A 221,536-nucleotide genomic window follows, 5' to 3' on the forward strand; every position below is an offset into this window, starting at 1 on the left:
AAACAAGAAAGTTTGTCTCCAGCACACACTCTTCTCACTTTTATCATTCCTGCCAATTGGAAAAAATGGAAGGACCAGCAGTAATTTTAAAGGACTAATAAACATATTCCAAGACAGCACCTGCTTTACTGTTTATTTATTCTGTCAGAATGTTTTATTGAAAAAAAGTTTTATTTAGCCTCTTGATTATCTATGTCTGTTTTTTTTTGCATAGACATATAGAAAAAAAGTATATTTTAAATGTGTTTAAATGTTTTGAAAATACATTCCTACATAGATATCTATCTTGGAAGCAAACTTTTAAGCTATTAAGTTTAAGCCTTTTGATCCAGATGCCTTTAAAGGGCCTGTATCATGGAAAACTGATTTGATTTAGTGTGTGAACAAATGTAAATGTAAATGAACATTGTTAAATTTTCAAAATGTACTGTTCACTCCCCAGTCCAAATGACTGCAAAAACAGCCCATTTTGAATTGATCGTTTCTGTGATGTCACAAAAACAAAGGGATTTACATATATATGCTTATTCAGCATGCTATCAGACATGGCATGGACAGCCAATCAGAATAGAGCTTTTTTTTTACATACATCAGTCATGGATAAATGGGCAAATATTTCCACAGACACACTCAAAAATCTCGTAGAAAGTTTCCCAGAAGAGTGGAAGCTGTAATAGCTGCGAAAGGGGACCGACTCTATATTAATGCCTATGAATTTAGAATGTGATGTCATAAAAGCTCCTGTAGGTGTAATGTGTAGGTTTTGTCTTTTGTCTATATAATGTAGTTCAAATATTCGTTTTAGCTGGAGACTGTTGACATAATCCAGCATCCAATCGTGCTGTAGTCAGTTATTTTGACCAATGATTTTAGCACTATGTAAACAATGTTAGTATTATTATCATTATTATTATTATTATTATTATTATTATCATTATTATTATTAAGTAGTTAGGTAAAAGGCTTGACTGGCACTGCACATGAAAGTTATAAAGCAGTTCAGAGCTAATTAACTAATTAGACTAATTAACTAATTAGTTTCAAATTTTTAATTAACTAGTTCAGAACTATTTAAACACCACTTTCACCACACTCATCAGTCTTGTGTGCAGTTATAGAATAAATTCTGTTTGAAGCTTATTATTCTGTTATTATTGTTTTTTTAACCACACAATCACAGTTCACACCAAATCTCCATAGAACTCCATTGAGCCTGAAAGCCCGTGTGCACCACCTAGTGTCCACTTGTAGCACTGACTAAAATGATGGTTCTTCAAGGGTTCCTTAGTAAACACAGTCGGTTCTATATAGAACCATGAACACTCAAAGAGACCTTTGCATGCTTAAATGGTTCTCTGCATGGTCAAATTGTTTATCAGATTGAAGGAGAATGTGTTGTATATAGTTCTATATAGAACCTTGTTGAGCTTTTTTATATAGCACCCAAAAAGGTTCTTCTTTTGTAACAATGTCAAGCTTGTATGCAATAGAAGAACCCTTTCTTGTGCTATATAGAACACTTTTCAAAAAGGTTCCATATAGAACCATATGCAACACATTCTCCTTCAATCTGAAGAACCATATCACCGTGCAAGGGACCATTTAATCATGCAAACCGTTCTTTGAGTGTTCATGGTTCCATACAGAACCATTATTTTTACTAAACCTGTAAGGAACAGTAATTTTTAAGAATAGATGTTTTATTTTGACTTCATTTTCTGATGTGAACAGAAAAATGTCGGTCAATCTTATGAGAGAAAATGTATAGAATTATATAATATATAAGTATATAATTTAAACAGGTATGTAATGCATGTTGAATGTATAACAAAATGACAATGACAACTCAACTTCTGAATGTTAAATTCAAAGTTATGAGGCAAAAAGCAAGCAAGATTGTTTCTAATCAATCTGTACTGTGACTGAACACTTGCTTCCCCTCACTATAAGTCATAAAACTTTTCATAATCATAATAACATCATCATAATCATGTTAGCACATTATAGTCATTATAATAACATATTATATGTTTATAGCACTGCTCAGCAGCTCAGATGCTTTCAATAATGCACAAAAATGAAGTACAACATTAAGAACGTCAATCAAACATAGATATTCTTACTAGACAAACATTTTCTGAGACATTCAGAATGAGACAGTTATGCACCTTTATTGATTTTATTGATCTGAGTTTAAAGGATTATACATTATTGCACTCTGTGATGTTTTCAAAGCTGCTGGTGGTGATACATTCCCTTACAGAACATCTGCATACAACATCTCAGCAGCTGCAGTGTTTACAGCTTAAAAGCTGCTGATCTGTGACTGCGTTCAATCACACAAACAACATGATCCACTCACTTCTTCTAAAGCAGCACTCTGTAGGATTTGGCACCCTCTCTGGAGCATTTTGTAATGTTGGTTGTCAAAACTTGTCAAAACAAATCAAAACTTAGTGAAGTTGCATCTTCTGAGGATGTGAGTAAATGATCTACTATTTTCATTACAGCTTCATCAGTATAATGTTGATTCTGAGATCATTTGAGACCTAAACATCGAGCAAGACCTTCTTTTTGAGTCTGTGTGTGTGATGTTAATGTGTAAAGACGTACAACGTGTTGTGAAAAACCCGATGCCTCTGACTTTTAAATGATTATTTCAGGCTTTACTCGTAGCAGCGCACACTCACCATATTTTAGCCTGTTATTGCTCTCCTCACTCAGTAATGATTCTTCTTTTAGTTTTAACACCAACAATATTACATAGTGCTGCTTTACATCTTGCATGTTTTGAGAATAATAAAGGGATAGTTTGCCACAAAATCCCAATTCACCCCAAATGTGGTCACATTTGGTATCTGAAGTTTGCTTCTTTAGTTCTAGCACTGGAGCTAAGAGGCTAATATAGCTAATATAGTGGTTTAGTAACCTTTAATGTTTTTTTATCTATTGTTTTTGTTTGTTCACAACATCTTGATTGAACTGCATTGAAAGCCTTGGAAGATTTTTGGCAAACTATAGCTTTAAAAGACAGTCAACAGTCTCAATTCAGAGTGCGAAACTCTTCATTAAAAACCAATCACTGTCTTTGCTGTGACTTAAAACTTCTTAAACAACAGAGGTAAAAGACTGTTACATCAGATAATATAAAATATAGCAAAATATACTTTTGCTTGAGTGCTATAAATACACGACTTTCCTAAAGTACTGCATAGGTAAAGTCCTCACGACTAACATGTAGCTTACAAAGAGCCAGAATTCACAAAGCATCTCAGAGTACATCTCAAACCTTTTTTTCTGGAGATTACAACCATAAAAAACTTGAATCAGGATGATTAGAGGTATAATGAGATGCTCCGAGGGCTCTATAGATGTATAACTGACCCAGGACCAGCCTGGGAACAATAAACATTCTCAGTAATATTTTATTATGGTCCACTGTAGATGCCATTTCAAAGGGGACTTTGACTGATTTTGTATATTTTTTGCATAATTGAGTGTGTGAGATGTAGACAGTGATTCAGAGTGGTTTGGTGTGAAATGGTTCAGATGTCTTTACAGGGGTCACCATGACTACAATGCAAATATAGACATTTTATTTACTATCCAAAACCACCAGTGAACCTACACGTGTCTTCTGAGTTTATATGGAATGATAATTAATGATAGTTAATGATGGGAAAATAGAAGAAAATCTGAAATAATAAGTTTCCTTTGGGCACTATTTTGCCTCACAGTGCCCTGCATGTATCCCTCCACCATGAATGGATTTTAAGTTCTCAAAACTATCATAAAACAGTGTCTCAGACATCAGGCAGTGTATTAATTTCATGCAATAACTTTCTGTGAGGGAGCTTTTAGAGGTGGACGTCTGGTTCCTAAACTTTGTTTAGAACGGAGCATTTCGCATCAAACCACTCTGAACGACTCTGTTTACATCTTAAAAACTGGTGGAATTCCCCTTTAACTGACAATGAAATAAATATATACTAAATTCACCTTAACTTTTCCTTAACTTTAAACATAAACTTTAACCCAAAACCCCAACTGAGTTTCACCAGATGGTCTAGTAATAATTTGAGCATTTGCGGATGACCTACAGGAGTCCATCAAAATAAACTGTGAATGATTTTTCTTAGCATAAACTTCTCAAAATATTGCATAGACACTCGGGCTTGGCCCTACCCAGTCCTGTGCTTTCTGCTCACAGGCAGGCAATTAAACAATTTGTCAAAGTGATGTCAAATGAGAGCACTGAGAACACTGTCCATCAAAAGTTTGGAGACACCCAGCTTTCAAAAATGTTCTGAATACAAATCAGCATGTGCTCACTCTCCTTTTACAAGCACCTACCCTCTTAAGCAGAGCGCTGTTGTGAATTTTATTTGCAAAAACTGCAAAACTGAAAGAACTACTGCTTCTCTAGGGTAAAAGCCATAGGCTATGCCTTCTTTATCCTTTTGTTGTAATGTCAGACCTTTCAGGTGTTTAAAGCACCTTTGAATTAAACAGTAACAATAGTTTGGAAAAGAAAAAAAATCATTATTTAGACAAAATCTACACAAAGCGTCTTTAACCGCTTCGTGCAATTATCAAAGTTGTTACTAAAACATACAAATATATATATATTATATATATATATATATATATATATATATATATATATATATATATATATATATATTTGTATGTATTAGTCATTAATAAAACTGTTTAAAACTGTTTATGTAACTGGGCAGTAAGTGTGTTTGATTATATAACATTATTATATACATTATTATGTTATTTTTAAAAAAAGTTATGAATATGTAGGTTAGAAGATTAACACTTATTGTGTTAATATCACTTGTTTTACTTGTATTTATTCAAATATTAGTGTTTTTATGAGCAAATGAACACTTACAGCCCAGATAAATAACTTTTTTAATATAATATGTAATATATATAATATATCATATATCATTTTTTTAAGTGTCTAAGACTTTTGCAGTACTGAATATGTGTATTCAATGTATTACTTGTTTCAGTGTAGTAGCACAACCCTGTTGTTCTTCCTTAACTGATCAGCAATAGTCAAAATCAACTCAATCAGTTGTAAAAGATGCTAAGGTGTCCCTGAATGTGTGTGTAGTATTAGATTCAGATTTTGGGCATGAAGACTTTCAGAGGCTCGTTCTCGTGCACTTTGTCCAAGAAGCCCAGGTTGAAGTACGGGTAGAGGGTCTCAGTGAAAGTGTCCTGGAATGTGTAGAGGTGTGTCATGCTCTCAGCGTTGTAGAAGGACACCAGGCCTCTCCTGTAGTCCAGATACACGCCGATCCGGTCCAGCTGCTCGTCCAGGGACAGGACAGTAGGGGGCGACGTCCCTGCCATGTACTGGACGCCGTAGGACAAAGAGATGGTCCAGAAGCCGTTGGCCGGCATGGCTTTGATGACTCCTTTCCTGGGTACGGACTCTCTGGCCACGCCCACTGTCCACACGGCGCTGCTGTACACCTCGATCTCCCAGTAGTGGCGGCCGTGAGTGAAGCCCTGGCTGCCCAGCAGAGACAGCGCTGCGTTGAAACGCTGAGGGTTGTCCTGCACCGCGCTGTTGAACGTCTGGTAGCGGACGCAGGTCAGAGACGGGGTCAGACTCAGCCACGGGTTGGCCGTGCTCGAGTTAAAGGTTATGGCGGACGGCACTGTGGAGAAAGAAGAGGAAGATGAAAGTGATTGATTAAAGGTTATTATTGACAGTTATTACCATATTATTAAGATATTTTTCCCATTACCCACCAGCACAGACATCTTTGGTGTCTAAAGTTTAATGTTAATTATTCAACTATGAATTATTCAATATGTACTATAATTTATTCAATATCTACTATGAATTATTTCATATCTACTATGACTTATACAGTATCTACTATGAATTATTCAGTATCTACTATGAATTATTCAGTATCTAAAATAAATGATTCAGTATGTACTATGAATTATTCAGCAGTGTCTACATTTCAACAATTTCAATGGAACTGTTTTTCTTTGTGTAATGTTAATCATTATTAATAAAGAATTATTATTAATACTAAAACAATGGTATAAGTTAACTGCTATGAAGCTCATGTGTATGTTCTGTGGTTATGAAAGTGTTGACCCACATACAGACCCTTACATCTTAAGGCAGGTGTGTCATGCAGCCTTTGGCCCGGACCGGCCTGACAAAGGTTGTAATCCAGACCTACGCTTCTCATCAGAAATTAAAATCATTTTGTGGACTGTAACTGAAATGAAAGATCCTGCATTACAAGGGGCAATGCCAGCATCTGTTACTCCACTAGGGGGCAAAATAGAGCTGTAAACTCAGATTACAGACTAGTGACAAAACACGCTATGGATGTGTAAATCTTCTCTGTCAAGTTAGCAATTTGATGCTGGCAGCATGTCTCTTTCCAAAAGAACAAACGTGGACGAGTTTTCCAAGAAAAAAATAGATCAGTTCTTCCTCCCACTCTGAGAAACATGGAAAGCCAGCGTGTTTCAGTTATTCAAAGCTCACAGGAGTATTTTTGTGATGAATTGCAGTCTGTTTTGTAGGTGATATTTGTTCAGTCGGTTTGTGCATTCAGAATGTACGTGAGTGTAACGTGGCCCCTCTAAGGTGAGCAATATGACAATGTTTTAGCGTTATTATGATAAATGTTGTTATCATGATAAACCATATGCTTTTCTGAATATATCTTGTATCGTAGCTACTTGTAGAACACTGACAAACTGTATGTTTCATTATTAAGAGAGCATAATTAGCCCCAGTTAATTGATTTTAGCGCTGTGCATTGTGTGAAATGTTGAATAAAATGTTGAATTATATTAAACATAAGGCTGCTGTAGCGTCATCATATAATATTTTGACCACAGGCACGTTTGTCCAATAAAACAATATAAAGTTAAAATCAGACTGGTGAGACAAGTACAAAGACAAGTAAAATCAACACAGCAAACTTAAAAACTTAAACCTAACATTGATCATCCTCAGCTAAAGCGTACTGCCACAGCAGACATGAAGAATATTTATGGTCCATTTATGTCTTACCTTGAACTGAAGTGACATTAGATATTTGCTTTGACATTTTTGCAAAGCTCATGTAGTAAACATTTTTGTAGTAAAAGAGCAGTGTGTGTAAGATTAGCACACATTGCTCTTTAGCATCTTTAGCACACATTGCTCAGTAGCATCTTTTAACTGCAACTGGAGCTTAAAATTAAAATACTGGGAAGCAAATAACAAACTGAAGGCTTGAGGTAGATAGCAACGGTTGCTGAGCAGTTATTGTAGGGGGGTAGAAAAAGAAGACGGAGCTTGACAGAGAGTGTAATGATTTGATTGGCCATGTTACAATGACAGCCCGCCAGTTATATCCTAATGTCTGTACCTATTCAATCCAATTAGTGGAAGAACAAGGTAGGCGTTTCTATTAAAGTGGCCAGTTAGTGGACGCACAAGGTATGTGTTTCTATTAAAGTAGCCAGTTAATGTAAGCACAAGGTAGGTGTTTCTATTAAAGTGGCCAGTTAATGTATCGTGTTTTGTGAAAATGTCTTATCGTGATATGATGTGTTTGCCACATCGCCCTGCCCTACAGCCCGTAACCTAAAATAAGACACCTCTGCTGTGAGGAATGTTTCATTGTTCCAGTGTTACACAATGGGCTGTTCGTGGCCTCTTTCCAGTTTGCTTTAATGTGTGAGTGCTGCAGTGAGAGAATGACCTGGGTAGATGCTTCCTTTCAAGGATTTCCACACACGGTATTGCAGCGGGCCGGCAAATCGGCCCTCGCACAGCTGAGGGGGGGTCAGCGCCGGCTTCTCAAACTTCAGTGGCTGCCTGAATCACGCAACAAACAACAATAACATCAAAAAGCTCAGACAGGAAAGCAATCACGGTTTCTCACAAACAAAATGTAAAAACTATCCCAGTCACAAGTCCAGAGCTTCTGGAGATCTAACTCACCTTTGAAGGAGACTCTTTATGTTCTGCAGAGAGACAGGAAGCAGAGCATTGATTAGTTTGGCACAGGTTTGAGGAGTTAAGGGGGAAAAAGTGTTTTCCATATGAGATCAGTGCTTAGACCACTCCACCCAGCCCAATCCCCCTCTCTCTCTCTCTCTCTTTCATTCTTTTTCTCTCTGGAAATCCCCCTGCCATGCTGAACTCGACCAGCATCTTTATCTGCTCCATCGAGAAACAGAGTGACATCACTAATTAGATCCTGCTGTTCCCCAACGTCCTCACGCAGCGTTTCCCCCTCTCTGTCCCTCAGTTCACTGCATAACTCACTTTTAGTCAGACTGGAAAACAATCAGCAATCTGCTCTAATGTTTACATTGACAGAAAACAACACATACACACACTGGCCACTTTATCAGAGACTGTATGAGACTGTAGCTCATCTGCTGACCAGCTTCTGACCACAGATCTGTAGCTATACACCTTTATAGTGGACCTATAAGGTGAATGTTTCTAATAAAGTGGCAAGTTTGTCAGTAGGTGGAGGAACAAGGCAGGTGTTTCTAATAAAGTGACCAGTTAGTGGAAGTATAAGGTGGGTGTTTCTAATAAAGTGTCCAGTTAGTGGAAGCACATTGTAGTTTCTAATAATGTGGCCAGTGAGTGGAAGCACAAGGTGGGTGTTTCTAATAAAGTGGCCAGTAAGTAGAAGTGCATGATCAGTGTTTCTAATAAAGGGGCCAGTTTGTTAGTTGGTGGAAACACAAGGTAGGTGTTTCTAATAAAGTGACCAGTTAGTGGAATCACAAGGTTAGTGTTTCTAATAAAGTGGCCAGTCATTGGAAGCACAAAGTAGGTGTGTCTATTAAAGTGGCCAGTTATTGGAAGCACTAAGTAGGTGTTTCTAATAAAGTGGCCAGTTGGTCAGTTAGTGAAAGCACAAGGTGGGTGTTTCTAATAAAGTTGCCAGTTGGTCAGTTGGTGGAACCACAAAGTAGGTGTTTCTAATAAAGTGGCCAGTTATTGGAAGCACTAGGTAAGTGTTTCTAATAAAGTAGCCAGTTGGTCAGTTAGTGGAACCACAAGGTAGGTGTTTCTAATAAAGCGACCAGTTATTGGAAGCACAAAGTAGGTGTTTCTCATAAAGTGGAAACTCAGTGTATGTTAGACTCCACATGCTGATATTGTTTAAAACTGACCCTGAGCAGCGTGTACGGGTCCTGCTCTCTCAGTTTGTCCTCTATATCAGCGAGGGCTCTGCGGAGGCGGGATATTTCCACACACAGCAGCGCTTTGTGTTCGTCCAGCCGGATCAGCTCCCTCCTCTCCTCCGTCTTCAGCTTCACCTGCAGCAGCTTCTCCTCCTGATACAGGAACTGGTGCAGGTCGCTGAACTGAGCCTCGATTCGCTGCTTTAGGTCCGCAGTGTGCTCCTACAGCAGAACAGAACACAAGAAGAGTTAGTATTTAGTATATTAGCGAGCATTGGTGCAGAATAAGGGGTTTTATATGACATATTTTGGAAAGGTTTTTTTGGTAAATTCTCCTAAATCAGTGGTATTGTGTTGTACACTGAGCTGCAGCATAAACAGTCTCTAGCAGTGTGCAGCAGAATGCCTCTGCTTGGCTTGAGCTCTGCAGAATGTGTTACTTTTTTTAATTCAGTGCTAATATTAGCAGGTCAGAGATAGCAGTCTGGCAGGGCATGGTATTTAGAGAATGGGCGTGGAGCCTGTTTTTTCTGTGTGCCACGGTAGGTCAAGGAAGCCTGAGCCAATCCAGATTGATCACTATCGTCTATCAAAGCCCATTTCCACCACTGAGAAGATATATATAGCGATTTAGTAAGTCATAACAGTCAGAACATTTTACATAAGTATGACTTAATATCTCACAGTTGTCATGTTATCTCATAATAAGGACATATCATCTCATAATTATGACTTACTATATCATAATTATGCCTTTTCATCTCATAATAACATTGCAGTAATTCATTATTATGACTTACTTTATAAGTAAGTTATAATATCTCATAATTATGACTCAATAATGACATAATTATGTCAAGTAATCTCGGAATAAGAAGATACTATCTCATAATTATTAATTACTGCATCATAATTATGCCTTGTTATCTCAAATGCAACTTAGTGTCTGATAATCACATTCCATCTCATAGTAATAACATTCTATCTCATAATTAAGACTTAGTATGTCATAATTATGACTTGTTATCTCATAATAATGACATTCTATCTCATAATTACAACTTAGATTCTCGTATGACTAACTATATCATAAATGACCTGTTTTCTCAATTATGCCTTCAAATCTCATAAATGTACATTAGTATAATAACATTTTATCTCATAATTACAACTTACTATCTCATACTTGTGACAGAAAAGGCTTCCATATCCACCAAATCAAATGAGGACAGAATATTTATTAAGCTGCATGTTTAAGACACTGAAATTTGATTTCTTTTCTGTGAGTGCTGTTATTGTATTATGGGCAATCAAATCATAATGCTGTCTGCTAAGCTCCGCCTCATTTTCTCAGCCCTCCAATCACTGCTTATCATTGTAATCTGCCATTGCCTTAAGCTTTAATGCATCAGTGTTTGAATTAAAAAAAATGTGAGATCCTGTCTCTGATGGGTAGTTTGCTATCAATTCAAAGACAAAAAAACATTGGCAAATTTAGTAATCACAATGCTCTTTTACCGCTAAAGATAGCTGAAATGGGCTGTGTCAAAATATCAAGGCAAACATCTACCACAATGCATCAAGTCCTCAATGGTAAAAGGTACAATGTTCATAAACACTTTTAATGCCCGGCGTGGCAGTATGCTTTAGCCTACAATGATTAGGTTTAGGTTTTTACATTTGCTGTGTTGTCTCATTTTTGTTCATCTCAGCTGTCTATCCCAACTCGTTTACATCATCTTTATTATCCAAAGGATGTGTCTATGGTGAGCAGAAGCATGCTTTATAGTAAAAGTGCTGCAAAGTTGGTTGTGTTTATGTGAATTCAGCATTTTGGCTAATGTACACAGTCTTATTATAGACCTTCAGCATGGAATTCATGTTGGTCTAAACTGTTTACATTTTCTATTCAAAATGAAAGTCAGAAAGCTGCCAATGTTAAATAAATTTATCATGCTGTTTTACAAATTATATTTTATTAAACAAAGTGACCGGTTTGACTATTTACTGTGGCACTGCCACTGGATGTAAGGTTAGGGCCAATAGGGAGACCTGAGAAAAAAAAGGTCTTGCTCGATGTTTTGGTCTCAAATGATCTCAAAATCAACATTATGCTGATGAAGATATGATGACAATAGTAGACAATTCACTCACATCCTCAGAAGACGCGTCCTCTTTGAATTATCTTTCAACAAACGTCAAGATTCATCCTCTTGTGGGGGTCTGAACCCAGGCTCCGGGTCTTCTTCTGCACCATTGCTACACTATCTTTTTTTATATTTTGCTAAAAGATGTAGAACTTGCTTGCTGTATTGCTCTGCAGTCCAAGCTGTCACCCCCTAAGCTTTTTTTTTTTATGTAGGATATGTGTAATGTAGTTTTGAACTGTTTACTTCATGTACAGTGTTAGTACTACATTCCACACTCCATATGAGGAACACTATCTAAAAATAACAATATGTTGATGCATTAATCCAGAATTCAGTGTTTTGCAACAACTGCAAATGAGGCTAAGCCAATCAGATTTCAGAATGAGAACTAATATTAATATTTTGATTGGTTGCATCTTTTATTTCAGTTTTGCTGGTTAACAACTGATCTCCAACCAATTATGGCTGAAAAGACTTTGCCAAAATTTGCATCCCCAGTGTCCACATATGTGCACAGTTCTGTATTTTTAATGTGATATTTAGAAAAATAACAAAAAAAGCAATAAATATATGCATAAGATATAAGATATAAGTAATTTATGCAAGAAAGGGCCAAACACAAAAAACAACCAGCTGTGCACTTCAGGAAATGAGCGACAACAATGAATTCTGGGACACCGCTACAGCAGAGGGGAAAGTAAGAATAATTCAGGCTGATTAGCTCCTCTGAGCTTCAGCTGTATCCTGTCATTACCTTCAACTTCTTCACCTCGTCCTCCGTCTCTCTCTCACACTGCAGCGCCGTGTTCAGCTCCGCCTGCAGCGCCGTGGCTGAGCTGTTCAGAGAGTTCTAATGCACACAAAGAGACACGGTTACATTGTGACACTGTTAGCCCCCTTACACCAATATACAGTCCATCAGCCAAGACATAACTAATGTCTTAAGTTTACTTCTTTAGGTGTAAAATGAAGCTACGAGGTAAATATAGCTAATCAGTAATAGAAAGCTTACAGCCACTAACAAGCATGGTACTAATTGCAAATCAAACATTTGCCTAAAACCACAATACGTTGTTCAGTAATCTCTAATAGACTTGATTATGTGGTCTCTGACATTGGGTATTAGCTATGATTAGTTAAAACCCAACGTCCATAGCTGGCAGTCTTTCCTACTTGTTAGATAAATCTAAAGAAGCAAACTTTAGACACCAAACATGTCTTGGCTGATCAACTACATTTAGGGTACATGGGACATCTGATAGATTTTTTGCTGAACTATCATTTTAATTCCTCATAGACGTTCCCCATTTTTTCCCCTCAGGCTGCTCTGCACGCGGACACCAAAAAAGCTCCTGAGCTGCTGAGCTAAGCAGCTGAAGGCTGGAAAGTATGACCAAAGCTCGTCCATGCCGGGAGCGTTACAATAACTAGCCTGCAGGCTGTACAAACTCAAAACAACCAGACTGATGAGGTTTCGCTAGGAAGCATGCATTCACTGGCCACTTTATTAGAAACAACTACCTTGTGCTTCCACTCACTGACTCCTTTATTAGAAACAACTACCTTGTGTGGCCACTTGATTAGAAACACCTCTCTTATAGCTCAGCTACGTAGATGTGCAGTTACAAATTGAAGTCCAGCTGTTACTGTACTTATCAGCCTCTTTACTCCATTCATCACTGGTCAGTTTCTGCTGTTGTCCAGATATTTGGGCCCATTCTCAGCATAGCAGTGACACTGACACGGTAGTGTGTGTGGTGCTGGTATGTGTGTATCAGACAGCTGTGTTACTGGTGTTTTACACACACCAGTGTGACCCCTATGTTGAAACTGGACTGTCCACACAAAAATATTCAGAGAAGAGCTGCTCTATGGTCAGAAACGAAGGGCTACACAAACTGTGCATCAACAGATGATGGTCTCTTACTGAACACCAGTGAAGGTTGCCAGGTTTGTTTTGGATTTTGTTATACATTATTCTGTGTTTCAGATTATATGCAGTATTATAAACTCTTACTCTGTATTTCTGCTGTGCATCCTGCACACAGACCAGCGTGTGAGCGCGGTGTTCCTGGGAGATCCCGCAGACAAGACACACCAGCTCCTGGTCTTCCTCGCAGTAGAGCTTCAGCTCCTCGCAATGTCGGCTGCAGCGGGGCACAAGGGTCACAGGGGTTACCGAAGGCACGGGGGTCACCACGTCCAGCCGGCCACCACTTTCCTCCAGGCCCTGGCAGTAGCTCTCCACAATGTTAGCCACGATGCGGTTAGGCCTGTAGGTCTGTCCAGGGAAGATTTTCCGGCACTGCGGGCAGGATCCAGATCCGGGCTGCCCTGGGGTCCTGGGGCCGGTCCAGTAGCCTGTAATGCATGCCTGGCAGAAAGTGTGGTCACAGGGCAGAGATACAGGCTGCTTAAACAGGTCCAGACAGATGGAGCAGGTCAAATCCCGGCTCAGACGTTGCGCTGGACCTTTGGCCACTAAGCTGGACACCTCTGGCCTCTTTGGCTTCTCTGGCTTGTCCATTTTGGGCCGGTTGCTGGACCTTAGGTCAGGTTTTTCAGGCTCTTTCCTGGACCACGGTGCGCTCATGTGCACGGCTTTGGTGACTTCTCGTCCTCGTCTGCTTGCTGAGTGCTTTCAGTTTGGAGTGTTTCTTCTCTTTCGTCGCCTCCCCCTTCCCTCTCTCTTTACCCTCTCCCTCGCTCTCAGTTTTGGCAGGCTCGGCCCAGTCTTCCTGTTGACTGTGGGAAAGGAAAAGGGGGAGCCGAGTGGGCGGCCCAACTGAAGTCTCCTAGAGTGTATATGAATGTGTGTCCATGTCTTTGGGGAGCATTTAAATGAACCCTGATTGTGCACTTGTAAATAAACAAACAAACAACTAAACCTTTTGTAATACATGTTTTTGTATACATTTCTGTATCTTCTGCATTGCTTGGCTAATATTTGTAGACTCTGGCCTGTTAGCACTAACAAAAGGTTAGCTTAAAGTTTTCCCAAGTAGAAAACAAAGCAGTTCTGTAAGCTACTGTGGATCAAGAGGGTACGCTAAATGTTATAAATGTAAATGTGTTTGTGTACAGTATGTTTGGGTGTGTTACCCCCCCGGTTGACGTCAGCCCTACAGTCAGGAAGCTGAAGCCGTCCTTGGAGATGTTATCTGGCTTTTTTTGTTTATTTATGGATGATAACTGTAGTTGGGTAGATGGAGGGTCCAGTACTTGGATGGATTTTGAACTGAAATTGCTTTTTCATGATAAAAGACGAAAAGATTAAAAGGTCTCACATTTCTGTTTAACCCTGGCCGGCAGGCCCAAAGTTTTATTACACACTTCTATACCATAAGAACAGTCCAGCCAGTTTGCATTAGAGTCCCTGTAAATACTAAATAATAAGCTTTAGTATGTAATAAGCCTGGGATTTTAAGGGGTTAAGGTGGTAGAATGGTGAGATTATTGAGATTTTTTGGTGGCGCAGTGGGTAGCGCTGTCGCCTCACAGCAAGAATGGCCTGGGTTCAATTCCCGGCCGGGCGACCAGGGTCCTTTCTGTGTGGAGTTTGCCTGTTCTCCCCGTGTCTGTGTGGGTTTCCTCCCACAGTCCAAAGACATGCAGTCAGGCCAATTGGACATGCTAAAATTGCCCCTAGGTGTGAGTGTGTGTGTGAATGTGTCTGTCTGTCTGTCTGCCCTGCGATGGACTGGCGACCTGTCCAGGGTGTATCCTGCCTTCTGCCCAGTGACAGCTGGGATAGGCTCCAGCACCCCACCACAACCCAGAAAGATAAGCAGTTTAGATGATGTATGTATTACTCTATATTTTGTTACTTACATACTTTCAAATACAATTTTAAATGGAAAAAAAATGATGAATAAATTACATAGTATAAAAAAATTACACTATATGTCCAAAGGTTTGTGGACACATCTTCCTTTAGTGAATTCAGCTGCATTAAGGTGAACCCACTGCTGACACAGGAGTTCAAATGCATACACAGCTTGTAAAATCTCCATAGAAAAGCACTGACCAAGAGAACGGGATGCTCTGGAACAGCAAGCACATGAGCCTAAGGTCACCATGTGCAGTGCCAAGCGTTGGCTAGAGGGGTATAAAGCCCTCCAGCACCAGGCTGTGGAGCAGTGGAACTGCTTTCTCTGGAGTGATGGAGCTCCTTCTATGCCTTCAGGATGAATTGGAGAGGTGTTTGTGATCCAGAATTGATGAGTACCTGACCTCACTAATGTTCTTGTGGCTGAAGGTAATCAAATTCTCACAGCAATATTCCAACATCTAGTGTAAAGCCTTTTCAGAGGAGTAGAGGCTGTTACTGCAGCAAATGGGACAAATTCCTTTGTAATTTCATCATTTTGGAAGAAGCTTTGGATCAGAAGGTGTCCACAAACTTTTGCCACATATGTTCTCTCACCGAGTGAGGCTGCACTTTGGGCAGCCCTGCTCTACGTATACTTCTTGCTCTGTTTTTGTTTCACATTAGATGGAAATAAGCTTTGTTTTTTATTCTTCTTCTCTTCCTACAGTCTCACTCTGTCTCTGTTCCTACTTACACTATATTGCCAAAAGTATTCACTCACCTATCCAAATCATTGAATTCAGGTGTTCCAATCACTTCCATGGCCACAGGTGTATAAAACCAAGCACCTAGGCTTCTACAAACATTTGTGAAAGAATGGGTCGCTCTCAGGAGCTCAGTGAATTCCAGCATGGTACCGTGATGGGATGCCACCTGTGCAACAAGTCCATTTGTGAAATTTCCTCACAACTAAATATTCCACAGTCAAGTATCAGTGGTTTTATAACAAAGTGGAAGCGATTGAGAATGACAGCAACTCAGCCACGAAGTGGTAGGCCACGTAAAATGACAGAGCGGGGTCAGCGGATGCGCTGATGCGCAGTGCGCAGAGATTTTTTTGCAGAGTCAGTCGCTACAGACCTCCATACTTCATGTGGCCTTCAGATTAGTTCAAGAACAGCGTAGAGAGCTTCATGAAATGGGTTTCCATGGCCGAGCAGCTGCATCCAAGCCTTACATGTAAAGCGCTGCCACTGGACTCTAGAGCAGTGGAGACGTGTTCTCTGGAGTGACGAATCACGCTTCTCCGTCTGGCAATCCGATGGACGAGTCTGGGTTTGGCGGTTGCCAGGAGAACGGAACTTGTCTGACTGCATTGTGCCAAGTGTAAAGTTTGGTGGAGGGGGGATTATGATGTGGGGTTGTTTTCAGGAGTTGGGCTCGGCCCCTTAGTTCCAGTGAAAGGAACTCTTAATGCTTCAGCAGACCAAGAGATTTTGGACATTGACCTCAACCTGACAGAAAATCTTTGGGATGAATTAGAGCAGAGACTGTGAGCCAGGCCTTCTCGTCCAACATCAGTGTCTGACCTCACAAATGCACTTCTGGAAGAATGGTCAAAAATTCCCATAAACACACTCCTAAACCTTGTGGAAAGCATTCCCAGAAGAGTTGAACGACATAGCAACGACATCATATTAAACCCTATGGATTAAGAATGGGATGTCACTCAAGTTCATATGCGTGTGAAGGCAGACGAGCGAATACTTTTGGCAATATAGTGTAGCTCGCAAAAACTCCTGAGCTAATTTAGACAAAATAGATATTCCCTTTTTTACTTGCTAAAGCTAAAACAGTTGCAGATGAAAATTGCCTCTGATATACATAAAAGCTCACTGCAATACGGCTTTGAAGAAATAACTTGACAAAACATCAATGTAATGAAGTTAAGTTGGTGTCTAACAATGCAATGTTAGTAATCCCAGCAGTCCCTCGCTAAAAGCATCTGCATGCTAGCATGGCATATAAAAATATTCATTTTACCCCATAGCTTGAGACAGCATAGCATATAAACTGGCATTCAGCATAAATCTCCTTAAGCCTTCTACTGTGACGGCGCATGAGTCAGCAACACAATGAGTCAAACCAGATGTGTCCTACTTTCCCCCAGCATTTCTTACTAAATGACAATGGGCAAAATGATCAGTACACGGCCGAATACAAAGCATATGGAAAACAGAATGAGTAGACAGAAGACAAACTCGAGTAAAAGTGTTGTTATTGCAATAAAATCTGCAGTAAAAGTAAAAGTAGCCTAGCTAAAAAACAACTTCAACTTCGGGGAAAGATCATAGTCCGTCTTAAACTAAGCTCTGTTCTTCTGTTTTTGAATCGATCTGGTCCGAAATAAAGCACTAAAGCTCGAAAGTGAGAGGCGTCTGCAACAGTAAAGCAGTCCAGGAGCCAAACCAACACAACAGAGTGAAATTAAACCCAAAAAAGGAAACAGAAGGGAGCTGGGTGCAGATAACTTTCCTCACTCGAGCAATAAAAACTTTGAGAAAAGCACAAATCCATCCTAAACTGTCCTTAAGTATGGAACCGAGCAAACGAAGCTACCCACCTCTGCTCTGTAAAAAGAAAAGATTATTACAGTGACTAACTCTATAATTGCAGCTGGTGAGGAATAATTAAAAACAGAGAGTTTTACAGCCATAAACTGCCCAGATTCAAGCACTTGTTTATATACAAGTCATGATGATATGCAACCCAGTCATACAGTCATATTTCTCTTCTGGGCCACACATAAAGATTTTTTTAACATCTGAATCCCACCACACATGCAGCTTTGGTATATTTTCAGAAACAGTGGTCAGACGCCCAGCTCCCCCACCATCCTCCAAACTCGCTTCCTCTCCTCTCTCGCTCATTGTCTCGCTCCAATTCAGTATATCCTGCCCCGCTTTCCAGCTTCCAGACAACGTGCAGCTTTTCATTTGCAAGAAGAAGCCAACTTGTTTTATAACCAAGTAATAAAGTTTGCATTTCATTCATTATAAGTCTCTGCCTGTTTACAATCAGAGAGATGAAATATTACATCATTATCGTCATCATTTAGGGTAATGTTGATTAAAGTGATTGGGTAATATTTCATCCAAACTCCTGGGATATCGGCTATCTGATTAAAAAATTTTGACTTTACTTTTGTAAATATAAATAGTGTAGTAAAAAGGAGCACATTTACTGGGAAATCTAGTGGAGTAAGTAAAAAAAAGGAAATATTGATAAAATTACAGAAATTAAAAGTACTCAAGTACAATAATGAAGTACATGTACTTTGTTACTCTCTATAAAAGTAGTAAGACTAAAAATTATGCTGCTTTTTTATGCTAATGAACTTAGTCCATGTTTATAGATAACAGTGAGTCATACAGTGTCAAAAACCACATAATGAACTCTATTTGAGATACTGAGCAACTCCACACAGTTTGGAGTAATTGCATGATGTTCTTCTTTAAGAAATGCTTCTTCTAAAAAGCAGAGCACCAGTTGTTTAGGTTTAATGACCCTCAATTTCATCAGTGCTTTCCAGGTCGTCCAGTTTTTCTGCTGAGGGTCTGAAGAGGCTGTAATTCACTCAGTGTGGAAAAGCTTAAGCAATACGTCATCCGGATCTCCCTCCAGCTTGTTTTCCGTCATTGGGAAATTCCAGCTCGATGCAGGGAGTCTGGAGCTGGAGCGCCCCGTGGTTCAGCAAGGGGCTGGGTGACATGATATCACAAACATGGAATTATCATGATTTATTTTATTATCTGAGGGTCAAATGAGTTCAATATAGTATCAGAAAGCTACACAAATGATTATGTGACATAGTGAACGTAAACTTTAACTGTCCAAAAATGCACCTCACTCTCTTCAGAGCATCTCTCATTTACCGTGTTTCACAAAAGCCACTGCCAATTGATAGTAATCCGATGACGTCACAATCATGCTGCCGCCATTTTTGGGATGGCAGCTTCCAGTTCATTCACCAGTGCTGTGGCTGTTTGTAATAAAATAACAAGACCATAATTGATCCACCAAAGGCAGAAAAATACTTTTAAACCTTTTTAAATTTTTAAAGCACATTAATCAGTGTATTTGAGTGTACTGACTTGATTTCATTTGATTTGTGGTTGTAGTGATGACAAGTGAAAGCTATAATCTAAACGGCTGAGATTGCCCTCTGCGTTATTATTTTCACATTCCAATCTGTGAGACACATTCACAGCTCCTGATGTAGCTCCACTGGGCTGCACAGTAACAGTTTACACTTAATAATCTGATTACTACAGAAATTCAGATTGTGACAGTAACTGGTTCAGTGTGTTTTCATGCTCTTGAGTAATCAGATAATGAGGAAACTCTGGATCTACATAAGTCAGGCAGTAATCAGATTTCTGCTTAACAACCACGTGACATGTACGTAACATAAAACTCATCACTTAAGCAGAAAATGTGAACATATATCATCTAGAAGATGAAAAATATTTCAATCCTTCATTTCATCGAGCATGTAGTCAGTTTCAGCGTCACTCCAAAAGTGTTGTGTTGTGTCTCGCAGCTGCTGTGTTAAAAGCTGCTCTCTGTTTCCGGGACGGCCCTCTGTTTTCACACGTGCGCAGTCTGAGAGAAATGAAAGAAATCAGAGTGAGGGTCTACATGCACTAAAAAGCCCCATTACTCTTTATTAGATTTCTTAACCTCTAGGATTGGATCCGATTGTAAGAAATCAGAGTGTGCTGTTCACACGACCACTGCATAATGAGATAACTGCAGAAATCCGATTATGATCAGATTATTAAGTGCATGTAGACGCTTTCACTGTTACACAGTGAAATTACTTCGAACATAAGTAAGTCAACTACTAAAGTTAAACACTATTCCATACTCACATACCCAGTACTCAAACTACAGTGTAAAACTGCCAAAGCCTCTAAACCACCACAATGGACAAAGCATGCTGGTTTGTGTGGGGTATTTTGGTGAGGTCAGTGTTAGCTTGCATGTAGCAATATTCGTATTTCGACTCCCTCACGACCTCATAATTCAGTGACACTTGGTGGAAAAATGGAGACAGCTGTGATTTTTTGAAACATCATTTATGTTCCTCATAGAGATAAATCACTTAGCTTTGGGCTCCTAATATGGGCATGATGCCAACTACAGAACAACAAAGTGAATACAGGTTTGTGATCAAAACTAGGTTTCTGGGTGCAGCTTATCAGAGTAAAGTGTGTGGGGACATTAAATGATTGAACTTTTTCGGTGCTCTTTTTGTTCTTAAATCAAAGCTTGCCCTCATAAGCAAAAATCATATGAAATCTATAAATAGATGGGCTTCTCTGATCACTCGAGACTGGACAGCTAGCAGTGACCAGTATCAGAACCAAACAGGGTGCAGCAGCTTTAAGTCACTCTGCTGCCAACTGCTCGAACAAACTCCTAGATGAATATGCTCAGAATGTAGCCATCTTTACCTATTATGCTCAATTTCAGTGTTCATAATTTTATTTTTAGGCTCTACTAGAACAGATATACAGCTTCAGTGTTCCGAAAACACGTTATTTCCCTTATATTGTTCATCTGTATTCACCCTCTGTCCGAAAAGCTCTGTTAGAGCTCCTGTGTCTTTAAGCCCCGCCTCCCGATGAGCCCAGTGTGCTCTGATTAGTCAGCTCACCCACTTTGTTGGTCAACCTCCAAAACAGCTCCACCCCTGTCCTGCAGTCTGCAGACAGACCCTTCTCTCCTGAGAAGCTGTAAACTCCGCTGTGGCTGTTTCTCCAGCAGCGTCAGTTCTGCCGAATCAGTTTGATCCAGAGTGGATCCTGAAAGTCTGGTCAGCATCTTCTCCACACGCTACAACACTGACCACACTCCACCTCCTCCAGTAGCTGCTGTGCACTGTGTGAGGGTGTGCCGAGCTCGCCGGTAGGTGTGCAGTAAGGATTGTGTTACAAGATTGCATCATCTTGCAACAAAGGAAAAGGGCTGCAATTCCAACGAAGCGTTTCAGGCAGTTCAGAAAAGTGGTTTCTGTGGGAGAGAGTTTTTTCCCTCTGGAGGGAACTTTGACTTTTGTGACTGTTTATGCACACAAAAAAGTATGTTTCTATGCACTTTGAATTGCCGCATGTATAAAAGGTGCTATATAAATAAACTTGCCTTGCCTTGCTTTGCTTAAATCTGAAAATATCCATATCATTTGGTCTCAGTAATTACTGATGATTATCATATGCATTTCCCAGTGCTCACTTTCAAGTCTGAGTTGATTTTTGATAATTATCATTATACTTTTACTGCTCAGGCCTTCTTACGTGCTCCATGTGGGATCTCATGGTTTAACCTCGACTGTGTTCAGCACACGACCCATACTGGACCAGGCACTTCTTACCCAGCCAGCCAAGGTCATTCTAGAGTACAACACAGCACTCACCCCTTGTCCAAACAGCAGTTCTAAACACCTGCCTGCAGTGCCAGCTCTACCTAATAACTGACATAAGCAGATGCTTAGGGCTCCCGAGCCACCAGGGGGCCCCCTAACAACTTAATGTAATTACTGTAAGTTACCATTATGTTGTCTAAGATGCTGGAGTTAGGGAGAATTAATGATTAATTATGTCTTAAAAGAAAGAAAAGATGAGGAGAAAAAGATAAAAGCTAAAGGTATGTTATGGTTTCTGCATAACAAGACTGTGCAGTAATGGTGGCTTCTGTTATGTTGGGGCAGTGTGTTTAGTAATATAGGACACATAGGTCAAAGGCCCTGAATGATAAATGCCAGAATTTCTATTCTAAATAACATTTTAATCCAGTATTATAAGATAAGAATTCTTCTTCATCATCATAAAAAATCATTAGCATCTGTCTGTTATGTAGCATTCGACTCGCTCTACTGGAGCTCACTGTAATCTAATTGGTGGTAAACAGCGACATCACGTGGCCACACTGCTGAACTGCACGCTACCAAACCCGAGGCGGAGTTTAGAGCGGAGAGGAAGTTGCGTGGGCCGGTTTGCATCAAAAGTGTCTGGAAAGCGCGCGCAGAAAATGCATTTTGGAGGCAAAACCTCAGGGCCTTTATTGTTCATAATATTGATGTGAAGTACTGTTTATTGTGGAAACGTATTATTTGGTCTTTTGGAAAATCACAGAGCTGAATACACACATGTATATGTAATAAATCTTATACTCGTGAAGGCTCAGGTTTATATTCATAAGTGTAAATTCTCAGGCAAAAGGCCCATTTTTGTTGCCTTTGAAAAAGAAGATGGAACATTACATTCAATTAATACGGCCCTCTTTAAAACAAAAAGCTATTAAAACTGTTATATATTCATTTCATTCAACTATTGTGTAGTTATGTATGTATATCCCCCAGCACACTTATTCATGTATGTGTACACTGTTATGTGTATATTTTTTATATGCATATGATGTTGTGTACTACCAAAGAAAATACACTTTGGAGTCTCATGCAGCTCCCCGCACCCTTTCGACATATCAGTTACGCTGTGATAACAATAAAAATATATTGAATAAAACTGTTTTAAACATTATGATAACTATAAAACGTTGTTTTGGACTACAGCTTTGGAGCCGTATTACAGAAACGTCCTGTCTTTTTGTCTTAAGATCTGACAGGTAAAGATTTTTCACAAATTCTTATTACAGAAACAAATCTGATCTTTATTTAGGAATCTTATCTTACAGCATCTTATCTCAAGTAAGGAAATCTTAACCTACTTGATCAAAGCAGAGAATCAGCTGTCATGTCTGTTATATAGCAACCGACCATACACACACAGCTGAAACGTAAACATGTAATCAAAATAATGTTAAAAATGTAAGTTAAATGGAGCATTTCACACCAAATCACTCTGAATGACATACAAACCTTTTAACTATGTAGTACTTTTGAAATATCGGTGGAGTTCCCCTTTAACTCTTTATCATAGAGCACTGAATGGAGTTATTAAACAATTAAGGAGGCCAATGAAAAGTAAAGTTTATTTGGATGACAGTCTGCCAAAAACAGCAGCTGGGCATGTGCTGTAGCCTTTGAGGCAGAGCATGAAGACAAAATAATACTCATTCTGATAGAAAGCGATGGTTAATTGGGTTATTACAGGAGCAGTGCTTCCTCTACAGAGTTTCATAGCTGCTGATGGACCTTCCACGCCAAACCAGCCTCAACACACTGTAAACACTACGAATCAGCAGGCCACAAAAACGGCTAAACTTATTTTACTTTTTACATACAAGGGTCAGCACAGGAAGCATCATAAACTGGGAGAGCATTGGAAAAAATATATAATAACAAACAAACAAATAATTAAAAATACTTTTTAAAATGCTTAAAAAGAACGAAAATCAAAAATGAGCTATTTCAATTGGGAAAAAAATTAATTTAAGGCATTGACATTGATACCGTAGTCCTCTACAATAGCTGATATAAATAAATGTGAAAGGACTATATATGATATGATATATCTCCTGCTTGCCTGCAAGCTAAAACACTCCGTATAACTTCAGTTTGAGTGGGGGGGCTAAACTGCTGCAGACTGAACTGCTCTGCCGTAGGCTGTGGGTTTGTGTAAACAGTATTTACACACTACATCAAACGTTTTTCAACAGTATTGGGCCCTTTAATTCATCTGAAATGTCTCCATTTATGTGTAAAATAATTTCATTTATGCATTTAACATTTCTCTCTCATTCCAATATCATAAAACAATAAGAGATTAGAAATAAGCACATCTCTTCTCCTTCATAGTATTGCACCTTTAAATAATATGATTCTTCAAGGGATCTTTAGTAAAGGGAATGGTTCTATTTAGAACCATGAGTTCTATATAGAACCATTTGCATGCTTAAATGGTTCTTCGCATGGTGAAATGATTTTTCAGATCGATGGACAATGTGTTGGAAATGGTTCTGCTATTATGATGTTATGATGCCAAGGCTGTAACAACAGCAGGACCCATTTTAGTGCTATATAGAACCAGTTCATGCTTGAGTGGTTCTCTGCATGATAAAATGGTTCTTTGGATTGATGGAGAATGTATTGTATATGTTCTATATAGAACCTTTCTAAAATGGTTCTATGTAGTGTTTTTCTATTGTTACAACGTCAAGCTTTTATACAATAGCAGAACCCTTTTATGTGCTATATAGAACCATAAACAACACACTCTCCATCAGATTGAAGAACCATTTCGCAATGCAAAGAACCATGTAATGTTCTATATAGAACCATCCTTTTTAAATGCGTGCATTTAAACTCAGCTATTTTCCATGTAACTCGCAGTACTGTAATACCGATGAACAGCGACATCGCGTGGCCGCGCGGCTGAACTGCAGGCCGCTGTGTCCTAGGCGGAGTTAAAGCGCTGGGGGAGGAAGTTGCGTAGGCCGGCCTGCATCAAAAGTGGACTGAAAGCGCGCGCAGAAAACACATTTCGGAGCCTCGTGTATCGGGAGGGTCTGTTAGATCAGTCCTCTTGTAGATATATCAGAGTTGGTGCGCTTTTTCCGCTGTCTCTGAGCTTATAAGCCGCCAGGACCCCACTTAGTTTTGTAGTCTTCTTTCCCCCTTAAATAAACGACAGAATGTTCGAGGCACGGCTCGTCCAGGGATCCATCCTGAAGAAGGTGTTGGAGGCTCTGAAGGACCTGATCACCGAGGCCTGCTGGGACGTGAGCTCGTCCGGGATCTCCCTGCAGAGCATGGACTCCTCTCATGTCTCCCTGGTGCAGCTCACACTGCGCAGCGACGGCTTCGACTCCTACCGCTGCGACAGAAACCTCGCCATGGGGGTCAACTTGAGCAGGTACTCGCCAAACACTCAAACAAACACGGTGCTTAAACTTACAGTGCGCATCTGCAAGGACGAGGCTAAACTTGGCTTTTTGTTTGAACTTTCCGTTCCACCTTAAATGGCGCAGCAGTTGCATTTTGGCCTCAGGCGCCAGAATGCAACTAACGTTAACGTTACTGCGCCATTTAAGGTCCCACGGAAAATAAGCCAACTGCAGCCTTCCTCCTTTTTGTTTATTGTAGGTCAAAAGCAAACAGTTATTTCTTCAGTAATGCATGTCCATCATATACGGTAAAATATAGTTGGTGCTGTTTTCTAGACTTTTGAAAAAGTAACGTACATGTTGGTACATTCGCGCGGACACCGCGCCTTTATATTAACATCGGCCATAAGGGTAACGTTACGCTTTCCGAGGCTCTTTTTATTATTTAACTGTTTCATAGCCAATTATTTTTATTTGATATAGTTAAGATACTTTTATTTTGTATTTTGGTGTCTGGGATGTGTTTGGACATGTCTACATTTACGCGCCTTCTCGTTGCGTCACGTCGATGAACGTCGACTATAGACGAGTTGTTTAACGGTTAAAATAAACATTTACTGAAATAAACAAATTAATATCTTAATATTTCGCCGCGATGATTTAAAGACAAAGAAAGTACCTAAATAACAAAATAAAGGAATATATAAAAACGTTTAGGAGTTTTTTCTTTGCGCGTGACGTCATGACGTCGCTTTGGCGCGCAGGTCGTCGTTTGGCGGGAAAAGAACAGAGACCGGCTAGTTGAGTTAGCCAAGTTAAACTAAGCTTAGTCCTAGTTTTCTTAAGTAAAGATTTAAAACGTATTAAAGTGATTGGGTTCAAAACATGGAAAAGTGCAGAAAGTGTTTTGGAGGGAAAAGTGATTGTACTGCAGTGAAATTGTAAAGGAGCAATAAAACAAAGCCATAAGATGTTAAAGTCTGAATAATGGCTCTAAATAAGTCTATAGCTAATAATTATATATGCATAATGTAGCTATTAGTTTAACATTTAAAATAATCTAATACATTGTGTTGTGTATATATTATACATGTTGATTTAATCACAAAGAATTAATTTTTTAAATTGAAACAATCTAAATAAAAATTATAAATTAAAATTACAAGTTACAAAAGCAGTCTATAAAGTTTTATGCATGGGGCATTTTAATGTGGGAAAGCTGTAACATACAGATCCTGTCACTTATTATCTACTCTACAGACAAATATGCTGCGTCCAAAACCACATACTACCACCATAATTAGTATGTTATAACTAATATGCCACCATTAGAAGTCCGTTCGTTAATTTAGTTTGTATAGTACAGTAGTATGTGGTTTTGGGTGCAGCCATAGTTTAGACTGAGCTCGTGAAAGGTCTTTCCCTTTTTTGTTAAAACATGCCCACTTTTTGCTTTGTAGCAATGACTCTTAGCCTTTCAGCATAGCCATGACAGTGGCTGTTAATAAAGGAGGCCTGAGTGTTATCAAAACTGTTTTTGTGTGTTTTTGATATGGATCACTGTTTGGTGGTGCTTAAGCTGTAATTTCTAAAGTATGACGTTTCAGCCCAGCTCTCAGGGGTCACAAAAAACTACACCACCCATGATGCATTGCTGTAGTGTCAGGCTAGCTGACAGCTAAATGAGGGTGTTTGTGGCTAAAGTAAGACGAAATAAAGCTCTTATGTAAATTATACGCTTAATGAACTGAATTTATTTGCAGTCACTTGTTTATTTTTTCGAATATACAGTATTTTGTTACCTTTCATGGCAAATTTTAAAAATAACACTGGATGCTGGAAGCTGCTCCAAAATTAAATTAGCATTTTCATAAATTTGTCTAATTGAGATGTTTTGTGTTTTTCAGTATGTCAAAGATCCTGAAGTGTGCTGGGAATGAGGACATAATCACTCTGCGGGCGGAGGACAACGCAGACTCGCTGGCTCTGGTGTTCGAGACCCTCAGTGAGTTAATTTCTATTTCAGTAGACTATTCAGGGTTTTTAATGTTAAATTAAGGTGTTGAATGTTAATTGAAGTTATTGGAGATGTTAATTTGAAAGTCATTGTGAAAAGGGTTGTTCCACTAACATTGTGGTTGCTAATCTGTTCAGATCAGGAGAAGGTCTCTGACTACGAAATGAAGCTGATGGACTTGGATGTGGAGCAGCTTGGAATTCCAGTAAGTTTTAATAACATGTACTTGTGGGGGTGCTCTACATGCACTGTTAGTTCATGAAGGAGAGTCGTTTACACTTCATTTCCCCTCATGTCTCCAGGAGCAAGAGTACAGCTGTGTGGTGAAAATGCCCTCGGGTGAATTTGCCCGGATCTGCCGTGACCTGTCACAGATCGGAGATGCCGTCATGATTTCCTGCGCCAAAGACGGAGTAAAGTTCTCTGCTAGCGGTGAACTGGGCACGGGCAACATCAAGCTGTCCCAGACCAGCAATGTGGACAAGGAGGATGAGGCTGTAAGAGACTTGATGTTTGATCAAAAATGCTTATTGACAGTTAATACCTGAAATCAGCAACATTTACACATAAATCTAGAACACATTCTTATTCACAAACATCATATAATCCAACAGTAGCCTTGAATTTAGTAATTTATTAGATTTATTAATGGCTGTGTGCATTAAAAGTAAACATTTTTTGAAGTAATTTTTTGTGTTGTAATGCCTGATTTTGGCCACCAGATAGCACCAAACAGCCAACTGTTGTACATGTGGACAAAGTGGGTTTTAAAGATGTTAATATGAATACACACATGTTATATTTAAACACGCGCTTTGCCAAAATTTAATATTAGGCAAGTGTTCATGCTTTCTCCTGCATAGTAAGCTTACATTTCACATTAATGAGGTCATTTATAATGGAGGTAATGAAGAGTCTATAACCAAATGTTTTGTTGTTCTCAGGTGACGATTGAGATGAATGAACCAGTGCAGCTGATTTTTGCTCTGAACTACCTGAACTTCTTCACCAAGGCCACACCCCTGTCCAAAACAGTCACGCTCAGCATGTCCGCAGACATTCCTCTTGGTACGACACTCGCTCATGTCACACATTCTCTCAAATCTGGATCATGTCCTTATTCACAAACGTTACAAAATGTCAGTAGTAGCAGGGCTAGGCAATATGACAATATTGTTATTGTGATATGTCAACAGGACACTGGTTTTCTGAACATATCTTGTATATCGTCAGTACTTGTCGAAACTGCGTTTCATTATAAAGAGAGCAAAATTGGTCAGTTTAACCAGATTTAATGCCAAATACTGAATAAAAAAATCATTGTGTTCAGTTTTGATGGTATTTTTAAAAATGTAGCACTACAGATCTCCATATCTGGAAAAATACTGTGAATTTCTAAGTATCCTAATATTATATTTGTCATATCGCCCACCTCTATGCAGTTGCCTTGAATTTATCAGCATTTAGAAGCCTAGTTATTCCTAACTTAGTTTGGGCTTATACTCAAATATGGGATGAATTAGAGCAGAATGAGCTGAATAAGAAATAATCACATGCTTTTGTTGTGGCTGATAACTGCTGTATCGAAATGCAGCAATTACCAAGACAGTGTCTCATGCTGCTCCCTCTTTCTTTATTTGTAGTGGTGGAGTACAAGATTGCAGATATGGGTCACATCAAGTACTACCTGGCCCCCAAGATCGATGAGGAGTCGTCCTAAATCCATCTGCAGGGAAACTGAAGGCATTCCAGCTCTGTGTGTCGAAACCCGCCTGCATGGCTGCTGGGCTACTTTTACAGAAGTTTTACTCTGCGCTGGTTCACACATCGACGGAGCCAACATGACTGACTGTTTAACCCATGAGAGAGTCTTGGGAAAGATACCTGAGCCTGTCTGATTATAAATTACAGGTTCTGGTTACTTTACCAGATGCAGTAATGTGGTGACTGAGGTGTGCTCAGATGCAGTCTGTTCTCAGTCTTTCAGTTTCACCCTCATTCCCTTTTTTCCCCTGTATTGTTCCCATTTGCCTCTAAGCACTCGGTTTATTCCACTTATTCCAATATGTAGATAATTGTGTTTCTGTAAATATGCTAATTGGACTCATTCTGTTACCCTCTAATAAAATCTTTTTGTAATGGTGGCTGTTTTGTGGTGACGTTTTTGAATGTGCACACAGCAGTAGGTACTTGAAGTGGTGACTAGCTTTAAGTAGTCATTTTTCATCTGAGTTTCTCAATATGAAAACTTTTAAATATTTTAAAACTATACATTGTTAATTTAATTAATATAGCACCTTTTCAGAATCTATTGCCAAGTGTTATACAAGGAGTTTGTCTTGAGTCATGTTTGACATGTAATGAAACAGGCTGTGGAAAAAGTAGTTGGCTAAGGGAAAATTAAAATAAAAGTACAGTAAATGGAATAAAGAGCCATGCAGGAGCTAGAGAGTTATGTATGAAGGTCTGACATACTATACAAGCTATTATATACCAAGTATTTGCAAAACATTTTGAGCACAGAAGTAATACTTAAACGAGTATGCTGAGATACAAAGCCATAAGTGGGAAAACAAACAGCAAAGCTCCTTTATGTTAGTGCATCGTGAATTTCATGCTGTAGTGTAGTGCCTGTTTTTGAATCAAAAAGCTGATCGCACATGTGGACTTGCACAGTCCAAAGGAAATCTATAGGCTTAATGTACTACATCTTAAATTACTGTGTTCATACTCTGGTATTCTAAAATTGCTTATGTAGCTTTAATTTATGTAAAAGTGCTTTTGAAGGGTCAATACACTTCATTTTTCTTATTTTAGGCTCTCAAGTCTACTTAAGACCTGTGTGGGATTATTTTTTCATGACTATTTTCAACCTCTCTTTATCATTTAGAATGAAATGGGCTGTTTTAATTGCTGTCTTTTTAAATATATATGTAGATGAGCTCAGTTCTGATTGGCTGTTCTGTATTGTACTTAATTCAAAAAGCAGTCCAGGCTGAAACACTCCTCATAACCTCAGTGTAAACAGGAGGGGCTGAACTGCTGTAGGCTGAATAGGTGGATATATGTAAATGACATCACAAAAACAATTCAAAACATGCTGTTTTTGCGAATTAATTTCTATATATGGCTTGAAGTAGTGTATGTTGTCAGAGCTTAATGTTTACATAGTACATCAAATTCCTATTTCAGAATAGCATGGAAAATAAGGTTCTAGATATGAGTTCTTTAAGACTTTTTTATTTTATTTAAGGTTTTATTTTATTCTTGTACCTCTATACTCTCTCCAGCAGTCGTAATGGGTGATTACAGTGATGATAAACAGTTAAATGGGTAAGTGTTGTATATGGAACGGTTTAGAAGAGGAAGTTCTGATATGGAAAATTAAAAATAGCCAATTAATCTTTTGGCTTTATTAGCTGATAATAGCTGACAGTGTTGGCTTAGTCTGTAAACCTTACTGAGAGTTTTAATTGGCCTGCAGCTGATTAGAGTGGGATTAAGCTGATGAGTCTAGAGGGAGATGGGTGCCCTGTACATCTTGTAGACTAAAAACAGGCGCACACAGACCAAACCAAGCATGCTTTTTTTTCAGCTATACTTTATTATACTACATACATACATACATACATCATCTAAACCGCTTATCCTTCTGGGTCGCGGTGGGGTGCTGGAGCCTATCCCAGCTGTCATTGGGCGGAAGGCAGGATACACCCTGGACAGGTCGCCAGTCCATCGCAGGGCTATTTATACTACATTTTAGCTTAATTTTTAGATTCAAAGGTCTTTTCAAAGGTGACTGGGTCCAGCACACTCTCCTCATTGATCATGTAAGAGACTAAAAACAATCAACCCTGACATCACACAGCCAATTAACACGAGTGTTTATAGTGGTCCCAGTGTCTACATCAGGGGTCTTAGACCCAAATTACCAGGAGGGCACTAGCCAGGTGGTCTCCAAGGTGGGACGGATGAAAAATGCAGGGAAGAAAATTACATCTTTATTCTAATTTTCTTGCTGGACATTTATCAGAAACACCTACCACATAGCTCCTCTACTCCACTCGCTGGTGTCACTCAACCATTTTAAACTTTTAATCTCTAACCACCTTCACTCAGCCTGCAGCTGTTTATGTATATATAAATATATAAACATATATGTATATATAATATATATATATATATATATATATATATATATTGCCTATAGGAATGAATGGGGTGCAACCGCCTAGCAACACCCTAGCAACCTCCTGCTAATTTTTATTTTTAAGTGCTGTTTTAATAATACTTTTTTGGCCATATTTTTTTTTCTACACTTTTACTTTTACAAATGTATATTTACTCTTTTCAATCCCTTCTTTTTTAAATAATGCTTGTTATAAATGATCACTCTCAATGTAGTCTGAGTTTAAATAAAGCTGTGTAAAGTAAAGTGTAGTCCACCACCCCAAAGATATCCAGCCAAGACCAGCTCTGTGGCCAGAGAATGACCGCTGATGAACGGTCAAAGGATGGCTAACACAAGCTGTGCATCATCAGATGGGCTATGGTGTCTAACAAAAGAGGGGTTTCTGATAAAGTTGCTGACAGCTCATCCATCACCAAGCTGGTCAGCATTCAGCCTGCATTGATTAGGCCTCACCAACACACTGAGTGCCTCAGCCAAGACAAGTTCTTTCACTTCAGCAATCGAGCCACAAGCCTAAGGTAATAATGGAACTGTGGCTTAGCATAAATTAGCATGGTGCTAACTGCAGGCCTAAATCATCACACTCTCTCAAAAGTGTGTGGAGTTGTTCAGTATCTCAAATAGACTTGATTATGTAGTTTCTGATGCTGTATGACTCACTGACCCCGTTTACACCTGATCACTTCATGTGTGTTAAGTATCAGGATTATATCTGGATGAGGCCACACAAAAATGCATGTGTAAACACATCCAAGACACATTTTAAACAGGGCCTGAGAGAAAGATAAACATGGAGGGAGCACATGGTTGGAGCCCAGATGAAACAAAATGCATAACTGGTTGCCGCACATCAAGCGGATTTGCATATTCCGTCTTACATAGCAATCAAATTTCAGGATACAATCCAGATACTAAACACATGAAGTGACCAGGTGTTAACAGGGTCACTGTTATCTATAAACATGAACTAAAGTACCTTAGTATAGCTAAAAACACCCATAAGGACAAGAAAAGTACCTTAAGCAATGTATGTAAGAGCTGTTTAGGCCATTTTCATACATTTGCATATGTATGAATTCATGATTTTATACTGTTTATCAGTATTCCTTCACTAAGATACCCAGCATGCATTGCACAAACACATCATGCGACTATACAATCCCTGTGGTGTCAACCAGTCCTGACTGCTACAAAAATCGAACCTTGAGGCGGATGGGCTACAACAGCAGAAAACCACGTCAGGGTCCACTTCTGACAGCTAAGAACAGAAAGCTGAGACTGCAGTGGACACAGGCTCACTTGGTGTCAAACTGGACACCAAGACTGAAAATACAGCCTGTGTGAGTATTGTTGCTGACCATGAGCATCCCGTCATGGCCACAAATTACCATCTTCTAATGGCTACTTCCAGCATGATATCACAAATCAAAGGTCGTCTTAAACTGGTTTCATAAACATGACAATGAGTTCAGTGTTCTTCAGTTGCCCTCACAGTCACCAGATCTAAATACAGCAGAACAGGACTCCTCAACTGCTGGCTCCAGACTCAGTGTAGGCAGCAGTTTGTAGTGGGTCGGTAACCGCACTGTACATCATAGCAATATTTAAAAGTGAAAAACCAAAAAGTTAAAAATAAATCAATGGACAGATGATTCACTACAATACCATTTAAAAACTAAAATTTGCTAATGAAATGGCTGGCTGCCCCACCAAACTAAGTAATCAGGGGAGAAGGGCCTTGGTAAGAGAGATGACCAAGAACCCAACGGTGACTCTGGCTGAGCTCGAAAGATCGTGTATGCAGATGGGAGAAACTTCCAGAAGGCCAGCTATCACTGCAGCACTCCACCAATCTGGGCTTTATTGCAGAGTAGCCAGACAGAGGCCTCTCCTCAGTAAAATGCACATGAAGCAACTAAAGGACTCTGAGACTGTGAGAAACCAGACTCTCTGGTCTGAAGAAACCAAGATTGAACTTTCTGGCCTCAATTCTAAGCGTCATGTCTGGAGGAAACCAGGCATTGCTCATCATCTGCCCAATACCATCCTTACAGTGAAGCATGGTGATGGCAGCATCGTGCTGTGGGGTTGTTTTTCAGCAGCTGGAACAGGGAGACTGGTCAGCGTTGAGGGAAAGCTGAATGTAGCAAAGTACAGAGATATTCTTAATGAAAAGCTAATCCAGAGTGTTGCGCTCGAGGTCTCAGACTGGGCTGAAGGTTCTCCTTACAACAAGGCAATAACCCTAAGCACACAGCCAAGAAAACACAGGAGTGGCTTAAGAACAACTCTGTGAATGCCCTTCAGTGGCCCAGCCAGAGCCCTGACTTGAACCCATCTCTGGAGAGACCTGAAAATGGCTGCCTAAGGTGCTTCAACTAAGTACTGAGTAAAGGGTCTAAATACTTATGTCAATGCAAAATTTTAGTTTTTCCTTCTCAATAAATTTGAAAAATTCTGTTTTCACTTTGTCATTATGGGGTATTGAGTGCAGAATGATGGGGAAAAACTGTAAACAACATTGTTATATCCAGGAGCAGTAGATGCACAGATAATTCTGACTGGACTAAGTTTACTCCAGTATGTGATGACACAGAAAATGTACGTTCTGAGCTGAAAACAAAGTTTCCAAGACAATCGAAATGTTCAAGATGATCTTTCTCGCTGCTACCATCCAAACACACTTGTAGCTAATTTAACTTACTAACTTTCTAACTTTAGCTTTAAACTTGTTCTCCCTCTCATCTGATCTTCTGACGAATCATTTCTGTCCATTGCCTCCACTGTATTGATGATTAGAAGGCAGTTATTCCAGTTATACAGTTGAAATATACAGACACTCCGCTTTCCAGCAGTAACTATCTATCAGTTAAAAACAAACATTCTCAAACAGGCTGCCCCCAAAACAGCTGTGGTTTTTCAAAACCTTCAACATACATCATCAGAGGGGGCTGTTCCTATTTTTAGACCAGAGAATCTCAATGTATAGGCCAGTAGGCATGTTTACCATCGATGTTGTGATGCTTAAATTTTTCCTTTTTGGCTGGAGTGTCCCTTAGAGACAATACAGTGTTTAATTCTTGACGTCAAACTGCAGTCTGAGGTCACTCATTCTTCACCTCATCTCTGTCACATCACTGAATCTACCCTTGTGGATCATCTTCTTTCTTTTTTCTCACATGCTCTCTTGCTCGCATGGTTTAATCTCTCCCCCTTCTGTCATCCATCTTCATGTCTTCTTCTTCTGTTTGTCAGATTCCTCATCCCTCTCTCTCTGTGTTCTCCACAAGCACTCTACTGAGGAAACAGTCTTAGAATAATAAAATCTCTCCCTGATATGTGTCAGCGCTTTCTGCTTCAGATTAAATAACAGAGTTTAAAACGAATCTCTACTGGAAAGCAGCAAAAAGCAGATATTTGAAGTTCAGCATAGCTTATATTGTAAAATCAAATTTACACAGTTCTCACATTTACACTGTGTGACGCACTGGTAGCTATAAACACTGGAGCTACAAGGCTAATGTAATGGAACTAGAGCTGCCAAGAGATTCAAAAGAATTAATCACATTTAATCACATGACTTTGTGTAGTTAATTAGGATTAATCACAGTTTTTTTTATTCTGTTAAAATCTGTTTAAGTGCAATGAGGTTATATTAAGAAGAGTGGACACAATGCACATCATACCGATTTACAGATTGAACAAGTTCTTGTAACTGGAAGTAGTAGAGTAGCATGAGTAGACTGATAAATCAATGAGATCAGTTATTAATCTCAGTGTTACTGAGCTCTGCTAAAGCCTGAGTAGACTGATAAACCAATGTGATGATCAGTTATTAATCTCAGTGTTACTGAGCTCTGCTAAAGCCTGAGTAGACTGATAAATCAATGTGATGATCAGTTATTAATCTCAGTGGTACTGAGCTCTGCTAAAGCCTGAATAGACTGATAAATCAATGTGATCAGTAATTAACCTCAGTGTTACTGAGCTCTGCTAAAGCCTGAGAGGCTGATAAATGGTAAATGGTTTACATGGCTCACAGGGTCGGGTAAAAGGACACCTTTGCAGAATTTTGCTCAGGACCGGTGTTCAAACAATCTATCCTACCCATCAAGTGGTCCTACTGAGCATGTGCATATCATTACTATAGCATAGTAGAGTAATATTTCAAATGTTTTATTGTGTTTTTAATCTTAATTCACTGCAGACTCAGCTTATTATAATCACTTACTCCCTAAAAAGGTGATTTAGGCCTTCAAAATATCCTAATTGCTGGTAATGTTTTCTGATACAGAAATTTGGGCTATCAAACTTTCCTAACTACAGATTTCAGTGCTGGTAGCATTTTCTGGTAGGGTAATTTAGGCCATCAAAATATGCTACTTACAGTTTTATGTAGAGCGCTACGTAAAAATATATGCTATGGTAGGACATTTCACCAAGATAGCACACTTCATCAGAACACCAGTTCTGATAACGACACAGCCCAAATAGCGGGGAGGTCATCACCAGCCATACACACTGCAAAAAATGATTTATTGGCAAGTAAAATTGTCTTAAATATAGTTGATATATGTAATATTCCTCATTTTAAGATTGTTGTAAGCTCAGAAAAAGATGGTTTAACTTCTTTCTCAACAAAATTAAGGTACTAGAATACATATTCATTTCAAAAGGTATCAAACAGTAAAGTGCATTAGACAGGATTTTGGCTGTTTTCACCCATTTTCTAATGGATTTGATAAACAAATTTACATACATTTCTTTTTCTATGGTACATTTCTATGTGTAATATTACCTAATACATTTTAAAATAAATGTATTTTAAAATATATTTGGTTAATATGGCAAAATATTATGAAATACATTTTAGTGTTTAAATGTATTTCAGCATCAACTGCAATGTGTTTGACATGTATTTCAAATATATAAATATATGTTCATATATTTTTTTCCCATATTGGCAATCAGAAATGTAGGTTAGTAGTTATGTTTTATGCATTAACTGAGCTCCTCTAGAGCAAGTCAGGGCAAAAAACAACAGAGTGGACAGTTGACTAACAGTCGACCCCAACTCCACATCACTACCTCACAGCTCCAGTGCTAAAACTAAAGAAGCAAACTTCAGACACCAAACACATCTCTGCTGATCTGCTACATTTAGGTTAAGGAGGAAAACTGTGGGGATTTGATTTTCTTGCTGAACTATCGCTTTAATCCAGCAGAGCTGTAAGACACTGATGGGCGGCAGAGAGGCTAAAAATAATCGACTCTGCAGGAATGAGCAGACCGGTGGGCAGATAAAGAGCCGCAGGCATGGAGACGGACAGCTGGGAGACAAAACGTCTGTCATTCAGCATGCACAGGAGAGAAACCCGGGAGCTCCACTGCAGTCCCTCACCTTTTACAGTCATTAATCACCAACACTATCAGAAATCACTGGAAACAGTTTTCAAAAACAAGAAATATTTAAGGTTTAGGTTGGAATCACTGGGCTCTGTATTATGATAAGTGTACACTGTGTGCATTATTGGCTTTAGGGTGAAATAACTCTGCAATTATTGTTATTCTTTATTTGTTATTGGTTTTGGTTATCGAGTACAGGGGAGTTCCACCATCTTTTTTAAAATTCCTCCATAATTCAGTGTTAATGATGTAAACAGAGTGATTCAGAGTGGTTTGGTGTGAAATGGTTCAGATTTCTTTACAGTGGTGGTGATAGGAACCAGGGGTCGCCATGACTACAACACAAATATAGACATTTTATTTACTATCCAAAACCACCAGTGAATGTATATGTGTCTTCTGAGTTTATATGCATTGTTGATGATGATGATTATGACTTTAAGTTTCTCCAAAATGGAGCATGTCACATTAAACCTCTCTGAATAACTTAAAGTTAACCATTTAATTATGCAGAAATCGTGAAAAATGGGTGGAACTACCCTCTAACATTATACAGTTTTACTGAGGCTCTCCTTTCCTCTGCCCTCTCCTTGTCCCCTTTTGTACTGTGAGAGTTTGAGGGCAAAATTCAGGCGGCTGAATCTCCTCTTTCTGCTGCTGAAAGAGTAGACGAGGGACAGTGGGGTCCTAATGAGGAAGCTATCGATCTGTCTGTAATCCAGAATTGATTTAATGGATGGAGATAGTGTTGCTGCTACTGAACCAGGTTCAGCTATCAGTGTTGCCGTTAAGGTTAAAGAGAGGACAGTACAGGTGTGTGTGTGTGTGTGTATATATATATATATATATATATATATATATATATATATATATATACATGATTCAATATACATATATAATTTCTGACTTAGCCTAATATTCAAGTCTCCTTGGTAACACTCTCACATTCAGGCACTCGCATGCAATGTAGACTCTTTAAAAAGATGGTTCTTCAAGACAAGGCTTATATATAGAACTATGAATACTCAAAGAAACATTTGCATGATGGAGAATGTGTTGTATATGGTACAAGCTTAACATCATAATGATAGAAGAACCCTTTTTGGTGCTATATAGAACCATATACAACACATTTTCCATCAATCTGAAGAACCACTTTACTATGCAAAGAACCATTTAAGAATGAAATGATTAAGGAACCATCTTTCTTAAAGAGTGTATTATATACCAGCTTGGCATCATAATGATAGAAGAACCTTTTTTAGCACTAAATAGAACCCTTTTCAAAAAGTTCATGGTTCTATACAAAACCATTGTCTTTACTGAAGAACCCTTGAAGAACCATCTTTTTTAAGAGTGTATAAGAGAGTATATATGTATTCGCAAATATGAGCAAAACTTTGATGTTTTACAGTTATAAAAAAACATAAAATCAGTTTTTTGTTAGTCTGTATATTTTCTCTGTGTTCCTATGATGAAACGTAACGAGAACCCAAATAGTGATCTCAGCTTCATAATATCATCGCATTAATATTCTCTGTATATGCAAAGCCCACTCACAACAGTGTGCATCAACATGAAAAAAAAAATTAAATAAAAAAGTGGTCTAAAATATGTTAGTATATGAGCAAAGGCCTTCATATAAACACGGTACAAAACGTAGCCAGCAAAAAGAAATGTCTAAAACTACACTATATGAACAAAAGTATTGGGAGTGTTGGAGACTTCTATGCACTATGCACCTCAGCAGTCTGCCACTTCATGGCTGAGTTGCTGTGGTTACTAAACGTTTCCACTTTTCAATAATACCACTCACAGTTGATCGTGGAAAATCTATGAGGGAAGAAATTTAGCAAACTGACTTGTTGCAACGGTGGCATCCTATTACAGTACCACGGTCGAATTCAGAGAGCTCTTTTGTGTGTGTAAAGGCAGACTGCATGGCTAGGTGTATTTTATACACCTGTGGCAATTGGACTGAAGACACCTGAATTCAATGATTAGTAGGTGTGTTCCAATACTTTTGTGTATTTATTTGACCAGTAAGTGTTTTTATCAGTAAAAACACTATATTGCATTAGAATAAACACAACCAAACATAAATACAGATAGTCAGAATGTATTGTTTTAAGTACAGTTATAAATGTGTAGTTTAGAAGAACACAGGCTTGGTTCCTGAACACAAAAGAACATTAAAAGAGCAGCTAATAAAATGCTAAACAGATGAAAAATTTAGCTGCTTTTACTATCACTGTGAGGAAAAGTGCAAATGGAGATTTGAAGTTTTATATTGTCCGTCCTCTCTCAGGCCTGCAGGGAGGGAGTGAAACCTACTCGGCCTCTCTGATCCGCCGGCGGGGGACATCTCACCTGCTGCTGATTAATTAAGTCTGAGGAAATCCTGAGAGATAAAAACTCTTTAGTTTAATCATATTTAGAATTAGTTCAAGCTGGAGCCTTCAGTATCCTTGACCTCTGACCTTAATAAGTTTACTGCATGAGCAAACGTGCCCAAATTAACAGCAGGAGCTGAAACCATGAGCAAAATGTCAATAAAACCCAACACTGAACTTTTAGAATTTTATATTTTGGTGGAAATAACATGAGAAATTCCAGCATTTAGGGAATCATACACCACATCAGCTTTAGGAGAGTATGTAGCTAAAATAGGATACTAACTGCACATGTTTCCCTGTTTTTATTTTTTTGTTTGGCTAAAAACTCAAGTTGATATAATTCCACCACTTTTGGAATTTGTGCATAATTCAGCGTGAGATGTAAACAGAGTGATTCAGAGTGGTTTGGTGTGAAATGGTTCAGATCTCTTTGCAATGGTGGTGATAGGAACCAGGGGTCACCATGACTACAACATAAATATAGACATTTTACTATCCAGAACCACTAGTGAACCTACATGTGTCTTCTGACTTTTATATGGAATGTTGATGGGAAAATAGTGAAAAATCTGAAATAATACATTTTCTTTGGGGACTATTTTGCCTCACAACACTCTGCATGTATCCCTCCACCATGAAGGGAGTTTAAGTTCTCAAAACATCATAAAACAGTGTCTCAGACATCAGGCAGTGAATTCATAACCATTTCATGTAATAACTTCCTGACAGGGAGCTTTTAGAGGTGGACGGTTCCTATCACCACCACTGTGAACAATTCTGACTCAGTGAGTTTCTCTAGAACAGAGAGTTTCACTCCAAACCACTCTGAACTACTCTGTTTACATCTTAACCATTTATCAGGGACTGCGATCGATTGCAGCGATACGGGCAGCGAAAAGACTGGGGGCCTTTTGGGGCAGTCATGGGCTAGAGGTTAAGGAACGTCGGTTTGGTCGCCGGTTTGATCCCCTGAGCCGACAGTATGTGATTGAGGTGCCCTTAAACAAGGCACCTAACCCCCAACTGCTCCCCGGGCGCTGCGGATAGGGCTGCCCACCACTCCGGGCAAGTCTGCTCCCTGCCCCCTAGTGTGTGTCTTCACTAGTGTGTATGTGGTGTTTCACTGCACGGATGGGTTAAATTGCAGAAGTGAAATTTCCCCATTGTGAGACTAATAAGGGTCTCTTAATCTAATTATGCACAGATTTTTAAAAAGTGGTGTAACCTTTAACAATTTGACAGCATTAGGGGCACGTGTATGATGGTTTAGGAGGTTTGCACAGTCCTAAATGCCAACCTGTTAGCTACATTAGCCTTGTAGCTTCACTGCTAAGACTAAAGAAACAAACTTCAGACACAGAACACATCTTGTCCGATGAAATGAATTTGGGGTGAGTCGGGGGGGTGCAATCAATTCCTTTGATATTGCTCTGCTCCACTGAAAAACCTGTGTAACAGTAATGCAGCGGAGCAGAAAGTAGGATAACTAATGCATGAGTGTGTTTTTTCATGCATGGATGCTGGTGTGGTTTCTAGAGAACCATGTTATCTGGTGAAACATGCACATGTTTAGTGTCCATGAGGCCCGACATCACTTCCTATGGGACAGAGCAGCTCATGTGTAATAGAGATGCACTGCAAAGACCTTTATAATATGTATACATTTACTTTGACCTATATTTGAACAAAAACAATAAAAAACAAAAATGATTTAAAAATTGCAAGGATTTTAGATATTTCACTCTCTACAGTGCACAATATCATCAACAGATTCAGGGTATCCAGAGAAATCTCTGGGCATAAAGGGAAAGGATGAAAACCACAAGTGAATGCTCATGACCCACAACCCTTCAGACACACTGCATTAAAACACCGGCATGTTTCTGTGATGGAGATCACCACTTGGGCTCGAGAATACTTTACCAAACTGTTGTCAATAAACACCATCAGTCACTGCATCCACAAATGCAAGTTAAGACTGTACTCTGCACAGTGGAAGTCACATCAACAACCTTCAGAAAAACACTGCCGACTTCTCTGGGCTCAAGCTCATCTGAAATGGACTGATGCTCAGTGGAAATGTGTGTTGTAGTCTGATGAGTCAACTTTTCAGATTGTTTATGAAGAAGAAAAAGAACATCCAGATTGTTACCAGCATGAAGTTCTAAATCCAGTGTCTGTCATGGTGTGGGGAGGTTTGCACATCTGTGAAAGCACCATTAACACGGAACACATTTTGGAGCTACAAATGCTCCACGCCACCTTTTTAGAGACGTCCATGTTTATTTCAACATGACAACAATAAGAAACATTCTGCATGTGTTACAGCAGCATGGCTGTGTAATCAAAGAGTGTGGGTGCTAGACTGACCTGCTTGCAGTCCAGAACTGTCTTGAAAACGGCACATTATAAAGCACAAAATACAACAGCGAAGGCCTCATATTGTTGAATGACAAAAAATTATACTTTCAAAACTGGATCAGTTTCAGTCCCCACAGTGGTAAACATGCTTCTGTAACAACTTTTTTGGAATATGTTGCAGGCATCAAATTTGAAACAAGTCAAAATTTACACAAAACAATTAAGTTTAAAGGTCAAACAACAAATATTTTGTTTTTGTTCTGTTTTCAATGTAATACAGGTCAAATAGAATTTACTAATCACTGCTTCTGTTTTATTTGCATTTCATATACTGTCCCGATCTGGGTTTGTGGAATAAAGCTATATAAGAAAATGATGAGATCTTACACTTTTCTTCAGCAGTTTTCAGATAAGGCCGAAAGTGATTTTGTTCTAGTTAGTCTGTAAAGCATTTCACAACTCATCTTATTTGCTGAATTGTATTCTGATTGTTTCTGGCTGATTCCACTTTATTTAGCTGTTATTTTTTATTTTTGTACATGCTAAAGGAGAACTTAGTAGCGGTTAGCTGCAGCAAAAAGCTGGCCATTACTTCGCAACTGGTGCTCAAAGGATCGAAACACACACACACACACACACACACATTTTCTAAGCCGCTTATCCTTCTCACGGGTGGCGGGTGGAGCTGGAGCCTATCCCAACAATCATTAGGCAGAAGGCAGGAGAGAAACAGTTATTGTGAAAAAAAACAAAAACAAAACAAATTGTGCTGTCAGAACTATTCATTTTCTGTGAAGGAGCTTTAAGAGATGGACTAGTTCATGCCATTAGAGCTCAGAATTTTGAATCTGCATCACTATCTGAACTGAAACTGAATTTTAAGGTTTGTAAGAGAGCAATCTAAAATCTGAAACTGAATTTTATGGTTGATGATGTACAATTGCAATTACAATCTGAATCTGAAATTCACTTTCAAAAAAGCCATCAGCTTTACTATTGATTTACATTTTCAGCTTCACTGTCAAAATAACATCCATGTGTCTTTCAGGCAAAAGCATTTCTTCCTTTTTTTTAGTAAAGAAAATGTTATAAATACAAATTCTATATAGAGCCATAAACACTCAAAGGGTTTTTCTACTGTTGCAAGCTTGACATTGTAGCAATAGCAGAACTCTTTCGGTGCCATATAGAACCACATACAACATATTCTCCATCATTCTGAAGAGCAATTTCACCATGCAAGAAACCATTTGAGCATGGTTCTTTTAGTATTTATGGCTCTAAATAGAGTCATTTTCTATAATAAAGAGCCATTGAAAAACAGTCTTCTTTTAAGAGTGCACAATGGAACATTTCACACCTGTTTATGTGTTAATCTGAATTAGACATCTTGCACTAAGCTTTCTGCTCTGTTGTCTTTTCTTTATGTGACCCCAGCATGGCAGTCACATTAGTAATGGTGCTCAGATAATGAAGAGTATCGTCTGGGATCTGAACCAGCGCTGCTTCGGTCACCACCGAGTAACCACTGCACACATCATATCAATTATTTAAACGTCCTCACACACTGCTGTTGATGCTGCGCTTTGTTTACTGTCTACAGCCTCCAGCATCACCGCACATCAACACCATTTTTACTCACTTTCAGTAAAACTGGAAGGACTTCCTCCAGCTGCTCTTCAAACACACCTTCACCAGCATCAAACATCACTGCAGGAGACTATTTTTAGAGCCTGTGATATAATGTTTCTGCACTAAGAGATGAGTGAAGGTTTTAATCTCTTGAATTAAAGACAGTACTTTGGCTGAACTGCACATTCACATCCACATGATTTAGATATAAACCAAAACAGAAGTTGTTACTTTCAGTCCTCTCACATGTTTAAAAAGACAGTAAACATCCAGATACCCTTCTCTGTCACTCACAGAAAGGATTTAAATGGTCTAACCAGACTCTAACTCCTCATTGATTGTGACTCACTGATTCAACTCATTCTGATTCAAACTACCTGCTTCAGTGAACCAAACTGTACAAGTTCTGATTCATTTTGCTCCCCACGTTCAGAAATGTTATTAAAGCTGCTATTTCTATTTCTTTTTTTTTTTGATGTGGCATTTTCTACTACACGTTTTAGGTTTGATTCAGATGAAAATGAACATTATCAGTGAATGAAAATCACAAGAACATAGCATCTGAATTCACATTACCAAGGTATTTGTCATGTAGTATATGTGTATATATACAATGGTTTATTTATATTTATATAGTGTGACATATTAAGTAGTGTGACATTGAATATAGTTTTTTTTTCTAATTATACTCATCAGAAATTTGAATCATTCAACTTCACTTTTCAGGAGAATGAAAAAACATTTCTAATGGAAGTTAGAAAAAAATTATGTAGAAAAATAAAAAAAAATCACAAGAACTAGAGATCAGACAAAATAAAGAAAAGCAGAACGCTGCATTCAATGACGTGCCCTGCTACAAATAATCATACACTCTTAAAAAGATGGTTCTTCATTTTTTTAGTAAAGACAACCCAAATAACAAATAGTTTTGGGCCGATTCTGGCTTTCCTTTGTGAGTGTTGGTTGACTACCAGGTAGATGTTAGGCATGAGGGCCAGAATAGGGCCATATCCTGGCCAGCTTTATTCTGTTTTGGCTTGTGTATACATTTGTGGGACAATTCTGGCATGAATATTGTGGACCAACAATGTAGTTGGGCCAGATTGGGACCAGATTTAGGCCATATCCTTTAGTTCTACTCACTTTACAGTGTGTGGGCCAGATCTGGACCGAGGACCCAGCTGTATACTGGGCCAGAACAAACCAAGGATGTGGCCCAAAAGTGAGCCAGGCAAATTTTGCTAACTGGGAATGGTTCTTAACAGAACCATGAACACTTAAAGAACCGTTTTCAAGATTAAAAGATTCTTTGCATTGCTAAAGTGTTCTTCAGATTAATGGAATGGAATGGAATCAATGTGTTGTGTAGGGTTCTATTGTTACAAGTTTGCTATTGAAACAATCTAAGAACCCTTTTGGGTGCTATATAGAACCCTTTTCAAAAAGGTTCTATACAGAACCATCTATAGCACATTCTGAAGAACCCTTTAATGAGGCAAAGAACCCTATGATAATCAATCATTCATGATAGCTGCTTTTGATTGGCTCCTGTCAGTAGGAGAGCTCGCTTTTGCGTGTAAACGTAAGAAACGTTACATTCGTACGCCGGTCACAAATCGAGTCACTCGACTCAGGTAAAATGACTTGTTCAAAAGATTCGACTCAGTGGCTTATCCTCCTCGCTCCTGCGCGTGCAGCGATCAGAGCGAGCGGAGCGAGTGGAGGAGAGGAGCACGAGACAGCCGGACACCATGCAGGTAAGACTGACCTGAGCGCGTTAATCGACGATTAGAGAAATGTTAGTGATTCGCTGTTACTGACTGTAAACTTATTGTAATAATAAACAAACATTATAGATCATGTGTGACGTGTGTGCGCACGTGCAGCGTTTACCACTCCGAGATCATTTCACAGAAACATAGAAATACAGATTTTCCACTTTTTAGCGCTTCTGCTTTTACTGAATTACACTTTCATTCACCTTGATGTATAGACAGCAGCATGCTAGTGTACATTTAAAAAGATGGTTCTTCGAGGGTTCTTTAGCAAAGGCAATGGTTTTGTTTATAACTATGAGAACCGTTTCATGCTTGAGTAGTTATTTGTTTTTTCGGATTGATGGAGAACGTGTTGTAAATGGTTCTATATAAAACCTTTTTGAAAATAGGGGTTCTGCTACAATGTCAAGCTTGTATACAATAGCAGAACCCTTTTTGGTGCATGCAAAGAACCATTTAAGCTCATGGTTCACAAAAAAGTAGCTTGTAATGACAGCAGAACCCTTTTTGGTGCTATATAGAACCATATATAAACATTCCACCGTGCAAGGAACCTAAATGGATGAAATGACTATATAGAACTCAGGGTTCTAAATAGAACTATTAAACCCTTGATGAAGCACAATTTTTAAGACTGTATAGTAGGGGTGGGAATCTCTAGGCACCTCATGATTCGATTCGACTACGATTCAGAGGGCTGCGATGCGATTATAAAACGATTATCGAAGCATCTCGATGCATTTTTTTTTTCTATATAGCATTTATATTTTCTCACTGTGTGAGCTCAAGTTTCGAGTTCAAGTTTCAAGTTTATTTGTCACTTGCACAACATGTCAGGACATTTATGCAATGAAATGCTTGTGGTGAGGCACAGGTAACCACATATATTAAATATACACAAAATATACACAGAATATAGAGACAATATACATTTTAAAGTGACTAAGTGACTCTGTGGTGTTGTTATTTAAAGTGACTTGGTACTTTAAAGCAAAGTATTTGTAATGATCCATAATGAATTTACTTCCAATATCTTTTTTAATAAAACAAATGGAAGTGATGTGGTAAGTGAACTAGAAGACTCTCATTCAGTGCTCTTGTTTGGAGCACGAGAAGCTGCTGCTACTCATCTGCGATAAAATGCGCAGTTACGGTGAAATAAGATCCAGTGTCAGTGGATGTCCACACAGCACGTTACAGCTATTCTACCCGTTTTCTTTAGTGATTTTATAACTTCGGTTTTGGTCACGTTGTAGAGACGGGGGGGGATCGCTGTGTCAGTAAAGTATCTTTGAGACGGGACGTGTGCAACATAGCGCGAAAGCCCTGTTTCGCAACGACTGAGAACCGGCGTGCAGACTGCAGGTCACATAGCAGCGATGCGTTATTAGCATTTATAAGCAGCGCAGTTGGTTTCCTGGTACATTAAATCTGCAAAGAGAGACTGTCACACTAAAAAGTGGCAAAGCTGAAGTCAGCTTCTCTTTCGAATTCTCCCGTTCCACCTTAAATGGTGCCACATTTACATTCGGCGCCTCAGTTAGAATTTAAGGTGGAACGGGTAAATTCGAACAAGAAGCTGGAGAATAAGAAGCGACTTCAGCCTTGTAAAACAGTCAAACGTTGAGAGACATTTAACTGATCTACTTCTGAGGAAAAGTTTTCTCGCGGAGATGGGAGGAAAGCGGCTGTAGCTGAGCTGAAGCTTAAAGTAGAGCGAAGTAAATCTGCTTTTTCGTTTATACTGTTTAGTCTGTACTAGGACATTATCACATACTGAGACATACTGAACGTTAAATGTTGTGGCTGCCAAGGTAATCTGATTTTTGTTGAAAGGACAAAATGTCTCTTCTTATCATTTGTGTTGTGACTCCTGATCTAACCTGGCTTTTAACACAGAGGGAGCCGGTCGGATTTCTCGCTCATCCATTTGTGTTTTTGTTATGTGCCGCCACAGACTGTCCAGGCGCTGCACTTCTGCACTTCCAAGTTCCGCCTTTTGCGTTCCGTCAACATTACATTATAAATTTAATATTTAGAAAATCGATTTTTGACATTTGTGAATCGATTCAGAATCGTTCACGTCCACATCGCAATGCATCTAAGAATCGATTTTTTCCTGTACCCCTACTGTATAGTAACCGTCATTCATGGTGTTATACTGTCTGTTTATATAACAACCTATTTTTCTGGATATGACAGAAGTTTCATTATAATAATAGCAGCTAATGATACCCACTGTGTACAATTTAGCCAATTTCTTACATTAACTAAAGCTACCTGCATTTAATTTGTGTTTAATGTTCATTTTTAAGTGACCATTAAACAGGCTGTTATTGTTACTATTTCTTTAAAAAGGAATCCCACCAAATATTTAAAAGGTTAAGATGTAAACAGAGTCATTCAGGGTGGTTTGGTGTGAAACACTCCATTCTAGAGAAACTTACAGAGTCAGAATTATTCACAGTGGTGGTGATAGGAACCAGACGTCCACCTCTAAAAGCTTCCTCACAGAAAGTTATTACATAAAATGGTTATGAATACACTGCCTGCGACACTGTTTTATAATAGTTGAAAACTTCAAATCCATTCATGGTGGAGGGATACATGCAATGTTATGAGGCAAAATAGTCCCCAAAGAAAACTTATTATTTCAGATTTTCCACAATTTTCCCATCATCAACATTCCACATAAAACTCAGAAGACACGTGTAGGTTCACTGGTGGTTTTGGATAATAAATAAAATGTCTGTATTTGTGTTGTAGTCACGGCGAACCCTGGTTCCTATCACCACCACTGTAGAGAAATCCGAACCATTTCACACTCATCATTCTGTTTACATCTCACACACTGAAAAATGGAGAAAATTAGAAAAATTGGATGGAGTTTCCCTTTAAGACTGACATATTAAAATGGGCTTTGTTCTGATTGGATGCCCTGTATTGTGCTTTGTTCAAAAAGGAGGCCTTAAACACTCTTTATAACTTCAACATGAATGGGCGGATGAATGTAAATGCCTTGGCTTTATGACATTACAAAAGCAACAGTAAGAAACATGGGGTTTTCCATGATACAGGCCCTTTAAATGAAACAGTGTGAGCAGTGTTGCTCAGTGAGAGAGTGAGGAAAGTTTCGTGCTTCTGCTGTGAGTTGTTTGATGGATGGTTTAGTGTTTGTAAGCGGCGGTCAGGGCTTCATTATTATGTAACAGCAGTTCGTCTGCATTTTAAAGTTAAACCAACTCCAGCATGCCTCCAGGCTAACGCATCTCAGCAGCTTCGCTCTCAGTCTGTCTGTTCGAGTTAAAAGCCAAACGTCTCTGTGTTTCTGCTAAACATTCGCTCTTCTTTTCTTTCCTTCCTATTCCCAGTGTGCAGATTTCTGTCATAGTGTCAGTATTATCTAGGAAATCCACTCTTTTGTAGCTTAAAGCACTGGTTCAGGATCTTATAGAACACAGCTTACTGCAGTAAAGCCAAAGTGAATGCTTATCTTAAAGGGCCAATGTCCTGCATTTTGGGTTTATGTGCAAAAATCGTTCTAATTAATTTCTACATGACCATTTTCCAGCTTCCCTTTATCCCTTAGAATTAACCAGGCTGTTTTTATGACTGTCCTTTTAAGACTGATATATGTCAAAAAGCTCTGTTCTGATTGGCCGCCCTGTATTGTGCCTCATGCAAAAAGCTGAAACACCCCTTTTGACTTAAGCATGAATTAATAATAGATTAATATACATATCACTTCTTATCTGATCTGATCTGTTCATCTTAAATTGGAAGTGAGAAGCTGGAGCTGTTTTACTGTTCTAAAGAGTTTTATCTACTTTTGGCAGCGATGAAAGTAGAGAAGCTCTACTATATTATATAAACTGAGTCTGCTCTGCAGTTTCTCATTAGGCTGAATAAATAACTGACTCTAAAACTGTAGAACGGACTCAGTTTATATCACAATACCTACATTTAGAGTCAGTTATTCATTCAACCTAATGAGAAACTGTAGAGCACAGATTTAGTTTTTCGGTTTTTAGGGATAAACATTTGATCAAGCAGGAACTTATCCAGCTTCAGTATGTCCTCGTTATTGATCACTTCTTGTATTAATGCTCACTGAGAGCGTGAGAAAAATTCACTGAGACTCAAAAGCGGAGCGCGTCCTCCTCCGGACAGCAGGATTACAGTGAACAAATGAATCAACTAATGAAAGTAAACAGATTCAGCAGACTCAGCGTGATGGATGTGGAAAGAAGTGAGAGTGATTTGCATAAACACACCCACAGCTCTATTTACAGAAGAGACAGTAAGAGTGATGACTTACTGCATTATGTAATAATCCTCCACTCACAGTGTCAGATAAAAGAGAGAGAGAGAAAGAGAGAGAGAGAGAGAGAGTTAGCTGAGAGAGAGAGTAGATTACTGTTGACTTCTGGAGTCGTTGTAGAATTTATTGAGAATAAACTAGACGGACTCGTGCACTTTTAAAGAGAAGGTTAGGTTTATTTCAAGGCGCCCTCACACAGAGATGTTCACAGATCTTTTTTTTTTGTTCTCCCACAGAGAACAGGAGCAAACAACAATTATAGAGAGTGTTAACACCCTCAACTGGCCCAAACAACCAACTTGTATTAATGTTATGTACCTGTGATAGAGAGACAGTGGAAAAGTACAGAACATTCTGAGATGACCTAAGAGGATCAGGCCCTTAGAGACAGTATGACTTTTCTGATAGATAGAGTAAGCATATAAAAGTTATAGAATTAACCACTTTCCAACAACCCCCCTGTGATCTTGTAATGAAGGATAATGATAAAAAAAATAGAGTGTAGATTAGTCATTGAGAGAGATTAGTTAGCTGAGAGAGAGAGAGAGAGAGAGTAGATTAGTTAGCTGAGAGAGAGAGAGAGAGAGAGAATGAAGGGTAAAGGCTCAGTGTTTGGTGGTCTGTGATGATGTTATTCTTACCTGATGCTCAGTTTAAAGCAGTAAGAGCAGCTCTTCTCCTTCCTGAGCACACAGTGTCTGTAATGAGGGGCTTACAGCAGTGACAACACCAGGATAAAAAATAAATACCTTTCCTTTGTTCCTTCTCAAGGGCCCATGTCATGGAAAATTGAATTTCCCTCACTTTTTTTGAAATGAAAGAGTTTAATGTAGCATGTAAACACTGTCAAAGTTAAAAAACGTACTGTCTACATATATAGCCCATTGACATGATGTGCACATTTTGTCCATTATTATCTCCATTATTTTGCCAAAAATTATTTCATAAATACATGACATATGTCAAATTATTCAACAATGTTTAAACAATTTTCAGTGCATCTATATTAAATTAGTTTTAGTGTCCAGCCATGTTGGAAGTTGCCGCCCAACCATGTATGTTGATTAGGTAAACTTTTAAAAAAGGTAATTTAGTTCTAAAATTCAGAATAAAATAGTTTGGCATGACTTTATGTTTGAAAACTTTAAGACAAAAATCATTTTGCAATAGAGCCAACTTTTACTGTGCTCAACTCACTGAAAACTTTTGTCTGCAAGTTCTTACTTCATCAAATGTCAGGAATACAACCAAAAACAAAGAACTTTTATTTTGACATGCTTGTACAAAAAGGGGCCATGGTATTACATCATGGTGCCAAGGTCAGTAGCACTGTCACAAATTTAGTAAAAGTGTGATGTTTCAGTCGTGGTTAAAACGGTTCTGTTTACCATGTCAGGTGTTCTGACCTCAGGAAAACCATAAAAATGTGAAATTATTATAAAAATGTTTATTTATTTGGAAAACACAGACAAACAGAGAACTTGTAGAGAGGAGAATTACCACTCTGTAATATTCTCTGTGTTTCTCAAACACTAGAGGACGCTCCCGACCGACTCCAGAATAAAAGTTTAAGATGGAGCATTTGAGTAAAATCATAGTTTATAAAAGCTTTATAGCTGATAAAGTAATGTAACAAGTCTCAGGCTAAAACTTATTCTCAGTTGTCACCATTCAGAACGTAAATGTTACCATAAAGAAGTGGAGTTTTTTTGGTTTCATGTCACCTAGCTAAATTCCTTCCATTGGATAACTTCCTCTCTGGCCTAAACACAGCACGTGTGGCATGGTTAGTCATTACACATAGAAATGTACCATACCAAAATAAAGGTATGTAAATGTGTTTAACAAATCAATTTGAAAATATTTGAAAACATAACATAACATGACAAATGCAAGTGTTGTAGGTATCGATACTCTGTCATGATTTGATATCTTGTTTATTTGAAATACATTGTGTATGATTGTCTCACTGCATACGTACATGGTTAATGTAAAGTACAATGCAGATCACATAAGTCAGTACAGTTTAGTTACATCTGTAACCTTTATTATAACTACATACAACTGAACAAATATAATAACAAATTTAAATAAATGCATTTTAAATATATATTTAACACATACATTTTGGCCATTTTCATATGTTGCAAAAATATATTTTTTTTCCATATGGGGAAACCACATAATCAAGTCTGTTTACTCAAGTAGCTGCTGATTGGTCGGTATAAGCTTCAATTACTATCATTAGCCTCATAGCTCGGTTCTAAAACTAAAGACGCAAACGTCAGACACCAAACACGGCTTGACTGATTGACTACATTTAGACTAAGAGTGGAAATTGGATTTCTTGCCAAACTATCACTTTAAATCACCCAAAATAGGATTTTTGGGAGCACAGGGAGCCAGTGTTGGCAGAAGGAAAAAGCCAAGTATATTCTTTAAGCAGAACTGAGGCGTCGCTTTTATTCAATCATTTATTAAATAATCTGGCGGAGTGTAAATGAGGTTCCCCTTTGGGGACGTTATCGAATGAGCCAGGGGAGCGAGGCCTGTATCAGAGCGGAGCAGCGTGGGAAATTAGAGGCAGAAAGTGTGGGGGGTTTGATAGTAAGGGCAGTGTGGGAATTTATTCCTGTGGCAGCTGATTATTTTAGCTGCTGGGCTTCAGCACTCAATGCCTCAGCCTAAATCTAATCCTGATTCTAATGTGGATGCATGTTGGGGGATATTTGTGGTTTTTGCCTCAAATAATATTGGTTTGTTGCTGTGTTTAGTATTCAGCAGCACTATTCTTTGGGCCTTTTATTGTTTATAATATTAAAGGATCCATTTTCTTGCTCCATCAATAACTTTTTGTTGTTATATGCATGAAAAAACAGTCAGAAATCATTTTTATATGAACATTTTCCAGCCTCTCTTTATTACATAGAATTAAACAGGTTTTTGTTACTGTGCGTTTAATTTATGCACAATATTTTAGTAAAGGCAATGGTTCTACTAGTACTGTGAGCTCTGTATAGTACCATTTCATGCTTAAATACTTCTTCGCATGGTGAAATGGTTTTTCAGACTGAGTATGTGGTTCTGTATAGAACCTTTCTGAAAATGGTTCAATATAGCACCAAAAAGGATTTTACTATTGTTATGATATTAAGCTTGTAACAATAGCGGATACCTTTTTGGTGCAATATTGATCCATATATGACACATTCTCAATTTAAAGCACCATTTAAGCATGAAATGGTCCTATATAGAACTCATTGTTCTAAACAGAACCCTTGCCTTTATTAAAGAATGCTGACCGATTTCTGTTGAGCCTCATTCAGAAAACAGTCTGGGTTGGAATGTGGAACTGAGGCCCTGTTCACACCTGGTATTAACATCTGTCTCAGTGGTCTGATCATAAGTGGACGTTGAGGTGTGTAGCTGTTCACACTTGGCATTTCCATGGCTCTCGAATGCATCACCAGTGACCACGTGATGGAGGCGATTGGAGAAAGGGAACTGCCCATGTTTACTGTTTTTTTAGACAGTCTCACATGACCAAGTTCAGGAAAATGCAAGGGCTGTTATAAACATTAAGATTGCATGGATTGTCAACACAGGTTGTAAACAAATGAGAGGAAAAAATAAACTACACAGCTGCTTTCATCTCCGCTGTGATGACACAGATGATTAGAGGCTCCTTTGATGCTGCTGTAGACGCATTGTACTCTGTTCACACCTGTAGAGTGCTGTCCACTTATGATCAGATCACCCAGAACAGTGGTAGGCTGAATGGGTGGGGCTAAACTGCTGTTAGCTGAATGGGTGGGGCTAACCTGCTGTTAGCTGAATGGGTGGGGCTAAACTGCTATAGGCTGAATGGGTGGGGCTAAACTGCTGTTAGCTGAATAGGCGGGGCTAACCTGCTGTTAGCTGAATGGGCGGGGCTAAACTGCTGTAGGCTGAATGGGCGGGGCTAAACTGCTGTTAGCGGAATGGGTGGGACTAAACTGCTGTAGGCTGAATGGGTGGGGCTAAACTGCTATAGGCTGAATGGGCGGGGCTAAATTGCTGTAGGCTGAATAGGCAGGGCTAAACTGCTGTAGGTTGAATGGGTGGGGCTAAATTGCTGTAGGCTGGGTGGGTGGGGCTAAACTGCTGTTGGCTGGGTGGGTGGTCATATGGAGATGTGTTCATGGTTGTGACATCACAACAAAAATTTAAAACAGGCTGCTTTTTCAGTTTAGTTCACATATATGGACTGTATGGACTGGAGAGTGAACGGTACATTTTGAAACATTAATATATGTTATATACATTAATATATGTATATACATTAAAGTCCTTATTTTAAAAAGAAAGGATCATTTGTTTTTTCAGTGATGGAGGCCCTTTAATGTCTGACCTCTACTTAAGTGGACTCTGATTTTAAAGATTTCAGTCTGGGATTCAAGCCAAGAAGACAGACAGACGGAGAGATAGAGATAAAACAATGTGATTGGGAGAGAAAGTCAAGGACAGATAGTGAGCAGTCTTTCAAGCATGGTGAGTGAAAAAACAACAAAAAACATGTTATCATCAGCGAATCGTGTTCCTCAGTGTTTGGATGTAGCTAAAAGGTCAAAATCCCAGTGTATGGCGCTCCTGCCTACCGTGTGCGTGTAAGTAGCAGTTGGGCACTCTGCAGGTCTGAGAGGGATTAATTGGATCTGCTGTGTTTGCTGTGTTGACAGTGCTCACAGTGAACACAGACGAGCGCTTCAGTGCTGCTGTATTAATAATGCAGCAGGTGTGACAGCCCGCAGGACACATGCATACACCTCCCACCACATACAATCACAAAATACACACACACGTATACATGTGGCCTAGAGGTCTGTGTGGGTATGAAATTGAAGCCCAAACCTGACCAGGCCAGACTGGTACCGCTGAATTTGATATGCAGAAAATGTGATGCTGTGATAAACTGGTATTTCATGCATCTGTAATATATATCTATGTCCCCAAGGTCCTATCTTCCCAGAGTGCCATGTTTCAAGAGCCCTATGTTCCCAGGACACTATGTTCCTAGGACACTGTGTTCTTAGGTCCCTATGTTCCCAGGACACCCAAGGTGCTATATTCCTAGGGTGCTATTTTCTCAATTCCCCTATGTTCCCAGAGCACTGTGTTCCCAGGACACTATGTTACCAGGGCACTAATTCCCAGGGTGCTATTTTCTCAATCCCCTATGTTCCCAGGGCGCTATGTTCCCAGGCCCCTGTGTTCCCAGGACACTATATTCCTTGGGCCCTATTTTACCAGGACAATATGTTTCCAGGGTGCTATATTCCTAGGGTCCTATGTTCCCAGGACCCTACTTTCCCAGGATAATATGTTCCCAGGACACAATGTTTCCAGGACACTATGTTCCCAGGGTGCTAATTCCCAGGGTACTATCTTCTCAGGCCTGTATGTTCCCAGGGTCCTATGTTCCCTTGACACTGTGGGTGCAATGTTCCCAGGGCGCTAATTCCCATTGTGTTATTTTCTCAATCCCCTATGTTCTCAGGGCACTGTGTTCTCAGGCCCTTATGTTCCCAGGGTCTTATGTTCCCATGACACTATGTTCCCAGGCCCCTATGTTCCCAAGACATTATGTTCCCAGGACACTATGTTCCCAGGGCCCCATGTTCCCAGGCCCCTATATTTCCAGGGCCATATGTTCCCAGGCCCCTGTGTTCCCCGGGCGCTATGTTCCCAGGCCCCTTTGTGGGTGTGCTCATGGTCCTACTAAGCTAGTTAGTTATTAACTTTTTGTGTTAAGCTAAAGTACTCCAATGAGAGCCCCTCATTTTTATCTTATATTATGTAGACAGCAGTTGCAGCTGTTCTGGTTTTAATCTAAGCAGTGTAGGTAATAGGCCTGTCGCAATTAAGACATTTTAGCTGCTGATTAATTGCCATATAAATAACTGTGACTAACAATTATTTTTTTCCTTTTTTGTTCACTGTATGTAACTGTTCAGTTACAAGGCTGAAGTGACCAAATTTACTGATTAGCTATCTTTCTTTCTGGATATAGATTCTTAGTTGCACATCTGGAGCTCAAATAAGTAAACATTACTCACTGCTGCCCTCTCCTTGCACCAAGTTAGAAGTTCTTTTATTTGCATGTATTTGCCTCAATACAGCAGATGAAAAAGCACCCACTTCAAATTCTCGTTGTGATGTAAACATTGTGAAAGCCAATATCTGTGGAAAATAGTTGCCATAAGCTTCAATAACTACAGTCAGATGATTATGTTATTGCGAAAGGCCTAGTAGGTAACCACATGGGTGATTTCAGCAAAGCTATGACGCCAGGCGGACCACCAGGGTCACCACACCAGTGCTTTTCTGTATGTTTGTGTATGTAGTGTCACTCATAGCTGTTCTTTTATCGAGGCTGTGTTTAAAGAAACTGAATTATTGATGCTGTTCTCAATGCACAGCTTTATCTTCTATTCATATTCCGATCAAGAGACTGAGAGGTTCCCATCATACTTCATTATAAACACATACGTTATCGCTGCCCCCCAGGGACGCATCTAGAATGCTCTTTGTTTTTCCTGCCACAGTAATGTAACTGCTCACATACACACAGTATACATTAGTGTATACTGTATTGCTTTCATCATCCATCCTGTTTAATATACTATAAATTTGGATGCACCTGACTGAATGTGTGCTTTTCATAATCTTAAAAGGGACCTACTATGCTTTTCCAGTTTATTGTGCCTTTTTGTGCATGTAAACATTCTGCAAAGCCAAAAAGCTCAAAGTTCCCTCCAGAGGGAGAAACTCTCTCCCACAGAAACCACTTTTCTCAGCTGCCTGAAATACTTAGTTGGAATTCCAGCCCTTTTCCTTTGTTACAAGATGGCTCAATCTCGTAACAGTCCTTACTGCCTGCCTACCGGTGAGCTCGGCATGCCCTCACACAGCGCACAGCAGGTACTGGAGGAAGGAGAGTGTGTTCAGTGTTGTAGTGTGTGGAGAAGACGCTCACCGGACTTTCAGCATCCACTCTAGATTAAACTGATACAGCAGAACCGATGCCGCTGGAGAAACAGCCACAGCGGAGTTTACAGCTGGCAGACTGCAGGACAGGGGTGGAACATGGAGGGGCGGAAACGCTCTGGAGGCTGACCGATCAGAACAGAGTGTGCGAGCTGACCAATAGGAGCTCTAACAGAGTGTTTCAGACAGAGGGTGATTAGAGATGAATGTGTTTTTGGAACATTGAAGCTGTAATTCTATTATAGTAGACCCAAAATAAAATTATTAACATTGAAAATTAGCATAATATGTCCCCTTTAAAGATAGTCTAATATAAAGACTTATGCTTATAAACCTCCAGCGTGTAGTTTTCATGTAGTGTTTTAGTGAAATGCAGAGAGAGATGTTAAAGCCCAATCATTCTATCATTTTGATTACTGTGTGTACCTCGTTAAAAGTTAATTAGTGGAACGTGTGTCCTCGTTAATGTGTTTGAGCTAGTGTTTTTGTTAGGTGGGGTCTAAATAACTATTTGGCAAAAGGTCAGTATTTCTGATGTGTGTTATTACAGAGCTTATTATTCTTTAATGAGGAAAGCAGTAAACTCTCTCCCTCTCTTTCTTTCTCTCTCTTTCTCTCTCTCTCTCTCTCTCTCTCTCTCGCTTTCTCTCTCTCTCTCTCCTGCAGACTGATGGTCAGAGAGTGGACGGTTTGTTGTCGGACTCCAGCGTGGCAGACAGCGCCCCCAACAGGCCGCAGGAGGGGAAATGGCAGAAACCGCGATTCTCCCGCAGGAGCTTAATGAAGTGCTGCCTGGTGAGGTGGATCATCAGCAATACAGCACCACAGGGACCAGGTACCCTCGTTATTGGGAGAACCAAATAAAAGTCCAGCAGGGTCCAGGGAAATGAATGTATTAGCCACAAGGCTAATGTAGCCACCCAGGTGGAAAATTGAAAGCCATTTCTAATATACTTTAGTCCATGTTTATAGACCACAGTGGGGGTGGAAATGGGCCGGAACATGCCGGAACCCTGTTCCGGAAGTAAAGGTCGGGACAGAATGGAGTTCCAGTGTGGAGTCTAATCATATGTTTTTAGAATGTGATTGGACAAACCATACATATCTAAGCTGTCAGTCGACAAGTCTGGGAGGTGCTGCAGCAGGCTCTGCCCACCCAGTCTCCATGGTAACCTCTGTCAGTACACCATGTGTTTGGGATGTAAATGCAAGAAATTACAATCGGAAATAAATGTGGCACTGCACTTTCTAATTTTTATCATCTTATTCCTTCGTATATGTAGTCTACTCAATTTATTAATGCTAACTAATTAATGGGATTTAATGATTTGTTTGTTTATTGCTGAAAAATTCAGCCAATGAGCTCAGTTTAAAATGCGCAATATAATTTAGCGTGTTAGTTAATGCGATGTAGTGCAACATAGCATAATGACTGATACCAGAGACATCATAAAGAAGGAGACTGATCACTGGTTGAAATATGAATGGTAAAGCCTGTAACAAGCAACATGCATCTGTTTATGGTGACAGTCCTCAGTGCCTTCAGTAAAAACAACCAAAAAAAGAGCCGGGAACTGGGAAAAGTCCCCTTGTTGTGGAGATCTGCGCTACAAGCTGAAAATTTGTTTTTGTGTGTTATTTGAGCCAAAGCTACAAACTATTTATGCTGTTTTTGTCAGATTGTCTAAGTTATTTAAAATATGTTTTTGAAACATTAATATGGTAGTTTTGGTTTTATAGGTTTCTGTATATTATCTTATACCGCATGTGTACACTGCATGTGATATATGTGTACATGTGCTGCTAATATTGCACAGAATTGCACAGTATTTTCATTTGCACTCATATTGCATACTGTATGTGTATTTGTCACAGCTACAAATGCTCACAGTCTGTATATATATATTAATATATATATATATAATATATGTATATATATTAATTTCGATATTTCACTTATTACTTAGCATTTATATAGTGTTTATTTAGTAAAATGTATTCTGAGATGCAGAGTAAGAATTTCATTGTGCAGTGCAGCCAAGATGGCCATTGAGTGGACAGGCTTTCCTATAATGCTGATAAAATTATGCTAATGCTAGCCATTTGTTGCATGCTAGCTGGGTATTTAAATATAAACAAATCTAATGTAAAAGTATCTGGACACTAAAGCCTAGATCACATAATGGAAGAGGTAGTTCAGTGTTTCTGAAGTAATGGTGGTTCTTTTGAGAAGCGTTTGACGTTTTGCTGGCTCTTTTTAGCCTCTGCCACTCTTTTAGGGTGTGTGTTTTTATAGTGCTCTTAGTTTAATTTTTAAGAAAATGTCTAAGCCTCTTAGCTTACGAACCAATTCTGGGATTTTTAAATAAATTTCAAAAAGCCAGATTTAGTTTTGTTTCCTCTGTATAGAAGTCATATTGTCTGTTTGTAAGAAAAATTTGTAGATAAACTGTTTTGTATGGGTGGTTTCATAGTGGTTAATCAAAACATTGATGGGTATAAGGACTGTAATGTAAATGCCGAGGTAGGATAGATTTCCTAGATTAATTTGCTGCAATCAGTCAAAAAGTACTGCTGTTTTTTCACTGAAGGTCAGAGACCCCTAATGTAAATTGAAGTTGGTCATCTAAAAAAAAACAGTCAAGCTCTTGAAATGTCCTATTAATGGAGGAACTGCTTGAAGCTTTTATGTTGCTTTAAAGAACAGAGACCTAATCTGCTCAACACTGACCTCTAGTGGCTGTGGGTTTCATATCACAAAGGAGGACGATGGTGGTATTAAAATGTAATAATATGAATGAAATGAGATGAGTGAATTAATTGAACAGAGCACAGTTTTATAAGAACAGACCACATCACACATTAGACTGATGCATCTGGCAGACTGAATGGAGGACATTCGTCATGTGTTCATGTTCAGATTCACTGCACACACAGACAGGCCCGAACAAAGACATGGCTGAGCCCCTGAGAAAATGTTAACCCCCCCCCACTATGATGTGTGTATATTTTATAGACAGTAGAATTTTTACACTAAGCTTTTTATGACTGTTGTGTATAATACTGGGTTCGTCTGGAATCCAACAGCAAGACATCTGGCATCAACAACTCCCAAAATAATCAAAACCCGGTTTATGCCACTGCTGCAGCCTTTCGGGAAAAAACTGAGAGAATTGAACTCTTGGCAGAGCTTTCTACTTACCACTGCGGTTTGAAGACCGTTGCTGCTTGGGGTGACAGAATTTTCCATTGCAGCTTTGTGGAACATACAGTTTGCTGTCCATCTACCGCAAACATGTGAATGTAGCGTTAGTTGCAGTTAGCGATGCTAATTGGTGGGCGGTAGGCTTCCATTTTGTCTTTTTGGCCTTCGGGCTACCACAAACACCGCATTTGGTCCTCAAGGCAACTTGTGCACCACTGCTCTAGAACGTTATATCTGTATTATTGTGTAATTTTGATTTCATAATGCATTATAGAAAAGTAATAAACTCAAGAGTTTAACTTTTCTGTATGGCATCATAGGGGATGTTTTACCATCATATTAGAGAAAATCTCTGGTTACTTTAATTTTGTTGGAAAAAAAAAAAAAACAAAGAAGCAGAGCACCTCCTGCTGAGCACTTCTATTAATGACTGAAGCAGAAAACCAGGAGTTGCCAATTGTTGTGTCCGCCAGGTGGCGCCCTCATATTTAAGCTTAAAACTAAATTATATTTTTTCTCAGTGTAAAAAAAATAATTTTCTTCTAAATTATTTCATTTTATGCCCTGCGATGGACTGGCGACCTGTCCAGGGTGTATCCTGCCTTCCACCCAATGACAGCTGGGATAGGCTCTAGCACCCCAGAAGGATAAGCGGTTTAGATGATGTATGTATGTATCTATATTTCATTTTAACCTTAACATATTCTTATTATAGTTTACTTCTTATAATTAGTTGTAGTAGGTAATATTAATAATAAGAATAAGATGATTTTTTGCTAATAGTAATAACAGTGGTATAAGCAGCTGCCTAAATAATGAAGCAGTTCAAGTACTTTTATCAGCAATAAATATAATAGTTCTTAGTAATAATACATTCTAAAGTGATAATAGTTAATTTTTTAATAACATTCAAAATGAAAGAAATAGTAGAGTCTTTACATTTTTTATTTTTCAATTTTTTATTTATAATTGAAATATTAAAAAAAATATATATTATTTTTATCATCATTTATCCAAGTTATAAGTATCATTATTACATTTTTTTGTTTACTTTGTGGACTTCTTTACAGTAACTCTCAGTAAGTCTATAGCTCATTCAGTTTGGTCCAGCCTGTGTTCTGCTGGACTTTAACAGGTCCATCAGGTCATTAGGCCTCCTGTTGGACTGCTTAACTCACAGTGGAGATGAGCTGAAGCTGCCGGGGCTCTGCGTCCATCTCCTTAAGAGCCCTCACCTCCTCTCTGCAGCTTTTTGTGCTGAGCTGCACAGCGTGCTTATGATGCATAAATTTAAAACTAAATTATTAACTACATATAACATTAATGTTTCCTGATTGATGAGCAGATCTTGCGCACTTAGATACCTCACTGTCATCTCAATTTCTGACTTATCATACATTTTCCGAAGGTCATTTCAGGTCAAGGGGGAAACAAAACTGTTTTCTGTCAGAAACGGGTTTCTGACCACAGCTCAGGTCAGCCCTCTGGTCTGTTACTGATCCTCCAGCACTGCTGGCTCCTGGTCAGAGTCATATATTAATAAATGTGAAGTCAGGTCATAAACATGCACATATTCAGAGAGCAGTCTAGAGTTACTGTATACAGTCAGTTTAGTGGTACAAATGCTTCTATTTTACATCATTTTTTTCTAATTTCATAATTTTTTTTCACTACTAATTATATAATCAGCATAGTGAATTGAAATTGCAACTATTTACATGAATTTCAAAATTTCTTTGTATTTAGTATGCTCCTCTTTTACATCATAACATGCAAATACAATTTTTTTGCCTTTTTTGTAATATAACAGTTCAATGCAGTATGTAAACATTTTAAAACACAATCATTTCCCAGTCCGTGCAGTCCATTAATGGAAAACAACCTGCAGCCCATTTTAAATTCATTAGGCCTCATTCTCCAATATTTTCCTGAGTTTGTTCTTAAATGTGTCCTTCAGAAAGGTTCTAAGGAAAAGTCAGCTTAAAGCGCAGAACTGTTCTGACCTTTGTGCTCTTGAGTGTGTGTAGATTCTGTTCTTACCTAAGAACAAACCCAAATAAGAAAACACTGGTGAATGTCAGAGTCTTTGTTAAACTGCATAAGTAGGTTTTAAAAAGAAGTTAATTCTTAAGAATCGTTTGTGAATGAGGTCCATTGTTTCGGCAGTATCCAGCTGCAGACCTACAGCACCGCGCTTTCAGAGCCGCACTATCAGCTCCTTACAAGTACACCTCTAGTGGTTCATAGAGCCTTAAAAAGGATGGATGAACGTTCTTCAAGGGTTCTTTAGTAAATGGTGCTAACTGCATGTACAAATCATCACACACTTGGCTTAAACTGAGTCGAGTAAGTTGCTGCGTAGGAAACAGACAAAAGTAGAGACATAATTGAGACTTAAAGATGATTATTTTTAGCGATGCTAATGTACTTTAGTCCATGTTTACAGAGAACAGTAAGTCATACAGTGTGAAAAGCTCCATAATCAAGTTTGTTAGAGATACTGAACAACTTAACACAGTATGAGGTGAGTATGTGATGATTTAGGCCTGCAGTTAGCACCATGCTAACTATTAGCCATTTATCCATTACTTGTTAGCTATGTTAGCCTTGTTGACTACATTCAGGTTAAGAGGAAATGGTGTAAGTCTGATTTTTTTGGCCAGATCATTTCTTTAAGTGTTCAAAAGTAGTGATAAGTGTTTGCAAACCTGCAGACGTAAACATTTCTGCGTTAAGCTGAGTGATTAATGTATCGGTGTTGTGATTTGAACAGGGCTGAACTGTAGAGGTTTAGCTAATGCCTGAGTCAGCCTGGTTTACAGGAGCGTTAGAGCTGCATAATGGCCTTCCGCTGATGCAGGAGAATCTGATCAGAGTAAAAACATTCAGCTACTTTATTAGCCACTTTAATACTGAGGATGAGTAGAGTGGAAACGGAGGGAGGGAGTTTGTTCATAAGTGTGTTTTCAAACTTAAACAGTACAGGTCTGTTTTCACAGTGCGCCTCTGGAAATGTGTTCATAGTGGGCTATACTGGGATTCCAGTCGTCCATTTGATCACTTTCCCCTGCTATCTTTTGCCCCATTATCTTCTTCATTATTTGTTGAATGTTGGGATGCACAATGATATCTGAGTCATATCGATATCAACAGATAATTGCTTTTAAAGAAATAATCATCATCAAACAGACAGAGTAGATTTGGCCAATATTACAAACTGATATTTGATGATATGTTGATTGCACTTAGGTGATGCTGGGTTGCTGTGCTAAAATTTGTACAGTACTGTGCAAAAGTCAGAAACCACCCTTTATTTATTTAATTTCCAGTCAAAATGGCCACATGTACAAGTTTTTGATTTTTCAGGAGATATTTTCAAGAGATTAGTTATAAGGTAATCCACTTTCGTAAGGAAGAAAAAGTCAAAGGAAAATAAGTGAGTTTCTAAAACTGGAGTTAAGAAGATGATTAAAAGCTACAGAGAAAATTCCTAACAACCACCTGGAAGACCTGGTAGACACCAAAACTGTCCCCATCAGATACTTACAGCTTTCATCTTCGAGAGATGAAATGTGAATGTGCCTGGATTACTTCAGAAAATGATCAACCAACTTCTAAGGCTGAACTTTGGAGGTGTGTCTGCAGATTTCTTTGAGAAACTGAAAGTGAGTCTCCTGAAAAGAATGGAAGCTGGAATAAAGGTACTGAGTGATACACTCAAACAAATTATATTTAATTGTTGAGGATTCTGTGTAATTATATATTACATATCTGTTTTCTGTTGTTTTTTTGTACTTAATGGCCATTTTGAGCGAAAATTAAACTGTATATGTACAGTATATGTTACTATCAGCAGATGTGTACATGAATCGGCCCAGAATGCCCATATCAGTGCATCATAGCTGAACATGTACAAGTGTGTTATGGTGCTTACAGCATTCCTTTTGGTGAAATTCGACAGTTTTGATTGCATCTGTAATGGCATAATTCTGCCATTATGGATTATATGTAATTACTGCTCAGGTCAGTATTATTTTTACAGTATTCACATCTGTCTTATACTGTCTAGTACTGAGTATTGTTATGTAATCTATGTATTGTTGGGCTTTGAGTCTTACTTTGCACTTCTGTGTACTTACTGTATTGTGATTTAGTATTTTGAGCTGCACTGTCTTGATCTCTTGCACCGTGTGGTTCAGTAAACACAATCTTTGTAGGAACATCATTTCAGTGGTTCTTCCTCATGCTCTTAGGTAGTTTCTCCTTTTGCCTCTCAGTTCCTCTCAGTTGTTCTCCCTCATTCTCTTAGGGAGTTTCTCCTTTTGAGTCTTGGTTCCTCTCAGTGGTTCTTACTCATGTACATATTTTGTGTCCAAAGTTTACACGGTGCTAATTGGTCCAGCTTCCATTACTTCTTAGAAAGAGGAAGAGAGAGAGAGAGAGAGAGAGAGAGAGAGACAGAGAGAGAGAGAGAGTGCATTATGTGGAGCTGATGGTTGTGTGTAATTGCTGGACTGGGAGTGGTCTCTATGGAAGATGCAGTGAAACTGGCACATGGCAGAAAGCTCTGACGGATTTCAGGACAGCGATGAAGTGAGGCTTTTTGAGCAGAAAGTTGAGTGAGTGAGCAGCCGGATTCTTCTGGAAAGCTTTGGAATGATGAAAATCAGATTATCTGCATAAAGGAAAATCTTTTAGGAATCAACTGAAGATAAGTTTATGACATTTTGTGTTTTTTCCTTCTTTTTATTCTTTGAAAACTTCTTTAAGCCTTTGGGTTTCTTCTGGAAAACTTGGGAATGATGGTTTATTGGAAAAATATGTTCGGCTGCAAGAGTAAAACCTTCCAGGAATCATCTGAAAGTCAAATAGAACAGTTTTACATGGTTTGAGTTTATGAAGTTTTGAGGAGTGTTTTCACTTTTATTCTATAAAAACGTCTTTAAACCTGTGCCTCATGAGTTTGTTTGGAGGAATGGAACACTATCTGTGATGTGAATTTCTTCTGGAAAACTTGGGAATGATGATTTATTGGAAAATCTGATCGGCTCCATGAGCAACAGCAGAAGACAGCTTAGACAGTTTCATACAGAAACTGAATGAAAGACCATACAAAAGAAGAGATACAGTGAACGATTAATGAAACTAATTTGAAGTCCACTTTGAACTCTTATTAATGAAACTGCTCTGAGATCCAGTTTGGACTCCTTTTCCTTTTCTGAGCCATATATTGATCATTAGTCGCCGTATAGCGGTCATTAGCGGCCTTGGGCAGATGCACCGATGGCGATGCAGGGGATGGAGCTGCTGGCCATGGCCGTGGTCATCATCCTCTTCTTCATGATCCTGAAGCAGTTTGGCTTGTGGGAGCCGCTGTCTCTGGATGGTAAGGAAGCCACAGCTGCTTCAATCGGTTTCTCTCAGGTTCTTGCATTGCAGAACCTCTTTCCAAACTTAAGTGCATTTACTCTGTGTTGCTCTATGTTTAGACTCCGGAGAACCTCTGCCTCCAGTTCTCAAATAGATTGAGGAAAATTTCTAAAGCAAATTTGACTCAAGTAAGAAAGACTAAAAGACTGTAGATCTAAACTATTTATACCATTTTTAAACTGATATACAGTTAATTTAAAATTGATATATACTATTTTTATAACAAGAACCCTATGACAAAGAGCTACCACACAGCTAGTGCTTCCGCTAACATTTGCTAGCCATATGTGATAATTTTATAGTTATCTGAGCATGCTGATGGCGAACGATTTCTATTGAAAGTCTTACTTTACTTTCAAAGTAGAACAGTTAGCTAGTGAAGTAGAGCCTGGTTGTTTTTGAGTTTAGTTAAGTTAGCTACCTAGTACGCAAAAAAGCCAGAGCAAAACTGTGCCCCAACTCAATGAGTGTGTTTATATTTACTTAATAATCTGATAATTTCAGAAAATCAGATTTTGTCAGTAACTGGTTCAGTGTGTTTTCGTGCTCTTGGGGGTAATCAGATAGTAGGGAAACTCCGGGTCTACATGAGTCAGGCAGTAATTGGATTTCTGCTTTACAACCAGCCAGCAAACTCACAGAATAAGACGTAAAGTAAACAAAACGGAAACTTCATCGGCGTCTTTTTTAGAACATCAAGTCACATTACCTGAAAATATGAACATACATCATCTAGAAGATGAAGAATATTTAAATCCTTCATTTCGTTGAGCACGTGGTCGGTTGTGTAAAGTGTTAAAGTGTTAGAAAAATTATCAATTTATGACTAGGATCTTAAAAAGTCTTAAAAAGACAGTTCTTCAAGGGTTCTTTAGTAAAGACAGTGGTTCTGTATAGAACCATGAACACTCAAAGAACCATTTGCGTGCTAAAAGAGTTCTTTGCATCATGAATGTTCTTCAGATTGGTGGAGAATGTGTTGTATATGGTTCTATATAGCACCTTTTTGAAAAGGGTTCTATATAGCACCAAAAAAGGTTCTTCTGTTGTTACGATGTCAAGCTAAAATAACCGTTTAAGCTTTGAACATGGCTGGTTCTGAGCGTATCATTCTCATTATGCATTGCCCTTTTTATCTTACCTTGTTAATTTAAAATACTTCAACCCGATAAATGAGTGTTGTTCTTTATTTTTTCTGATTTCTGCCTTGTTTATATTATTTTTTGTTTTATTAGTGTTATATATTTTATATTGTACTTCATAATCTTCTTCATAATGTTAATTAATGCAAATAATCACACTGAAGCATGTATGAACCGATCTACACTGCTGCCTCAGTCTGATGCTTTTATATTACACAATCTGTGTCCAAAGTTTGGCCGCATTGAACTTACATGTGTGTTTCTTTTTTCTTTTACCTCTTCTTTATCTTCTTTCGCCATCCTCCCTTTTCCTCTCTGTCTGTTCTTTTCTTTTTCATGACTGTAGATGGTGAGTGCATGTCTGATAAAACCTTCTACAACTTGTCTAGAACCCTCCAAACTCACCCTTATGTTATCCAGAACCCCAGGCCCATCTACATCTTGTTTAGAAGCCCCAGACTCCCCCACAACTTATCTAGAACTTTCTAGCCACCTCTACATCTTACATAGAACCTCCAAGGCTCCTCCACACCTTATACAGTACAATCCAGACTCCTCTCCATCTTATTTAGGTCCTTCCAGACTTTCCACATCGTAGACAGAGCCCTCCAGACTTTCTGTCTTAGAACCCTCCAGACCCCTCCACATCTTATCCAGAACCCTCCAGACTCTGCCACATCTTATCTAGAGCCCTCCATACTACTCCACATCTCAAGTAAAGACCCTGCAGACCCCGTCACACCTAATATAGAACCCTCCAGACTCTTTCACATCTTGTACAGTACCTCCAGACTCCTCCACATCTTATATAGAACCCTTTAGACCTCCCACATCTTTTACAGAACCCTTCAGACTTCTCCTCATATAATCTAGAAGCCCCAGACTCCTCCACATCTTACATAGAACTATCCTGACTTCTCTTCTCTTCATCGTATCTAGAAACTTCTAGACTCTTCCACATCTTATATAGACCTCTACAGACTCCCCCATATTTTAAACAGAACCCTCTAGACCTGCCACATCTTATACAGAACTCTTCAGACTCCTCATCATCTTATCTGAACCATCTAGACTCCTCCACATTTTATACAGAACCCTTTAAACTCCTCCACATCTTATCTAGAACACTCCACACTTTTAACATTTTATATAGAACCACGCAGACTCCTCCATTAGTCCAGAACCTTCCAGACTACTTCACATCACACACAGGACGCTCCAGACTTCCCACATCTTTTACAGAGCCCCTAGACTCATCCACATCTTGTATAGAATTATCCAGACTCCTCCACGTCTAGTCTAGAACCCTCCATACTACTCCACATTTTATATAAAGAACCTCCAGACCCATTCACACCTAATATAGAACCCTCCAGACTGTTTCACATCTTATACAAAATCCTGCAGCCTCCTCCAAATCTAATCTAGAAGCCCCAGACTCCTCCACATCTTATGTAGAACTATCCTGACTTCTTTTCATCTTATCTAGAAACGTCTAGACTCTTCCACGTCTTATATAGACCTCTACAGACTCTTCCACATTTTATACAGAACCCTCCAGACTCCTCCCCATCTAGTCTAGAACCCTCCTCTATATCTTAGGTAGAACCATCCAGACTCCTCTTTATCTTATCTAGAACCCTATGGGCTGCTCCACATATTATACAGATCCCTCCAGACTCCTCCACATCTTATACAGAACCATGCAGTCTTTTCACATCTTATCTAGAACCCTCCAGAATTCCCTGACATCAACTGTTTGTAAACCTTTGGTTCTGAGTCTTGGTTTTCCTGCTGATTTCTCTGTTGCTCCTGTTATATGAGACTGTCTAGTCCTGGTCTGAAATTCACCCTGGTCTAAATCAAATTTACAAATTTGCCCCCTTACCCAAACCAGGACATGTTTGGTGGTAGTTTTAGCACTGGAGCTACAAGGCTAACATAAATAACAAATACTGGAACTGTATATTAGCACCAATTAGCATAGTGCTAACTAAGTCATCTCACTTCAAACTGTGTAGAGTTGTTCAGTATCTCTAATAGACTTGATTATGTGGTTTCTGACTCTGTATGATTCACTGTTATCTATAAACATGGACTGACTTCTAACTTAACTAATTTCTATAACTCCAGTGCAAAAACTAAAAACTCTAGACACCAAACATGTCTTGTCTGATTGGCTGTGTTTGGAGTAAGGTGACAAACAAATCTAAAACATTAGATTTGTTTGCTGAACTGTTCCTTTATTCCTGTTTTGACACACCCTCTATCCTCCATAAGTGCTCAACCACCTACTTATTCCTCCTGCATTCAGCCTCTCACAAGTCTTGCATCTCCGGCCTGTCTCTCTTTCCCTTTCTCCCCCCTCTTTTCTCTCTCTCTCTCCCTCTCTCTCTCTCTCTCTCTCTCTCTCTCTCTGTCTAACAGACAGCAGTGATAGTGAGCTGGAGCTGGCCATGGTCAGACACCAGCCAGAGGGCCTGGAGGAGCTGCAGGCTCAAACTAAGTTCACTAGGAAGGAGCTCCAGTCGCTCTACAGGGGCTTCAAAAACGTGAGACTGCCTTTATTAAAGCATTTATATTTTGCCAAAAAATCAATTTTACAGTTTTTTCACCCTCACCCCAAATGTAGTTGATTAGCCAGGACATGTTTGGTGTCTGAAGTTTGCCTCTTTTGTTTTAGCACTGGAGCTATGAGGCTAATACAGCTAACAAGTAATGGAAGCTTATATGTGCACCAGTTAGCATGGCGCTAACTGCAGGACTAAATCATCACACACTCTCCTCAAACTGTGTGGAGATGTTCAGTATCTCCAATAGACTTGATTATGTGGTTTCTGACACTGTATGACTCACTGATATTCATAAACATGAACTGAATTATGGACAAAACTATTATTCTTAATTCTTTAGTTATTCTTAATAATACAGTCTCCCCTGAATGTGTAGGAATGGCAAAGCCGGTTCTTTTGTTTTTGCTCATTTGGGTTTGAGATCAAAAAAAGAATATGAGACGGCAACACAGAATTTCAGCTTATATTACTTGATATAACTTTGTTTAATAAGCCATTAGCTGACCATTAATAGCTGTGAACAAATCATTTGAAAATGTACAAAGAATAAATATTTTACCCACATTTATACATTATACATTTCAGTATTTTGCTGCTGTGACTCATTAATTATTAGGGACGTTTTTTTGTAAATGTGATGGAAAAAACTTTTTATGGAATTTATAAATATGAATAAACACATTAACAACTACATGAACTGTCATTTATAAACATTTGTGCATTTTCAAATTCTAATTAACTAGTGATTTGTTCACAGCTTTCAATAGCCAGTTAATGAGGATTTTTTTTGTATTTTATGGAAAATCACCTAAAATATAGTTCTCTGTATTTTTCGAAATATACTTTGAAAGTAACACATTTTACGTTATGCTTTATTAGGCTGCAAGGAAATAAATTGAATAAATGTATTCAATTTCTCAACACACTGAATCATATTACAAAATTATACCTAACTGCTATCAACATAAGCATTTTCTGCAGCAATGACTTTTAAAGTATGCTTTAGCACATTCTAATTATTTTTTAGAACATTCTAAATTGTTGACTGCATTTGTTGTTGTGCCCAATGCTTGTGCATTGGCTCTGATTGATGTTTCCTCTTTTCTTAGCTTTAAAACAGCTTGCATTTCTCCCATAGACAGCTCTCAGGTCTTTATGTTGGCTTATCCTTTTTAACATCAAATGCAGTCTTCACAGGCGAAACTCAGAACTCAAACCAAGAGCAAACATTCAGAGCTGTTAATTGTTTGACCAGTTAATCTAACAGGACACAACTGGGCAACAAGAAACACCTGTCAGTTACACCTTGCATTTTTACCCTACATGAAAAATAGGTGGGTACAAAGTGTCATGTTCTAAGTTAACACATCTGAAAGTAAATGTCAGGAAATAAAAGCTGAAATTCTGATCTTTTGTCTCATATTCATTATTGATCTCAAACCAATACCTTTTCAGTGAAAGCAAGAACAAAAGAATTGGCCTAGCCATCCAGTACTTTCAGAAGAGACTGAAATATAATTTTGAACACATTTAATTGCCTTTTATTTGTAGTATAACTCAATAAGTAGCATCAGTAAGTGTATCAGTATATCAAGTAGTATATTTGTAATATATTCCAAGTGTAATAACAGTTATATTTACCTATACTTAATCTATTTACTTATCAGGAGTGTCCTAGTGGATTAGTTGATGAGGAAACCTTTAAGACGATCTATTCCCAGTTCTTCCCTCAAGGAGGTAAGCTGTTTTTCTTTAAGCTCAAATGTTTGAAGTCATTATAAATTATTAATATGTTAATATCAAAATTATATTACAAATCCATTATATCCAGACATAGATTAAATTTAGTGGCTTAAGTGAAGTAATTCATAAGGCAGTTACTGTAGTAGTCAGAGAGCACTTTTAATTTGTTTAATTTACAATTAAAACAGCCATTAAGTACAAGTTATTCATTTTTCAGCATCAGGAAAAAAGCAGATAACACATTTAACAGAAAATAACACAGAAGCCTGAACGGCTAAATCTAATCTCAGCTGTTTGAGTGTTCAGTGTGTCACTTTTTCCCTTTATTACATCTTCTATTCTTTTTAGGAGACTCACTTAGAAGTTGGTTGATCATTTTCTGAAGTAATCAAACACATTCAGTGATGTTGAGGTCTTTTTTTTAAGACCTGAAGCAGCTTGATTTTCTCCTCTCTCTCAAAGATGAAAGCTGTAAGTGCTGTTATCTGATGGGGGCAGTTTTGGTTTCTACCAGGTCTTCCAGGTGGTTGTTAGAAGCATCATTTTCTCTGTAGATTTTAATCAGTTTTTGAACTCCAGTTTTAGAAACTCCTGTTTTTTCACTTTGACTTTCTTCTTCCTTATGTGCACTTATATGTTATCTCCTTACAAATATCTCCTGAAAATGGATAACTTGTACTTAATGACTGTTTTAACTGGAAATTAAATAAAGGAAGGGTGCTCTCTGACTTTTACACAGGACTCTGTATATAATGAGGGTTGGTTTATGGTTCTGTTTGGGTTTTTCCCCAAAACTGTGCCTTTTTAGATGCAACCACATACGCACATTTTCTCTTCAATGCCTTCGATATGGACCGGAATGGCTCCATACGCTTTGAGGTATGAATAAGACAGTCTTCGGTAGAAATACTGAACTGTGCTGAGGACAGTGAGTCAGTAGTTTGTTTGTGTTTTACAGGACTTTGTGATTGGTTTGTCTGTGTTGCTGCGTGGTTCAGTAACGGAGAAGCTGCGCTGGGCCTTTAACCTGTATGACATCAATAAGGATGGATGCATCACTAAAGAGGTACAGAGAGTTCCACTCCTGTGAGATTCGTCCATTTTCAGTACCACACCAGCACACATCATTGCCATGCATCACCACAGTTTTAACCAGTTGTTCTCAGCCGTCAGTTTCAGAATAGAAGTTTACACTGGTCAAATCAAACCATAACACTAGCTTAGCCCTCTGGGGTCAATGAATTCACCTGCACATGAGATACACCGTGTGGAACTGGTGGATTCGAGTGTCCATCTACATTCTGTGTGAAACTGGCCAATGGACACTCAGGCAACCACTACGGACTGACCCATCACGCCGAAAACCCTTCATTCTTCATTCAGTCCACATCAGAGACACATGTGAAATGGCTGCAGAGAGTTTACAGCTGCAGAAGTTGCTGCAGTGGTTTTGGAAAATAGTGATGAAGATAACGGAGCATTTTGATATAAAGCATATGAGTGTCATGTTATATGAAGAGCCTTTAAAGGAGGATTTAAGAAGATATGAACAAATTGAGAGAGAATGACCTCAGACCACAGAGGGTTAAAGAACTGGTAACACTGTACTGTAGATCATGTTCATAAGGCTACATGACAACTATAAACCTGTTATGAGAGCTGACATAAACCTACCTAAACATTTGTAAAGACTTATTCCAATAAGTGGCAGCTGTCAAAAAGGCTGCTTTTGTCAACTTCAGTGTCAAGTGACAGGTCTTTGTTGACATTAGGTTGTCATAACACTTTCTAGGGTAAAGGGCACAGCACATTATGACAGCTGACTTCATAGCTTAGCTTAGTTTTGGCATGTCAAACACATAATAGTGACTATGTAACACAACCTGACAAGCAAGGCTGTTAAGACAATATTTTCAGTGGCCTTTAAATAAACCGAGTTTCACATTTGTGCTCATAAGGTCTTCATGAAGCCCTGTGGCAAAACCATGACTCTGTACTGACAGAGTTCTGTATATTTTCAGACCCCTAAATGAAGCGAGTTTCATTTTGCATTTTATAAGATGTTATGAAGCCTAATTACAATGCCTTCATAAGGCATCATAAACATGACTAAAAGTATTTCTAGAAATGCATTACACTTTATAGCCATGCTTATTATGCATCATGAATTGTTAACATAATGCATTGTAAGTGTTGTTCATAACCCATTATAAGAGCTTATAAATTGTATTTGTCAGCTGTAAGTAAAGTGAGGCGTGTTTTACACTAAAGGCTCTTCCAGTATTCAGAGTGAAGCTTCAGGCTAAAGGATTGACTGAAACACTAAAACATACAAAGTAAAACTCATTACAAGCTTCAAATGTCAGAGTTTAAACTAGTGCTGCCATCAGTCGTGTTTTACCCAACGTGGGAAAGTCAATGTACACCACTGTTAGCTCAGCGCTAACTTACCACTGCATAACCAATTGAATGCTAGCAGAAATTAGCATTACTGTAGTGTAGTGTAGTGATGTTACAGAGTGAAGGGTTCTGGTTGTTAATGTTAGAACCAAATTACAGTGATAGTGCTCTGCTAACCAGCCTCTCTCTCTCTCCATGCCTTCACCCCACTTCTTGACTTCTTGTTCAGTGTGATGTCAGAGGGGGTTCAGGAGAGGGCCTGATGGGTACATGGTTTGCTGTGATGTAATGTTTAAAGTGAGAGTGCTGTTTGGGGATCTGAATATGAAGTCCTGAAGCCCCAAAGCTGCAGCTCTAACAGCATCAGCTGTGAGAAATAAAATATTGTAAATGCTATAAAATAAATACATTTATTAATCTCACTTTACTCACTACAAGCTGGGACTGACTTCTTTGGCACTGACAAGATAACATGTTATTATTACTACTTATAATGCCTTAACAACTTGAGTTAACAACTCATAATGTATAATAAACATGGTTATGAAGTGTATTTCATTTTTATAAATATTTATAGCCATGTTTATAATGCCTTATAAATGCATTATAACATGTTATGAGGTAGGTTTTCAGATGCTCACAGACATGGTATTCATAAAAAGTGTTACCACACCAACTTCCGCAACAACAAGGTTTATGTCAGCTGTTGTGAAAGGCATAATAGTCATGTAACCTTATGAACAGTGACACAATACCAAAGAATTCATATTGAATGTACTGAAATTGAATGTAAATAGTTACTTGCAATGACTTTGCAAGAAATCATTACAGTTCTTTTATCTATCTGTATAACCTACTGACTTGTTTTCTTGTCGTAACATAAAATATGGCCATAAAAAAATAGTACTACTGTCCTAAAATATCCAGACAGTCCATCTAATGAGTGATTTCCATTTTAAGGTCACCTATTGCTGATACAGTGTATAATCTCCATAGAAAAGCACTGACCAATAGAATGGGACGCAGCCACACATGAGCCATGTCCAGTGCTAAGTGTGGGCTAGAGGGGTATAAAGCCCCCCAGCATCGGGCTGTGGAGCAGTGGAACTGTGTTCTCTGGAGTGATGGAGCTCCATCCAATACCTTTGGGATGAGTTGGAATGATCCGGAACTGACCATCCAACATCAGTACCTGACCTCGCTAATGCTCAATCAAATCCTCACAGCAATGTTCCAACATCTATTGTAAAGCCTTCCCAGAAGACTAGAGGCTGTTGCTGCGGTTCAGACAGCAGTATGTGGTGTTAGACCACAAAATAACACCACTCTGGTTTTATCTGCTTTGTCCTGCAGGAAATGTTGGCCATCATGAAGTCCATCTATGACATGATGGGCCGCTACACATCCCCCAGCGTAAAAGAAGATGCTCCATTTGAACACGTGGAGAAGTTTTTCCAGGTAATTTATGATGCTTTAATTGAGCTGCAACTGTTTTTAGCCACCTCTGTCTGCAACTCATTCTGAAAAGGCATGTGTTACATCACCTTTCCTTTTCATAGCACTTCATAACCATTTTGGGACTGAAGGATTTTTGCCATTCCTTCAGTTAAAAAATTCTTCAGCTGCCCAAACACACAGGCTCTTCACTGATGTATTATGTGATTTGTAATGCAACACACGTTTTCAGTGGGACTCTCTGGTTACTCAGCCGTGCTGTCGTAACACAAGCAGCATCTTGGTCATGTTGAAATAATCCTGCACATCCTTGAAAAAAACGGTAACTAAAAGGCAGCATATGTTCCTCCAAAATGTGTTCTGCATTAACAGAGCTTTCACAGATGTGCCAGTTACCTACTAATACCCCCAACACCATGACAGACAACGGATTTAGAAAACTTTTCGCTGGTAACAATCTGTATAGTTCTTTTCTTCTTTGGTCCAAACAATCTGGGGCTGTATTACAGAAACATCTCAATTCTGAAATGTGATCTGTTTTGTCTCCATGACGACTTCAGTACGGACTGAATTTAGGACAGTAGCTATTACAGTTCCTAACTTCATAATCTTATCATTAAATCCAGAAAAGGAAACAGTATTACACAAACATCCTAACTAGACTAAATCTCCTAAATACTGTCCTAACTTTAGGATCAACCCCAACAGTGTCCTAGCTGTGTCAGCAGCATAGTTCACTACTAGCATAATGACACTACATTTATTTATACTGTAAAACACTACTTTTACTTGTGAGATGTTTTTCTTTTCTAACTCTGCGTTTTAAAAATCTCAGACGCTGCAGACATGAACTTCGTGTGTTAATGTTGATGATAAAATATTACAGTGATGGTGAATAATGAGGAGACAGAGCTGAACACGTGTCTGTTTATTAGGAGGAATAATGTTAGCACGCACAGCTAAAGCGTTTGGGAAACGGGGACTGAAACTGGGGAGCGGTGACTCTCTGATAAACAGCAGGGGGCGCTCTGACAGTATTCACAACTTACAGTTTATCACGCTTTAGTTTTGTTTTGACCTTTTTACATCAGTAACGGCAGCTGTCTGGCTAACTAACTTCATTATTTTGATGACATGTTGATGTTTTAGCTGTGCGCATATGGTCGGTTGCTAGGAAACAGACATGACAACTGATTGTGGACTGATTTCCTAACTGGAGATAAGATGCTGTAAGATAAGATTCTTAAATTAAGATAAGATTTGGTTCTGTAATACAAATTTGTGAAAAAATCTTACCATTTGTGGATGTGAAGACAGAGTGTCCACTGTTTCTCTCAGCATTCTAAAGTGTAAAAACATGTTTTTGCAGAAAATGGACAGAAACAGAGACGGAGTGGTGACCATTGAGGAGTTCATCGAGACGTGTCAGAAGGTTATACTGAGAAAAATTGTACATTGACATTACATGTATGCATTTGGCAAAGGTCCTTATCCAGATTGGTTTACAGTTTAATCATGGACTCATCATGGAATCATTGGTGTAGCTTAATGTGCTTGGCTGGGTGAGGAACCAACCGCAATATATTGGATAAAATATGGTCTTTTCTTTATAATTTTAGTATTTAGGTATGTATATTCAATTAATTCATAGTAGATATTGAATAATTCATAGTAGATCCTGAATATTTCATAGTAGATACTGAATAATTCATAATCGATACAAAATAATTAATAGTAGATCCTGAATAATTTATAGTAGACACTGAATAATTCATAGTAGATCCTGAATAAGTGATAGTAGATACAAAATAGTTCATAGTAGACACTGAATAATTCACAGTAGATTCAAAATAATTCATTGTAAACACTGAATAATTCACAGTAGATACTAATTATAAAATAATTTATAGTAGATACTGAAAAAATAATAGTAGATTCTGAATAATTTATAATGGTTACTGAATAATAAACCCAGATTGAGGGTTCAGGATTATGAAAAATGCATACACAGTAAGGTGTGTCTAATCAAGGTTGTACCGATATTAGTACAAAATTGAAAAACAATAATAGCGATTATGTGTAAACAGTGAATGTAAACTTTAATCTATATGTCTGATTCATCCCTCACTCTCTACAGAGCATCAATCTTTCATCAAATCCACTGTTAAAGGTTACAGCTAGGCAGCCTATCAGAGTGAAGTGTGGTGGGGGGCTTCTGCTATGGACACACCCATGTTCAACTGACTGGGCTTTTATTCTGAAGAGTTTTTAAACTGTATGTTTTGTGATGTTGTTTTGTTAGAGGGCACTGCAGCAGGAGCTGAAACAGTTCTATGGGAGAACTTCTATTTATCTGAGCCAAACCAACCTGTAGAACAGAATTGGAGCTCTGTAGAACCGAAAACATTTTAACACACAAAACAGTGAAAAGGGAATCAAATCTAGAATTGAAAATTGTATCAAAGCTGAATTCAGTATCGTTACACCTCTGTCTGCTTCTGTATGTATATACAATGCCAATCATTTATGAGAATCTCTCTCTTTCTCTTTCGCTCTCTTTCTCTCTCTCTCTCTCTCTCTCTCTGCTCTTTTTCTCTCTGTTTCTTTCTGTCTCTCTCTCTCCATCAGGATGAGAATATAATGAGCTCCATGCAGCTGTTTGAGAATGTTATCTGACCACAGCAGAGGCAGCGCTGTTAGAGACCAAAACCCAGCAACCAACCCCCCCAACCCTTCCCCAGCATGAGACAGCAGATGTAAATATTAAAGTGATACTTCAGCCAGAAATCAAAATTAACCCCCAAATGAGCCAAGATATGTTTGGTGGGGAGAAATTAGGGAAATTAGATTTTTTGCCAAACTATCACTTTAATATGATAAAGAACTTTAATTCCACAGACATATTGGCTGTTATTATTCTGTATCTTGCCAGATGTTTGCTTGTATATATGTAAATACTGACTTGAACTGGATGTATGGCATCAAATAAACAAGCGTTTGCATGCTTGACTCAAATGCATCTCAGCTGTGTTCAGTTTTGACTCTTATCACACAGATCAAAATCACTTTATTAGCCACGTACACTTATAAGGACCATTATACTGACTTAGTTCAAACTGTGCTCCCACAGTAAACCCTATTAAAAAACAATGAAGCTTTCAGATCTTAGATATTGCAAAGATTATGTTCTGATCTATTTAAACACATGGCATTAAAACAGATAGTAATAAGCTAAATATGTACAATATCATTTATAGGGTACTTTCTGTTGGGAGGAGTCTGTCCCAAACCCTAACCATAATAATGTAATGATAATTACATTTTTCAACACAAAATGATAACACTAAAATAATTAAAGAATATTTATTTGTTTATTGCTGTATGTATCCATAGTGGCACAGCATTAAAATGTATCACAGTGTATTATAATGTATTATTATATCCTTCTGTTGTGTGTGGGCCCAATTCATTTACTCATGTGAGTATGTTTATTTCTGTAAACACTAGGTGGCAACATTGTGCAGTTCCTGTTCAGTTGCACTCTCACTGGCCACTTTATTAGAAACCCCTGTGCAGCAACAGATGGACTAGTCTGTAACTGTACACCTACATAGTGCAGCTGTAAGGTCAGTGTTTCTAACAAAGTGGCCAGTTAGTGGAAGCACAAGTCAGGTGTTTCTAATAAAGTGGCCAGTGAGTGGAAGCACAACTAAGGTGTTTCTAATAAAGTGGCCAGCGAGTGGAAGCACAAGGTGGGTGTTTCTAATAAAGTGGCCAATGAGTGGAAGTACAAGGTAGGTGTTTCTAATAAAGTGGCCAGTGAGTGGAAGCACAAGGAAGGTGTTTCTAATAAAGTGGACAGTTAGTGGAAGCACAAGGAAGTTTCTAATAAAGTGGCCAGTTAGTGAAGGCACAAGTCAGGCGTTTCTAATAAAGTGGCCAATGAGTAGAAGTACAAGGTGGGTGTTTCTAATAAAGTGGCCAGTGAGTGGAAGCACAAGGTAGGTGTCTCTAATAAAGTGGACAGTTAGTGGAAGCACAAGGAAGATGTTTCTAATAAAGTGGCCCGTGAGTGGAAGCACAAGGTGGGTGTTTCTATTAAAGTGGGCAATGAATGGAAGCACATGCTGGATGGTACCAATTACTACACCCAAAACATTGGCCTAAAGATCTAAATGTTTCTGAGTTCAGTTGTTTTAGCTGCTCTGAGTGTGAATGTCTGTGTTTGTGCTGCTGCACTGTTTCCTGCCTGCAGGCTGTTCAGTGCGTGTAGCTGCTCTCTGGATGACTGTGTTGGTAATTAGCAGATGTTCTGCAGTCACGCTGTGAGCTATCAGTGCATCTCTGTTAAACTCCACTGCTGCTGACAGGAAGTCCACAAGCAAGTGAAAAAAATAGCCTCAACTTCCTGTGTGAGCACTTCTCAGGGAGGGGCCACGAGTTCCTTTAGCCTTTCAACACATACTCGCACATTCTCTTCCTCACAGATCCGTTCTTCAGCTCAGGTTCTGACACTGCTGTACCTGTCTGAAACAATCTGAAACAGTAAGTCACCTGTTTCTTCATTTTCCTCGTCCAGCTCTGCTGCTCTCTGAGTGCTCAAAGTCTTCTGCTGCATCTCTTCCTGATGTTCAGGGTACGCTCTTCAGGGTTCTTTAATAAAGGCAAGGGTTATAGAACCATGACAACTCAAAGAACTCTCTGAATGAGTAACTAGTTCTTTGTTATTATTATTATTATTATTATTATGTATACCTTCCATGACATTGTATATAGTAGTTTAAATCCCTTAAAAACGGTTCTGTATAAAATAATAAAGTGTTTCAGTGTGGTATCAAGTTATAGAACCTTTTTTATGGTCCAATCTAAGCAAAAAGGGTTCTGTATAACACCACAGTGGAACCCTTTGTGGTACTCACAGTGGAAATGAAACAGTTTCTTAATTATCCACTCAAAAAGCCATTTAAACATTCCAATGGTTCGTTGGGCTGTCATGGCTGCATATAACCATTGCCTGTACTAAAGAATCCTTGAAGAACCTCTGTTTTAAAGGGCCCACATCATGGAAAACCAATTTGTCCTCACTGTTTTGGAAATAAAAGAGTTGATAGTAGTATATAAACATTATTAATCCAAGCAGTTGTTAAACAGTTCTCTCCCCGGTCCATACGGTCTAAATAATACAGGACAGCCAATCACAGCAGAGCTCATTTACATATATCAGCCTCAAAGGCACAGTTTTTGGTACATGAAACCATTCAAATGTCAAATGTGGACCTCAAATTAAAAACAACACTGAAAAAAAGATATCTTAGTAAGCGAAAACATATTAAATGTAGTCAATATATCTTATATTTCTCATTATAAGATCGTCATGAGAAAATTATAGGATTATTCAACCTGTTTCTATACGGTTTTACTTGTTTTAAGTAATTCTGTTTTATTAAAGTGTTTTATTCCATTGGCAGAGCACTCTAATTGTTTTGAAAAATAATGCAGATAAATTTGCCTATTTTAGAAAATAAAAACAAGGAAAACTGTCTAGAAATAAATTATATAATTTTATTATTTTCTTACAACAATCTCATAATTAGAAATATTAGATATTTAGACTACATTTAAGATGTTTTCTCTTGCCAAGATTCCATTTTTTGCAGTGAATGTAGGATACTGGCCATTTAATGATGTTCTATATAGAGGCCTATTTTGCTGAGAGTGTAGATTACAGAAATAAAGGTACTAAATTGTCACTGGGGCAGTGCCCCCCTTGTCACTGGGGTGGTTCCCTCAAAGGTACATCTCAGCACCTTTAGTCAGGAACCATAATTGTACCATAATCCTCTGAAATTATATTTTCTAGGTTGTATTGACACCACACACCCCGTGCCTTTTTTTCTGACAGTGTAAGGAAGATTCCTTTACTATATTAGCTTAAGTAAAGTTTATTAGATGAGTCCTTTGAGGGGCGAAATATTGAGTGAACACAGCTGTTGACTTCAGCAACTGAAGTTGCCCAGAAATCATTGCAATCTGACACATTTTCCTTTCAAGCCTGAAAAAAATGCGAGACAGATCTGTTTATAAGCCACACCAATAAACTACTTTAAAACATTAATATTTCAAAACTATAATGTTCGATTTGCTGTGTTCATTATGGATTTTAGGTTTAAACTACTACCTCTACATGACGTCTGTTAAATCATCTACTTTGCTCAGCTAGCTTGCTAGTTAGCAAGCTAAAGGCTACACAGCTAGCAATAACAAAATAGAAAGACAATAAACCACAGTTTTAAAGCAAAGTTTAAAGCCAGACAAACCAATTATTCACAAAAATCATTCACATTATGAGACATTTCACACATTCACATATCAGACATTTCAAAAAATGTTGTGCGTTGCAGAGTTTGCTAAACTAGCCAATTAGCTTGCATGCCTAGCTGAGGACGAGTGCATTCCAATCCACTCCTCACTCCTTCTCATGCTGCCAAAACACATTAAATCTAGTCAGTATACCTAATTCTTATCTTGAGATGTTGTGAAAATATTATAAGATTATTCAACCTATTTCTACACATTTTTGCCTGTTTCCAGACAGCAAACATATGGCACCCTGCTAACTGTTTGCCACTGCTGGTCCACACTCAGATCACCTGCGCATGAGGTCTAATCACTTTTAAACCCCCTAAAACATATTTTAAGTGCACAGAGACTTTTATTTTGGAAAATGAACTAAGACAAATATTACTGATAGTTGAGGGAAAAACAATAATCAATCACTAGACCTGATATAAAATGATTTTGTTAACCATGTTGTTGCTAACGCTGTGCTAGATTAGCTGTACAACCAGCTTTGTTTGAGATATTACTGTTGAAATTATTTACTTAACTAATTTTAAAAACATAATGATGAAAAGTAATGAGGGAAATCCCAGAAACTGCTGAGTCAGTGGGCCGCCAGCTTTACTGTCAGCAGGCCAGCAGTGAGTCTATATCCTCTTCCTCTCTGGGTTTTGTCTTTTCCATTGGCTGATCATTTTACTTTTTAAAAAAACAGTGCTTATAACAAGTCAGATCATCTGCCAGTGGAATAAGACACTTAAAACTGCTTAAAATAAGTAAAACATGTCTAGAAATAAGCTAAATAATCTCATTTTATTCTTACAGTGGTCTCACTATTAGATATATTGACTAGATTTAAGAAGTTTTTAATTGCCAAGAAATCATATTTTTGCAGTGCACTGTGACCACTTGTGTAGTAGTGACGCACTTTCAGGTTTCGTGTAGAATCATCTACAGCACATTCTCCATCAATCTGAAGAATCCATTCATGATGCAAAGAATTCATCAATCATGCAAAGGGGTCTTTGAGTGTTAATGGTTCTGTATATAACTAGTCTTTACTAAAGAACCCTTGAAGAACCATCCTTTTTTAAGAGTGTACTATAGCGACATCGTCTGGTGCTACAGATATATACAGTTATGTATCACCAGTCTGAAGAACCATTTCACAATGCAAAGAACCACTTAATCATGCAAAGGGTTCTTTGAGTGTTCATGGTTCCATATGGAACCATTTTCTTCACTAAAGAATCCTTGAAGAACCATCTTTTTGAGTGTGTACAGTAAAGTGTTACCAAAAAGTACTGAAAAGAACCTAAATCTAGTTTATCGCATGTCTAAACGCAGCCTTTAGTGGTTTAATGGAGGTCAGCATGCTTTGGTCATGAGGCACTAATGTTACAGGGCAGAGACTTTAATCAAAACACTCACTGTATTCTGTATTGTTGAGATTCAGTTGTCTACAGTCAGTCCACTATGAGTTTGCATATTTATCCTGTAAAAACACACAGATTCAGTGCACAAGTGCTCGGCTGGTTACAGCCGTTTGGTAGTGACGCTGCGCTGTATGTTGTTCTCAGTTCTGGTTTATTTCTGGAAAGGTTGTAAATTTGGCCTAAAGGTGTTTAAAGTCGTGAAGCAAATCATAAGACTGTCTGCACATTAACACAGAGTCCACTGCTCTGTCTGAACTCATCTACTGCTTCTCTTCTCTTCTCTTCTCTTCTCTTCTCTTCTCTTCTCTTCCCTCTCTTCTCTTCTCCTCTTTTTCTTCTCTTCTCTTCACTTCTCTTCCCCTCTTTTCTCTTCTATTCACTTCTCTTCTCATATCTTTTCTCATCTCTTCTCTTTTCTCCTCTCCTCTTTATCAGTTCTGTAGAGGTTCCTCGTGCAGATGATGGCTGGTGTGAATCCAGAGCAGGTGCAGATTGGAGAAAACAAGTTCATCAGCAAGTACGTCCCAGCTCACATCAGTCCTCTCTTCTCTTTTAACTGAAACTGAGTAAATCTATCTCTGTTTTGATCTAAAAACTCTGTGGTTTCCTTTTCAGGAAAGCTTTACTCTCAAACCTTAAAACCTACAACCTGTACTATAGAGGAGAGCCTCTGCAGCTCCGCCACAGAGAGGTCAGTATGCAGTTACACTCAGTTACACTCATTTACACTCATTTATACACAGTTACACTCAGTTATGCTGACATACTCACACGCACAATGCTACCGTCTGCATTACTGAAGATTCCTGACTACACTTTGTTCACATTTTATTTTTCACTGTGTTTGTATATTTATTCCCACAGTTACTCATCATGGTCATATCAAAACCTCGTAACCCCACTCATTTTATTACTTCATTGAAAAAACACCAGCTGTTCTTCAGACTGTGTGACCATTTCATGTTGAATTTATCAGTAGAAATGCTCCAAAATTACTCTAAATGATAGAAAAAATGTTTTGACTTCTCCTGTATGTACATATGGAATCACAAGTTTTACATTTTTTTGCAATAATTTTAATACAATAAATAATCCTAACTATTCAGCAAAAGGTACTTTAAATGTTTTATTTAAAATTTCCACAATTCTGTGAAAAAAACAGGTAAAAAGCATAAATGATGCACAGTAATTATTTGTTTGCTATCTGTCATACATTTTCTTAAAACTTTACTCTCCATGTTCTACAGCAGTTTAGAATCTTCTTCTACAGCTCTTTTCATCACTCTGGACACATCTAACATTTCTACATTTTTATTTAGAGCTCCCTAATAATAATGTGAAAAATGTGAAGTTGCAGATCACAGTCACTTCCCACATTTATTTGTAAACAAATTGGTAGTGTGTGTGTGTGTGTGTGTGTGTGTGTGTGTGTGTATGTATGTACATATATATTTATATGATGTAATGGTGTCATGTGGTGTTTTGTGGCTCACACAGGAGGAAGGAGAGCTGATTATTGAGGGGCTGCTCAACATATTCTGGGGGCTGCGGAGACCAATCAGATTACAGATGCAAGATGGCAAAGAGCCAATCAAACCGGCTCCTTTTCCCTCAGGACGTTACACAAACCCAGCAGAGTCTGAGTATGAACACTTTCACTGAGGCCCTGTAAATACAAACCCATAATGCTGTTTTAATAACCACTGTCAACAAATTCATCCCTTTTATAGAAAACACAGGAAGAAACTCGTTCCGCCCACTATTGAGGTCACAGAACATGCAGACCAATCAGAAGAAGGTACAGAGACAGCAGAAGAGACAGGTGAGTTCTCTCATATAGATAGATAGATAGATAGTTGAAGTGATGGATTTTATTGGAGGTTGAAGTGATGGATTTGATTGGCTGTTGGAGAGATGGATTTGATAGGCTGTTGGAGTGATGGATTAGATTGGTTATATCTGTGTGTTTTGTCACAGGTGAGGAGGAGGAGTCTGCACACCTGCAGAGAACAAGGAGTGATGTGGGTGGGAGGAGACTCGGTGGACGGACAGCACTTGGTAACCAGCGGCGAATCCGGAGACATAGATGTTCCTTTAATGGCCACTACTACAACCACAAGGCACGAGATTTCCAGTTACAAAATGATGATGTTCAAAATGTCTATTTTTTTTAGGCAGTTCCTCAGATTTTACACAGTTTCAGAGTGTTTTTTAAGGCCAAAATCTTCTCAAAACTATTGTAAAACAATGTCTCAGACATTAGACCGTGTATTCATAACCATTACATGTAATAACTTTCTGTGAGGGAGCTTTTAGAGGTGGACATCTGGTTTCTATTGCCACCAGTTTGAACAATTTTGACCCGGTACGTTTCACACCAAACCACTCTGAATGACTTGTTTACATCCTAATCACTTAATTACAGAGAAATTTTGAAAATCGATGGAGTTCCCCTTTAAATTGCTACATTTTTACATACCATCATACCCACCTTAAAGTGATAGTTGACACAATTTCTCCCCCTTAACCCAAATGTAGTCGCTCAGCCAAGTCATTTTTAGTGTCTGAAGTTAGCTTCTTTAGTTTGAGCACTGGAGCTACGACACTAATGTAATTAACAAGTAATGAAGGCTTATACCCACCAAGTAATCACATGCTTGCCTCACGCTTTGTGGAGTTGTTCAGTATCTCTGATAGACTGTGTGACTCACTGTTATCTGTAAATATGCACTACAGTGTGGTTATTTTAATAGTTTCTTCTGCTTCTCTGCTTTGCTTTTTTAGACAGCAGTTTTCACTCCAGCATTCGGTTCCGTCACAAACGTCCGCATCAACAGCTCCATGACGACGGCGCAGGTGCTGCGAGTACTGCTGAACAAGTTTAAGATTGAGAACAGTGCGGAGGAGTTCAGTCTTTTTCTCCTGCACACCAGTGGAGGTGAGTTCTGGATCTGTGGAGATAATACGAGGAGCTCTGTAGTCATAATTCACTAATATCAAAAATGCCCTTATTTGGACATCATATTGATATCAGGTTAGACATTCCACAGGTATAACACAGCGAACTGAAAACTGGATATCACATTTGGTGAATAAGTCAATGACTGTGTGTTAAACCTGCTGACAAATCAAAGACCCTGTTTACACCTGGTCACTTTATGCATCTTGAGTATCAGGATTATATCTGGATAAGGCCACAAAAAAATGTAAGTGTAATTGGACTGTACGGTTCTGTGTGTCTGTTTGTACTAACTGTATGGTTCTGTTTGTCTGTTTGTACTGACTGTACGGTTCTGAGTGTGTGTACTGATTGTACGGTTCTGCAGTTCTGATTGTACAAACTCTACAGTTCTCAGAGTCTGTTTGTACTCCCAGTAGAACTGAAACCCCTTCCCAGTACTAACTGGACGGTACTGTGTGTCTGTGTGTACTGACTGCATAGTTCTGAGTGTGGGTACTGAGTGTACGGTTCTGCGGTTCTGATTGTACTGACTATACAGTTCTCTGATTCTGTTTGTACTGACTGTACGGTTCTGTGTGTCTGTTTGTACTGACTGTACGGTTCTGTGGTTCTGTTTGCACTGACTGTATGGTTCTGCGGCTCTCCTTGTGTTCAGAGCGGGTGCAGCTGAAGCGAGGTGACCACCCGCTGACCATTAGGATTCTGCAGGGTCCGTGTGAACAGGTCAGCAAGATCTTCCTGATGGAGGTTGACCAGGTGGAGGAGGTCACTTATGATGTAAGATATCCACTCATTCTAAACAGTATCACCTTCAACCTGACCTGTACTCTAAAGATTTATTTATTTATTTATTTATTTATTTATTTATTTTAGTCTTTTGACAAAAAATGTCTTTGAAAATGTAGCCTTTTTCAGTAATATCACATTTCAATTTTTGTTCATTTTAATTTAATATGAAAAGTTAGTTTTAGCGGACCACAATAATAGCATTTTAGTCAACAGAATTGAGCATACTTTATATTTCTGTAAATATGATTTGCGAAAAGAGGCTCAAACACTAACACATTTAACTTTGAACAGCACATATCACCACAAAACATGAAACATATCACTGCTGTTGGAAAACAAAACATTGTATCTCCATTTTTGTCGTTTTTCAGTTTTTGATATAATTTGAAAATGCCTGTTTCTCTTTACATTTTGTGTGAATTTCATGATGAATGGATCAAAAGAAACAGCCCAAAATTACTTGGAACGTCTGGTTCCATTGACTTACATTAAAAGTAAAGTAATTTTTTTCTTTCTCCTTGGAAAGTTAGCATTTTGAAGACACAAGGTTTTGTTCTGACAGCAGTGATATATCTATCACATGTTGTTGATGAATCTGTGCATAAAAAATTGTACCTTCAGAATCTGCAAAAAATTGTTGTCAAGGTTCACAGATGATGCTGCCATGGTAATATGAGTTGATCAAAAGTACTTTCTACTTCAACAATACACTTACATTAAAATGTCTGCGTCAGGTTTTACCCTGTGTTAGTTAGTGCCCCGCTCTCCTCTATCTTAGCCCTCATTAACCAGCTTAAAATGTTCCCGGCCCGTTGGGAACGCTCTTGACTCGCCCAATGACCCACTCTGACTGTGTGTGCACGTTTCAGGTGGCGCAGTACATCAAGCTGGAGATGCCTGTGCTGCAGAGCTTCATTGATAAGCTGATGGAGGAGGAGCTCAGAGAGATGGAGAAACTCAAACAGAGGTAAACACACTCCTGCTGCACTGTTCACAGAGTACTGTACTGTCAGAGACACGGACAGAGCTTTATCACTTACTTAGCTTTTATCCTGTACACTTACATCATTCACATCAGAGCTTAAACTTTAGTTTTATACTAAATACTGATAAAACTTCACAGTAGTTACTAAATAATTCATAGCAGATACTGAATAATTCATAGTAGTTTCTGAGTAATTCATAGTAAATACTGAATAATTCACAGTAGGTACTGAATAATTCATAGTAGATACTAAATAATTTACAGTAGTTACTCAATAATCCATAGTAGAATAATATGTATTAATAATTAAATAATAAGTTATGAGTTTAATCAGAGTTTGTTATGAATGTTATGATGTGATAAATGATGCTGTGCTCTGTGCTGTTGCAGGTACACTGATCTGCGCTGTATGATTCAGAAGCACATGCAGCGTCTGGCTGATAAAGCCGTTTGCTAGCAGACAGGACATCAGTTACATCTCATTTCATCTCTCTCACATCTCTAGAACATTCTGTCTGTTCTAATGTCACTTAAAGTAATTGGGCAGCCAAAATTATAACTTCTGAATCTGTCCAGTCAACCGGCCCCCATTTACCCCAACTGTAGTCAGTCAGCCAACACGTGTTTGGTGTCTGTAGTTCTTGAAGAAGACTTGTAGCTCATAGAGGCCTCTTTCGTTTTAGCACTTGAGCTACAAGGCTAATATAGCTAACAAGTAATGGGAGCTTAGGCACACCAATTAGCATGGGGCTAACTGAATGTCTAAGCTTGTTAGCCCTAGCATTAGCCTTGTAGCTCATAGCAGTGTTATGTGCAGATAGCAGTGCAGATGTGTAAACATATATGCATAAATGTATTCCTTACAAATGTAAGCATAAATATAATTCTTACAGATGTGTAAATATATTTCTTGCAAGTTGATAAATATTTTTGCAACGTATATTTCTTAGAGACATATGAATATATTTGGATAATTAAATTTCTCTGAGATTTGTAAATATATTTGCATAAACATATTTCTTTTAGTGCCTGTTTGTTAGTGCCTGATAATGTGAAGAGTAATTGTGTTGACTGTGTTATGCTGTAAATGGTTATGCATGTTTTTTGTCCGTGGTACAATAAAAGCACTTGTTAATAAAATGTTTTTAGCATTTTTCTCAGTATTGCTGGTGTTTTTATCCTGCAGTGGAGATGAACATGCTGTAACACTAAGAGCTTCAAAGCTTCCTCCTGAATAACAGTGTAATTGCTGCTGCTTTTCAGACTGTTAGAACAATAATTTGCCAATTTCCTGATTACTTTTCATTACATAATGAGCCAAAATGTCTTATCTAACCTCCTAGTCCAGCAGCCTTGTCTTTAGCATGTTACCATAGCAACTGAGATGTGTTAACGTAGCCGAGGAGGAGAAAATGGTTGACGATCATCACCCAATACGCCCAATATCCCAAACATCATCAGAGCTGAGTGAGAAACAGAAGCAGGCAGTTTGTACCAGGCAGTCATTCTGCTACAGGACTGTCATTGTTCTCATGTGAGCGGAGCTGCTGGCTCACGATTGGCTGCTGTGTGCTGATTGACAGCTCCGGAGGCTGGATACCAAGCGTGTAGAGAGGATTTTCATAGAGGGGCTCGTAATCACAGTGAAGAAAGAAGCAGAATCAGAGCGTCAGCAGGTAAGATTCACTAACAGAGGAGTCGCTCTGTCACCTTACAGTGATTCAGTTCAACTACGATTCTTTAGGGAACAATTCAGTGCATCATGATTCATTTTTTGCTTATTTTTTATATTCTTTAATTTGTAACTGTGCTGTTATTTCATGTAAACTGTAATATTTTATCATTTATCTTCTATATAGTCTCAGTATAATCTGTAAACAAGTAAACATTTAAGTTATAAAATTACTCATATATTATCATTGATTATGTAAATATTACTATAAAATCTCAGATTTGAACTAAATTTGACTCAAATTGAATGTGAAACATGACATATTTAGTACTAGGGGAGAAAATCTGTGAATTTACAGTGGCAATTATGATATTTAGGAAAAAATTCAGTACATCATGATTCAGTTTTTCAGTAATGTTTTGTTCTTAAATTTGTAATTGAGCTGTTACTTTATATAAACTGTAATATTTTTGCTTTTCAGTGTTTATCTTACTAATAATAATATTATAGATTATTATTGCTCTTAAAAAAGATGGTTCTTTAAGTAAGGGACCATCCACAGGACACCATGCAAAGACCCCTTTAATCATTCAAAGGGTTCTTTGAGTGTTCATAGTTCTATATGAAAAAAAACATCTTTGGACGACTGTAATGTATTATTATTAATATGAAATCTCACATTTCAACACGCTTCAATTAATTGTTACATTTAGAAATACAGTAAACCACAAATGTTGACATATATAGGAAGTTGTATTTTGGTCAGTGCATATATTTTATTTATTATTATTGATTACATTGTAGAAAAAAACATTTTTAACATTCCAAAACTGATCCATTCAAATGCATTTTTAAGCTCCTACTCAGTATGCAGCAACAGATGGACCACCATGGGGGGTGGGGCAGGACCATGGTACTCTACATTTGCATGTAATTCTGGAGGATGAACAAGACATTACGACTGTTTACTGAGAAATAAAGCCAATCAGATGCTTCTCACAAAGTGCATTTGAACATAAATGAATTTAATCATTCATATTTTCTCGTCTGAATGGAGAGAGTTAATGAGAGCTTTAACAAACAGAGGCCATTATTGGTCATTTGAGAGCCGTATCTGTTTAAGTAAATATATTACGTACTCTATAAGTGAGAGGTCATCATGTGAGCTCTTTCTGGATGAAGCTGACACAGATAGCACACTGGCTCGTGTTGTTTGTTTGTTTCCAGGCAGTCAGCAGTGCTGTATTGAAGTGCATTAGAGCGAGAAACACCCGCTCCTCTCTCTCTCCGCACTGTAATTGTGTGATGGCCGGTGAGGAGAGGAGCGTGTTGTTGTTAAACTCTGCTGAGACAGACTAGACACACAATGAGGCTCAATCTGCCAATCTAAACTGATTTGAGAGATTTAATGCTGATTATAAGAACCAGTAACACATATATATAACATATTTATATCTTTAGCCTTTACATGGATCAATTTATCAAAAAATCCTGCATAATTAAATGGTTATGATGTAAACAGAGTCATTCAGAGTGGTTTGGTGTGAAATGCTCCGTTCTAGAGAAACTTAATGAGTCAGAATTGGTCACAGTGGTGATAGGAACCAGACGTCCACCTCTAAAAGCTCCCTCACAGAAAGTTATTACATAAAATGGTGGTAAATACACGGCCTGATGTCTGAGACATTGTTTTATGATAGTTGTGAGAACTGAAAATCTATTCATGGTGGAGGGATACATACTATGTAGGGTGTTATGAGGCAAAATAGTCAAAGAAAACTTATTATTTCAGATTTTCCACAATTTTCCCATCATCAACATTCCATATAAAACTCAGAAGACACGTGTATGTTCACTGGAGTTTTTGGATAGTAAATAAAATGTCTATATTTGTGTTGTAGTCACGGCGACCCCTGGTTCCTATCACCAGCACTGTAAAGAAATCTGAACCATTTCACACCAAACCACTCTGAATCACTCTGTTTACATCTCACACAGTCAATTATGCAGAAACTCTAAAAATCGCTGGAATTCCCCTTTATGTTATCATGACCTTTTTCTAACTTCAGAATTAATCAGGCTGTTTTTGTTACAGTGCCTAACTAGGACTAACATATGTAAATGAGCTCAGTTCTGATTGTCTGTGATTGTCTCATTCAAAAAGCAGTCCAGATTGAGAAACTCCTTATAACTATAACTGTTCGAGTAGGCAGAGCTAAACTGCTAGAGGCTGAATAGGTCGATACAGGTAAATGTATTGTGACGCCACAAAAAAATAAATTAAAAGTGAGTAGTACATTTTAAAACCCTAGCAATATTTAAATAATACATCAAACATTTCTTTATTAAAACTATTTTTGCCATAATAAGGATCATTATATCTTTGGTCCATATCTATGATTGACTAAAGATGTTTTAAACAAATTGAACAGTGAGATGGAAATTCATTTTTGCACTGTGCAATTAACTGAAGCCTGGAAATTCACACAGTGCCAGACTATCCAGATTATACCCTACAGTCAATATGACAACTGTACCTACATGCCAGTGTCCAACAAATTTACAGCATGCATGATGACCAAGCATTGTTGGACATTTTTACTGCTATTATTAATGCACTGTTATGACTGACTATTCTATACTGGCCAATTTATTAGAAACACCCACTTGTACTTCCACTAACTGGCCACTTTATTAGAAACACCTACCTTGTACTTCCACTAACTGGCCACTTTATAAGAAACACCCATTTTGTGCTTCCACTAACTGGTCACTTTATTGGAAACACCTACCTTGTGCTTCTACTAACTGATCACTGTATTTGAAATACCCATGTACTTTGTACATGAGTAGATGACGAAGTATAATCCAACTGTACACCAGCAAGGTGGAGAGAGGGGTTTCTGATAAAGTGGCCATGTCTCCACCCACCTCTCTGTATTCCTCCAGGTGAAATCAGGTCATGCCAGGCTGTCAGAAGCTGCCATTGGTGTTTGTGTGGATGTTGCTGGTGTCCTCTTTGTGCCCCTGGGCCTCCTGTAAGCACGGGGGTGTGTTCGGGGGGCGGGGTAAAGGTGTGGGAATGGGGGGTAAGAGCCCCCCCACTCAGAGCAAAGGCTCCTCCAAACAGGGGCTGAAGCTGGCCGGGGCAGCCGCTGCCGGGGCAATTGGTGGGGCGGCTATCGGCTATGGCCTCGGCTCTCTGGGCAGACCCAGGTACGGCTATGGTTACGGATACGATGGAGACTCCTCTGAAGAAGACAGGCGGTATCACTATGCTGATGGACCAGGCTACTATAACCGCTCTGATGGGAGGTACTACAGAGGCGGAAGTAGCTCAGGTCCAGCTCTGAACACACTTCTAATGACTGGAGCTGCACTCAGCATCTTCCTGTGGGGCTGAAACTGATTGGACGTCTCTGTAAACTTTCTTGATCATTGAGCTGCTGCTCTAAAGACAAAACTGCAATAATATTTAAAGTTATAGTGATTCGGCAAGATGTGGCCCCATAAGGTCACACCCTTTAGGGTGAAGATTACCAGGTACAATGACTCAGTGTTGGTTGTCAAAGTCTTCTGAAAGCTGGTGGCCCACTCGCTTTTTGCTCAGTGTTTCCTGGGTGGCCCACTGGTGGTTAAACAAAGTGTAAAACAAAATGCCATTTCTTATTGCTCCTTTTTTCGCTTACAGTCCAATTAGTTTATTTTTCTTCCATTTCTTTCTTATCCTTTGTAAATTAGTTTAGTAAATAATTTGAGTCTAGCACAGTGTCAGCAACAACATTTTCAAAATCAATTTATTATAAACCTAGTCATTATTTTTTTTCTCTCAGTGGTTTTTAATACTTATCTTTGTTTATTTTCCAAAATAAAAGTCTGTGTGCATTTGAAATCTATTTGAGGAGATTAAAAACTAGTCCTTGTATGCAGGACAGTAATCTGGGTGGTCCGAGGGTGGACGAGCGGTGGCAAACGGGGTGCCATCTTATCAAGCCAGCAGACTGATATATGCTCACTGTCTGGGATGTCATTAAAATGCAAAGGCACAAAGTCTTAGCTACCTCAAATAAAGTCTTACTTTGCCCAAATTTTAAGGCAGCATCATACACCCAATAATGCAACACAACAACAAGCATTCTGTTCAACACGGCTAACATCAATGTCTTCATTTGTAATTTATTTTAGCCAAACTTAGCTGTTTCTGGTGTTGTAAAAATGCTTTTGTCATTTTGTTTATGACTTATATCTGTCAGTGGTCATATTATTTTGATTAGCATGCTAGCTCTGTTGCATTCATTTGAAATGCTTAGCAAGCTAATGTGAGCAAGCTATCGCCTGCAGGTGGTGAGGATTCTCAATAAGCTTTCACAAGGGGTACAGTTTTTGTTAAAATGCTGCCTATGCAGTCAATATGAAGCAAGGTACTAGATATTGAGAAGAATATGGAAAAACTGGGGCTCATTCTCCAATATCTTCCTTAGTTTGTTCTTAAATGTGTTCCTAAGAAAGATCCTAAGAACAAGTCTACAACAGGTTCAAGACATGTTCTTAAAGTGCAAACTGTTCTCACCTTTGTGCTCTTGAGTGTGTGTAGATTCTGTACTTACCTAAGAACAAGTCCCAAATAAGAAAACACCGGTGAATGTCAGAGTCAAAACTGAGTGGGTTTTAAGAAGAAATTTCTTATTGAGAAACCGAGAAATACATCTTATTTCTATGGTGGTTTAAAGATGAGAACTGAACAATGGTTAGTCAAAAAAGCAATTCATTTTTAATCTGTTCATCATTTGAAAACACGTGAATCATATAAGAAGCCTATCAGGTTGAAATATCTCTTAAAGGAAGTAAACAAATTAGCACAGAATAGTACACAGCGAGTGTGGAGGTGAATTACTTCTGCTGATTTTTTGTTGTTCTTTCATAATTACTCAGTGCTGTGCTTTACAGTAAGGGCTATTTTTTAAAAGTGGTTTCTGCTGAGATTTATTATTATTATTATTATTATTATTATTATTATATCCTACATTGTGTTTGTGAAGAGTGATGAAGTGAAATGTTTTTTATTGATTATTCAGCTTATGGATGGTGATCTCTGAAGCTGCGCGTGAGCAGTTTGTACTCTGTATGTTTATTGATCTGTGCGCTGACTGAATAAACACTGCTGAGTGCTCTTCTGTCCTGCTGTGTTTGCCGATGTCTCTTATTACCTCCTCATCTCTTCACGGCCTTCCTTCTGTGAAGCAGCTGGTTGCCTAGCAACCATGAAAGCCTCGCTGAAGGAGCCAAGTGATGTTCCTAAGGCGACGGTCTTCGTTTCGGCCACTTTAACTTCTTTAAACGGAAAGAGAGAGAGCGGTCGCGGTTTCTTCACATCACAGATAAACGGGAGTCAGTATTCCAGCTGTAGTATATTTAGGTGCATATTAATATGACACTGGTGATGTTTAGCAAGAATACACTGAATAACGATGAATCTACTCATGATGCACACATTTTTAGGTTATTCTGGGGTCAAGATTTGATTAGATTAGATTTGATTAGATTTGCTGGCCTGTCTTAGACATATAACATTTTTCTAAAGATATAAACTTTTTACTGTACTGTAGTGAAATCATTAAAGCCTTACAATTTATACATTCAAATTTTAGGACACAATAATTTGCCCTCTGAGAATTAGTAAAGCAGATGAACTCCCTAAAATATCCAGTAGATGTCCAGTTTATTAATGGGGTTTTTGAAATTGTTCTGCAGCCGTTCTTGAGTGGCATAAATATCGGGATATACATTGATGTTTTGGCAATGGGACTACGGGTTATAGGGTTTTAATTAGGGATGTAAGAATACAAATTATCGTAACGTATTGTAACATAATGTATTAGAACATATCATATTGTAACATATTGTAACATATAACACTTTATTGTATAGTAATGTATTGCAATGTCTTGTGATGTATCATAACATATTGTATTGCAACATATATCATAATATATTGTAACGTATCTCATTGTATTATTATGTATTGTACTGTTTCGTATTGTAACATAGTGTATTGTACCATAATGTAACATAGCATTTTCTATTAAATTGTAAGTTAGTACCAACCTTACAATCTGATTGGCTGAGAAGTGTTCTAAGTGAAGTGTTATCACAAATATCAGCACAGCTTTTTCACACCGAAACCGTATCACTCCGCTGACGCATTGCAAAGTAACAAGTGACACGTTGCTGAGAAACAACAAGCTTTATAAAAACAAACCTTAGTTGTTTTGTATTTGTGCTTGTTCAAAATGAGAAACTGATACAATTGATTTGTACTGGCTAGAAACAGAGCACAACTGGCTAGAAACAGTACAATTCACCAAACAAAATGGGCTACAAAGTGCTTTACAGACACAGTACCACAAAAGGTGAGCCATACAGTATCAACAGTTATCTTGGACTGCGCACAGGGCTCAACAGGCCAGGGCAGGGGCCGCAACCCAAATGTTAAGAAGAGCCATTTTGTCCTTTCAACAAAACCACACTACCTTGAGAGATACATTTTATGTCCATTTTACCATCTTGGCTGTAAATTTGTCTCAGTACATTCTAATGTGCTAGTATAGGCTAAAAACTATAATATAACAAAAACGCAGACTTACTTCGCTTTGCTTTAAGCTTTAGCTCAGCTATAGGTGCTTTTCTCGCATCTTTGACAGGAGACTTTTCCTCAAAAGTAGAATAGTTTCTCTCAACATTCGACTTTTACGAGGCCGAAGTCAGCTTCTCATTCGCCAGCTTCTTCCACCTTAAATTAAGAATGTAACTTTAAATTAAGAATGTAACACCATTTAAGGGAAAATTTGATCAAGAAACGGACTTCAATCTCGTGACTTTTTAGTGTTTGACAACTTTCGCTGCAGATTAAATGTATCAGGAAACCAGCTGGAGTGATTATAAATGCAAATATGTCCATTTGTCTCCAAATTATCAATGTTTGTCTGAAATCTTTCTCTTTGCCTTTTCGTTGGCTACTAGCTAGGTGAGACTGTTGTCTGTGTTGCTATGGTAACCAGCAATCTGCGCTGATTTTCAGGGTTAAAGAGTGAATTAGCAGTTACACATTAACTCCAGTGTTTAAGACAATTTATTGCTTTATTTTACTGTAAAGGAGGATTTTTTTCTAATTCTGCTGTGGAGCCACAACAGGGCAGTAAAAGAGCCGCATTGCAGACCCCTGGGCTAGCGAATTATTATACTTGCATAGCAACAACTCAGTTATTGTGGAACTACTTTTTGACAGAAAGTATTGTCAGTAGGCCTTCGACCTCGTGCCTGCGACCAAATCACAGTCGTGATGTTATTCGCAATAACTCACTCTTTCTCGTGTTCTATTGCTTAAGTAACATTTCATAACATCACATTATATTATAACATATCATTACATATTGTATTTTAACATACTGTAATCTATTGCAGCGGATTTTTAAATTATCGCAATGCCATGTATTCTGGTTTTACATATCATATTTTAATGCATGGTTTTGTATCGTTTCATGGTTAGTGCTTTATCTCACAGCTAGTGTGCTACCTCTGGGCGCTATTAAAGCACAGTTTTTATTTAGTGTGCTGCTATGAAACTAGCCTGAATGAATCAGGCTAAACCCCAGTGCACAGTTCTAAACTGAGCCAAAAATGCTATGATCATATAATAAATGTATGTATCTAGCACAACAACCAGTCTGACTTATACATACTACTGTTTATTGATAAATACATGAGACAACCACTACAGTGCCAAACAGTCAGTAAAGATAGAGAAAATCATGCAGTCTTACAGTATGTACAGAGTTACATATGAACAGCATATCTTCATTAAGGTTTCAGTGCAAATCTGTGATTACTGGAGAAAGTGCAGCAGTTTCTTGAGAGTTTGCTGATAATACTGAGATGAAGAGGGAGGAACTTCAGGCACAGCATAAACTTTTGCATAATATTTTAGCCATACTACAGCAGTACTGAGATTAATATTTAGGTATATAAATATTGTGTATACAGAATTCTTATCAATATTTATCTTTAAGAGAATTAATACTTGACGAGTATTTATCTTTGGCTGAATAAAACAGTCACCTGTGGAATGTTTGAGGCTAGAAGTAATAAAGTGCTGACTGAAAGTAATCAGTTCATGGCTTAAAATTGAAATAAGTACCTTAAAGGTAATTTTTCAAGATTTCTGCATTATTAAGTGGTTAAAATGTAAACAGAGTCGTTCAGAGTGGTTTGGTGTGATGCTCTGTTCTGGAGAAGCTTACTGAGTCAGAATTGTTCACAGTGGTGGTGATAGGAACCAGATGTCCATCTCTAAAATCTCCCTCACAGAAAGTTATTACATGAATTGGTTATGAATATTAATTATACAATCAAACACCAGTGGGGTTGACTTAAAGTAAGGACAATATTTAGGAGATTTAGTCTAGTTAGGATGTTTGTGTAATACTGTTCTCTTATCTGGAGTTAATGATAAGATTATAAAGTTAGGAACTGTTATTCTGTGACAGCTGCTGTCCTAAATTCAGTATGTACTTAAGTTGTCATGCTGACTAAACAGACAAAATATGTGTTCAGACTTAAGAAGTTTCCATAACACAGTGTTCGGTGTTCTTAATGGCTTGATTCAGGTGTATAAGGATTTGTGGCAGTGTGACAATGTGGACCATCCTGTGAGCCCCAAGGACTGGTTTAAAAAACACTGTGTTGGAACAGGAGCAAAATTAATGTGTTCTGTAGTCCCTGTGAGGCTTGAGCAGGACAGTGCTACTTCACTGCAGCAGGAGGGCGCTGCTAAGGGCCATAATGATGGTCATGAGAACTAGGTGGGGACCTGAGGAGGAGCATCCGTTTTGGCCACCTCTGCTGTCACTTTTGGGTCTTTCTCCTGTATGCTTCTGCAGGAAGCTCTTGGAGTACACTATATACAACTCCACACACTTCCGAGCCTTCATCTGCTGGATGAGTGCAGGGTACCCAATCTCCATGATGCTCACTGTGTTGTCATCGCTCTCCTGGAGCTCTGCAGGCACTGGGATGTCTGACTTGGTGCCACTCTCCTCAGGGCCAGTTGTCTCAAGAGTGCCATTAGCAAGAGCAGGAGATTGAGGGGTGGATTCATTTCTTTGGACGTTGTTAATGCCACGCTCTGCAGGGCCACTTCTCTCCAGAGTGCCAGACGCAAGAGCAGAAGATCCAGAGATGGGATCATCTCTCTGGATGTGGCTGACCTTTGTGTCCTGGTCTTGCAGGAGGTCAGTTCTGTTCATGCATGTGTCCATGTATTTCTCATAGCTCTGAGCCTCAGATGGGGGCTTGAACACGTTGTCCTGTCCATAGTCGTTTTTGTGGTTGATTTGGTGGCTGATTTGGTGGCTGATTTGGTGGCTGATTTGGTGCCGTAGTGGTGGTACATGTAGTGGTTGTAGTGATGCTCCTCTTCGGACTGCTGAACCTGATGTGGGGCCTTGGGAAGTGGCCCAGGCCGTAACCCACTGCCATCCCTGCCACTGCTCCAGCTCCAGCTGCCAGCGCTGCCTTTTTCCCAAAACCTTTGGACTTCAATGAGGGAGCGTAACCCATGCTCTGCACCGAATGTGAAAAAGGGGAACCACCAATTCCATGCCCTTTACCTCCAAACCCACCCCCAAATCCACCTCCATAGCGAGGACTAAGGATCTTGTTGTTGGGGTTCCAGTTGGGATAAGCCCCGCCTATGGACGGGTAACCACCTGGGTATCCCCCTGGCTGGCCTCCTGTTCTCACTGGGTATCCACCAGCTGGGTAGCCTCCCCCCACAGGGTACTGGTTAGGATATCCTCCTGGGTTTACACCTCCTCTTGCAGGATACTGTCCTCCAGCTGGGTAACTCCCTCCTGCAGGGTACTGGTTGGGATACCCTCCAGGGCTGGAACCCCCTCGTCCTGGATACTGGCCTCCCGCTGGGTAACTCCCACCAGCAGGGTAGCTACCACCTGCAGGGTACTGGTTGGGATACCCTCCAGGGCTGGAACCCCCTCTTCCTGGATACTGGCCTCCCGCTGGGTAACTCCCACCCGCAGGGTAGCTGCCACCTGCCGGGTACTGGTTGGGATACCCTCCAGGACTGGAACCCCCTTGTCCAGGATACTGACCTCCGGCTGGGTAACTCCCACCAGCTGGAGGGTACTGCTTTGGATACCCTGCTGGACTACCACCCCCCTGTCCGGGATACTGGCCTCCAGCTGGATAACTTCCACCAGCAGGGTACTGATGGGCCTTTGTGTTGGATCCCTGTGCTGGCTTTACAGATGAAGACGTGCTTTTACCAGAGGACGAAGATGTTCCTTTACTAGATGATGAAGAAGACGTAGTTTTTGTGGAAGAGGTTTTTTTGCTTACAGATCCTCCTTTCCTTCCTGCTGATGCGTTGTGCAGCACTGCCATGAAAGCCAGACAGAGCACTGTATAATGGCACAGCTGCCCCATCCTGTAATAAAAGGTGGATACTTTATGTTAAGTGGTTAATGATTTTAAACTGATTACGATCGATTAGACTTTCCCAAAAAAGACTGTTTAAGACTAGCATCGATATTACACAATGTGCAATGTACATTAAAAATTAGTGAGCGCAAACTTATTAGCTCATGTTTACTGTCAAGTTTATACTATACTTTCTTAGAATTCAGCAATAATAAAAGGCAAAAGTTGAAGTAAGTTACAAGCCCCAAAGACATTTTTTGATATAGTTTAGGACTGTACACCACACAGTGATTACAGTTTTACATATTACTTTATATTACTTTTCTGTCTAAAAGCTACCCATGTATTTGTGTGGGTTTATATACCAAAAATGGTCATGGATTATTTTTACAGTTTGGGGAACTTCCTGTTCCAACATGGCTGCGCACCAGTGCACAAAGCAAGGTCCATAAAGACATGGATGAGCGAGTTTGGTGTGGAAGAACTTGACTGGCCTGTACAGAGTCCTGACCTCAACCCGATAAAACACCTTTGGGGTGAATTAGAGCGGAGACTGCGAGCCAGACCTTCTCGTCCAACATCAGTGTCTGACCTCACAAATGCGCTTCTGGAAGAATGGTCAAAAATTCCCATAAACACACTCCTAAACCTTGCGGAAAGCCTTCTCAGAAGAGTTGAAGCTGTTATTGCTGCAAAGGGTGGGCCGACATCATATTAAACCCTATGGATTAAGAATGGGATGTCACTCAAGTTCATATGTGTGTGACAGCAGATGAGTGAATACTTTTGGCAATATAGTGTATCTGGAAAAAAAAAGTGAATTTGGATTTTTTTCACTTAAAATTGTATTAGTACTTTCATGCTCTGCTTTTATTTTTGTCTTCTTATTGCCAGTGAATTTGTATATTGTACATGCAGAACATATCGAATTCTACAAATATAAAATCAACATCAGAGCAACATCTGACAGCGCTTAAACAGAACACAGAAGAGCAACACATTCAAAACACCTCAGCGAGCTAAGACAAAATAAAATCAAAATAAAATAAGAAGGACATAATCTTTATTATTATTAAAACCTTCTTTATTATTAATGTAAGTCAATGAAACCTGAATGTTTTCCAAGTTACTTGGAAAACATTCGGATTCCATTGACTTACATTAATAATAAAGCATGTTTTTGTTTCTACTGTATAGTTGTATCATTTTGGAGATATGACAGCAGCCATATACACATTCCGAAGCACACACACCTTTGTTTCTGTGAATTGTGGGGACATTACATAGACTTCCATTCATTCTCTGGAGACTTACCCGAAGGATAACCAAAAGTAGTACTAGCCTAACCCTAAACCCTTCCAAACATTTTTCAAAGAAGGCCAGATCAGACCAAGTACCTGAGATTTCAAATATTATTCAAAAATGTTTTTTTAAATATAAAAAATACCATGTAGAGCAGTTAATCGAACCACGTGTTGCTGACAATCCATTCTGAGAATGCATGACCCCTTTAAGGCATATAAATCTGCCGCATGCTGGTCAGATTGAAATGTATCAGTGCATTTGGATCTGAGCTTTCTGTGAGCTACTGTGTTTCCTATCACTGTACAAATTATGCACAAGGCCTCATTTATTGCTGGAGAGCTCATCCAGAGCCAATCTGTATTGAAAAATGATATAACAAATTACTGATTTGTTTATTCAGAGTAACAACAGAACGTGACTAATGTACTAAGTATATTCTAATTCTTCTGAGACTGAGACTAAACAAACACGGTAAAATTTCAGAGTTAAGATGTTTCTGTAATACAAACCACTCTGAATGACTCTGTTTACATCTTAACCGTTTAATTATGCAGAAATTTTGAAAAGTCGATGCAGTTCCCCTTTAAGAAGAGGGACAGGTGAGAAAATGAAGTTAACAACAGGGCTTATTCTAGGGGCTTATTAGTGACGTTATTGTAGTATCAAATAACATCTTCGAGGCAGTTAATTTGGAGGGTGCCCAACTCCCATCATTAGCTCTGGCCACGCCCAACCACATTTATTAGCATTCAGTGTTTGTTTTTTCCATTATCGACCAATAAACAAAGCAAAAGAAATCGATATCTTTATGAATGTACTGAAATTTAAAGCCCTGACATTATAATCACATTGTTCATGTTTTTAATCGAATTCGTTTGTTTCTTGCGCTGCCTTTAGCTTCTTATTCGAATTTTCCGTTCCACCTTAAATGGTGCTGCAGTAACTGGTGCACCATTTAAGGTGAAACGGAAAATTCGAAAAAGAAGCTAAACGGAGCTAAATCCCATGATCAATTTTAGGCTGGTTTACAGAGCCTAATCTTTCCCAGATCTTTCTCTGCTAATATATGCGTTTTAAATCAGCCATAATAATTCATTTTTCCTACCTTATAGCTAAGTAAGAAACTTCCTCCGTGGTACTGAATGTGTTTCCCAAAGTCTGTCAGCTCCTTACTGGAAATTGCCCGTCTTGCTCTTTGTTTTGAGGCGGGGTGTGCTTCAATGCACTGGGTGGCTGTTCCAAATCCCTCCCTCCCCACTGCCCCTTCACTGCTTCACATCTAGGTATCATCCACCATCATTTTTCCCAGAGCTTTACCAGCTTTCCCCACCAGAGGAGCTCACGACAGGCTTCCCTGGCCACAGAGCCTGCAAGTTTATGATTATAAACATGATATGGAGCTTACTGGACTTCTGGAGGGGTGGTCAATACCCTTAGAAAAAAAGAACTAAAAACTGTTAGAACCGGATACATACAAGGAATTTGTCTTGGTGAGTCACACATGTTGAAAGGGAGAGGTAAAATAAAATATGATAAATAGAATATAGAATAAAGAATGTTAAAAAACATAGATGTACATATGAGACGTGTGTATATCTGGACTTATGCAGATATGAATGTCTGTACATATGCAGGTCAAGTAGACATGTACTGTAAAATATGCCATAAAATCTATCAAATACAGAACATTACAGAGTGATATGAACATTTATAAAGATTTACTTGTGCAGTAGTGTGAATAAGCCTCATGCTACAGGAGGAGTTATACTGCATCCACGTTTTGCTTCTTTAGTTCAGAACTGTAGCTGCTAACAACACTGGAAGTCAATAGTCACCAAAACTGTTTCCACACGATGTCTGACTTGTAATAATACAACACATTCTCCATCAATCTGAAGAACCTTTTCACCATGCAAAGAACCCTTAAGCATGAAATTGTACCTTATAGAACCCTTGAAGAACTATCTTTTTTAAGAGTGTAGTGTAATGGTTCTATAGGGCACCAAAAAGGGTTCCTCTATTGACACAAGCATGACACTGTAACAATAGCAGAACCCTTTTTGGTGCTATACAGAACCATATACAACACATTCTCCATCAACCTGAAGAACCTTTTCACCGTGCAAAGAACCCTTAAGCATGAAATTGTACCTTATAGAACCCTTGAAGAACCATCTTTTTTAAGAGTGTAGTGTAATGGTTCTATAGGGCACCAAAAAGGGTTCCTCTATTGACTCAAGCATGACATGGTAACAATAGCAGAACCCTTTTGGTGCTATACAGAACCATATACAACACATTCTCCATCAACCTGAAGAATCTTTTCACCATGCAAAGAACCCTTAAGCATGAAATTGTACCTTATAGAACCCTTGAAGAACCGTGTTTTTTAGGAGTGTAGTGTAATGGTTCTATAGGGCACCAAGAAGGATTCCTCTGTGGACACTAGCATAACATTGTAACAATAGCAGAACCCTTTTTGGTGCTATATAGAACAATATTCAATGCATTCTCTATCACTCTGAAGAACATGTTCACCATGCAAAGAACCATCTAAGCATGCAAATGGTTCTTTGAGTGTTCAGGGTTCTATATAGCACCACTGTCTCTACTAAAGAACCCTTGAAGAACCATGTTTTTAAGAGGGTATACGGGCCTTTAAGCAATCAAGTCTTCTGTTTATAGCAGCTGCTGTTTTTTACTGTGCTGTCACTTTTTGACATAAACATTTCATTTGCACTGCTGATAATGCTAAAATATACTTTCATGGGATAGTCTGTAATACTTGTGTTACTGTTTTGAATACATCTTATTTTAATTTTAATACTAAAGGAGCCATGAACAACCAGATTACTGCTTAGCCAACGTCAACCTGCCCCTTTTAGTCCAAATTGTGCAGTAACTTACTGTAAATACATCCACAGCTACATAACCACACACAATGCACAGCATATAACAGTAAAAACTGTAAATATGTATACAGTAGTTTGCTGTGAATTTTTGCTCTAACTATAAATTGCACTATAATTTAACCTGTATTTTACAGTATTGAAAATGACAACTCTGTGATCATCATCATTTATAGTTTGGATATTTGCCCTGTGCTAATCTTTCCATTTTAAATGAGTTATTTTTCATTTCACTGTCTTACAACAGTTAATGTGAGGAAGTGCTTTTCCGATAAGCTCCATCCACTCTTTCCTGGAAATTGCTTTGTTTTGGGGAGTGGAGGACACATTAGAAAATCTAATCTGTATGTCGTGAATCACACAGTTAGACGTGCGCTTGTGAAACATAGAAAATGAAGTACATCTCAAAAGAACATATATGGGTGTAAAATACTTTAATTTTCCCTCAGGTTTTTCCTTTTTAAACAAATAAGCTTAGATTTGAGTACTAATTAAATGACTAATTCAATATCTATATATACATATGTTTACATGTGTCCATAACATCTTCATTGCAATATAGAAATGCAGCACTGAGCTTGTTCTGCATCTGGACAAACTGAGGTTGTGCATTAGAGTACATCTAAGATTGACCAATAAAAAATATGTACATATTTAAAGATACATTTTACATTAAAAATGTTTCAGATGTGCTGTGGCAAGTGCACAGTGTTCTCCATGCTGTTTGTAATGTCCTTATTTAAGAGAAACTGAGGCTGGGAAAGAATCTGGAGCGTCGCGCTTGATGTCGAGATTCAGGCTCACTGCCTCTTCTTCTGCTTCCTTCATATTCTCTCCTTCTACGAGCCAGATCCTCTTCTAATGCCTGCACACACATAAACGTATAAAAATCATAAACGCATGTTTATATCAAATTCCATCACTTTAGACCAAACTTAAACTGTCGCATTAACTTTTCAGACTAAAAGCTTCCACTAACTGACCACTTTATTAGAAACACCCACCTTGTGCTTCCACTAGCCAGCCGCTTTATTAGAAACACCCACCTTGTGCTTCCACGACTGGCCACTTTATTAGAAACACCCACCTTGTGCTTCCACTGACTGGCTGCTTTATTAGAAACACCTACCTTGTGCTCCACTAACTTGCCACTTTAATAGAAACACCTACCTTGTGCCTCCACTGACTGGCCACTTTATTAGAAGCAACTGCTTTTGCTTCTACTCACTGTGGTCAGAAACTGACCACTGATGAAGGACAGGAGGTTGATTAACACAATCTGTACATCAACAGATGTTCTACAGTCTCTAACTGAACACCAGCACGGTGGAGCTACAAGAGATTGCCAGATTGTATTTCACATCCACGTTCTCATTATCTCCCTTTACCTCTTTCCTGCAGGCTAGTTTATCCCTCCATTCGTTCAGCTCCAGTGTGTGTTCATCTTCCAGGCATTTGATCTTCTTCTTCTCCATCTCCACCAGGACCTGCAGCTTCTCGTTCTGAAACACAGAATGCACATTGTGCACTTGAACGCACCTCACAGAGTAAAATAATAAGCACCATAGCTGTCAGCAGCGCACAAAAGTAATAAATAATGAGTTTAAAGTTTGAAAGTGCAGCTTGTCAGATTACATGAAACCAATCTTCAGACGAGACTTTTTTAACCATATTTTCTCTCTGACTTCCAGCCATACATCTCAGACATGTTCAAAGAATATTAACCAAGTAGGTGTCTTAGATTTGTGAATATAGCAAAGCTAGTAGAGCTAGTAGAGTCCAAACTAGCCTGTCCTTTTTTGTTTTTTATTTATTTTGCTTTTATGTTTTTTTTGTGTGTGCTTTTAATTAGTTTTAAAGCTATTGCACTTTGTATCTTTCAGTACTTTATTTTTCATTTTATGTTATTGTTTTTAAGCACTTAATTATTCCTTTTTAATGTTCCTTTTGCTGTTATTTACATGTATCTAAATAAGCTTGCTCTGCCACAGACCTCTGAAGTCACACGTTATTCTCTAGTTTATCTTGTGCCCATATTAAAAGAACATTTTCTTCACAAACTTTTAAACTTAAGCTTGAGAAGCTGTTAAATTCTTAGGTATTTAGGATCCATGCAGATGACACTGATACCACACTGAGCCCTCTGCCTGTCTACAGGAGCGCCCTTCACCTCCCACCTCCCCATAAACCAGTCTGTCAGAATGCTGGTTTAAATGCATAAGAAGCTGGTTAACCTGCAGCTGCTGGAGCTCAGCGGCGTTAGTGTCACACTGTTCCTGCGCCTCCTTCAGCTGTTTCTCCTGGGTCTCCTGCAGTCTAATGCGCTCCTGCTTCTGCCTGGACTCCTCCTCGGATAGAAACTGACGCACAACAGACACCACATAAAGAAAAAGAGGATGTTTTATTATAATATATTAGTTTTATTATAATATATTATTCAACAGTGTTCCTCTATCGGTTCAACTCTTAATGACTAAATATACACTTCATACTTCCACTTTAACTTTACTGAACTGTATGATGTGGTGTAAAATATAATATAATATAAAAGACTATAGTACAGACAAAATTGTGATTTCGGGACAGCTTCTAATTTTTTTAGCTATGCTGATGTAGAGGGCGCTCCCGAGCGAGTCCAAAATGAATGGGTTAGGATGGAGCGTTTCAGCAAAATCATAGTTTATAAATGCTTAAATATTTTTAATGTAAAAGAATCCATTTATTTCCTGAACACAGAATAGCATAAAACATTTTAACACTGTTGTTATATTTTTAAGAGCTTTCAAACTCACGTTATAGGGGTTTAAAACAGCGCCTCATGTACGTTAATGACATCAGTGAGTGCGAACAGCTAATGAGCTGCTCCACTGCTCCGGCAATCGATCAGCACTCAGTACCAGTAATGCTAACTAATCAGCACTCAGTAGCAGTAATGTTAGCTCCCTGCTAGCCAAAACCCATTTGCTGTAGAAAAAAGGAAACATACATGTGAGAGAGGCAGTTTTTTAGGAATATACTTTTCCATCAGCTAGTGAACTAGTGAGCTAATTAGTGAGCTACGCAAACTTTTTGAGAACACAAGCTCATGATTAAATACACTTTTTGAGTAAAAGCTTCGCCTGAGGAAGCTAAATTAAGGTCATTTGAGGCTGAAACATGGAGCCATTGGAACACAGAGCTGTTTCCTAGAAATTTCACTGAGGGGCCCTGAGAACAATGGACTGTTTACAAAATTACACAGAGGGAAGACCAGGCCAGGGAATATGGGGCAGTTTCCTAAAAATTCAAAGAAAAAACTTGAAGGGGAATTTGGCTTATTGCTGCATTCCAGTGGTGTCTGAAATTGGGATATATCAGTTTTCCCACTTGTGCTCAAAGTCATATTTACAACGGGTATACTCAGATTTCTACACTCTTAGAAAATGATGGTTCTTCAAGGGCTCTTTATTAAAGAAAACAGCTCTAAATAGAAGTTTATTTTTTTTATATATTTATTTATATGGCGCTTTTTATTTCAACAGGCGTCACATAGCGGCTTAAACAGCAGCAGCAGAGCCATGAACACTCAAAGAACCCTCTTCATGATTAAAGAGTTCTTTGTATTATAAAAGGGCTCCTCAGATTGATGGAAAATGTGCATGAATTTGCTGTAGATGTTCCTATGTAGAACCTTTTTGAAAAGGGTTTTATATAGCACCCAAAAGGGTTCTTCTATTATTACCCCAGAACAATAGAAGAACCCGTTTGGGTGCTATATAGAACCCATTTCAAATAGGTTCTATATAGAACCATCTACAGCACATTCTCCTGAAAACCCCTTTCATAATGCAAAGAACTCATTAATCACGCAAAGGGTTATTTGAGTGTTCATGGTTCCCCATTTTCTTTACTAAAGAACCCTTGAAGCACCATCTTTTTTTAAATTAAATTTTTTTTTTGCATAATTAAGTGGTTCTTCAGATTGATGGAGAATGTGCTGTAGATGGTTCTATGAGTGTTCATGGTTCTATATAAAACCACTTTCTTTACTGAAGAACCCTTGAACAGCCATCATTTTTAAGTGTGTAGATGATACAAGTTTAGAAGATGTGACATAAAACATGACCTTTAACCTTCTGCATGAGTGAAAAGCGCTAAACTTGTAGTGAATGTAAAAAAATGTATAATTGACATGTTTCTGTTAGATCTGTGTGATGAACACAGCAAAGAAAAAGCTGGATTGTGTTCTCCAGATCTCTGTGCTTTTTTTCGTGTGTTGGGCGTATCTATGAACAGAGTGGAGTCATATTTACCATCTGGTATATAAAACCTTCCGATGTCAGATGACACCCAAACACAGCATAAGTTTCTATGAAGTCCCAGGTGGTTGCTAATGTGTCGCTGGGTTGTTGCTGTGATATCCACTGGGTTATTATGTTGTTGCCAAACCTTTGCTATGGTATTCCAGATGGTTGCTAAAGTGTAGCTATGGTACCCCACGTAGTTGCTAAGGTGTTGCTTGGTCCATTGCTATGTTATTCCAGATGGTTGCTACAGTGTTTCTAGGCTGTTGCTATGGCATCCAGGGGTTTATTACGGTGTTGCAAGGCCACTGCTTTGTTATCCCAGATGGGAGAAAAAAGCACAGAATAGTAAAACGAGGAACAGTCATTTAATAAAGGTCCCAGGGAACATAGAGACAACCCCAAGATTTTTAGGAGGGGTGATTCTATTAGTTTTAAGGTGAATGTTAATGTTATTACGCCTTTAGCATGCTAGCATACCTGTGTGATTTTCTGCCTCTGTTCGGGTCCGGTTAGCCCCTGCTTCCTCAGCTCCTGTCTGTACTGGTTCAGTCTGGCCTTGGCCTCGGCCCGCTGGGCTTTGTGGAATCGAGCTCTCTCCTGAGTCTGAGCGGACTTTTGCTCCTCCAGCAGAGCCTGATGGAACCGGGATGCACGGTCCATATCCTACCAAAAACAAGAGAGATAATATTAATAATAATAATAATAATAATAACAATAATGTACAACTAATGCATAAATTCCAACTATACAATCTGTTAAAAACTGTTGTCATATCCTTTTTTTTCATCTTACTTGCATCATTAAACTGAATATAATAAACAACAGTGGTCATCTTAATCAAAGCTGGTGGAACAATTTTTGTTTTTGCTGGAAGAAATCACCAATATTAAAAAGATCTGTGTTCTGTTGCTTACATAATTTTGATTGATTTTTAGCCTTAACTGACATTCATGAATAAAGACTTGCATAAAGTGGCTTGTGAACATCTCTGCAATTCACACATCTTCTAAGCCACTTCTTCTTCTGGGTCACGGTGGGGTGCTGGAGCCTATCCCAGCTGTTATTGGGCAGAAGGCAGGATACACCCTGGACAGGTCGCCAGTCCATCGCAGGGCAGACAGACAGACATACAAATTCACTCACACTCAGGGGCAATTTAGCATGTCCAATTGGCCTGACTGCATGTCTTTGGACTGTGGGAGGAAACCCACTCAGACACGGGGAGAACATGCAAACTCCACACAGAAAGGACCCTGGTTGCCCGGCCGGGGAATCAAATCCAGGCCCTTCTTGCTGTGAGGCAACAGCGCTACCCACCATGCCGCCATCTCCGCAATTCACTTTCTCATAAAAAATAAGATGTTCATGTTTATTTTTATAAATTCAATGCTTCCAAACCTCCCGGACACCGGCACCCTTACCTTGCTGTGTCTTTTGCTGAGCTGCTGCCGTTGTAGAGAGTACTGCTCCTTCACCTGCTGCTTAAACAAGTGGTATTTCTCCTGCAGGTGGCGCTGTTCCAACTCCCAGATCACAGCTTCACGCGCTGCAAGAAAATATGAATTAGCCTAAGGCAGGATGATTTTAGGTGAAACCACCTCATAGACTTGGCTTGTAATTTGCTCACATTTGTTCATCAGGCTTAAGATCCTCCACAAGAGGGAGCTATTACAACTCAATTAGCTTTTGCATACTGTTTATTGTTGAAGAGAGAAAACTGGCTGGAACGCTCCAGCAGGACTGCAGTCACAGTTTTTGTGTGTGTATGAGGTAAAAGGCAGGAAACAGTGTATGAAATTATGCAAATACACAGCCTGTTCAATGCTGCAGTTGCTACAGTGCAACAGTTTACTGACAGAATATTTATTTGATCACAGTGATTATATTTCATAAGGCTGTAGAGATGGCCACAGGCAATAAGAGCACCAGGGGGCGCTATAGAAGAGTTTCACATTGATCACACAGTGTTTTCAATGAGCGTCTCTATTCTGGCTATCGTAATATCATGTACAATTCATAGTAGTTACTGAAAAAAATCATAGTAGTCATAGTAATAATAATTAATTGTAGATGTTGAATAGTAGATACCAAATACTTATAGTCATTATTGAATAAATCGTAAGGTTAATAATTGATTAAATGCCTGTAGTTGACTAAAATATTGCATTTTTAATGAAAATTTTAATTACTGTACCATAGAAACTTATTGTACCTCTCTTGAGTTGCTGAGATTTGACTGTAACCTCCCACTCCATAGAGGCCACTTTCCTCTTGTGTTCCTGCACAGCTTTTTGCAGAGCCTCGTTCAGCTCTTGCTGCTGTTTCTGCACAAACCGCTGCTCCTGCAACATAAACGGAGAGGTCACTTCAGGTCAGATCAGTTCATTTTGATTTGTTTGGCACTTTGTACACCCAAAACAGATTTCCAGAGGCTGTTCATAGGTCAGTGACTTGGTCCCTACCCCTGAGAGGTCAGTGAGGCTGCTATAAGGCCAGTGAGGTTGTTCTGAAATCAGTAAGGCTTTTTTGAGGTCAGTGTGGTGTTTAGTACCTCTTTACAGTCAGTGAGGCTGTTCTGAAATCAGTAAGGCCGTTTAGAGGTTGGTGCAGTGGTCAGTACCTCTTTAGGGTCATGAGGTTGTTCTGCGGTCAGTGCAGTGGTCAGTGCCTCTTTAGGGTCAGTGAGGTTGTTCTGAGGTCAGTGCAGTGGTCAGTGCCTCTTTAGGGCTAGTGACTCTGCTCTGAGATCAGTGCACTTGTCAGTACCTTTTTAGAGTCGGTGAGGCTGTTCTGAGGTCAGTGGGGTTGTTCTGGGATCACTGAGGTTGTTGTGAGGTTGGGGCAGTGGTCAGTACCTCTTTCAGGTCAGTGAGGTTGTTCTGAGGTCAGTGCAGTGGTCAGTACCTCTTTAGGGCCAGTGACCCTGCTCTGAAATCAGTGCAGTGGTCAGTACTTCTTTAGGGTCAGTGGCTCTGCTCTGAGATCAGTGCAGTGGTCAGTACCTCTTTAGGGTCAGCTTTGAGTGCGCTGCTCTTGCGGTTGAGCTCTTTCTCCTGTTGGGCTTTGAGGCGGCGGGCCTCCTCCTGCAGCCGTTGTGTGTGTTCAGCCTCCATCCTCCCGCTCTGCTGCTGGTACTGTTTCTCCAAACGCTCCAGCTCACCATCGTAATACTGCTTCTTGCTCTGCAGGGGGCGACATGCACTTTACTGAGCATTAAGATCTCAGAACATCTCTGATGTTTCTAATTACAGATAGTCTCCTGCCTGTTTGGAGAGTTTAAAGCAGAGGTCTTAAAATGTGGACTTTGAATCTAGTTTCCAGTCCTGGACTTTGTAATCACAAAGACGCATGGAACTAGACGGCCAATCAGTTACAGCCACAGTTCACGTAACTACCAGTTATTATGAAATCCAGAACTGAAAACTGGATTCAAGGCCTGTATTTGGAGACTTTTACTGGTTTAGCAGAAAAATCTCCCAGTTTCCTTCTGTTAGTCTAAATGTAGTCTATCAACCAAGACATGTTTGGTCTCATTAGGTTCTTCTTTAAGCACTGGGGTTACATGGCTAATGTAGATAACAATTAACAAAGAGCATGGTGTTAACTGCATACCAGGTGGAATTGTTAAATAATACACTCTAATACTCTTAATTATTAGGTTTCCGACACTATATGACACACTGCAATCTATAAATATGGACTGAAGTACATATGCAAAGCTAAAATTATGAGCAGTAATGTCAATGAAGCCTGAATTTGATCAAAACTTCAGACACTAATCATGTTTTGCGTACAGTTGGGTCTGTGCTGTGTTTGGTTGTGTAGTAAACATTGCAAGACTATTAATTTTTTCCTAGACAACCGGTCATTCAAAAAAGCATGAAAGGCATTTATTAGTTGTTTGCTGATAGTTTCTGGGGCGGCAGATGCTGCTGTTTGAGGTGTGAGATGTGACTTCAGTCTCAGAAGTACACAGACTGTGTGATGTTAACTATATGCTAAAATCACCACAGCTCTCAGAATCTCAAATCTCTCTGAGAAATTAAACTGGCTCTAGCTGTCTGCGCATCTGTGCACTGGTTTTATCAGTTTGATGGGAAAGAAGGATTTTTCAGCTAAATGCTGGTAGCAGTCAGTTGCATATCTGCATATCAGTATGCCTTTCAGAGCGAGATATAGGCAATGTCGCTGAAACAGAAAACATTCATTATAACCTGCTTTAAGTAGTTGTTTCTAAATTTTGTCTGAAGCTGTAGGTGCGTTTGCTGACCACTACTCCACTTTATTTAATCAGGTTTGTTTTAGTTGTTCAGGCTGACATGAATGTGTAGAGCTGAACTGCTGTAGGCTGAATAGACAGATGTATATAAATGTGTTGGTTTTCGTAACATCACAGAAAGAATGAATTCAAGTATTTACAGTTTAGTTTCCATATTTGAACTGTATTTACTGGGGAGTGAACATTTTGAAACTCAAGCAATGTTTATATACTACCTCAAATTCCTTTATTTAAAAAAAGTGAAGAAAATTCAGTTTTCCGCAATATGGGCCCTTTAATAAAATGTTTCTAGTCTTTCATGCAGGAATTTTCTTTATCTGTTGAAAGTAGAACAATATGCTACATAAAAAAATCAATTCAAGCTCAAAATGGATCAGCATATTGGCTGTTCACACTCACTGATGTCATACATATTACAAAGTCCTATAACTGAGGATTCAAAGTATAACAGCAGTGTAGATATATTTATTGCTTCGCTGATAAAAATCACGCAGTTGTCTGTATAGCGCCCTCTAGTGTTTGACCAACCCGGAACACATAAACAACTTCTCCTAATAGCAAATTATCTGTTTCTGTTTTCTCCTCCGGTCTGCAGTTTGGTTATCACTGTATTTTAGACACTGTCCTCCATGAGTTGACTGCTGTCCACTGCACCCTAGTCCTTATATGTCAAAATGGGGACCCTCCGGGCCAAAGTGCTGCAGAAATCGGCGTTTACCCTCATCTAACGCTCTGAATTCAGTTCATGATTAGCTGATGAGCTGAAACCAGGTGTATTTACTGAAGCACTGTGCTGATGTCTGAAATGTTTTGGCCCGCAAGGACTGACACATGTGAACTAGACTATGCAACCCCTAGTGTGTAGGCGTGTGCAGATTTTGGGGTTTGGTGTATGTTGGTGTGTATAGCTAGTTTTGGTCAGACTGACGGTCATTTCCTGTTCGATGTGGCGAAACATCTGCTCCCTCTGCTGCTGCAGTTTCTGCTCCAGCAGAGTAAACTCCCTCTGCTCCTCACGCTGAAGCAGCTTCAGAGCGTGCAGCTCCTGACGCCTACACACACACACACACACACACACAAACATGAACACATATTGATGTTCATATACACTCACAGTAAATCAAGTTACCATAGTCACAGCCCCCGTTAACAGTAAAAACTCATTTTCAGCCAATTTTAAAAACCTGTCATTCATTTAATGATTTATTTCATGCAAGCCAGAGAAAGTGCTAGTATTTCTACATGTGAACATAACTGAACTTTTAAACATGTTGGGTAACATGATATCCTGAACTAACAGCACATTATTTTACCTAACATTGATCTACTGCTGAGCTGCGCTGATAGATTCATTTCTGTACAAAAAGCCATCTTTGTATCACAGTGTATGTTTTAGAGCATACTCAGAGCACAGCATCAGAAATCAGACAAAACAGACTCAGGTCTCAGGAAAAACACTGTCAGCTTTCATGCAATTTCACATTAGGCATGTGAAAAAAAACGGCATCAGGCTAAGTTAAGCTAAGACACTACAACCTCGGATGGTAGAGTTTGTGTGATATTCACAATTCTGTCAAAGTCACACTGGGAAGGGGTTTTAAGTGGGGGGGTGCAATATAAGCAGTATGTAAGGGACGTGAACGGTGACATCATGCAAAATGATTAGCAAAATGATTTTTTTTTTCTTTTTAATTTTGTTTCATAATTTACATTAAAGAGTGTGTTTACACATTGCTGAGACACCCTGATTTCTCTGCTCGCTCTCCTTCCAGACAAACCTTTATGCAGTTTTGCTGAATGACATCTAGTCAGATTGTTGATGTTGACTGTTGATTGTTGCACTTTGAATATTTGTCGCAACTGTTGCACTCGAACATACACAGAGTGGGAGATATAACAGTTGGTAAAAAAGAATGTATTCAAAGTGTGGGACATTGTGGCTTTTTTAAGTTTAAGAGCAATATTAGGCAACTTTTGGCCTACAGCTCTGATTTCCAAATGTATTTTTCAAATATATTTTTGCAATATATGAAAATGGCCAAAAATGTATTTGTTAAATATATTTAGTTGTTTGTAGTTGTAATAAAGGTTACAGATGTAACTAAACGGTACTGACTTCTGTGATCTGTATTGTTCTTTACATTAACCATGTACATGCATTAAGACGCTCACACACAATGTATTTCAAATATCAAGATATCAAATCATAACTGCATTTTCATCAATACCCACAGCATTCGCTTTTGTCATGTTAAAGGTTCATTTGCTAATATTTAAAATGAAGATACTGGAATACAAATTCATTTCAAAAGGTATCAAACAATAAAATGCATTAGACAGGATTTTGGCTGTTTTCATACATTTTCAAATAGATTTGAAGATTAGATTTCGCCCTGGAATTTTGCTCATGTCAGTGAATTCCACTGTAATAAATGTAATTTCTTGACTGACTTGAGTCTTTACAAGATTAATTACAGTTGTGCAGCCCCAAAAACAAAGATGGTAGACTACAACCACAAAATTACAGGAAAGATAAAATAAATAAAGGTATAACAAAGATAGCCCCCCAAGCCCCACATAAGTCCTGGTATAACCATTTAGCATGGCTATTTTTCACACAGTTACCCAAATAAGAGCAATCTGTTACCAGTACAGGCCTAACTCAGACACACAGTTATATTCATACACATCTATGCACACACACAGCTCAAACCAGATCTCAATGATGCGCTGCAGTATCTTCAGATGCAGTGACGAATATTCAATATTCAAGTGATTAAAAGCGTTGATGTACCTGACTGAGCGCATCTGCTGCTCTTTACTGTCCTTCTCACTGATGACCTTTGAGGTTGTAATGCTGACCTCTCTGCCGTCCACAAAAAACTTACGAGTCTTCTTTACCGTCCTGCGGCTCATGGGCAGAACCTACAGGAGACAAGAGATTTTAGTATCGGTTCTACATATAATGGTCAGTTATAAACATTTAGTTCATTGTTTACATGCACTGTCAGTCAAAAGTTTGGGGTTCCTTAAGTGCCGTTTCAACTATTTTTTTAAATGCTCACTCCAACTTCAACTCACCACTCAGGAGGAGGGGTCAGTGAGGAGCGGAACACACTCATCCGCGGCTAGGTTTGCCACAGTGAGCTAACTAGCTCACCCTGCAAATTTCATAATGCATAATGATTTTTGCAAAGTTTGAACATGACATAAATTTTGTAAGTAGCTGCTTTGTCTGACTATAAGCTTTTCCTGTCTTTTTTGTTGCTGCTTACTCTGTAGCCTTTGCATGCAGAAGATGATGAAGAATGTTCTACACTTCACCCTGAAACCGACCTTGGTAGCACCGTGTGACAGAGTGACATAAAGCAGAATATACACCGTAACAAGGCCTTTCACAAAAACTAGAAAAAATATTTAAAATGATCTGCAAATGCTTATATTAAACGTAAAAAATTGGAGTATGCAAAAATGACCTAGTAATATTTCCTAAAATTAGCGCTAATATCTACTCCTCCATATCACCTAAATATATAGTTAATTATTTAAGCTTTTTCAAGACATTTCTTACTTGTTTCACTTTTTATCTCATAAAAAGTGACAAGTAAAATGTCCTGCCAACAAAATAAGACACTTTCACAGAATAAAATTACTATTTTATCCTCTTCAGCCTATTTGTATACATTTTTTCTTGTTATAAATGACTTATAACAAGAAAGAATGTATACAAATAGGCTGAAGAGGAGCTGACATCACAGAGAACTGCACAAAGAGGCTCATGGGAGGTGCATACCCCGGTTCAAAAGGTACTGGGTATTGTTATTTGTGTAGTATGTGTTACACGTGTTATTCTGTGTCAAGGGTGTGGGTGTTTGTTAGGAGGGTGGGGGCTGTGTGTCATCGGTAGCATAAAGTGTGTAGTTGGTGGTGACCTTGCCCGTGGGTTCAGCATTATGTACGTGCCCGTTTCTGCCTGTTGTTTATTAAAAACTGTTCTCAGATCAGAATCATGGCTTTAGTTAATCTTCTTTTAACCATGTTCTTCCAGTAATCTCATAATGAGAAATATTACCTATATTGAACAGATTTAAGATATATTCATTCGCTTAGATATCATTTTTTCAGTGTAATTTTTGAGAATTTTTGAGTATAATGTAGTACACATAGACCTAAATAAGGTGTCCCCAAACTTTTGATGGACAGTGTATATTGTGTCAGTAACTGACTCACCCCTTCAGCAGTAGGAGACAGTGGCGGTGGTGGACAGTCCTTGTCACTGTCAGTATTAGTAGAGATGGACATTCCTGCTTGTTTACTGATGTTCTGATGGGCCGTCCCATTCGTCTCTGCATGATCCAGTTCTGTTTTACTCCCCACGGATTCTCCGTTCACTATAAACTCTGATCTGTCCACTTCAGCACCTGCAAAACTCACCTGCTTACAGGCTTTGGGAACCTTCTCCCCTGAAGCATCACCGTTTGTCTTTCCTGAATCTGTTTCCTCCTGTTTTATCTCAGAGGTGGTGCTGTTTTCGCTCTGTGGCTCTAATTTATCAGTTTCTTCAGCTTTGATTGTAGGTGTTTCTTTCTCAGCACCACTCTGAGGCAGGTTGACATTTTTGTCTTCTGATTTGTCAGTCACATCTTTATTTTCTTCCTCTTTTCTCACTTCTTGCTCCTCTCTTTCTTTTTCCTTCCTTAACTCTTCATCTGGTGTCTCTACTTTGAGGGGAACCTGCTCAGAATCATTTAGGATTGCTTCCCGCTCTTCTAGAGCTTGGGTTGCTTCTTCAGCGCTTGGTTTTTCCGCATGCTCCACCACAGAGTCTGAATCTTCAACTGTTTGTATCTCAGTCTCTGTTTCTTCTCTGTTAGCTTTAGCTTCTTCATTCCCAGCTTCTCCATCCACTTCTACACTCTCAGTGTCAGCTGTTTCTTCTCTGATCTCTATAGAAGGGTCAGTTTTATTCTCTGTCAGTTCCTCGTGTTCCTCGTCTGTCTTTGGATGGTGCATCTCTGCTGCTGGGCTTCTGCTTAACTCCACTTTGGAGGGAAATTTAGCTAGCTGCCTGTTTCCAGCTAAATCCAAGTAATCGTGTGAATGTTTCTCTTCTTTTTCAGTTGTTTTGGATCTTTGCGACATCTCCAAACACAAGGCCTCAGTCAGGAGATCCACATTTTCTTGCTTTTCATCTTCGGTTCTTGTGTCATGTGGATGGAGGCATCTCCAAAATGTTGGTTCTTCAGCAGACTGATTAGCATGATTAGCATGATTAGCCTGATCAGCCTGATCCTGGACCAAACCATCGGCCTCTGTGCTGCATTCCCCTATAAAAATGAAATATAAGAACATTTTGTGATATACACTACCATTCAATAGTCTGGAATCATTTCACATGTTCAACACACAAACATCATCTAAACCGCTTATCCTTCTGGGTCATGGGGGGGGGGGTTGCGCTGGAGCCCATCCCAGCTGTACATGTTCAATAAAATAAACCAATTTATTTGCAAGTAAAGTGACTGTAGAACATCATGAATGAAGTTTGTATAACAGTATAACCTACTCAATCAAAGTTGACATTCAAGACATAACAGCTGTTGCCTAGCAACTGACCAGACACACACAGCTGAAACGTAAACGCATAATCAAGATGACATCAAAAATGTAAGTTACAGCGACTGTTACTGATGTAAAAAAGGTCAAAACAAAACTAAAGTGTGATACACTGTAAGTTGTGAATACTGTCAGAGCGCCCCATGCTGTTTATCAGAGCATCGCTGCTCTTCAGTTTCAGTCTCCATTTCCCAAACGCTTTAGCTGAGCGTGCTAACATTATTCCTCCTAATAAACAGACGCATGTTCAACTCTGTCTCTTCATTATTCACCACCATCACTGTAATATTTTATCATCAACATTAACACACTAAGGTAATGAGAGGGGACGGTGGAGTTTGTGTCTGCAGTGTCTGAGATTTTTAAAATGCAGAGTTAGAAAAGAAAAACGTCTCACAGTGAAAGCAGCGTTTTACAGTATAAATAAATGTAGCGTCAGTATGCTAGTAGTGAACTTTGCTGCAGACACAGATGTCTAAAAACGATAGAAACGGACCCTTAAACAGAAGTTAGGACACCGTTGGGGTTCATCCTAAAGTTAGGACAGTATTTAGGAGATTTAGTCTAGTTAGGATGTTTATGTAATACTGTTTTCCTAAGATTAGATTATGAAGTTAGGAACTGCTATTCGTATGTGACTCACATCCGGAGTTATGAGGCTATGAAGAGGGCCTGAGATACACGTTTTCTTCCTCTCACCGTGTGGAACTGGTGGATTTGTGTGTCTGTCTACATTCTGTGTGAAACCGACCAATGGACACTCAGGGAACAGTTCATGAAGTTCAGGAACTTCATAATCTTATCATTAACTCCAGACAAGAAAACAGTTTTACACAAACATCCTAACTAGACTAAATCTCCTAAATACTGTCCTAACTTTAGGATAAACCCCAACGGTGTCCTAACTTCTGTTTAAGCGTCCTTTTCTATTGTTTTTGGCAGCTGTGTCAGCAGCATAGTTCACTACTAGCATAAGGACTTTCACTGTGACATGTTTTTCTTTTCTAACTCTGCATTTTAAAAATCTCAGACACTGCAGACACAAACTCCACCATCCCCTCTCATTACCTTCATGTGTTAATGTTGATGATAAAATATTACAGTGATGGTGGTGAATAATGAAGAGACAGAGCTGAATATGTGTCTGTTTATTGGAAGGAATAATGTTGTAACAGTTATTATTTATGCAAAATAAGAAAAGTAATTAAAATGTCATTAAATAACTTTTTGAATGTTAATGTTAAATATTTTACCAATTTGTGTGGGTTCTTCTTTCTCCACATGCTCAGCATCCTTTTTGGTAACATCTAGTGTTTCCTTTTCAGATGAAGCTCCCTGCAGTTGTGCTTCTTCAGCTTTAGGACAGTTTGCATCAACTTCAGTGGCCTCGCATTGGCCGTCAGTCTCCCACTCCTCTTTGCTGTCAGTATTCTCTTTGGCCTCAACAGAAACAGTTTGTAGATCTTCAGCTTTCTCTTCATTTTCTTTACTGCTGCTTTCATCAGGGTGGTGAGAAACATCTGGCTCTTTTGGACCAGCATCTGCTTCTGCTTCACACTGCCCAGCTGCAATATCAACATTCAGAAATGAGTGGTACTTAGTTTAATTTACTCAGTTGTATGCACTTCAATTGCTAAAGTCATTAATATTTAGAACCTAATTCTCTTTTTTGGGTTTAATTTTAATCTCTTGTGTTGCTTCAGCTCCTGTTCTGCTTTATTGTCGATCACTCCTCCCACTTTGGAGCTTTAGCCTTTTATTTTAGACTAAAAGGATCCAAAAAGAAAATAATAAAATCTAACAAACTGCAATTCATTAACTGATTCTTATTCGCAAGCATCTTATTCTAATTTTCCTTTCCATCTTAAGGCACCAGAATGTAACATCCTGCTGAAAAAGGACCATTAGAAACTACTTTAACTTCCTGTGCATGTAGCATTAGACTCCTGTACTCACCTTTGTCAATATCCTGTTGCTCTTGACTTCCCTCAGTTTTCACCCCATCGCCCCAGAATCCAGACTTGCACCTGCGAGAGCCTCCAGTCAGAAAAGACAGCAGGTTTCCAGGCATGGACAGACGCCTTGCTATTTTCTGGGCTTTATCTGGGGCGCTGGACGCTCGACGGGTCACTTTAACTTCTTTACCAGGCTCAGGGTCAGCCGAAGACTCTGCAGGCCCTGCCGCTGGAGCTATCTGGGGACTTTGGGGCTGATCCGTTCCTGAATCCTGCTGTGCGGGAGGTTCTGCATCTGTCGTCGTTGCATCATCTACAGAACACCGCAGGTCTGACAGGGACTAACAGAGAGGAGAAAAGATAATAACATGCTCAGATGACTGTAGTTGTTGACAACTTAAAGGGAAAGTTGAGCAAAAAACAAATGTACACAGTTACAGCCATCTGTGGTCTTTGAATCCTTAAGATTCCTTAATATTTTGGAAGCCTAATTTACGCAGTTACCTCTATATCTCTAATGTCAATCAGCCAAGACATGTTCGGTGTCTGAACTTTGCTTCTTAAGTTTTAGCAATAGAGCTTCAAGGGTAATGTCGCCCCGCAACCCAGAAGGATAAGCATCTAAGAAGATGTATGTGCGTGTGTGTGTGTGTGTGTGTGTGTGTGTGTGTGTGTGTGTGTAATATCGCTAACAAGTAATTAAACTTATACACCACCAGTTAGCATGGTGTTAATGGCAGGGCTGAATCATCACTCACTTGCCTCAAACCGTGTGGAGGTGTTCAGTAAATAGTCTTGATTGTGTCGTTTATGACACTGTATTATCTATAAACATGGAATGAAGCACATTAGCATAGCTAAAAACACTAGCAGTCATCCTGAAGCCTAATTTTTGCCCAGTTTGCTTGATGCTAACTGGTGGTAAAAGCTACTAATACTTGTTAGCTATGTTTGTCTTGTAGCTACATTTGTCTTATACCTTAGCCAAAAACAGTTGTAACAGCTTTGAACAATTTGTGGAAAATATCACATTGCGAGTTTTCAGACCAGTTTTGTGATTGTGATTTAAATAAAGAAGACCAATGAAGCAAGATGACCAGCACATCTATTTTAAAGGGGCAATTTAAAAAATCCTGTTTAATTAAGTATTTAGGATGTAAAGAGAGTCGTTTAGAATGGTTTGGTGTGAAATGCTCTGTTCTAGAAAAACTTAGGAGTCAGAATTGTTCACAGTGGTGATGATAGGAACCAGATGTAGTTTTGAGAAGATTTTGGCCTAAAACGTATTGTGGCTCTGCTGATCGTTCTGACACAGTTTTAACAATAAATGATCTTAAATGCTGGAGCTTATGTATAACTGCTAATTCACCCGTTAACTCTGAAGATCAGCAGACTGCTGGTCACAATAGCAACGCAGACAGCAATCTTGTCTAGCTAGTGGCTAACGGAAAGGCAAAGGGAAAGATTTAAGACAAACATCGATAATTTGATGACAAATGGACTTATTTATATTTATAATCACTCCAGCTGGTTTCTTGATATGTTTAATCTATGAGAAAATTCAGTGTAATTCCCTGTAAGTATCATTGAATTCCACCAACTGTTAGCTACTTTACCCTCATAGCTTCAGTGCTAAAATTAAGGACGCAAACTGCAGGCACTGAACATGTCTTGGTGGATTGGCTGGATGTGAAGTGATGGGGGAAAATGTGTACAATGTGTAAATGTGTAAAGTTTTTTGCCACACTTTTCCTTTAAGCTTTAGTTTCTGACTTTAGTGAGACTTAAGTGACTGATTTTTATTCACCTCTGCCTCTATGACCTCAGTGACCTCTGCTTTAGCCTCAGCAATTAGTTCCTTTAGCGCTCGGCCGTCCCGTCCTGCATAGGAGAACGGGTGGGCTAGCAGCTGCTGTGCTCCCCAGCGTGACTCGGGGTTCTTCTGCAGCGCCCTCCGCAGGAAATCCTGGAAATGGGACGACCTGAGAGCACAAAGCAGAAGGATCGGTACATTTCTGACCACTGGAGCGCTGTTGACCTGACCAAACCTAGCTCCAGAAACTGACCATAGATGAAAGGCTAGAGAATGGCCAACACAAACTGTACATCAACACATGAGCTACAGTCTCTAACTGTGCACCAGAAAAAGGGGGTTTTTGATAAAGTGGCCAGGGAGTGTAAAAAAACGTGAAGGAGGCGACTGTAGCTGTGATTCTGTGATACACAGTACTGTGCAAAAGCCAGAGAGCACACTTCATTTATTTATTGTCCGGTCAAAACCATCATTACATATAAGTTCTTCATTTTCCAGGAGATATTTCTGGGAAGGTTAAATATAAAATAGTCCACTTGCATAAAAAAGGAGAAAAACAATGTGAAAAAACAGGAGTTTCCACAAGGTCAAAACCTGAATAAAAGCTTCAGAGAAAATGGGGCTCCCAACAACCACCTGGAAGACCTGGTAGACATCAAAACTGTCCCCATCGGATAAATGGCACTTAAAGCTTTCATCTTTGAGAGAGAGGAGAAAATGAAACTGCTTCAGATCTCAAAACATCCACAGGTGTTTCTGTCCATCCTTCCACTGTGAGAAGACAACTCAGCGCTATGGGTCTGAAAGGATGTGTAGCTGTCAAGAAACCTCACTGAGAAAAGGAGACAGACACATCAAACAAAGAAGCTGAACAATGGACTGACCATCCCAGAGTCCAGACCTCAACATCACTGAATGGGATTTAAATGAATAACTTGCACTTCATGGCCATTTTGAGTGGAAACATAAAGACGTTGCTGTGAAGAAGTGAGGGAGGTTTGATTCTGACCAGCGGCGTGGGTTGCTCAGCGTAGGTGGGGGTGATTTGGTGATTTTCAGCAGGACCCTCATTGGGTTGAGAGAGTGATGAGGGGGCTCCATCTCCGCTGCTTCAATCAGAGTGATGCCCAGAGACCAGATATCAGCCTTAGAGCTGTATGGATTATCTTTCGACGTCTCACACATTATCACCTCCGGAGCCATCCTACAAACACAGCACATTCAGGTCAACTGTATTTTATGTAATTTATGATTTGATTTCATCTTAAATATGTTATATAGCACCTTTACTAAATCCAAAGTGACTGTACAAAATTATACATCAGATAGTCATGAAAAACTAATACAGTACAAACCAAACACTTAAATAAAAAAGTGAGTGGAAGGTAGTACAGCGAGACATTTTAGTGTAAATGTTGTGATCTCATACTTCAGTGAGCTGTAATGGAGGCAGAAATCTCTCACCAGTACGGTGTTCCAATGAACGTTGCCCGTCTCTGGAGTGTGTTTTCGTTTTTTGCAGACACTCCGAAGTCAGCTGGTAGAGAGCAGATACAGAGAGAGGGAGTGAAGTCTGAGTTTACACAGCTGAGAGTCAATTCCGGTGTGTGTATAATGTCTGTGTGTCTGCGTGTTGTGTATATAGTATGAGGATAGTGTTGGTAGTGAGTATAGTGTATGTATAGTGTGTTTATTATATATAAAGTGTGTGTGTGAGTGAGTGTGTGTGTGAGTATAGTGTGAGAACACTGTGTGTATATAATGTGAGTATAATGTGTATAATGTGAGCACAGTTTGTAAGGTGTGAGCATAATATGTGTATAGTTTGTGTTTTGTCTGTGTATAACGTATAGATATATATAGAAGAATATGTGAGTATATTGTGACTAGTGAATATAGTGTAAGTATGGTGTGTGTATATAGGGTCTGTATAGTGTGTGCGAAGTGTGAAAATAATGAGTCTATGCGTACATAATAAGCACAGTGTCTACTGTGAGTATAGTGTAAGTGCAGTGAGTGTAATATGAGTACAGTGAGTATGGTGTGAATACAGTGTGTATAGTGTGAATATGGTGTGAATACAGTGAGTATAGTCTAAGTGTAGGTGTTCAGTGTGAGTACAGAGAGTATAGTGTGAGTAGAGTGTGAGTAGAGTGTGATTGTAGTTTGAGCAGTGTGAACAAAGAGTGTGTACAGTGTGAGTACAGCATGAGTACAGTGAGTATAGTGTGAGTAGTGTGAGTACAGTAAATATAGTGTGAGTAGAGTGTGAGTGTAATTTGAGTACAGTGAGCACAGTGAGAGTACAGTGAGTATAGTGTGAGTACAGTGTGAATAAAGTGTGTACAGTGTAAGTACAGTGTGAATAGAGTATGAGTACAGTGAGTATAGTGTGAGTGCAGTCTGAGTAGAGTATGAATACAGCGTGAGTATGGTGAGTATAGTGTGAATAGAGTGTGGGTACAGTGTGAGTACAGTAAGTATAGTGTGGCTAGTGTGAGTACAGTGAGTATAGTGCAAATAATGTGAGTATAGTGTGAGTACAGTAAGTATAGTGTGAACAAAGTGTGAGGAGTACAGTGCAAATATAGTGTTAGTAGAGTGTGAGTCCAGTGTTAGTAGAGTGTGAGTACAGTAAGTACAGTATGCATATGGGCTGGACCCTTACTTCCTGCGTCTAGCAGCCCCAGTTATTTTAGAATACATAACATATATTTTTAATCTCTCTCTTTTATCATGCAGAATTCCCAGGATCTGGAAAATAGCTCATGTAATTCCACTGCATAAAGGAGGTGAGGCACCAGATGTAAATAACTACAGACCAATCTAAAAATTGTCCTGTTTAGCTAAAATTTTAGAACTTTTAATAAATAGTCAACTTAAATCATTCTACACGACAATTCTGTTCTGTTTAATAACTTTCAGTCTGGCTTTAGAGAAAGACACAGCATGATCTCTGCGACCACACTGGTTTTAAATGATCTCTATATGGCCATAGACAGGAAGAAGCACTGTGCTGCCATTTTTATTGATTTATCAAAAGCGTTTGATACAGTTGATCACACTCTTCTTTTAAGGAACTTACAAAAGATTGGCTTTGATACAAATGCACTAAAACGGACCCAAAATTACCTTTCAGACAGACAACAATGTGTAGCATTGAGTACTTACAAATCAGATTTCTTGAGTATATCCAAAGGAGTACCACACGGTTCGATTTTGGGTCCAGTTTTATTCAATATATATGTTAATAAACTTGCTGCCTCTGCCTCAGACTGCAAAGTACACTTGTATGCAGATGACACGGTTTTATACTGTTCAGCTGACTCTGTTTATGCTGCAATAACTGCAATGCTCATTTAATGCTCTACAGGTTGCTTTGCGTAAACACAAACTGGTTTTAAATGCTAAGAAAACTAAGTTCATGCTATTTTCCAGATCTGCTAATACTGATTTTAATTCTGCAAATATCACTACCCTGACAGGATCCAACATGGAGAGAGTCACAGAGTATAAATACGTTGGCATATGGCTGGATGATAAACTCACTTTTAAACCCCATATTAATAAATTGGTTAGCAAATGTAGGCAGAAGCTCGGTTATCTTTATAGAAATAAATCCTGTTTCCCCGTGTATGCTAGAAAAAGAATTGTTGAGGCAACCTTACTATCTGTCATGGACTACAGTGATGTAATTTACAAACATGCATCTGCCAGCTCCCTCAAACCACTGGACTCAGTCTATCACTCTGCACTGAGGTTCATCACTGGAGACCCTTATAACACTCATCACTGCAGACTGTATGAAAAAGTTGGTTGGCCCTCACTAGCTACACAGCGGGAAAAACACTGGTTTATTTTTATTCATAAAACGCTCTCCGGCCATTTGCCAGAATATATTACTTCAATGATATCTGTAAAAATCTTATTTATCAGACTCGCTCCAATCTTATCTTCCTCTTGTTTTATTTTGATTTGATTTGATTTTATTAACCTTTACATTTTATATATGTTTTAATTACCGTTTTATTATTTTTTATTATATTTTTATGTATTTTTATTATTAATGTTTTACTTTTTATACTTAGCTGATCTGAGTCTTCATTTGTTAAATTGACTTTTATTATTTGGTATGTTCTTACACATTGTCAATCCCTTGCTCTGTATTAACTCGGCGACATTGTAAATGAGGGGCACCCTCAGTGTTCTCCGAGATTAAATAAAGGTTTATTGATTGATTGATATAGTGTGAGTACAGTGTGAGTACAGTGTTAATAGAGTGTGAGTATAGTGTATGTATACCCAGTTTAATCTGTCCATCCATGGTCAGCAGAATGTTTCCAGCCTTTAGGTCTCTGTGAATGATGTGACGCTGGTGCAGGTAGGACAGTGCCTGCAGAGTCTGACAGCAAACCTCACTGATCTGCTGCTCAGACAGGCCACGCTCCAGCTCTGTAACACACATAAACAGGACTTTCTAAGTGACTTTTAACTGATCTCAGACTTTAGACTAAAATGCTTTTGCTTTGAGTGACTCTATACCTTAATTATGTTCATTTTATTGAAACAAATGATTAAATATTCCATGTTGTCACTGCCGAAACAATCACAACACTACTCAAACTTTACCGAATGTTTCAGTAGTGATTGTTTCAGGGAGTGACAACTTTAGTTTATTGTGAGCTCAAAAATGCAGCCAGTATATGACTAGCAAACACAGCTTTGAACAGCTGTACACACATAATATCAATATATTTTTCATTAAAATGCAAAAAATTCTTAACTACTGTAAATATTCCACACTGGTTCTCAGACTTTGGGACACATTTACTTCAAAACAATGGGATCTAACTGCTCACCATGTGGCCATGAGGGACAGGGATACAGCCTCACTTCCTGCTCTAAAATGCAGGGGCATGGCTAAAAGTACAGACTGAAACACCTTGTGTTTCGGTAGTGACATGAGCGTCTTTAAATAAATTATTTTATTTAAAAATTAAACCCATGATCAATCTAAATCTTTCAACTTCACTTCAAAAGATAGATAGGAAATCTATAGAAATAGAAAATATCGTAAAAAAAGGGGTTAAGGTTTGCGACAGACACCTCCTAATAGAAGGTACTCTATAAATGATGATTTTGTATGTATTCAGATCAGAACATAATCCTTATAAACATCTAAGCTCTGAATGCTTATCTTTTTTTTATTTTATTTATTTTTACTGTGGCATCGCAGTTAACTAATTCAGTTCACACTCACCTAACATGATGTCATCCAGCGCTCCTCCAGGACAAAACTCAATCAGAATCTGCAGATACAGGAAGCGGTTCAGATAGATTTATTTGATTGTTTGTAAACTGCCCATCAACACTGCTTTTTTTAAAAAAAAACAGGCTGATATTTAATTTTTGCAGTAAAAAACTGTTAGTATAGTGCTGACATCACAACAAGGAGAGAAAGTGGGGTGGTCTTTGGCTTTATTCCCATAGTTGCAGCAGTTCCTTCAGTTTTGCATTTTGTAGCAGAGAAAAATGTCACTACAAACAAATACAACATGATCATTTACTAAAAACATTTTGAAAAGACAGGTGTCCCCAAACTTTTGACAGACTGTACACAGACAAGAGACCAGAGTGATATGACGGTCAGTATCTGTATCTCTTACCCACAGCCATCCTTCAAAGTAGATGGCATCCAGCAGGGAGATGATGTTGGCATGGCGACAGTCTGCCAGGATATTGATCTCAGTGATGTAATCCTCCAGCTGCTCCTCACTGCGCACCTCCATCACTTTAGCCGCACCCATCACACCACTCACAGTGTTCTGAGCCTAACACATACACACACACACACACACACATACACATAGACCTCAGCAGGATCTCGCTATTAGATTACTTAAAGGGGAATTCCACTGATTTTTTCAAAATTCTCTGCAAAAGTGGTGGTGATAAGAACCAGATGTCCACCTCTAAAAGCTCCTTCACAGAAAGTTATTATATGAAATGGTTATGAATTCACTGCCTGATGTCTGAGACACTGTTTTACAATAGTTTTGACAACTTAAAATCCATTTATGGTGGAGGGATATATATTATGCAGGGTGTTGTTAGGCAAAATAGTCCCCAAAGAAAACATACTATTTCAGATTTTCCACTATTTTCTCATCAACATTCCATATAAAAGTTAGAAGACACGTGTAGGTTCACTTGTGGTTTCAGATAGTAAATAAAATGTCTACATTTGTGTTGTAGTCATGGCGACTCCTGGTTCCTCTCACCACCACTGTAAAGAAATCTGAACCATTTCATACCAAACCACTCTGAAACACTCTGTTTACATCACAAACACTGAATTATGGAGGAAATTTGCAAACTTGGTGGAATTCCCCTTTAAAGCAGCTGCTGCTAGTGTTTTTTAGCAGCAACAGCCTGAATCAGGTGCTAGTTTGTTGATCATATCACAAACTTTGGCCTTTGTAACATACAATACGTCACAGAGCTTCCTGACTAAGTTCCAGTTAACTGTTCTGTGGTTGCTTTGACCAATCAGGGCATTCCTATGATCTAACAAATATAAATCATTTTGGTCAAAATGACAAGTCAAAGTTTAACTGTATCACAATGCACTTCTGTGTTTTAATGTATATTGTGGTTTACAGGACTCAGTGATACCTCACTCACTGGCCACTTTATCAGAAACCCCTCCCTTTCTGATACAGTGTACAGTAAGAGACTGTAGCTCATCTGCTGATGCACAGTTTATGCAGCCCTTTGCCAGCGGTCAGTTTCTGATCACAGAGCCACTATTGTCTGGATATTTTTGGGTGGACGGTCCACTCTCAACCCAGCAGTGACACTTGTTTAAAATCCCTCAGCTACACTGCTGTCTGATACACTTAGACCAGCACCACACACTACCACGTCAGTATCACTGATGTGCTGAGAATGGACCCAAATACTACCTGGACAACAGCAGAAACTGAGCAATGAAGAATGGAGTACAGGAGCCTGATAAACTGTACAGTAACTACTATAGTCTGTTACTGTACACCTACATAGAGAAGTTATATAAAAGGTGTTTCTGATAAAGTGACCAGTTAGTGGAAGCACAAGGTGGGTCTTCCTAATAAAGCAGCCAGTTGGTGGAAGCAGAAGGTAGGTGTTTCTAATAAAGCAGCCAGTTGGTGGAAACACAAGCTAGGTGTTTCTAATAAAGTGGCCACTGAGTGAAAGCACAAGGTAAGTGTTTCTAATAAAGTGGCCAGTAAGTGGAAGCGCAAGGCATGACAAGTTAATGCCACAGTTTAATGCAACTTGGTCTAATTGGTCTAAAGTGATAGAATTTGGTCTAATTATACTTTAGATGAACCTCAAACAGTGAAACAGTCAATTTTTTATTCCATGTAATTTTAATATTTTTATGTACAATCAAATTTGCGTTTTCTATCATTTTGTTGAAAAGCAGAAGCCCCATCTGACCAAAATACTGAATTCAATCATAAATTATACATTAGAAACTCCCTTTTTTGCCATATAGTTTGATCATTGTGACACTTTTCTGAAGATCTGTGCTCTGAGCTGAGAGACTGATGAGTCAAAAAACAGACACCTGCGTTCGTCTTTTTACTCATTTAACTTTTAGCCCTGCAGTCATACAATGTTGGATGATCTTTAAAAGTTGGAGAAAGAGCTGCTCTCTAAGTCTGAAGTTCAGACAGTTTTTTTGTTTTTTTTTCCGGATGTGTTGTAATTTTGATGCGTGCTGATTGATGATGTAAGATTGTTAAACTGGTGCCTAGACGGCCTTCTGAAAGCTTCTAGTCTGTTTGGGTGAGTGTGTGTATCGTTTTTTTGTCTTGCGCACACACAAAATGAAGAAAGTTTAACAGAGGAGGCTAAAATCTATAACAGGAAGTTGTCTTTCACATTTTGTTAGGGCAGGAAGTGAGCCAAACCACAGCACAGACCTGAACCCCAAAACTGTCACCTAGGAAACCCAAAATAAAACATCATTGTAGATGCGATGCAGTGTTTGGGTTATTCTTGTTGCTGACCTCTGTGATGCGTTGCAGTTTTTCCAGCGGTGTTTAAATAAAAACCACCATAAAAGTTTTATTATTTAACTATAAATCATCCCAATATTAGCAACACAAAGGCTAGACAGTTCTTTATCTAATCACTAACAGATATCAGCTCTGTCTATAAGTCAGCCAATAAACCTATAGCATATTTATTGTATTTATGAATTTACTGTTTTTACTGCTTTTGTAGCTTAATTAGTGCAAAACCTCACTGAGTTGATTATAATATTCAGTAGTTTTAACTGGCTGAAGCTACAAACACACTATAATGCCAAAAGTATGTGGACACTCCTTATAAATATTGAGTTCTGGTGTTTTAGACATACCCATTGCTAACAGGTGTACACAATCAAGCACATAGCTATGCAGTCTCCATAGACAGACAATGGCAGTAGAATGGGTCGTACTCAAGAGCTCAGTGAGTTTAAACATGGCACTGTCATAGGATGCCACTTTGGCCACAAGTCAGTTCATGAATTTTATGCCCTGCTAGATCTGCTCCTGCTAACTGTAAGTGCTATTATTGTGAAATGGAAGCGTCTAGGAGCAACAACATCTCAGCCACAAAGTGGTTGACCACCCAAACTCACAGAGCAGGGCTGCTGAGTGCTGAAGCATGTAAAAGTGGCCTATTCTCTGTTGAATCATTCATGATAGAGTTCCAAACTGCCTCTAGAAGCAACATCAGTATAAGAACTGAGCAGTTTGGTGAAGAGCCTTTCCTATTCCAGCATGACAGAGCCCCTGTGCACAAAGCAAAATCCATAAAGACATGGTGTGACCAGTTTAGTATGAAGGAACTCCCGTGGCCTGCACAGAGCCCTGACCTCAACCCCACTGGACACCTTTGGGATAAACTAGAACAGAAATTGTGAGCCAGGCCCTCCCGTCCAACATCAGTGTCTGACCTCACACATGCTCTTTCGAGTGAATGGGCACAAATCCCCACAAACACACTCCAAGATCTTATAGAAAGCTTCCCAGAAGAGTGGAAGCTGTTATAGCTGCAAAGGGGGGTAACTCTATATTAATGCCCCTGGTTTTGGAATGAAACGTCCAACAAGCTCACAGAGGTGTGATGGTCATGTGTCCACTTAATTTTGGCCATATAGTGTAAATCAGTGGTCTCCAACTCTGGTGCTGGAGAACTATCTTCCTGCAGAGCCAAGTTCCAACCACAATCCTGATTGGTGGAATCCAATGTATTAGAGTTAAGTAAGGGGGTGGGACAGCTTTTTGGACATTTACAACTAAACTCTGCAGGAGATAGCTCTTCAGGACTAGGGTTGGACCACTAGTGTAAATTAACATCCTCTGCAGGGAACTTAACCAAAGCATTTTTCTGCTAATATTTATTTGAGTTTAACATGTTGGGAAAATATAAAATGCGCAATAACTTTTGCACAGGCCACATTTTATGTTTTATTTTTTTCTCCAATATGTTAAATTCAGCAAATAAACAGTAATTGTGTATTAAAATGTGCAGAAGTGTGTTTCTGTAGAGGATGTGTAACTTATTTTCACTCAGAAAATCAACAACAACATAAAACTTGAGCCCAAACTTTTGCACACAACCGGAGCAGAACACATCAGGGGTGCATTTAAAAGATATTCTGGCCTATTGTATGTTATGTAGTATTCTGTAGCACTGTATTGCATCTCTCAGCCTCATCAGTTTCACAGAATTAACAGTTTCGTAGCCTTTTTTGTGTTTTTGCCTGTTGTTGTTCTCTCACTACAATAACCAGCATGCACTGCAAATACCTCATACAACTGACTCTGCATTAGAGAAATCCACAGATACAGTGAGTTAGCCAGCTAACAGGAAAACAAAAACAAACAGAACCTTACAACATCCTGCCCTCATGTAGGTGCACAAATAAAAAAGATGGTCCTTTAAGAGTTCTTCTTATGAACACTCAAAGAACCCTTTGCATGATTAAATGGTTCTTCAGATTGATGGAGAATGTGATGTATACGGTTTTCTGTAGAACCTTTTTGAAAAGGGCTCTATATGGCACCCAAAAGGGTTCTTGTACTGTGACAAGCTTGATATCATAGCAATGGAAGAATCCTTTTTGGTGCTACGAACATTCTAAAATGGTTATTCAAGGGTTCTTTCACTCAAAGAACCCTTTGCATGATTAAAGGTTTCTTTGTATCATGAAATGTTTTTTCAGACTGATGAAGAATGTACTTAAGATGGTTCTATATAGAACCTCTTTGAAAATGTCAAGCTTGTAACAATAGAAGAACCCTTCTGGGTGCTATATAGAACTCTGAAAAGGTTCTATATAGAACCGTCTTTAGCACATTCATCAATCTAAAGAACCCTTACATGATGCAAAGAACCCTTGAATCACACAAACATTTCTTTAAGTGTTCATGGTTCTAGATAGAACCTTTTTTACTAAACAACTCTTGAAGAACCATCTTTTTAAGAGTATAGGACCCTTTTTAAAAAGGCTCTGTACACAACCATCTACAGCACATTCTCCATCAAATCTAAAGAACTCTTTAACAATGCGAAGAACCCTTTAATCATGCAAGCAGTTCTTTAGTGTTCATGGTTCTATATGGAAACATTTTCTTTACTAAAGAACCTTTGAAGGACCATTTTTAAGAGTGTGCTTGTAGTTTTTGAAACCTTCTTCCCACCTTCTAGTTACATCAGAAGAAAGTTTTTCTTAGTTTTTAAGCTGGAAAATCTCTCCCTCACGCCGCTGTGGGAGGAGAGTGGGCATGTTTATGACAGAGTCTTATAGTGATTATAATTTTTTATTCTTGTCAGAGTGACTCTTTCACCAGCACACAAACTCCAGTAAGACGGCTGATAATACTCATGAAGCTAATTATAATTTTATGATTGAATTTTTTTGCAATTGCTAAAAAATTGCTAAACTGAGGCTTTGTACAAAGTTCTGTCGCATTTTATATTTTCTATATTTTAAGTTTTATTTTATTCAAATATGTTGGAGTAGCAAATAAATAGAATCTGTGCACTGGAATTCGCACAAAAGAGCCATATGTCAGTTCCCTGTAGAGGATGTGCTTGCTTATTATCACTTAAAAAATCAACAACATGTGTAATTCGACCAGGGGTGTTCAAACTTTTGCATACAACTGTATATTTTTCCAAAGACATCTTGAACAGCAGCACATGGAAAGACAAAGGGAGGAAAAGAAAGAAAGGAATATCTTCAAGTCCACTATATCAGCTTTTTAAGGGGTAGCAGCTGATGGGTTTACACTCCACATGGAAGCTAGAGCTAGCTAGCACATTAGCACATGCCATCTTTGGATCTGCACTTGTATAAATGTTGCATGTTTTTTCAGTGATTTCTTAGAATTGTAACAAGTAAAACTGGATTAACAGTGTTGACCACTCAGTGGTCCACCTCAGCACAGCTTTATAACAGCTGTTTGGAAGGAAAAGAGAAGGAACAGTGCACTCTAAGTTTGCTTCTCCTGACGAAATACATCAGTGGTGCACAATGAAGTATTTAATTCTGACTCATTTAGAATGAACTATTTCATGGTGAGTCAGTATATTTGAAATACAGGTCTATTTGTCATGATTATCTGCTTTACCTTTGAGCTTTAGATTAAAGGTGGTTCTCAAAATGTTGCCTTCAAATTAGAACACAAAACTAGCCAGCTTAAAAAGCTTGAAAGCAATGTTTTAAGTGATACCCACTTATTTCTAAAGAATTTTTTTTTCCTGTTTGGTAAAATCTTGTATGATCATGTATTAAGATGATAACAATGTAAACTATATAAAATTATGAAAATATAAAAGATGAAAATGCATAAAAAACATATCCCACAGACAATTACTGAACAACTAGCTAGCATATGATGCTAACCGCTAAAGCTAGTTCTTTTCAGTGAAAATCTAATCCTTTTGGGCCAGTGTGCTCACAGAGGCCTTTCTGCCATTTTCTGAGGGGCTGTTTTCTGTTGCTTTTTGGATCTGTATGAAAGTGTCTATACAGGAAGTGCATCAGCAGAGAGACTGAGTGAAACTTCAGCTACACAAAAGGCTAAACAGTCAGAAGTAAGCAGTGATTGCTTAATGTTTTAAAAGGTATTTTACAATCACATCAACACAACATGCTTTCTTCCATCCAGTTTACCCAAATCAGTTTGTTCCACAATATTCCACTGATGTTACCTCATATGCTATATAAAAACCCTTCTTCAATCTATGTTATAAATTATTTATACTTTATAAAGATTTTTAAGACATGCAGACTTTATCACTGTTTTACCATCATCCACGTTCCATATAAAACTCAGAAGACATGTGTAGGTTCATGGGTGGTTTTGGATAGTAAATAAAATGGCTATATTTGTGTTGTAGTCATGGTGATAAATAATTCAGCAACAGGTGCTTTTAACTTGCATGTTGATGAACTTATTGTCCATCATCTCTTTAAAAATATCATTTTGTTGTTGATTATTGATGATAACGTGGCATAGTCGCTTTTATAAGTTTTAGAACGTTTGTTTTTTTAAAAAAAACCAAGAAAGTTCACTCATCTTTTATTCATTAATGTATTTGTTCCTCTACTCTTCTGTGGTACCGTCTGCGCTTTTGTCCAGTCGTGTCATTTTACCTTGTACACTTTCCCGAATGCTCCGTCCCCCAGCTCCCCCATGGTCTCCCAGCTCTCCCGGGGATCCACATCCCTCTTCAGGTTTTCATACTGCCGCACTCGTTTCTTTTCCACTCCCAGACGGAATAAACGCATCAGGAGGGTCGCCATCCCACCCCCCCGCCGCCGTCACTCTCTCTCACCCACCCGTCCAAATAGTCGCCTGATTTTCCTGAAGAACCTCCAGCTGGACTGAGCCGTGCCCTCGAACACACACTCACACACACACAAACTGAGAGATAAAAACTGTTGAGTGGCAACATTTACTCCTCCACACACACTCAGGTCTCGCAGCGTATCAGGAAGCTGCTGTAGAAAAACCACATCCTTCAGAGCAGAGGCAGCAGCAGCAGCAGCGAACTGCAGTTTAGATCTCTACATCTCTACTCCTACAGCACTGCCAGTAAACACACACACAGGGCCTAGACATAAACACACATGATGACCATCAAAAGTCCAGGTTGACTTGACTGCCTGATTTTCACTGTTACTTTTCAGTTACATATGAACAGCTCACTGCAGGGCCTGTTATTGATGAAGCAGCGGCTGATTTAGGATCAGATTCAGGCCTTATTTACGATGATCTCACTGACAGGAACAGATCCTGGATCAGCACTCCTAGCCTGTATATACTAGGTTGCCAGGTGGATGCTATGGTATCCGTGATGGTTGCTAGGAAGTTGCTGTGGCCTTCCTGGTGGTTGCCATGGTGTTGTTAGGTGGTTGCTATGGTATTCCAGGTGGTTGCTATGGTGTTGCTAGTTGGTTGTTATGGTATTCCAGGTGGTTCCTAGGGTGTTGCTAACTGGTTGCTAGGTAGTTGCTATGGCATCCACAGTGGTTGCTAGGGGGTTGCTAGGTGGTTCCTATGGTGTTCGTAGGAGGTTGTTACAGTACTCCAGATGGTTTCAAGGGTGTTGCTAACTGGTTGGTAGGTGGTTGCTATGGCACCCAAAGTGGTTGCTAGGGTGTTGCTAGGTGGTTGCTATAGTATCTTTGGTATTTGGTAGAGTCTGCCACCCTGGCGCCACCTTGAGGCAGAGCAGTGCAGAAGCTCTAGTTAGTTAAGAACACCAGAGACAGAAGCTGATCGTGGGTGAAGCAGATAAACAATGAGCTTCACTGCTTTTGTATTTGCGCGTCCATTTCACCCTAATGAACAACATAACCTCATACATTTATATTCAGGGACCCCTCAGAATTTTGATTTTGAGACATTCAGGGGGTCAACTAGGTATTTCGCACCTTTTATAGCTAAGGTGTTGTTAGGTTTTTGACATGTTATTTAAGGTGCTTGATAGGGTGTCGATCTGTTATCCGAGGTGGTTGTTGGGGTGTTGCTGTATTGGGGTGGACATGTATCATGGTGACATTTAATGGGTGCACAAACTTTTGACCACATAGTTCCACCAATCATTGCTCTAGGAAAAATCTGACGTTTAATCTGACGCTATGCAGAAACTGTATGTCTAATTAAAAGTTGTATGCAAGTGCACATTTCACAATCAGACAACATTTTGGAGTTGGTTCACTGTGGATATTTTGAAAACTGCAGGGGTAGAAAAATGAGAAGAAGAAGAAAATAAAGAAGATTATAAATCAAATTACTATAGTGTTACTAATTATACAATCAGCCTAACAAATTTAAGTCTTTTCAATATTTACATGACTAGGTCTGCTTTAATCAGTTTTTTTGGCTTACCCTGTTGACAATTTTTTGCTTAATATATGCATTTACATCTCATTTTCTGATTTTTGCAAATGGCCATTACTAATTTATTAATCTCAGTATTATTGAGCTCTGCTAAAGCCTGAGCAGACTGATAAATCAATGTGATGATCAGGGATTAATCTCAGTGTTACTGAGCTCTGCTAAAGCCTGAGTAGACTGATAAATCAATGTGATCAGTTATTAATCTCAGTGTTAGTGAGCTCTGTTAAAGTCTGAGTAGACTGATAAATCAATGTGATCAGTTATTCATAATATCGGTGTTGTACTGGACTCATGCTTGGGAGATTGTGGGAGCAGCAGTGTCTGAAGCAGATGATGACGGAGAAAAGAAAAAAGTTAAGAATTTCAGAACTTAATTTCATTAATAAGCAGCTTTTCCATGAAACATATTAACAGAAGAATTACATGAAAGAACTGTCTATTAGTAAAAGCAAGGAACCGTGTGAATTAAGTAAAAATTACAGCAGAGTTTTTCCGATGTACTTATATCAATATGTGTTCTAAATGTATTCTGAATATGTTATTTTTTTATGTATTGTAATGAAACACATCAGTGAATACATTTAGGACAGTGTATTCAGTTTTCAGCCATCGTTACCAAGTATGACTTCTGTGATCTGCATTGCATTTTACATTAACCATGTACATATACAGTAAGACTCTCACACACAATGTTTTTTAAATAAACAAGATATCAAATCATAACTGCATTTTCACAGAGTATCAATACCTACAACACTCGCTTTTGTCATGTTAAAGGTTCATCATAATGCATGAAATGAAGATACTGGAATACAAATTAATTTCTAAAGGTATCAAACAGTAAAAGTGCATTAGACAGGATTGTGGCTGTTTTCATACATTTTCAAATACATTTGATAAATATATTTACATACATTTATTGTTGTATGTTACATTTCTTGTAATATTTCCCCATACATTTTTAAAAACTCAGTTTCATAATGAATGCTGTTTGTTATGAGCTGTGTGTGAGCTTCCTTTTACTCTCTTCTGGTGGTTTCAGAAGGAGCAGCAGGTGTTTCTGTTACTCTACACATTACAGTAGTGTTAATTAGATGCACAACAGCTTAGTAAAACAGCCAAAACACTGTAAAATACCTCCTCGTCTCTGATTTATTTATTCAGCTAGTTTTATTACAGTAACTCACAAACACTTTGTCTGGTGTTTACTTTGTGCCTCCCAGATTCAGGACATAAATTTAACACTTTCTGAAAAATATTTGTAATCAGATTAATGTTCCAGTGTGGAGTAGATTTGTAGTCATGAGATGTGTCACATTCATTTCTGCTGTGTTTCTGAATCACGTGGGAAAAAAATGTTTTCCATTTGACCCTTCAGGCCAACCACAGCAGTGACCTACATATTATGGTGAAAAACTGTAATTCAACTATTCAACCACCAGATGTCACTACTGGTCCAAACTGTACACCATGCATTATTCTTCACAGCTGGGGAACGCCACTGATTTTTCAAAATGTCTGCGTATGGATGTAAACAGAGTCGTTCAGAGTGGTTTGGTGTGAAAGGCTGTGTTCTAGAGAAACTTAACCAGTCACAATTGTTCACAGTGGTGGTGATAGGAACCAGGTGTCTGAAGAGTTTAATATACACTCACAGAGCACTTCATAAGTCCACCTTCTTATATTTACACTCATTGTCCATTTTATTAGCTCCACTGACCATATTGAAGCACTTCGTAGTTCTACATTTACAGACTGATGCTGGGGATTTTAAACACTGTGTCCACTGACTGTCCACTCTATTAGACACTCGTTCCTTGTTGGTCCACCTTATAGAAGTAAAGTCAGAGACGATAGCTCATCTGCTGCTACGCCGACTGTGTTGGTCATCCTCTAAGTCCTTCTTCAGTGGTGACAGGACGCTGCCCACAGGACGCTGTTGGCTGGATGTTTTTGGTTTTCAGTCCAGCAGCGACACAGAGGTGTTAAAAAACTCCAGCAGCACTGCTGTGTCTGATCCACTCGCACCAGCGCAACACACACTAACACGCCACCACCACGTCAGAGTCACTGCAGGGCTGAGAATGATCCACCACCCAAATAATACGTGCTCTGTGGGGGTCCTGACCATTGAAGAACAGGGTAACAAAGTATGCAGAGAAACAGATGGACTACAGTCTGTAACTGTAGAACTACAAAGTGCTCCTTTATGGTCAGGGGAACTGATAAAATGGACAAAGAAACAAGGAGGTTAACGAAGTGCTTAGTGAGTCTATATTAAACTTCTTAAACTCTTCATTAAACTCATTATGACTTCAGTGTGAGTGGGCAGGGCAAAACTGCTATAGACCTAGCAGGCAAATATATGTAAATGAGTTGTTTTTTGTGACATCACAAAAAAAGCAAGTTTAAAAGGACTCTACAGAAAATTTGAAACTTCAAAACCATATTAAACACATTATTTGTTTGTTTGTCAGGTACATGGGCCCTTTAAAGTTCCTCCAAATAGCACACTTTCTCTACTGGAGCTAATCCAGTGCTCTCAGCAGGGAGTGAAGCTCCTGCAGAATGCAGTCTAAGTACAGACACACTGTTCAGGCTCTTCTGCACTTTCTGTACTGCAAATCAGCAAAAGTACAGACAAAAATCTTCAAGATTAGCTTTGTATGTCCATGTTTATAGTTAACAGTGTCAGAAACCACATAATCAAGATAATGAGAGATTACTTAAAGGGCCCATATCATGGAAAACTGAATATTCCTCTCTCTTGAAGTAATAATGTGGTGTATAAAAAGTTAAAGTTTCAACATATCAACAACTGAGAGAGAAAAAATAATGACTAGGCCTGATATAAAATGATTTTATGGAAAACGTTGTTGCTGACACTTAGATTAAAATTACTTACTAAACTACTAATACACAAAGTATAACTAAAGAAAAGAAGGAAGGAAAAAAAGTAAATTGGACTGTGAGTGGAAAATGAGTGATGATCAGTGGAATTTTGTCTATTACTCTGCTTAACCACTGGTGGACCGCCCAGAAAATGCTGAGCAAAACGCTATTGGACCACCAGCTTTGCCATCAGTGGGCCGATATTGTTCCACTATCCTCTTGCTATCAGGGTATTACACAGTCCATATGTGGAAACTAAACTGCAAAATCAGCCCATTGTGAATTCACTGTTTCTGTGATGTCACAAAAACACACATTCACATGCACTCACCTATTCGGCCTACAGCTGTTTAGCCCCACCCACTCACTTAACTTAAGTTATAAAGAGTGTTTCAGCCTGGACTGCTTTTTGAATCACAGCCAAATTGTAATTGTTTCTCAAATCAGATCTTTTGAGCTTCCGCTCTGTTAGGCTACGTTCACATTACCAGGTCGAAGTGGCACAAATCCAATTTTTTGCCCTAATATGATTCAGATCTGATGTTTTCAGGGCTATGTGGACACACAAATCTGATCTTTTCAAATCTGACCTGAGCCACTTTCATATTTGGTCCTAGCTCAGATACGTATCCATGTGACCTTAATGTGAACACTCAGATGGGAATTCGTGTGGGGTTTTTTTCCACTGTGCGTGCGCCATCATTGAGCGTTACTATGGCAGCAGAACACAAGTTAAAGCCTGTAAAAGCAACATATCTGACCTTTTTCACCTTTGTCTCGCTCTAATAATGCAGCTGAGAGCTGGTCAGAGTTAATTATCTTCGCAGTGAGGGCTCATTCTGCTCGTTAGTTTGTTTGCTGATGATGAACGTGACACACGAGATTCATTCACGTGACGTTATTGACTAGGATGTGAGCATGCGGGTCATTTGAGGATGCCAATTCGTTCACATTAATTATTATTCACATTAATTAACGATCATGGATTTCGGCAAAAAAGGATTTGAGCAATGAGGCTTGTAATGTAAACGTAGTTTTATTTTTGCGAGTGATCAGATCGGATTTGCGTGTTCAGACATCACCAGTCTAGCTACATGGGTTGCCATGGTAACGACGTAGGCGTCAGTAACTATGTAGCTACGCTAGTGACTCCGATCTCAAACGCAGATACAGGAGAGATGAAGGTGCATCATCTCGCACTTCAAACTCTTCATAATCATGAATCTTTGGAGCTCTTCTTGAATCCCAGCACTTCATCACACTGGATTTGACATCGTCGTTGTTTGTCATGTTGAGTGTGACGCAAAAGACACTTTGAAATCTGATTTAAGCGCCCAGACTGAGACAGATCTGTAAAAATCTGATTTAAGTCACATTTCAAAAACCACCTCCAAATGTGGTTTGGATCTGATTTGCAAAATGTGTTTTTTTGCTCTCCAGACTATTAAAAAATCAGTCTGGATACAACCTAGATAGGACAAAATACAGATTTGGGCTGGCAGTCTTTACATAGCCTCAGAACAGAGCTCACTTACATATATCAGTCTTAAAAGGGTGGTAAGAAAAACAGCCAGTTTAATGCTAAGGCTGGAAAATGGTCATGTAAAAAATTAACTATGACTGTTTTTTGATATAAAACCACACTAAAGTTATAAGTGGACCTCAGAGGAAAGAGTAAGAAACTGAGACAGGCAGTTAGCACTATGCTAAACTGTGGGCTATAAGCTTTCATTACTTGTTAGCTACATTAGCCTTGTAGCTCCAGTGCTAAAAGTAAAGAGGCAAACTTCAGACACCAAATATGTCTCAGCTGATCGACTATATTTTGAGTAAAACAGGGAAAACTGGGTAAAAAATGAACTATTCTAATAGTTCTAATATAACTAACGAAATAATTCACTTTTTAAACTGCACTCTCATTAAATGACTTTCTAAACATCTGTTCTGCTTGAGAATGCTGCCCTCAGGAGCAGACCTGCTGCTCACGGAGAACTTCCTGTACTGAATTTGGTGTTATCTAACACAGCGTGTGAGCAAAACTCCAAACAAAGGTAAGATGCAGCAGTGTGACCTTTGACCTTCTGGCCTGCAGTCATTTTCAGCTTATGGTGAACAAAAACAACAGGCCAGCTTCAACTGTGTCTGAAAAACTGTCCTTACACCATCAGAGGCTTCAGGAGAACCAGAGAGAAGTGCATAAACATGCTTCTCCAATTACCATAGCAACATCACCTGTTAAAGGGGAATTTCACCAATTTTTTATAATTTTTGCATAATTGAGTGTGTGAGATGTAAACAGAGTGATTCAGACTGGTTTGGTGTGAAATGGTTCAGATCTCTTCACAGTGGTGGTGATAGGAACCAGGGGTCGCCATGACTACAACACAAATATAGACATTTTACTTACTATCCAAAACCACCAGTGAACCTAAACATGTCTTTTGAGTTTTATATAGAACGTTGATGGTGGGAAAATAGTGGAAAATCTGAAATAAGTTTTATTTGGGGACTATTTTGTCTCTGCATGTGTCCCTCCACCATTAATGGATTTTAAGATCTTAAAACTACCATAAAACAATGTCTCAGACATCAGGCAGTGAATTCATAACCATTTCATGTAATAACCTTCTGTGAGGGAGCTTTTAGAGGTGGATGTCTGGTTCCTATCACCACCACTGTGAACAATTCTGACTGTGCAAGTTTCTCTAAAACGCTGAACCACTCTAAATGACTCTGTTTACATCTTAACCATTTACATAAAAGTAACTTTTTCATCATGAGTGTTTGTGATGAGTGAGCTGTACAGAATTCACTCCTATATTTTTTTTATCTCCTCTTGGTGTGCGTAATATAGCAGCATTTAGAAGCAGACAAACAGCTCACAGTGAGAGCTAGCCAGGCTAAAGTACAGCCTCCACACGGGGGGGTTAGTTTACATACTGTTACAGCTAAGACCCCCAAAGTAAACATAACATCTCATAATATCCCCCATATACAATTAGAACAGGACATTCTTTATGGATGTTTTGTAGAAAAACATACTATGGATAACAGGTGAATAAAGCATTTTTGAAACTTTACAATTATATTTATAAAATAAATGTCAGTTTTTGACTAAACATATTTAACATATCACATTTGCATCAACTTACAAGACTTTAGCATCTGTTACGACTCAGTCTGTTCCAGTTAACGTCACATTTACACTCACTTTGCTTTCAGCTGAATTGTTCTTAAACTGCAGGAGCTGGAAACAATGTTTACGTTTTCGTATGTAGAAGAGCTGTGGTCACTTGTATAAATAAATTATTCATCTTGCTCAGATATGCAAGTTATTTAGAAAACAGAAATATTATAACACTTATGCTACTACAGAAATGGTAAAACATGCACAAACACACAAAGTGATTCCACTGTTAAATGCCATTAATTTATTTCCACAGATATTTCTGTGTTGTGTGCGCTCAGAACAAAAAAATCATAATAAAATATACAGATTTGGAAGCTACACACACAACTAGAACATGGTGTTCTAGCTTTAAAAAAAAAAGAAAAAAATCCTTGAGTTTGTTAATATTCAATCCAATCCAATTAAATCCTAAATACTTCTTCCATGAAGAGGAGTTTTTGTTTTAAATGGACGACTGCATGAAAACAGGGGGAAGCACTGTTCTTATTGCATTACTCGCCAATCATCAATAATATGGCTTTAATTACAGTTTTAGACATAACAGTGTTTTCTTTTCTTTTACATTATTGTCAAAATATAACACTTTTCGTTCTCACAGAGGTACGAGTAGAGCAGGTCAAAAGCACCTAGTGTTTCCGACTGTACAGCCGCCTGGAGCGTTTCGCTGGAGACGCATGTCATTCGTATCAATTTTCAAAAAAGTGCACCAAAGGAAAAGGCAGAGAGTGACTGTCTGACTGTGAGAAGTGCCTTCAGATGGTAAAAGCTCACCATCTCCTTCTCTAAGCTCCACCCACAAACGTGTTCTTTCATAGCGACTGTTGAACAAGCTTTACAGAATGCTGGTAAAAATTCCATTAAACCTAAAGAGAAGCACATTTGAAGTCAGAGCATGAACAATACAATTCAACCCTCTACAGTCAGAAACAGTCAAAACAGGTGAATATGACACACAGGAAATATGAGGGTTCTTACTACGCTTTGGAAAAATGAGTTTCATCCTGTTCCTCTCAACTTCTCAGCGGTTTTCAAAAGAAAATCCAGTTCATATTCGGGCCAGATCCTAAAGCTAACAGACAAAACCCAACAGTGTCCATAAACCACAGTGATGTACCGCGTTTTTCAGTAACAGAGACGGAGAGAAGTTCTTTTTTAAAGTGCCAGTGAGGATCAAAGATCATCAAAGCACATAATATGGAAAATCGCCTGTTAGCATTTCCACAGCTAGCTCTGAACCCAGCGTGTCCACAGCTACACAGATAGCTATGGGCCTAGCATCTACAGATCTAATTCTGGACCTAGCATTTCCACAGCTAGCTGTGGACCTAGCATTTATGGAACACTTCCACAGGTAGTTCTGGGTTTACAATGTCAAAGGCTATTTTTGGACATAATCCCAGAGCCATCTAGGAACCTAGCATTTCCACAACTAATTCTGGACCTAGCATTTCCAGATCTAGCTCTGGACCTAGCATTTCCACAGCTAGCTACAGGCCTAGCATTCATGGACCTAGCATTTCCACAGCTAGTTCTACACTTTACACCCCAAAGCTATCTAGGAACCTAACATTTTCGCAGCTAATTTTGGACCTAATATTTCTGGATCTAGTTCTGGATCTTGCATTTCCATAGCTAGCTGTTTACCTAGCGTTTCCACAGCTAGTTCTGAGACTTTCTTACCAAGGCTGTGGGAGTAAGCCAGTTTTAATGGAAAGCTAAAACCAGTTGTTTTTCCCCCTATAAAACTGGCACAAAACACAGACCTGAAAATTCATCTTAGTCTAAAGTGATATTCACTTTGCGTCAAACATATCTAAACATAGGCATTTTCAAACTCCAAGAAGGTTGATGCTCCCACAGCTAGTTTTGCATTGGCACACTCTTACTCTGCATCCTTTCGTCAGATACTGAAGCTGTTGGTAGCTGGGCAAGTGACTCCTGATTAGGGCTTCAAAGCATCCAGTATTAAACATACAAATTCTGATTAGATTTTTACCGACCAAAAAAGGCAGCTGTTCCGTTTCTGTTACAGAAAAAAAAACCTTTACGTTATTTACAGGACGCTGCATATCATGAACACAGAAAATACAAATGCTTTTTTTTTAAATTCTAAATACAGCTTGTGCCAGCCAACGTTTCCACAGTGCATCTCCTGAAGGAGTGAACTTTACGTTCCCTCGCCAGAGGAAACGAACAAATGCCTGCAAACCTAGCCGCACGTTCAGGTATGCAAAATAAAACACGGCATGATGTTCTTGCAGACCTTTTAGATCACATATGGCACAGCTGAGTGTCCAAAGCAGAACCACTTCATTATATTAACAATAATTATTATAATAGGGCAATATTTTACAAGATATTTACAAATTTACATAATGAAATTCTGCAAAAACAAAAAAATAGAAAGACCCAAGATTATTATAGCAGAGCATGCATACTGCATATGAGGCAAAACCGTTTTTTTCGTGGCCAATTTGAGCAGAACATGACGTTCTGGAAAGTTCTCAAGGTTGAGGATGCTGGCTGGACCTCATTTCAGATTCTTTTCTCTTCTTTAGAGAGTGAACGGGTCACGGAGGGCAAAAACAGGTCCGGTAGGTCTTGTAGTGTTGCGGCTCTTGAGTCATGATGGAGTCCAAAGTTCAGAAGAGGCTCAAACATCCTGGAGTGGGAGAGAGAGCGAGAGAGAGAGGAGAAAAGAAGATGCACCTCCACCTCCAGAAAAGCATCTCCTCTCACAGCAGGAGCAGCGATAGAGGAGGAGTATGGATGATCTTTCTTGACTGGGGTGAAAGTTCTCTCACAGTCCATTGGCACTCATCTTGGATTTCTGGGCCATCTCTGCTCCTTTGGCCTGACAGGACACAAACACAAAAGGTAAACAAGACAGTAAACCGTAGTTATGAAGCACATTAAAAACAACAGCTTAAGTGCTGTACATTATTTAAACATATACTAAAGGGCAATTACACCACATTCTAAATATTCCTGCATAATTAAGTGGTTAAGATGTAAACAGAGTCATTCAGATTGGTTTGGTGTGAAATGCTCTGTTCTAGAGCAACTTACTGAGTCAGAACTGTTCAAAGCTCCCTCAAAGAAAGTTATTACATAAAATGGTTCTTAATATGCTGCCTGATATCTGAGACGTTGTTTTTCTGATGTTTTTGAGTAGAAGTTGGTCTACAATGTCAGTAGATTGAGTAGATGTCAGTCTAAACAGTCCCCCAAGAAAACTTATTTTTCAGATTTTCCACTATAAAAATGTGTTGATAATGGTTAAATGGTACTAAATCTGTAATAAGAGGTTTTCTTTGGGGCCCATTTTGCTCTACTACGCCCTAAATATATCCTTCCACTAGGAACAGAGTTTAAAGTTTTAAACCAAAATCTTCTTTTAGAGGAGCTTTTAGAGGTGGACGTCTGGTTCCTAAAACCACCACGAACAATTCTGACTAGGCAAGTTTCTCTAGAATGGACAATTTTACACCAAACCACTCTGAATGACTATGTTTACATCTTAACCACGTAATTATGATGAAAGTTCCAAAATCAGTGGAGTTCCCCTTTAAAAACAGTCATCTTTGATCAGGTAAGCCAGCAGCACAAACACAGTAAACTGATGCATAACTTAGGCTCTTCAATTTAGCATCATTTCATGGGCTCCAAGTGTCCTGGATTCATAACTTGCACACTATGACAGGACTGTTTTAGCTGTGCAACAGATACAAAAGTGATTTCAGTACTCAAACAGTTAAACGTGTTCAGTTTTCAGTGCACAGCTCGACTGGATTTCACTGTGTTTTTCTGGCTGGTGAAGCCAACGTTAACAGATCTGTAGAGTTAAACAAGATGAAGGTAACAGGATTACAGGATCAGAAGGAAAGCCTTAAAGGGGCAGATCAGCTCTAATCTGGCCTGGTACAGAGAGAGTGAGGCGTGAGGTTAAACCTGGGTTACATAATAGCAGATCAGTGGGTGCGGATCAGGAACTGAGCACAGTTTAGACACTTACGTGTATTAACTGAGCCTCTGGTGACGGCATGTCCAAACCGCGCGGCTTCTCCACCAACTCTTCCGCCTGCAAACCAACCACAGCCACAGCGTCAGCCAATAAGAATTACAAACCAAACTGCTCAGTGTGACTCATAAAACCACAGCAGGTTCAGCTGAAATGCCGTTTTTCCCCTCAGTACATGTGACCTTGACAACAGCAAGGGATTCTGGGAGTTGGAGTTTTTTGGTCACACTTTATTTTGATGGTCCCCTGTAGCTCATCTAGAAAGACTCAAATTGTTAACTATGTAAAAAAACTCCTATATTTTTTGTGTGTTATATTTAATTTGTCAACTTGTGTGAATTTTCATGCATTAAGAACAGAAATTTTTGCATGCCTAACCTCCAACCTCTAATTACCCCCTAGAATTAAACAGGCCGTTTTTGTTACAGTGCCTTCAAGACTTATGTATGTAAATGAGCTCTGTTCTGATTGGCTGTGCTGTATTGAGCCTCATTCAAAAAGCAGATCAGGCAAAAACACTCCTTATAACTTCACCACAAGTGGGTGTGGCTAAACTGCTGTAGGCTGATATGTAAATGTGCTTTTTGTGACATCACAGAAACTGTGGCTGTTTTTGCAGTTAAGTTTCCACATATGGACGGTATAGACTGAGGAATTAACAGTTTGTTTTAACCGTGTTTAAATAAGAGTGATATAATCTGTAAACAAAATAAAAATAGTGAGACAAGTTTAGTTTTCCATAAAATGGGCCCTTTAAGGTCTTGAAAAATATTGGGAACTTAATTTAGATATTAATGTATTAAGATTTCACTGAATATCAGGTAAAGTCACAATTATCTGCTACAGTTTAGCTGCACAATATATACAAAATAATAGTGCTATGGTTATAGTGCTACAAATTGTGACCTTGATGTGCCTTGTGGTATATTAAAGGGGCCGGTAAATGTTACTGTAAACATTCAATCTCTCAGTAGTCCTAAAAATTTGTAACTTGAGAGTCAGATTTGAAAAAAACATCTTAAAATAACAAGAAATACTCTGCCTGATCAGGACTATGTGGGCGACAGTTGCCATATAAGTTGCTAGGCCCTTTAAAAAGACATTGGTGAACCAATAATGGGACATGGATAGATTTGCATCATTTTAACCAAAAACAGTCCTCTGTGATTGGTCAGGATGCTCAAGCACCCAGTAAACAAGCACTGTTATTAAATATAGGTTCATTTGCATAGTGAAGCCAGTGATATCAGTATTACAAAGAATAATGCAGTAATTACAATAAATAAATGATATATCATGCAGCTCTAATCTATAATGGACCATCAGAATGAAGCGTGAGTGAGTTCGTCAGTCAGTATTTTCACCTTCCGGTCCTTAATGACGGGGGCGGAGTCGACCAAAACCTCCACAGAGCCGGAGACGGGCTTCGCTTCGGTTTCAGCAGGAGTCACTGTGGCTTTCTGTTACACACATATACATTTACATTATAAACACAAACACACACAGAGGAGCAGTCCCACTGACGTAAAGTCTCTGTTACACATATACATTTACTCTACTAACACAAACACGCACAGAAGAGCAGGCTTGGTGAAGTGTAGTCTCTTGGGATAAAACGTCATCTCGACAAGATGTGTCTGGGGACGACTTCTCAACTTTTGATGCTAGACATGAGGCGAAATACGCCATTAACAATGGGATATGGGTTTTTCTGGGAGTAAGTGATTGATTTATGTTGCCAAGTGAGTCATGCTTGTTACTCAGCATGTCCTCTTGCTTCACTCGGAGTAGAAGACAATATAAGCACAGCTTCCCATTGCGGGCACAATGAGAGAGTTTGTTTTTTCTCAACTTAAAACGGGCTGTACTTGACACACCACACTTATTTTAATTGACTCAGCAAGGCTGTGGGTGGGAAGCCATTTTTTTTTAGCCATGGCTGTGTTACTTTCAAGCTTATTATTTGCAAGAAAACAAAGTTAAAATGCCAATTCAGATGATGCAAAATGCTAAATATAGTATCCAATTATTGGCTGTGCTGTTTAACATTGATATCAATAACACAACCAAACTAACCTGCGAAACATTATCGTTAGCTAACAGAACAGTTTTTCTCTTGTTAATTTTTATGTGTTCTCTGCATATGCACATGATTAACTGGAGTTTTTGGGGGGACTTTTGACAGGCTCGTTGGACAATGTTGATGAGGTCACCAGCACTCCCTACTGTAAGCTCAAAATTCATGTGGTGTTGGATTGGTTTAAAAATGTCACTCTGTTTGTTCACACCATAATAAGTCTATGCATTTAACCTAAAGCATCGCATGGTCTTTCCACTGATGTTCTCCTTAAGAGATTATGTCTGCAAGATTAGGTCACATGCAGGCATACACCGCAATAGGAAACTGCTAGAATTAACACAGTGTATGAGAGATTAGCATACTTCACTGTTATTACCACTGTATGTGGAACATTGATGCAAGACTAATCCACTGACTAACCCAGTTCCACACAGCCATGAAAAAAAACTCTGCTTTACTGGCAAATAAAGTGAAACTAAAACCTTCCACAAATCATGTATGTGAGTCATATGGAATGCTTTTACCTTTATGTCACTGGACGCCAGAACGTTAAGTATCTTGGTCACAGTGTACTTACTACTTCACACTAGGGTGAGTGAGATGACAAAAACACCACGATACTTTAAGATATTTTCAAAATTCACATCACAAAATGTATTTTTTCAAAACAGACTTTTTCTAAACTGACAAAATGCTAGCAAAACCCATGTAATGAACCCTGTAGTTGTTCAGTCTTCTGGGACACCCGTTATATTCTTAAAGTATACTAGGACTTAATTTATCACAATAACATATTGTCATATCACCCATACTGCAGTACACAGAGTGATCAAAGACTGCATTACGTAAGCCTTCTCCATTCAGCACAGCTCTGAGATAGCTTATCAGTCGGTGGGCTGCATGTGACTGAATACCAGAGCACATTTTCTCCTGCAGTCAGTCTACAGCACTTACATCTCAAAGGTCAGAGACAGTGAGTAGAGGGAGCAAACCGATCATTTAGCATTAGACACTAACTTTACTCTTCTGTGCAACTAAATAGCAACATCTATGTAACATGTATACGCAACTAAAATACGTAGTAAGTATACTGTGACCAAGAGGCTTAACCAGCAAAAAGCAGCGTGTGCATGCGCAGTGTGTGTGTGTGTGAGAAATTCTGCACACACAAGAATCTGTAATCTTGCATTAAAGCACGTTCTGTGTAGGGGATGTGTTCAATATGGAGTTCGGCAAGGGGAGCTCAAACTTTTGCATATGACTGTACATGCCAAAAGTAGCTTCACCAATTCTACTGCAATTTTTTCTTAGGACAGAAAGTAATCCTGTGTTTGATCAGCTTACACATCATTGTGGATCACATTAGGTCATTTTTAAAAACAAAAACTCTGCTTGGTGCTCAGGGAGCAAAGGGAGAAAGAATGCTCTAACAGAAGTAAAGCTGGTCTAATATCTAGGGAGACTCTGGGAAATTACAAAATGACTGTTTACCTCTAACTTTGGCACGGGGGGGATAACAGGAGGTTTTGGTTTGAGGTCAGTGAGGTACATGGCCCTGGACAGCAGCAGCAGAGATGGAGGAACGTTCTCCTTCAGGTGCAGATCCAACCACTGCAACACAAAATCAATACCCAGAGTTAAAATACTGAAGATTCAGCCACAACTCTGTCACAATCTTGAGTTAATAAAAAAAAAAAACACATTTCCCTGAATTTAGTAAAAAACTAAACTCAAAAACTCACTAATAATAGAATAAAATTGGCAGTTGCTTCATTGCTTCAGCTTTCAGAGAAATGCAAATGTAAATTCTCAACTGTAACCAGTTTCTCCAGCAGGGAGAGCTAGTAGCACGCAGGACACTTTAGTGCTCATCATTTAGAGAAGAAACATGAACCCACACCAGGAGGATCCAACCAGCCCATGTGTTTATAACAACAATCTAATAATACTCTGGTTCTAAAGAAGATATTGAGTTACTTTGTGTTATTCATGTGATTTACTTTACAGAATTTCATTAAATCATTTAGTTAATGTTGTAAGCATGTAAGTTATAGTGTGTATAGAATGCAGCTGAGTTTGAGTTTCACTGGAGATCTGCTGATTAAACTGTTTGAACATGTCTGTGCTAACCAGCGCAAAAGAGCCAATAAAACAAACATTAAACAGCGTCTGATTTTCACACTTTATTGTAGATCTATTTAATCCAAACTTTTTTGATTTTCAATTAAAAGAAATGTGATTTTATTTTATGCCAAATGATCATTTAAAAGAAGAGTTTGGCACAAATGAACTAAACATCACAGTGTAGCTGAATGCTGCAGTGTTGTTCTGAATTACTTTGCAATTTCTGTTGTTTCTTTTATATAAATAACTATCAACACTGACCTATAAGCGAATAATTTGGCACAACACCCGTTGTCCTGTTGCCAGCAGAGTTTGGCTACACACTGAAATGTTGTTCATGTTTTTGGGTCACAGTAAGTCATACCCTGTCCTAAACCACATCTAGAATGAAGACCTGGATGTGGTTTAAGAGAAGTTTTGGGGATGTATTTGCAGAATAGATCTGAAATCCAAAATTTGGATACCAAACATGTCTTGTCTGATATAACCACATCTGAGGTGAGTGGAAAATCAGATAAGTTTGATTTTTCAATGAAGTATCACTTTAAATGTGCAGACAGCTAATGGATGGTACCTGCTGGAGCTGCTGACGGAGCTGATCTGTGGTCAGACCCAGAGACCTCATCCCCCGACTACGACACGCAGCCTGCAGCTCTGCCACAGTCATAGCAGCCACACCTTCTTTAGCTATCATCTACAGAGAGAGAGAGAGAGAGAGAGAGAGAGATTTATTGATTATACAGCCATAGTAAAAATGATAACTCACAAGTTTACATCCAGCACATCCAGCCTATTGACTAGAAATGTAATTTCTGGCCACTTTTCTGTTTTCTCTCTCACCTCGTCATCAGCCTTGATGGTGCGCAGCTGCATCATCAGCTGAAAGCGCAGCAGGTTGTTGGTGCCAATGGGCTGCAGTTCCAGGAGTTTACACAGAGCCACCAGCTGGGGTCGCTCTAAATGCTCCAGAGTCAGCTCATCCTCGAACAGCTTGGAGAACTTTACGATGTCCTTGGTGCTGGGCTGCTCACCTGTGTGCCTCACCTGCAGACAAACACCAATTAACCAAGACATGTTTATTGTCAACCGGGAGATTTCCTAACCTGGCATGGTTTGAGGCAAGTGTGTGATGAGTTAAGCATGTAATTAAGCTTAACTAGTGGGGTATTAGCTTCCATGACTACACGAGCCTTGAAGCTTCAGTGACCAAAGGGAATAAGCTTGTTTGACTTAATGCAGTGCTGCACAGTTCGCCACTTGGCTCAGTACGGTGCATGCCAGTTAGCTTTTTTGTCAGTCTTCCGCCAGCAGCGCATCGCAATAACATATGAGTTATAATTTTACAGGAGCGAGGCAGCTGCAGTTTTCAGAGCCAGGCGGCGCAGTTGCTGACCAATCAAGCCAAGAGCCGACTTGATGGCAACAGAGCCTAATCCTCTTTGGCTAGAAGCTCAGCCGACACGAACTGTGTTAAATAGAGCACGAAGCCTATTAAAATGTTTATTATTTCTGATTATTATTTTCATTATTATTAAAGATTGAATTTATATTCTTGAAGACATTTTTTATCTGATATGTAAATGCTGCGAAAGCTGCTGGCTCGCATGGGCACTGATGTTAAAACTGTCCCAATTGATGGCTCTCATCTCAGCTATGACCGCAACCAACTACTCCTGCCAAACACCAAGGCGAGGCGCAGTTTATCTCAAACAAGCCCAGTGACATCTAACCGTGGGAATTTGATTTTTCACTGAACTAATCCTTTAAAGCTTTAACCTGAATCACATTTGTATACAAAAAAAAGTTATTCCAGCAAACTGACACATGCAAAGAGCTTGCAATAAATTCATTCAGATTATGAAGGAAAACCAAATCTGTACGAGCAGACTACCTAACGCTACCAAATATACAACACAATTATTTTAACCCAAATCAAACACAAAGTGTAGCTGGATCACTCAGTCTTTGTCTTTCTTTTCTGTGCTGGTCTGCAGTGATGACACTCTAAAATCTATAAGTCTTCCTAGGTAGTGTACACTTGTGAGTCCTTTGCCGGAATTGTATTCAGCGGGTAGTTTTTAATGGTTTCTTTCGCCTCCTCCAGGTCACAGAGGACAGGAGGAGGATCAGTAGGAAAAAGCACTAACTTTCAGGGTTTCTGGATGCAGCCATGGACTCCATAGACTGACCATTTCAAAACTGTGTCTTAAGTTTCATGCCCTTTCTCTTTCAGTAATACATATCTGAATAATATTATTATAAGAAAAATCTTTTTAAATATATCTACAGCAAGCGTTCATGACCAAGTTAAACCTTTAACACAGTTTGATGAGTGCTGTTAAGGGGTGTTTCACTATAATGAGGACCAATATCAACCCTGTCCAACAGAAGGAGAACTTAAGGCTTACTTCTATTGGATGCTACTCATTTTCCAATTAAATTATCCAGCTTACTGAGAAATCCTGAGAAAAGATCCCTCAGCTGAATTCCGTTACATTTCTGAATGACTTTTCTGTCTGTGCTGACCTGCTGGACGTAGGTGGAGAATTTCTGCGTTTCGTCCCCTACGGCCGCCTTGTTCCGGCGGGCCATCTCCGCTATCGTCTCTTGCAGGAACTTGGCCAGTTCCAGCTTAGCAGCAAGTCCCTTCTTCTGTTTCTCCTCCTGAACAGAGAGTAAAAACACCATGAACCCAAACAAAACCCCCAATAAATCAAATGCTCAAGGGTGAACACACACAGCCCTTTAGCAATAAAACATCACGTGCCTTCTTAGACTCTGTCTCGAAGGTGGAGGGCAGCATCTCAGGGAACAGTTTGAGGAAGACAGGAAGCAGGAACTCCATGAAGGGAACGATGACGAAGACCATGAAGGGGACGAGACGGAACAGGTCTGCACACGTCCTCATCAGCTACAAGGGGACAAAACAGGTCAGCGTTAACCATTCAATTAAACAAAGCCCTCTGAGTTAATGAGAGACACTCCCAGGGGTTCTTTTATTCCCCAAGCTGCTTCCTCTCTTTTCTTATGTAAACTGCTTTCTGTCCATTTACACAGCTAAGCACTATGGGTAAACCCTGGGTCAGCCCAACAGAGGACAGCTGAAGGTTAGTCATTCTCTGACACTGGAATCAATCACTTAATAGATAATGTTCAGACTGAACAGCGCTGTCTGTATTTAGTAAAGGGTCAAATAAGCAGTGGATGGTGGTGGGTTTTCACTTCCTTCTCTAAAACCAGCATTCATTTGTTAATTTTATAGCTTCTCCTATTACAATCATGTGCAAAATTTTGAGCACCCCTGGTCAAATGACATTTTGTTGATTTCTAGTTTACTTTAGTGTGCAATTACTGTTCATTTGCAATAGTTTGACATATTGGGGAATAAACATATATATATATCATTTAATTTATAATTTTGTGCACTGCCAGCTTTACATTGTATGAACATTTAATTATAAACATTCCCATATAATTGTTCCAAAATCATGTACATGAAGAACATTTTTTATTCTCCTGATAAGTTATCATTTTGGAGATATGAAATTTCCTTAAGGCTGTTAAGATGCAGGTGTAATTTGTTGATTTGTGCAGTTCTGTTGTTTCTGCTGTACCTCTGTAATTTCCTTCAGGAATAATTACTATTCTGTCTGTTTATTTATCAGTCTGATTCAGCTCATGAGGAGGATGATGACCTGAAGCAGGTTTTTTACAAGAAAAGACAAACACTCAACGCTGCTCAAATCAAGACTGCAGTGTGAGGATGTAGCCTTAATTTCCTGAGAAACAGAAATTTTATCAAACACATTCAATACATTATTCATACACTCCCTGTTACAAGTTTTGGGACACCTTGCCTTCCTGAGTAACATTCGATTCTCATTCTTACTTTTGCATTAATTAAGAAAAATGTATTTAAGACCATAAAGCTGCTGTGTGCCTCTGTATAGCCTTTGGGTATATATGTATAGCCCAGCAGTCATTGGCCGGAAGGCATGAAACACCCTGGAAAGGTCGCCAGTCCATCGCAGGGCAGATACACAGGCAGATACACAGACATATACAATCAAATTTGGGTATAAATATTACTGTGCAAAAGTCAGAGACAATGCTTCATTATTTAAATTCCAGTCAACACAGTTATTAAGTAAGAACAAATCTGCAGGGACAATTTTCCACACATCCAAACGTCAGTTTTAGAAGTTGGTTGATCATTTTCTGAAGTAATCTAAACACATTCAGTTATGTCTGGACTCTGAGGTGGTCAGTCCATTGTTCAGCTTCTTTGTTTGATGTGACTGTCTCCTTTTCTCAGAGAGGCCTCTTGACAGCTACTCATCCTTTCAGAGCCATATCTGAATATCACCTGAAAAATGTACTTAATGGCTATTTTGACTGGAAATTAAATAAACAAAGGGTTCATTCTGATGTTTGCGCACTACCATATTAGTGTTCAAGTATCTTCTTTGTTAAGAAGAGCAGGTTTTGTCTAAATAGCGATTTGACAGTTTTCTTTTCCAAACTACTGCTAAAAGCACAACTTTAAACTCTTTTGGTACAAAGGTCACCAGAACTAGGGGACAAAATGTGTGACCTCTGGCAACAAGGCTTTTATAAAGAAAATGACAAATTATAAACAGCTTTCTAATCAATGTTAGATTACTGTAAATTAACAAGGACAAATAAAAATTTATATTTGGCAGCATATGTTTATATATTTACATACCCTCCGCCTCTCTCTGCGGGTCAGCTGTTGTCCATGCAGAAGCCGCCAAACCATCCGGCCTGCGATCTTAGTGTCGATCCCCAGCAGTCGGAAGCCGTGGTAGTAATGCTTCAGTTCGTCCAGCACTTTCTGACCCAGTGACTTGCGCGTCACAGCTTTGCTCGGTATGGTCGGTTCTGTGGGAACAGCATTCGTCTTCGTCTCGGACCCTGCAGGAGAATCCTTCAGCTCCTGCAGCCAGGTGCTGGAGCCATGCAGTGCCCGCGAGGGCACGCAGGCAGGCCGCAAGTAGTTGGCACTGGAGCAGCGCAGGTATAACGGCCTAGGGGCACGAGCTATAAGCGCAGCATGGCCAGGAAACTCGGAGTGGTAACGGATGCAGGCGGTGGAGGGCAGGGAGGAGCAGCCGTGCCGTTTGGAGAGCAAGTAGGATCCCCTAGAGTCATAAACAGGTGCAGTAAATACCAAAAGCAGGTGTTCATGGTATGCACATTAACACTGAACGACGTCAACACATTGTGGGTGCAAAACAAGACAGTTTTCTAAAAATAGATTACGCTGTTTTGAAAAAAATATATACACAGATCAGAAGTGGGTCACAGTCTTACCTGGATCTGGTCACTGCCAACAGCACCTGAGAACTGAACACTGCCATGATGAGGCAAAACCTGCACAAAAAAACACAGAGACAGTTATAAGTCAACTGCACTTTTAAGAAAAACTGGCTCAAAATTGAACACCGCCAAGGGATAGGAACCAAACGTCCACCTCTAAAAGCTCCCTCACAGAAAAATATTACATGAAATGGTTATGAATACACCATGTGAAGCCTGACTGATAGTTCTGTAATAAAGCTTCGGCTTAAAAATAATCCATTCATGGTGGAGGGATAGATATACAAACATACACATACATATATTTCCCCATCATCAACATTCCACTCCATACCATTTTGAATAGTAAACAAAATGTCTATATTTGTGTTGTAGACATGGTGACCCCTGGTTCCTATCACCACCACTGTAAATTCTACAACAAACCATTTCTCATCAAACCACTCTGAATCACTCGGTCTACATCTCAAACACTGAACTATGCAGAAACTTTGCAAACTTGGTGGAGTTCCCTTTTAAACAGCAAAACATGTCAAACGTTGCTAAATCTAGTCACTCTGAAGGTTTTAGAGTGTTACAAAGCCAGATTTCTCATCAACACAACTGACAAAGTTAGGACTAAAGTTTGGATTGCACAATAGGAATGGCCCTCTACTCTCTTCCTAGTGACCAAGCTTGAGTATTGACTTATGTTTGAGTGATCTGGCTGACTGCTCCGTGAAATCCCCACCATGCTTTCGCTTTGTTGTTTCCTCTGACTCAGACAAAATGCATAGGAAACAGTGACACCCTGCGGCCAAACTTACGCACTGCACCTCCCCAACCATCCACACGTGTCTGACTCGGTCTGCAGCTGCCAGGTTAGAAACACAAACCCAGCACACTTACCACATTTAACACCTGCTAAGCTAAAGTCAAGGCGCAAAAATCTAAATAATTAAAGAGTCCAGGTCCAGATGCAGCCAGTATAATCGCCCTGACTTGTTGCATAAAACTGTAATTGCGGCTCTCATTAAAAAAGACCATACAAAATTAGGCCGTGATTTAAAACACAACAAAAAAATGCACATAAATTTCGTCTTACGCGATTATACGCAGCGTAAGATGCTGTTTGTTCGGCTGAGTGCGAGAAGAAAAGGCAGAAAGCTGGATACAAGTACAAGAACAAACGAATCTTTTCGACGAATCGCGATTCACATCATGGTTATTAAAAGTTTCTATATAGTCCTACTATTACTATTACACACTACACAAAGATGGTTCGGCAGAAAAGTTAATGGTTCCATTAAGAACTATGAATTCTATTCAGAATTTTCATGCTTAAATTGCTCTCTGGTTCATTGTGAAACTGTTCTTCAGATTGATGGAGAATGTGTTGTATGTTTCTGCATGGAGCCTTTTTGAGACTGGTTCTATATACCCTGCACTAAAACGGGCTCTGCTATTGTTATGACGTCAAGCTTGTAAAAGTAGAAGAACCCTTTTGGTGCTATACAGAATCATTTCATCATGCAAAAAACAGTTAGAATAGTTCTACACAGAACCTTTGTCATGTATAAAGAACCTTCGAAGAACTTTTTAAAGTAGGTATTAACTACAGGTTAGGAAGACAATGAGTTAAACATGATAACGAAACAAAACAAATCCAGTCACAGATTCATGTCTATTCAACAATTCATTTTTACATTCAGGCACTACATGAATCGATTCCATAAACTGAATCGTTCGGACGACACGAGCTGGAAGGCCGCGGTAGCGCTAGGCTAAGTCTGCTACGCTAAAATGCCGGGTTACTGACAAAAAGCGACGATTTAAGCTAAAAGAGCTTTAAATAAAACCACGTCTGAGCGAATTATATGAAAAGTGTGAGATACTATAGCTTATTAAAGTAACGTTAGTGATTCTAACGAGCTCAACTACTCAGCTTGTAGTTCGAATTTTGCCGGTCCACCTTAAAGGCGCAGCAGTTACATTCTGGTGCCTGAGCCGTCAGATTGTAACTACTACATCATTTAAGGTGGAACGGGAACATTCGAACAAGAAGCTGAGCAAATCATCAACACAAGGACTGAGTTGTCATAACCTTTACTTCACAGGCCTAAGAGACAGACTATTAGATGTAAAAAAAACTGGTTTTAAGCAACATACCTGTGGAAAACGTGTGTCCGTGAAGATTTTCGCCGTTAAACGGCAATGTTAATCATTTGATTCGGGGCGAGTTTAGCTCGGCTGTGCTGTTTTCTTCCCTGACCGGGTCAAATTTCCAAAATTTCCTCGTTGTCGACGACAGGGGAGCAAAACGGGTCCTTTTTGAAACGAACTGAGCCATTCACATCAAGCAGGCACTCCTTAATACGCGATTAAGTCTTTAACTTCAACACATCACTGTTGTTTTACCCGTTTAAAGCGATCTAATGTTAGCTGCTCCGGTTTCTCCCGTGTCGAAAGCACCTAGCACATCTGCGAGACTCCCATTGGTGGCCGTGTTGTGATTGACATGCCACATTGCCAATAACTGCGTGCGTTTTATGACTGATGGTGACGCGGACCAATGAGCGTTCTGAAATTCGACACTGGGAGGCGGGCGAAGCAAAAGTAAAGGAAGCCAATCGGCTGGCTGGTTGACCGTTGCGCAGGAGAGGGTCTGGCCAATCAGCTTCGTAGACTAGGACAGGCGATGCCTGTCGGACAGCCCCGGTGACGTAAGGAGCCATGTGAGGATAGGCTCTTCAACACCTCGACTCTGATCTGCGATCAGCTCTTGCGAAAGCGTTTGGGGAGAACTGCGGCTGTAATGGGAGCGAGAGCCGCTCTGAGATCTGTTTTTGCCCCTAAAGTGTCAAATTTCTGTCTTGAAATGGCCGGGGTATTTTTTTACGTAGACTGTGGCGCTGTTTTGTTGCCTGTGGAAACAGCATACACATACCTAAACACTTATTTAGTTAACGTAACACTTCTTTAATCACGTTCACAGCGTCGTTAAAGAAGCATAACGTAAAAATCGAAATGTTTTGAAACTTAAAAGTAGTAGAAGCACAGAATTCACTCTGTTTAATTTCGAATATCTGTTTATACAGTAAGATGCATTAAATCTCAACATTTACATATCAAACTGAATTTATTTGTGAGACATCAACCGTGGAATAAGGAAAAGAGGGTGAATTAGCCTAATGTGGGACTTAGTGGGACATAAAACTTAGTAAAGAAAATTACCATGAACCATGAACACTCAAAGAACCCTTTGCATGATTAAAGGGTTCTTTGCAACACAAAAGTGTTATTCAGATTGATGGAAAATATGGTGTGGATAGTTCTATATAGAACCTTTTTGAAAAGGGTTCTATATAGCACAGAAAAGGGTTCTTATTTTGTTACAAGCTTGACATTGTAACTGCACTCTTAAAAAGATGGTTCTTCAAGAGCTCTTTAGTAAAGAAAATGGTTCTATATAGAACCATGAAAACTCAAAGAACCCTTTGCATGGTTAAAGGGTTCTTTGCATCATAAAAGGGTTCTTTGGATTAATAGAAAATGTGCATGAATGTGCTATAGACAGTTCTATATAGAACCTTTTTGAAAAAGGTTCTGCTATTGTATAGAAGCTTGACACTGTAACAATAGAAGAACCCTTTTTGAAAAGGTTCTATATAGAACCATATCCAACACATTCTCCATCAATCTTAAGAATGATTTCACCACGCAAAGAACCCTTCAAGCATGAAATGGTTCTATATAGAGCTCATGGTTCTACATAGAACCATTCCCTTTACTAAAGAACCATTGAAGAACCATCCTTTATAAAAGTGTACGTTAAAAGGCCTAAATCACCTCAATTCATGTAAAACTTCTCAGGTCAGTAACTAAAATTCTTTGCCTTTTCTGCATCTGTCATTACTGTCCTAGTCTTATTTCTCTGCTTTTTCAATGTGATCTAAAATAGGCTGTATCCCATTGAATTAATCAATAATATGCATAGAACTGAGTGGAAAGATTTTTTTTAAATTGCTATGTATGTTTATGTTTTTGAAATTCATTGCTATGTTCTAAACGCAGAGATTTATCCCTAACATTATCCCTGACTTTAAAAAGCCAAGGGTGCACCTACACACACACACACACACACACACACACACACACACACACACAAACCCTCATGCTATTTTAACAGGGATGCAGCCACCCCAAATTACTGACTATAGCTTGCCCTTCACCCTAAATATCTAAAACAACCTATTAGAAGACTAAAACTTTGTGAATAACAATTGTTGTAGTACAAGCCATGCCCCTCAACACATTTATGTTTGACTATAGTGCTTTTAGAACCGTTCCACATTAGGCAAATGATACTGTCAAACTTTTCAAATTGAATTTCCTAAAGAAAGAAAGAAAATTTGATTAAAATAACAAATATAGAGTATTTTCAGGCACTTTCTATGCCGCTTATCCTACTGAGTCTCAGTAGAAGCTGGAGCCTATCCCAGTGGTCATTGAGTGGAAGACAGGAAACACCCTGGACAGTTCACCAGTCCATCACAGAGCAGACACACAGACATACACCTTAACACCTAGGTGTAATTTAGCATCTCCAGTTGGCCTGACTGCACGTCTTTGGACTGTAGGCTGGAACCCACACAGATAGAGGGAGAACATGCAAACTTCACACAGAAAGGACCCTGCTCACCTAGCTGGGGAATCGAACCCAGACCCTTCTTGCTGTGAGGCGACAGCACGGTGCCACCATGCTGCCCGAATATATTCAGGCCGTATGTTATTTTTTTATGTTATTTCAGGGAACATAATTGTACTATAATCCATTGAAATTATATTTTCTACTCCACACACCCCGTCTAGCCTCCAGGCTTTTTATTTTATTGTTCTGTTTTAAGATATTAAGATATGAAAATGTACAAATACGAACTTTTCACCTCGAAAAGCTTATTTAAGGTTCACAATTGGACGTTAAAACCACTGTTGTACTTTTGAGGGAACGTTTACATTGTTTGTACCTTGATAAACGAAAAATGTACCTGCACAGAACCTTTATTTGTAACAGTGTATATCTGTGTATATCCTTTAGGTGGTCTTCACAGTGGAAGATTTCTCCACCCTAATCTGTGACTGGACATAGGAGAAGTGGTGTGATTTTGATCGCATGACATCACAGCTTTAATAAAGCCATAGTTTTATTGACTTTCATTTGTTTGAGGAAGACCTACACCAAACAGAGCTTAGGTGTCCTGCATTAGGACGATTCACCTGACAAAAAAAAAAAGAAAAGAAGAAGAAAGAAAAAACAAAAACAAAAAAGAAACCTGGCTGGGATTGAAGTAAAACTGAGAAGCTTTTACACAGCAATGGATTTAGAAAACATTGTTTTGCTGCAGGTGTAAATTCATTAATGTAAATATTTAGCACAGATCAGTGTGTATAAAGGTCATGTGAAGGTATTTTTCTGGCAAATTTTATCTCACAGGATGCATTCTTCAATGTTAGAGCTCATTTATAGGTTTTAAAGCTGTGTTATGTGTGTAAACTTACCATGTGGCGAGCACATCAGCACAGACTGGAACTGTGAGATGAAAGCAGTGTTTGTGGTTCTGTATAGCACCACTGTCTTTGCTAAAGAACCCTAGAAGAACCATCTTCGTTAAGAGTGTAGTGCAAAGACCACCACTGGTGTTAAGCATGTTTTTGGAGTAAAATCCTACCAAAACACATATAAATAGTGATTTTGGCATTTTTGTTTTGATAGAAAATTATTTACCCCCTTAAAATCCCAGGCTTCTTACACGCTAAGGCTTATCATTCAGAAACTACAGGGACTTCCATGCAAACTGATGGAGCTATTGTTAGATTATAGAAGTGTGTAATAAAACTTTGGGCCTGCTGGTGGGACCTGACCATTTTAAAGTTTTTTACCTGTAGAGAAAACTTATTTTAACTTTGAAAATCAACACAACACATAATTTAACCAGGGACATTCAAACATTTGCATGCATCTGGACTTGCAGTTGGATCAGTTTATTTATAAGACAAGTGTGGATGGAGCGTGGATCCTTGCATGCGCATTACTGCAATGTAACAACAACAACAATAATAACAACAACAACTCCATTCGTACAGATTGATTGATTGATTGATATATAGGTATGTAAGCACGTGACATTGTTGATTGATCAAAGTAATTTCTGCTTTGGAATACAGTCAGTCAGAAATTGCAAAAACATTAAGAGCTCTAAAACTGATAGAAGAACATTAAAGGCAGTTATAGAAAACAAAAGCTGCCAGAAAAGGTGCGAGGAAAACTCTTCAGATGATGCTGGAGTCTGTTAGCGGAAGTAGAAGTGAGCTAGAGGAGTGAAAACACAGACACTGCTGAGAACTGCTGGCCTTGTCAACAGCTGAGCTCAGCTTGGGGCCTGCAGATATTAATGACCACTCTCTAAAGTTATTGCAATGAACTCAGCCTTCACTTTAGTTCACGTGCCGTGTTTACTATTTTAAACTGTGGGCTAAAAGCAGGCATATTATTTACATACAGTGAAATGAATTTGGTTCACTTGGCTTCTCACATTACGCAGAACAGAGAAGTGGCTAGTCTAGGCCTACAATTCTACATTCCTATTAAAACAGAAATACTTTACTGCCCATGTTATTCAGTACTGCTCTGTTTGTGTACAAAAGGAAAGATGGAAAGTGCAAAATGTGAGCAATAAGGTGGACAAAAAATGAGTGCAATACAACACTGTCATCATGTTATCATGTAAGATATCACCAAACAGTTACTCACTGTATGCAACTTTAAAATGGCATTGCTGATTGAGTGGACATTAATTAAGTCCACTTTATGACGGTTTCAACGGTTTTCATCTTACACAGAAGCCAGTGAAGTCATTATTGTTGTCCACAAGAACAGGAACCCAACACACACACAAACACATAAACACACAAAAAATGCTCTGTTTTTTTTTTTAAACAGATGTTTGTGTCTGCCAACATTTCATCTGCTCTAGTGTATTAATAACAATAAACTTTATTCATATAGCACCTTTCATACATCAGCTCAAAGTGTTTTACAATGACCGAAAAGGCAAATAAAAGCCAGCATAAGAGAAGAAACAAGAAACACATAAAAACATTCAGAAAAGAAAAAAGAAAAAAAAAAACACTACAAACTGTAATAATTAAAGTGAACATCTGCATGTGAAAAGTCATTTGGTACCATAAATAAAATAGGAAGAAAAGCTACACTACATTTTTAAGCTGTTTTATTATTGCTCACCGTGTGCCTTTTGGGAAGGCCTTTAACCGTTTAACAGAAAATAACATTGGGCCTCATTCTCCATCATCTTTCTAAGTTTGTACTTAAATATGCTCTTGAGAAAGCACCTTTGTGCTCTTGATTGTGTGTAGATTCTGTTCTTACCTAAGTACAAATCCCAAATAAGAAAACACTGGTGAATGTCAGAATCTTTGTGAAAACTGTGTAAGAGGGTTGTAAGAAGACAATTTTTCTTAAGCATGGTGGGTAAATGATGCCCAATGACTAAGACTGATTTAATCTAACCAAAACATACTAAATCTTACCACATATAATCTTATTTGTTCATACATGTTTAAGGAGTCATATGAGAGCACCTTCAGCCATAGACTGAGACCACAGAGTTCTTATCTACCAGGAAGGACAACTAAAACATCAGACGCTGAGAATAATAATCATGTGCAATATCACTTTTTTCAACATCATTGCAGTATTACTTCTCTGTATTGTGCGATAAATTCTTTTTGTCACTTTTCAACATCATTCCCAATATAACTTTCAATGTTGTGCAATATTGCTTTTCTACTTTTCTTTTTTAGTTTACATATTTTTTTTTATTAAATTTATCTTACTTTTATCAGTCCATTAGATGATGTAACAGTGATGTTACATGTATTACTCTAATTTTTATTGTTAAGTTGTAGAGCAACCTCTGACACAAGATGAGGTTCTATCTGAATGAAGTTTTATCTTACCTCTTATATAATGGCCAATTATTTTCTCGCATGGAACAGAACATTAAAAACTACACGTCCCAGCATGCCCTTCACCGCACGCCTCACAGCCAATCAGGAGCGCTTTTGTTTTGGCGCTGAGCGGAGGGGGGGCTTTTGTTGGAGCCGTAGAGACACACAGCAATAGCTCGAATTAAATATATGGCAGACAAATTTCCCCCCGATCTGCATCCTGCTAAAAAAAGAGAAAAGATAGAGAGAGAGAAACGGGGCCTCTCCAAAAAATTTCCGGCATGGGGATCGAGACTGGACTGAGCTAACTCCGTTTACCTACAGCGGAATATAGAAACGTGGAGTGTTTTATTCAAACCCTTTGTGTGTGTCTATATATATATATATATATATAACACACACACATATATATAAATACATATATATTGCTATATATATTTATATATATAGAATTATATTTATGTTCCCTGCACCCGGAGTCACACTATTTGCTGTATTTGTTTAGGATGGAACACGCTGAAGGTACCGATATATTTTTTTAACCATTTTCCCGTCGTTTTAGTGCATCATTTTGGGTTCTGAATGAATTACACCACTGCATGCAATTGTGTTTTTGATTAAAAATGAAAAATACAACACGCACATTTCGAGTTTATCACACATTTCGTTCTGAGCGCTGCTGCTGGAAACGTTAATCCGGCCAATTTGATTTAAAGGGGCACCGGCAGCCATGTTAGCTGAAAATACTCTCACTTATCCCCCGTTTATCTACATGTAAGTCCACCGCAGAGTGCCAGATATCAACATTAAACGACCACATTTAACAAATCCTCTTTATTTTGGCCACTATCCTGACGACACACTGAATATAACCATCTTAATTTCCCTTTCACTCGCGTTAGCATGTGTGCTAAAGGCCCCCCGAAGCAGTCGACGGGTTTCCCGACATTTTGAACCATGTTATATCGCAAAATATTCAATGTATGAGCGAATAGTCCACGCCAGATGTTTTAAAATGTCCGTTTGTAACTTGTAATGTCAATAAACGGGGGTTAAACGGCAGTGTTTTGGTTTGTTTCGCGATCTTAGTTAACCTACCAATCAAAGCTAGCTAGCTAATGCGGATTTGTTTTTCTTCGGACGATATTTCAGGTTTGTTCGAAAACGATGTTTTTTTTTGTGTGTTCGCGTCCAACAAATCATGAAATGTGAGCAGAATTCCGGCTATTAAGCATTTTATTTAAAGCATAAACGTTAAAATGGTTGAACTCCCCCTCTTTAATCAAGCTTTGGGGTTGTTGCTGTTGCTAATTCACATTTGCAGCCGTGGAGTTTTGATCAACTTGGCAACAAACGCTGCCCACTGTTAACAGGGCTGATGGACACTCAGTATTAAGTGGATGTTTTTATGCTGAACATCCACTTAATATTAGGGCTGAAAGAATTATCGTTTTTATATCGAAATCGCAATTTAAGAGTGCAGTTTTCAAATCGCAAGAGCTGCACTATCAGACACGTTGTTAAAAAGTTTTAAGTGGGGAAACTGAATGTAATAACACAAGTTTGTGAACTGCTTGTAGATAAGTTAGACCAGTGGTCACCAACCCCTTTGCCTGGAGATCTACCTTCCTGGAGGTTTCACCTTCAGCACATATCTAACACAGTTCCTTCAGCTAACCAAGGAGGTATCAGAAGGCAATAATTATATTAATCAGATTGATATGGATTAGTGTTGGAGCTGAAGTCTGCAGAAAAGGTAGATGTCCAAGAGTGGGGCTGGAGAACACTGAGTTAGACCATTTAGAGGCGGCCAAACCTCCATGTGTTGTGACATCATAACCACAACTCACTGGTAATTTGGTACACTACACTTAGGGGTCAAGCCTCAAGCCAGAGAAGGTGGACGTTCTGGTCTTCTTGCCCAAAAACCCTTAATGTATTAAAAATTGCAGCTAAAAGCAGTCACACTATTCATCAGAAAAACTGCAATGAGATACGTCCCCCAAATCTCTCAGCCCTGCTTAATAAGCCTTTTCAGCTTCTGTCGACAAAGAAACAGCCCTATTTAAATGTCCCTGGAACGCTTGTTGGAGAACCACCCTGTTTAGTGTTTATCCTGTTCTAATGCACTTCACTCAGCAGATAATTATCAGTCTCTTGATGAGTTGAATCAGGTGTGTTTGTTCAGCTCTGAGACTAAACTGTGAAGTGCTGTGATGCTCCAAAAGCTCACTGAATATATTACCAGGCGCATGAGCAGAACTTCACATTTGAGCTCACTTCACAGGCACAGAACGGCTCTAGAATACTAAGTTGGGGCTCCTAATCTAGCACACCTGATTCAGCTCTCATCAAGGGCCTGATAATTAGCTGATGAGTTGAATCAGGTGCAGAACAGAAGCACTTCAGGGTTGAAATTGCATCGCAAACAGCTGTAACAGCCCATTGTAATTACAAATGGGAAGACAACTTTATGAATCATCTCTATCTATATCTCACAATCGAACATGTTATTTGTGGAAGCTGATTAATCTGTTTTTTAACCATCAGTGACATTAAGTGAAGCACTTTAAAGGGGCACGCTAGCCAAAAAGAAAATTGTAACCAGCTCTATATCTGTTGTAAACATTCTTGCTCTCCTGCCGGTGCTGCCACAGTAGTCTCCAGAGTGAGATTTTCTGGTTAATAGTCCAGGGAAACCCCCCTCTGATGATGTATCATGAAGGTGGTAGGACATTTTTTAAAAAACTGCAGCTGCTTTGGGGTGTTTTTGATGGTTGAATTTTTTTTTCTGCTAGCTGGCTAATACAGAAGGAATCTGTATTTATTTATTAGCCTTTATGTCAGTGGATTTCTTTGTTTTCAGTAATTGTATGACGGACTAAGCAACAAAAAGGTTAATAAATTGTGAATTTAGTTAGGCTGAGAGATGTAACACTGCGCTACAGAATATTACACAACAAATAACACAAACTCCAGTTTTAGGCCCGAGTGCCCCTTTAAGATGACTGGTCATGAGAATGTGCTGTATTAATAAAGTGTAAAATGTATAATAATATTTATTAAGCTTGTAACAACTTACAATTTTGGAGAAGTGCATGGACCAGGATCTGTTTCTCTATTCTTTAGAGCTGTTGCATTGCCTCATCAGCTCACTCGTTTTACACAAGGACAAAAGTGCCAAAGTGTAGTATTTAGTAGTGTGCGCAAATAAGGGAATTGTATCTGATATTTTACACATCTGCTGATGCATAAACATTTATGAAATCTAGAAATTGGAGTTGGATCAGCATTACAGAGAAATATTAAATTTATTTCTGCAGTAAAATTAATAACATGCAGATATTTTAGGGCTGTAAGTCAGCGTCACCTAAATATTCTGCTCTTCAGGAGCCGGATTCACAAAAGTGTCAAAAAAAAAATCTTCTTAAATGTGTTGTTTTTTTTTTTCTTAACTTCATTCTTAAGAAAAAAGTTACAAGAAATTGTTATCCTTCAAATAACATCACTGAAAATAAGAATACTCTTATTTTCTTAACTATTAAGAATAATTCTAAGAACAAGTGTTGTTCTTGAAACTGTTATGTTCTTAAATGTTTTCTTGATCTTATGACAGACCCTCACTCATCTGAGGCTGTGAGAGTTGTCAAGGTGATGATCTAAATCAGTCATTAAACTCGGGCGCTGCCTCTGCTGCTCCTCATCCTCGTCTGTCACCCCACAATTATAAAATTTTCCAATGAGGATTTTTTTTTCCTGTTGGCTGTTTCTTCCTCTATCACATCTAGACCTTGTTTGCTAAATTTTTTTTTGAATGCTTGGTTTGATTTTTTTTCCTCAATTTTGCTCCTCTGAGCAGATTAAACTAATAAAGGAAATAACACGTATTACAAAATGTATCTCATCGTTTATGGTATGGGGTAAAATGCAGCGAAGCTGGCATAAGAAAATAAAGAAGGTTTTCTTAAGAAGATTATTAAGATTATCTTAAGAGAATATTTGAAACGTTTTTTTCAGGAGTTGCATTTAAGAAATTTCACAAGTTTTTTCTTAAGAAAGCTCTAGGGAATCTGGGCCCAAGATTTCAATAAGTACATTATCACATGTCAGTTTTACATACTGGCCAAATATAAACATCTGTCCAATGGTGATAATTTTTTTTCAAACAACTATATAACAGTTTGATTTCTGATGTCATTCTGCATCCCTGTACAGTAGTGTAGTTAGAGCTTTAAGACTCTAAACATATTTAAAAATGTAAATAAATCTTGACCTTATTAACAAAAGAAAATGTATGTTGTTACACCCCTAATAATTAGTATTAAAGAACCCGTATTCTACATTTTTTTTCTCATTTTTGTGTGTTTTTGTGGTCTGCTTAAAACATTTTGGATTGGTTTATGTTATGTTTTCCTTACTGCTTCTGTAAGATATGTGATATATGTAAATGAGCTCTGTTCAGATTGAGTGAGTTTTTTTTTGTGACGTCACAAAAACAGAATTCAAAACGGGCTGTTTTTGCAGCTTGGTTTTCATATTTGGGCTACTTGGACTTAAAACTTCAACAATGTTAACAGGTCACAGAGAAAACATAGTTTTGGTTGATATGGGCCCTTTAAAACAGCGTCCATCACACATGCTGACCTGCTGGTGTGTTCTCTTTTCCTTTCTAACTGTTCTTTTCAACCTCTCTCTGCAGGCCCTGTAAGAAAAAGGGAAACTTAAAGGATGCTGGAGCAGAACAATGGATTTCTCCTTCTCTTTCATGCAAGGGATCATGGGAAACACAATTCAGCAACCCCCTCAGCTCATTGACTCGGCTAACATCAGACAGGATGACGTGTACGATGCCATCAGTGACCCAGGGGACGAGGGTGGACCCCCGACGTACGAATCTCCGCTGGAGTCTGGTTTCTCCTACCCTCCTGAAGACCCCCCGGTGGTCGCCAACGGTTATCCGACGGGGATCGGCAGCTACGAGCATCAGGCGAAGTTCGCTTTGTACACGCAGTACCCCAATGGCTCTGCTAACGGCTACGGCGCCATCCGTAACTACGGCGACCACGGCTTGCTGCTGGGTGAGGGGACGGTGTTGAGGACGCCGGTGGTCCAGGAAAAGCCTTCATCTCACATTTCTTCTCCCCCTGCTCCTTCCCACTCTCACCTTCATCACCAGCCTCATCCTCCTGCTCCCCCTCACCCCCACCATCAGCATCAGCACCAACAGCAGCATCAGCACCACCACCCCCCTCCCAACCCTCCGCTGTTACCTCAGCACCATCATCATCCTCATCCTCCTCCGTCTTCTCATCTCCTCCCCCCAGTGTTCACTCCTCCTCCTCCTCCTCTCCTCCTTCCCACCTCTCCTCCTCCGCCTCCTCAGCCCGTCCAGGACGGCGCTGCCACCTCCAACCCCCTCACGCACGCCATAGTGCCGAAAAAGACTGAGAAAAGCTCCCCGGAGATCAAGATCAAGATCATAAAGACGTACCAGAATGGCCGGGAGCTCTTTGAGTCGTCGCTCTGCGGGGACCTGCTGCAGGAGTTTCAGGCCACTCAGGCCTCCAGGAGGAGGCACGAGCAGAAGAAGGAGAAGAGAAAAAAGCGAAGCGGACGCCACGTCCCCACAGCCGAGCTGCCTGAGCAGGCCGGTCAGGAAAAAACTGACCAAACCCCCGGCCCTGCCCAGCCCAGCGAAGGCCAGCCTGCAGCGCAGGAGCAACAGACTGCAGCCGGCCTCAAAAACCCCAAAGCAGAACCCAAGGAACACAAGGTGATGGTAACGCATTGTATTTACTCTTTAAGTACACTCTTAGCAAAAAGGGTTCTATATACTACCAAAAAGGGTTCTTTGGCTTGTAACAAAAGTGGAACCCTTTCTGGTGCTATATAGAACCCTTTTCAACCATCTACAGCACATTGTCCATCAATCTGAAGAACCATTTGACCATGTAAAGAACCCTTTAATCATGCAAAGATTTTTTTGAGCGTTTATCGTTCTGCATGTTTACAAAAGATGGTTCTTCAAGTGTTCTTTAGGAAAGAAACTGATTCTATATAGAGCCACGAACACTCAAAGAACTTTGCTTGATTAAAGGGTTCCTTGCATTGTGAAGGTTTTTCAGATTGATGGAGTATGTGTTGTAGATGGTGCTATATAGCACCCTTTTGAAAAGGTTTCTATATAGGACCAAAAAGGGTTCCTCTTTTGTTACGACGTGGTGCTATATAGACACATATACAACACATTCTCTATCAGCCTGAAGAACCCTTTCATGATGCAAGGAACCCTTTAATCAAGCAAATGGTTCTTTCAGTGTTCATGGTTGTATATAGAACAATTTTCTTTTTTAAGAGTGTAGAGCTGTCACTATTGGGTATTAGTGATCCAAAGAAGTGAGCATTTCTAACCGGAGCAAGACACACCCTTGCCAAAAAATGAAATGAATGTTTTTATTTTTGCTTTTGAATCAACGTACTAAACTTAACTATCAGATAATAAAGAAAATGCTCTTTTGTCGCTGATAAAATTGAGCTGACAATAATTGAAAACATGTAATTAGAATCTTTATCAGAGGCTTTATTCACCAAGCACCAGGTGTACAAGGACTTTCAGTAACACTTCGTAACATGTTCACGAATGCTTGAATCAGCATATATAAAGTATACATGTATATACAAGTTTATACAAGTATATAATTTTCTCTAATATGGACCTCTGTGCCATTTTACTGGGAGACATTTTTCAAATTAAAAGCCCTAATGTTTTTATTTGGGTGTACTGAAAATAATATAGTTTTTCTTAAAAAATGAGAGATGAAAAATAACTTTTGTTTTGAAACATGTCTCTGTACAGTGACATAGTACTTCATCTTAGTATCATATAAAACATATATGCTTTGAGTGTTGATTTAAACATTCATGAACATGTTATGAAGTGTTTTATGTAGACGTTCAAGTATCGTGTTACTAGAATTTGTCTTGTTGCAGAAATTAAATCCAATAAAGTAAATATAGAAAAATGTATATTATATATAAATATAAAATAGACAGTAAACAGACAGTCTGCAAATAATATAAAGGATGTGCGATAGGAGAGGAGTGCAGCTACAGTCAAGTACGTATGTACAGTATGTACAGCTAAAAAGAATTACGCAGCAATTTAACTTTTTAAAATTTATTTTTAAATTAAATAAATGTACTAAAATGATAACAGATAGTGGTTTACCATCCAACACAATAAACTCTATTATTGTTATTGATTTTCACTCTTTGTGGATTGTGAATATTTCCACCATTTCATAAACTGAGTGTACAGTTTGTGTTCCTTTCTCCTGCTGTTGTTTTGCTGCGTATCAAGTTGTGTTTTAAGCTGCTGTCAGACCTGCAGTGGAGAACTTCTTGGGTGTCTTGATGCTCCACATGAACAGAGGTGATAAATCTGATGTGTAGTGTTGCTTGTAGAAGAAGTTACATGTGGCTGATACTTTTACTGTTGATCTGCTGATCAAACAGTTCAAATGTTTCTGTGTTAATATATTTTATTTTCATTTTCTAGAAAAATCTGACATGCTTGAGCAGAACAAGAAAAGCTGACCAAAAAAACACCCAACAATAAGAAGATTAACCAGACCGTTCCCAAAGTTTAAAAATAGTAGACACATAAAAACCTACACCTAAACTAATATGTGACAAGTGTTGTAGCATTTTGACAGCTTGGAAAAGATATAATTCTTAATTAAGATCTTTTTTAGACGATAAAGAAAGAAAGAAGGAAAAATCCCTCCAACAACCTAATGTACCATCTGTAATGCACCTTAATTATATCAATGTATCATTTAATTAACATCTCTGTTTAGAGAAACAAGGTATAATTCATGTCAGATTACCAAGAGAGACACCAAAATTGGCCAGAAACGGCATTTTTAATCACTGTTTTTTCATTTTTATTACCATTTAAATGATTATAAGTAATCTGCTGATTATTTTAATGATTAGTTAATCAATCAGAGGCCAAAACATAAAAATGAACAAGATTACGGGAACAAGATAGAAGCAGGAAATAAATTATAAAGATTCACTAGCACTAGCATATCACTGCTGTGGGAACAGAACCTTGTTTCTCCAATAAGGAAAAACGTTCTTAACTTTTAATGAAAGTAAATGGATAAGTAAATATTTTTATTCCAAGCAATTTTGGACCATTTCTGTTGGTCTATTCATCAAAAAATAGAATTTTATATATATATATAGTTCTTTAATTACCATTTATTCATGTTAAAAATGTGTTATAATAAATCATATTCAAATGAATTATTATAGTACATATTAGCAAATAATCATTGCTGATTTAACAGGAAGTAGATTTAAATCCAGGATGTATTAAAATGGAGTTTTATGGAGTTTTATGTATTTGGGCAGAATCTTTTCTGATATCAGAGAAAAAATTATCACTTTAATGCTAAAATATAAAAAGCACTCATGCACACTGAAATCATTTCACCACAGGTATTATATTAATAAACGTTTATCGAACCTTTTTAATGTCTTAAAAACACCAAATAATTCTCAGGGCTCCTTGTACTTCCTCTCTGAAATGGTGACTCAGCAGGAGAAAGAAAATTGTTTGTAATGAATTGTCTTGTTAGGGATTAAAAATTCATAAAAAGCTCACTTTTTAAAATTTCTGGTTGTCCATTAAAATGTTTACACAAAGTAAATGGTGGAGAAAAATAACAGAGTTTTTCATATTACAGTGACTGTACAGTTGTGTGTGAAAGTTTGGACGCCCCTGTTCTAATGACACATTTTATTAATTTGCTAAGTGAAAAGAAGTGAACACACCTCTGCGTGGAGCAAACGTAAATATGACATCTGTAAATTGTAGTGGGCAGTTATTATTTATTTGCTTAATTCATTTATGGGGAAAAGTAAAACTCAAAATGTGGCATGTGCTTAAGTTTGAAGACCCTTTCAATCAGTAATCAATCAGCAGTTGTTTCCCGTTTTTCCTCGCAGAACACGTCCGGTTCAGAAATGTTTATAGGTTGTTTTGGTTGCACATCATGTTTAAGATCTAACCACAGATTTTCAATGATATTCAAGTCTGAAGACGTTGAAAGCCACTCCAAAACCTTAAGTTTGTGTTCCTTGAAGTAGATGAAGGTTATTTTTTTAACGTTTGTTTTGGATCATGGTTTCGTTGTGTCGTCCAGCTTCTTTTAATCTTCAGTTTCCTAAGACTGTGGGACACTAGCTTCCAGATTTCTTGAAACTTGGTGGAATTTTTTCTTCCCTCTAAAACAATTCCTGAGCCACTGGCAGCCACTTAGCGCCAATGTGTAATATATCCATCCCCATGCTTAACAGTTGGTAACATGCCACCATGGCATCTTCTGTGTGGCATCATGCCACCATTGGCAGCGTACCTATGAGGTGTGGAATGACGTTCCAGTGCAAACATATGAATAACATTTCGGCATGGGGTGGGTGATGTGGGGAAAAAAACGTGTCTCAAGATGAAATGTTCGCGATGCACGATACACATCACAATATTTTGACCCATCAAAAACAATCCATACAATAACATTTCGGCGCTAAATCCAGTTAAACAGGACTAATGATACTCTCTGGGTAATGAAACATGCAGGTGGTTAGTGTTTTTTTAAACACTAGTGACATCCACAGTATACTCAGAAAAGCATATTGTGTATCACGATAACAATAAAATATCATCATATTGCTCCCATGTGTTTCAGACAGTGAAAACAAAGCGGGAGATGTTTAGAAGTCTTCTTTTGCTTCTAAAAGTCTGTGTTTAGTTTCAGATGTGTTTTTTAGAATTTATAACACTCTACAAATTGTCCACACCTGAGGTGGATTAAGGCAATAAGTCGATTAAGCTCTGAAACCTTAAAAAAACACAAGTGGATCAACTGAATGGGTGCCCAAACTTATGCAAAAATTTTAAAAAATTTAAATTTAAATGTAAATAATAGTTGTGCATTAAAATATGCAGAAAGGTGTCATATTTAAGTTTGTTCTGTGCAGAGGTGGTTTTATTTACATTTTGAGGATCAGAAAATGAGCCTTGACATGTCTTTGTGATGTCATGTGAACCAACACGTGAAAATCATTAGAATATCCTTATATATATATATATATATATATATATACACACACACATAATATTAACTGAGCTCTGTTCTGATTCGCTGCCCTGTATTGTGCTTACAAAGTAGTCCAGGCTGAAATACTCCTTATAACTTCAGTGTAAGGGTGGAGCTAAACTGCTGCACACTCTTAAAAATGTTCTTCAAGGATTCTTTAGGAAAGAATATGGCTCTGTAAAGAACCCTGAACACTCAAAGAACCCTTTGCATAATAAATTGGTTCTTTGCATCGTGAAATGGTTCTTCAGATTGATTGATTATTTTTGTTATGCACAACAGACTGAACGTAGTGAACGATGCAGGAAAAGTACAAAAAAGCCCAAAAGGCTCTTAGTAGGTACTTTCCCAATTTAATAAACTTACATTAAATGTTTTTTCTGCTTAAACAGAAAGAAAGAAAAATGTAAAATGGTAAAGAAAAAGGGGCATATAAGCATAAATGTATAAACATAAGAGAAGGATACAAGAAAAGGTGGTTGGGCTGGGGTTAAGTAGAACAGGATTCAAGACTGTTGAGACAGGAAGTGGTCTTTAGCTATTTTTTTGAAGGTATTCAGACTGTTAGATGTTCTCAGGTTTAGTGAAGTTCTGTAGAAGACAGGATGTAGGTTGTTGGAAGGTCTGGTGGAATAGTGATGGATTTTGGAGTTATATTGAAAAACGTTTTGGAAGCAGGCTGGGAGGAGGTTTTGTTTAAATAAAAAGATAAATTGGCTGATTTGATGAATGGTTAGAACAAGCATAATATGAAGAAGAGGTGATCATTCTGACATTCTGGCTTTTGAGGAATAAGTAACCCTGTGAGGTCACTTTTGAAAGTACTAGCCCAGATAATGTTACAGTATGACAGGTTGGATAGATCATTGTGTAATACAGATTGATATATCACTGCTATTGGAACAAAACCTTGTATCTCCAAAATGATAACCTTACAGGAGAAGGACAAAACACACCTTACTTTCAGTGTAACTCAGTGGAACCAGACTTTTTTTCCAAGTAATTTTGGGATTTTTTTGGTGTTTTTTGGTCATTGTGAAATTTACATACAATGTAAAGAGCATCAGGCATTTTCAAATTATGTCAAAAACTGAAAAACAACAAAAATGGAGATACGATGTTTTGTTTCGACAGCAGCAAATGTTTAATTAATCTGATGACACCAATATTAGTAGCTATCTTTTTTGTGATATTACTACAATCTTTCTAGCTGAGTTTCTCGTCAATGAGTACACCAAGAAATTTAAGACGGTGGACACAGTATATATTATTGTTGGAGATGTGTACTGATGTCAATTCCCTTTTTGTTTCTTGGAGTAAAGAGCATGTAAGAGCTTTTCTTGATGTTACCAGATAATTTGTTGTCTTGAAACCAGATATAAATATTAGCTAGTTTGGTATTAATAGTTGTTAATTAGTCTGTGGCCATCTTTATTGGATAAAAACGTGATGGTGTCATCAGCGAACAAAATACAAAACAATCTCTTAGCAGACAGATAAAGGTCATTCACATAGATTAAAAACAGTAAAGGTCCCAGTATTGACCCTTGGGGAACTCCACGCTTAATAGTGATTTTCATGACATCACAGAAACGGTGAACAGAACAGACAGCTGCAGCCTAGTTTCGACATATGGACTGTATGAACTGAGGAGTTAACGATATGTTTTGAAATTCAACTGTGTTTATGTACTACATCAAATTCTTTTATTTAAAAAAAGTGAAAGGGAGAGTTAGTTTTTCATGATATGGGCCCTTGAATGCCTGAATTTTGTGTGTGGTGTGAGGAAACAGCATTTGTTCTGTGTTTTGGTCTTTAAAAACCATTAAAAAGAACGGCATTTGATTTTAACCATTGTGCAATGAAACATAAATACAAACACAATAGACACCGCTTAATCTCAGATGTGTACGAAAGGTAGCAGCTGTAAGGCATTAGATGCATGTTGCTCAACATAATTAGAACGTACAATAGGTGAGTCCAATTCTGTTAGCTGAGAACCCTGCTCTAATATAATCTTCTCATATGCCACGTCTGTGACAAGTATTGTCTCTTTAAAGGAGAATTCCACCAGTTTTTCAAAATTGCTGCATAAATAAATGGTTAAGAAGTAAACAGTCGTTCAGAGTGGTTTGGTGTGAAATGCTCCTTTCTAGAGAAACTTACAGAGTCAGAATAATTCACTGGTGGTGATAGGAACCAGACGTCCACCTCTAAAAGCTCGCTCACAGAAAGTTATTACATAAATTGGTTATAAATACACTGCCTGATGTCTGAGACACTGTTTTATGATTGTTTTGAGAACTTAAAATAAAATGTCTATATTTGTGTTGTAGTCATGGCGATGCCTGGTTCCTATCACCATCACTGTAAAGAAATCTGAACCATTTCACACCAAACCACTCTGAATCGCTCTGTTTGCATCTCAAACACCGAACTAGAGGCTGTCATGTGATTAAAAGCCAGATGGTTGTCAAAGTAGAGTGTCGACAGTGCTGAGATTTGTTTCTTCACTTATTTAAGCTAATGAGCAGCAGTAAGTACAGGCCTTTTTATCCTTAATTAGACAAAAGTCAAATCCTGTCTGTTACATTTTGAACTGCAGTTTTAAAGGTTTTGGTTGGAGTCTCTTACAGCTGTCGTGTTATTGCTGCTCGGCGCTAATGGTTCTGATTTTTGTGCAGGTGGAGAAGCATTTCCCCTCGGTCATCACCAGCACAGGAGTCTGTGTAGAGTATGAGATTGGAGACCTGGTGTGGGCTAAAGTGGGGACGTATCCATGGTGGCCGTGCATGGTCTCCTCTGACCCTCAGCTGAAGGTCCACACGCGCATCAACACCAGAGGTACTGATTCCCTGTATATTTGTAACGTGACATTTAACCCTCGGGGTCCACAATCTCGTCCGCACGTCAGATTCTCTGTGTCTATATCTGTTTCTGTATCTGTGATAATCCAGCGCAGAAATACAGTTCAAACATTTCCTGAATGTGTAGAGTCACTCTTTCCATTCCATCTTATCACGAGATCATACATGACTCACATCCGGAGTTATGAGGCTATGAAGATGGGCTGAGATACACGTCATCTGCCTCTCACCGTGTGGAACTGGTGGATTTGTGTATCCGTCGACATTCTGTGAGAAACTGACCAATGGACACTCAGGAAATCACTAAGGACTGACCTGTCATGCCGGAAACCCTTCATTCTTCATTCAGTCCATATCTACGGTATCAAATCCAATTAAAAATCCCCAAGCGAGGAAGACTGTTCTTGTGTGAGGGAAAACTACTTTTGGAAAAACACAGCTGTTTTTCTGCTCATGCAAGATTTTAATTCATTTTTGACAGTTGTGGGCAGGGTCCCGACATATGATTGGGCACTACTGATTTGTGGAACTGTGTTATGATTGGCTGGCTGTCAGTTGCTGCATATAAAAAACCGGGAACAGGACTTTCGCTCTGGAAGATGGCCTTCAGAATCCGCCAGTACAATGCCATTAGCCGAAACGCTGCCTGTGATTACTTCATTCTGTCTTTATGAATGTTCAGTAATCATGATTAATCACTCTTATCATTTTAAAGGCAAAGATTACGTTATATTTTTTCAGAAGTCCTATTCTAAGGTAATCGCTGATAACTGAAGTTCTTATCATTACACACCCAACAATTTGCAGTGTTGCTTTCTTTGAGTAAGTGGCAGGAATATGGCTACAATGGAGGTTAGGCTACTCATGTCACTCCTAAAAAAAAAAATAGGATAAAATAGTTTATTTATTTACAGTTAGAAATTAGACTACAGTATTCCTATTGTGCTTGGGAGAAACATGGTAGTTACTTAAACACAGCTGTCGACCGGGCTGAAACTGGCTTCTTATTTGGAGTTTCTTATGCAAATTTTCCAGTCCACCTTAAATACTGTTTTTACAGAGGATATTTCGTCGTGATGAGTCAGTTTTATATGTAATATAATGCATGTAATAATTGTAGAACAGTGTCGAGTAGGCTTCTTGTGCCACTTGCGCTAAAATATTCTGAACCTTTATTTTATAGGTAAAACATTAAAAAAAACGATTTAGTAGCCATAATCGCTGTATCAATTATAAGAATAATGTAATATAATATTAGAATAATATAATATATAAGAATAATGTACTAAAATGATTTCAGACTGGCTGAGAGTGAGTAATCTTGATTACTGAACATTTACAAAAACAGAATTCAGTAATTACAGGCAGCATTTCGGGTAATGCCATTGTACTGGCGGACTATGAAGGTCGTACTCCAGAGTGAAAGTCCTGTTCCCGGTTTTTATATGCAGCAAAAGCTCTGACCACCACTGACAGCCAGCCAATCACAACACAGTTCCACAAATCAGTAGTGCCCAATCAAATGTCGGGACCCGACCACAACTGTCAAAAACAAATTAAACTCTTGCACAAGCGGAAAAAACGGCCTTGTGTCGGGCTAATTTTCCCCGCACATGAGCACGTCTTCTTCCACGGGGGTGCTTTTCCTTTCCTAAGTAGTTGTCTTCGTGCGCGAGAGTAGTTTTCCTTGCATGAGAACGGTCTTTCTCGCTTGTGAATTGTGAATTGGATTTGATGCCATACATATCGGAGACACGAGAAATGGCGTGCAGCTTACAGCTGCTGAAGTTGCTGCAGCGGTTTTGGAAAGTAGTGATGAAAGATAACAGAGTATTTTGATAAGAAACATATGAGTATCATGTTATATGAAGAGCCTTTAAAGGAAAGTTTAAGAAGATATGTGCACATTAAGAAAATGACCTCAGACCCCAGAGGGGTAAACACACAGCGCTGTGCCAGAATTTTAGAACAGGGGTGTCGGAACTTATTTTAGTTAATGGTCCGCTTTACGCTTCAAAGTAAAGTGGCCCAAACCAAATAAATGTTATCACATTTATCTGAAAGGTACGTTCTGAATGAACAAACTGATCAGTTATAACCCACAAAACAGATCAGACTAAAGTGTAGCATTAGACGCTGATGAAAAACCATCTTTTACATGAGGTGTGTGAGCAAACGCAACACGAGTGCAATAATATTCATCAGAATTAGGGATGTTTCCATACAATTTTTTTCATACAGATTATGAGTGCATATTTTTAAGTACTTGCTGATACTGATACCACACTGAGTAACCTAATTTGAATGAAGTTAAGTTGTTAGTGTAAATGAGTGTGATGTACCTCAACAGTTAAATCATTAAATCTATCTGATTTCAAATGAAGTGTGTTAGCTAGCTGTGCCACATTAGTTATCTTGGATCGAGTAGCGCTGCAGTGGAGAAGAGCGGGCTTTGTTCCCTGTTGGAAAAGCTCGGAAATCACCAGCTCTCACTGAAAATGAATTACCTCCGGCCGCTTTGTTGCATCGTGTCGCTGCCAGTGTGAGCTCAGGTTTAAGGAGATGTGGATAGATGTTCTGCCCAGTGGTGTCATACATAATTAAATTGTTATGAATCGTAACAATACAACGCTTGTGAATTTTTTAGGACACTATACAGCACCTGATGAAATCTTAAGTTCCATGTGATTGGAAACATTTATAATGGCAGAAATGTAATATCACCAATCTACACAATATCATGATATTTATTTTTTCTGCCAGTAAAAGTGTTTTGTTTGTATGTATTGAAGTGAATGATCTGTATTGTGTTTGTGTGCATTACAGGTCATAGGGAGTACCATGTGCAGTTCTTTGGCAGCGTGGCGGAGCGAGCGTGGATCCACGAGAGGAGGATAGTGGTGTATAAGGGAGAGAACCAGTTTGAGGAGCTTCAGGCAGAAACGTTACGGAAAACCACCAATCCAACAGAGAGACAGAAGGTTTGATTTTTCATCAGCCTTTATTTACACTCGCTGCTCAGAGTTGGGGGGTGGGGGAGCCTTTTCTACTGAAATCTGTAAATGATATCAAACTTTCTTGCCAGTTCTGCTCAACTTTAAAGCATAACTAATAATACATGCAGAGAATAAAGAACAATATTCTGAACTCATATCAGAGTCCCTGAGCTGGCTGAGTGTTTGTTATTGATTGGTGGGGGAGGAGAAACATATTATTGGTAAATATTATTTTGCCCCACTTGCTGTTGCATGGTGATGTGGTCAAATATCAGAAGACGTTTAGAGGCGGAGCTACAGTCAAAAATGAAAAAATTGTTTACATTTTATAAATCTTTTGAATTATATGACATGATGAATTGTGATTAATGTGACTAGAGACTAACACCTTAAAAAAAAAAAACATTCGATATTTGTTTCAGGTGTAAATTTCAGGTCTGACCTTAATGTTGTATGATGCTTTGCCATCATTAAGGGGCCCAAATCATGAAAAACTTTGTTTTTTGACATTTGCAGTACTATATTAGCAAGTTTCAAAACATACCATTCACTCTCCAGTCCATATGTGGAAACTAAGCTGCCTGTTTTAAATGTATTGTTTCTGTGACGTCACAAGAACCGAAACATTTAGACATATTCATCTTACGCAACCTACAGCAGTTTAGCCCCTCCCATTTAGAATGAAGTTATAAGGAGTGTTTCAGCTCAGTCTTCAGCTGCTTTTGAAATTAGGTGCGATACAGGGCAGCCAATCAGAACAGAGCTCATTTACATATGTCAATCTTAAAGGCACAGTGAAAAATACAGCTTGTTCAGTTCTAAGGAATAAAGAGAGGTTGAACAACACAAATGGTATAAGTGGACATTGGGGGGAACAGAAAAATGTAAGATATGGGTCCTTTAATGATTCTGTCACCATCCAAATCTCGAGTCATGCTTTTTTTTTATTTTTTTTTTTGGTAACTAGCATAAAACACCCACTGTTTTGGCGATGTTAGTAACGTATCAACAGACTACGAATAGGAGACTCATGGTAATCGATTGTGGCAGTTTTGTGGTTTTATGTGAAAACGCTATACAATTAGATTGTGTGAAGTAATGCTTTGACGAAAAATCACATTTACACAGCTTTCATTTCAAATGCCACGTTTTTGGTGTGCCAGTAGGTGAGGTATAATGCTCCATTACTCAGTGCCTGGATTAGTCATAATTGGTGTAGAAGCAAAATTAAAACAGCAAACATGCCTTTCCTGATTGACTACATTTGTGTATGAGGGTCATTTTCACAAAAAATATCTCTTTAATTGTTTTTGTTTTTTTTGTGAACATTGATCATTATTGATTTTTTTTTTTGAGGGGTGGACTTGATCTATACCTTCAGTGCAGTACCTCCAATTAATTATGGGAAATAATGAATATTTCATGGGAGATACTGAATTATTCAAAGAAGATACTGGATCATTCTTATTAGGTACTGCATAGTAGATTTTGGCTAATTATAGATACTGAATAATTGGTACAAGTTATGAATGATTTGTTGGAGATACTGAATAACTTGTAATAGTTGAGTAATTATTGTAGATACTCAAACTTTCATATTACATACTGCATAATTCATAATAGATAGTGAATTGTTTGTAATAGATACTGAATAATTCATATTAGATACTACTTAATTCATAATACTTACTGAATATTTCATAGTAGATGAATCATTCATCATTCATAGAAGACACGGAATCATATTAGGTACCACATAATACATAAAACATACTAACTAATTCATAGCAGATATTGAATAATTTATATTAGGTTCTGACTAATTAATAATAGTTACAGAATAATGTGTAGATGTTATAAATAATTTGTAGGAGATGCTGAATAATTTGTCATAGTTGTGTAATTATAGTAGATACGGAATAATTTATAGTAGATTGTATGTTCTCAGTAGTTCGTAGTTCATAAACATTAAGTCTTGAGATTGTAACTGATTGATGTTTGAGGTCAAAAGATCAAATCTTTTCACACAGTGTGTGTCAGTTTGTAATGAAGGTGTTTCTCACTCCATCCCTCCAGCTGCTGAAGCCTCAGTCTCAGCGTGAGCGCGCTCAGTGGGAAGTGGGCGTCGGCCACGCAGAGGCAGCCCTGCTGATGACTCGTGAGGAACGCAATGAGAATTACACTTTCATTTACATCGACAAACAGCCCTGCGATGAGCCTGAACCCGTCACCTCCCCCACCACCAAAACCAGAAAGACCGCCCGACCTGAGCGCAGACTCCGGCGCTCCAGGAGCGTGAGGAAGGAGGTGTTACCACGGCGGCAGCAGCCGCGCCGCCAGTGCAGCATCACCAGCGCTGAGGAGCACAGCTCTCCGAACCGGGATGAGGAGGACACGGACCTCAGCCCTGCGGGTAGGGCTGTCATGCACCCGGTTTCTCCTGAGGGGGGTGCTGTTTTACAGCTATGTCTGTACTAGGGCTGTACAAAAACGACTAAAATGTTAATCATGATTATTTTGCTTCTGTATTTGAATCTTGCATTGCAATTCAGGAACAAAATAGTATTATTGTAATTTATATGAACAAAAAAGTGTTTTCCTCTCATGTTGTACCCTACAAGCCTATATTTTTTAAAAGTACTTTAAAATACTTTGAAAACTTTAATTTTCAAATTATTATTATTATTATTATTATTATTATTTTTACTATTAATATTATTGTATGATAATCATTGTAATTATGATTTATAATTGATTAGAAATGTTGACAAATATTGTTGTGATACACATTTGAGATCATATGGTCTGACACTGCCCCCCCCCCACCTCAGGTCAGTCTCCTAGTCCTGAAGAATCTCAGCCGAGCCCCCGAAAGCCCTCCCCTCCTCCGGTCCGGACACCCTGGAGAACCGCGGCTGCTCGAAAGCTGCTTCCTCTTTCCATCACCATGAAGAAGCTGAATGTGGAGATCATTAAATGCGACTGGCAGCTTCCCAAAGTGAAGGTGGAGCCGCCGCCCAAGCAGGTGGAGAGAGAGGAGAGAGCGAGAGACCAGGCTCGGTCTCCTGAGGTCAGACTCATTTATTCTAATTACATATTCATATTCAGGCTTGTGTACAGACACTTTGGTGGGCGGGCAGCTCAGCAGGAAGAAGGGAACGCTGAACATGCATTAAAATTAATCTAGAGCACATTGAAACAACTTTTATAATGAGAGACTAATCACGTTTCATAGGAAAGTGATTGTAGTGTTAAGAGTATTTTCCCAAGGCAAAATACTAGCAGTTTTGTCTGAGCAGGAATTTAAACCTTCATAATTTCAAAATAAAGAGTTATTAAATTTCAAGACAGAAAATTATTGATTTTTGAAATATTAGATCAGAAATATTAAAACATTACTGTTGCATTAATGTTACAACAGTAATGTTAGTCATTCGTTCACACTTCTAGCACGTCACTATTTGCGTAAGCCGCAACTTAATTTGATTTTGCCGTAGCGCAAGACAAGAAAAAGACTGAGTTAAGACAGCCACCTGCCCACCTTAGGCTAAATGATCTAGATGACGCAAGCGTGACTCAACTCTAGCAAGACTCTCATGATTTTGTTCCAAAATCGGAAATTTGTCTGCGACACTGGCTGTGTTTACACGAAAAGATTTTTGCCAATCCAATTGAAGACTGGGATGTTTATGTGCTCACTCTACTCAACAATCTGATGAAAGAGTACCACTTAGTGTAGATGTTACCATGACAACCAACATCACGTGAGTCCAGTCAGTGAGACGAGCAGCAGTAGGCAGCGCTTGTGTTTTTAATTACTTTAAAATGATGTCAGACAGAAAATGTACTTCACATGTACTTATGAAAGAAGGGCGAGAAGAAAAGACTGCCGTCTTTTAAAGTTCAAAGCATAAACTTCGTCTCCTCTGCAGACCTGTTTCTGCTCCCGCCATGTTGAACTTTATGAACTTTCGCTATTACACAATACACACACCAGAATATACTTAAACTTTCTGATTGGGATTGTAATCAGATTCAGGCGTTTGCACGGTCCTCGTTCAATCAGTTAGAAATTGTATTCCGAGTGTTCATGTGGACATGTTCTATTCTGATTGAGCTATTAGTCATTAATGGATTATCAGGCTGAATATAAACGTGTTTACTGGAATCGCTTGAAAAGTTGTTTGATGTGAGGCTGGCATTAAGCAGCAGTCCTCAGATTTCTGTCTAAATGTAGACAGAGCTGACAGTGTTGGTGGGAACTAAAGCTAACCCACCTCTAGTGTGAGTTCTAGCAAATATGCTTCATGTTCCATAGACCCTCCTGGTTCTCTTCATGCTTGGAACTCCTTTACTGGCTGTATTTCTTGTACAGTTTTCTATATTTCAATGATGGCATGGTTTTGATCTGACCTCTCTGTCCTGTGCGTGCAGGGCTCGAGTGATAAAGCAGAGGCTGAGACGTGCTCCAGCGAGGAAGAACGAGCGGCTTCACCTACAACCTGGAGCGACCCAGAAAGCGGGGAGCACACTTCAAAAGGTACGGACTTAAACATCCACCAAACAGGCCTTGGATTTTAGTTCTAAAGTCAAGACTTCATTAGATTTCTGATATGTTTTGTGTTAAAATGTTCGCAGTTCTGCAGAGCTCTGGTTTTGTTTCACATAGGTTGATTTGGTACCTGTAGAACTGTTTTGAAATACTTGTTGAAATTCTTGCTCTCAACAAGCCCAGGACCAGCTCAGTCATAGCACAACTCAATGCTTGCTTACATGTAGGCATTCTAAGTTTATCTGTATGTTGTTCAGTTCTTTGTTTTTACTATTTTGCACAATAAAATATTAAAAAGCCTTTTTTGTTTTATCTCAGTTGTTAAATATGGTTCTAAAAGTGAAAGAACTAATAATAAGACACTGTTCATTTAAAAATAACTTGGAAATGGATTAAGGTAAAGGCCTTATTTACAACATAGCAGAGTAAAAAACAAAAATATAGGGAAATTAGGCATTAAGTAGCATAAATAAGAATTCGATCTGACCCCATAAAGAAACACACACTCTAACGGTCCTGGCTTGGAGGGCTATCATAAGTGAGTGTGTGTGTGTGGTGTGTGTGTGTGTGAGTACAAACAGGATGAGTCTGGCTGCTCTGTCATGAAACTACAGTGAATTGGCAACCATTTTGAGTCTTTTAAAGCACTTAGGATGGCATTTCTCTACCTCAACCAGCTACAGCAGTTGCTTTTAAGAATTGTAAAATACCGTATACTCTGATACCATGATATTTTTTGAGCCGGTTATTATATTGTGAAAATCTCATATCGTTGCAACCCCAGTGCCTACACAGGTTAATGTGTCTGTGTGTGTGTGTGTTCTGTGCGTTCTGTGCAGAAGCGATGGAGAGGAAGCAGCAGCGCCGGTGTGTGCGCAGCCGCTCAGAGTCAGAGAAGAGTGTAGAACCCGTTCCAAAGAAGAAGGTGAAGAAAGAACAGGTAGAACAAAATCACACTGTCCATCACTGCAGCATCACCTGCTCTATAAATACAGCCATGCAGTACATTTACCACCACTAATACCTAATACTCCACCTTGTGTATGTATGTATATAATGTATGTATGTGGGTGTGAGTGTGTATTGACATTCAGTCAGCTTCGGTTTTTGTCCTCTTGTGAATGTAAACATTATTTATAAATACTGTAGAGAATGGAATGTGGAGTTAATTTTAGTGTTAAACATTTCAGATAAAATATTAAAATTCACTAGCAAAACAAATACAAATAATGAGAGTTAAACCAAAGCATTTCTTTCATTGACTTTCACTCATTTTAATATAAATATATTTTTTGTCATATTTTGCCACTTTTTACCTTTTTACCTATGATTACCTTTTTTTCTTTGCTGATTTTGCTGATATATTTTCGCTAAACTCATCGAACACATATTAAACACATTTACCACACAAACTTTGGTGACAAATGGAGACTAAGTGACCGGGCAGGATATATTTGTATACTGTAGTTATTTCTTGCGTGCATCCTGCCACGTAGTGCCAATTTATAACTTAAGCACGTTTATTATTGCACTTAAGGCAATAAAGGTTTGACACAAAGCAGCTTTTCCATTTTCATTTCCTACATTATGTTTTACAAGGTCAGTTTTGTGTAAAGTACAGTTTGAGTGCGGCGTACAGGATGCTGTATGTGTGTACAGACGTTGTAGACGTTTGACTGAATTCTAAGAATTATGTCTGCCTTTGTCTTCCAGGCGGAAACTGCACCTCAGATGGACTTTAAGACGGGATCGCAAAAAGGTGAAGCTCTCCTCACATTGTTAGCGCAGCTGTTCACACCAGCATTTACTGAAACGGATGAACAGAAACATTGCGGGTTTCAGATGTGTGCTAGAATGACAGTGAATATAGTGTTGTAGCTTAGTCGTTATGTGTGTGTATATATATTTTTAGATCACACTGTTGGTAAGGAAAGACGTACTACTATTGTAGAATAATACTACACTCCATTTGTCTAGAACGGCCCAACTGATATGAAAATGTTGTGGCAAATACAAAACTGGTTTTAAGAGGTTCCAATAACTGATAAAAATTCATATTTGAAAAATGTAATTTTATACTGCAGTACACTCTTGAAGAGATGGTTCTTCAGGGGTTCTGCAAATGGTTCTAAATAGAACCATGAACACTCAAAGAACCCTCTGCATGATTATAGGACTCTTTGCATCATGAAAGCGTTCTTCACATTGAGGAAAAATGTGCATGGATGTGCTATAGATGGTTCTATGTAGAGCCTTTTTGCAAGGGATTCTGTATAGCACCCAAAAGGGTTCTTCTATTGTTACAGGCTTGACACCGTAACAGTAGAAGAACATTTTTTGGTGCTATATAGAACCATTTTCAAAAAGGTTTTATTTACACACTCCATCAATCTGAAGAACACTTTCTTGATGCAAAGAACCCTTTAATCATGCAGAGGGTTCTTTGAGTGTTCATGGTTTTGTTTAGAACCATTTTCTTCACTAAAGAGCCTTTGAAGAACCTTTTCTAAGAGGGTATGTAGTTTTAGTTAAATAGTGATTAATGATTGATTTCATTATCAGTTCTTAGTAATTGCACTTCATAAACACAAATAAAAAGTAGAAACTCACAGTGTGCAGTGTTTCCCACAGAATTTTGTGGGACTATGATGAGTGGACCTAGCTGAGAACCCTCTAAGGGGGTCTGGGGGCATCCTACCCCCTGGAAGGAAGTATATTTTAAAGTTAAATGCGTCAGTCTCGTGCACTTTGAGCAAAATTAAGAGGTTAGATGTGTGAAGAACTCTGTGCTCTAAACAGTTGTGTGCTTTAGTGATTTTGTCATAAACACACAGGTTGTTTGGGTGTAAATGACACAGTGAAAAGGTCACAAAGCAAACGGACGACACAAAAGAACGACTAGAGCTCACATTTCAGCCGTCAAAGAAACAAAGCAGAAGTGGTTACCTGTGTTAAAAAAAAAAAACATGGTTACCTGTGTTTATTTTTTAGAAAAGATAAAATACTGAATAGAGAGTATACAGAGTAATATACAGAATAATTAAAAATAGGCTTATTTCAACTGAGCTGAGCTGTAGAGCGCAGGGGTGGGTGATGTGACGATCTTACAGATGACCACGGTCACTCATTTAGATAAATACATAAGTCCATATTTGCTTTTACACGCCCTGTTTTAAAGTGAGGAGACGAGAGTCGAACACGCTGACGTTAACATTCGCTAACAAAGCTACATTTTTAAAAAGGGTTCTTAAGTAAAGAAAAGGGTTTGGTAAAGAACTGTGAACACTAAGAGAACCCTTTGTATGATTAAATTGTTCTTTGCGTCACTAAGGGGTTCTTAAGATTGATGAAGAATGCTGTAGATAGTTCTATAATGAACCTTTTTGAAAATAGTTCAGATATTTGCGATTGTTACAATGTCAAGCTTGTCACACTAGAAGAACCCTTTTGGGTGCTGTATAGAACACTTCAGAATGGCTCTACATAGAACCATCTACAGCACATTCTCCATCAATCTGAAGAGCCCTTTAATCATGCAAAGGGTTTCATGTTCATGTTTTTTTTATAGAACCATTTTCTTAACTAAGGAACCCTTGAAGAACAATTTTTTTTAAGAGTGTAAAGTTGAATTAACATTAATTACCAGTAATGACTTCTGTGTTGACATTATCTGTTTACTGTCTTACACTGATAACGATAAGACTATGTTTGGACGAGTGTGGAACTGCAGTGGACACTAAAGTAAATGTTACTGACCTCAAGTCAAACGGTGTTGTGTTGCATGCATACATGTGTGTGTGAGCAGGGGAGGGGAGGGGGTCTGACTGGTAGTGCAAGATGCTTTGCCAAAGTGACAGGGCAAAACACAATGTTCTTTGTTATTATGCGAAGTGTAAAGGTATTTTCAGTTCATTATAAAACTCTGGCAGGACAAATTAGACTATAGCAGACCCCACAATGTAGGTAAATTAATGGGAAACATTGGTTGTAAAAATTATAAATATTGTAGGCCTTGGGGTGATAATACAATTCTCTTCATAAAAAGTTATAACATTTTATTCTGACACTAGAGATGATGTTAGAAGTCTTTGTTTTAACAGTGATTTTGTTCAGTGTTTAGATTCTCCAGTTCAGTCTATATTGATGTCCTATAGTTAAACGGTGGGGCTCATATTATGTTCAGCAGTTGGGGCCGTTTCCACAATGTTGTCACAAGAGTTCCTGTGATTCCACAACCAAAAAAATCACTAGTCGTCTACACATTGTTGGCATGATAGATCATTTGGCCCTGTTATGTACTGGGTGATTTGAGCGGCGATGGTTTGTCCTGTGCTGAGATGGTATTGCTGTAATGGGTAGTGTGCCTGCAGCCTGCTAACAGCTCTGTGCTCCTGCAGGGGCGAGTGAGATCTCAGATTCGTGTAAGCCACTGAAGAAACGCAGCCGGGCCTCTACGGATGTGGAGATGGCCAGCTCTCTGTACAGAGACACATCTGACTCTGACTCCAGAGGACTCAACGACCCACAGGTAACAAATCAAAGAAAGTATGTATCTGTCATAAGGTCTCTCTCTCTCTCTCTCTCTCTCTCTCTCTCTCTCTCTCTCTCTCTCTCTCTCTCTCTCTCTCTCTCTCTCTCTCTCTCTCTCTCTCTCTCTGTATGTATACATGTATATGTGTACATCCCTACTCATAAGGCTTCTTTTTGAAGGAACCAAAATTGATAGCGTAAAGTTAGATAGACGTAGTGTGGTTTGTTAGCTATGCCACATGAGAATAAAATTCATTATTTCAGAATTTTAACCAATCACTGAAAGTTTGTATTTTGTGTATTGTGTTTTGAACAGAGTGGCTTTGGGAAGCGCTCAGACAGTCCTGCTACAGTGGACGCTGATGGCTCTGACGCTCAGTCAGTTGACTCTAATGTCTCACGGCAGGGCAGCAGCTCCTCTAAGAAGGACCTGGTGTGTCAGGTGAGAAAGCTCACAGGGTGGTCTGACACAAAAACCCAAACAAAGGTCACTTTTTAACGCTGGAGTTTAGCTGTGCTCTTGCGTCATTGTGCGGAAGGAAGATAAAAGCTCTAGACAGGTGTTCAGGAGAACTGTGTGTGGTGCCTCTGCAGGTGTGTGAGACGTTTGGGGATTCCCTGCTGAGCTGTGAGGGCGACTGTAACAGATTGTTTCACCCTGAGTGTCTGGCCTCCGCTGGGGGGACGGAGGGAGAGGCCATCTGCACTGAGTGCAGGACAGGTCAGATCAATTACTACTACTGTTGTTGTTCTTCTTCTTATTGTTGTTGTTGTTGTTGTGTTATTGTTATTATTCTAATTATTATTATTAATATTATTACTGTTATGTATTACATTATCAGCAGCACTGTTTTGAGTAGAAAACCTAAGAGCTCAACAGTCAGAAGCAATCGAACACCCATGTGCTGTGACATCACAATTAACAAGCATTTTAGCACACTATGTTTCAGTGTTCGAGCCTCAGGCCTAAAAAAATTTAAATTTATAGAAATTTATAGATTGCAGTTTAAAATGACAGTTGCAATATTGGTCAGAAAAATCGCAATTAGATATTTTCCCCAAATGTATAAAATAATGTGGTGAGGGATAATGTAACTTGGTCAGGATAAACATTTAAAGTGAGATAATGGTGAAAAATAATAATAATAATAATACACAGCTCAAACTAAAAGAATGGACAATCGTTATTCTAGGAAACTGCCTTTAAGTCAAGTCAGAATGTAGATGTTACATGTGTGAAAAGTATTCTAGACATTAATGTAGTATTATTGTTATTATTATGGCTACTACAGCTGTTAAACTGACAGTATATGATGAACTGTGACACTTAAGCTTAAATGGGTTTAACATGGAGTGCAATAAATTAATAAAATGATGGAGAATGCTGACGCTTGATATTGTGTTGTGGGTGCATCACAGCAGATCCACGTACACGCTTAAAAATTATGGTTCTTTGTGGCTTTTTGAAAAAGGTTCTATATGGCACCAAAAAGGGTTCTTTTATTGTTATGATGTCAAACCTGTTACAATAGATGAACCCTTTTTGGTGCCATATAGAACCACCAAAGAATGGTTCTGTCACTCTGAAGAACCATTTCACCATGCAAATAACCCTTTAATCCTGCAAAGGGTTCTTTGAGTGTTCATGGTGCTATATAGAATATAGGTTATATAGGTTCTTTACTAAGGTACCCTTGAAGAACCATCTTTTTTAAGTGTGTAGTGTACACTGGAAACCTTTTATAGCAGTGTAGTTCCACTGAATTTGATGGTTAAGTTAGGCTTTACCTTCACACTCACTCACTCTTTCCTTCTTTCTTTTTTTTTTTGTCTTTCTTTCTTTCTTTATCTTTTTCTCTCTCTCTCTCCTCCAGGTTCCCACCCCTGTTTCTCCTGTAAAGTCGCTGAAGGAGATATAAAGCGCTGTTCGGTAAACGGATGTGGTCGCTACTACCATGAGACGTGTGCTCGTAAATACCCGGGCAGCGCCGCTGAGCCCAGAGGACTGCGCTGCCCTCAGCACAGCTGCGCCACCTGCTGTCTGGAGAGAGACCTGCACAAGGCCAACAAAGGTCAGGCACATACATACACCATCAGAAAACACATTAATATCTGGTTATAGAATTTATAACACGTTTATAAATCCATAACTAGAAATAAAATATAAAAAACAATGCTAATGAACCAAACGTTAAAACAAAAAAAATAGTTAAAATTTATACTATATAGTAGTATATAATAGTTTTATATTATATAATAAAATAAAATTAAAAATACATTAGATAAATTATGACATTAAAATTAATGCATAATTTCTAATTGTTGTGGTAAATTAGATTATTATATTAACATGGCTAATATGCCCCATAAACAGTACCTCCATTGCTAAGTACACACTTAAAAAAGATGGTTCTTCAGGGTTAGGGTTAGTAGAGAAAATTCTATAAATAACCATGAACACTCATGATTAAAGAGTTCTTTGCATCATGAAAAGGTTCTTCAGATTGATGGAGAGTGTGTTTTATTTGTTTCTATATAAAACCTTTTTGGAAAGGGTTCTATTTAACACCAAAAAGGGTTCTTTTGTTGTTACAGGCTTAACATCTAACCCTTTTTGGTACTAAATAGAGCCATTCTCAAAAAGGTTCTATATAGAACCATCTACAGCACATTTTCCGTCAATCTGAAGAACGCTTTCACAATGCAAAGAACCCTTTAATCATGCAAAGGGTTCTTTGTGTGTTCACGGTTCTACATAGAACTGTTTTCTTCACCAAAGAACCCTTGAACAGAACTCAGTGATTAGTGTTTGTTTTGCAGGCCGAATGATGCGCTGTATCCGCTGTCCCGTGGCGTACCACACTGGAGACGCCTGCATCGCGGCAGGCAGTGTGGTCATCACACCTCACGTCATCATCTGCAGCAACCACTCGAGCGCTCGGAGAAATGGCCACTTGTCCTCGCCTGTAAACGTAGGCTGGTGTTTCATTTGTGCCCGAGGTAAGCCTGGTCCCTTCACCCTCTTATACAGAGAGTCAGTCACCAGAGAGCAGCCAGGCTGTGTTCATATGTCTGGTTCTTTCACAGCGAAACGTGCGGAACGCATGCTTTTCCTCATTAATATTGACATAGCCATAACAGAATATTATTAGTACTTCTCATACAGTACGAATAACTTAATGACTGCTGGTCCTGTGTTGTCTTTGTCCATGTAAATGTTCCTTTTCTAACTGTAGGGACACTTTTTGAATGCAGTTTCTAACCTTTCTTTCCTTTTTTCACCTAATCTTCTTCCTTTTAGATGTACTGTGTGTCCGTAAACCATCGGAGCGTGTTTGTTTCTTGATAATCTGTAAAAGATTAATTCTGTCTGTGATCCTTCAGAAGTGTGGCTGAGGTTAAAGTGGACGCAAACAGACGTTTCCCTTTCAAATAAAACAGTTCGTTTCCTCTCTCTTGTGTCCTTTAAAGGTGTTATCAGTGATGGTGAGCTCACGCATGGCTCAGATTTCTGTAGGCCGCCTTCTCAGGGCAACTTGCTGTAATTTTGGCTGAAAAAAACAGTGATTGTGAGTTAAAGGTGGACAATATGGCAGAAATATTACAACATAAAATTTAGAGACTTTTTTACAGTACACAGTATTATGATATTTAGGCCCAATTCCATTTCACTCCTCGCCCCTACCACTCAGCTCTTGCCACTGTGTTTTGTGCGGTCACGTCTAGGGGTAGGGTGTCTCAATTCTTGTTGAGGTAGAGGGGTAGGGCGAAGCGTTAGGGCTACATGACCCTCCAAACGGAGGTTTTTCAGACTCCAAGCAGAGTGTTTTGAGAAAGAACAGAAAAACCGGCAAGATGGCTGCACAAGAGACCAAAGAAACCCACAAATGTGAGTATTTTCTCTCTTAAAAATTCCAATAACCATTGTATTATCTTAGTTTAATGTTGTTTCAGTGTGTTATGGCCCTTTTCTTCATAACAAGCATAAAAAGTCGCTAGTAGTGCTGATGTCTCGGTAGCTAGCTAGCTACGTTTCCCATTCAACCTTAAATGGTGCAGCACCATTTAAGGTGAAATGGGAAAATTCAAAGGAGAAGCTGTTGAATAGTTCAGCTTTATATCACTGAAGAATTATGGGTGGGTGATAATAAATAATTGCCCCCCCCCTTTGAAGGCATATGATTCCCTAAATGTAACTAAAGCCCAGCAGTGAGGTTGCTGAACTTCACCCTCCTCTGCTATCACTGCAGACTGGCAGGGTCGCCTACAGAGCACCGCTAGTAGCCAGTTAATGAAGTAATGTTCTTTTTTATTTGAGGGTCTCATTTCATTGGGAAGATTTCAACCACTACACCCTGTAACTCAGTTCCAAGGGGCAAGGAGACACTCAAAAACACGGGGTAGGAGTAAAAATAAGAAATGGGATTGGGTCTTAGTTTTTCTGAAGTTTAGAAATGTTGGAAGGGAGAAAATTCACCAGCAAAATAGTAGAGCCACACTAAAAATAGTATAAAGTAGAAAATTTAAGAGGAAATATAAGGGTTCTATATAGAACCATCTTTTTTAAGAGTGCATAGTTTTTGTGATGTTTTTGACCCTGAACTGGCAGAGAAAGAACGCTGTTGCTCTTTTCTGTCGAGAAATTTCTGATGTCACTTTTTTCTGGAGTTTTGTCTGGGACTTGGAGCAGTGGGAGATCAGGGAGAGTAGCTGACGTACACACGCCGATTGCTCTGATTGGTACTCTGGCAAATCTGACGTACCTGCTCTAAATTTAGTCCCACCAACTCAAATCAAGCTGAGAAGAACGGCAGAAAAATTGATTGACAGAAAAGAAGTTAATCTCTTATAGTACACTTAAAAATGATGGTTCTTCAAGGGTTCCTAAGTAAAAAAAAAAAAATGGTCTATATAGCACCCAAAAGTGTTCCTCTGTTGTTACGATGTCGAACTTGTAACAACAGAAGAACCTTTTTTTGGTGCTATATAGAACCATCTACAACACATTCTTCATCAACCTGAATAAACCATTTCCACATGCAAAGAACTTTTAATCATGCAAAGGGTGTTTCAAGTGTTCTATGTTCTTTATAGAACCATTTTCTTTACTAAAGAACCCGTGAAGAACCATCTTTGTGTGTTCCTTACAGGTTTGGAGCAGTCAGGCAGATGGGAAATTTCTGTACTGTGTTTGAAAATCTGACCAGGTCGACTCATAACAGCTCATAACTCATAAAAGCTCAGTGTGAAGTGGTCTGTTTTTCTGCGGGGGGGCTCAGTCATGCAGGGCTGAATCAGACCAATAGGCAGAATCGTCCACTGTCACTAGAGCCAGGTTGTTTGCTCTGATTGGTACTCTGCCTTGGAGACGCCACTGTCATTCATTTTGCATTCTGACACGGCCAACAGTTTCTTTATCAGCTATTAAATTATGTTCATTTATATGTCTTTAATATGACACTGGTAAACGCTTTTTCCACAGCACATCTTTGCTATTAACACAAAAACTTAAACGTTTGATACCATGTTGACGGACTTAAAATAGTTGTCTTAGCTTAACATACAATTTAAAATTTTTAGCCTGTACACTAGCAAAATGAATATGTTTTCACTCTCAAGAAAAAAAGTGTAGCTCTGCTTGATTTGCCTCTGCTTAACTGTAGATGACAGTAGAGATCTGCACTGCTGCTGGACCTGCGGGACCAGCCACAATATGCGGTGCGGGACTAATTTTCAGTGCTGTGTGTGGGAGCGAGTTGGTAACCAGCCCACTGCAGGCGGGAGTGGGATGAAATAAGCATGAAGAGAAATCCCACAAATTATTGAACAGCCTAAATGAAGTAGAACGATCGGTAAATCATCAGCAAAACACCAAAAATAACCACTCTATGGTTTAATTCCTGCTTTGTGTTTTCTGGGAATAAACAGTGTTTGGTGAAGTTGCTATTTCAGCAGAGAATAATGTGTTTGTGAATAGACTGTCAGATACTGGATATCAGTTGGCCTCGATGGAGCTGCGTCAGTGTGTGGTGGATCATTTCCGCAGTATAGTGTTAGCTGATGAAAACATTACTAGGAAGCAGGATGCGAGATGGCTAATCATGACCACCGTAGGCTTGTGCTTTGTTTGAAGACGAAGAACAAGTTGGGTTTTTTGGGGGGAAAGAAGTGCAAATCTGAGCAGAAATGTGCCAGAAAGTCCAAAAGGAACATTATAGTAGAAATTACAGTCTAACAGTATGCTACAAAATATATACACATTGTTTTTATAGCTTTTTTGAAATGTAGCACTGCTGTTTTACTGGTGCATTTTGTTTGTTTCTACTTCAGAAATAACAATATGTTGTGATTCATATCATGTATCGTGAAAACATTATTGTGATATTATAATTGTTTCTACATCGTCCACCCTAACAGAGTGAAGTTCTGTGAAAATGCTGAAGCATCACTGATGACACCTTCAGCCTTTAGTGTTCATACTCTACTCCCTTGTGCTCTCTTTTCTTCTGATTAATAGGTTAGGAACTAATTAAGAATAGAAGAGTGTTGATAATTCTTCTGTATTGTCTGTAGTCCTGATGGTGGGGGGCTGTTGGCATGGGAACAGATTTTATCTCTTATTCACACTGAGTAATTCTGTACCAGAAAATTTAAAAAGCCATAATCTGGTGGATTATTTTGAGCAAAAATGAGTCATAATCTGAATTGAATATGTATCAGGTTTAATGATGCACCGAAATCAAAGTTCTTGGCTGAAACCAAAAACAAAACTCAGTACACACTCCCAAAAAATTTGTGATAAATTTGTAATAAAAACAATTTCTATGAAATAAATGTACTGAAATTGTTACTGTACAGTCGAATGCAAACTTTTGAACAACCCCGGTCAAATATCGTTGTGCTGATGCGAAAACATAAATATAGCATTTTTCTGCTAATTTTAGTGCACAGTTTTCTTTTTTACTATTTTTATTATTATTATTTATATATATATATATATAATGTTTTTGGGGTTTTTTTTGGTTTTGTTTTTTTCTTTGCACAGGTCACATTTTATGGATTTTTTCCCAAATATGATAAGCAAATACTGCAAATATTGTGCATTAAATTTGCATTGTGTGCAGTTACACATTTCCACCAGAGAGGTCTCCAAATCACCAAAACTTAGAAAAGCCCTGTTCTGATGGGATTCAGTTTGCATGTGGTTTCCTGAATAATTTCCTGTTTTACAGGCATTACTCTGTGGCTTTTATGTCCGGAGCAGCCATGTCTCTTGTCCTCTGCGAAAATTACAGGCAAAATTAAGACTGTTTTTAACTCAGTAGTCGTCTGATAAATTTAGTCCTACATATCTCTGATTTTTATGTATTTTCCAGGCACATATCGCATTGTGCTGGGAAAAAAATGTTTTTTGGGCACTGCTCTTTGCTGTATTTTTTATTTATTTTTATTTTTTTTTTTAAATTGCAGAACAGGTTAGCCCACTGAGACCAAGGACTTACAGTGGCGCCCTGTAACACATGCATGAAATACAGTAGTATAATATAGACCAAAAGTCAAAAGATATTGTACTTTAGCACTCAGTTGAAAGTTATTCCACACTAACAGATTAAACTAAATCACTTTATATTCACATATAACTTTATTTTCACGTACACATGCATAGAGCGTCATCATATATGATGCAAACGTCTGGGTTTGGATAATTACAGCCCAAAACTGGCGCTTCCTGTAGTAATTTTATTTTCTGGATGATTTTTATTACTGAAGAGACATGTACTTTGTACTTTGTTAATTTGTTTTAAACTTATGTCCCCATAATAATAATAATAATAATAATAATAATGCGTTTTATTTAGAATGCGTCTTTCATTTAGAGGATCTTAAGATGCTACAAAGATAAACTCATAATGTTTACAATACAATAATAAAATCATAATGTTAGGTAAAAGACAGTACGTAGCCATAATGAAAAAAATAAAATTATTCAATAAATAATCAAATTTGAAAAGGGCTATAAAGTGGCTGTACTCTCTATTTCAAAGTTTTTAGAAATTTTTCTCTTATTTTCAGTCCTAAGTGGTCAAAAATGGCACTTTCAGTTATCGGACAAAAAAAAATTCAATTCTGAAATTTTCGGTGCAGCTGTTATTCACAGAAGTCCATAGAGGCCATTAGCTGTGGCTGTAATTTTCTGTATTGTGATCTTGAGATCACAGTTTAATGTTGTTGTGATTTTAAAGATAACATTTGTTATCTCAAGATTACAAAATAATTAAGTTGTGATCTCAAGATAGCTTTGTTATCTTGAGATCACAACTTAATTTTGTTGTGATTTCAAGATAACTTTTGTTACCTCGAGATCACAATACAATTAAGTTGTGTTCTCAAGGCAGCTTTGTTCTCTTAAGATCACAAGATGTTAAGTTGTTCTCTTGAGATCATGACTTAGTTATGTTGTGATCTTGATAACAATCCAGAAAATTGTTACTACCTCATGGCCTCTCTGGACTTCCGTAGTTATTTGCATTTTAACCCTGACATCACAGAAACTCCCAGACCAACACTGAACTCCCCCCAGACATCAGATTTCTGTTTTCTCTTTCCAGGACTCGTTCACCCTTTTTAACAGCGTGAGTCTGTGCGTGCGTGCGTGCGTGTGTGTGTGTGTGTTTGTGTGTGTGTTTCACCGTGCTGTGTGTTCTCTGTGTGTGTTCTCGGGGATGGTGGGTAGTGTGTGATTGCTCATGGATTTTCCTGTTTGTCTCGTGTAGGGCTCTTAGTGCACGACCACACTGACACCGTTTTAAGTTCTTATACCTTTAAGTCTCACTACCTTCTGACTGAGTCAAATCGTGCTGAGTTGATGAAATTACCTATGATTCCTTCTTCTTCGTCAGCTACCAAAAAGAATATCGGAAAAGGTAACATCACGTTTTCTTGCCATTTTTAGTGTTAATCGTTTGTGTGCTTCGTTTGTTTTCAATCTTAGTGTTGGCACCCTTTTCTGATTTGTTTTGTTTAGTTTCAGTTCAAGTTTCCCATAATTTTGCAGTTACTAATGCAAATGATGGACTTGAAATAACTCACCGCATTAAATCACACCTTAGAGCCGTAATAAAAACTCTTTTCGTACAAACTTTTATCGTACACTTAGTGTCCACTGAATTTAGTCCACCTACCTTGGAGCTACCTTTCATTTTATATTGTATAAGCACAACGTGGGTGTTTCTAATAAAGGGGCCAGTTAGTGGTAGCACAAGGTCGGTGTTTCTAATAAAGTGGCCAGTTAGTGGTAGCACAAGGTGGGTGTTTCTAATAAAGTGGCCGGTTAGTGGAAGCACAAGATGGGTGTTTCTAATAAAGTGGCCAGTCAGTGGAAGCACAAGGTAGGTGTTTCTAATGAAGTGGCCAGTCAGTGGAAGCACAAGGTAGGTGTTTCTAATGAAGTGGCCCATTAGTGGAAGCACAGGAAAGGTGGGCATAATACCATACTCAGTAGTAAAGTCATAAATTCCCAGAATTCCTAACTCTGCAGGTGTAAGGCAGGTTATTTTGAGTCCTAGAGCTGCTCGGCTGTAAGCTTGCTTCAAATCACCTCGTGTTTGCTTGAGCGCACCCTTCTGTATCCAGACTCCAAGCATATTTTGGATGGCAGCATGCAAATTATTTGCATTTCTTTCTCTTTTTTATGTCCTTGTTGACATTTTGTTGCACACAGTTTATTTTTTTGCCATCCAAAATAATGGCTTTTTAGCCTCTTTTGCTGTTAGTTTGAGTATTTTAAATGCAGGCATGCGCCTCATCGCTATGTGTCTGATCCCTTTGCTGTGGCTGCATTGTAAATCAAACAGCTCAAAGGTTTTTAGATGCAAATTTTATATTCCTCAAACCTCACCCTGAAGCATGCATGCCTGAACCATTCAGAATACTCACTAAGTCTCCTCATTAGAGTTGCGAATTGCAAATTATAGAATGAAAATTGGCGGAAGGAGCTTTTCTTCCTCAGCTTTTTTAAAAGTTTGAAAGCTTTATTCTCTTCAGTTACTGATCTGCCAGCCAGTGCTGAGATAGTCCTGTGTAACGAGAAACGTTTTGGGCTAAATCTGGGGGAACGTAGATGTATTAGGGTGGAAATAAAGTGAGAGTGAAATTTCTAAACCAATCCCAATGGCAGAGCTCACGGTAGGGGGCGCTGGAGTGCTTGTCAACACTATTAGACGGACAACAAAGCTAAAAACATACGGAGGTACTCAAGCACCTGTGCAAATTCCTTGTTAAAAGAGGGTGGACTAAGGAATTTGGGGGCGGGGTTTAGAGGCTTGTTAGCATCAGATTTCTTAGCATTCCACCACCAAATATTTAACAAGTTGTCCCAAACGTGTATTCTCACTTAGACAGCAAATATGTTATAAAGAAGCCTCGTATTTTATTAATCATCGCAGCAGACAGCATAAAAGTAGCCTAACTGCAAACAAGCTAGCAAGATAAGTTGACCTGCTAATATTAGCTCATAGCCAGCATACTAGCATTGTTACTGTCTGAGCAAAACCTTTTACCAAAATGGTAACTTAAGAGAAGGAAAAAACATTACTTGTAATGGAAGTCAGAGTAATATGTTTTGAACAGAATATAAAGAGTAATTGGAATTTTCAAATTTTGCAAAAAAAGTAAAACAGACAAAAGTGGAGATATGAGTTTTTTATTTGACCACAATGATAAATTAAAGCAATTTTTTTTTACATTTGAGATGTAAACAGAGTGATTCAGAGTGGTTTGGTGTGAAAAGGTTCAGATCTCTTTACAATGGTAGTGATAGGAACCAGGGGTCGCCATGACTACAACACAAATATAGACATTTTATTTACTATCCAAACCACCAGTGAACCTACACGTGTCTTCTGAGTTTTATATGGATGGATGAGAAAATAGTGAGCTTTTTAAGCAGCGTGTTTTTAATTACCTTAAAATGATATCAGACTGGTTAAAAATGGAAAACCTACTTTACATGTCCTTATTAAAGAAGGGCAAGAGGAAGACATTTTGTTCTGAGACACATAAGATGGATGCCCGTCCCACCGCCGTTTTTTAAAGTCCAAAGCATAAACTTCGTCTCCTCTGCAGACCAGTTTCTGCTTCCAGCATGTTGAATGTTATAAACTTTTGCCATGGCGCAAACGAACATCCGCAGAACGTACTTAAACTTTCTGATTGGCAATGTAATCAGATACAGGCGTTTACATGGTTATCATTCTTCTATTTAACGGATTATTTACTAGATTACCTACCTTGTTCAAATGGATAGAAACTGTATTCCGAATGGCTTCAATCAGACTAGCCTGTTCTGATTGAGTGTATACATTAACATGCTCTATTCCGATTGAGCTATTAGTCGGATTGTTTAGGCTGCATGTAAACGTGGCTAATATCTCAGATGTCTGGCAGTGTATCCATAACTATTTAAAGTAATTCAGAGGTGTCAGACCCCTGAGACCTCTAACCCCACTCAGTATCTGCAATCCGCTCCTCAGCTGTCTGCATTTATTCCTCAGTGTTCGAGACAGGCATGCTGTCGGGTGAGGTTTGGAGAATAGCGCCCTCTAGTGTTTGTTAGCAGAGTGGCACACAGTAACGGGGTGTGCTCCTTTGTGTATGTGTCTCTTGCGTATGCATGTGTGTTTGTGTGTGTGTGTGTATATGTGTGTGTGTGTGTGTAGGAGGAAGGCTGCTGTGCTGTGAAGCGTGTCCCGCCTCGTTTCACCCCTCATGCCTGAACATTGAGATGCCGGAGGGAGTCTGGCTGTGCAGTGAGTGCAGATCAGGAAAGAAACCTCATTACAAACAGATCGTCTGGGTCAAACTGGGCAACTACAGGTAAACCTGCACCTCACATACACAGTTGTAAGCTTAAACAAGGTCTGGGCAATACAGCAATATATATTATTATCGCGATGAATGATTTTACAATGCACTATGCTTTTCTGAACTTACCTGTAGACACTGACCAACTGCATGTTTCATTATTATAAAGAGAGCAAAATAAGTCCCTTTTAACTTGATTTAGTGCATACAGTATACCAAATATTGAAGTAATTATTGAAAAAATATTGAAAAGTTTGTAATAGTATTTTTTAAAATGCAGAACAACTGGTTCTTTTTTTGTCTTTCCCAACTGATCAGATGTCTGAAAAAATAAATATAATAAAATTGTGTATTGTGAAAATTTCTTGAAGTATCACAATATTAGATCTTTTCCCATACCGCCCACTTCTAGCTCAGCCAGCCCTGAGATAGTCATGCATAACAAGAATGTATGGGAATGATCATGAGAAGTTTTTGGGCTAAATGGTGGGGGGGGGCGTAGATCTATTGGAGTGGAAACAAGGTGAGAGTAAAATTTCTAAACCAGCCCAACAGATCATGAAGCAGTGCTCACAGTAGGGGGCGCCGATGCGCTGGTCAACTCTGTCAGAGGGACAACAAGGCTGAACAGCTAACAAAGTACTCCTATATCGTGACGTATCATATATTGTGAAAATTTATCGAAGAATCGCAATAATAGATTTTTCCCCATATCGCCCACCTCTATCTTGAACACTATTTAAATTCCATATTGTAGATTTTCTGAGTGAAGGGGGGGGGGTTGGGACAAACTTGTTCACATATAAAGTTCAGTTAAAACATGTCAGTAATAATGTTTATTATTCACATAGTTTGTTTTTGTATTGTTATTAATAATAATGATTGTTATTACTGTTATTGCCATGAAAAGGTAATTAAATATAATACTATTAACAGTTACAGTCATTTGTTTACTTACTTGCTTACTTATTTATTTATTTATTGTTATTGTAACCTTCATGTATCACCTTTTAAAAAACAATGTACAGAGCTTTTCACAGAAAAAATAACACAAGCCAAAGTGTATCAGAAATGAAAATAGAAACTACTAAATAAAGCTACATTTATAAGGAAAGTAAAAACATGTACATAGACAGCAAATTTACAGCAGCTTAAAATAATAAAATTGAAAGGAAATGTTTACAGATTAAAAGTTTGAGAAAAACTGTTGAAAAACAGTTCACGGATGTTGGATTGTGCTGATGCTGATGTCCTGTATGCGTTGTTGTGCATTTTCTCGGTTGCAGGTGGTGGCCCGCCGAAATCTGTAACCCTCGCCTGGTTCCGTCCAACATCCAGAGTCTGAAGCACGACATCGGAGATTTCCCTGTTTTCTTCTTCGGGTCCCACGACTATTACTGGATCCACCAGGGCAGAGTGTTCCCTTATGTGGAGAGTGACAAGAACTTTGCTGAGGGACAAGTCGGGATTAACAAGACTTTTAAGAAAGGTACGAATAAGAAACATAAAAAGGCATCATCATTTAACTAGGGATGTACCTAATGATTATTTTTATTATTGATTAGTCTACTGACTAGTTTTCAGTTAACTGTTCTTACTATTTTGAATGCATTATAGAGCGCTTTTTAAACGAAACAATAGAAGTCTTATCGCCCCCTACACTTCCTGTAGTGTTTTCCAGTCTGTCAGAATGACTATGTGGATCATATGGACATTATAGAGCGTTGACAAAAGAAATCTTTTTTTCCTAATTGGTGTATCTGATGGTGTATTTGTTTCAGCTGTCGATAGACATTTGCAGGTTACTGTATAAACATAATTTATACTAAATAATATACATTATCATGTTTGAGCTTTTTGCTGCTCTGAGTTTTGAGCCTGTGTATGATTTTGTGTGTAGCTCTGGAGGAGGCAGCGAGGAGATTCCAGGAGCTGAAGGCTCAGCGCGAGACGAAAGAGGCTTTAGAACAGGAGCGCAACTCCCGCAGACCCCCACCATATAAACTCATCAAGGTACAACACATACTTTACCATACATACTCTGTTAGCAGTAACTTCCCCATAATTCTAATTCTTCTAATTCTCCCTAATTAGACACCTGATAAAATTTTATTTAAAAAAGTTTTTAACCTGAAAGTGTTTATTAGCTCTGGAAACACTAGTATTAGAATAAATTAAAACAAAATGAAGACATTAAGCAGTGATTTTATATATATTAACCATTTCCAGCCCTCTTTTTTGTGGCAGCCCGGTATTAATTCCAATTTTTAATAAAATGCCTAATTCATCTTATTGCATTAAAATGAAGTACGACAAATCCATGCGATGGCTGGAGTGCAGCCAGAAGTCAGGAACCAAATATGCATTCTTCTAACCAGCTCGTATCAATGATATATTGTATTTTTACAGACAAAAATGTACATTCTGTCCAGATAAATGTTTTTAAATGATTTGCTTAGGTGCATGATGCTATAATGCTAATGTAATAATGCTATGAAATGAAAATTTTTTTTTAACACTTTGTGAATATCCCTGGCAGTGTTTGAAGTGTGCCGTTAAAGGATTAGTTCAGCAAAATTGGTACAATATTTGTTTTTAGCGCAACTGTAGTCAACATGTTTGGTGTCTTAAGTTTGCATGGATGAAGACAGTAGTATCCTGAATTTCTGTCCATGCTTTTGTCATACAGTGTCAGAAACCACATCATTAAGTCTATTTGGGATTATTTATCTACACATGGTTTAAGGCATGCATGCCAAATTAATTATGCAGCTAGCACACTGCTAATTACCTTAAATAATCTTCCATTACTCATTAGCTGCATTAGCTTCAGAGCTCCAGTGCTAAAGCTAAAGAAGCTTTGTGTTAAGAGGTAAAACTGAGTAAATCTGATATTTGGATGAATGAATGCTTTAAAAGTGTTGAAGTTGTTCATTTCATTTTATACTTCCTGCTTCGTCTCTCTGCAGTTCAATAAGCCTGTGGGGAAGGTGCAGGTGCACGTGGCCGATCTTTCAGAGATCCCGCGCTGTAACTGCCGGCCGACGGACGAGCGGCCGTGCGGTCAGGACTCTCAGTGTTTGAACCGCATGCTGCAGTACGAGTGCCACCCGCAGGTGTGTCCAGCCGGAGAACGCTGCCTCAACCAGAGCTTCTCCAAACGCATCTACACCGACACTGAGGTCATCAAGACCAGCGGCCGCGGCTGGGGTCTCAAAACCAAACAGGACCTGAAGAAGGTCAGCCAGATTTATTAATTGACTAACTGTTTTGTTTAACCCCATTGCAGTCGGTCAGAATGACTCTGTGGACCATATGAACATTATAGAGCACTTTTTGAATAAAACAAGAGAAGCCATATTGCCCCTACACTTCCTGTAGCGTATTGCAATTTGTTTATGAACAGTATATTGACTTTTTTCCCCCCATGAATGACATCATGGATCACTAACTGACATTGACAGCTAGTTATTTGTGGTCCCACAGTAATACATTATGTTGTAAAATGCATGAACCTCACTTAGATAAACACTGAAAACCTGTGAGGGATAGTTGTGTCAGTATTCATATCTCTTAACGACTGGGTAGTTTTAAATTATATTGCTAGATTTTGAACTGAGTTGAATTTATGAGTAATATATTTGTTTCATACTTTAAAGGGAGATTTTGTGATGGAGTATGTTGGAGAACTGATTGATTTGGAAGAGTGTCGTCAGCGGATAAGCCACGCAAACAAGAATCATGTGACAAACTTTTACATGCTGACCCTCACCAAGGTATTTTAAAATATTTCTTTTATTACAAATCTTTTTTATTGTATTTGATGTGTATTTTTTATGTTTTGGTCAGAAATGGCAGAAGAAGAGTAATTTATCACTTGTCTGTGGCTGTTTATATGTCAATATGTAAAATAATAATTCATAATCTCAGTAGCTAGTATTTGTTAATTCATCTCATTGTTTAAGTATTGTATGTATGGCATGCAGTGTTTTATGTGTCAGTGCCAGAGAAAGATTTTCATTTTATGTAATCTAATGGTCAGAAAAGCTAATCTATTCACATTTAAACAAATTTTTGGTGTATCTTGATTAACCCGTTTTTGGTTTTGTGTTGTTTTTACAGGACCGTGTGATTGACGCTGGACCCAAAGGAAATCTCTCTCGCTTCATGAACCACAGCTGCAGCCCAAACTGTGAGACGCAGAAGTGGACGGTGAACGGGGACATTCGCATCGGACTCTTCACGCTGTGTGACATCACAGCAGGTGAGAAACTGATCCCACTAAGCTTGTATCAATAGCAGAATCCTGTTCTGAAGAGCCATTTCACGTTGCGAAGGACCATTTGAGCAGGCAAAAGGTTCTTTGAGTGTTTATGGTACTATATAGAACCATAGTCTTTACTAAAGAACCCTTGAAGAACCATCTTTTTTTAAGAGTGTGTAGAGCTCTGAGTTAGAACAGTAGGTTTGCGTGTTTTCCACAGACACTGAGCTGACGTTTAATTATAATCTGGACTGTCTGGGGAATGGGAGAACATCGTGTCACTGTGGAGCAGAGAACTGCAGCGGTTTCCTCGGAGTTCGGCCCAAGGTACGTCCACGCGGTGTGTTTGTCAATACAGAGTATTAACCTAATCACTGTTGATGCACGGAACACAAGCACTTCATAATTTAGTTTTTTCCCCCTATTATTATTTCTTTCTTTCTCATTTTTGGTCTTTTTTTACTTCTTATCTCTTACCTTTGTTCTCTCTCCTAGGGATGCATCAAAAGTATATCCATTGAAAAATTTTGTCCAAAGCATGAAAAAAGGGCACTTAAGGTTTTGCTCAAAAGAGTGAAAATGCAGAACATTTTAGGGGGAAAATTTTTAATTTCTTGAAAGACAAAATATGCCTACAACAAAGAGGCAAAATATAACCCTTTACAAAACATTTCTTTGGTGAGAATGAGAATTAAACAGTGTTTTTCTTGCACTGGTCACTGCTGACAGCATGTCAAACAAAAATTAATTATAGAAATTTGTGCAAAAAGGCAAATTAAAGCTTTTTGTTTTCAGATTTTGGCCAAGAATGTTCGATTTGGTGCACCACTGCTTCTTTATTTATCTTTGGTCCTCGTCTCAGATGTGTATTGTTCTGTTGTGGCTGTTGTGCAGAGTGTAGTGGTGATGGAGAAGGAGGAGAAGGTGAAGAATTCAAAGCTGAAGACTAAGAAGCGTAAGCTGAAGCTGGAGAGCAGGCAGACCCACGAGTATTACTGCTACTGCTGCGGTGAAGGTGGAGAGCTGGTCATGTGTGACAAGAAAGACTGTCCTAAAGCCTATCACCTGCTCTGCCTCAACCTCACCAAGCCTCCATACGGTATGCTAAAGCTACACCAGAGCCTGAGGAACTGGTTCTACCACAGCTTTCAATGGAATGTTCTTCAGTTAAGCTACTTATTGTGTTGTGGTGCTTTCATCATGAAAATAGATGACTATGTGCATTGCATGAACATTATAGAACAGCTATGTCAAACTGGGGACCTTCTTGGCCAAAGTGCTGTGGAGATCAGCGTTCACTCTTATCTAACGCTCTGAATTCAGCTCATAAAGGCCTTGCTAATTAGCTGAAACAGGTGTGTTTAATGAGACAGTGTGCTGATGTCTGCAGTGTTTTAGCCCATGAGGACTGGAGCCTGACACATGTTATAGAGCATTGTGAAACCACTTCCTGTAATGTATTACAGTCTGTCAGAATGACTGTGTGGATCATATGGACATTATAGAGTACTTTTTAAATGAAACAATAGAAGCCATATCACCCTCTACACTTAAATTCTAAAATATCATGTAAAATATTGTGATTAGAAGTGGATGATATGCCAAAAATACAAAATCATGATGCATGACACCCGATAAGTTAAAACGGACAATAAAGAACCAGCAGTCAATAAAAATTAAGTACAGTGATTTTTGTACAGCATTTCACACACTGCTCTGTGCTACATCCAATTAAATATATATGCTCTATATGTAATAAAATGTGCAGTTGGTCAGCGTTCTAGAAGTACTGATGACATTCACTATATACTCAGAAAAGTATATTGTTTGATAATGTGGCATAATTTATCACAATAACAATAAATAGCATAAGATCGCCCAGCTCCAATTGTTGTGCATATTGTTTGTGATTATCAATAAATATGAAAATTTAGTTCAAAACCACAGATATTTTACTGTTTAGTATTCATCATTTCACAGGCAGACCAAGTATTCGTCACATTAACTACAATTAAAAAAGAAAAATACTCCCACGCTTAAAATGATATATATTTACTCTAGTGATTTTATGGTTTTGTCAGTTATTATCGATAAACTATTGATAAATCATTAAGCAGTCCTAGCTTTATACTCTGTATATTAGATGTTAGTGAGCAGAATCTTCTGCATCGACAATGTTTAAGGTCAGAGTTACTTTACATTTCGTATTCAGAAAGCAGAGCAAAACCAAAAAAAAACGATAAAAGTGTAATTTTTATGGCTGTGTTTCAGGTCGTTGGGAGTGCCCGTGGCACCAGTGCAGCGTGTGCCAGCGCCCCGCCTCCACCTTTTGCCACTTCTGCCCCACCTCCTTTTGCCGCGAACACGAGGCTGGGCAGCTGGTGCTTTCGGCCCAGGACAGTCGACCATGCTGCCCGAAACACGACCCGTCTCAGACCGGCCGGGCCAGAGTGAAGAAGGAACAACCGGAACCAGGGGAGGAGGAGGGAGAAGGGGAGGAAGAGGAGGAGGAGGAGGAAGAGGGAGCGGCGGGATGCGGAGGAAAAAATGGAGAGCGAGGTGGAGATGCGGGGGGCGAGTGACTGGAGGGAAAAAAGGCGAAACTGAAAACCAAACCTGGTGACTGGAACTGAAATACGAGGTCCTCCAGAGCAGCCAGGTGTGGGCGCTGTGGCGTTGAAAAAGTGTTATTTGTTATTCATTCCAGGTCTGGAGCAGCTGGTGAGCTTTTTGAGCCACAAAAAGTCACTTCACTTCTTCAGAAACAGTACGGTAGTCAGGCAGTCACCATGGGGGGAAAAAATCACAGCAAACCGTCACTTTACTGATGTTTTCAACCCCTTCCGGAAGCCGCGGAGGCTTTTTAACGCATTTCATTCTCTGTACGGTACCCGCAACACACTCCAGAACTTGATTTTATGTACCTCATGTAAATAGAAAGGATTCGTATGAGACATGTAGGTCATCGGAAGGATTTCGCTGCGTAATATCGACTATTGGTGGTACCTTATGAAAGAAAAGAAATGAAAAGGAAAAACAAAACAAAAGCAGTCACTGGACAGCCTGTGGCTGAGGTTTGGTCACGTGCTGCCACTTCATACCTGTGTGTTTGTGATTTGTAAGATATATATCATTATTAATATATTTATGACTATGTTTACATCCACTCACAAGTGTACAGTATTGTTCATTGGTATTAGTGACTTTGATATCACTATTCTTAATGTTGTATATGTGCCCTATGATTAACCCTACTCCATCGCTTGGCCTTTTTGTTGTCTTTTTGCCTCACTCTTTTTCGTACAGGACTGTAAATTCAGACGCCGGGAATTAGGAGCTACGTGATCTACGGCGACTTGACATGCGTAGAAAATCACAGCTAGCACTTAGCATTTTCACCTCTTTGCCTGAGACGCGAGGTTTCCTCAGTGTTATTACCAGCTTGTGGTACTTTTTAAGGTACCTCGAAACCGTACCTTGCTGTTGTCTCAAATTTGGCCATCGTTAATAATCCTAACACTGCCATCTTCAGATTTTGCCATCGTTAGTGTTGTGCCAATACAGATATCAAGTAGGAAACCGCTTGTTTTGTTTAGTTTCAGCACCGTTGCTAGAGTTGCGGCTGTTTCTTTGCATTTTTGTTTGGTTTATGTAAATACAATCTGTTTTATTTTCTTTTCAGTGCTGTTGCCAATGTAATCAGTCACTTTGTCTGTATCATGCATTTAAAAAAATTGTACAATAGTGACAAATTCTGAAGGTGTCACATTCAAGGTGTACCTTTACCCAGAATTAATTTTTTTAAGTCATCGATGTTTAAACAGATCTTTTGTACCACATTTTGTCTTAATGACTCAACGCAGACGGTTACGACAGAAGATGAAAAACATGGATTAATCGGTCGAATGGAAAAACGAACGTGCTGTGCAGCCTACAGCCGAGTGTAGCATAAACGTTTTGCGTAATTTCTACTTCTCACTGTTAATCTGAGTGAAAATCTCGATAGCTTTTAATCATGGCAGACCTCCACCATGGCTCGGTGTAATGGTATCGTGATTAATTCCTCGCTCAGTAGCTCCTGTGATGTGAAGTACTGTGCTTGAGAACTCATTCATGTCTTTTTAGGCCGCATTTACCGAACGGCAGTAGATACACTCGCTAACCTTTTGACCTGTTTGACCCTTGTGTCTTTCCTGCATGTGCAGGATCATGTGCAGTATTGTATGTGCTGTATTTATACCCTCGCGGCTCAGCCTCATCATGACGTTCACGTATTTTCCTAATCATGAATCGCTAGTCCACAATGTTCAACTCAAATACAATCTTAAAAGTAAAGGCGAGTAAAGAAAGTTATGCTGCAGAAGAACCACTGTCGGTTATGTTGTTTTAGATAGATCGATAAATCAGGACAAAATTATAAATAAATATTCTCATATTATTAAAAACCAGAGGTATTTCACTGTCTAGTGGTCAGTATATTATGGGCAGTTCCTATTTCTACCAGAGGGAGTGACAATGCTTTCGTCACAACAACTAAACCTATAGCTACAATTAAGAAAGAAAAGTACAAGCACGATTGAAATCATGTAGCAATATTATGAATTTATCAATAATTATCGATAAATTAGTATTGATAAGGCATGAAGTGGTCACAGCTTTGCATTTAGTAAATGAGATGTAAGTGGGAAGAACCTCGTTAAAGGACAAAATAATCAATAAATATCAATATTTTTTGAACTGCAGGTATTTTACGGTTTAGTGTCCAGTATATCACAGGCAGTTCCCATTTCCACCAGAGGGGGCGACAAAGCCTTCAAAGGAAATAAAATTAAGAAAGAAAAGTACTTAAATTCAAACAATAAATTTTACCTAGTGATTTTACTCAATTTATCAATATTTAATAATAAATCAATAAATGGTCCCAGTTTTAAGTTTTGCAAATGACATCTAAGTGTGATGAACGTCATTAAAGGACAAAAATATCAATATCGAAATTTAATTCAAAACCACATTTATTATTCAGTACAATCATGGGCAGTTCCCATTTCCTCCAGAGGGGGGCGACTAACTAAACACTCAACTAAAATTAAGATAGAAAAACATGGCCAAAATTAAAAATGTACCTGTCAGTTTTACTGGATATGTCAGTAATTATTGATGAATATATAAGTGGTCCCAGCTTTAGTTTTGTAAATGAGTAACATGAGTGTGAAGTTTAAAGAATCTCCACATTAAACCAACTGAAGGTTTCTCATAGAACTGCACAGCCAATCAGAAGCCTTTATTTTTAAGATTGTACGGCATCAGTGTTCTTCACTGTATCTGTGGGAGACAGAAGTGTTGCCAGTTCCAGTTTACTTGAATCATTTTTTTCTTTCCCTTTTCATGGTGTTTTTAGTTTTGCGGCGGTTTAGTATTGTATGCGTCGTGTACTGAAAGTATGTGTCCACTCTGAAGGTGTTTCACTGCCAAACTGAGGCTTTTGGGACGTCCACGGTGAACCACGTGCCGTTTTTCCAGCGTCCGGATCTGCATTGCGTTACATTTTAAACTTGGAGCGCTGTCTCATAATGCACTTTTGTGTTGTTTTTGCTTTGTTTTTGGCCTTACTATGCTCAGATGCTATGACATACTAGATTTTTTTTTCACATCTTTTTTACTTTTTTTATTATTATTTAGCACTTTTCTCCTCAAAAGACCAATGTATTGCTCATGTATGTTGAATTCCATGTGTGGTAAACGGTTTTGGCAGAAAAGAGTCCCAGTGAAGCAGTTGTAAGAAGTGCGCTCTCCAAAAAAACACATTTCGTGTTTTATTATCTATTTTAACACATTTTGTATTAAAATGACACGTGGTGTTCATGCCTAGATGAAGGACGTGTTGTTTTGAGAGTGTGTTTTTTTTTTTGTTTGTTTGTTTGTTTTTTTTCTTTATCCTTTCTGGTTCTGCTTCAGTATCCCCGCATGAAATACTCCTTTTATTTTTTTTAGCTTGTTTCGGCAATTCCACTGGACGTTTACGTCCCGATTTGTTGATTATTTTTGGACTGATGCACAAATGCCTTGTTTTGATTCCACAGATAGTCGTAGGATTTGTATGACTGTCACTTTAACTAAAATTTCTTACTATTTGTGCAGCGGCTCTGTTATTATTCAATTGGTGGTTATTAATTTCAGGAGCCCTTTTCGTGTCCATATCAACTGTTTAAAATTTTTGTATTACCTCCTTAAAGCTGTTGAGAGTGTTAGTGCACTGTACTTCATCATTTCTTTTTGTTAATTTTATATAAATATGTGATTTAAAGTGTCATAAACATCTTGTGCTTATTCACGCATGGTGGTGCCTGTTCTTTATGTTGCGAAATTGCATTTTTTAATGATCTCACCAGCTACATAAAAGCTCATTTGTGTTGATGTTACATTGATCTCACATTCCTTGGAAAAAAAATAGACTGTTTTGCTAAAAATCTTGCTACTGGACTTCTGTTTCGTGTAAAGCTTAAGTGTTAATGTAAAGTTTTCACCTTCAAAGTATACACTCCAACTAAATAAAAGTATCATAAATGATATTACTTGGGTAGAATGAACGTCCTCTCCGAGTTTTATAACGATATACTCATGAATAGAGATTTTTCGGCTATGTAAACTAGCCTGTGTTATTGCATTTATGTACGAGAATGATGCTTGTCCAACCTGTACATAGTAGAAGGCAAAGAACTCGACATGTCATTATATTGTAGTGTCTCAAGAATGCCTGTAAAATTCTGAATGTTTGTGAACGTAGACACATTTTTGTAAAATTTCTTTTACTGTATTTTTATTTGACCAACTTTTGAGATGTTTTTTCTTCAGAATTCATAATTTATTGAGAGTATTTTAAGCGACATTCCACAGATTTACTCGGTTTCAGACTTGCCTGGTTTGACTTCAATAAAACTGTACTGAATGTTCATTTGTGGGGTCAGAGCAGATGTGTGAAGGTTAGGGACGTGTGACAAATTCATATTTTGCATCAACAATATTGAAGAAAAGAGGTATTGTACAGTTTAGTGTTCAGAATGTCAAGCGCAGTTCTCATTTCCACCAGAGGGGGCGACAAAATGCCTCTTTCTGCCTAAACCGCTACCTTGCATGTAAAGAATTGTGAGTAAAGTGGATATTTCTCACAACTGAAAAGAACAAACATGCTCCCTGGAAAATTCTTGTTAAAAGGAAACAGAATAAATGCTAGGCTGTTCAGACAGCTCAAAGATGGCCGTGCCGAGATAAAACAGACAGCGCAACTGCAGCTTTCTTCATATAAACCAATCTGCCAGTGGAGAAATCAAAGAAATGATTCATCAGATATGGACGACAATAAGCTAACCAGCTAACAAGCTAAAGTTAGCAGTGGAGCTACCTGGCTATCAGGGCTGGTGTTCTGACGAAGTGTGCTACCCAGAATTTGGGGGCCCCCATCTTGCTAGTTGATATACTAGAAAATTAGAGGCTAAAGAATAACCCTGGCGATAAACTGTCTAAATCCTGTACATTTATAACTGGCTAATTTGTGTATAGCTGATGATTGGATGTTCACTCTAATAAGTTATATTTAAATTACAGAAAACCTCTGTCTCACTATGATTATTTCTATCCAGCTAACTTTAAGCTTGGTCTAGTTTAACCCTGGGTGGAGTAGTGACGGCGTCGCTTTTTTCCCCGTTATAAATACATTTATTTTGACATACTTAGGTAGTATGATTTCTTTTTTATTTCTTTGGCAGCTTCCCATGTTTTACACGATAAGCTGTTCATCAGAAACAAAGCCTGAGTATCTAAACCTGGATTAATGTAGATTGTTAACTGCTGTTGTTAAACTAGTCAACCATGGCTGTGTTTGTTAGGTTTTGTGAAGCTGAAACTTAGTCAGAAGTTCTGTCTAAAGTTGAACCTGCTTTGACCACAGATTAGCTACTTCTTGTCCAGCTACAAGCCAAAACAAACAGTATAACATTAACACCACAAAAAACATACCTTTATCTTTAAAGGAACAATTTGTTAGATTTTTAGTTTAAAACATTCCCAAATTTGCTAAAATTCTCAATAGAATGTGAAGAAATAACGTTTGACATTATGTGAAAAAGGCGTCTGTGTACCATTTGGCAGATGTCTACTGAAGTTAGCATGCTAACCAGCTAGCTATGGCCCGTCCTGTCTCGTAATACCACTTTGTACCTCAAGAGGCAACAGTGAGTCACTGTAGCATCAAGTCTGCTGTCATCCCAACATGAGAAGACAACAAGAAACCACAAAGAAAAGAAGTGACATAAAGAGAAGCAAAATAAGAGTTAGCGTTGGTGCTGTTCTCCACTGCTGGAGCTCTCAGACAGTAAAGGGATAGAGTTTGACACTGAGCTCACAATGTTTCTTCTAGACTGGTAAGTAAACAGAGGGAGGAGTGAAGAGGGAGGAGGGACTGTGAGTATGAATTTGACAGGTTGTGTCATCTTACATATATCCTATTCCACATTTATCCTTTAAACTTTTTCTCCTCATCTCTTTTGTGATTTTTAGTTTCAGTTATGTACATCTCTTTTGAAACATGATTAACCAGTTGCTTTCCCCCTCACTCAAGAATCTTAGACAACATAATGGTACCTTATTAACCCAGAAGTTCTTAGGGGGTCGCTTGGTGGCTGTGGGGGGTCCTAAGCAGCTGCTTATGTTGCTTATTAGGTAGAGCTGGCACTGCTGGCTGTCTCAATATCTTAATTTAGTTTGCCTTTTTTCTCAAGCTGAAAAGGTAAAAAACATAACCGAAGTAAAAGCTACACTGATGCTAGCTTATAAATCAACCAAAATACAACCAAAACTAGGCTAGATGAACATAAAGCTTTATTTATATAGATCAATTCTCTTCAAAATTTTGAATAAAAGACACCTGATGTTATTCAAGTGTTAAAATACAAATAACATTCATTTATTTTAATAATTATGATCACCAATACACATAATTCATACAAATTTAGCTTGTTTGAATTACAATTAACATTTATAAACACAAGCAACTGTCAATGTACTGAAATTGGTGAATAACTTGTAATACAGACCTGCAAATGAATCCCATTCCAGTGCAAGCTACAACCATCTCTTAATGAATCTTTGAAGTCTCCATCAGTGGCTTTGCTACACATGGAGTTCCTCTTTACAGCAACTGTTCAGGGGGAGAAAAAGGATAAATCCCAGTTAACATCTGGAACATTTGGCTGTATTCCGTTGTTCCGTTTATACAGAAATTATGCCCAGAGATTTTAAGAAGTGCTACAAGACAACTGGTCACATTTTTTTCTTTTTGCCGCAAACAGCTCCAGTTTGATGCCAGGCTACTTTGTTCCTCTGCCTAGCCAACATGTTCGTAACCCTTATATCTGTAATTGTAAACAAGTTGGGACTCTGAGAATACCAAAAAAAATCTCTCAAAAATCTCAAACATATTCACAATTTAACCTATATTATTGAAATCTGACTTGTTATATATCAGGTAGTACCATTTTTTAAAATCATACTCCTTGTAGTTGTCATGTGAGAGCCATTTCCTCATTGTATTTTTTGTCTATGGTCCAAAAATGTATCTTTTTTTAAATGTTTTATATTTTAATGAATAATGTTCTATTGATGGGGTGGTGGGCCATTCTCAGCAAACAGTAACAGAGACTTTGTAGTGGTTTGGTAGTGTGTGCGACACTGGTACAAGTCAGGCACAGCAGCATTGCTGAGGTGTCACTGCTAGGCTGAGACATGCCCAGTACCCTAAAACATCCAGCCAATTTTTATTTGTTCTTAAGATATACACTTTTTTACAAGCAAAAACATTCTTATTGCCAAGACAAATGATTCTGATCAATGTGTTTGTCTGCTTAAGATTTCTGCAGAGTACTTTTATTCTTTATGCTACAAGTTCTGCAACAATTTAGGAATTCTGGGACAACGATGATATTCGACATGTTTCATCTATCTGATGACGCTGACGCCGATACATTAACATTTACAGAGGGGAGAAACTGAATACAAATCCACAGTAGATGAAACACACCTTCTCTCTCTTGGCTGATTACACAAATGATGGCAAGGGCTTCCTCCACTGACAAGAAAATTTCCCCGTCACCAGATTTTCGCCTTTTGCCTGACTGGTTCTCCCAGTGAGCAAACTCCTTAGTTGTGAGGGAAAACGTCTTGACCGAGAAAAGCAGTACAGAGACATATAACATTTATTTCTATCTGGTTGCGAAGGCAGTGACCTTAACAAAACGCAGATATTTTTTAGCGGAGCAGCGTCATTAATGTTCTGCTTGACTAATGTTAACATGCTACTTGTGCACATCGCTGCTGTCGGAAACAAAACCTCACATCTCCAAAATGATGACTTTACAGGAGAAGCGAAAAACATACTTTACTTTTAATGTAAGTCACTGGAACCAGAATTTTTTCCAGGTCATTTTGGGCCATTTCTTTTGGTCCATTCCTCGCGAAATTTACACACAATGTAAAGAGCAACATTTTCAAATTATATCAAAAACTGAAAAATTATATATTTTTTGTTCCGACAGCAGCGATATGCTAGTTCCAAGTGGCATAACAGGAAAGCAAAGAGAGGAAAAAGCTACAGACTGTTGCCATCTACAATATGCTATTACACCAGTGTTAGGTAGCAGAAAATGCTGCACCACGTTATCGTAATAAGTGCAAATAAAGTAAAAATAATTTCTAACAAGAATTACTTATTTTGAAAAAAGTCATTGATATCTTATGACCTACTTTGAAGAACAAAGTTTGGTTCCAGATTTCTTCTAGTTGTCCTCAGCCATTACATGGATTTATTAAATTCCATCAGCCAACCTGATTTGACATAGTGTTGATTAGATAAACCAAGTATTGGAGGTCTAGAAAGGGTTAAATGAGCATGCTGACGTATGTAAAAAACACCACTTATCATATGAATATTTGTATTTATTGTAAACTAACTGTTTACTCAGCAAATAAATTCACTCCCCCCAGATAAATAGCTTTTTAAATAAATATTTCTGCAAACTGTGTCCACTTACCATAAACATGAGAGCAGCAGAACACTGCACTGAGAGTGTATTTGCACAAGAGACATCTAAAAGAAAAATATATTGTTATAAATAAAAACCAACTAACCACCTTTGAATAAAAACTCTGGTTATTCCGACACGATTAGCTATAGAAGATGTGGGGAAATGTAATTTTACCACAGGATAATGTTTATGACTGATTCGTACCAATAAGAAATCTTATAAATCAGAATGTCAGTAATCTGTTTAAATTACTGAGGTGAGAGGGCTGCTCGATTTACGCACTACGTTCACACCAAAAAGGCAGTACTCCTAAGTAGAAAACGTCCACATATTTACTTTAATCTTAATTCATCTACCATCGTTGCTCTCTAGCTGTTTTAAGTGAACTCAGTGTGTTATTAACATTATCATTAGATTATGAATTTAAAATCGCTGAGAAACACTGGTAATAATCACCCCAACCTCCCTCTGTGAAAGCAGTCCTGTTCAAAACCATAGTCAAGTTGAACTAGTTTTACCTGGGGATGTCATGTAGTTTGAATGATTACGACAAGATCTGTGATTTTAATCCAGTACCAGTTCATCAATGTCCGTAGTTTTTACAAATGTTAAGTCATAATTCCGGAGTGAATTCTAGCTCTATTGTTAATAAAAGTCCTGTTTTAATCCACCTCACGGTAATGTAATAAAATCAGCACCTCTGTTTTTACGTGACAGGGAGACGATGCTAAAATGGAGCTTTTGGCAAATTTCCTTTATCCTCGAGTTCAAACAGGACTGCTGGTAGCGGAGAGAAGACGCTGGTCAAAAAGTTCTGTCTGCTGGCCCTCAACCTGCCAACACCGGACACCAGAGTGGAGTCACTCTGCGGGTGAAAGTTCGCCAAAAAGCGAGCAGAGGATGAATAAATTAATGTCGCATAAACTGTCGCCCGTCCGAAAAAAATGAGTTTGGTGTGAAAAAAATCATCATTTCCTTAGGTTAGATTCAACTTTACTGTCATTGAGCAGAGTTCAGGTACAGAGCTACTGAAATGCAGTTATCATCTAACCAGAAGTGCAAAATACAGTATTATTTACATATAAAGTGCAGAAGGACGGTATATAGTAGTAAAAAAATACAGTTATGCAAGTATAATATATATGACGTTTTGATCGCGGCTATCCGAGCCAACGTCAATGTGGGGAAATTACACATAACTTTAATTCCCAACGAACTGGCCAGTCAAATTCATTACAAATTACTCTCCGGGACCTGCTCTGGTAAAACCACTCCAGCTCCAATAGGGCTTAAGCCTAAAATAATTTATACTACATGTCTATTAAAAATTACCTTAAACATATAACCGCGGTAATTTATTTATTTCCCATAATTACATCATGTACCCTCGCCGCATCGCCTGCAACCAGTGCTCCATGGTCTGCGGCTCATACTGGTGAGGGGGAGCCACATCTATGTATTCAGCGACGAATTTGCTCCATTTCTTCTGAATCTCCTTTGTCTTCTCTTTCAGTGTCCGAAACTTCTCCCAGGGCAGTTTAGGGCGGCGAGACTTTGTTTTATATGTGAATGTGTCCATCTCGTCTCCTAGTTCCTCTTCTAACAGACCGCATCCGTCTGTTCGCACGTGCTCTGTCTTTTTCCAAAGTGCTGCTGTCATTCTATTCACGGCTTTCTGCGTCTCGGCCCTACACAGCTTCCTGGAGTCATTCCACAGTTTCCTGTTCTTTTGTTTACATTCCTTCAGTTTTTCCTCTGTCACTGACACATCATTCCAGTCTATCTCGTCTCCTGGTTCCTCTTCTAACAGACAGCATCCGTCTGTTGACACGTCCAGTGTCTTCTTCCAAAGTTCTGCAGTCGTTTTCCACAACCGCTTCCTCATGGATGTCATCGCTGCCATCACGAAACACTCACAATGCTAACTCAGTAAGCTCACGCCGACACAAGCCGAAGTGAGAAAACAATAATCTGCAGCCTCTATTTATAGGTTCGGTTGTGACGTCACAGGACGGCTCGATGACGTCATCGCCGACATGAACCATTGTTCAATATATAAAGTGACTGAAAAAGTTTCAGTCAGTACAGTACGGGCTGTAAAGCATAAACTGCACAACTTCCTTTTTTATTTAGATCTATTTATTTATGTATTTAAATGACGAATACAAATCTAATAACACATCCTGTTTCTCATTCAATCTTATATTTATTCTTAATTATTTATGTAAAGCTAGTTAAGTTGAACAAGTCCTACAGACTGAAGAGTCTTTTGCCCAAAAAGCTTCCCAGCATTCTTAGCGGTTTCGTTTGTTTCTGTTAAACAACTTTCCTTTTTCTAACTTATGAACATAATTCTTATTGCAAAATGTTAGTTTTGCGCCGGAGCATACTCTCAGGTTAAATATAAAGTTTGGATGTGCACCTTTGTTTTTAATGACATTTTTAATGAAAGAAGGGTAAACAAACATGATTTTTAACCAAAAAGTCATTAATTTAAAGAATCAAATAAATTAATTTACTGCAAAGATATAGAAAATAAAAAACTCACCTTTGACTCGTGTTGTGCATCAAACGGTTACCACAAAATATGTTGAAACGTTTTTGTCAGGGGGAGCTACAGTCTGATTGGCTGAGCTCCACTCCTATGGCCGCCTCACAACAACTGAATCGTGTATCACTCCGCCATGGCACGAAAAACCTTGTGCTGTTAATGAAATGAACCTTGACTCTCATGCTGCTCGCATGGACCACCGAGTATGTTGATAAAGTAAGAACCCGTTTTTTGTTCAAACTAAGGGGCTGGCGACTTACATTCATAGTTAGCTCGAACTAGGCTGGTCAGCTAGCTAACAGGCTAAAAGGTAAGTTAGCCAACAGCCTGAACACGTCCATCATTAATATCACAGACTTGAATTAACGCACTTACAGTATGATTATCTGTGAAACGGTATAAAAGCCTTAAAATGTCACTTGCATGGATTACGCGCTTCAAATGTTGGTGTTTCGGTCAGTTGTACCGTCAAACCCAGGCTGAATATCCCAAACGGCTCTGTGCTCCCTAAATAGTGTGCCAGCTATGAAGGTTTAGAAATTCTAGTCTCTACAGCCAAATAATGAATCATTTATCGAGTACGGATGTTGCTGAGTCCCAAATGACTATTTTCTAGCTGTATTTTGCACCGTTGCGGTGCCGGAGCCAGTATAAATTCCTAGCTACGTAGCTAGCTAGCTAGTGCACTATGTAGGGAGCAATGAGCCGTTTGCGATTCAGCCCCAGCACGAGAAGAGGGTCGCTGCTGGATTGGTGCTAAATAAGATTGGCGGTGGTAATCTGTACTAAAACGTACTTATAAAGCAAATATTTTTGCATTAGACAGTGCTGTGTTATCATATGTTCATTCTTATACGACAAAAACTAAAACAACCATGAAATGATCGCAATATACAGCGACCGGCGACCAAATGTTCTCCCCATTCAGCGGTCAAAGGTTGCGTAGCAACAGTACCGCACTCTAAAGGAATTACATTTCTTGGCGGAATACTTTTTTATGTCCATTATTGGTAATAATAACAAATAATTATCTAAAACATTGTATATTTAAATATATTTTATTTTGGCCGCCATCTTATAAAAGCAATAAGCTACTTGAGACAGTGCGTTACTGTGATTTTACCACGGGGAAGGGAGTTTTAGGCACTCAGCATCGCCTCCTGCTAAAGCACAGCCTTCCCCGGGATAAAATCGCCGTAACGGCCTCTCGTGGCGTATTGCTTTAGTAAATAACAGCAGTAAACAGGGTAAAGCAGGGTAACAGCGGCGTTTTAGAGCCATTGTTAATAAAAATAAAAATAGTAGACTTAGAGAATAAAGTCGTAATATTTCGAGAAAAAAGTTTTTTTCTAGAAAAAACGTCGTAGAATTATGCGTTAAAGTGGCGGTAATACTAGGAAAACTCGCAATATTGTGGCCAAAGGCTTTGCAAAGGGAAGGCAGCACCTTCTCCTGTTAAAATGAGGGGCGGTGAGGAGTTGGTGGAGTTATACTTTCATATCGATTTCACCAGCCTGTTATTAGTATAAGAAACGGCTGTGCAAGAAACTGTGTCTATTTAGATAAAAAAACAGAAGGACTCGGGCGAAACTGTCTGTTTTGTTGAGGGAGAATCGCAGGCAGGATCGTCTACACAGCTATGGGTGGCTACATCTCCGTGCCATTCAAAGAGGGCATGAAGTTTCACAGACAGTGAGAATGATGATCAAAATGATCGACAGCGAGCTGATACCACACGTGATAAAACCAGATAAAACCAACACTGCAGCGCCTTCGTCCTGAGGCACGAGTCCACTCACTACAAACACATTTGCCCAGACGACATAGGTTCAAAGTTAAAACAGCCAGCTGAGACGATGGCAGTTATGAAAAATGATCAATAAAAACAGGAAAAATAAGAAAATATACAAGAATATACAAAATATAAATATGAAAAAATATAAGGAAACTGAAAACATAAGAAAAAACACAAAATAGGAACCAGATGTCTGAAGAGTTTAACGCCTCTGAAAGCTTCCTTACAGAAACGCATTGATGTGGTTATGAATGCCTGAGATCTTGTTTTACGATAGATTTGTGATAAAGTTTTGACATGAAACGACTTGTTAATCCATTTATTTTAATCCATTACATGCAGGGCGTTACAGGGCAAAATAGTCCCGAAAGAAAACTTCTTTTATCAGATTTTCCACTATTTTACCATTTACATATAAACACTCAGAAGGCACGTGTAGGTTCGCTGGTGGTTTTGGACAGTAAATACATGGCTATATTTGTGTTGTAGTCAGTTCCTGTCCAACCCGGTCTCACAGAAAATGGGTACATATACACCTTAATTGCAGCACCTGATACACGATGCAGATCAATATTCTGTTACAGTAATATGATGCACGTCGCGTGGCCATTTTCGGGAGTATGCTTATAGATTAGTAGCATAGCGGTTTCAGAATTGATCTGTGTGCTTCCGTTTCCATTTCTATCAATATCAGACGTGACGGCGCAAGATAAATGTAAGAACTTATCAGATACACATTTTAAAATGTAAGGAAAATGTAGAAGAAGTCAAACGTAGGTTGGTGAAGGACTACAAATTCCACAGTGCACCGTGTTTGGCTCAGGCAGGAACCAGAGCTAGTACGCATTTTAGATGTGTTTTAGCTAATTGTACCACTTTTTGTATATACTTTGTTTTTCATGATATGTTTTTGTAACAGTAGAATCTCTCCTCTGCGTTAAAGGTAGTAAGAGTCACTCTAGCGGTTTCAGTCCAGTGGAACGCATGCGCAGTAGGACAGCGCGATTGTGCCATGTAAACAAAGTCCTTATAGCAAAGCTGAGCATTTCAAGTGATCCCACTCATATTTCAACCAGTGACTGGTGTCCTTATTCATAATGTCTCTGGTGTACACAGTGACTGTTTGTGCTGGTTTTATGTGTTGCCATGTATATTACCATTCAGGAGGGGATACCGCTGCCAACATACCAATCAATCATTGGAAAGTGGTTAAACTAGAAGTCAAAGCACATTACAAAACCATCAGAAACCAAAATAATCACTTAATCGTTTCTTTCAGCAAAGATACGTTCAAAAACTAAAGTTTTTTTTTAGCCTAAAGCTTAATGTTATGCTCAGTCTGCTTAAGGTAAAGTTTTATTCCTGCACATGTAATGTAAGTGTACACAAAAAGCCCTGTGTTATTATGTCTACATAACCCATTAGCTTAGCCAGGCCACATCAGCTGTAGTTTGTGTAATATTTGCCCTGTGAATCTCTATATGTGTCCAAAGTTGTTTTAGCCTAAAGCTTAAAACATAACATTAGCCCAGCGCAAATTTATCACATATTTATTGGAAACCCACATATAATGATGACTGAAATCTTGTTTAGCCTAAAACTCACTAAGAAAAACCAAAGCAAGTGTTGACACATGCGCTGAATGCCACTGGCTTGAACCTGCTGGTGTGAAACTGCGGCTCTGCAGCTCTGCAGACAGATATTATTGACTTGAACAGTTGTGAATGGCACATGAAGTAACATCTTCACTGAGATTAATCACTGATCATCGCATTGATTTATCAGTCTACTCAGGCTTTAGCAGAGCTCAGTAACACTGAGATTAATCACTGATCATCAC

At 38.7% G+C, this 221,536-nt stretch overlaps 9 protein-coding genes across 12 annotated transcripts; 5 read left to right on the plus strand and 4 right to left on the minus strand.

Annotated features, from left to right (window-relative positions):
* Nucleotides 1–4,746: 4,746 nt before the first annotated feature.
* Nucleotides 4,747–14,040, minus strand: trim69 (tripartite motif containing 69). The gene is made up of 6 exons (XM_036595817.1): nt 13,369–14,040; nt 12,106–12,201; nt 9,190–9,423; nt 7,994–8,016; nt 7,752–7,867; nt 4,747–5,684 (listed from the first exon to the last, which is right to left on the minus strand). Exons 1-6 carry the CDS (start codon nt 13,942–13,944, stop codon nt 5,140–5,142), a joined length of 1,590 nt encoding a protein of 529 aa, XP_036451710.1. The 5' UTR covers nt 13,945–14,040; the 3' UTR covers nt 4,747–5,139.
* Nucleotides 14,041–24,611: 10,571 nt separating this feature from the next.
* Nucleotides 24,612–29,169, plus strand: pcna (proliferating cell nuclear antigen). Its single transcript, XM_036595390.1, has 6 exons — nt 24,612–25,037; nt 26,916–27,013; nt 27,163–27,230; nt 27,328–27,522; nt 27,970–28,093; nt 28,669–29,169. Exons 1-6 carry the CDS (start codon nt 24,817–24,819, stop codon nt 28,743–28,745), a joined length of 783 nt encoding a protein of 260 aa, XP_036451283.1. The 5' UTR covers nt 24,612–24,816; the 3' UTR covers nt 28,746–29,169.
* Nucleotides 29,170–44,711: 15,542 nt separating this feature from the next.
* Nucleotides 44,712–77,100, plus strand: kcnip3b (Kv channel interacting protein 3b, calsenilin). Of its 3 annotated transcripts, XM_036595226.1 has the most exons (10): nt 44,712–44,769; nt 56,804–56,972; nt 66,261–66,263; nt 68,342–68,466; nt 70,155–70,224; nt 71,039–71,109; nt 71,189–71,296; nt 73,984–74,088; nt 75,455–75,517; nt 76,714–77,100. In XM_036595226.1, the coding sequence occupies exons 1-10, from the start codon at nt 44,764–44,766 to the stop codon at nt 76,759–76,761; spliced, it is 768 nt and encodes a 255-aa protein (XP_036451119.1). In that variant the 5' UTR covers nt 44,712–44,763; the 3' UTR covers nt 76,762–77,100. The 3 variants fall into 3 exon arrangements, with proteins under 3 accessions (XP_036451119.1, XP_036451120.1, XP_036451121.1); XM_036595227.1 differs by lacking the exon at nt 66,261–66,263; XM_036595228.1 differs by lacking the exons at nt 44,712–44,769; nt 56,804–56,972 and adding an exon at nt 63,813–64,728.
* Nucleotides 77,101–78,503: 1,403 nt separating this feature from the next.
* On the plus strand, nt 78,504–87,754 carry rassf2b (Ras association domain family member 2b). Its single transcript, XM_036595225.1, has 10 exons — nt 78,504–78,630; nt 82,296–82,377; nt 82,476–82,551; nt 83,358–83,503; nt 83,591–83,682; nt 83,838–83,980; nt 84,645–84,798; nt 85,478–85,599; nt 86,481–86,578; nt 86,987–87,754. Exons 2-10 carry the CDS (start codon nt 82,319–82,321, stop codon nt 87,051–87,053), a joined length of 957 nt encoding a protein of 318 aa, XP_036451118.1. The 5' UTR covers nt 78,504–78,630; nt 82,296–82,318; the 3' UTR covers nt 87,054–87,754.
* Nucleotides 87,755–88,078: 324 nt separating this feature from the next.
* Nucleotides 88,079–91,962, plus strand: sprn2 (shadow of prion protein 2). The gene is made up of 2 exons (XM_036595211.1): nt 88,079–88,272; nt 91,218–91,962. Exon 2 carries the CDS (start codon nt 91,231–91,233, stop codon nt 91,669–91,671), a length of 441 nt encoding a protein of 146 aa, XP_036451104.1. The 5' UTR covers nt 88,079–88,272; nt 91,218–91,230; the 3' UTR covers nt 91,672–91,962.
* A 4,598-nt stretch (nt 91,963–96,560) lies between these two features.
* prnpb (prion protein b) lies at nt 96,561–101,343 on the minus strand. The gene is given in 4 exon segments (XM_036595876.1): nt 96,561–97,650; nt 97,653–97,742; nt 97,745–98,769; nt 101,173–101,343. Coding segments are annotated over 3 exon segments (1,692 nt in total). The 5' UTR covers nt 98,769; nt 101,173–101,343; the 3' UTR covers nt 96,561–97,072.
* A 2,050-nt stretch (nt 101,344–103,393) lies between these two features.
* si:dkey-81j8.6 (STE20-like serine/threonine-protein kinase) lies at nt 103,394–133,955 on the minus strand. Its single transcript, XM_036595293.1, has 19 exons — nt 133,629–133,955; nt 126,592–126,756; nt 126,186–126,234; nt 125,228–125,377; nt 122,390–122,462; nt 121,935–122,129; nt 120,920–121,094; nt 119,114–119,453; nt 118,411–118,722; nt 115,772–116,868; nt 114,336–114,466; nt 112,470–112,593; nt 110,265–110,444; nt 109,475–109,604; nt 108,684–108,808; nt 107,740–107,925; nt 105,211–105,336; nt 104,365–104,478; nt 103,394–103,841 (listed from the first exon to the last, which is right to left on the minus strand). The coding sequence occupies exons 1-19, from the start codon at nt 133,776–133,778 to the stop codon at nt 103,716–103,718; spliced, it is 3,948 nt and encodes a 1,315-aa protein (XP_036451186.1). The 5' UTR covers nt 133,779–133,955; the 3' UTR covers nt 103,394–103,715.
* Nucleotides 133,956–141,681: 7,726 nt separating this feature from the next.
* letm2 (leucine zipper-EF-hand containing transmembrane protein 2) lies at nt 141,682–157,496 on the minus strand. Its single transcript, XM_036594755.1, has 11 exons — nt 157,177–157,496; nt 155,023–155,082; nt 154,415–154,850; nt 152,456–152,599; nt 152,215–152,352; nt 150,529–150,732; nt 150,263–150,382; nt 149,056–149,175; nt 146,849–146,944; nt 145,479–145,544; nt 141,682–144,317 (listed from the first exon to the last, which is right to left on the minus strand). Exons 2-11 carry the CDS (start codon nt 155,067–155,069, stop codon nt 144,264–144,266), a joined length of 1,425 nt encoding a protein of 474 aa, XP_036450648.1. The 5' UTR covers nt 155,070–155,082; nt 157,177–157,496; the 3' UTR covers nt 141,682–144,263.
* Nucleotides 157,497–163,150: 5,654 nt separating this feature from the next.
* nsd3 (nuclear receptor binding SET domain protein 3) lies at nt 163,151–211,227 on the plus strand. Of its 2 annotated transcripts, none has more exons than XM_036594364.1 (24): nt 163,151–163,557; nt 167,735–168,808; nt 175,889–176,048; nt 178,898–179,052; nt 181,144–181,480; nt 181,899–182,137; nt 183,502–183,607; nt 184,459–184,559; nt 185,333–185,378; nt 188,017–188,147; nt 188,466–188,591; nt 188,744–188,870; nt 190,024–190,221; nt 190,970–191,149; nt 196,924–197,073; nt 199,867–200,023; nt 201,298–201,500; nt 201,912–202,024; nt 202,981–203,250; nt 203,671–203,787; nt 204,134–204,275; nt 204,496–204,602; nt 205,170–205,374; nt 206,547–211,227. In XM_036594364.1, exons 2-24 carry the CDS (start codon nt 167,780–167,782, stop codon nt 206,855–206,857), a joined length of 4,710 nt encoding a protein of 1,569 aa, XP_036450257.1. In that variant the 5' UTR covers nt 163,151–163,557; nt 167,735–167,779; the 3' UTR covers nt 206,858–211,227. The 2 variants fall into 2 exon arrangements, with proteins under 2 accessions (XP_036450257.1, XP_036450258.1); XM_036594365.1 differs by having other exon boundaries at nt 197,050–197,073.
* The last annotated feature ends 10,309 nt before the right edge of the window (nt 211,228–221,536 follow it).

The sequence above is a fragment of the Colossoma macropomum genome, unplaced genomic scaffold, assembly GCF_904425465.1.
Source record: "Colossoma macropomum unplaced genomic scaffold, Colossoma_macropomum, whole genome shotgun sequence".
NCBI lineage: Eukaryota > Metazoa > Chordata > Actinopteri > Characiformes > Serrasalmidae > Colossoma > Colossoma macropomum.

Bases quoted from the DNA above. Each gene is read 5' to 3' on its own strand.
- letm2 (XM_036594755.1), bottom strand. From the start codon at position 155,069: ATGGCAGTGTTCAGTTCTCAGGTGCTGTTGGCAGTGACCAGATCCAG. The intron at 154,851-155,022 runs GTAAGACTGTGA...TTATGACTCTAG, and splicing joins TTGGCAGTGACCAGATCCAG to GGGATCCTACTTGCTCTCCA. The intron at 150,383-150,528 runs GTGAGAGAGAAA...CTCTCTCTGTAG, and splicing joins CCATCAAGGCTGATGACGAG to ATGATAGCTAAAGAAGGTGT.
- sprn2 (XM_036595211.1), top strand. From the start codon at position 91,231: ATGCCAGGCTGTCAGAAGCTGCCATTGGTGTTTGTGTGGATGTTGCTG.
- rassf2b (XM_036595225.1), top strand. From the start codon at position 82,319: ATGATGGCTGGTGTGAATCCAGAGCAGGTGCAGATTGGAGAAAACAAG. The intron at 82,378-82,475 runs GTACGTCCCAGC...TTTCCTTTTCAG, and splicing joins GAAAACAAGTTCATCAGCAA to GAAAGCTTTACTCTCAAACC. The intron at 83,683-83,837 runs GTGAGTTCTCTC...GTTTTGTCACAG, and splicing joins AGAGACAGCAGAAGAGACAG to GTGAGGAGGAGGAGTCTGCA.
- si:dkey-81j8.6 (XM_036595293.1), bottom strand. From the start codon at position 133,778: ATGGCGACCCTCCTGATGCGTTTATTCCGTCTGGGAGTGGAAAAGAAA. The intron at 122,463-125,227 runs GTATACATACAC...GCTCTCTACCAG, and splicing joins GGATGGACAGATTAAACTGG to CTGACTTCGGAGTGTCTGCA. The intron at 107,926-108,683 runs GTAAGGGTGCCG...TGTTTTTGGTAG, and splicing joins TCAGCAAAAGACACAGCAAG to GATATGGACCGTGCATCCCG.
- pcna (XM_036595390.1), top strand. From the start codon at position 24,817: ATGTTCGAGGCACGGCTCGTCCAGGGATCCATCCTGAAGAAGGTGTTG. The intron at 27,014-27,162 runs GTGAGTTAATTT...TAATCTGTTCAG, and splicing joins TCTGGTGTTCGAGACCCTCA to ATCAGGAGAAGGTCTCTGAC. The intron at 28,094-28,668 runs GTACGACACTCG...CTTTATTTGTAG, and splicing joins GTCCGCAGACATTCCTCTTG to TGGTGGAGTACAAGATTGCA.
- kcnip3b (XM_036595226.1), top strand. The intron at 68,467-70,154 runs GTGAGACTGCCT...TTTACTTATCAG, and splicing joins TCTACAGGGGCTTCAAAAAC to GAGTGTCCTAGTGGATTAGT. The intron at 71,297-73,983 runs GTACAGAGAGTT...TTTGTCCTGCAG, and splicing joins ATGGATGCATCACTAAAGAG to GAAATGTTGGCCATCATGAA.
- trim69 (XM_036595817.1), bottom strand. From the start codon at position 13,944: ATGAGCGCACCGTGGTCCAGGAAAGAGCCTGAAAAACCTGACCTAAGG. The intron at 12,202-13,368 runs GTAAGAGTTTAT...TGTGTGCATTAG, and splicing joins ATGCACAGCAGAAATACAGA to AACTCTCTGAACAGCTCAGC. The intron at 9,424-12,105 runs GTAATGACAGGA...GTTCTGCTGTAG, and splicing joins ACGAGGTGAAGAAGTTGAAG to GAGCACACTGCGGACCTAAA.
- nsd3 (XM_036594364.1), top strand. From the start codon at position 167,780: ATGGATTTCTCCTTCTCTTTCATGCAAGGGATCATGGGAAACACAATT. The intron at 188,592-188,743 runs GTGAGAAAGCTC...GTGCCTCTGCAG, and splicing joins AGAAGGACCTGGTGTGTCAG to GTGTGTGAGACGTTTGGGGA. The intron at 201,501-201,911 runs GTACGAATAAGA...TTTTGTGTGTAG, and splicing joins TAACAAGACTTTTAAGAAAG to CTCTGGAGGAGGCAGCGAGG.